The sequence below is a fragment of the Lissotriton helveticus genome, chromosome 11 (assembly GCF_964261635.1).
Source record: "Lissotriton helveticus chromosome 11, aLisHel1.1, whole genome shotgun sequence".
Classification (NCBI taxonomy): domain Eukaryota; kingdom Metazoa; phylum Chordata; class Amphibia; order Caudata; family Salamandridae; genus Lissotriton; species Lissotriton helveticus.
The window spans coordinates 270,416,198-270,704,555 of record NC_136072.1 but is presented as its reverse complement, the minus strand read 5'-3'; the positions used below and the strand labels follow the sequence as shown (position 1 = coordinate 270,704,555).

The following is a 288,358-nucleotide window of genomic DNA, read 5'->3' as shown; positions in this document are numbered from 1 at the left end:
ATGTTCTTAGAAAGAAAAACCCCGCAAGCGGGACTCACCCAGAGCGGGGGCCCACCCCAGGAACAAGGCCCCCACTCCACTGCCATCACAGCCAGGAACAGCAGGAGCAAATCCAACTAGGCACGACCCCCCGGCCAAGCTCGGGAAGACGAGCCCACAACCCGAAGGCAACATCTCGGGAACTCCAGCCCCAGCCGCAAAGGACCGGTAGGCACACGAAGTGCACAGCAGAACACCGGCTCCAAGAATGACTGACTCCCAGCAAGCCCGGCAGGCCAGGAGGCAGTCCAGGGAACCCCGTGCCCGCACAGCCAGGCAGCCGGGCGGGGGGAAGAGAGAAGCAACGCCACTCCAGCCCAGCAAGAGCAGCACCGGCACACCATCTAATCTGTCGACAGACAGAAAAAAAGAACAGGGGGCTGCTGGGTAAGTACTGCTTATGTACTCCTGGGGGGAGGGGCAGTATTAGTATCCCAGCATTCCTCTTGTTTTTTTCTGTCGGGAGATGATCATCTCCACTTGTAATTATGAAGGTGTCGAGGATGAAGGGACCTTGGGGTAATACTCACGAGTCTCACGAGTCTCTTGGGATTTCCACAAACGCCACGCTGCTTACACACAAGGCTCTCAAGGTGAAAACAGGAAGTCCAAAACGAGAGGAACCAGGTCAGGGGGCGTCAGAAAGTTGATGTAAGCAATGGCGCGGTAGGCAAGCATTTCCAGTATGAAACTTCATCTGTGTAGTGCTTTACTGTGCACATAGGTAAAATGTGTGCAGCACACTGCACATCGCGGTTGGCAGTAATATATGTATTGATACCCTCACTATAGTGGCAATATGAAATCTTTAATTTGATGATGTGGACAGTTCTGTTATCAGACTGGTGAAGGCCAGCTTGGGGAGGCTAGGTGGATGTTTAAGATCTGCCAAGGATAATGTAAAATGCGTACTGCTTCATGAAGCATTGAGGTTCAGATACATGACTTTTGCCTTACATTTCAAATATGTAACTCTGCACACTATGACCAAATTAATTTTTGGGTTACTCCTTACATAGGTACCCTAGGAGAGGGGGGAGACACCAGCCACCTGTGTACCGCCCATTTCCAGACCTACACCCTAGAAGAACGACACATCATCCCAAAGTTCCGTTTAAATAGGCACAAAATCATGGATCTATGCCATCAGTTAGAGCCTGACCCCTTACTTCACCTAAATAATCCAACAGCAACACCACCACTAGTGAAACTCATGTCAGGTTTCCATTTTGTGCCCACAGACTAATTTCAATTCACTATTGCTATTTCAGGTGGAATGTCACATTCGATATTCAGTCAGGCCCTCACAGTTGTGCTTACAGCAATCTTGAGACACGTAGGCAGCTACATCCAGTTCGATTTAACCACTGTGAAGGAGGATTGCTATGGATTTGGACACATCCCACATGAAATTGGATTTTTCAATGGCACCCATATTATCTTAGTAACACCACATGACAGGGACCAAGTCTACCAGAAAAGGAAGCACTACCGTTCTATCAACATGCAAGTTGTCTGCATCACAGATTTGTACATCTCAAAAGTCTGTGCCCAGTTCCCAGGATCTTACCATGATGCCTACGTACTGCGGAACATCACCATACCCCGACTGATGTCACAACTACTACCGGAGAGGACCTGGCTTCTAGGTACGTGTGATATATCCTAGCTTTGTGTGGGGAATGTTAGGTATTATTATCTGAAAGTATTTAGCAAAATGTTCTGTCTGCCTTCTATCTAGGAAACTCAGCTTATCCCAACCAGCCATGGTTGTTGGGACCGCTGAGGAATCCTATAATGCCTTGGGAAGTCCACTTCAATGAAGCCCATGGAAGAACACGGCAACCAGTGGAGCGGACCTTTGGGCTCCTGAAAGCCAGATTCAGATGTCTGGAACGAACTGGGGTGTTGTAAGGTCACCGTGGCCTGCTCCATACTCCACAACATTGTCCTCTGACTGAACAGTCCTTACATCGCAGAGGATGCAGGCCATGAAGACCCACCGGGTGGGGACCGTGGAATGCCAAATGAAGATGATAGTGGTGAAGAGGAAGGAACTGACGAGTCAGGATCTCATCATAACTACGTCTCCCAAATGTAAATATGGTGTGAGATGTGATGACTTTGACTAGTCTTGTACCTTTTGTGGTAATGTTGTGAGGAGGATGTTAATGCTACATACTAGGAATATAAGGCTCTGGAAAGATCTGAGGAAAGGTGCTGGCATTGTAAGTATAGCTTTGTTCAGCTGTAAATGTTGTTTTGGACTGTGTTATCTAGAAGTTGACAATGTGATGTGTGTCATGTGTATGCTTTCTTAGCCAATCACTCTGTGTGACATTAGCAGGTATATGATGCTTCCCAGATGTACAAAGTGTACATGGATTGGTCTTGGGAATCTGTGTCACAGAGTTCAAGTGTACAAAGCCAGTACCAAGACAGCTTGCACAGCGATAGGATGGAAGTTACCTGGCTTCCATTAGACTTGTTCCTTGTGGTGCTTTAGTCGCAATACGTGTGCCATCATGTGATCCAACACAATGTTGTGTTGTGCCCAAATCATGATACCCAGCCTTCACATGGGCTAATTCCATATTGTCTATGAACTGGATGTAAATGTTGCTGTGTCTCCTCATGTAGGGAAAAATGCTTGTAGCACATCACTGACATTTGTTTGTGACACTCCTCCAGGTGCAAGCCACACTGAATTGTTAAGACCCTGTGGTCAGAATCTGTTTTACTGACATGTATGCATGTTACTTTGATGTAGAATTTGTTTTGTGAGGTGGTCACAATGGCTCCAGCTGATGATGTAGACCAAGTTTGCTATTGCCTATTGTGTGGGCTATTGTCAGATGTATCCTCTACTTCCATGTTGTGAGAGTTTGCAAGTGATAATGTGATTACTTACCCGTATAACTGAAACATGTCTTATTTGCTATGTGTCTGACATCATGTCAGCCTATGATTTGAACTAAGGAAGAAAGATGTTGTAAGCCCAGACACTTATATGTGTGTGTTATTGTGACATGGTAGTTATCCTGATTTTTACATTTTTTACAAATAACATATCCATGCTTCCAGAAGTCCCTAATTTTGACATTGCAAAGTTCACATGGTAGTACATTCACAATGGTATATGTGCAAATTACAACAGGAGACAATGCTTTGAAGATATGTGTTTTTATTTGCGTGAACAAGGACAAGAAATCAATGTAAAATGTAAATAGTGACAACAAAAATGTGAACTATTCACTCATGGAGGAAACCACTGTAGTAGAGTCAATTTATTCTGGAGTACAAAATGCAACATACTCCTCCCATCAGATATGTAAAGTGGGTGAATATGTAGCACACAGAACGACATTAGGAGCAAGGTCTCTTACTGGCAGTGGTGGGTTTCTTGCCATCGTGAGCTCCTGTCTTTTTCTGTGGGCGGCTCCTTCTTCAGGCAGAGGGGGGATCTGGAGCTACTTACACAAGGGTGCTTGCAGGCATATCATCCTGTGTCAGGGCCTCCCTTCCTGTAGCTACGGCCGATGTTGATGGAGCGGATGTATTTGAGCCACAGGAAGGGGTAGATGCAGGGGGAAAAAACCTGCAGAGGGTGGTGTTTATTTCCCTCAGCAATCCAAATGGGAAGGTCATCTCGATGCTGACGCTGGCAACCTCAGTATGGAAGCCGGGCACTACAGTGTGGATGTCAGCAACCTCCTAGTATGTGTCCCACTGCAGCTCCTTCATTTCGCAGATTTAAGTCAAAAGCTGGCCTATCACTATTTGGGAATCCAGGTAGGCTCCCAGGACTTGGGTGATGGCAGCCTGGGTGTTTGTATTGTCAGCTGGCTTACTCAGGGAGCCCACATGTACCCTCCCAATAAGCCTGCCCCTGGCCCTGACCCCTTTGCACAGGGCCCTGCTTCCTCCATGACTAGGGTGGTGCTAGCTGAATCAGAAACCAAGACTGTGTTGCACAGGATGATAGACACTATGCTTGGGGCACAGGTGGAGTGGCAGTGGTTGCGGTGCTGTCGTAGCTGTTTGTGGTGGGAGATGTGGTTGATGCCACTGTTGGCATCTGCTGAGGCTTACCAGATGGGCCAGGACCGTCATCCATGTCCACCCCTTCAGGAGCGTTGTCATCACTGAGGGAGTCTTTTTGTGAAGGAGAGGAACTCTGTTGGATTTCTAACCGATGTTCTGGTGCAGTGGTGGATACACCTGTTGAGAAATGGAGAACATTGTTAATGGTGGAAGTGAGGTATCTACATCTGCGCTATGTGTATCAAGGTGAATGGGTATCTAGAATCACACATAATAGTTAGAGTTTAGTATTGTTGGCTGTTAGGTTGAAGTTGGTTACTAGACATTTGTAGACATTAAATCAAAGTATTAGATTTCATCAGCTCATTAGGTGTGAAGCTATGTGGCATTCTGGCTTTAGGAAAGACATCTCCAAAGCTCAGTCACCAACACAATGTTGTCATACCATGTGTTTTTGTCCATTTCAAGGCATAGTTGTGTCTAATTCAGACAAACACCCAGCGTGTTTGTAAATGTAGCATTGTTCGTCATGTGAGAAGTGCAGAGTCAACGGGTCACCTGGCAGTGCTAATGAGCTGACTTTCATTCATGGCTGACATATGTTAGGGGTACACCATTGTTATATTGTCACTCATGCCGGGAATAGTTTCAGTTGATGTGTCCAGGACACCATCAAGCAAAGTATGCATACGTATATCTGAGTGAGTGCAGTTTTGTCTGTGCATTACACTGTCAATAATGGGTAAATATCAGTTATAAAATGGGAGACTAGTGAGAAGGGGCAATAGGAGTGTAGCATCTTGGTAAGAGTTGGAGTGACAAGGCCTCATGGTAGTTGTAGTTACTTAAATCTCACTTTAGCAACACTTGAGTAATGGTAACCTGCATGAACAGTTGACATCAGTTGTAACATGGGAGACAAGTGAGAAGAGGCAAAAGCAGAATTGCATCTTGGTTAGAGTTGCAGTCACAGGACCTCTTAGTAGCAGTGGTGGCTTTTCAATGTCACTTTAGCAACACTTCAGTAATGGTAACCTGCATTAACAGTTAACATCAGTTGTAACATGGGAGACAAGTGATAAGGGGCAAAATCAGTGTTGCATCTTGATTAGAGTTGGAGTTACAAGGCCCCATGGTAGTTGTAGTCACTTAAATCTCAGTTTAGCAACACTTGGGTAATGGTAAATTGCATGAACAGTTAACATCAGTTGTAACATGGAAGACAAGTCATTAGGGTCAAAAGCAGTGTATCATCTTGGTTAGAGTTGGAGTGACAAGGCCTCATGCAGTCACTTCAATGTCACTTTGGCAACATTTGACAAACGATCAGTATACCATAGCTGTTGTCAACATGCATTTGAGGTGGACCATACATTTACATGTTTACACATAACATGGGTCCTGGATAGATATCTTAATGGAAATGCACCTACAGGCAGCATTGCAACATGTGGCATGTCATGGAGTTGGAAACAAGTGGAATTATACGCAATAATATACATTGTCACAGACAAACCACCATCTCAGATACTTTGAGTATTGCATGCTAGAAAAGTAGATAGAGGACAGAATACAGGACATTGGCATACTGAAGCAGTTATTGAAGTGTAACTTACAGAGTCCTCTCCCCCTCACTGTTCCTTACTATTCCATACTGCCTCTCAGTATGCAAGATAGTCAAGACCTTCTCCTTCCAGGGTAAGAGTTGTAATGGTGTGCTGGGGGGGCCACGGCCAGTCCCCTGAACGTCCAGGTAGTGGCTCTTGTACTTGGTACGGACTCTCGGTCTGAGGTCTTTTTACCTCTTCCTAATGTCTCCCTGTGTGTGCAGGGTGTTACCAACTGCATTCACTCTGTTGGCTAGCCTGTCCCACATTTCTAATTCCGCACTGAGAGGAGTATGCTAGACTTGGGACCCAAAAATGTATGGCTCTACTCTAATGATTTTATCCACAATGACTGTCAACTCTTGCTCAGTGAAGCTAGGTAGTGTTTGTAGGCAGGATGAAAAAAACTAAAATGTGAGTGAATATGTGAATGAAGAGCAAACAAGTGATAGAGGTAAAACGGTGCAAAAATAAATTCAGGTGATAGGAAATGCTAAATGTGAGGATGAAAAAAGGGGTGCCTTCTTTAAAAAGTGCAGTAAATGGCTGTCTTGTTGGGCTGCAGTTTGGAAGCAAAGGATGCTGGTCAGGGATGGGGTGTGTTTTATAATGTGTTTGCAGGCGTGTCCACTTGATAAAGCACATCGGATGTATATTTTTAAATCAATCGAATGTTCACAGTTTTGTTTTATTTTTTTGGTTTATACCGCAGCAGTCAACTGCTGCTGGGTGACCGCCGTTTGTTGAGCACCGCTGTGAGACCGTGAGTACGAATGTGTAGTCGTAATACGCCCAACAGGTGGACCACGGACCTGATGGCGTTGTACGCACCTATGACCGTTCAGACTGCCGTGGTACAACCGGGTAGATCACTATGGCCGTGGTCAGCGTTTCAGACAGCACAGCTCATGATACGGCGGGTAGTAGATCGCCGGCGCAGCAGCAGCATGAATGATGTGGACGCCGTTCTTGGGCGGTCAGACCTCCAAACTCATAGTAAGCCCCTTACTGCAGATGGTTCTGTGGAGACCTGGAAGTGCTAGGATACATAAATGCATTTTTCAAAATATCATATTGTACAAATATATGTACCAGTTATTAGTTTAGTATTTTGGCCCATAAATATCAAAGGCTTTTAACCATTATGAATCTATGGGGAAATGTGTTACTACATTAGAGCTTTTGACTATAAAAGAAAATAAACTTGTGGATGTTATATAAGATAGTGAAGCGTCTAGAATATTGCACCTAACCATTTAGCATTTTTTTAATTCACATATGTGGCATATTAAAACTACTACTCCAATAATTCAAGTTTTTGTTGGATATGATGTAAGAAGTGGATTGCATTATGGGCATAAATTAAACATTTGTACATACATTTTTAGCAAAGTGAAAAAGCATGACGATGTGTATTCTGAATTTAATATTATTTTCTTGCACCTCTTTTTTTAATTAAAAAAAACCCAGACGTTTACCCTTACCTTTTATGGTGGCTACTGAGGCTGAGATATCAATATTGCTAACACCACTTACTATCTCGGATTGTAAAGTGGTGGCAAGCATTTCCTTCAGTGGTGTTGAGGGAGCCTTTGTGCTGGCACCAGCCCCTGTGCCACTAGTCTCAACTCTTTGGGCAGCCCACCTTTTCTATGCTCTTAACCACAAATCGAATTACCTCTTTCAAATGTCTTTGGTGGTACGGTTGGTGACTCTTACCACATTTAAAAGGTTGTGAATTCTCCTTCAAATTAGTGGTTTTGTTGCTTCAGGAACATTTAAGGAGGATTCGCCTAAACCTATATCTTGTTCCACATTACACTCCTCTACCAAAGTTTATAACTCAGCATCAATGAATATGCACTTTCTCTTCCCGCTGCCATCCTCTGCAAAATTCTAAGCAGATTTTTTAATGAATTTTGATGTTGAATTAACAGTGATGACTCTGCCCCTCTCCCCACTTCTCCAACACTGCAGCTGGCTTATTTCCTGGTTTGATGATGTCATCAGTGACTGCATTTGCAACATTAACAAATTGCGACTTTTACCGTTGATTGCAATTCCACATTTTATAATTGGGAATTATAATAAATAATTATCACTTTAAATGAGATGTTAGTACATAAACATTAATAAATTGCATTTTACGAGTCATTATTTCTTGCAAATTAGATTTTGTTATTTCACCCTTTCATTTAATTAAGACCACAGTCCCTACTTGAATTCTGTAAACTAGAAAGATAGCTAATTCCATGAATATCCTGTTGTTCCTAAATATGGCAATGATTTGATCTTAACTCTAACTCCTTATTCATGATTATACAAATATTCATAAGTACAGTTTTCTCAATAATATAATTTAAGGTTACTTCTCTGTTATCCAACAGTCAATACTAAAATAAAATACACAACAGGCAATGGGATTCTGTGAAGGGAATCCTGTATTCAAGTAGTAAGATTCTGTCTGCAGTAACATTTTTACACAATTGCCTAGCATGGATTTGTGCGACAAAATGGAATGTATACCTAGCGCTCCTGGGGCTGTATTATATATTTTCATTGTTTGCGCCGGGTGCACCTATTCAAAGGTGCCTAATAGAAGTGTGGGAGGGGAGAATTGTGTCAAAGAATATGATCATAATGTCCGGTAATACTGAGGTCCAAAATGCATTCTCTGATATACATATTCATTTATTTGGAGCAGATCCAAAGAGCTTAAATCAAATAGAAAGAACAGTAGTCGACACGTGTTTCACCTGTGGGGCTAAACAGGCCAGAGGCTTATTCAAGGCCAAAGTCTTTTTAAAGCCATGTAACATGTAAGTAGTACTCCCGCAGTCACTGTGGTCCTTATGGAAAGAGCCCCAGGGCAACGCATTCATGTGAAAACACAGCGCGGCTCTGTGTTTTTACAGTGCAGGCGACACTGCCTGCACTTTTACAGGGGTGGTGTGACCATTACCGCTTTAGAATCTACGAGTACTGATCAATTAGAAATATGTATTTTTAGAATAGACGGTCTATCTCAGGTTACCTGGAGAGGAGCTTTAGTTATATAGACCTCCTGGCCCGAAAAATGACTTTACATACAAGCTGCTAGAGAGAATTGCTCCACATGTGTTAGCCACTGACCTTTTCCTCTTCATAGGAGACTTTAATTACCATGCAGAGATTCTAGCCAGATTGTTGTCTAAATATTAAGATATTCTGTATCTGATTCTGTAAGTGCATATACTCAATTACAGTAAATTGATACAATTGATTGTAAATTAATGTTGCAGTCATAATTTTTATAGAAGGTAATATATGTGCGTTCATCTTATCAAAAAAATCACGTAATTTCTGATGACAAAGGGGTAACAAAATAGAACACCCACCCACTGGCAAAATGATCACTCTTGTGTGGACCTTAGAGGGAAATGCACCGAAACCATTATGCTGGCAATACTCAGAATGTAACTGATGTGTACTGGGACCCCATTCAATACTAGTTTATTTAAGGTCAGCTAAGGCATGCCCCAAATTACCTTAAACTGTGGGAATGAATGAAAACAAAACGTTTTCTTGATGATTCCCATAAAAGACCAGTAAAATCACATGTGTATGAAATCTCACTAAACTTGAAGATAAATTAGAAGAAATCACTGCCTTAACAATCTTAGGAATCTTCTTCCTAATAATGCATTTGTAGGTATTCCATTTAATATAATTCCCTGAAGCGCCATAATCTACAAATCCTGTCTCTTTCCCGGCTTTCTAACAAAGTGATCTTCTTAGGAACTATCATATGGGCCACAGCTGAACATGTGGTATTCACAACCCAGGTATGAACCGACTTGACTTTTTCACTCAACAAGGTAATTATTTTCATTATTGAGGAATCAAGTTTTCGGGCAGCTGTTATCTATCAACAGCAGAGTTACTGCTGCCTGACTCTTAAAATCGTGGTTTAATTTTACAGTTTTCCACAAATATCCTTCCACTCCACAATAAGACAAACCGTTTGCATGACTTCTTTCTCTCTTTCCTCTAGGTATGTATAGAATTACACCCTCTTATACCTTCTAACTGCATTGGTTCAGAAATTGCTGTAATCCTAATCTCATCTACTTTATGTCAGACTAGTGAAAGCTTTTGACTTTTCTCAACACTATCATTTAAACTCACCACACATAGGGGAATGATTAACTAACTAATTATTAGGAGGATTAACTACATGTACCAAGAAATCTTTCTTGGCATTACTTTGAAAAAATAAAAATACCCTCTTAGTGTCTGGCCAACCAGTCGCACTACCAATCAATGAATGTGTTAATATAACTCAATACATCTTCACTTTGTTTCAAATGTTACAACTCACTAGTTAAAGAAAGAACGCTTGACTTACAATCAAACTACTTCTGCATATGTTCAGAAAGAACAGAAGAATTATAAAGCAAATTATAATTTCTCTTAATCAAGGAAATACTCCAACAGATCACATTTCCATAAAGGTATAACACAACGAAAGCAACCTTGGAGTGATCATTTTAAAAAGTCACAAGTTTGCATAAACAAATGTAACTGATAATAAATGTTTCTTTGGATCTCCGTAAAACCTCTCTGCTCATGCGAAAGGTGTAATTGGAGTGAGCACAGAACAAGGATGTGTGAAAAATGTATTATATCTCAAGGACGGTGGCCGTGCCCATGAACCTGATCTCTTATCCTCTGTAGACAAAAATGCCTGACTGTTATTTTAATTTTCTGTCTTCAACAAATGATACATCTTCTGTTTATTAGACAGTAACTATAAATGCAGTGACTTATTCTCTGACACAACTATGGTAATTTTTTATTGTAATTTAATTATGACCTCCAAGATCTGAGACCGAATAGGGTCCAGATCTATGGGATGGATGATAACGTGGCGTAGGCAATCTGTCATTATACACTACGATTGAAGATGTGAAGAGGACCAGTACATGGTCGACCAAGTCATGCAGGTGGAGGGCGGTGGTGATCAACCATGCCAAATGCAATGGATAGTGGGAGGAACCACCAGGCATTTACTGCATCCTCAAAGCTCTTGGACCTCGCAATGAGTTGGAAGCTCCATATAAAAATACCAATACAGTGAAATATAATTCTTATAGGAAAATGAATTTAAAAGGTTAAATAAAATGTATGGAGATCAAATGTATTTATTTTTACCTCCCAAAATGGCAAAGATTGGAGCTGCAATCAAGGAGCTAATATTATATTAAAGATTATATCACACAATTGCCTGAAGGACCACTGTGCTGGTTCACACAAAAAGAAAAGCAGGTGAGGATAAATGGAAGGAAATGTTGATAGTTCTCACCAAACCGTCTTTAAAATCTGACCAATGACTAGTGAGGCGTCTGGACTCATACACAAGAAAACACAGGAAAGGACTTGAGGCACCGTATGTCACACTCATCTTACTGGTGTGATGGAAAGGAGGTGAAGATGGAATCAATTGATCCGAACGAATGAGGTCTGAGGTATAAATATTAACCTCCGCTTTCAGTGGTGCTCCTAGTATGAGGCAACAAGCCTATAACAATCTTTGGTTAACATCAGTCAGTTGGGATTAGTGACACTAACCAATAATAAACCTCTTTCCTCGTGGTACCTGCTCACCTTTAATGACAGAGCTGGCGGGCTAAACACCTGTTCGTTCATTTACACTCAGGTGTAAACTGCAAATAAATGGGGAATAATGTGCACAGAAAAGGATAGCAGTGCAACAACTTTTAATTGTTCCTATAGCAGTTAATTCTGGAGGGTGCTGGTAGTTAAGGGATCCTGACCAACTTATAAACAAAGTAGAACCTCAGTTGCGTCCTTATCGCAGCTATTTGGCCGGACAACAAATGTGATCTATTCAGTCACCACAACTTTGATACACAACTTTTTGTAATTTCATTTATTAGTTAATCTTCCAATTAACCTTCAGGTATCAAATGGAAAATAATTCAATATTATATCCAAAGTGATTTATACTTATATTCGCATTAGTTATATCCGCAAGCCTGTAGCATTTCAGCCAAAGAGTCCAACTTCAGGGGCAAATCTAGATGAAAATGAGACAAAAACAATCATGTAAGCGCTCTGTCAGCCAATTTCACATATATATTTATCAAGAAACGTTTGTCCAAGAGTTAGAGGTCTCTCTGTTCCAATAATCATTAGCCTGTCGGTCCCACCTCTCCGTCCTGTATAGTTGCGCAACATTTTAAGAGCCAGTTTGCGTGTTATTTACCTTTACACAGGTTTGTCAGAAGTCAGTGTGAGGCCTGGTGCCTAAACCTAAGGTGGGGCCCCATGGATGCTTCTTCCTTTTGGGCTCCAGTTTGCAATTACTGAAACCGAATTTAATTAGTGTAAAGAGAAAACATGGTGTTTCATGCCATCTTGTGGTTTAGCCAATCAAGCTGAATAACTAATAAAGAAAAAAACTGGATTGTTTCAAATAAATATTTATAAATAAATGTTGCCGAAGAAGTGTAGAACCCTGGAAAGCACGGGTGTCGAGTATAATGCCTTTCTTCTCCCCCTTGTGACTGTCCTGCCATTATGCACTGTTTTGCATGTGCAGTTTACACCAGATGCAGGTACCTGAGAAATGTACTCTTATCTCCTAGGGTGCTAAAACGGATGCTTCCAAGTCTTATGCAAAACCAACAGTTGATGGAAAGAATGCAGAACAATGTCATACATTAACCCCAGTACAGAGATCTGGGCCTAAATCCATCGTTTTTTTTGCACTCCACACCACCCCAGTTCAGACATGGCCATATGCAAATCAGCCTTGACCCAAGTCTTAGGCATCATTATAATTCCAGTACAATTCTGGGTGATAATTCCACACTCTGTAAATACTGCGGAGTGCCAAATTTACCGGGTGCACTATTACTGCAATGTTCAGATTTTAGAGTTTTAAAAAGGAGATGTAACACAGAAACATCCTGGGGTCTATTTACAAAATTCACATGCAGTGCAAAGCCAAAAATGCTGTGTTACATAAGGAAAGAGAGCGTCATATCTACATAGATGCGGCACTCCCATACTATCTTACCGGCACACAATCAGGTTGCCAAACAACACGCACACACCTCTGCGCCTTAGTGCAAAGGTGTCTGCATGCATCTACTATAGGTTTGGTCTGAGAGGATACCCTTTGAGCACAAAATACTATAGTTACAGCAATTGTAAAAACATCTCTTACTTTGTATGAATGCTGCACAATGCAGCAAAATCGGAAAGAAAGGAGAAATAAAAGCATTTCTCCTAGATAGCGCCTATTTCAAAAGGGTGTTATTTTTTATGCAAAACCCTGTCTACTTTTTTTACGCGATAGGGTTTTACGTCAAAAACCATGGGGCATAGTTGCTTATATTTCATGCAATGCAGGGCAGCAACCTAGGTGACTGTGCTGCGTTGCGCGAAAGGGAGACAGCAGAAATGCTCCATATCTTCTAAGATAGGGTGCATTTCTTCTGTAGGGAAACAACCATTACAATGCAATCATTACAACGCACTACCTTTACAACACAGTCATCACAATGCAGCATCCTTTACATCGCATGCCATTACAACACAGCCATTACAACGCATGCCATTATAACTCATGCCACGCGTGCCATTACAACGCATTGTAAGGTAAGTAATGGGAAACAGTCATGTTTACCCCTACACTAGCCAACACTTACTCTACTTTTGCACTCACTGTAGTGGAAATAGTAATTGTTACCCCTACACTATCCAACACTTACCCTACTGTTGCACTCACTGAAGTGGGAATAGTAATTTTTACCCCTACACTATCCAATACTTACCCTACTGTTGCATTCACTGGAGAGGGATAAGTTTTACCCCTACACTATCCAATACTTCCCTACTGTTGCACTCACTGGAGTGGGAATAGTAATTTTTCTCCTACACTATCCAACACTTACACTCACTACTGTTGCCCTAAAAGTATAATGCGTTGTAATGGCATGCGTTGTAAAATCATGCGTTGTAATGGATGTTGCGTTGTAAAAACCGCATTGTAAAGGAATGCGTTGTAAAAGTTTGCGTTATAACGTGTCCTATTGCTTCTGTCTCCAAGCGCTGGTGCACTGTGTGTAGCTTAGCTCCAACACAGGCACCCTTGCACCATGGTGCAAGCATGTCTACATTACAGGCAGGATTGTTTTGGGGGATGAATGGAGATCTTCCGGCACAAAAACAGTCATTAGGGGCATATTGAACTCAGCATTCATAGAAAGAAGAAATAACAAGGAGAAATAAATATGTTTTTCTTCGTTATGCCTGCTTCAGGGAGGGGTAACTTTTTGACCCATTCCCAGGTTTACTAGCTTTAGTAAATCTAAGAATGCACCAACATCCATGGGCAGATCATTGGGAATGCCTATGCTCCACCCGTGCAATGTCTCCCCGGTGCAAGTAAGCAAGGCAGTGCTATGCGGTGTGTTGCATTACTTTGCATTTACTAAACCACACAGACTGACTTTAGTTGGCTTAGTGAATGTCAAAAGTGATTTTGTGTCAGGGCTGCTCCATAAAAGGGGTGCTGCCCCGACACAAAACCTTAGTAAATCTGCCATCACGGGTGGTTGCATGGTGACACACATGCACCACCCATGAAACGATCCCTTGAAGCTAAGTAACGCAAAGCGGCGCTAGGCTTCGCTTTTGTTTTTGCACTGGAAAGAAAATTGGAAGAAAAAGATGTTGTGGTGATTCGTGTCATTCTTGTGATGCAAACACGGTGCAAAATCTTAGTCTATATATCCCTGTGTGTCTGTCCATTCCCAAGCTTGCCGCACGATGTGGGCCAGTTTTTACCTTGCGGAAAATGTGCAAGGGAAAATACGTGTGTTGGTACTCGCTGTACGAATTATAAGGTTGTATGGCATTACAACGCGGGCTTTTACCCCGCGTGCCATTACAACACCGTTTTTACAACGCAAGTCGTTACAACGATTTGCGCTGTAAGCGCTGGATAGTGGAATATTTTAATTTTCTATTCCAACCCACGTTACAGTAGGGAAGGTGTTGGAATAGAAAATTAAACTATTCCCTATCCAACAGCGCCCTCCAGCGCAAGTCGTTGTAACGACTTGTGTTGTAAAAGCAGCGTTGTCATAAAAGCGCGGGGTAATGCCCGCGTTGTTATGGCTGTTTACCGAATTAGAATAGTGTTTCAGGCGCTCCATAATTGCGAATTGCATGACAAGAGGTTTGAGGGTCTTACTTTGCCTATTGAATGAATTTGTAACATTCATCTGCCTGCCTCAGCACGGAGTGTTTAACTCAAGGCTCAGAAGACAAAACCTTTAAAAATGTAACAGGCTTGCATCTTAGTTGCTTTCAGCGGATATTACAATTTGCGTACCTTGCGAGCTGGAACAATGTAACATATTATAATTTTAAACATCTGTATTCTTGTTGCTGAGCATTGTCAAAGGCTGAGCTGTGCTCCAAAGCCGACACAGAGAGCACAGGCAGCCAGCAAGATACATAATTGCCGGATTTAAATGAGGTAATGTGTTTGTACATTGCCTGGGGGCATCAGGTTAACCCTACCTAGTGAGCACAAACCAGAATACCAGGCCGCAACAAAGAAACATGCAACTTTACAAGTGACACCGCATCCTAAGGGCTGGTGGCTACATTTTCTTTTAAATTGTCGAAAAGTAGGATCAAAACATTAACACGAAAATAAGACGATGGGAATCTCACCGTTTCGGGTACTCAATGTAAACAAAGTGGTGCGAGAAAAACAGAAGCAGAGTACCAGAAAAGTTAGATATGTTATCCCTTACAAGGGAGGCAAAACTATAGTCACAAGTCGCAAAAATGCTAACATTTTTATTAGGAACCTTTATTAAGCCGTATGTGTGTCCTTTCAGTTACTATTACATTATTGAAATCATAAATTGGGTATAACTCCAGCGGTGTTTTCATTTGCCTGTATGTAATCTATAAAAGAGGCCCATGCATGAAATTACTTATGGTGCTTGTTATTTGTTCCCATACTCAGTATATTTCACATTATTGCCACCTAATGCTGATAGAGGAGTGATTGGTAAGTTGACCAGTAGGCTAATTTCACATGAAGGGTTGTCTGTGTGACTGAGACAGATGAGGGTTGGGTACAAGCCACGGTCCATGACCCTTAGCTAAGGTTTTAAGGTAGCAAACAAGATCCCTGGTGACAGTGTAGGGCAAATGGATCTACTTCCTTTGCAACTGTTAATGGATGCCACATAAGGCGTGCCTCCTAAATATCAAGTAGGAAATATCCAGGGCCCTTAATATAGTAGACAGAATGTCAGGGGACAAAATATTGAAAGTTAAGCCTGTATAGATTTTCTATACCCTTCACATATCTGAAATAGACCGGGTTCTCCGGTCGAAACGCGTCATGTCTGCTGATTTTGAAGTAAAGCACGTAATTTGAAAAGACTTGCTGTTTGGTGATTCGTTTCCTGGTCGCGCTTCTCTGAGGGAGGAGGAAAGGCGCAGTGGCATCAGGATTGTGCCTGTTTTATATATATATATATGAAAAAGAAGGAAAGAACTCTGGGTAGTTCTCAAGTTCAGGTGGAAAGCAGCTCCTGTTAGAGCACTCTCAACACCAGTGACACTCTAGATCTGCTCACCTCAAATGTCTGTTTTTCTATCAAAGTTTTTAAGCATAGGATTAGCACTGTGCTATCTATGCCGAGATAGAAAAGGACAAAGTCTTTTGCCATTTATACAGCAAAGTCTTTAAGCATAGGACTAGCACAGTGCTGTCCTTGCTGAGCTGTAAAGTGACAAAAGCCATTTATATCTCCAGGCACAGTATTAAAGCTTTGAATTGGGACACTGACGAAGCCTAAAAGGTGAAACGCGTTTGTCGAGGGGACAGGGGGGTCTGCCAAATAAACCATCCTGGTAAAAACGCTGACTTGGAGTGCCACCTTTCTTATACATCCGAACACTTTGGAAGTGTGTGGCAATATATATATATATATATATATATATATATATATATATACACATACATACATACTGGGAAAAATAAGGTGCTAAGATGTGGAGTTAGAAATATTATTTCTATGCTCAAGGGAGTAGCCAGAAAATTTAAATACCCCCCACTTCGAACCAAAGCTCTTATGGCACCAAGCAAGGGAAGCAAGTCATTGTGACCCTCCCCAGAGTTGTTCTCTTGTCTCTTCCACCCAAGCGTCTACCCGTTCATCCTTTCATCCTTCCATCCACCCGTGATTTGCACCTTTTCAACTTTACATTTTGTCATTCATTCATTCTTTCGTCTATCAGTCACTTTCACCATTCTGTCCATCCACATCCATATCCAAACCTATTCATAAAAGCAATCTATCTATTCACCCTTTCACTCTTCCATCCCTTTACTCATTCATCCATCTTTTCACTGCATCCATCCACCCTTTCACTTTATCCAGTCATCTCCCCTTTTCACTCAGCCGTCTATCCTTTGACTCATCCATCAACCCTTCCACAAACCCATCTACCCATTCATTCATTTACACATTCACTCATCCATCCACACTTTCACTCATCCGTCCATCCATTCACCCTCCCATTCACTCACTGATCCTTCCATCTATCAACTCGTTCACCCTTTTTTTCGTTCCATCCATCCACCCTTTCACGCGATCCATCCATCCTCCCTTTTACTTACCTATCCATCTTCTCTCTCATCACATCCACCCTTTCACTGATTCATCCATCCACCCTTTCATCCATCCATCCACCCTCCCTTTCACTCATCCATCCATCCATTCTTTCACTCGTCCATTCTTCTACCCATCTTCCCTTTCACTCACCTATTCATTCACCCTTTCACTTACACATCCATCCATTCTTTCACTCACAGCCATCCATCCTCCTTTTCTCATTAATTGTGAACTTTTATCGGCCAAGTTGAAGACAGAAGAGGCCCATGAAGAACTCCACCTCCACCACTGCGGTAGCAACGCACCTGAAACCATCCCTACATCCATCCACCCATCTTTTTATCTATCCACCCTCCATTTCACTCTTCTATTCACTCTTTCTCTCATCCATCTTTTCATCCATCTATCCTTTCACTCATTGATCCATTATTTTACTCATCCATCTTTACATCCATCCTTCTTTTCACTCACACTTCTTTCCCTCATTCATCCAACTACCCTTTCATGACATCCATCCATCCATAGGTTTATCCTCCTTTTCATTCCTCCATCTAATCTTTCCCTCCTCCATCCAGAAACCCTTTCATTCATCCATCCTTTCACTCATCTATCCTTACATTCGTCCTTTCACTCATTCATCAAACTATCTACACATCCATCCTTTCAATCAGCCATCCATCCACCTGTTCACTCACACATCCATCCGTCCTTTCACCTACTCATTTCCACATTAATTATATGCATTTATATGCTGAGTTGCCCATCAAAAACTCTAACCCCACTATAGCTGCTGACACTGAGGGTTACAATACAACTCCATCCTTCCTCTCACCCATCCATCCGTCTTGTAGTTCATCCATCCATCCTTTCATGCGGTCCACCCTTCCATACACTCATTCATCCTCCTGTTCCACTCATCCATCCACCTTTTCACTCAACCATCCATCCTTTCTCTCATCATCTGTCCACCCTTTTACTCACTCAGTCATTCAGCCCTCTTTTTATCCATCCACCCTTTCCGCATTCATCCATCCTTTCTTTCACACATCCATCCATTCTTTCATCCTTCTGTCCATCCATCCACCCTACCTTTCATATACCCTTTCTATTATTTCACTCATCCATGCTTGCATCCATCCTTTCACTCATTCATCCATCTCCCCATACATCAACCCTTTCACTCTCACACCCATACATCTATTAATTCACTCATTCACCCTACCACGGACATTCCCTTCCTATCACGTTGATTATGAGCCTGTATCTGCCAGTTGCAGACAGATGAGTCCCATCAAGTACTCTGCCCCTGCTGTAGCTGCTAAAGCGGGGGGTTCACAACACCCCTGTCTATGCTTCCCCTATATCCACTTACCTTGCACTATTTTGTCCATGATATTATGATACCAAAATATTCCTGTGCTTGCTTTTCCGGGGTGCAATTGAGGTCCAAAGTGTCCTCGTATCAGAGAAACAGTTGAATTTGTATTCATTTGCCATTCCCTGGACATAATTAAAACAACAACACATGTTGAGTCACTTGTAAGTTAAAGGTAGACATATTTAAAACAAAAAAAAGGGTTTCTCCAAACTCCTAATTACACCTAAACACAAACAGAAAGAATGAACTGAGAGGACATCCTGAGTACAGACCAGCTCTTAACAAGAGTATTTCATAAAAAAGGGAGGTGATGGGTCAATAGCGGCAATACTTGGTATTCAAGCATCGGCAATGATACTTTTTTTGTTCTTTATTTTTTCGAAGTTCACCACTACACAGGTGACACACAACACATAGCATTTGATGATGCCCTTTTTTGTCTTTTATACTGAGATGCAGTAATAAGGTATGTTATCAGTAGGTCACATATATGCAGTATAAACTAGTATCACCAGTGGCTTGAGAACTAATCAATACACCCACCTGAATTATGTGGCCCACTGTGCTCATGGGGAGAGCGTCAACGATTAGAGTCTGGGACACAGAAGCCATGGAGTCTGAGTCCCCATTGGTGCTCCCAAGTGCCTGATCATGTTTTCATTGTTCTGTCCATTGTTACCACTATGGTACAAAAGCAAAGGTCTTAAACTGCTACTAGAGATTATGTATAACTTTAACAGTAGATCATGACATTTATGAGAAATGTTACACACTTTTTCTCTGAAACATTCATTTATTCAGCAACTTCGCTGTGATTGGTGAGCATATTGGAATTATGACAAAGAGTCTATAAGAGAGAAATAAGGTGCCAGGAAGCGCAGGGTGATGGAAGAAAGAGGCATGAAGTGGAATCAAGACCAAGCAGCCTTGCTATGTGACAACCCCAGCATTTGGCAGTGCTGGAGGGGCACTTGGACCACTGTACAGTATGAATGAGTTCCTGTGTTCATGCACACAGGGCAAGTGCATGAAGAAAAGACAAATACCATGGAGGAAACAGAGATCAGCCTGGCTAGTCTGGTTTGCCTCCAAGAATACCACTAGGATATGCACCTACTCTACAACAGACATTCAGTCGTACTAATTGCAACCCAATAGCTAATGCAATTGATACCGCCAAACACAATCACCCTATTACCCTCTGTAGATATGCTCATGCAGGCCTGCCAAGAGTATTCCTGGTAGATGTCCATGGTGGGTAAGATTATGAATGTCCCTGCGAGCCCTGTGAGCCCGTGGAGTGATTCTTGGACGCCGTTTTCAAGTCCAGGCTGGAGCAGGAGGACTACAGTGCCCAGAAGTCCTAGTGCTGTACGAACGCGCTAAAAGAGGGACGCTGACCAGTGGTGCAGGGCGCGCGCTGGGATGCGCCCAGGCCAAGGGCGGGCAAGGCGGGGCCCGGCGGAGCCCGAGGGAGGCTGGGCTGAGCCCCCCTCTGAGATCTATGACTAAGGTATAGTGTGCCGTGTTTATTTGATACCATCACTACCAGCCCCACGTCATTGGTATTACTCTTTTGCACTATAGACAGTATAATGGTTCTCTATTAGGATGAGCAAGCAAGAGGAACAGAGTGCACAACTGGGCGGAAGCATTTTGGGGACAGTCGACGGGCGACCTCAGTTCTAGCACATGAGATTGAGAGGACGGTACGCCACGTATCACTGGAACCTTTTCTCCAAAAAAGATCCTCTCTGGGGAGGACGTCTTCTCACATCACCCTTGACCAACAGACAGGGTAACGGAAACAGAAACATTTACGGGAGCTATACCCCAGGAACCAGTATTGACTAGCACCACACGAATAGCATCCACAAGGGCTGCAGCTGAGAAAAAACTTTCGGGACCCATTCCTGATACTGCTGTAAAGAGAAAGAGGGGCGTGGCCCATAGAGACCAAAGCCATCGAAAGCCCCAAGATGAATCAAAAACGGGGGGGATGATGCAATATAACCAGTACAATGTGGCCCAAGTCGCACAGATACACTAAGCTCTACCCCATGCCGTTTGATGAATGAGGTTATGTGGCAGGGACTAGAAACTCTGGTTTCTACCATGCTTGATCCCATTTCATTATGACTAACCAGATTGAGGAGAAACTAACTGGCCTAGAATCCCAGGCTAAAAATAGCGTTTGTGCATTAGAGGCATTATTAGTAAAGACTGGATCAATGATTGGCCCAGAGCCCCAAATTCATCAGGAGATACGCAGAACAGATTCAACCACAATGCCCACAAAGACAACATCTGCTCCCCCGAATCTGGCATATCCCTTATGTAACAACTCTAATATTTGTGACGGCGCAACATCTAGTATTACAGTTGGCACTTCTAGTAAAACTGCCCATAGCCATCTAAGTCAATCCAGCTCCAATGACTTAAGTGAAGTGGGGGATAAAACAAAACGACAAATGAAAAATTCAAATACTGCACCTACAGGTCAAGATAGAATCCAGACAGGGTGGGACTGTCAAGGTGATTACCAGAGGGAAGCAAAATCAGTTTCTGGGCCACCGACGACTGTAACTCAGACTTTACATCTCCCCCCAGCGGCCGCTCCCCTGGTTCTGGTGCTGGGTAACATACCACCACTGCGGGAGGGACAGGCAGAATCGACAGCCCAATTAATGTCTAAGGCCCTGCACTGGATAACTCAAAACCTGAATGAGGTGGGGGGTATAGGCAGGAACCCATCAAGTCAAATGATCATGGCTAGAAGAGTACCTTGGGTAGGCCCTGCAAGGAAAGAAATGCGGAGAGACTGTGTGGTTCTAAATTTAAAAAATGAATTTGTTGTCAAATTCCTCCTAGAACATTTAGGTAATGGTTCTTTTAGAAGTTCACACATCACTGTATTTCCATTGGGATTTTCTACAGACCTCCTTACCCACTGACAATAGGGGGCTATCTACAGCACAGGGAGGGACAGATATGGGGGCCTTCATGGGGAAAGTCCAGGTTAACAGACCTGAGGCTTGAGAATAGATTTGCACCTTTCTCCGACCTTGAAGCCTGCAACTGACTACAGTCAGTGAAATCAAACTCTCAAGCGAACTGTGAAAGCCAGCCCATCTTGGCCCCTGTTATTGGTGAGAGCCCACAGTCACCTAAAATACATCAGGGGGCACAAAAAACATCCTTACAATAGCCTCATGGAATGTGGCTGGCATCGTTCCCGAACTGAGCGATAACAACTGGCTAAATGTTTCCACCAAAACAGATTGGAGTCAACGATCGATTATATAATTTTAACAATTCCCCTTAGTACAAGGGCCTCCAAGGTGGGAAACTCCTCTATTTTTAGTGACCATGCTATTCTATCCATAGAGCTGAAGGTATTTATATGGGACACACAAAACCACAAGCATGTTGAAACCCCAATTGTGGCAAGGAAAAATGGAGTTCAATTGAAATGGGCCCACACTGATAAAATTAAGTTGATCTCAGAAATTATACTAAATACACAAGACAAAATACTATTGTCTTTAGATCCAGAAGCCGAGGCAGGGGAAGTTGTGTTTGCTTTTTGTGACATTCTAGAAAAATTAAAATCGGCCCTCACACGAATAAAAGCGCCAAATAAAGCAAAAGGTAGGAGCTGGTATGATTTACCGTGCACAAAAGCGAGGAAGGCTCTGATGCAGGCTTTGAAAATTAGGTCCAGAATCCCAGAACAAATAAAAATATTGCAGGCCTCATACAAACTGGCACAGAAAAATAAAGAAAAAGTCATCAAGGAGGACTTATGGGTGGACCTTGACAAGGCAGCCAGTATGGGAAACAGCCATGATTTTGAAAGCTAGTAAATGCACCACATGTTAAAAACCCTAGCAACACACAATGGATCTGGTCCCAGCGTCCTATTTCAGAGAAATCAAAGGACTTCAGAGACAGCTCCTTTGAGATGGTAAACCCTGTTTAGCATTCTCAAAGTTAACTCTCAATTGGTATGACGGAGGAATAGGGTTGCCCAACCCAAAGAAATACTACTAGGTGTCCCAACTGGCGGCTATCAATCATGAGTGTATGGTCAACCAAATGATCCTGGATTTGCCATGGATAGGTGGCAGCTCCCTGGGGGAGAATACACCAGAGCGTTATATGCTGGGCCCCGCAGATTTCAGCTTACTGGACCCACGTCGCATGCCGTCCAGTTATGGCATGCAGTCAATAGACACCTGAAGTGGGAAGGCAAACTTACACTAGCCACACCACTCTGGAACTCGGAGAAATTAGGGAGCCTCTGGAAATCCAAAGGTTTTGACAAGTGGGACCTCATCAGGATCTCACGAATAAAAGACATCTTGGGGGAGGGAACTGTCCACGCATTCGATTCACTCAAGTTGCAGTACAGTTTGAATGATAGTGACTACTTCCGTTACCTTCAGGTTCGACATGTGCTGCGTCCCCAAATCCCCAGGGAAGCGGCACTTCCAGATGCCTCTCCCCTAGAAGACAGGGTGCTAGACGGACACCTTCCGGAGAAGACCATCTCACAGATATATAGGAAATTAATAAATAAAATGAGGATCCATTGCTTAATCTCAAAAGACACTGGAATGAAAACAGCCTAGAACTAGACGTCGAAGACTGGTAGGAGGCGGTTTCTTCCCCGCGAGTGGTGGCAATCTAGACAAGGCTGCAGCTAGTGCAGCTTAAAATACTACATAGGGCATATGTTACAGGTCCCCATCTAGTTCGAATGGATCACTGAAAGAATATCGACTACCACAATATCGAGTACCCAAAATATCGAGGTGAAAATATCTACTACAAAAATATCGAGTTTGTATGTACAAACAGGTAAGTACAAAAATATCGACTACAAAATATCGTTTACAAAAATATCGTTGTAAAAAATATCGACTTTACTAAAAACAATGTTTAATTACATTAATATAAAAAATTAATTACTAAAATATAATTAACAATACTTAAAATAACTTTTAATAATTAAATATTTAATGAAAGTAAAAAAAAAAATATATTTTTAATCATATTTCTTAAAACATATATATATAGTAACAACATTTAATTAAATAATAGGCAATATTGTATATGTACCCCAAAAACCCAAAACTGACCCTGAACCCTAAAAATACCCCTTTACCCAAAAACTAAAAACTGACCCTGAACCCTAAAAATACCCCTTTACCCAAAAACTGAAAACTGACCCTGAACCCTAAAAATACCCCTTTACCCAAAAACTAAAAACTGACCCTGAACCCTAAAAATACCCCTTTACCCAAAAACTAAAAACTGACCCTGAACCCTAAAAATACCCCTCATTTAACATAATTAGCAATTAATCAATTAAATAAAATTAATTACCAATTACATTTTAATTAATTAACAAACATTTTTTAATTAACAATTAATTAAATATTACTACCAATTATTAAATTAACATATTTAATTAATTATAATTAAATTACTTCCCACCCTATTCCCCTATAAACCCACAACCCGCTAGAGAAAATACATTATTTTAATTGACATAATTAGCAATTAATCAATTAAATAAAATTAATTACCAATTAAATTTTAAATAATTAACATATATTATGTAATTACCAATTAATTAATTATTACTACCAATTAATAAATTTACATATTTAATTAATTATAATTAAATTACTTCCCACCCTATTCCCCTATAAACCCACAACCCGCTAGAGAAAATAAATTATTTTAATTGACATAATTAGCAATTAATCAATTAAATAAAATTAATTACCAATTAAATTTTAAATAATTAACATATATTATTTAATTACCAATTAATTAATTATTACTACCAATTAATAAATTTACATATTTAATTAATTATAATTAAATTACTTCCCACCCTATTCCTCTATAAACCCACAACCCGCTACAGAATTAAATTACACAATAATTAAAAAAATAATTAATTAAAAAAAATAATAAAATAAATTGACACTTTTCACACATATTATAACATAAACACACTATAAATAATTAAATATTATTTAAAAAACTATATTTTTTACTATCTAGATTATATACTTGGATATTTTCACTGTCTATATTATTTACAGTCGATATTACTTCACTTACCTTAAAAACGATATTTTGGCTGTCGATATTCTGTCTAGTCGATATTTTCTCCAAACGATATTTAAAACTCGATATTCTGTCCAGACGATATTTTGGAGTCGATATTATGTCTGTGCACCAGTTCGAATGGGTCATGCACAGAGAGTGCAGAAGGGGATGTGGGGAACTGGGGACATTTATTCATATATTATGGTACTGCCAACACATACAATCATATTGGAGGGAGGTTCAGCGCACGCTGCGGGCGGTCCTAGGGATAGACGTGCAGCTAGAGGCTCATAGAACCAACTGACCTGAACACTTACACAATGCAATGGGCAACCTTAACATTCATGGTAGTGAAGCGTAACATCGCTCAACTGTGGGGGGCTAGCCAGTCGCCTCGGATAGGAAGGTGGATGGAGGATCTGGACTGGTGCATGTTCAGGGAGAAGTCAGTCTATATTGCCAGGGGATGCCCAGGGAAATGGAATAGGGTGTGGGAAGCTTGGAACCGTTACAGGAGGGAGATCTGTACCCCACCAGACCGTTCGATAGATGCGGATACGCTTGAGACCCCTTGATCTACCTAATACAATAACTGTGTATCATTTTGAATGTGTGTAAAATGTTATTGAGGAATGATGGTGACACCTGCTTGTAACCACTTGATGTGTTTTGGCCGAACTGTTTAATAAAAAGAAATATGAAGAAAAAAAACCCTAGCAACCCCACAACAGACACAAATGTTGATGAGGAGGCATGGGTTTCCCGTTTTGAGAAAATGTTTGCCCTAAATTCTCACACCCCAATCTCCTCCGTGCTTTCGGAGCAAAAGTGCCACGACCCTCTATCCTTCTCACTTATTGAAGTCAAAGCAGGGCTAGATTTATGCAGTATGGGAAAGGCCCCAGGTCCCAATTGATTTCTTTCAAGATAATCCAGATTTATGGGTACCGCTTTTAACGAACGTCCTGAATAGTATAGCTCTGGTAGGCCTCCCCCCTTTGTGATCAACGGGTGTCATTGTCCCAATCTATAAAAAAGGAGACAGGGCCAACCCAAAGAATTACAGACCGATGTCCCTGCTGGACACAACATCGATGCTCATGGGATGCCTCCTCCTCTCTAGGTTAGAGGGGTGGGCTAAGAATAAGAGCATCTTAATCCAGGCCCAATATGGATTCCAGCAGGGAAGGGGTACTGTGGATCAGTGCTTGAATTTAGAACTGACCAAAGAAAAATATACCAGAAGGAAGGACGAAAAGATTTACATGGCATTCATGGACCTGAGCGCTGCGTTCGACTGCGTGGTCCATGCTAAGCTATGGAATATAATGGAGACGATGGGGGTTGACCAAGCCATATTAAACTTCATTAGACAACTGTATCTACACGCTGCGGCATCAGTCCGCTATACTAAAAATGGAGACTGTACGTGCCTTTTTAAAATTGCCAGGGGAGTAAGGCAGGGCTGGGTCTTGCCCTATTTCTCTTCTCCATATATACAAATGGAGTCGAGAAAGCTCTTACAGTGGCCTCCTGGGATGTCCCTGTCTTTGACTCCCACCCGCTACCAATACTAGCTTACGGGGACTACGCGGTGTTAATTGCCAGAACAGGGCTTGGTTTACAACGTCTGATAATCGTGTATGTCTCTTTTATGGATTCATTACAATTGAAGGTAAATCAAACTAAGTCTTTTGTTTCCTCACTCCTGTATTCCCCTTCCTGTTTGCATTTGTTGCTACTTTCTTTAATATATTAATTCCTTCATCCTTTCCTTTCTTTTAAACAGCGCAGTACAAACACATTCTCTTTAGTTTGCAAAGCTGACTCAAGTCTTCAAATAACCTTTTCTAAAGCTGCATTTCAAGATATACACACATTCTCTAATTTGCATTCACTTTTAAGTTGTTGTCATACTAGCTTCCCATATGTTATGTTATATTGATTTGATTAGCGCACTAATGACTTGAGAGGGTGTCCAGGTGCATCGGCAGGTGCTTATGCGAAGGGCCAAGTCTTCAGCTTCTTGCAGACCTCACGAAGATAGGAGGTGGCACTGATGTGTTGAGGCTTGTGGGTGTGGGCGGGGCCAATAACAGAAGTGGGTGGAGCCACTGGAGGAAGTTGGCAGAGCCATGGAGAGTGGGTGTGGCATCCTAAAAAAATTAGAGAACCTGCACTTAATATTTTACAAATTAAGCACTGCTCTAAACAAAAGATCACCAACATGTTCTTACTGATGTCTGAATATAAGCGAAAGGAATACCATAGAGAGAAACATGCGGTCTGCATATACTGCTAAAATCCTCCATTAATAGAGGGCGGGTACTCTTATCTAGTGAATGTCACCAGGCCGCAACACAGATTTATATTATTGAGGTTCCGCACGAACATGATCCCTCTGATGTTAGGTTATCACCTTGAACTGCTTGTGGGTTGCAGAGTCGCTGGCTGGACGTGAGCGACCTCCCAGAGGGAATCTTGTTCCTGTTCCTGTCCTGAAACTCCTAAAAGGCTTTCCCGACCTCGCCGGACCCGCTTCGCGGGTCCCGCAGCGCCTTGAAATCTAAGGCTGCTGTCTCTGTGAGGAGCTATCAGCGGAGGCGCGGGCAGGCAGAAGAGCCGGCGGGGCTGCGAGCACAGGCAGGGACTCCAGTCTCCAGGAGCCCCTGCGCGCCCATTCCACACACCTGGGCTGCTCTCCCCACTGGCCACACCCCCCTGTCCACCGACAAATACTGATAATACAGATCAGAGCTCCCGCTGGGCGGGAGCGCGCGGGAGGGCGCCGGGAGAAGCCCGGGACAAGGGCGGGACCGTCTGTGGCCGTCCGGGGCCGAAGGAGGCCGGGCTGGGCCACATCCCTAACACTTTACTTGTACATCCCACTTCGTCCAAGGTGATGCCCTCGCCAGCACCATGTGAAACTCCATCAAGGGAGGGGGGCAGTAATACAGGGACGCTGGACAATTATTTTAAGTCTGCCAAAGGAGATGGGGCCAAAGAAAACTCCCTAGAGAGACGTAGGGCGGAGCGACGGCGTTCCATTGAATCCATGAAGAGTAGGTCCTTGACAGAAATCACCCCGTATCCTATCTCTCAGGAGGAAGGTATGCCCCCCAATAGCTTAAATCCCCCGCCCCTTGAGGATTTCCCCCTTTTACTCCGGGAAATTCCAAGCACCCCCGGTGTGGAGCCTACAAAGATTACAGATACAACTCCTCCCATGACAGGCACTACCCTAGTGAATTTGGTCACTCAAACTCCCGTTTTTAATATAAACAAGAAGAGTAAGCCAAAAGCAAGTGTTGTGGTAGAGTTGCATAGGCCTCCACCTAGCAAACGCTGTAGGAAGTCAACGGGGGGGAAGGGGAACACTAAACTTTCTCATTTAGATTTTGGGAAAAAACATACTAACGTATTCCAATTTGGGAAGGATAGTGAGACCGCGCCTACTGTTGTCCCCTCTAAGGTCCCAAGTCCTAACATAGCTAGTATTAATAGTGATCCAGTGGCCAACACATCCAATATAAATCCCCCGCCCATATCAATGGGGAGTATAGAATTCCTATTCCGTTCCCTTCTCCAGCCCATTAGCGATAGCCTGAAAAAAGTAGAGATTAGGCTCACTCTACTAGAGACATCTCTTACTACCTTGAACACCTTAGTTAGTAAGCAATCAAAAAATGTGGGATTTTATCCCCCTGTTGGAAACCCACCTAAACTAGGAGCCTCACAGGGTGCCAACAAACTCCCCCCTCCGAGCACATCTATTGCCCCCCCCTTGCAGCCACTAATGGCTATTTCAGTCGAGGCACCGCACAATATTCTAGCCAGTAGGCCCTCACAACCAACAGTCGCTGCCCCTCAAAGTTCCCAGATAGGGACTAATGATGGCCACCAAGAAGCTGGCAGCGCCCTTGCATCTTCCCCTGGTCGGCCAGTCCCAAGACCACGGAGACCAGACCTCCCGCCAGAAGCTAATAGTTTAACGGTGGTACTAGCAGGCGCCCCCCACCAAAGAACAGGAGAATATGAAGACTACCAATCCCTAAAAAAAAAGGTGATTAAATGGCTGAATTGGAACCGACCCCTACCATCACATTTTAACAATGAGATCATTATGGTTAGAAGGGTCCCTTGGCTAGGGAGGACCAGAAAAACAATAATTGGGGACTGTATTTTGGTAACTTTTAAAGATCCGGGCACTGTCTTACATATCTGTGAAGGTGTTAATCGTTCACTGGATTCTACCATTCAGACCCTTCCAGTATCCTTTTTCTTCCCTCCAATTTGCATGCACAATGCTCCATTGCACGATGAATGGACAAGGGTGGAACATAGGCGCAGACCCAAGGATTTTGCACAACGCCCTAATCCTCAATTGCCAGACACACCCTATTTCCACTTCAACCGTTTTAATTGCTTGAATAGCTTGGATGGGGTTGATTGACTCTCCGTATATAACCCAGTGCCCCGGGACAACGGCTCTTGCACATTCTCTGAGCCATTTACCCCGATAGTTGGACAAACTCCTAGACCATCAAGGGGCTCAGCGACTCCGGATAATGGCATCACAGGACTTTTTGATACAGCCGGCCATAATGTTGATATTGTATCTGGAATACTGAATGAGCCAGTGCTTGTGGTCAACGCCCCTTGTAGACTTCTTGAGCCACCTGCCCTTGCTGTTGGTAAAGTGTCAGAACTCTTGATTGATACGGTGTCTGAAACCATCCCCTTTAACCCTTCTGGCACTGCAACTAACACCCCCGAACACTTGAGGTTAATTTGCTGGAATGTTGCTGGACTGGCCAATAAATTGGGCGACCCGGACTGGGCAAATTACATCGAGACTGGAGACGTATGTATGTTCCAGGAAACCTGGGCCAGAGAGGATCACGGTCACCAAGGCTACATGTCATTTTTCATTCCAGCTAGGTGGGAAGGCAAAGGTCGTCCATCAGGGGGGCTTACGACCTGGGTTGCATCTCATTTGGGCTGTGTGGCATCACGGTTGTTGGCTAACTCTGAAGATATTCTTGTGGTTTCATTATCCTGGCCTAACCAAGCCAAACTTATTTTAATTAACATTTATTCTAGGCCAGTGGGAATAGCTAAGGAATCACCGACCATAGATGAACTCTCGAATTATATATCTGAACTACCGAGTGATTCATTCTATGTGGTAGAAGGGGATTTTAACTCCCACTTTGAGCCACTACCCGGTCTTCAGGAGGGGTTTTCATCGGAAGAAGAGGGCAGATGGGCAGTGCCTCCAGTGGAAGGTCCCCCCCCGAAGGCTTGGACCCCACTAGCACTACAAATCACAGCCCTTACCCTAAAGTTTGGAATCAGAGCATGCAACGGGCGATTGAAATCCGACATCCCCAGTAAAACCACCTATAATAGACTGGGAAGGGAGTCTCGCCTGGATTATGTCCTGGTCCAAATAGTGAAGTGGCCAATAGTTCAGGACTTTAGGGTGATGGAGAGGTCCGATAGTGACCACAATCCGCTTGAGCTTGATTTTATCCATCCTGGCCCACAAGCTCTCGGGATCAATGCAGAAGGGAACAAACCTCCTCTTCTCCTGGATAATAGCAGGAGAAGGATCAGGTGGGAGCACTTGGTTACAAGCAAGAACAAACTCCCCATGCTCTATGATGGGATAACTCCCATCTTGGAAACTGTGGGGAGTTTGGTTACCGAGGCAAACAACAAAGATTCCCAGGCCAAATTGTACAAGGCTCATGAGGACCTTATAAAAGCTGCGGCCCCCCATCTCTCCTGCAGTCCACGAAAGCCAAGAGAGGGGCGGCAAGGCAAACTATCATGGTATAACCTAGCATGTAGAAGGGCAAAAGCAGAACTCCTTAGACTAATTAAAGAGGGGCTAGGGGGGGATAGCTTAAAACTTAGTAGGCGAGCCTACAAGAAACTTGTTGCCCACGCTAAGGCCGAATGGGAGGAAAATCAGTGGGAAGAACTCACCAAGGCACTAGCGATTCAAAACCATCGTTTGTTTTGGAGGATAGTGAGCGGGGGGTCGGGGAACTTACAATCGGCACTAGAGCCCAACATTGCTCCAGAGGTGTGGCAGGCACACTTCCAGTCTTTATACAGCTCTGAGTCGGGAGAATCTCTTGCTGTAATTGAGGCGGGCTGGCCGGGCTACGAGGGAGAGCCAATAACGCTGGGTGAGGTCACTGCTGCCATTTCAGCTCTGGCTTCGGGAAAGGCGCCGGGACTGAATGGCTTACCAGGGGATATGTTTAAGCAAGAGCCCACTGTCTGGGCGCCCTACCTCACTGCCCTTTTCAATGGAGTCCTTGACGGTATGGAAATCCCTAGTACTTGGCTGGGGGCGGAGGTGGTCCCCATCTTTAAAAAGGGCTCGCCTCTGCTCCCAGCCAACTATAGACCCATCAGTTTAATAGACGTAGCGCAGAAGCTGTTTGGGAGGGTCTTGTTGAATCGGCTACAGGATTGGATGGAGGAGGTGGGTGCCCTTAGCCCCTATCAGGCGGGATTTAGGAGGGGGGTATCCACAGTGGACCAGGTTTTCAGATTGAACCTCATCTACTGGAGGGCAGCAAAATTCGAGGGCGGTAGTTTGTACACAATTTTTGTGGACTTACGGGCCGCCTTTGATTTGGTGCCTAGGGGGAAACTCTGGAGTGTCTTGGCAGAGATGGGCGTCCCCCCGGATATCCTATTAATCTTACAGAGGCTCCATCACAATAACTATGCCCGAGTGAGGTGTGGGCGTTCGGGGGAACTGACCGATAGATTCCCCGTTGGCCGGGGGGTAAGACAGGGTTGTGTGTTGGCACCGACCCTGTTTTGCCTCTTCGTCAACGGGGTAATCGCTCACCTAAATGCCACCGATTATACTGACGCCCCCAAATTGAATGGCAGCAGGGTGCCCGCAATTATGTTTGCGGACGACACCCTGCTGCTATCCAAAACCCCAATGGGGATACAGAGGATCCTTGATTCTTTTGTAGCCTTCTGCACCGACAGGGGGCTAGAAATTAATGCGACAAAAACCAAATTCATGGTTTTGAACCCGAGTCAAAAATTGCGGCTAAATCCGCAATTGGGAGCTGTACGACTTGAGAGAGTTTCCACCTTTGAATATCTTGGTGTGACTCTTAGCAAAACCATGTCTTGGGGATCCCATCAGACTAGGGCAAACCTCAAGCTTACACAAACAACTGGGGGTATCGCCCGGATGATGACTGGTTCATCATATCGTCCATTGGGGGCACTAATCCAGATATATAAGTCCCAGGCTAGGGGAGCGATCATGTATGGGCGGAATTGTGGGGTCATATCCCTTGCCGGAATCTGTCACTAACGGAAAATAAGTTCATAAGACGGATAGCCGCACTACCGCCCAGTACTCCGCTCCTCCCCTTGAGGCTTGATTTGGGCCTACGACCGCTAGCCGATGAAATAAGTTTTAGACCCTTAGCTTTCTGGCGTAGGCTGTGGAGCAGTAATGATCTTGCAGAATATAGGGCGGAATTGGTCGAATTACTGAACCACCCAAAAGCGCTTGACATCCCCTGGGTCAAAAACATCCAAGCCACTTGTATGGAACTAGGGCTCCCTGACTTATGGACAGATCCGGCGAATGCAGTATTAAACATCTCCAAAAGGTCCCTGGCCAACACATATCATGAACAAAAATTAGCTAGGGCCCGAGTAATACAGGCAGAAGGGTCCTTATCTTCTGTGTTTTTGCAAACCAAGGACCTATATAGGTTTGAGAAGGTATTGAATCCTATCTCCCCTGTATTTGCCAGGAAGCTGTTTCTCCAATGGAGATACGGCGCGCTGCCCTTTCGTTCTTTTACAAGTACTTGGGCTCCTTGCTCTACCACAAAGCAGTGTCCGGCCTGTGATGCCATGGAGGAAACCGACCTACATGTGGCTTTTTTCTGCCCAGCCTACAAGGCAGCTAGAAAATACTGGCTCCTCCCACTGATAAGGAATATGGGCTGTAGGGAAAATGCATCAATGTATAGGATTTTAAAATCTGATGTCTCTGGCCCAACTGTTTTTGCATTAACAAAATTTTTAATTAAGGTTTGGTAAACGCGCAACCGTATTTTAAAGATGTTGGGTCCTTCTTAAAATTTCAGATGTATAGTTTTTAAAGCATTCTTGTATATACATTCCAATGGTTTTATCCTTGTATGAATTGATTTATCTGTGATGTATATGTGTACTGTTCATCTTTTAAGGCCAAATGGCCGAAATAAAGATTGGAAATTGAATTGTTAGGTTATCCGGAAAAAATATATAACCACTCGGATTTAAGTGTGTGTCCATGTGATAATCTCTCACCACAAACCGAATTGCACCTAGTCCTATTTTGCAGGCTCTAGGAGAAAGAAAGGAATGACTACCTCAAACCAATTTTAAAGCAAGGGAATTTTAACCAGTGCCGGGTGGCACTATATTTTTTTTAATCATTATCTGATCCCCTGGTTGGCTATTTGGTAGCGACATTCTTATGGGCCTGTATGAGAAAGTGGAAGGGGGTGGCACTAAGACCAGTGAGCTTATAACACGATAATACAACTGTATAGTTTTAGTACATGAAACAATGTTATTGTATTAGGGTCTTTATTCTAGAATTAATGGTGAATTATTTGCTGTTTTTAGAAAAAATTAAGGATTATGTATTTATCCGTGTTTTTATGATCATTTTAACTTGATCGAATAAAGATTGAAATTAAATTGAATTGAATTGAATGTCAGGCAATGTTATAAACCACAGATGCAAAGGTAACAGGTGGCAAATTCCAAACTGTTCAATCTCTGAATTTTTTTTAAATTATTTTCATTGTTAGCTGTGGCAAAAAATTCAGGTTGAACACAATCACATTTTACTGTCAATGTACATTCCCATATCATCAATACAAACATGACATATCTAAAAAATGTTATCTCGTGTGGTTCCCCAGGCAGTCTCTCTAAGCATTTCCCGTCGCACTCCCTACTGCTCCCCCTCTAAACTGTCTCCATTGTGATCCGATGGTGGCTCACATATGTCTCCCCTGAACCTGTTCCACGCTCCCCATATCTTGCTCCATTTCTGGGGGCAGCCCCGATTGATAAATACTGTCCTTTCCGCCACCATGGCCATGTCCATGTCTTTGCACCATGCTGCCAATGACTGCACTTCCGACGCCCCCCATTTTTGCGCTATAATTTGCTTAGCCATCATTAGCCCCAATGTGGCCCACGTCTGTGCCTGATGAGTAAGGTCATTCGGTTCCCACACGTTTAGCAAGCACCTCCATGGCTCCGGAACCAACGATACCCCCTCAGTCTGCGATATCGTTCTCATTATTTTTTTCCAGTAATCAGCTATCTTGGGGTAATGCCATACTGTATGGTAGAAGGTCCCCTCCTCCCTGCAACCTCTAAGGCAATATGGATGCAGTGTTCTGCCCATTTTTCATAGAGTGTATCCAGTGTGGTAGGTGCGGTGCAAGATATTGAGCTGTACTAGCCTGAGTCGTGAGGGTATACCCACCTCCCTCGGCGAGGCCTGCGCCTCCTACCACTCTGTATCATCTAGGTCACCTACGTCATGGGTCCACTTATCCCTAAGAGGTGCTGTGGGATCCGGTAGATTATTAATTAATTTATGATAGGTGAATGACGTAGCTCGCTTTTGCATGTAGTCCGTTAGCAGCCTATCCTCCAAAGGGGAGGCCTCAGGTACCCTGTGGTATTGCCGCAAGCAGTGCGTGTTTAATCTGTGTATAGCGAAAAACTTCTTTCGGTGCAAGCTCCTAGTGTTGCTGGAGCTGCTCAAACGTGATCACATTCCCTTTGGCCCACATGTCACCTACCGTGGAGATGCCTATGGTATTCCATTGCTCAAAGCCCTTGCTGTTTCTAAGTCGCCCCAGCCGTTTAGTATCCCAGAGCGGAGTAAGAAGGGTAAAACCCCCTGCCAACCCAACTGTGTCTGCGCTGAATGCCATATTGTAACTGTGTGCTTTGTGGGCCCTATTAGCATCGAGATGTGTTTCTTATTATATAGTGCAGAGAGCATATTTCCTGGCCCCAGGAGGAACCTATCTGCCCTGTATACAGGGTCTGCCTGTGGAACATGTATCCACTGGTTAATGACCTTTAATTGCGCCACCCAATAGTACAACTGTATATTAGGGAGTGCTATCCCTCCATCGTACCATCCTCGGGTCAGCTTATTCTGTGCTATACCCGCCGACTTGTTGCCCCATAGCAGTGTGGACACCTGATCAGCAATATTCTTAAAGAATCCCAGAGGTGCGGGGAATGGCGTTTTCTCCAGTGCATATAGAAACCACGGCAGCGCCATCATTTTAAACAGTGCTGCTTTTCCCAACAATGTCAGTGGCAGCGATTTCCAGTGTGCAACATCTCTCTTCAGATGATCCAGTGGGGTGCCAGATTTCTAGAGAAGAAATCATCTGGGTTAGCTGTAACATGTATGCCTAAATGCTTAAACGAGTCGTTCACGATCTGAAGCGGGCATCCAGCAGGGAGTTGCGGTGGGGGGCCGTGTAATATATACATAATAGATTTGGACCAGTTGATGGTGTATCCCGATACCCTTCCAAAATTTTCACAGATATTAAGGAGAACCAATATTGTGCGTCTAGGGGTGGCCAAGTTCACTAATATATCATCCGCGTATAGGGAGATGCGGTCGTCCCACCCTTCTGTCCACTTGAGGCCCCTTATCATTGGCTCCCATCTGATCCATGCCCCCAATGGCTCCAGTGCCAGAGCAAAAAGCAGTGGCGACAGGGGACAACCCTGGCGTGTCCCCCTTGCAAGCGGGAAGTCATCAGAAATGTGTCCGTTGTCTGTAACGTGCGCCAGAGGTTTAGTGTACAAGAGGCGAACCCATGCACAAAACTTGAGGCCAAAGCCTAGATGGTGAAGCACTGCGTACAGGAAGGTCCACTCCACCATATCGAAAGCCATCCCCGCATCCAATGATAGCACGACAGCTGGCTCTTGTAGGTACGGAGCTCTAGCCATTACCCCATGTAGGCGCCTAAGATTCAGTGCAGTGTTTCTACCAGGCATAAATCCGGACTGATCCGGATGTATTAGATTCGTAAGATGTGGTGCTAGTCTAGTCGCCAATACTTCAGCCAGGATTTTAGCTTCCGCGTTTATCAACTATATCGGGCGGTATGAGGTACATTCTATAGTGGGTTTCCCTGGCTTAGGAATGGCCACTATAGTAGCTAATCGTTGGTCAATCGGCAATTCACCCTTCTCCAGGCTACCAGTGTACATGCGCAGTAGGTCTGGGGCAATAGTTCCTGCCGTTTTCTTGTACAGCTCAATAGGCATCCCATTCGGTCCTACCGCTTTGCCAGACTGTAATGACCGGATCGCGGTTTGCAGTTCTTCCACCGTGAGGTCCGCCTCTAACTCTAGGGCCTTCTCTGAGGTAAGCCTGGGCATTGCTATGTCTTTAATGGAGGCCAGTGCCTCCTCCATTGTCATTGTGGATGATGAGGTGTATAGTTTCTGGAAGTGTCGTGCTAGTGTTCGGACTATCATCCGTGGATCCGCCGTCATCTGCCCTTCCTCCGTTTGTATCTTTTCTATCCTCATGTTACCCCGCTACTTCTTATCTAGCCATGCCAGAAGCTTTCCGGCTTTGTCTCCTATTTCATATATTTTATATTTGATTGATAGCTTTATTTCGATATGCGTATATCATAAAAGCATTACACAATAATATAAAAACAACATATCGGAAACTCAAGACTGTACTTAATACATCAAATGTTAAAAACAGAATAAATAAGTTATTTTTTAAAAGAAGCATTAAATCGATAAGGACAGTCTTTTGAGACGTATCAACCAGGCCCATTTTAAAAATTTAGACACAGCACAAACAATGAGGGGGGCAGTATTGGTCAATAAAATGCGAAGAGCCACAGAATGTTGGCGGATACCCATCTCATTACAAAGCGGTTTGAGCCAAAAAGATCTTGGGCGTGCATAGTCTGGACAGTCAAGAAGAAAATGCGCCACTGTTTCGCAGCAATCAGAACAAAGGGCACAGAAGCGTGATACCTGCTTGCTCGAATTCCATCTGGAAAGGAGGTCGGCTAGGGGTAGAGTTCCTAGTCTGAACTTGATGTACAAAGCCCGGTCCATTGGAATGGAGATAATATCCAAGAAGGGTTCGAAGGCAGTAACATCTTTGATCCTCAAATATGCTGCGGTGGAGTTGCAGTGATGTTGATTACTCGTGAGTTTTGAGGACACCCAACCCCAATATATTTTTTTCAGGATCTCCTTTGGGGGTGCTGAATGAGTAAACCAGCAGGAGCCCAGACCTAGTTCCCCAAGCATGAGTTTAATGTCCCTGAGCCACTTGATCCTTTGCCAGCCAGCCGAATGCATTACCTCTGCCAGCCCGTCTGCATAGGATTTTAGTTCCGGGACCCTCCACAGTCGGGCCCACAATAGGAGGGGCCGGAGGCGGGCCAAGTCTTTAATTGGTTTACAGCCCGCATCCATAAGCATTGGGACAGTCGGGGTGCTCATCGGGACTGCCAGTAGATCTTTGATGAACTTGTTTTCAGCTTTAGAGAGGGACTCCATTCCGCCCAGACCCCATAACTCCGCTCCATAAAGTGATGCCGGTACCGCTTTGGCCTTGTATATATCGATGATTGGAGATACACAATGTTTCGATGAAGAGTTGTACTCCTTTAACAAGGCTCCCCCCACTCTTTTGTGAACCAATGTCATTTTGGTGGTATGGGGTACCCAACTCATGCTGTCACTCAGCCGAATTCCCAGGTAGTCGAATTCTGCAACTTTTTCTAGGGGAATAGAGTTCAGGATAGGAGGGCGGCCCAATTTTTTAGGAGGGTGCATTACTAGATATTTGGTTTTTTGTACATTTATAACAAGACCTCTCATTACACAGAAATCCTGAAACCGGTTCAGGAGTTTTTGGAGCCCCTGGGTAGTTTTTGAGATGAGAAGGGTGTCATCAGCAAACAACAAAGTTGGAATCTTAACGTTGCAGAGTGTAGGGGCGTCTGCTGGTTCTTCAAGCAAATAATCAACCACCCCGTTCACGTAAAGCGAGAAGAGGGTGGGTGCTAGGACGCAGCCCTGCCGAACTCCCCTCTCTACCTTGATCTTGTCAGTCTTCTCCCCATTCAAGCCCCACCTGACCTGAGCGTAGTTCGCTTTGTGCAATTTCATTAGGAGGTCCACTATGTATGGGGGCATCCCAAGGCCGTACAGCACCCTCCAGAGTTCCTCCCTGGGAACAAGGTCAAAGGCAGTCTTCAGGTCTATAAAGGCCAAATAAAAAATGCCTTTGCCCAGTACCACCACCTTCCAATACAGTAACAGGAGTCTAAAGACTTGTTCAATTGTTCCTGTGCCTGTACGGAACCCGGCCTGCATCTCGGATAATATGTGGTTTTCTTCTACCCAGGAGAGGATCCTTCCCAGAATTGCTTTTCCCGCCACCTTCTGGGTCGAGTCTATCAGGCTTATGGGCCTATAGTTTCCCGGTAGATCACGGTTTCCCTTTTTAAATATTGGGACTACCTCGGCCCCTTTCCAGGACTCTGGGACAGACCCTCCCTCCATGATGGCATTGAGGAGAGCGGAAATCAACACCCCCCAGTCACCTGGATGTGCACGAAGAAGATCCCCTGGTAGCCCATCCGGGCCTGCTGCTTTTAATGGAGTAAGGGTTTTAATTCATTCCGTAACTTCTTGGGCAGAAAAAAGGACCATATCTCTGTCCAAAGAATAGGGGGGGAGAGTAAATTGATCATTAAGAGGGCCTTCAATGGGACAGTAAAGACCCAGAAAATGATCAAACCATGTCTTATCTGTGATAGTGCGCGTCCTCAAGGTGTCATCAGGGCGCTTCCTATTACCCACCAAGTTCCAGAAACTTCTGGCATCTCTCCCTCGACTGGCCGTCAGGAGTTCCTGCCAGAAGTTATCTTCCCACTCCTTCTTAGCAACTCTTTGGCAAGATGAATATGACCTTCTAGCCTCCCTGATCCTTATTTGGGATTTTGATTTTACTGCGTCAATTAACAGAGTCTTCGCCTCTCTGCACGTACGATTAAACCAACCTTGTCTAGCCCTAGAAGCTGATCTCTTTCCATTAGTGCTACCTGGGACAATAAAAAGGTCACTGAGAGCCAATGTTAATTTGCAAAATTTTGCAGATACATCCCCCACCCCACTCCCCAGATGATCAAGATTGCCTACAGCTGCCGCTAAGATCTGCGATATAGAAAGTAGTTTCTCAGTTGAAAGTGACAGCTTGTCCCATTTTAGCAGACGACCACAATTCGAAACCACTGACATATCCGGGACTAAGGGGCACAGATTTTTTCTGGCTGAATCATCTAAACACCTATCGGACATGGTGAGTGAGAGAAGATTGTGATCACTTTCTACGGTGGATATGATAACCATATCCTTAACCATATTCCATAGGTGGATGTTAAGAAGAAAATAGTCTATTCTGGAGGAATGCGCGGGCCTATTATAATTATGAGCTCCCTTTTTATCCGAGTTAGTCCTACCATTGAGAGCCTTCAGGTCAAACTCAGATGTTATAAAGTTGACCTGGAGCACCACTTCCGACCATTTCTTAATTGGACTAAGCTCTAAAGCCGGTATACCCCACCTGTTGTCAACAACCTCATGATCCTCTAGAACTTCTGGTCCAAGGGGCTCAAAAGTGCAATTGAAGTCGCCTCCCACCAGGGTACAGTGCTTGTGTGGCGAGGATCGAAGCAAAGCTTCCAACCGTGCTATGACGGGGGATTCTCTGCCTCCCTTTATACCTCTGGCATAGATATTAAAAACATTTAGAATAACCTGGCCCTTATGATTTTTTAATGTGATGTTAAGAAGGTCGGGACATTGGGTATCGTGCTCGTCCACCCTACAATTGAGTGCGGCAGCTACCCATACGAGGAGGCCTCCCGAAGGACGGCCTCGACCGCCCTCAGTTTGTACAGCTGATATGTGGTGAGAGGAATATCCCGCCTTATGAGAAGGCTCCCTGCACCAGGTTTCCTGGAACAAACATATGGAGTAATCCTCCACCAGGGTGTTCCAATCGGGCAGGGTCAATTTCCTCTCTAGACCGGCCACATTCCAACTGAGAACCCTAAAATTTGGGTCCGTCACAGTCGGGATGCTTTCGGCCTCGATGGTATTCACCAGGTCTGTATCTCCCACCAGAGGACAGGCGTTCGTGAACTCACTTTGGATCGGCACTATCCCTAGTTCCCTTGTGCCACCTGATACCCTAAGCTCCCTTGGGGCGGGCAGTGAGTTGGTTTCTGCAAACGAATTTGCATTTCCGCAGTTAGGGCTACCTGTCGCACAGTTAGCAATTGGACTCCTGTTGTCTTCTTGGCAATCAAGGGATTGTCACCGTCCCCTCCCTAAACCATTCCACCCGCCCGAAGCAGGGATGGGCGGGATGGTAGTATATATAAGATTCTGTGAGGATGGGGCTGCTATCCCTGGCCACGGGCAATTTCCGGGGCCATTAGCCTCATCGATCAGGGAGGTTAAAACACTAGAGGGGCGTGGGTAGAAAAATGTTAGGTCGACAATGCCGATACCACCTTTGCCCGTGCACCAACCCTGTCTCGTTATCCATCCCACCACCCTTGGATCTTGAAAATTGACCACAATACAGTCCCCCCCCAGATTTTTAATGGTGGAGCCTATCCAATCTATTCGCCTCACTCCCAGTATGAGTCCATCAACTTCCCCAGGTAGGGGCCGATTCGCCCTTAACCAATGCATAGCTTTGTTTTTAAGCATTTGGAAGGTCTCTCTCTGTCCCGATGGAAGTGGTGGGACATTGATCAGGACCGCTACATAGGGGAAGGAGTCAGGAGTGAGGTTCATGGGGGGTTTCTTATATGGGGGCCTTTTCAAGGGTGGTAAGGACGGACTAAAGACAGAAGAGGCGGGGCGGGGTATCAATTTGTTCGTTGCTGGCTGGTTTCCTATTGCAGGGGCAGGTGATAAGGCGGCACCCTTCTTGGCGCCCTCCACTCCTCCTCCCACTGCAATACACAATGGATTGATACTAGGCGTCGACTGTTGCACAACAGGCTGGCCAGTTGATGCAGTGATATGGGTGTCTACGACAATCCCTAATGGTGCCGAGTTAAGCGGCTTCGGCGGTCTCTTTACCGCTCCATTGTTGGTTTTTACAGACAGGGGGGAGTGGGAATGTTCCCTCTGTCCCTTAACGTGTGGTGGGGCTTGAGCAGTAGTCTGGCAACTGCTGTTGCCATCCTGCCTTGAGTGACTTTTTATTAGTGCCTTGGTAGAATAGAAATTGTCCAGAGTAGCCTGCTAGAAGTGGTTTAGGCGGTCAGCAAGCTTAGTGATGCGTTCCTCTAGTGGAAGCAGTAGGGACCGTAATATCCGTTCCACTTCAGGAAGCAAGCTAGTCAACCACAGGTGTGTATCGACCGTTACCGTCCCTGTGTCTATAGAGGTGGGAGGACTGGGGTCTGTATTACCAGAAGGTGTAATTGCCCCCACTTGCTTAGAAACACCCCCTCGACTCTCTATAGCAGGGGTCTCCAACCTTTTCTGTAGTGAGAGCTAATTTTGCTCAAGGAAAGTCCTGCTGAGCTGCTAGCATATTTTATCACTGTCAAATGCTGATTATATGTATTCAAATTACACTATGATAACCCAAGCACAATTATCAGTAGTAACCACCCAAAAATTCCAGGTGAAGTTATCAGCAGAATGCCAGGAAAACGTTTATCAATATTAAATGCTTGTAATTAAGTAAAATTCAAACCATCACATGATGTGTGCCACAAAGGGTATTACCACAGCAGTAAGTCTCCCCATCTCAAATTGAATTATCATTCAGCTAACAATTTTAAATGTGTTTTAGAAATGCCATATTTTGTTGTCATCAGCATATTAATTTTTGAAAATACACATATTTTTCTATCAAAATCCATTTCCACTTTAAGCAATCAAATTCAATTTTCCAGAAGAAAAACCTTTTCTGAAAAAGCATAATTTTTTCCTTTAAAAATTAAATCAGTTTTCATCGTTAGAAAATACACAGTCCCTAAACATCAGCTTTTTGTTTTCATTGCGTACCGCCCTGTAAAAATGCCTCTCATGGACAAATTATGCTTCAAATACCCAAGTATTGGAATAATAGGCCATGCTTTCTCACCAAAACACTAAGAATGCCTCTGTTATGCCAATAATGCCCACCATTAAACCAGGGCTACCACTGTGCCACAGCTAGATGCCCAACATACATCAGTTATGGCCATTGTTATGGGAGAAGCGGTTGCCACTCTGTCAGGAATGGCTAAAAGCAGGACAGTCACGCTCTTAATATGTCAGTGATGGCAGCAAGTATGTAATTACTAGATTTGTATGCCCAAAATAGTCTGGGCAAAAATATTATAGCTATGGTAGAATTATATCATGAATGCGCACAATTGCGTCAAAGATAATACTCTTATGATGGAGACCAGCATACATATTTGGCACTCCTTGACGCTAGGAATAGCTTTAAGGAATCAACACTGTTTATTTGGGTAGGACACGATGTCACACACACAAGCAAAAATGAATGTGATGCTTTAATTTTCTCTGCTCTGGATGCATACTCTCTTCACCTCAGCTCTTTGGTTGATCATGCACCCAACTAACACATTTTCACTCTAGTACTTGCAGTTACACCCTTTGGTGGGTCAGCCCTGGTTACTGCTGCTACAATTCTTTGATGTCACACACATTGCGACTGATCGAGCAGGGCGGATAACATGGCCAATCTCCTTCTTAGGTAGATTTAAAGTGGATAAAGATGGTTCATATGGCAGACCCTTAGGCCAATGCTGCAGCTTCCACATGCTTCAACACCCTCAGCATACTCAGCAAGACCTTCAAATGGACCCACCCCCCGAATCCAGGAAGACTGTCACCCATGCACACATCACCAACAGGCTGGACTACGGGAACGCCCTCTATGCCGGAATTAACAAATCTCTACTCCATAAACTTCAGACTGTCCAGAAAGCCGCAGCCAGACTCCTCCTCAGCACCCCACTACAAGACCACATTACCCAGCATATACAAGCACTCCCCTGGCTCCCCGTCAAAATGAGTGATCTTCAAGCTGCTCACACACACCTATAAAGCCCTCCACAGAACCGGACCCCAATACCTCAATGAAAGAATCTCCTTCTACACCCCCAAAAGAAACCTCTGCTCCGCGGACCAAGCCTTGGCCGAAATCCACTGCATCCACAGAACCAGAACAGGAGGCATACCATTCTCCTACATCATGGCCAAGACCTGGAATGAACTCCCAGTCAGTATCAGATGAAGCCCCACACTGAAAGCATTCAGGAAGAGCCTCAAGACCTGGCTTTTCGAATCACCTGAGCTGCCTAAATCCCCCCCATACACTCCCCCAGCACTTTGAGACCCTCACAGGTGAGTAGTGCGCTCTGTAAATGCCTGATTGATTGATTGATAGGCCACCACAGTGTGTGTTTGAGTGTTATCAACAGGCCCTGCCATTTTCTGGCTGTCTGTAACTCTTAAGGGTATTGAAATGAGCAGTGCTGCCTTCTTTAATATACACAGAATATCTGAGATTGGCTTGGCTCTCAGAGGCTTCACCTCTGGGAGCTACTTTGAGGGTGCTGGTGAGCTACCAGTAGCTCCCGAGCTACTGGTTGGAGACCCCTGCTCTATAGTGTCTGCCTTGCTGGGATACATGCTTTTATTGACTTTCCTAAATTTGTGGGGTGGTTTAGGAGGAAGGTTTTTCCTAGATAAGCTATTGCTTTTCCTTTTGAGGCCCGATTTTGGTTTGGTCAGTGGAGCACACACCACAGGTAGGGGGGTTATCGTTTCAATAGGGCTTACACGGGGGAGGATCGAGTCACCCTCAACACCTTGAATGGCCCCATTCATACCTACATCATGACCCGAATTGCAAAAGTCAGGTAGTTGAAGTGAGGACAATGGGGTTACTAGGGCAGGAAAGATTTGACCAGGGCGCTTATCCCCCGAGTTCTTTAGCAGTTCAATTGATAGTCTGCGCTCTGCGCGCCTCTCAGCAAGCGATTGCTCCTTGTCAATTGGGTGGACGGGGCGATTAAAAAACTTATCCAAAGGACCTACAACAGATTGGCCGGCCTCGGCCGTTGGAGACCTTGAGACAGGTTTGTTGGAGAGGTCCGGCATTCTGAAGCGTTGGGAACCCCCTTGACTGCTAACTTGTAGATTGGTGCAAACGTCAGCGGAATGGCCCAGCCCGGCCTCCAGCGGCCCCGGACGGCCACAGACGGTCCCGCCCTTGTCCCGGGCTTCTCCCGGGCGCACACCCGCGCGCTCCCGCGCAGCGGAATCCTAGTGCAAAAATAAAGGAGGAGGAGGTGGGGCGGGGGGCGTGGCAGTCAGGGAGAGCGACCCAGGTGTTGTGGGTTGACCTCACGCAGGGGCTCCTGGAACTTAGAGTCCCTGCGGGTCCGCTCGCAGCCCTGTACTTGCCTGCCAAAGCCCAAAGTCCGGAGTCCAAGAACAGAGCCCCACTCTGTGTTCAAGACGCCTCTCTCCACACCGCGAAGCGGGACCCGCGGAGCGGGTCCGGCAAGGAGCTACGGCAGAAGAGAAACACCGCAGGTGCAGGGAACAGCCCACAGCAAGGTCCAGGCAAACAAGGTATCCCACGTAGATCAGGCGGGAAGCTGCTTTCAAATGCTAGGGCGGGGGGCGTGGCAGTCAGGAAGAGCGACCCAGGTGTTGTGGGTTGACCTCACGCAGGGGCTCCTGGAACTTAGAGTCCCTGCGGGTCCGCTCGCAGCCCTGTACTTGCCTGCCAAAGCCCAAAGTCCGGAGTCCAAGAACAGAGCCCCACTCTGTGTTCAAGACGCCTCTCTCCACACCGCGAAGCGGGACCCGCGGAGCGGGTCCGGCGAGGAGCTACGGCAGAAGAGAAACACCGCAGGTGCAGGGAACAGCCCACAGCAAGGTCCAGGCAAACAAGGTATCCCACGTAGATCAGGCGGGAAGCTGCTTTCAAATGCTAGGGCGGGGGCGTGGCAGTCAGGGAGAGCGACCCAGGTGTTGTGGGTTGACCTCACGCAGGGGCTCCTGGAACTTAGAGTCCCCGCGGGTCCGCTCGCAGCCCTGTACTTGCCTGCCAAAGCCCAAAGTCCGGAGTCCAAGAACAGAGCCCCACTCTGTGTTCAAGACGCCTCTCTCCACACCGCGAAGCGGGACCCGCGGAGCGGTTCCGGCGAGGAGCTACGGCAGAAGAGAAACACCGCAGGTGCAGGGAACAGCCCACAGCAAGGTCCAGGCAAACAAGGTATCCCACGTAGATCAGGCGGGATGCTGCTTTCAAATGCTAGGGCGGGGGGGCGTGGCAGTCAGGGAGAGCGACCCAGGTGTTGTGGGTTGACCTCACGCAGGGGCTCCTGGAACTTAGAGTCCCTGCGGGTCCGCTCGCAGCCCTGTACTTGCCTGCCAAAGCCCAAAGTCCGGAGTCCAAGAACAGAGCCCCACTCTGTGTTCAAGACGCCTCTCTCCACACCGCGAAGCGGGACCCGCGGAGCGGGTCCGGCGAGGAGCTACGGCAGAAGAGAAACACCGCAGGTGCAGGGAACAGCCCACAGCAAGGTCCAGGCAAACAAGGTATCCCTTATATATTTTATGTCTAGTGGCAGTGAGCCTTGACCTGGTTTCCTCTCTAAGATGTTCTCTATATTGTTGCTGCCTGATGTGTAGGGTCTGGGATGTAGCTGGTGTGGGGTCAGCCGAGTGATGCGTTTCAGCCTTATGCAAGTCTAATTCAAGGTCATGCAATTCTCTCTGTTTCTCCCGCTTGTGCCCTGCAATAGAGATTATGGCCTGCCCCCTGACTACGGCGTCATAAGCCTCCCATAGGATAGTCGGTGAGCTGACTGATGGAGCATTTTCGTCAAAGTAGTGTTTTGTCGCTTTAATGACCGCTTTCCTGACTTTTGGTACCTGCAAATAGCTGGGGTAGATACGATAGACCCGCTTACGAGTCTCGTGACGATATGAAAAAGTCAACAGTATGGGGGAGTGGTCCGAGGTGCCCTAGGATTTATTACTACATCTTCTACGCTCTTCAGACTATCCATTGAGGCCAAGAAATAGTCTATTCTAGATAATGACCGCTTTCCTGACTTTTGGTACCTGCAAATAGCTGGGGTAGATACGATAGACCCGCTTGCGAGTCTCGTGATAATATGAAAAAGTCAACAGTATCGGGGAGTGGTCCAAGGTGCCCCAAGGTTTTTTTACTACATCTTCTATGCTCTTCAGACTATTCATTGAGGCCAAGAAATAGTCTATTCTAGATAAACTGTTATGTACCCCTGAGTGGAAGGTATAGTGTTGTGCCGTGGGGTGGTGCTGTCTCCATACATCAGTAAGTCCGATTGCCTCCATAAAACTCTGCAGGCGAGACACACCAGATACTTGTGTCTTCACCGAGTATCTGTCCAAGGTGCCATCTATAGTTGCATTAAAGTCCCCCCTATCAGAAGTTCCCCCTACGGCAGATTAAGTAAAAACTTGCTGCGCTATTGCATGCAGGGCAGGAGGAATATATACTGACACCACATTGACCGATCTACCCTTTCATTGACCCATGAGGGCCGCAAATCGACCCTGATCATCCTTTTTCATTTTAGGTATTATGACTGGGGATTGTTTCTTCACCAGAATGCCAACACCTATGGAGCCGGAGGAGAACTCCGAGTGTACCACCATCTTATATCCCCACCGATCCATTGCCTTACATGCAGTGCCAGTGAGGTGCGTTTCTTACAGCAGGGCTAGCGTCGGGGCGCAGCGCTTCAGAATTTGCAGAACCAGGCCTCTCTTTATCTTGTCCCCCATTCCAAGTGAGCAGTGTCAGAGGGGTTACCTGAGTCCTGGGGTGCGACTCCGAACCGTGATCAGCTAGGTCTTGTGACGCCATGTCTTTGAAAGCACTGGGGAACGGGCACTAACTTATTTGTATACTGTGCACTCCGGTCAATATGTGGGAATGTTACAATCCTGAAACCGCCGATGTGAACTGAAACTAAGGATGTACAGAACCATGTAAAGTGACCCTTCCCCCAAACCTCCCCCTCCCTGCCTCCCTGCCCGACGGACTCATAACTGCCCGCCTCCCCAACTTAGCAGAGTGCTCAAACCCAGCCCCGAAAAAGTACTTGCGTGTAGGAGGTGAGAGGTCCAAGGAAGGTCATAGTCCTTCCCCACCCCCAAAGACTGCTTTCGTTTAGCGTTTAGTTCAAGTCCCATAGCGGGTTATTCCACGTGCGCTCCATCGCACTTCATTCAATCTCTGTGACCAATGTTCTCACTTAGCTTCACTCTTCAGCCTCACTCTGCTGAAGATGGTCTTCTCCCCCTTGCTGTCCACGGTCCCCAGGGTCGTCGGTCATCTCGTGTCGTCATTGATTCCCCTCCATTCGCTTGAGTCCTTCCACCTGACGCCATCCTTCGATCCAGTTGTGTGTCTCCTCCGGCGTGTCGAAGAACCATGTTTTCCCATCCGGAAACACTCTTAGCTTAGCCGGGAATAGCATCGAGTACGGCAGTTCCCTGGCTCTGAACACATTCTTGACCTCCATGAAGCTCCTGCGGCGTCTAGAGACCGCCACTGTATAGTTCGGAAAAAAGGACACTGTTGAGTTCTGGATTCGGAGCAGTGGAGCCACCCTAGTAGTTTGTAATATAGCGTCTCTGTCTCTGAAATTGAAGATGCGAGCCAGCATAGGTCTAGGAGGGGCCCCGGGTTTGGGCTTACCTCCTGGAACCCTCTGGGCTCTTTCGAATGAGTAAAAGGTTGATAGTCCCCTGGGTTGGAGCCTTGATTTTATGAGGCCCTCCACATATAGGTCCATTGCCGGGCTCCCTTCACTTTCGGGAATTCCCGTAATTCTGACATTGTTGCGGCGGGAGCGCCCTTCCAGGTCGTCCAGTTTTGCTGCCATTAATTTGTTCTCTGCCTCCAGCCGGCTCACTGTTTTTTGCAGGGCCATAGTGTCTTTCGCAAGAGTTTTTGTGACTTGCTCAACTTCCTTGACCCTGGCCGTCATTTTTTGAAAGTCTGCTCGCAGGAAGGAGAGATCCGCTGATATTGTTCCCACCGTTGATTGCACACTGCTAAGGGCAGTCATTATGTCCTCCAGAGTCACTTTCTGGGCACCTTCTTCCCCCGGGGTCCTGTCCGCCAGATCTTTCCGTTCAGGCAGCGGCGGGAATTCTTTCCATAGGCAAACTTGTCCACTTTGGACTGGGTGGCCGACGTTAGTGGGCCCCTGCCCCCATCTCCTCCCCCAACAACTGGTGCACGTCCCGGTACTGGCCGCCACCTGCCGCGAAAACACCTGCTCCGCGTGGCCTGTCGGTTTTCCCATTGTGCCTCTTGATAGTGGTGTACTGGTGCTGGAAGGTCAAGTGGGGGGGGCACACTCTATGCAGTTCCCCTGTATTACTCACTGCTCAGTCTCTTTTCTTTAGTAGCCAGTTGATCTACACCCGCGGCTCACCTGATAGTCTTGCGGTATGGCCACTGTTTACACAGAACTGGAGCTCACTGTGCCTCTGAATCGCTGCAGATTTCTCAAGTCTCCCATTGGTGGAGGGGAGGGTTGTACCCATCCCTCCGTCAGCGACTGCCGCTTTTCTGTGTCCCGCCTGCTGGCAGGCGATCTTACAATGGTGGGGGCCCTCCTTCCCTATTGCTGTCCAACTGCCGGGCCCTCTACTCAATTGAGGACCTGGCTTCACCTCTGTATGTAAGCCGCACCTCGCTCCCGTCCTCCGTAGGGCCTCTGAACTAATGCAGGGGGTCCTTACAGCGGCTTCACTTCTTCACAGGCTGTCCTTGTTCTGCCGCACGCACCTGTCTCGCCCGTGGCAAAGGATTTCTTCTTTTCCGACTGTCCTCGGCGCGCGTCCAGCCCGACTTCACTCCGGAGAGCGCTGATCTCAACCTGCCAGGGGAGGAGGGCCGGGGGAAGAGTAGGCAACGTTCGTCACTCCTGCGGGCTCAGGCCTGAGTAGCTTTCCCGGCGCCTCAGTTCTCCGGGCCCCTCACTGTCAGCTCCAGTGCGTCGTTTGCTGCGGTGTCTCCAACAGGCGCACCATCAAATTTACGTCCCGGCTGTAAGAAGGCCCGTAGGCCGCCGCATTCTTCGCTCCGTTTCAGTGCTTCCTGATATCGGATTTGGAGCAGAGTTGGTTCTTTGGGTGCCACTCGCTCTCAGGCGTCAGCGACAGTCTTTAGGGTATAATTTTGTGAAGGATTTTATGGCAGATTGGCACGGGAGTCTACCGAGTCCTCGGAGCTCTCCTAAGCAGCAGCCATCTTGCTCGGCTGCAAGCTACCCCCCCCAAAAATGTTCTCTTTTTTTAATAGTAAAAAAATCTCCAGACTTTATAGTGAATAAAATACTTGTCCCCAAAATCCTTATAATACTCCCTTCAACGCTTCCCCTTCCATGTCAACTCTAGTCTTTTGAGAACCTGCTGAAGCTTCTGTGTTCAATTTGCTCATATAAGAAAATGTATGTCATCATCATCATCAAAAACTTTATTTCGGCTGTCAAAGCCATAAAAGTACATATAACGCATACCATGATGGAAGTAGACACAAATATATTTTTTTATTGAGATTATCAATGTATAATATTCCGTAAAAGTGTGTGGTACATATACATTCTAGCAAAGAATAAAATTTTAAATTATCATTTAAAAATGATTAAAAATCAGTTATTCACATGCACAAAGAAAGGGGCCCTTCTCCTAGCTAACCACATAGCACCCAGAAATGTGACTACATACAGCACATGCATACAAAGGCCAGCAATCCGATCTAAGCATACGGAGAGCTGTGCTGTGGCTACTTCTGCCTAGTTCCTTACATAGGGGTGAGAGCCAGAAGGAGCGGACACAAGCATAGGCGGGACAAGCATAAAAAACATGGCTACAGTTTCCTTCAGATGATTCCATGTAACACAAGCCGGAGAATCAGATGGTGCCCCTTGATAAGTAAAAGCTTTAAGTGGTAAGGAGTCTGCTTGAAACTGGAAATATAATTGTCTAACTAGTGGTACAAGTGTATGCATCCCATCAATTGTACTTTAAAATGCTTTATTTGGCCTCATTATTTCATAAAAGGAGGATGAAGAGCCTCTCTGTCCTCTGGAAGAGTGTGTGCTTTCTTTCTTTGCTCAGTAGAATTACATGGCAGACACTGCTTAATGTGAGCCAGTGGTTGCATCTATGACTCACCAACACTCGTTTTTGGGGACAGGTGCTTATTTTTCCACCTCAAGCATAGATCCAGAGCAAAAGCGAGAAAAACACAAAAGGGTGAAGAAGGAGGGAGAGAAGATGGAAAACAGTGGCAAAGGGTGAAAGCAGGCATGGAAAAAGATCCAACAACAGTGAGATAAAGAGCAGGCAGCATGTAGTGACTGAACAAACAGGCATGTGGTAAAATGAGGTCTGACATCCTTCCTATTGGACATCCCCTGGGACTCAGGACTGATGGCTGTAAAAATGAAGTGCTCTATGCGGGTGTGTACACCCCCCCTCTGACGCACATTCCTCAGGGGCTCTCAATACACTATACTGAACAACAGCCGAGTGTGACCACATCACACTGGGCCAGTGCCAGAAGTGTCCAGTGTTTCCCGGTGCATCCTACTAGAAAGTTCAGGCTGAGCATATGAGCACTGCGCCCAGGTCGCCTGTAGACATAAATTAGAATACTGGAAGTGCCCAGTGTTAATGCTCGACAAGGAGACTCATTTTTCAGGGGCCAAGTGTCGGGCAAGCTCCCAGAGTGACTCAGGTTCCTGTCCCTTAGAAGACAAACATTATGGGCCAGATTCCAAAGGTTACTCCGTTGGTGAGGCAAGGTGTTATCCACATTTCCGAAATCCGCCAACTGCACTGGAGTGGATGCAATGTTGCACCAACAGGTGCACTATTTTTTTTAGAATAGAAAGCATTTATAAGGTGCGATAGAGACCCCTCACTCCACCCTGCACCCCTCATCCAAAGCCTCTCAGCGCTACAGACCACCATCGAGTGTTGAAAGTTGTGAAGCCCTGGTTCTCGAATGGAGGGGCCGGGTCGATCAGTTAGTGCAAATTGTCTTTTTTGCACCAGATTGCCTGTGCTGTTATTTTCGAACTCCTCGGTGATATACCGCCCTATATTGCATGCATTATAATGCAAGACAATTACATCGCCACAGTCCCCTACTTCACAAACTCAGTATAACAGATACATGTAATATTCCTGAGCAGACGATAGGTAAGCGTAATAATATTAAAAACACTAATACTAGTCTTGCCTCCGCAAGGTCCTGGAGGCGAAGTGATGGGCCAATATAACTGTAGGTCGGCATTATAGGCATTATTGGCATAGTGTCAAGCGACTATATCTGCACCCTGCAACATTCCCAGAACTCCGCTTTGCAGATGTCAAACTAGTGATTTGTACAAGAGTGCAGAAAGAGATGCGCACTAGGACCAGGCAAGCCTCCACAAAAAGCCCAACAAAAGACTGGATTCGCCGTGGCAGCACTGCACCTGTACGCCGGCCCTGATGTAAACAAGCCGGTTTGGTCCTCATGTTGCAGCTAAGCACAGCCGCGCTGCCTGCCGGCTCTTCCTTGCTTCTCTCCTCCGGCTTAGGACCCCGACCAATCGGCTGGGGGAGCATCCTCCCGAACCGGCATGCTTCGTGAGAGGTACCCGCCGCCGATCTCCACCCCGGACCTGCCACCCTCATGCTACCGCTGGCCGTGAGTTATAAGCAAGCAATTACTGCTGTTTAATACGCGGCGCCGTGTACTGCATGCGCGCCGCTTTCGTTGATCTATACATATTCAGCACTGTGCAGGCCATTCGACAGTGACCATGTAATACGGCGTGCAGCTGATAACAGCGAAGGGACATATTTATTCGCACGACTGCCAGGATGAACCTTCACCCGGCTCAGTGGAACGGATACGGGCTAAACGCAGGGGGCATTCACTGGCCACAATAAGCGGCAGGTGCGACATTCACATGCATACGCAGCGCTACGATTCCATACTGTTGGCAATACTGCGCTATGTAGGTCTCTCTTAACATAATATAGCTCAACAAACTAGAACAAAGTACAGGTTCCTGCATAACTTGCTCAAGGGTCAGATGTTTCTTAAGGTGATATTTTGGAGCGATTGGTTTGCAATTGCTTTCCGTGCCCGCCTGGCTCTATACCCCGGGTTATTACCGGATCCTGTTTGTATCCAGCTGCAGGCGGATTGTTACATGTTGCTGTTCTGTACCGGCGTGGGTGAATTGGACTGAGCCGGTTTTGGTAATTCAATGAGACATAGACGGTCTGTTTTATTTTGTGTCATATGATTAATAAGGATTCGCCGCGCTATCACATGAGGGCGCATGCCACCGCCGCCTCCTGCTCTGGAGGCAGGGACCGTGGTCTGTGCCAACCGGCGACCATGACCTTTACGCAGACAAGAAAGCCTCGATATCTGGATGTTTTGCGTCGTCAGGTTGCTCGGATAGTGGCTGGGCTTCGCGGAAGGAGGGACGCTTAACTTCACCCTGACGCGGGCGCGAGCGTGCCTGCTCCGTCGATGCCTCCCTCAAACCAGACCGAGCCGGTATGGGAATGAAAGGGCGCAGCTGTAAGGTGCCGCCGCGAGCTGTAAAAACACACACGGACACCGCACCGCACACGACTGGCGGCGACTCGTCGAGGTGTCTGTCCACAAAGGCAGTGGCATGACAACAGGATAAGCCCGGCTCGCCACGCGCCGGCGGCGTGCAGGTAAGCAGCAGCAGGAAGGCAGCGGGTCACCCCTGTCACCTCACGCCTCAGAGCGCGCGGGGAATACCTCAGGTGCGCGCCCCGGCCTGCAAGGGGAACGCCCCGGCGACGCCCCTTCAAGGGCCCCCACGCGCAGAAAGCATCCTGTCTGGGAAGGGGCTCGCGCGGAGTGCTGCGGCGCCGGGTAACTGCCGGTCATGCTTTGTGTCAGGCACGCGCCCTCCGTGCATCCCTCTTATGCACGCATGCCATCTGTGACGAGGGGACAGGCCCGAGATGTCACTCTTATTGTGTGATGTCACTCTTATTGTGTGATGTCACTCTTATTCCCTATGTATATAGCGATAAATATAATCACCAGTCTCTTCTTTGTGTGGCTTTACATTTTGTACATTTGCAATTTTTTTCTGTGTGTATCTTTTATGTAACACGTGTAATCCTAAATCCTTATGTTTTGCAACTGGTTCTTATGTAAAGCGCTCCGACACCTTCGGGTAAAGTTCGCGCTATATAAAATCGCATTAAATAAATAGCGTCTGTGCAGCGTTTTCTATCTGTGTCTAAGCGCACGCGGGCCTGAGCGCTCTGCTGGCTCGGGTCAACCCAATCCAGTCACGGTGTAAACAGGGCTGCGCGAGAATCCTCCTAAACCTTTCGAAATGTCACTGTTCTGGTCTGTCTGCCTCCCAGGGCTGTCGGATCATGGATGTCTTGCGTCTCAGGAACATGTTATGCAGGTCCCTGTCACGAAGAGGTATTCTCCTCTTGTACTTGAAAGTGAACTTTAGCTTTTCAAAAGCAATGCTCCACGTCTCAAGTTTACTGTATCTCCGGGCCAAAGACTTCCGGCGAATTCCAGGCGCTTGATGCACGAGAGGGCGTCCCCCTAGACCACTGATAATAAACAATAAATACGTTAAAAACTAGGGCAACAGAAAGTAACAAACATCAGCAAGCCATTGGATGATGGAAGACAAGTGGGTTAGTGTGTTTGTTTGTACTCTGTGTATGATACACGTTCTTCACGACCTTAATCTTTTTAGGCCAGTGTGGTGGTTTCTGTTTAAGGAGCATAGCTAGGCATCCTTTCCAAGAGAGGCGTGGGCTACATAATTAAGGCCGTGGATGAAAACATGCAAACTAAAATCCTAAATCCCACACAGCACAACCTGACTACTATTTGAATTCCTCTCTGTGCGTCATTGTATCCAGATTGGACTAGGGCAGAAAATAGGCCCAAGCACCTAAATAACAAGCATTTACAATGCAATGGTTTTGCCTTTGTTAAAGTTAGAGCTATTGACATTGCTCTTGACATTATTTTTATTTATGTTTTTTTTAACATAAATAAATGGCATTGTCATTTACAATGCCACTAGCTTTATCTCTCGCAAATGACACACACAAACACACACAGAGCCCCCCCACACACACCCACACAGAGCCCCCCACACACACAGCCACACAGAGCCCCCCCCACACACAGCCACACAAAGCTCCCCACACAGAGCCCTCCACACACCCACACAGAGCCTTCCACACACACCCACACAGCACAAGCAGGCAACAGGGGCACGAAAACGGAGGCACAAGCAGGCAATAGGGGCACACGGAGGCACAAGCAGGCAACAGGGTCACGAAAACATGCACAAGCAGGCAAAAGGGTCACAAGCAGGAATTGTAATTTAGACGGGGCTGAAGTGGAGAACGGTCAGTAGGGAAGTAGTGCGGCTGGTGCAGTGGTACCAGGCTGAAAGGTGAGAGGGGCTGTCTGCACCCCAGTTTGGACAGTTTCCACTACCTAACATCATCATCTTGGTTCACTGATGTTAAAAAACAGGAGCAGCCATGATTGGATGCAACGGTATGCGTAGAGCATCATACAAGTAACCCAAAAATATCTATAAAACTAGGCACTTTCAAATTCAACTCAATCCCCCCGATAAGACCAATACGACGTGACAGCTGCAATTGAATGGCTTCAGTTTTGAATAGTCCAAGGCAAATGATTACATTCAAACCTGCATGCGCTTGAGGTTTGTCCCTTTGAAGCTCACAAATGTGCATTTTTTATTAATTGCTGCCACAGTACCAGAACACAGCTATCAGATAGTAATTGGAGTTTAATCGTTCATTGATGCCATACCAATATCTTTAAATTCGATCAAAATGCATGTGGCTAGTTAAAGGTACGGTATTGACTGAAAGATCCCCCTAATTAACAGCTATATTTTTGTGGAAATTGATCTGTATAATGATTACTTTATTATCATACCAGCGCCTCAAATAGCCACGTATGCCGTCTTGATTTCTGCACTGAACGCAAGCAGTGTTTCTGGATGCTTTAAAACTTCCTCACTTGGACTAGTCAAATTACCTACATTTTTTCAAAAAGTCAAGCACCGCTTATTTCATGCTGATGCACATAAAAGATTTATGGTTAAGCATCTCGGTTTGAGTTTAGAGCGGTTGCATTGTATTTGCATAGTTTAAAGGAAGAAGTTAATTACAAAAACAGGCCGGTTTCCCTCCCATCTTTGAACGTTTCTAGAAGCAGGGCTTCTTGTTGACAAAGAATGATTACCACTTGCAAGCGGATTTGGTGTGAAGCAATGATATTGTTGATGAACTCCTGACAAGTCATTCCGACCTCGAACGGTTACCATCGGCAGTAACTTCAGGCAGCTCTTTGCAAACGGACACCTACCACTGGGTGCCTTTCCCACTACTGAAATTACCACTTACCATTTAGGTCTAGGTAACTGTGGGACCATCCAACCATCAAAATGAAAGCTTAAACTGAGAGTTCAACTTGACCGGGCTAGAAAACCATTAACTACAGGTCATGGAGTAGTGGTAAACACGGCAGCCCTAATACTATATGCACACTGGCACTGCCAATGATATTATGGAAGGGGGGGCGGCACAATTCAAGGGGTTATGGTAATAAAAAGATAAATGTACGACGTGCCTAACTTCATAAAATGTAACCCATACTTGTCCGGGAAAGGGGTTAATCGCATCGTGGCAGTTTAATATCCTAAAAAAATTAGTAAGGACCTAAAGGAGACCTGCTAATTTTCGAATAAAGCGTTTGGCTGAATAACCAGGTGAAATTTTCCTTATGATCTACAAACTTTATGGTTAAAATAAGTATCAATTATACGGGAAAAAATTGGTAATTCTACAGCCAGGTAATTGGCAAAAACCTATTGTGAAAATATCAAATAAGATGCAGTTGATCATCCAAAGCCGACATTTTTAAATGATAATAAACTGAGATGAACGCATTCCTGCATAATTTGACAGTAATCGTTTCAATTGAGGGGGTTGTGCAGGTTTCAATCATTCAGCTGGTTTCGGGAGTTTTAATTCAAGCCTGTCGTGCTTCCAGCAGCTTATTTAATCTACGGATAAATGTAGCCTTTGAAGGGCGTGCTTACCTTACATGTTGCTTTTTAAGAACTGAAGCCTAAAAACAATGGGGGGGAAAAGTGCAAGCTTGCAGTAGCTTTTTTTGTACAGTAGTATGAATGGTCAAAGAGGATTTCTTTTTACCTGTCTCAATTCGTTAATCATGGAAGGTGTCTCCAATAGCACTCGACAACTTCTACTAAATTATTCAACGAGATTACCAGAGTGGTAGTTTAATGACGGCACACCTGTGCACCGACTCATGGTGGATCGATACATTCCAACTAATTAAACCAAAAAAGAAAAAAGTTGCAATTAACACTTGAGCCGGTGCTAATGAGATGGAGTGGGGGAGAAAGCAGAGTGCTTTACCTTTAATAATCCATATGGAAAATACTCCCAGAAGAATCCCCTGCCCCTATGTGCACAACAGGATTCAAATGGCGTCCAACCTGACCTGTTACACGCTGCTTTTCAGGTACACCTGAAAAACCAGAGCTGCTGGAACCAAGAAAGAAAAAATTGTTATTAAACTGGCATTGACAGCCACATTCAGCTACATAATACACGCAAACAGTTAATAGGTCAAAAATCCAATTTGTTTTTATTTCTTTATTGTTAAAGAATCAGTCCTTAAAACATGAAAAATTAGTAAAGGCGTGTGCACATTTTATACAACATGGCAGATTGAGTAACCTTTAGTCATATCCGTTGTTTCTATTCCCTTTAATCGCCCTAGATAGCCAAAAGGGAAGGCAAACTAAGTGAGACACTGCGTCTAAACATTGCATTTTTCGAAAAGATTCATGCTTTGTGGGTGCTGAAAGCTACATAAGAGAACTTAACTTGTTTAAGAGTTTTATCGGATCCGGACTCTGAAGGCAACGAACACGTCATTGGTTTTAATTGTACTTTTTAGTAGCTAGCCTGGGATTCACCACTGTGCTTATCGGCAACCTTCTACTACGATGATGCAGTCAGTTCCCAACATTGCCTGATCACGTTAAGAGTCCTGCAAACGGCAAATGTTAAGTGAACATATTTCTCGAGAGCGATACCCAACCTTTCAGTGTCAATGGCGGAATTTGATGGAATCAGTACACGTGCCACAATACCCTCAAGGGCGGCCTCCCTGAACATGTCCATCACCATCAGTCACATGGGTCAAGGCGGGGGTGGAGAGGGGCTCTGTCAGCCCAGGGTATCAGCGACGAGTTCTAATGAGCCTTTGAGGCTCTTGAGAAGGATCCAGTCTGCAGTGCGGTCTCCATGTGTGTTCGCTGGTCCAAGGCAGAGGTCGGACGGTCCGTGCTCGGATTGTTGCCCCGGCCTACACTCAACGCCCTGGTGTACCAGTCACTTCCTTTCGAGCCAGGGCTGCACAAGATGGCGGCGGCGCCATCTTACAACACCGCCCACATCATGATCACCCGCCCTACCCCCCCGCCATTCACACGACTAACGGGACGGGCCGCAAAACCCCGGAGCCGCCAGTCACACCACCCCCGTACTCGCCCCATCCCTGTCACATTACCCCCATACCCACCGGGCTCACCATCCTCCGTTCCAACTCCACTCCCGGTCACACGACCCCGCACCCGACGCAATCCCCCGGAGCCTCCAGCCACACGACCCTCCCTACTGGCCCTACTTCGGAGCCTCTAGCCACACGACTCCGTACCCGCCCTACTCCGGAGCAGCCAGTCACGGCTTTCAGTACCCACACTACCCTCCGAACCCGCCAGTCACATCACTTGCCGTTCCAGCCCTACCCGTAGTCACAAGATTCTCCGTACCGCTAAATACCACGGAGCCGCCAGTCGTACGGCCCTCTGCCCCGCTTAATCACGGTTAAACGACCCACCATACCCGCGAGCCATACACGCCCGACACACAGCCTCCCGTAACCACCCTACCCCTGAGCCGTTAGTCACGCGACCCTCCACTACGTAACCGACAGTCACTCACATGAATTGATACGAGTAGACCATGGTCTTTACAGTTAAGAACCCAAGTGGAGCCGTCATCATTATATAAGATGGTAGTTAAGATAGCCCGGCACGCAAATAGCACGTTTAATACGGCCCGGTCGGGTCTTGTAGAGCGGATGGCCCCCCTGGTCTACAGGACCCACTCGGGGGGGAACCACCGACCTCAGGGCTATCCAGGGGGAGGGAAGGCCCAAGGACCCAGCGCCGCCTCAGTCACGCGGGCGGGGGCTTCGTTTGCAGCCTGCTGGACCCGACCGCTAAAGGATTCCAGCGGGAGGGGCTGGAGCGCTCTCGCAGCGCGGAGCTGCAGGCAGGCAGAGAGACACAGAGCGGTGCGAGTCAGCGGGAAGGGGCGGCTCGCACCGCGGGGGATATCAACAATACCTTAGGAACTTGCAGGCAGGCTGGCAACCCCAAAACCAAGGGGGGAAACAAACGTTGCGGGCCCCGAGCCCGATGATAGTCTCGGTGGCGGCTTTTCTCCGGGGACAGATGCGACACGGGGCAGGAGAGACGTAGAAGTGCCGGCAATGCCGGACCAGACACGGGGGCGTTCCCGGCGTCGCGTGACGTCGGCAAAAGCCAAAGAATGTCGGGAACGCCCCCGTGTCTGGTCCGGCATTGACGGACAGGCCCCTCGTCCAATGGCAAGGCTCCGTTTACGGAGCCAGCCAATCAAGGACGAGGGCCGAACAAAAGCCACACTACAGTTCTCAACAGGATTTCGCCTGCGCGGAAAAGCTGCGCAGAGCGCAGCTTCCGCTAGGCAAAACCTAAAAATGACCAATTTTTAGGGAATTAGAAAGGTAAACAAGCACTGTCAAAGCCAGTAGGCTTAGCCTAGGTGAGATCTATGGACTTTGGCAATGTTTATTTTTTGTATAATGTTGCACATTTTGCAATGTATGGCCTGTTACTGTATAGCATGGTATGTTATGGTTTGGGCTGTCATTCTATGCTATGGTATATGACCTCTTGTGTGTATGGTATGGTATGATCTGTCATTGTATGGTATGGTATGATATTTCAAGGTATGGTATGGCATGTAATTGTAGAGTAAGAGTTGTGTGATATGGCCTGTCATTGTAAAGTATGCTATGGTATGATATTGCCATTTTATAGTATGGCATGGTGTGTTGTGGTATCATTTAGCCTGTCATTGTATAGTATGGTATGGCTTCACATTATATTGTACTGTAAGGTATGGTGTAGTACGATATGGTGTGGCCTGTCATTGTAAGGTATGGTATGGTATGACCTGTCATTTTATAGTATGGTATGGTATGGTATGGTCTGTTGTTATATGGTATGGTTTCCCATTGTATAGTATGGTATGGGGTGGCCTGTCATTGTATGGCATGGCCTGTCATTGTATGGTATGATATGGTGTAGCCTGTCATTGTATGGTATGGTGTGTTCTGTTATTGTATAGTATGGTATGGCCTGTCATTGTATATAGTATGGTATGGGGTGGCCTGTCATTGTATATAGTATGGCACATCATTGTATAGTATGCCATGGTATTGTCAGGGCCACTGGAAATATGTTATGGTGTGGAGGTGGTGATTTTCTCATACTTACAGATTTGGCGCATAAGCCATCAACAGCATCATTTGCAGATTTTACCCCAAAACATTTTTTTCTAGCTCAAACAGTACAAAAGGTATTAAAAATTCAGCTACACATGTTGCTGTGAAGTGGAAGACCCATTGCAGAGCTGGACTGATCACCTTTCTCTTGCTTTTTGCTATATTTGGGTATTAAACTGATACTGATGAGGTGCAACCAATGCACAGACAGTGTTACCAAGTTTTAAAGTGATTAAATAATAAGGTAATACTATCACAAAGTGTGTTGCATTATGCTTCATAATTTACCTTTTCGTGCCTCATAATTTACTCACCCCTGGCCCATAATTTGGCCCTATCCTACAGCATAATTCCTGTGGCCCTGGGTATTGTATGGTATGGCCTATCATTGTATAGTATGGTATAGGCTGTCATTGTGGCTATGGTATGTCATACAGATGAACACATCTCCCACTTCCTTTAGTTAACCACTTTTGTTGCAATCTGCATTTTCCAGCCTGGTTTAGACATGGTAACTTGACCCCATTCTCCCTCCACCAGTGGCCGGCTGTCCATGCCTTTCTCATGGACAGTGGGCTGTGTCTCAATATTTGTTTATGGGACAACAAAGGTGACAAAACCAGAAGCTTTACTTAAAAGGGTGGAGTGTTGTGAACCGTGAAGAGGGAAGGCCTGCCCATTGACTCCCAGAAGGACACAAAACACATATCTGTCTGGACAAACATGAATGGAACCTAGAAATTCTGAGCATATGGCCACAAACAGGGCTTCCGAGCCAGTCATGACCTATCAGCCCGTAACACTTGCTACATAGTGGCTTGTAGTCTGATACGAGGGAAGACAAAACTAGGCATCCCAGAATGTAAGGTGCTGGTTGCTTATAAAGTCAGACTGACTGAATGAGAAGGGATGTGGCGATGAGAGCGACTTTGGAACTGTATTACTGCACAGCACATGAAGTAAGTTTGGGGTGATAACTGATTTTGTGTGTTCATTCAGTGACGCTAATTTTTCTGACCTCAGAAAGATTAAAGACTGAGTTGGGCCTTTAATTGACCAATGCAATTGGAGTGAATGACCACAGGTTTATCTAGTGAAACAATCATCCACAAAGCCAATGTGAACACAAAGGCATTGTGAAAGCGTTCTGAGCAGGAGCAGCCAGTCAAACCAATCCATTCATTAAAATTCACAGAAATAGGAGGGAGTGAATGTTTTTAAAAAAAAAATAATTTATAAAATGTTTTTATTAACAGCTTAGAAACCATTGACGGTCAACACAGTCGCACAGTATAGTTGTTTAAGCGCACCAGAAACAACACAGAGTTCACAGTTTACCATCCATATCAGAGCGAATACATCATATATGTCATATAAAACGTACACTTCTACCTCAATTGCTGTATGTAGGGGTTGAAGGGGCTCACAAATGTTGCCTCTATACTCGTTCCAGTTGGACCATACCGCCCCCATTTGACAGGGCACCCCGTGCCATGTAAACAGTTTTCTCTTGGAGCATGCACCAGTCCATGTCCTTTTTCCACCCGCTGATCTTCGGAGGCGTGACTGCCCCCCAAAGTCTTGCAATGTTGCGCTTTGCTACTGTTTGTCCAAGTGTAACCCATAATCTCCCCTTTGCTGGCAGGTCTGTTGGCTCCCATATATTCAATATGCATCTCTTAGCCTCCAGGCGTTGCTCCACCCCCCACACTTCTTGCATGCAGTTTATCACTCATCTCCAGTAATCCTGTAACACTGGGCATTCCCACACTATATGAAACAAGCATTTGCAATGCAGTAGGTCTCGCAGCATTCAAGTTTGAGTTATTGGCATTGTATATGACAATGTGTTGCATGAATTTTTTTACAAACTCTGTATTGGCTGGTGGTGTTTGTGCCCGGTGAAAGCGTGCACTGACGGATGGTGGTGTTTGTGCCCGGTGAAAGCGTGTACGAACAACTTATGGTGTCTGTGCCTGGTGAAAGTGTGCACTGACGGCTGGTGGTGTGTAACTGGTGAAAGGGTGCACTGGTCGCTGGTGGTGTTTGTGCCCGGTGAAAGCGTGCACTGACGGCTGGTGGTGTTTGTGCCCGGTGAAAGCTTGCACTGATGATTTATGGTGTCTGTGCCTGTTGAAAGTGTGTACTGACGGCCGGTGGTGTGTATGCCTGATGAAAGCGTGTACTGATGGCTAGTGGTGTGTGTGTGCCTGTTGAAAGTGTGCACTGATGGCTGGTGGTGTGTGTGCATGGTGGAAAAGCGTGCACTGACATGTTTAAAAGTAAAGTGCGCCATACTACGATTGCTACAATAGTTAATTGTGGATGTGTTAACAATTGATGCGTGCACTGATGGCTGGTGGTGTGTGTGTGCCTGTAGAAAATGTGCACTGATGGCTGGTGGTGTGTGTGCCTGGTGGAAGTGTGCACTGCCAGCTGGTGGCGTGTGTGCCTGGCGGAAGCGTGTACTGACGACTGGTGGTGTGTGCGTGTGGTGGAAGCGTGCATTGATCGCTGGTGGTGTTTAAATAGCAACATACTTGGGTCCAGCATAAAGAGCACTCTTTTTAAACAGGAATTAAGAGTGAGACAGCACACAATGATCCAATGGTAATTACTAGTTGAAGGCAAATCGCATATAGAACATTAGGAACACTGCAATTGTTTACATTGATTCAGACGGTCCTTGCTGCATTCAGGACATTATCAAAAATCAGTCTGTTTCGTGAGAAGTAATACCTTACATCCTAAACAGCTGTTTTAACAGAATGTTGCCGACTTTAAAAAGAGAGATGCCTAAAACGTTGGCAGGGAGGCAGCATCCTGAATTTAGGCCGTATGAATGTCACTTCATTGTTTAACTGAAAGAAAAAAGCTCAACTATAATAAACTCCTAGCCAACGCTGCAACACCATTCTGCCAGCTAAGCAAGCTGAGTAAGAAGGGATGCGCGGACTTTACCCGAAGGTGTCAGAGCGCTTCACAATAGGAACAGAACTGATACATGAGAACATTACAAGTGAGCAAATTACAAAAGCAAACGTTACATTACATGAGGCAAAAGTGACAATCATGAGCCAACAAAATACAAGAGGTAGCAAACGGTGCAATACAGGAGGAAAGAGTGACAAGTGTGCAGGTTACAAAAGCGTCAATAAATGGAGGACACTCAAACACAAAAACAAACATTACGTAGGCAATGGTGGCACTTGAGCAAGAATTGAAAGCAAACAAAATGTAAGAGGTAGCAAACGGTGTGATACAAGAGAAAAGTGACGTGTGCATGTTATAAACGAGTGCCAAACATAGGTAGAAGGATAATACTGCAATAAATGGCAGACTCTTACACCACAAGAACACACTGGGAAGGCACCTCCATAGTCATGGAAAGAAGAACTTTCTATAATGGAAGGGGTCTTCCTTCAGGTAAAAGAGAGGGCGTGAATTAAGTTTTGAAGTGTCTTTGAAGGAGGAGAACTTTGAGGTCAGTTTTGAAGGCTGCCTCTCTCACTCACTCTCATACTCTCTCACACTCTCTCTCTCATATCGCGGCAGCAGCAAGCACTTGATTGTAAGGGCCAAAGAAAGTAAAGTAGTTTAAAAAGTCCACCGCACCATTCATGTAAGTGCATGAGGTGGCATCAAATTTACAGGTCCCTCTCGCGGCCTGCATGACTCCGGGGGTACGCGCGCGGTGGGGGGGGGTAGGAGGTCGGGGGTAATGAAATAAATACAGTAATAAAAACATATAAACTAAACTTACGGGATGAGGCACCTCCTCTGCCGGCAGCTGATCCTGCGTCATAACATCACGCCTCGCTCAATCAATCAATCAATTATGCCATTTGTATAGCGCACTACTCACCCGGGAGGGTCTCAAGGCGCTTGGGGGGAGGGGTATGCTACTGCTCGAACAGCCAGGTCTTGAGTTGTTTCCTGAAGGCGAGATGGTCCTGGGTCAGCCGAAGGTGGATGGGGAGGGTGTTCCAAGTCTTGGCAGCCAGGTAAGAGAAGGATCTTCCTCCGGCGGTGGCTCTTCGGATGCGTGGTACGGCTGCGAGGGCGAGGCTGGTGGACCGTAGCTGGCGGGTGGGCGTGTAGAAGGTCAGGCGGTCGTTGAGGTACTTGGGGCCCAGGTCGTGGAGAGATTTGTGTGCGTGGGTGAGGAGCCGGAACGTGATCCTCTTGTCGACGGGGAGCCAGTGCAGGTTCCTCAGGTGGCTGGAGATGTGGCTGCGTCGGGGGACATCCAGGATGAGTCGGGCAGACGCGTTCTGGATGCGCTGGAGTCTTTTCTGTAGCTTGGCTGTGGTTCCGGCGTAGAGGGCGTTTCCGTAGTCCAGTCGGCTGGTGACGAGTGCCTGGGTGACAGTCTTCCTGCTCTCGGTCGGGATCCAGCGGAAGATCTTGCAAAGCATACGCAGGGTGTTGAAGCACGATGAGGAGACGGCGTTGACTTGTCTGGTCATCGAGAGGGAGGGGTCCAGGATGAAGCCCAGGTTGCGTGCGTGGTCGGTTGGCTTGGGTGCGGTGCCCAGGGCTGTGGGCCACCAGGAGTCGTCCCAGGCGGAGGGCGAAGATCCCAGGATGAAGACTTCCGTCTTGTCCGAGTTCAGTTTCAGGCGGCTGTCCTTCATCCACTCGGCGACGTCTTTCTTCCCTTCGTGTAGGCAGGTTCTGGCGGTGTCGGGGTCTCTGGTGAGGGAGAGGATCAGCTGGGTGTCGTCGGCGTAAGAGATGATGTTGAGGTTGTGCTGGCGTGCGATGTCTGTGAGAGGTTTCATGTAGATGTTGAAGAGGGTGGGGCTGAGTGAAGATCCTTGCGGGACGCCGCAGATGACTTCGGTGGCCTCGGAGCGAAACGGGGGGAGGCGGACTCTTTGTGTTCTTCCGGCGAGGAACGAGATGATCCACTCCAGTGCCTTCTCTTGGATACCGATGTTGCTGAGGCGCTGGACTAGGGTGCGGTGGCAGACCGTGTCGAACGCAGCGGAGAGGTCCAGGAGGATGAGGGCCACTATTTCCCCCTTGTCGAGCAGGGTCCGGATGTCGTCGGTGGCTGCGATGAGGGCGGTCTCGGTGCTGTGGTTGGCTCTGAAGCCGGACTGCGAGGGGTCGAGGGATCCGTTCGTCTCGAGGAAGGCGGTCAGCTGTCTGTTGACGATCTTCTCGATGACTTTAGCAGGAAAAGGGAGGAGCGAGATGGGGCGGAAGTATTTGAGATCAGTGGGGTCCGCTGTAGGTTTCTTCAGGAGGGCGCTGATCTCGGCGTGCTTCCAGCTCTCCGGGAAGGTGGCGGTGTTGAAGGAGGCGTTGATGATGTTCCGGAGTTGGGGTGCGATGGTGGAGTCGTCCTTGTTGAAGACGTGGTGTGGGCAGGGGTCGGTCGGTGATCCGGAGTGGATGGTGTTCATCGTGCGGGCTGTGTCTTCGGTGGTCACCGTGGTCCAGGTGCGAAGGGTGGCGGTGGGGGGCGTTGGTTCGACGGTTGGGTGCGTGGGTGGGGCGCCGAAGCTGTTGTGGATGTCGGCGATCTTGCGGTGGAAGAACGAGGCGAGGGAGTCGCAGAGGTCTTGTGACGGAGTGATGTCGTTGGTGCCGGTGCTGGGGTTGGAGAACTCCTTGACGATAGTGAAGAGCTCTTTGCTGTCGTGGGCGTTGTTGTCCAGTTGTTCCTTCAGGGATTTCTTCTTGGTGGTGCGGATGAGCTGGTGGTGCTTGCGGGTAGCGTGTTTGAGGGCGGTCATTTTGTCGGTGGTCCGGTCGAGGAGCCAGGCTTTCTCGAGGGTGCGGCAGGTCTTCTTGGAGTCCTTGAGGTCGTCGGTGAACCAGGATGCCTTCTTGCTTCTGGGTCTGCTGGGAGGGTTCTTTAGTGGCACGAGGTCGTCGGCGCAGGCGGTCAGCCACTGTGTGAAGTTGCGGGCTGCTTCGTTGGGGTCCGTTGTGTTGGCGGGTGGTCTCTGGCTGAGGGAGGTGGTGAGCTGGTCTGCGGTGATCTTGCTCCAATTCCTGTGAGGTACCTGTTGCGGGTGGTGGTGGGTCGTGGATCTTTTGAAGCTGAAGTGGACGCAGCTGTGGTCGGTCCAGTGGAGTCCGGTGGCGTGGCTGAAGGTGATGTACTTGCTGGAAGAGAAGACGGGATCAAGTGTGTGGCCGGCGTAGTGGGTGGGGGTGTTGACCAGTTGCTTGAGTCCGAGGTTAGCGAGGTTTTCCAGCAGGGCGGTGGTGTTGCGGTCCTTGTTGTTCTCCAGGTGGAAGTTGAGGTCCCCAAGGAGGATGTAGTCGATGGAGGGGAGGGCGTGCGGACTGATGAAGTCTGTGATGTCTTCGCTGAATTGTGTGCGTGGTCCCGGGGGTCTGTAGACGAGGGTGCCTCTGAGGGTCGTCTTAGGGTCGGTGTGAATCTGGAAGTGGAGATGTTTGGCTGCGGCGAAGGAGTCGTTGGCGTCGGTCGTGATGCGGATGGTGTTCCTGTGGACGATGGCGATGCCACCTCCGGTCTGGTTGATGCGGTCCTTCCTGATGATCTTGTACCCGTCCGGGATGGCGATGGCGATGTCGGGTGCAGAGGAGGCGTTCATCCAGGTTTCCGTGAGGAAGGCGACGTCCGGTGATGTAGCGTCGAGGAGGTTCCAGAGTTCCACGGCGTGTCTGTGGACGGAGCGGGTGTTGATCAGGATGCACTTGAGGTGGTTGCTGCTGGTGTTTGTCTTGGCGGGTGCGGGGCAGGTTCGGAGGCAGGTGAACTTGCAGGTGCAGCAGGTGAAGGGTCCGTGGGTGCGTCTCGGGGTGGCTCGGCAGCAGGCGTGGGTCCGGCCGGCATTGAGAGTGGCGGCGTCGTAGGTCAGTCGGGTCGTCTTGCCTCGGCGGGGAGGGCCAGGGGTCCTGGCGCTGGGCGCGGGCCAGGCGCGGACGGGCGCAGACGGGCTTACCTTTGGCGCACCTTCGGCGCTCTGGGGGCATCATAAGTAAGGAGCCGGGAGGGAGGAGCAGCTGGGTGGCGGGAGCAGGGCGGCAAATGGAATCACAGGGGGGCGGGGCCGCAGGGAGGCAGCGGCGGGAAATTCCAAGAAGCAGCGGGCAGCGGGAAATTCCCAGGAGCAGCGGGAAATTCCCAGGAGCAGCGGGCAGCGAGCGAAGGAATCTGCAGGCAGGAGGCGGCAAAGGCAGGCAGGAGCGGCAGCAGTGAGTGGGGCGACCAAGCCCTGTGGAGGGCTGAGCGGTCACTGAGCTCAGCCCCCCTCTCTGCCTGATATCCCATCTGCTGGGGCCCCTCAGCGATGCTCTCCTTTCTCCCTTCCTTCCGGCGCCAGACCACTCACCCCAGCCGGGCCCGGTCGGATTCGAGTGATTAGTTTGGCAGTACCAGCCTCGCACCCGCAAATAAACGCTGGCGTCGTTCTCCACAATGCACCGGTGTCCTCTGATTATGATGACCACCGCCACCACTTTGCCCCGAAAACCTCATATCTGCCAGCACAGAGATGCCACTCACTCACCACACCACTGCCACGTGCCCCGTACGCCTGTCTCGCCTGGTTGTACTTGGGTGTGAGTTGGGGAGGAGCCCTTCTGGGGTGTGGGGTGCAGCCTTCCTGCCACCGGCGCGCGCCTGAGACAGTCTGAGCAGGAGGGTTGATGTTCAAGGGCAGGGGCCGCCAGAGACTGCCCGGATTAAGCAGGGACGGCCTGGGTGCAGGGTGCGGCCTGTGCATAAGGATTGCCTCGGTACATGGGGCAGCCTGTGTGCAAAGCACGAATTGCGAACACTCTCTGCACACGGGCAGCCGGTGCCTAAAACAGCATGGGCATTTATTGCATCATTTATGTATATGTATATAGCGCTATCACTGCGTGGGGCACCGAAGCGCTAGCCTACATAGGCAGCATGCTATGCCATGTAGGGTGTGGCGAGATGGGTGCTGTTCTTGGTTTCGCACCCATCTTACATGGTGTACATGGCGTGGCCTGCCTACAAGCAGGGGCGCCCTTTGCTATGCAGCAGGGACCGCTTGTGTTCATAGGTCGGTCCGTGTTCGCGGGGCAGCCCGTGTCCAGCGGACAATCTATGCACAGCTGACCTCGTATGCAAATGAGGTATGCTGCCGAGGGCGGCCGCCCTGTGCGCGCGCGACAGTCTCTGCAAGAGGGAAACAACCTCTTTTCAAGTGGTACACTGTGTACAAGGGTCAGTCTGCGTCCCTTGGCCAGTCAGTCTCCAAGGGACAGCCTACGCGGAAGGGGCAGACACGCAGTCCGTTTTCATGGGCAGGTCGTGCTCAAGAGACAGCCTACGCACAAGAGGATACCACTGCGATCCCAAACTGAATCCCATTGTCCAACCCTGCCCGTTCCGCACCCACTGGTGTTTGGGAAGACCCCCTACTGGTCGGTCTCCCCCCCTCCCCCAGGTAACCCAATGTTAGTGAGATGCACTCTACCGAGTAACCAAGAGACAGCCGTCGGCACCAAGATACTGAGAACATTAACAAGACGTGCGCAAAAACGAAACTTGCTGTGGGGCGGGACTTCCGTCTTTGGAAGCCCGCGCCCACGGAGTGCCTGGACAGAAAAACAGTGCTGGTGACTCGGGGCTCCTATGCCCGAGGGAGAGCCCCGCGGAGGCTGCAGAGTCCGGCGATGCGGTGAGTGGGGTTAGTGGGGGGGCGTCTCTGTATGTGTGTGTGGGCGGGGGCGGGGGGATTGTCTGTGTGTGTGCGCTCGTGTGTGTGTGGGCGGGGGCGGGGGCGCCGGCGGGGCGGGGGCTGGGGTGGTGTGGTGTGTGTGTGTGTGTGTGTGTGTGTGTGTGTATGTGTGCACTCGTGTGTGTGTCTCTGTGTGCGTGCGTGATCCATGGTGACTGAAGAGCCTGCCGGAATCTGAGCGCGCGACCTGATCCGATTCCGGCAGGCTGCGTGCGTGCGCGTGCTAGTCTGTTGTCCCAAACCTCGTTAGTCCTTGAAAGCAAAACTGACTACAATAGGACTCCACTGCGACAAACGCTTTCGCGATTGCGTCGCAGTGCGAGCCCTAAAAAGGATCCAACTATTCCACACCCCCTCCTACAAAGACCCTCCTCGCTCCTTCCCATCAACTTCAACCTCGTGCAGAATATATATACCCGGTGGAGTATTTTGAGCTGGATGAGCCTTAGCCTGGACGATATAGCCACCTCCTTTGGGGAGGCAAGCGCACTCCTCCACTCCTCCTCATCAATCTCTAACCCGTCCGCCTCCCACTTTCCTTTGAGGGCCAAAAGGGAGTGAATGTTTTTGATGAGATCAGGCTCACCCTTTTAATAGTGGTTAACATTTTTTTAAAGTTACGATTGACATGTGCAATTTTTCGTTCACACTGCCTCTGTAAAATGATTTGTCTGCAAACACAGAAAAGATGACACAACATGCCAGATGCTCGGAAAGGCTTGCGAAGCTGAGATAGAGTCAATTTATTAGGCATGTTCCAGCTTCTAATAGCAAATCAAATAGTTGAATTGCAGAGTTACTTAAAACCATTGCAATGCATGCAGAAGATAAAAGCATTTGTAAAATATTAATTCCCAATAATAAAATGTCATCATAATTAAAATATAAACAGTTCTGTTGTTTACAAGTTTAGAAAGATTCAAATTTGAACATGTGAGAGCAACCATATCTGTTGTCAAATGCTGTGATTGTTACCCCCCCTGAGAAAAATTAATAATCCAAAGTCTCCATTGCCTCAAAAAGCTTTAGTGGCAGTCTGGCATTTTTGCCCTGGCTGCGTCAAGAAATCTGACTAGTCTGGAGTTCAATTGTGGTGAAGCTGGGTCGAAGCAAGCCAAAACTGCTTCCCTCCTTGTCCGAATTCTCCTTTGATTGAAGGGAATTTTTAGCAGTTGCCACCTTTCTTGAAGCATCTCGATGCACAAACAAATGGTATGGATGATGCCACCCTGGCCGTTTTTGCACAAACTGCATACAGTGAAAGTCTGCACCCTTTTCCATGGTGGAAGATGCTGCATGCATGGTATCACTCAGAGTTGTAGCTTTAAGAATGTTAGTTTCTGTGCTTTTGGATAGCTCAGGTTAAAGGATTGTTGTAGGGCTTGAATCTTGTAAGAGTTCAACGTCATCCAGGCATGCGCTCTGGCTTAGAAAACCGCTTCGTCCTCCACCAGTAACTGTTTCTTCAGCGACTTCCAGACTAATTTCTTCAGAGTTGAATGACGACACTGTGTATTCCATAAGGGCAATAGGCCTGTGTTTGCCAGTGCCTCCTGAAGATATAATCTTGCGGGCTAATTCTCCCTCTGTTGGATATCTTGCCACAGAAGGTAGTTTAGTGAGTTAGGGGTCGATATTCTGATTTTATTCCAACAATTGATGTATGCTCCGTATCTGGCCCAAGTTTGCTTTAGCAAACCAAACTCCAGTCTAAGTTGCGCCGGGGATGTATAGTTCGGGAGGCTGAACATCATTCTGTATGCTTTTACAAGTGTTTTATCCAAAAGAATGGGATCTCTCCCTCGCAGAGCTTTGCTACCATAGGTAATTGAAGGTAGAGTTTTAGCACGTGCTACCATTAAAAGAGGGCTCAGCATAGGGCCCGGTAGTTTTGCTGATAAACTTTTCATGGTTAAGGCAAGGGTCATCCCTTTCCTTTTGATCTCTTCTTGTTGGTGGGTAAATGATCCTTCTTCATCTAAGTAAACCCCCAGATACTTATAAGTCTCCGCTGGTTCAATATGTGTGCCGCCCAGGTGCCATAGTTACGTTTTCTGTTGATTGTCCTGGTTTTATTTAAGTTTATTGACAGGCTGTTTTCTTCTGCGTAGAACTGCAGACCGTTCAGAAGATGTTGCAAACCAACTACCGTATGGCTAAGCAGGACTACGGTGTACGCGTATAGTAAGTTGAACACAGTGGTACCCCCCAGTCTCGGCTCGTGGGAGTTGCAGGTGTTTAGTGTTTGCTGTAAGTCTGCCATGAATAGGTTAAATAGAATAGGGGCCACCACGCAGCCCTGTTTAAGCCCTTTCGTTGTTTCTAATTTTCTTGCTAGATGAGAGCCTGATCCTGGTTTCACCTGTACCCAGGTATCGGTGTGTAAGAGCTTTAACATTGATAAAAGGGTGTTTGGGATGCCCCATTTGGCTAGCTTATTCCACAGTTTAGACTTCTCCACATTGTCAAATGCGGCGCTAAAGTCGATAAAACAGACATGCAGCAGTGTTTTCTTCAGTTTTGTTGTATCCATTATCAACGAAATTGCCAAGATGTTGGATCTCATGCCAGAGTTTTTTCAGAAGCCTGTCTGATTTAGCGGGATTATTTCATTGTTCTCTGCCCAAGTTGTTAGTTTGTCTAGCAGTGTTCCTGCAAAATATTTGGCGTTATTATCGATCAGTGCTACTAACCGATAATTGACTGGCAAGGCCTTGCTGCCACTTTTGTGGATCGGGATAATTGTTGAACCTTTCCAGGAATCAAGGATGGTGCCCAGTCGTCTTACTTCCAGGAATAGTGGATGGAGTATTTTTGCCCATTCTTCCTGGCTTTGTTTAAACACGGCAGGCGGGATTCCATTCGAGCCCGGCGCTCCTTCCTTTCGTCCCTTCCTATTCTGTTTTGTGATTGTTAGATGCTCAGTGCTGATTGGCCTTTCCTCCTGATGGTGGATTAAAACAGGAGATTTGGATGTATCATTTGCCATTGGTCGGGTAACGGCGGAGCAGTCAGGGGAAATACTATTGACTCTTATCCCTTATTCCGGTGTTAATATATGGGCTGTCCGAGTCAGGTCTATTTTGCTTTGGTTTTGGCAGACTATTGCTTGGACTGTTAAAGTGGGAATTTAAGTAGCTTACCCAAGTTTCCTCCAAAATGTGGGAGGTAAGGCCTCCGTGATGTGGGTGGATAATTGTATTTACTGATTTCCAGAAGCAATCGCTGGCGTTATGCTTTATATTATGCAGAAGTTTTGCAGAGAGGTCGTGTTTGTAGTTATTATTAATGGTCCATTTCAGCTTCTTTAGTTGAGTTATTTGGTGCCGCAGGGAAGTAAGGAGCAATGTGTTCCCAGGATCATGACACAGAGATCTTATGTAGCCATTTATCATTCTCTTAAGGGCTTTTATTTGTTCTCTTTGAGCCTTGGATCTCTTTTTCTCCTGTGCAGGCTCCAAAAAACTCCTAATTTTTATGTCAGTGGCCTTTATGTTGGTGAGGTTAGTGGTGAAGCATTCCCAGGTTCGCATCAAGTCTTTTTCAAGCAGCTGTGCGAAAAAAAGGTTGAATGATGTGTCTGTTAAAGAGACTATGCTTTCTGCCGTATACTTAATCCTCTTATAATTTATTGTGTAGCTTGAGCCTAAATGTGGAGTAGGATGAATGCTGGGCGGAGTGGATGCCGCTAAGATAGTCTCTTGTGGACGATGGTCGCTGTCCGCCCATTCTAAAGCCTTCTAATATCAGTAAGGTAGCTCAGCAGGTTAATGCAATTCATAAGTGTATATTTGCATATGGTAAATGTCACATTATCCCATCCTATTGATTGAGGCTGTGTGTTCTCTAAACTTAATATATGATGATCCACCTTCTTAGATTTTTTTTGCATCAAATCTGTCTTAATAAGATGTGTGGCTATTTGGCTGCAGAACTGTAAAGTGTGCCAGGGAGAAAGGGCTTGCACACCTCTATGTGATAGGATACAGGACTGTGTGTAAAGTTTGTACAGGATTTGGTGTTTGTAGGCATGTAAAAAAGCTTGAGTGAAGGGAGAGGTGGAGCACAGCAGCCAGAGTGGCTGACTCGAGAGTATGGGGTTGACGGTTAGATCGCCGGCAGCAGCTCAGCTCAGCACCATGTGACTCTGGGCAATAGCTTACTTAATCTCCCTGATGGCTCCCAGCGCCTTGAAACCTTAATGGGTGATATGCTTGCTCTTTACAAATAGGAATTATTATTATTGTGAGGGACTGTGTGTTGTGAGTTCAGATGTGTGCTGAACACTTGGATTGCAGTTTTTCAAATGGCGTACACGGTTTGGGTTGCACTTATGAAGTTTTACAAGAGAGCCTTTCCCCTGCCTCTGGCACTGCTCACTCCAGTAGAGGAGGTGGTTGAAGTCTCCCTCACGTTCTTGTCACTTACATGAAAAACAAAGAGGGCTTGATCACTGAGGAAGAAGAAACGAGAAAAACAAGAATGACAAGAAACATGAGGAATGGAGGAAAGGGCGAGCAACAGGGGAGGGAAGGAGCAAGTAACACCCTGTAATGGTGGAAGAGGTACGGAACAAGCAGCCACAGGGCACAGGAGGGAGCAAGCAACAGTGTAAGGAGAGTAATTGGGGGTGGGATAAGCAAGAATGCGGCACGGGGAGAACATGCAGATACAAAATGAAAAAAACAAATGTTGCACAAAACATGACGATCCGAACCCCCGCAAAAAACAATATAGTCCAAATATATTTTTTCTGAAGCACAGCGTCAGAACGGGAATGGGTGGGGGGGTAGAAGAAATTGTCCCTGCTTCACAGTGTACGGGTACTAATCAAGAGGAATTAATCTGTGCTTGCTCTGTGCTCCTCAGATAGGAACAGAAGTGACGTATTGGCTGTGCTACCCAATTAGGAGGCAGCAAAGAAGAACAGCACTGGAGTCAACCTGTGGTAAGCAGCAGGCTGGATCAAAGTCCTTTAAGTAAATCCAACAAGAAAGCTTAGGCAACGGGCTTGTAGAAAAGCACCTCACGACTGTGCTGCAGTCCTATTAAAGTAATGGTTTGTGCACACTTCTTGGCAACCGTTGCCTTTCAGTGCCACTGGCCACAGATTCAGAAACTATATTGCATAACGAGCAGTGCGTTTGAACAAAAATCTTTTCAGTCTCTTTATATTTTCTTTCAATCCTTTATTTTCAAATCCAAATGAAATTTCACGAAAAGACAGCCAACGTGTTTTGTTCAATTCGGCAACACGCTAAGTGAACTTCTTCAGGGCTCTTTAGATCAAACAAAAAGACTCAGTAGTCATTAACATTGATCAGTTCACAAGCTGGAAGAATATGTAACCTTTCGGCGAAAGTCTACCTCTTACTCAGCATCGGGTCAGCTCAATGTACCAGTAATCGTATAGATGAACAAAGGGATAAATTCCCTCAATCAATATTCATAGTCCCCAGTGGCATAAAATCCGCCTTAATAAGCGGTCGCCTACGCCTCCCAAACAAACACCATCAGAAGGCTGAGACTCAGCCCTGAATATTGATTGAGGGACTTGTTTAACCTATGTGGCAACCAGGGGTTTGTGGTTTTGGTGGGGTTCAGCATGCTGTTTAATGATTTTCATGATTACCCTCTTCTGCAGACAGCAGAGGGATTTCCCATTTTTATTTTGCCTCGGAAGGTGGGGAAGAGCTCCTCCAACCTCCTGAGTGCTTGTGTGGCTAGTTCAGCCCCCGAGCACTGAAACACATAGGAGCGGTATTGTTGGAAAGGGGAGAATCTCCCCTTTTCCATGGTACCCTGCCCTTGTGGATCCCTGCTTCGGGATCACTTCAGGAGAGTGATCCCCAAGGAGGGATCCACCCACTAGCACCAGGGAGGGGGAGTGGTGTGGATCCACAAAATTCCACCCACCGCGCATTCCCCAAAGTCTTCTGATAAAAATGGTACCTCCCTTGTGTGTGTAGGCCTAGTGCCCACAACAGGAAACGTACCAAATTGCCACGTGGACATGGAGCGCTGACAGACTAGAACTGGATGACGAGGACTGGCAATCTGCTTTGTCCTCGCCTAAGGAAGTTGCTATTCCTGCTCGCCTGAGGTTCGTCCAGCTTAAGATACTTCATTGAGTGTATGTTACCGGGCCATGTCTGGTTCGAATGGGCTATTCCTTGGATGGGTTGTGTAAGCGTGGCTGTGGAATGTCGGGCACCTTCCTCCACATATTGTGGGAATGCCCAAAGGTGGTTGAGTTTTGGTCCCGAATACATGTTGTGATGAAGAATGTTACAGGTGTGTCGTTGCTGCCCGAGGCCAGGCGTTGTCTGCTGAATGTTTGGGAGCCCAATGACTACAGCTCTGCACAGATTGTCTGGGCGACCCTTGGAAATATGGTCTCAAAAAGAGACATTGCTCAGCTTTGGGGTTCTCACAGACCGCCCACCATATCCAGGTGGAAGGAGAACATGGACTGGTGCATGTTCCGGGAGAAGACTGTATACCTTTCCCGGGGCCGGCCCAAGAAATGGGGTAGGATCTGGTCCCAATGGAATGCTTATCGTGGTAATATATGTACTCCCCCACAGGAGGTGAACCCTGATGTTTCTACGTTCCCCTAATTGGCATCCAGTTTTCATTTATTGCCAATGTTTTTGTTTGTTTCCTTGTCCACCCCTACTGCCCCACGCTAACTGATTGCAATTCGTTTATCTAAATCTGGAGCTCTGCCCGCATTGACTCATGATTATGTAACATTGTACTTTTGCCTTGTAAGTTTTGTTTTATTTTTTTGTATGTTTGTTTGTTTTAATAAAATTTAAAAATATAATTAAAAAAAAAAATGCCACGTGGATACCACATTTTCAAGGTGAATACAGGCCCTTTTTTTGAAAAGTGCCTAGCTGTAGATTTTGTACCCTAGCTCTGCCGGTACCAAGGAAAACGTAGCAAACATATACATTTTTCAAAACTAGACACACAGGGCAATCCAGGATGTGGTGAGTTGTCTGGTTCTCACCAGGTTCTGTTACCCAGAATCCCTTGCAAGCCTCAACTTTGTAAAAAAAAAACTATTTTCCTTATGTTTCTGTGGTGGAAAGTTCTGGAATCTGCGTGGATCCACAAAATTCCACCCACCCCACACTCCCCAAAGTCTTTCAAGAAAAATGGGACCTTACTTGTGTGGGTAGGCCTTGTGCCTGTCACAAGAAATGGCCCAAAATGCAACGTGGATACACCACATTTTCACAGTGAAAACTGACTCGTTTTTGCAAAGTGCCTAGCTGTAGACTTTAAACCCTATCTCTGCCAGCACCTCGCAAAACCCAGCAAAGCTATACATTTCTGAAAACTAGACTCCCAGGGGTATACAGGATGGGGTGACTTGTCTGCCTCTCACTGGGTTCTGCTACCCAGAATCCCTTGTAAACCTTAATCTTTGTAAAAAAAACAAATACACACATTTCCCACACATTTCTGTGATGGAAAGTTCTGGAATCTGTGTTGATTCACAAATTTCCTACCACCCAGCGTTCCCTCAGGTCTCCCGATTAAAATGGTACCTCACTCGTGTGGGTGAGCCAAGTACCTGTTGTGGGGGCTTATAAATGAAGCCAGTAGTAGATAGTTATAATTACGTATTTATTAGGAATAAAGGCCCACGGGGAGCCAGAGGAAAAACAAACAGCATATACAAATGACAGCTGTCAGATGATCGTGTGACAGTGGTGACGTCACTTATATAGCCCGAAGGGCATTGGCTGAATACAGTGACGTACTAGCATGGAAATAAACAAAACACGTTATATGCGCAAGATTAATGTTCAACAGTACCCTTGACAGGGAAGGGCCCCAAACGTATTAACGAGATATCAAAATTACCTATCACAAAACAACCTGGTTTTGCAAGGGGGTCACTGGGGTTTTTGGCCCCGTGCTTAACGTCCATCTTGGAAAACCTACCAAACCCACACTAATGTTCAACATCTCCCTTTTTCCCCCAGAACAACAGCTGGAAATAACACAAATTATTCCATAACAAAGTCATCAAAATGTTTAGGCATCTTAACAATTCTTCCGCTCTTGGACTGCACACCAGAGGTACTTGGGTATGCAATGTCAGTTCCTGGTTCCACAGGGGATACAACTCTGTCAATGATCCTAACAGATGTAGATATATCATTGTCTATGGCCTCGCTATCAGTGTCAATTATATCATTCCTTAGTCTCTCCCCTCTTTCCAAAAGAATTTTAGGGCTAACAATAAGGTTGGAGTCGTTCTGGTTTTCAGACACATTTTCCCATTCCAAAACACTATCATCTAAACCACACTCCTCGCTTTCCTTGCTGCCCATTATTATTTTCTCCTGTCCTTTCTTTAAAATTATCACATCGTCTTTGCTCCGCCATCCACCTCCTTCAACAAGGACGGCACTCTTAGATGTCTCACAAACTTTAACAGGTTTACTATATTTTGTTTCACCCTTGGATACCAAACCTGGTTTTCTCAATAACACCCACTCACCAGGTTGTACATCTTTAGCTTTTACTCTGTTAACAATGTCTGAGTACTTCTTTGCTTTTAATTGTTTCTCTACTATTTTTTCCTTTACCAAAAGATGTCTGTCATCAATTTCTTCTAAGATTACATTCTTATTCTTCCAGTCACTGAATTTTGGTGTAATTTGATTGTTACATTTCCTCCCTCTCATTAGAAAGAAAGACGTATGTTTCGTAGTTTCATTGGGTGTATTGTTATATGCATTGATCTTTACCCTTATAAATTCTTTCACGTCCATATTGGAAGCCACAGCCAGTTGAATACCTTCCTTTATGTACTTGTTTACCCTCTCTACCTGGCCGTTACTTTTAGGGCTGTACAAAGGTGTTTTAACTTGTTAAATACCAGCTCTTTCAAGAAACTCAGTCATTTGTTTAGAAATCAACTGCGAGCCGTTGTCAGAAACTAACACTTTAGGCAGGCCTTCTTTCTCAAAAACTTTCTTCAAAAATCTAATTGCTATTTCAGTAGTCACTATTTTTACGAATTTGAAATATACCCATTTTGAGTAATAATCAGTGAGAAAAATCAGATTTCTACAGTCAGTTGGCAAAATTTGGAAAGGACCAGCGAAATCAATAGCAATCTTGGCCCAGGGTCCGCTAGGGATTTCCACCAATTGCAGTTCATTCTTTTCCATACGCCAATGTTTATCTGATTTCAAACACTGCTCACATTTGTCGATGAACTCTTTTATTTCCTTATCTACCCCGGGCCACCAGTAGCTCATCTTGAGGATATTTCTAGTGGCTGTACTTCCTGGGTGACCTTTATGAGCAAGTGAAATTATTTTCTTTCTCAATCCATTTGGTGGCACAAAAAGTTCTCCTCTTCTTAATAAACCATTCTCTAATGACAATTCATCACTCACTTGCTGGTAACTCTTTAGTTCATTCTGTAAATTTCTGATATGAGGCCACTTGGTTTTTACCAATTCCATAACTTTTTTAATAGTAGCATCATTCTCCATGTTCTCTTTCCATTCCTCCTCAGTGATAGAACCTTCACTCATAACTGTAGCGTCAATCAATGCCGCCACACATTCAATGTCATCAAGTGCCTCTTCTCCTTTCATGTTAACTGGTAAGCGGGATAAACAATCTGCTCTGTAGTTCTTGCCTCCCTTAATATGTTGTATCTCAAAATTGAACACTTGGAGCTTGGATAACAACCTTATTAGTCTTGAGCTTGCCTTGACGTTGCCACGGCCCTCACCATTCATCATGTATATCAATGGTTTATGGTCCGTGACGATGGTGAACCTTTTTCCCCATAAGTAATCTTTTAGTTTATGTACAGCCCATACACTGGCCAATGCCTCCCTTTCAATAGTACTATAATGTACTTCAGACTCGTTCAACTTCCTAGAAATAAAAGCGATGGTATTTTCTTTTTTTCCATCTAACTGACAGAATACAGCACCTATTCCTTCAGCACTGGCATCAACTGTTACAACATTATCAAGTTCTGGATCATAGGGTTTAAGAGCAGGAGCTCTCACTATTTCCTCCTTCACTATTTTGAAAGCTTGCACTTGCTCATCCAACCAATTGAAAGATAAATTTTTTCTTAATAGCTTCTTGAGTGGTTCAACTTTTCCAGCATACCCTTGTATGAATTTTGCGTAATACTCGCTTAAGCCCAAAAAAGATTTTAGTTTTTCTTTGTTTTCAGGTTCTGGTGCCTCTCTTATTGCCTGTACAAGATCATCTTTAGGAGTGATTCCCTCCGAGGTCAGTACATGACCTAAATATTCCACTTTTTCGGTCATGAACTTGCATTTTTCCTTAGATACTGTCATTCCTCTCTTTTCCAGTATGCTCAATACTTTTCTTATCAAGTTTAAATGCTCTTTTTCAGTTTTGGAATGCACCAAGATGTCGTCCTGGAACGCCTCTACCCCATTCAAACCATTAAACAAAACATCCATTAACTTCTGAAATACTCCAGATGAAGAGGCTAATCCAAACGGTAGGCGAACATACCTGTACGCCCCAAATGGTGTAATAAAAGTTGTTAATCTTTTAGACTCATCAGTTAGACATACCTGGTGATATGCTGCTTTTAGATCAATAAGACTGAAAAATTTCGATCCTGATACAGATTGTAAAATTTCTTGGATTTTGGGAAGAGGGTGACAGTTAACAACAATGTTCTTGTTCAGGCACCTTAGATCCACACACAGCCTAAGGTCACCGGTCTTTTTCTTCTTGGACACCACAATAGCTGAAACCCATTCTGATTTGTCAGCCTCCTCAATGACACCCTCACTAGATAATTTATCCAAAACATTTTTCAACTCTTTCTTTATTGACAGTGGTATGGTCCTTACCTTATGTTTACTGGGAGTGGCTCCACTTTTCAATTTTATGTCATGAATAAAACCCTTTACACAACCTATCTCATTTTTAAACACCATTTTATACTCATCCAATGTACTTTTAAGATCATTCTCGTTATCATCTAAACTAACACTATTCACCCAATCTTCTCTTAAAATTATAGGATCTTTGGCACCTGGTATTAAAATTACACCTAACTTAGCTAAATCTTTCCATCCAATTAAAATTCTCCCTTTTTCAGCAACATACACTTTGGTTTCGATTTTCCTACCTCTAAAAGTGACAATATCATGGAAGTATCCTAACATGTTTATGTCCTTTTCGCCAAATGCTTTAGGGTTAACATCAGAATCAATTAACTCTACATTCGACCATTTTTCTTCAAACATCTTATCAGAAATGGTGGTTATTGGTGACCCAGAATCCGCAGTAAACTGTAACTCTATATCACCAATTTTTCCCTCACCAATAGGCCCTTTTATCTTACCATCTTCCATATCAACATATAAGATAATGTTTGCACACATTTCTTCATCAAAGTCTCCAACAGTATTGACAGTCACATCACTTAAAACTCTTTTAGTTTTACACAAAGTTGTTAAGTGTCCATATTTTCTGCATTTGGTACATTTCTTATTAATTGCTGGACATGTTCTGTTACCCGCTAGATGTTCTTTTGACCCACACCTGAAACAGCTTAATTGCTTACCTCCAGTTTTTCTCTCACCCCAACTTTTCTCACCTTTCACACTGTCCCCTTTCTTTTTTTCCTGCAGGTAGAACACATTTGTATTACCACTAGCATTGGATAAAACTTTAGTAGATACTAAAGACCTTTCTATTCCTCTAGTTATATCAATAACTTCTTGCAAAGTTGGTTTTTTACATGCCAGTAGTCTTTCCTGTACCTTTTTAGAATAACAATAAAAAACAATCTGGTCTCTAATATAAATGTCAGTCATGTCCTCAAATTCGCATTCCATAGCTAAGATCCTTAAACATGCAATATACTCATCGATGGTTTCACCTTCCTGTTGTTTCCTCAAAGCAAATTTATGCCTACCAACCATGACATTGTTTTCCTCATCAAATTGTTTCTCTAGCCTTTTAATTGCTTCTTCATACTCATTTAGTGGAATAAATGTGCCAGGTGGATTTTCATACTCTGGCAGGCTATCGAATACATCCTGACCAGCTTTCCCTAGCAATCCAAATAATAAAGACAATTTCCTCTCCGCATCATAGGCTTTGCCATCAATGGATATTATGTAGTTCTCAAACGCTCTTATCCATTTCTTCCACCTCATAGTTGGCTTCCCTGGATCATCAAGAAAACGTGGTGGTGCACATATATTGTTGCTTTCAGCCATATCTCTGTGCTTACTTTGTAGATTTATTTCAACACACAAGTTTTATTCATATACTGACTCACGATGTATGTTGTTGACAGTCTTATATTTATCAACACTTTTATTTATTTTTTCTTTTGTTATTTATATCCTCACACTAGTAGCTTGTAAATTCAATGTTTTTGATTTATTAGCAAAAATATGTTCACCGCCTCTTTAATCACACTTTGTTCCTCGATGTCAATATATTTAATAGTCGATACAAAAGCACCGGTAATTGGCCGAGATTTTTTTTTTTCAAAATGGCCGCTCGGATGTCACATGTTATGACGTTTGACCATCTTATCCAATCATGTTAGGCTCTCAGCTGCTTCTCCCAGAATGCCTCACGCGACAATTCTGAGAGGATTTCCTCACACGCCGGCACTTCCCTCAGCGACTAACAAAATTCAAAGTAGAGGCGGCTTCAAATTGAGTAAAGTTTCCTCAATACGATCAACTTGAACAATAATGAAATATTAATGAAGATGAATAGTCTCTTCTCACATCAGCGCTAATATGCACAGTCAGGGCGCAATAAATTGAAATTGCACGCGTACATCATAAAATAGCGCGCGGTCTCAGGAATCTCCTCAAATTTTTACTTGCTGCGCAACCTTTATTTAAACAGGTTTTCCACCGTCTGCGCGCATTAAGTAGAAGTAGTACGCTTATGCCGTAGGCTGGAGGGAAAATGCAGGATCTCCTTCAGATTCAACTTGCAGCGCCGCTTTCAACAAATAGGTTATCCGCCTTTACTTTATAAAGCGCACTTACTTCATTACTATATTTTATCTCAATGATTCTTCCTCAACTGCATATATCGATAGGTCCGCCACCTTTCTTAATTCAAAGTTGCGGTCGATATGCATGTACTGCTTCACCCGCAGACCTTTAAGCATCCCGTCCTCGTCGCCAATTGTTGTGGGGGCTTATAAATGAAGCCAGTAGTAGATAGTTATAATTACGTATTTATTAGGAATAAAGGCCCACGGGGAGCCAGAGGAAAAACAAACAGCATATACAAATGACAGCTGTCAGATGATCGTGTGACAGTGGTGACGTCACTTATATAGCCCGAAGGGCATTGGCTGAATACAGTGACGTACTAGCATGGAAATAAACAAAACACGTTATATGCGCAAGATTAATGTTCAACAGTACCCTAGACAGGGAAGGGCCCCAAACGTATTAACGAGATATCAAAATTACCTATCACAAAACAACCTGGTTTTGCAAGGGGGTCACTGGGGTTTTTGGCCCCGTGCTTAACGTCCATCTTGGAAAGCCTACCAAACCCACACATTTCTGAAAACTAGATCATTGGTCAGTTCACAAGCTGGAAGAATATGTAACCGTTCGGCGAAAGTCTACCTCTTACTCAGCATCGGGTCAGCTCAATGTACCAGTAATCGTATAGATGAACAAAGGGATAAATTCCCTCAATCAATATTCATAATCCCCAGTGGCATAAAATCCGCCTTATCAAGCGGTCGCCTACGCCTCTCAAACAAACACCATCAGAAGGCTGAGACTCAGCCCTGAATATTGATTGAGGGACTTGTTTAACCTATGTGGCAACCAGGGGTTTGTGGTTTTGGTGGGGTTCAGCATGCTGTTTAATGATTTTCATGATTACCCTCTTCTGCAGACAGCAGAGGGATTTCCCATTTTTATTTTGCCTCGGAAGGTGGGGAAGAGCTCCTCCAACCTCCTGAGTGCTTGTGTGGCTAGTTCAGCCCCCGAGCACTGAAACACATAGGAGCGGTATTGTTGGAAAGGGGAGAATCTCCCCTTTTCCATGGTACCCTGCCCTTGTGGATCCCTGCTTCGGGATCACTTCAGGAGAGTGATCCCCAAGGAGGGATCCACCCACTAGCACCAGGGAGGGGGAGTGGTGTGGATCCACAAAATTCCACCCACTGCGCATTCCCCAAAGTCTTCTGATAAAAATGGTACCTCCCTTGTGTGTGTAGGCCTAGTGCCCACAACAGGAAACGTACCAAAATGCCACGTGGATACCACATTTTCAAGGTGAATACAGGCCCTTTTTTTGAAAAGTACCTAGCTGTAGAGTTTGTACCCTAGCTCTGCCGGTACCAAGGAAAACGTAGCAAACATATACATTTTTCAAAACTAGACACACAGGGCAATCCAGGATGTGGTGACTTGTCTGGTTCTCACCAGGTTCTGTTACCCAGAATCCCTTGCAAGCCTCAACTTAAAAAAAAAAAATTTTTCCTTACATTTCTGTGGTGGAAAGTTCTGGAATCTGCATGGATCCACAAAAGTCCACCCACCCCACACTCCCCAAAGTCTTTCAAGAAAAATGGGACCTTACTTGTGTGGGTAGGCCTAGTGCCTGTGACAAGAAATGGCCCAAAATGCAACGTGGATACACCACATTTTCACGGTGAAAACTGACTCGTTTTTGCAAAGTGCCTAGCTGTAGATTTTAAACCCTATCTCTGCCAGCACCTCGCAAAACCCAGCAAACCTATACATTTCTGAAAACTAGACTCCCAGGGGTATGCAGGATGGGGTGACTTGTCTGCCTCTCACTGGGTACTGCTACCCAGAATCCCTTGCAAACCTTAATCTTTGTAAAAAAAATACATACATTTTCCACACATTTCTGTGATGGAAAGTTCTGGAATCTGCGTTGATTCACAAATTTCCTACCACCCAGCGTTCCCTCAGGTCTCCCGATTAAAATGGTACCTCACTCACGTGGGTGAGCCAAGTATCCTTGACAGGGAAGGGCCCAAACGTATTGAGGAGATATCAAAATTACCTATCACAAAACAACCTGGTTTTGCAAGGGGGTCACTGGGGTGTTTGGCCCCGGGCTTAACGTCCATCTTGGAAAACCTACCAAACCCACGCATTTCTGAAAACTAGACACCCCGTGAAATCCATGAGGTATGGCATGCGTGGGCTCCCCAAAGTTTTCCTGCCCAGAATCCCCTGCAAACCTCAAATGTAGCTGAAAAAATTCAAATTTTTCTCAAACTTCTGTGTGGCGTAGTTCAGGAATCTGCATGGATCCATATAGTTCCTGCAACCCAGAGTTCCCCCAGGCGTCCCTATAAAAATGGTACCTCACTCGCGGGGTGTGTCAAGTACCAGCAGCAGGCAAGGGTCCAAACTGTATTGAGGAGACATCAAAATTGCCTATCACAAAACAACCTGGTTTTGCAAGGGGGGTCACCTGGATTTTTGGCCCGGGGCTCGGCTGCCATTTTGAGAAACCTATAAAGCCCACACATTTCTGAAAATTAGACACCTGGAGGAGTCCAGGGAGATAAGACTTGCTTGGATCCCCCAACATTTTCCTACCCAGAATCCCCTGCAAACCTCAAATTGAGCCGGAAAAATCATATTTTTCTTAAATTTCTGTGTGGGAGAGTTCAGGAATCTGCATTGATCCACAAATTTCCTACCACCCAGCGTTCCCTCAGGTCTCCCGATAAAAATGGTACCTCACTCGCGGAGGTGGGTTAAGTACCCTCGACAGGCAAGGGCCCAAGGGCTTGGCTGCCATTTTGGGAAACCTATAAAGCCCACACATTTCTGAAAATTAGACACCTGGAGGAGTCCAGTGAGGTATGACTTACGTGGATCCCCCAATGTTTTCCCACCCAGAATCCCCTGCAAACCTCAAATTTAGCTGAAAAAAACACATTTCTCACATGTTTTTGTGTGGAATAACCGTGCCGGCACAAATGTCCTACCCCACAGCATTTCCCTTAGTCTCCTGAGTAAAATGATACCTCACTTGTGTGGGCGTCCAATGCAGAATATGCTAAAATCGTGTTTTTAAAAAAATGTAGCGCTTAGAATTCTCAGTGCTACACGCTTAATCCCTATGTTTTTGGCTCTTCCCAGTCCCTCGCCTGACCCACACATATGAGGTATCGTTTTACTTGGGAGACTGAGGGGAGTGCTGTGGGGTAGGACATTTGTGCTGGCACAGTGATTCCATACATAAATATGTGGAAAATGTATTTTTTCAGCTAAATTAGAGGTTTGCAGGGGATTCTGGGTGGGAAAACGTTGGGGATCCACACAATCCATACCTCACTGGACTCCCCCGGGTGTCTCATTTTCAGAAATGTGTGGGTTTAGTAGTTTCCCAAGATGGCTGCCGAGCCCGGGGCCAAAAACCCAGGTACCCCCCCCTTGCAAAACCAAGTAGTTTTGTGATAGATATATTTGTTGTCCCCTCAATAAGTTTTGGGCCCTTGCCTGTCGCGGGTACTTGATCCACCCAAGTGAGTGAGGTACCATTTTTATCGGGAGACCTGGGGGAGTGCTAGGTGGTAGGAAATTCGTGGATCCATGCAGATTTCAGAACTGTCCCACACAGAAATTTGAGAAAAATTAGATATTTTCAGCCATATTGGAGGTTTGCAGGGGATTCTGGGTAGGAAAATGTTGAGGGGTCCATGCAAGCCATACGTCACTGGACTCCTCCGGGTGCCAAGTTTGCAGAAATGTATGGGTTTGATAGGTTTTCCAAGATGGCCACTGAGCCCCGAGCCAAAAGCCCATGTGACCCACAAAAGCCACACCTCCCTGGACCTCCCTGGTTCTCTAGTTTTCAGAAATTAGTTGGTTTGATAGGTATCCCTGGATGGCCTCCAAGCCCGGGACCAAAAACTCATGTGACTCCCCTTACAAAATCACATTGTTTTGTGATAGGTCATTTTGATGTCTCCACAGTACGTTTTGGGCCCTTGCCTGTCACAGGTACGTGACCCACCCATAATAGTGAGGTACCATTTTTATCGGGAGACCTGGGGGAACTCTGGGTGGTAGAACATTTGTGTCAGCACGGTGATCCTACACAGAAATTTGAGAACAATTACATTTTTTGCAGGGGATTATGGGTAAGGAAACGTTGGTGGGATCCACGCAAGCCATACCTCCCTGGACTCCTCCGGATCTCTAGTTTTCAGAAATATGTGAATATGACAGGTTTCTCTAGATGGCTGCCACTAATGTCCTTTGGGGAATGCAGGGTGGGTGGAATTTTGTGGATCCACACAGATTCCAAAACATTCCACCACAGAAACGTGAGCAAACTGTGTTTTTTGTTTTACAAAGTTTGAGGTTTGCAAGAGATTCTGGGTAACAGAACCTGGTGAAAGCCAGACAGGTCACCCCATCCTGGATTCCCCTGGGTGTCTAGTTTTAAAAAATGTATAGGTTTGCTAGCTTTCCTTATGTGTCGGCAGCGCTGGGGTTCAAAATCTACAGCTAGGCACTTTGCAAAAAAATAGGGTTAGTTTTCACTGTGAAGATGTGTTGTGTCCACGTTCCGTTTTGGGCTGTTTCCTGATGCGGGCACTAGGCCTACCCTCACAAGTGAGGTACCATTTTTATCAGAAGACTTTGGGAAATGCTGGATGGGTGGAAATGTGTGGATCCACGCAGATTCCAGAACTTTCCATTACAGAAATGTGAGAAAAATGTGTTTGTTTTTTTACCAACTTTGAGGTTTGAAAGGCATTCTGGGTAACAGAACCGGGTGAGAGCCAGACAAGTTACCCCATCCTGGTTTCCCCTGGGTATCTAGTTTTCAAAAATGTATAGGTTTGCTAGGTTTCCCTAGGTGCCGGCAGAGCTAGGGTTCAAAATCTACAGCTAGGCACTCTGCAAAAAAAGGGTCCGTTTTCACTGTGAAAATGTGGTGTGTCCACGTTGCGTTTTTGGCCATTTCCTATCGTAGCCACTAGGCCTACCCACACAAGTGGGGTACCATTTTTCTTGGACGACTATGAGTAATGTGGGGTGGATGTAATTTTGTGGATCCACGCAGATTCCAGAACTTTCCACCACAGAAATGTGAGGAAAATGTGTTTTTTTTACCAAGTTTGAGGTTTGCAAGGAATTCTGGGTAACAAAACCTGGTGAGAGTCAGACAAGTCACCCCATCCTGTATTCCCCTGGGTGTCTAGTTTTAAAAAATGTATAGGTTTTCTAGGTTTCCCTAGGTTCCGGCAAATCTAGGGATCAAAATCTACAGCTAGGCACTTTGCAAAAAAAGGGTCTGTTTTCACTGTAAAAATGTGGTGTCCACGTTGCGTTTTGGGCCGTTTCCTGCTGCGGGCAGTAGGCCTACCCACACTAGTTTTAAAAAATGTATAGGTTTGCTAGGTTTCCCCAGGTGCCGGCAGACTTAGGGTTCAAAATCTACAGCTAGGCATTCTGCAAAAAAAGGGTCAGTTTTCACTGCGAAAATGTGGTATGTCCACGTTGTGTTTTTGGCCATTTCCTATTGTAACCACTAGGCCTATCCACACAAGTGGGGTATCATTTTTCTCAGAAGACTTTGGGAAATGCTGGGTCAGTGGAAATTCGTGGATCCACGCAGATTCCAGAACTTTCCATCACAGAAATGTGAGGTAAATGTGGGGTTTCTTTTTACAAACTTTAAGGTTTGCAAGGGATTCTGGGTAACAGAAGCTGGTGAGAGCCAGACACGTGACCCCATCCTGGTTTTCCCTGGGTGTCTACCTTTAAAAAATGTATAGGTTTGCTAGGTTTCCATAGGTGCCGGCCAGTGCTTAATTTGTAAAATATTAAGTGCAGGTGCTCTAATTTTTTTAGGATGCCACACCCACTCTCCATGGCTTTGCCCACTTCCTCCAGTGGCTCCACCCATTTCCGTTATCGACTCCGCCCACACCCACAAGCCTCAACACATCAGTGCCACCTCCTATCTCCTTGAGGTCTGCAAGAAGCTGAAGACTTGGCTCTTCGCATAAGCACCTAGGGGTCCTCACACCTGTTAATGCACCTTGACACCCTCTCAAGTCATTAGTGTAGACAAAGCTGCGGCCACCTGTGTTCTCTACTTCAGTCACAGTGACTGCAACGTAAGCCCCCCACAGCGTGGGATGTCCGGCCGAGCTGCAGGTGCGAGCTGTACATTCTCAGTGCTGGGGAAGTGCTGGGGAAGCCCCTCGGAGCACCGACCACCATTATTGCTGTAGCCGGTGCCACCCCAACAGGCAGTAAGCACAAGACTTGACCTCTGCTTCTTATGCGCTGTAGACTGGTAGGCAGCAGGATGTGAAGTCACATCCATCCCGCCCGAGCGGCGCCGCAATAACACACAACCTGACTGGGGCAGGCCCGCCTGGGTGTCAATAGTAGCTATTGGATACATGGGTAACCTTGACGGCCCTGTGTACCATCATCAGAGTGGATTGTGTGTTACTAGGAGCCATTCTTATAGGTTGAAGGTAGCCCATACCATAGAGTGCAACGCTGTGGCCCCACTGTCTATCCTGACCGAGATCTCCTTGCCCAGCAGTCACACTTCATTTCCGGGTTCATCGCATTTGTTTTTGTTTTTTTTATTATTTTATTTTGCAAGTTTCAGAGAGGTAACAAACATTGCCCCAGAAATATGCATCAAAACCCCCCTCCCACCCCTCAAGGCGCGAATGCATCCACTTAACTTTCTTCCGTTATCCCACTACATGACAGGAAGTACACAGCCATTTAGCCAACAACCCAGAAAGTAGGGCAGGCGGCAGATATATCTCACAGTACAGCAAATACAGTAGATGCAGCAAGTAAGAGTCAGAAGCAGCACTATCCCCCACAGCGTCCCAAAGTGAGGTCCGAGGAGCATGAAGCGGCCCAGGGCCAGCACCCAGAGCACTTGTCAGGTTCAGCCCTCCTGCAGCTCAACAGTCGCAGCACCATCCCTTTCGCGCGCCAGATACTTTTGGTAGAGTCCCCAATAGTTCTTGGGCCTGCTCTTGGGGGGGATAAGTTCGCAGTAGTTTTTAGACTGCGTACAGCAAAATACCACCTCACGTGCCCATCGCGCAGGGGTCGGGGCAGGACCTCTCATCCAGCAGCATGCTACTACCTTACGCGCTATTAGCAGTCCCATGCCCACCAGCCTATGCACGGACACCGGCAGCTGCTTAGTGTATCCCAACAAGGCCATCGCTGGATCCGGAGCAATGTCAGATTCTACCGCTGCGCTGATTTCCACAAAGATCTTATTCCAGAAATCCCACACACCAGGGCACTGCCAAGCGAGGTGTAGGAACCCCGCGTCAGGGGCGTGGCATTTATCACAGTCCGCTGTGGCCCTCAGGCCGTATCTGGAAAGTCTATCAGGTGTGTAATATATTCTATTTATAAATTTCAATGAAAGCGTCTTTGTGGCAGTGCAACAGTATTTCCACATATCATCATCCAGTACTATTTTCAAATCTGACTGCCATGCCAGTCGTGATTTAGTGTATGTGTTTTCTCTATGTGTTTGCGAAAGCGAGTACAAGTGAGAGAGCAGTTTCTGGGGAGAGGGGGCCTTAAGTACGTACATGAGCTTGTGCACCTCAGGAGGCTCAGTCATGTCTCCTCCCAGAAGCTCAGAGAGCGCATGTCGGACTCTATAGAACTGATATCTCAGCAGTGGGGTCGGGGGGTCTAATTCAGCAATCACCTGTTCCCAGGTCCTGACCGTTCCCTCAGCAAACAGATCCCCTGCTACCTTGACGTTAAGGGTCAACATAGCAGCTACCACCCCCTTCTCTCGAAGAGGAGGCAACCATCGCACCCAGTCACTAGGCATAATAGGGGAGTACAGTAATGCACCACCTTGGATGTGTAAAAGCCTGGCCCACGCATGATTCGTAGAGGTCACGGAATCGAGGATGCCGGTCCTACAATCCGTAGGTTCAAAGATTGTGTGAGGGAGTGTGAGGGGCCTAGCGAATAAGGTCTCCAATGTGACGTTTGGTATATCCCTATTACCATGAACCCAGGTGTGGAGATGTGCGGCTTGTGCCACCCTGTAGTACACTTCGAGGTCAGGGGCGCCGAGGCCCCCCATGGAGTAGGGCAAAGTGAGAAGCGACCATTTGGCCCGGGGTTGGCCCCCCACCCAGGCGAGCTTCGTCAGCAATTGTTGAAGTCTCTGGAAAAACACCGGGCCGCGGACATAAAGCAGTGTGTCGTCCGCATACATAGACACCACTATCCGAAAAGTGGGGAAGCTTACGCCCCTAGCACCATGACACTCCCGCAGGGCGCCGGCCAATGGTTCGGCCACAAGGGCATATAACAAGGGCGAAAGTGGGCACCCCTGCCTAGTGCCCCTCGTGATCGGAAACGAGTCTGTGACTAAATCATTCAATCGAAGCCTGGCTCGAGGCCGGAAATACAGTGCCCCTATCATTTGGATGAAAGGTTGTCCCAGGCCCATCTTCGTTAAGACCTTGCCCATTAATGACCATTCTACGGAGTCAAAGGCCTTCTCCATGTCTAGGAAGACCGCCAACGCTTTCCTATCCTGTCGGACATGCTGTATCACGCCCAGGACAGTCCGTATATTGTACGTCAGGTTCCTGCACGGGATGAAGCCTGCTTGCTCCGGGGCAACCAGGGCAGGCGCCAAAAGGGCTAATCGAGTAGCCAAGACCTTGGCAAAAAGTTTTGTGTCAACGTTCAACAAGGAGAGGGGTCTGTATGAGCCACAGTCCTCCCTGGGCTTGCCCGGCTTCAGTATGGTTATCAGAAGTACCTCCCTCATGGAGTCTGGCATACTACCCTCCACACAGATGTCGTCGAAAAGGGCCGACAAGTGCGGGATGAGCTGGTCTTTGAAGGCTTTATAAAAGGCAGCCGTAAGGCCGTCTGCCCCAGGGGCGCTACCTGACCTCATTGCAGCCAGAGCATCCGATATTTCATCCTTCTCTATCAGCTGCATAAGGAATTCCCTATCAGAGTTCGAGACAATGGGGATGTCTATATGGCCGAGGTAGTCCTCGATGTCATCATCCAGGTTTCCACCCCGTGATGTGTACAGCTCCGAATAGTAATCCTTAAAAGCGCCAGCCATCACCGTCTCGTTTGCTTGTTCTCTTTGTCTCCTCTCCAACTCCCCCAGCTGTTTCTCAAGCTCTATCAACCTCTTTCTGATAGATTTAAGTATACCGGAGTGTTTTGACATAGCCACACCGCGTATATACACTTTAAAAGCCTCCCAGACTGTCTGAAAGCTCTCGACCGAGCCCAGGTTGGCCTCAAAGAAGGTGTCAATAGCTCCGCCAATTCCCCTCTGAACACCGGATCAAGTAGCGAGTATGGCGGGAATCGCCAGGTAAAAGGGGGGATGGATCTGTCAGGCGTCAACAGCTCAAGGAGTACAGGGGAGTGATCCGATAACATCCTAGGTAGCACCCTACAATCACCAACTGTGCCCATTCTACAGGAGGGAACCAGCAGGTAGTCTATTCTGGTGTGTATGTCGTGGTAAGCAGAGTAGTGTGTGTAGCCTCCCTGTTGTGGGTAGCGCGACCGCCATACATCCTCAAGGCCCAGGCAGGTCATAGCTCTCTGTAACTCTATAGCTGCCGCTGATGGTCTACGGTGTGGGCCCGATGATCTATCCAGGGCAGGGTCAAGGGTGAGGTTCATATCCCCCCCCCCATAGAAGGAGATTCGGGTCATGTTGGCGTGCCTTGGCCTCCACTGCCCGATAATACTCCGGGGAGTCAAAGTTTGGGCCATAAGTGTTGATAACTACCAGGGTCAGTCCAGGGCCAGCGCACCTGGAAACGACATATCTGCCCTCAGGGTCTGCCTCTAGCGTGTGCTGCGTTAGTGTGGATTTTGGATTTACCCAAGTCATCACTCCTCTGGCGTGAGTTGTGAAGCCCGCAGTAGCTGTGTTCCCCTCCAGGCCCCTACATTTAAGCATCCCACTGTTGTTTGGGAGGTGAGTCTCCTGAAGGAGCGCAATATCAACATGTTGTCGCTGTAGGTAGCTAAGGACCTTCCTAACCTTCCTATGGTCGTTGAGACCTCTCACATTCCACGTGAGTATCTTAAGTCTGGGCGGGGCAGTGTGGGCCTCGCTATCCGCCATCATCGCCATGAGTGCAGATCATGTGATCCGCCAGAATTGATGTTGCCGGCATGCGCCATGCATGTCCTGTGTCAGTGGAAGACATATGCATTTTACCTTGAGCGACTGAACAAACCCATCCCTGAACCCTACCACCCCCCTCCCACAGCAGACCAACCCCAACTTGGCCTAACATGTCAACTCCCCTCCCTAGAAGAACTACCCCGATAATACCAAAGAGCTCCCAAGGGAGCAAAAAAGTGCACACAGCGCTGGGGCCGAGATTGTCAGAGGAAAAGTCAGCAACTCAGAAAAGTCACGACTTGAGGACCGCCCCTAACACCATCGCCCCATGTTACAATCTGAACGGACAATAGCACTGCAACATCATACCAAACACCTCAAAGATAAGGCCCTCTAACGTACGGGACCCAGTATTTGTATATATGGACTCGTCTCAATCTTGGAGCATGTTGCTAGTACACATAGTCAATATAGTGATAAGTTAGTATAGCAGTCACATACAGTTCGGAATGATCTCACCCATAACCTAGGTAGGTCGTATCCATGCGTGTGTCCAGGCGACCCATAGACTGCCCCCGGTCTGGAGCAGAAACTGCAGTCCCAGCAAGGTCGAGAAGTATATTGGAGTAGCAAAGTTATGCCATAGAATAAGTCTAGTCTCGGGTCTAGCGCAGCATACCAGCCCGCTCTCTCAATCCTGTTCATCCAGTTGGCTGCCATTGCTCCCGTTTTCAGCTTGGGTGCAGAGGTCTCTCCGATGCTCCTTGGTCCACGCTTTAAGGGTCTTTTGGAGGTCTTTTGGGTCCGTGAAAAAATGGGAATGTCCCTGCCGGTTAATTCTCAACTTAGCTGGGTACAGCATGGCATAGTCCAGCCCCAGGTCTCTCAGCTGTTTTTTATATGGGGAAAAACGCTTACGCTCATCCTGCACCTTTGCCGTGAAGTCTGGATATATGGAAATCGCTGAGCCCTCGTATTGCAGGGCCCCTTTCTCTCGAGCAATCCGCAGAGCCGTGTCACGTCCCTATAATTTAAAAGTTTCGCGATGATAGGCCTTGGGGGAGCCCCCGACGAGGCTGAGGGCCCAGCGTGCGGTGCGCTCTCTCCACTTTAAACATTGGTGAGAAGACGTCGTTCCCAAGTAACTTGAGAAGAAGTTTTTCAACGAATAGCTCCATTTTGCCGGTTTGCGTCGTCTCCGCAATTCCAGTGATCCGTATGTTGGATCGACGCGAACGGGCCTCCAGGTCCTCCGATTTGTCTTGTATCACCTGAAGAAGCTTTCCAATCTGCTTACGATCCTTGTCCAATTCCGTTTGGGCCTCCTCCACTTCCGTCAAGCGCCTCTCGGACATGTCCAGGCGTTCCGCGTGTTTGTCAACGTGCTCCGCCATGCGATCCATCCGGTATGTGAGCGCATCAATCTTGGTGCCAATGGATGCCATACTGTCCTGGAGGCCCTTCTCCATGGTGATCAGCAATTCTTTAATGTCCGAGTAGATCGTACTGTCGGTGCCTTTGAACATGGGTGCACCATCTGCGTCTGGCGCATCAGAGGGTTTGGTGCGGCGGCTCTCAAAGGGGAGCTTACTTTGTGATTTATCGCCTTTGCCCATCTTGCTGCGTAGGGCCGACCCGATGGAGGGATAAGCCACCACCACCCCCAGCAGGAATCGCCAGGCAACAAGTAGCCATAACGGCAATGTCTGAGTCGATTCACTCCAGCAATGGTCCACTGTGAACACGAGTCGCGATGTCGCCACAAGCCTACCCGATGTAGCAGCTGAGGAAGGCCACCCTTCGCCGTCCAGCGATCGCCTGGCGTCGCGCCGCGACTCCTGAATAATGGCGTCGCTATTCTCCCATAGGTTGGTCAGGGATAGAGCAGCCGCAACTGAGCTATACCATTCAGTGAGAGCGCTTCCAATCGGTCCATGGCCTACACCTTATATCTCTCGAGGTCAGCTCCCAGGGCCCTCAAAGCCCCCCGGGGCAACCAAGGCCGCAGCACAGGGGACAAAGTCCAGGTAGTAGATGGCTACTTTTTGCCACCCAGGGAGGAGGGGGGGGAGGCCAGCAAAGAAGAGAGCTCCACGCGGGAACAGGCCAGGAGCCCCCACTCACCACCGAGACGAATGTTGTCCCTTGATCACGTAGTGCCCCAGAAGGGTGTCCGCAACAAGGACAAGCCGCCGCTCCACTCCGCCGTTTCCGCCGCCGTCCTCAGGGCAGTAACTCCGGGCAAAGAAGGCCGCCGGACCCAGGCCCCACCTCGGCACCACACGTCAGGCGACGCAAGGCGGCGTCCGCTCACACGAGGGCCGCGGCTTCAGGGCCTAGCAGCCACGGCAGATCTCCGCCTCTCACTGGCGACTCAGGAGCGGAGCAGGGAGGATTCCGCCTGCACAGGATACCGGAGGTGTCCGGCTAGATGGGAGGCACGATTTCCGGCCCCTGGGGTCCGTTTAGACAGGATAGCTGCAGGATATAGTGGGCGATGGCGCGGAGCTCTAAAGTCAAGCGTCCACCATCGACGCTAGCAAGCTCCGCCCCCCGGGTTCATCGCATTTGTACTTGTAGATTCTCGTAGGCTGTTTTAGTCCTTTCTTGTTTACTAAGGCTGTGGATTCGACCAGGTTGCGCAATTTTTTTTTTAGAACGGGCCCTTTCCCCCTCATTGAGCTGCAGAGTTACTAAGCGCGTAATACAGGCCCCTTTTAACCCTTTTTCCGTGCATCCCATTATCTCTCCTAGCAGTCGGCCATGACTCTCCTAAAAAAAAATGCTTCGGGAAGGGGCCTGGTTGTTAGGCAGCGGGCGTGCGTGGCTCAGGAGGCCCAGCTTCAGCACACAGAGCTGCGTTTTCACTAACTGTAGTGCCGTGTAATGCTTAGCGCATCCGCAAAGTTCGCACATGTAGTGTGTGTATTAATATACTACCGTCAGGTGGGCCGTGACCTCAGGCTATGTGGTGACTCAGCGGCGCTGCGGAAATTAAATACAAAAGAATGCATTATACTACTCTGAGCCCGCAGCTGCAGCCCCGGAGCGCTCCAAGCCTCAGCCACGCAGGTCACACGGAATCAGTTTCAGCGACAGGCTTGTGTTTTGATAGGTAGAACAATGCATTAATATGCGTATAGCACCACACTGAAAATGCGTTAGAGTAGCAAAACATGCTTTCTTCACTGATTAGGATAATTTTTTAACAATTACTGGGCCCACTGCTGGGGGAAGAAAAATGTAATAGATCCGGCCCGAGAAATAAGTGCCGGTGCTAAGCACCGGCACAAATTAAGCACTGGTGCCGGCAGAGCTGGGGTTCAAAATCTACAGCTAGGCACCTTGAAAAAAAAGGGTTCAGTTCTCACTGTAAAAATGCAATGTGTCCACGTTGCGTTTTGAGCTGTTTCCTGTCGCGGACACTAGGCCTACCCACACAAGTGAGGTACAATTTTTATCGGGCGACTTAGCGTAACACAGAATTGTAGAGCAACTGTTATTACCTATTGACGTTTGATACAATTTTGGAAATTTGCAAATTGCTACTGTTTTTAAACTCTATATTTTGTTCCAATTTCAGAAATACATAGGTGTCTTTCATCCCGATTTTTCAGTATATATATTTTCCCAAATTAATTGCTATATACCCGGTACACAATAAAAAAAACATTGCAAGACGTGCTCCGTTATTGGCTCTGGGTTCGTCAGGTTCTTGGTGACCCTACAAGTCCTATGTAGCCCCACAACCAGAAAGGTCCAGCGGATGTAACGGTAAATTGCTTTCAAACATCTGTCATAATTAGAAGACGTTACAGATGAAAATGTTGCCACAAATGGCTGTCTTTTTCTACTCATTTTCAATTTTTCCACTTTTCAACTGTTAGTTTATATAAAGAAACCTTGAAGGATCTACACAAATGAACCCTTGCTGAATTCACAATTGGGTCTACTTTTCTACAATGTATAGCTTTCCAGGATCCATTGTTGCTTTCATACCCATTTCTAATATTACCCGAAAGAAGGTTCAAAGCACAAAAAAAATGCAAAAAAAGGCACTGTCCCAATAAAATGCCAGAACAGTGTAAAAAATGTTGGTTTTCTGACAAAAGTCTGTCAGTCCCTGAAAGCTGCTGGGAAAATTGGGATTTCAGCCCCACAAACCCTTTGTTGATACCAGATGCAGGGAAAAAACAGGCGCTTTCATTTGGAGCACTTTTTTCCCATTTTTAAAAAACAAAACAAAATGTAGCTATATTTTGGGTAATTTCTTGTTCTCCTCCAGGAGAATCCACAAACTCTGGGTACCTTTAGAATCCTCATGATGTTGGAAGAAAAGGAAGCAAATTTGACGTGGATACCTTATGTGGTCAAAATGTTACAGGGGCCTAAGCGCAAACTACCCCAAATAGCCAAAAAAAGGCTTAGCATGGGTGGGAGGCCTTGGACCGAAGGGGGTAATAGTAAAATTATATTTGCTTGTGTGCAATAAACACTGGTGCTACATGTAACTCCTGCCGCTGATGGGTGCTGCTTGGAGTTAAATCCTCTTATGTTAGGACAGTAATCATGAAGATAGCCTATCGGGTAATGCTTTGGAGTGTATGACATTACAACGTGGTCTTTACACCATGTTATGTTTACAAAGCAGTCATTACAACGCAAGTTGTTACAACGACTTGCGCTAGAGGCGCTGGACTTAGGAATAGTATGATTTACTATTCCAACTCTGGCCTACGTAACAGTAGGGAAGGTGTTGGAATAGTAAATCATACTATTCCTTAGTGTATAGCGCCATCCAGCGCAAGTCGTAATGACTTGCGTTGCAACGGCCACGTTGTAATCATATCAAGGTGTAAAGACCGTGTTGTAATGGATGTCTCCCAATGCTTTGCCTACATACTCCATTTCCTAACACTAGATATTCTCTTATGCATCACTATACCTAAGTCCCTCCCTCCTGACCTTTGACATTAGGCAGAACAGAACAGTAGTGTAGAGGCTTTGACATACTGGACAGTAAGTGCCCTGGCAGGGCCTTCAATTTAAAAGTCCAGGAAAGGAAAGGGATGTAAATGTTAAGTGGCAGGTAGACGTTTAAAATCCTGATGTATTATTCTGCGAGAGACAAAATGTGTATCTCTCAGTCTGGCAGGTTAGGGTACTGTAACAAGTGTGGTAGGAGGGGCTGGATTATCAAAACCGAATTTCACTACAAAATGCCCTGTGTGTCATTTGCCCTGCAGGAAGCAATGTTTCATGTCCCCATAGCAGTATCACTGAGACATAGGTTGCCAGAATCTCTGGGGCTTTGCCTTTGTGGGGACACAGAAAGCTCCATTGCATGTCTCTGGAAAGCATGCCCCCTGCCTTGAAATCTTCAAAGCAAGCTGTAATGTTTTGACCCCCCTACTCAGCACACACACCAATCATGTGGGGACGATGATACCTTTCCATGATGTGGAATAGGGCATCAAGTCAGGCTCTCTGGTCACAAGGGCATAACAGGTGAATCTCCCAATCCTAGGAGACCCGCTGCCATTATCGCCCTGGGCTGTAGAATACTGATAGCGGTGACATCAAAATGATTGTAGTGCAGGGCAGTCCTTTTTCACTGTTACCTGCTTTGGAAGAGCAGCGTACCGACCACTCCAGCACTGGAAATTGTTCTGCCAGTCTCCTCTAATCAGGTCCTTCATCTATCAATAAGAGGATTGATGGTGCATGTGAGCGTACTACAGATGTGTAGATTTTCTATATGTACACATCTATGTGCGAGGAATGCATGTGGAGAGTGAAACCTGCATGTGGCACAGTCACAGTGGATTCCATTTTGTGTCAGACATACTCTTTATGGTACTGAATATGGAGGTTTGGAGGGTGAGCCCTGACAGGAAATGTATATTGCAGGGAGTCTCCCAGATCATACCAGGGATCCGTTCCAGTAATTTGGAAAGTGGAGTTTTGCTGACATTAACAAAGGAGACAGTGGGTCGCTTTGAAGTTACGAAGTTCCCTCTGCCTCTTCCTGCCCCATTGTTTTCTGGGAGAGGCTGCCACGAGAAGACAACAGATGTTGCAGTGGGGCAGCCTCTCTTGCCTTTGTGCTCCAGGGAGGAGAATACCAGTTCCTCCCTGGCTCCCTCTTCACAAAAACCATGGCTGAACCAGTATGTGTAGAATTCACAAAAGTGCAAGAGTGTTAAGAACCGCTCACAGATCTGACTGGTGGAGTACAAAAGGATTGTCTGCAACTTGAGTATAAAGAACATCACAGACATTCAGACATTGCACTAATATTTCCTAATCACAATCCTGGTCAGTGGCGGAGCTGGGGGTGAGGGGCAAAGGGGGCCATGGCGGGGAGGGCAGGAATAGGGAGAGGGGGGGTCATTAATAAACGACGCGGCGTGTTTAATATTCAAGCTTCCCAGAAGAACTCATGCCTCCCCCTTACTGCTCAAGCTTCACTGGCTCCCCGTGAAACAGAGGGTGGAGTTCAAGAGCTTGTGTATAGCACATAAAGCAATATATGGACAAGCACCTGTCTATATAAAGGATCGTTTGATGCCTTATAACCCTAAACGATCGCTCAGATCTTCTGATGCTCAGTTGTTGGCCTGCCCTCGTTTTAAAATGACAACAAAGGGCGGAAGATCCTTTTCCATACAGATTCCACAGTTGTGGAACAAGTTGCCAGACCTTCTCCGTAAAGAGGCCAATCTTCTACGCTTCAGAAAGCAGCTGAAAACATTTTTGTTTAGGGAAGCCCTTGGCCCCATTTAATTACATGTTATCTTATCCCCCTTCTGGTTGGTAGAATTGTTGTGTTTTCCTTGGTCTAAAGCGTCTTGAGACCTGTAGGTGAGTTGGCGCTATACAAACTAAAGTAACATAACATAACATAAATGAAAATATAATAATAACTTATCTTCACACCGCTGCCCATCCACATGCACTCTTCCTTCTTCTGGGCACAGGCTCCCAGACTGCACTGCGGCCAATCATGACGCTGCATGAAAACAGTGCCAGGACTGGCCTGAGCGCTGTCAACTTGCACTCCCAGGCAGACTGGGAGCCTGTGCCTGCTCTCTCCAGTCCCAGCTGCTTCAGTGTGCATGACAGTTTGGCCCGCCTAAGACTGTAACAGTGCCCACGACTCCCCCACCAGCAGTGTCATTCCCCTGGACCCGCCCCCAAAAGTCGTCAGAGTACTGGGGGCAGGTCCAAGAGGATTATACTAAAACCATAATAAAATGAATTTAAAACCAGTTTTATTATTGTTTTATTTGAGGGTGGTGGCAAAGGGGGTCCTCCGGAACTGGGATTGGAGATATGGTGGGAACCACGCACCTTTGGCTACCTAGGAGTCCAAATTTACCACTCTGAAACTCAACTGATCAAGGGTAACATATTACCTACCTAAGACACTCTATCACCTCTAGGCACACACCACGGGAAACAACCTTAACAACACGGTCATTACATTGCGTTATCTTTACAACGCAGTTGTTACAACGACGGCTTTGTTACATTGCATTACCATTACAATGCCAGCCGTTACAATGACTTGCTCCAGATGGTGCTCTAAACTAAGGAATAGTATAATTTACTATTCCAACACCTTCCCTACTGTTGCACACACTGGAGTTGGAATAGTAAATTATACTATTCCTAAGTCCAGCGCGCCATCTAGAGCAAGTCTTTGTAACGATTTGCGGTGTAATGGTACTGCGATGTAACAGCGCAGTCGTTGTAATGACCACATTGCATTCATATGCGTTGTAAACGCATGTGATGTAATTTTATATATTCCATACCACCTATCATTGGCCTTGCTACCCTCGTGAAAATGGTGATTCTTCCACGATTGTTATAGTTTTCGCTACCCTTTCTGATCAAATTCCCAGGGCTGTTTTTCGGGAACTTGATGGGCTATTATTGACCCTGCTGTGGAGCAGTGTGAGGCATAGGGTTTCTTAGTCCAAGCTCTGACTCCCGGCTGCTGTGGGTGGGCTGGCATTCCCTGACAATGATCTTTAATACCTGCCTGCATAGTTAGTCTGGGCAGCACAATGGCGGAAATCTTCAGGGGGCATCCCAGGAGCCAAATTTGGTGAGACCCCTGGCTGGGATGCCCACTCCAGCTACTTCGCTCCTCAGGGAGACGACAGGGCAGAATGGGAGCTTTGATGATTCGCACGCTTAACCACATCTGGGTCCAAGCACTCCAGTGGACCCACTGCAAACTCCCTTACACTCGCAAATTACCTCTGTCTGCTTTATCAGTGCTCAACGTCCTGGGTGACTGGGGCGGGTTACGGGAGTGGATGGTTTTAGGAAAACTCATTCTGGGGGATCTCTACAACAATGACAGGCTCAGATACACCACACCCTTGTAGATGCGTTTGGATTTTGACCTCATCACTTCCTACTCTATGGCTCAGTTCGGGCCACGATTAGGGCTCACAGGAGGCTCAGCACCATTGAATCCCTGGTACACGCCACCCTACAGATAGAGCACATGACTTTGGGTAAAGTCAAGGCGATAACGCTGCTCTAAAACGCATTAGTAGGACAGGTTATGATAAACCTACAGACCTGTGGACCCACTGGACAGAGTTTGTTACTGTCCCTGTAATGGACAAGGATGGGGATAACATCCTTGAGGCCACAGCCCATGTCTCCAGAAATGACAGGTTCAAACGTATCCAATATTACTTCCTCCATTGAGAAAAACATTATCCTGAAGAGGATAAATGCAATGTTCACTGAAGTACATGCAACGTGCCTCAGATGCGTTGCCTTGGGGCGGACATCTTTCCTATCGTGTGGGATTGCCTGGCCCTTCACACTTACTGGTACACTGTAACACACTACATTACTACGACTACCAGGCAGCACATCTTAAATACCCTGACCTACCGCTAATTAGTACTATTTCCTCGACCTCTGGGAAAACTCCATACATCCAGGTTTATTGAAGTTCAGCTGACGATGGCCTGGAAATCTCCCTGTGGACCAAACCTCATGCAGTGGCGTGTAGAGGTCATTAAATGGGCAGAATGTGGGGGTGCACATTTACACAGATAGGCGAGGCATGGGCTCCAGTCACCAGAACATGCACATGCATGGGACATAATACTGAGGGACTGCCCTCACATAGAAGGCTTAGGCAATTTACTGTTAGCCCTGATAGTGAAGAACGTGGCTCGAACGTATTGTTTGTCCTTCCCCCAATCACGCACATCCTACATCACTATGCTATCCGCAAGCACCACACTGGGAGCTCCCCTCCCCAGACAGTTACCCTGAGGGTCGTAAAGTGAATTATACCACTCCCGATCTTCAGATTACTTCCTCCTCTACCATCCGTCGACCCCAGCAGGTTGATACGTTTGTTTAGTTTTTTGTTTTGTCTTATTGTTCTCATGTGTTGGCTTCCCTACTTTATGGGGCAGTATCCCGCCTGTTGAACCAAATTTGTATTGCATGTACACTGTAATTTTCCACTCTCCATTGGGATTTTGCCTGTTTCAAGCCCCTCTCACCTCTTACAACGAGGCATTTGCATAGTTAATATGTCATTTTTAGGGTTGAGAAGCGGCATTATAGGCTATTGTCATTATTTTGTACTTATTGGTCTGGATTTCATTTAGAATCCCGAATATGAGTCATTGATCATTGAGATATAAAAAAAAGCCCCTTATGTATTTCAATGTTGGACATCGTATGAGGTGTAATGATACAACAAACAGCTAATAGCTTGAGCTAAAAGTGAAATAGGCCTCTGGGTGGTCCAGAAGCCCACTCTGTATATTTTAAAGAACTGGCATTAAAGCCTTACCTAAGAAAGCAATATTAATGGCCTATAGCACTATGGAAAACAGTGTTTACAACGCTTTCATTGCATCGCCGTACCATTACAACACTGTCATTACAACAACCGCAATGTTAGTACGTGATGCATTTACATCGCAAGTCATTACAACGTATTGCACTAGGGGGACTGGGGTATTGGAAATGAATTCCAACACCTTCCCTACTGTTGCGCAAACTGGAGTAGGAATAGTAATTAAATACTATTCCTAAGTTTAGCGCGGCCCCTTGTGCAAGTCGTTGTAATGACTTGCGATGTAAATGCATCGCGTACTAAAAACGCAGTCGTTTGTAAAAGCACACGTTGTAAAACATCGCGTTGCAATGTACCATATTCAGGACTACAGACAGCAAATGTGACTCCATTCTCAGGTGAGGGCAAAGGACAAATGTTACTTCTCCTATGATAGCAAAATCCTTGGGCCGTCCATCCTTGGGTGGGTGACCAAATAAACTGTTATCCTTCGGGATGGTGCATTTTATGGTGGAACCTGGTTCTGCGCCTCCCAATGTTCTGTTATTAAACCATTCTTTCTTGGTCTCAGATACGAGAGAGGCAAATCCCCAAAAGAATCTTTTAGCCCATGGCAGACAATAGTCTTTGTTCTTGTTTCTTGATCTGCCACTCCATTTAAGCTTCCGTGCTGTCACAAAACAATAAGCACATAACTGTAGTCACTTGACAGGCTATTTATTGTGTCATTGAGGCAATGTTAAGTGGACCAAAGAAGACACAAGTGCCGTGAACAGTAGCCACTTGTATTCTGGTCACTCACGTTGTTCCCATGTTACAGTTACGCCACGTGGCATAGTGGCGTAATTTCTGACGTTTCCTGTAACAGGCATAATTCGGAATGCTAAAAAATTACGCGAAATGCCCATGGCGTAACAGAGACTTTCGCCCAGGCTTTGTTGCCTGAAGCTTGAATTGGGGAGTTCCTGGGGGGCTCACAGTCGCTCTGTTTGAAATTAGACCGCAGTGCTAAATTGTCACAGCAGCAACCTGACACATCAGCAGTGACATGTCGAAAACGTCAATCAAAAAAGTGAGCGTTATGTTCGTCTACATTTTGGTCTTATACTAATTTTCTAAGGCGATATACAGATGTTCATAATATAACTTAAGAACATAGCACGCGTAATATAAGCATGCGTCCTTCTGAGTACACCGTCGCTGCAGATTTTATACTATATGTAATTTGTGAACTCGCAATTGTTGGGTCAGAGAAAACGTTTTGATTTCTCTCTAGAATCAGGATGTATCATGTTCTGTTTCTTCTGTCTTTTGTTTCCCTTGCCCTTACCATTACTCCTTTCCTACCTCGCGCGTGTTTTTCATATTCAGAAAATGTTTAAAAAGATAACAGGAAAGATTACAATGTTTTACTTAATCGCACTGCCAAAAAAATCAGGGCTCTGCAAGAACATGCTTTAAAAACAAAAGAACATCACATCAAATTAACACCATTTGGAAGGTAATTTTTCTTTCTGGCGGTTACATATAGTTCATCTCAGCCTTGGCGTTCTTGCCTCGTGAGTATCTTGCAACATATCTGTCCTTCTTTTTAATTTGTGCCTCGCTGTGCAAGCAAATCACAGGCTCGACGCTGATGACCCTGGCGACATAATACGTATGAGTCATGGAAGGGACACGGCTAGCTAGCATCATCAGGGCCCATTTCAACACTATTTGATGATATTGAATTCACACCAGGATTGCTGCCGCTTGACCCAATTAAGGCCCCCTTACAATCAGAGGAAAGTGGAAAAAGACAGCGAGTTGCCAAAGGACATTGAAACAGATGGTGTCTTGGTTAAAAAGTTTTGTCGCTAGAAGTGCATTTTAATATATAAAAATGTTAAGCAAACGCAGTCTTCTAACGAAGTGTGATTGTGGATACATACAAATAATAAAAAAATATATATATACACACACACTCACACTTACAAACACCCACACATTTACACATGCCTAAATATTTAAATATGACTTTGTACTGTGTGTACTATCTCTTTCTCTCTCTATATATATGTATAAATATATATATATATATATATATATATTCACTGAAAAAACCATAGGTTATAGACCATATATAGTTAGGAATTAGCATTTACAAAACCTTGAAAATTCACTGAAAAAACCATAGGTTATACACCATATATAGTTAGGAATTAGCATTTAAAAAACCTTATTTTACTCACACAAAACCATTGAAATTCCATATATAGTTAGTTGCACTAACTATATATCGCGCACCCGCAATCCACTGCTGATCATGTCACATATTACATCATTCATGACATGGTCAGTGACATCACTGATGACATCACTGATGACATCTCAAATGACATCACTGATGAGATCACTGATGACATCTCATTTGACATCAATGACCACATCACTGATGATATCATTCATGTGACAATACAATGCATCTCCTCACGTTTTAATATAACCTCTGTTTCACCCAGTGTTAAATACAGAGTATAATTTTTGAAACCATTGACACACCAATACTAGTTACTACATACGTACTCACTGATTCCTACGTCTACACACACATTCACTCATTCACCCATACAATCATTCATACATACAATCACTCATCTTTACAACACTATCATATGCACTCATACACCTATACAGACACTTACACTCTGCCACTCATCCATGGAGTTACTCACACACCTAGTCAGTCCTGTAAAGAATCAATCACACTTCCATTTTCTTGTCTATACAGTTAAACATAGAGCACCTTACATTTTCAAACATATACTAACACATACTTACTTTCTTATACAATCATTGATACAAGTACACATTGATCTGCACAGAGTCACACACCTCCCAGCCAGCCACACACACACTCAGTCTCCTATACAAATACTTGGACAATCAATCAATAACCCATATAGTTAATCATATAGCTACTGATCAACACATGCAGCAGTTTACAGAACAACAGACATAATGATGCACAAATTAAGACAGTTTAGTCACTAACCCATGCACTCAGTGAGACACATTTAATCACTCACTCATACATTCAGTCATGCACCTACTAAATCCTTCGTCCAGACACTTATACATCTACTCATTCTTCAATATGTAAAACATATTTAAACTTTACAGAAACACACAGTCACTGGATGATGTCATCAGTGATCTCATCAGTGATGTCATTTGAGATGTCATCAGTGATGTCATCAGTGATGTCACTGACCATGTCATGAATGATGTAATATGTGACATGATCAGCAGTGGATTGCGGGTGCGCGATATATAGTTAGTGCAACTAACTATATATGGAATTTCAATGGTTTTGTGTGAGTAAAATAAGGTTTTTTAAATGCTAATTCCTAACTATATATGGTGTATAACCTATGGTTTTTTCAGTGAATTTTCAAGGTTTTGTAAATGCTAATTCCTAACTATATATGGTCTATAACCTATGGTTTTTTCAGTGAATTTCAATGGTTTTTTAATAGCAAATATCATAAGCTGTCGAATGTCAAGTACGTGGTAAGTAAAAACATTTTCGTGTTTATGCACACTGATCTGCTTTGAATGCTGCCCCCCACCCCTCATTTCTATTAGGAGTACTCTCTCTTTGCAGATAGTGAAGGGTAGTTAACGCAGCCCTTTGCCCCCTTTGTAATCCGTCGTGCCTGCTTCTCTCTCCATTTGATTGATTGTTCTCTTTGGTTCATTCTCTATTTACAAACAAGCACAGAGTCGCAATACTCTGTTTAGTCTTTGCAGATAGCGAAAAATCGTGTAAAAAAACAAAAGGAATCGAGCAAAATCAGTAGGCCACTAATGGGATCTCTTTTTGACCTCGCTAAAATAGAAACATTAGGAACAACCTGTTGAAAATAGCAATGCGTATGTACATAAGCGGCGTTCATTTGTGTTCACAGTACCCCTTGTTGATTGTTTCAATCGAGCATTGAATTGTTCGAAGTTAATTCTCTTAAGGATCTTCTCTACCTGCAAACGAGGAAGAATAGGAATATTCTCTCTCCCTTTGCAGATAGTGAAGGGTAGGTAACGCAAGCCTTTAACACGTCGTACCTATTTCATTCCTCATTGATTGATTGATTGTCCGAACATTGACTGTTTGGGAATTAGTTCTTTTTGGAGGTATTCCCTGTTTGCAAATAAACGTAGGAAAATCTTTGCAAGTAGTGAAAGGGTACGTAATGCGGACCTTTCTCCCCCGTTGTAATCTGTCATGCCTATCTACTCCCCACTGATTGATGCACCTTTTTCACCCGGACCATTTACTAGAGATACGTCATCTGGCCCGACCAGAGAGCACCCCTAGTGAAAAGGACATATGCAATAATAACGAAGTGATCACTGTATCCTGTTAACAGAAACTTTACCATGAAACAACCTGGAAAGAAAAAAATAGGAAAACGAAAATCAGTAGGCCACTGATGAACATGAACTTTTATTAAACAACGAACAAAGAAACGATAACATAACGTAATGATAAAACCTATTAATGTCCTAGAAACAAGAAAACGTTAAAATATGCCAGTGGTGAGAGACCAGAAAAACAGTAAGAGAAACCAAATCACCCCTCGCTGTCCCACCGCCTGCCACGCCAAAAAAATCGATAGACTAGGGAAAATGCAAGTCAGTAGAACATCCGCCCCCACTCTGGAAACTTCCAAGGTGGGGCAGGGTTCCGGCTACGCCCAGCCGGGAGCAGCCCATATAAGGCAGGTCCTGCTGCCACGCCTCGGCCAGGAGATCCTAACGTAGGGTGTAGCCGGAGGAGAGGCCGAGGCCAGCGGGACCCGGCCAGGGGATTGCCTTTACAACGCTGAACAGTTCCAGGGGGGGGGAATGTCTCCTCGACCCTCCCCTCTCTCTCCCAGTCCGGCCGCGGTGGCCCTTGAGAGTTGCAGGTAGTCCCGCCACATGCTCTTCCGGTCCGGCCACCAACGGTCGGGGGGTCGAGGCCGACGGGATCCGGCTGCAGCCGATAAACCAAGAAACCCGTTCATGGGGCCAGAGCCAGGGGCGTCCGGCCGACATCCACCGGAAGCCCGGCCCGAAGACGGACGGGACACTTCTTTCTTTTATAATGGCTGCGACAACACTGGGGGGGGATGTCTTGCACATGCCTCCGACCCCCCCCCCTCGTCCTCATCGCCTGGTCCGGCCATAACAAATCTCAAGCGAGACGCCGTGGGGTGCACTGGGAGGGAGAGACGGTGCGAACAGGCCTCTCCCGCCTCCCCAGGTGGAGGCTTCCCAGCTGCACCCTCAGCGCTCCAGGCGCCCGGAAAAGGGTTCTTCCACTGTGGCCATGCTGCAACGTCTCGCCCGGCAGGGTGGAGCCCGTCCGCTCATGTGACCCCGCGATCGCCGGTAGCTGCCGAACTCTCAAAATGGCGGTCGACCTGGCAAGAGCGGGCCCAGCATAAAGAAATGGCCCGGTCACTGGTTGACTCCACCACCGTAGTCCTCCACGACCTTGAAGATTCTAGAGGAGCCGCGGGAGTCTCCGACCCCCGATGGGGAATGACTGCCATGATCGCCCGTGGAGTGACGAAACTGTATCCGCGGGACGTCGGCGCTCCCATGCTTGCGCCAGCCTCACTTTGAATTACTAGAATCCTGCAGACCTCACTTCCGGTGAAAGCACAGTGTGACCCGGTAGGAAAAATTATTGCACCCCCTCCCCTTTTTGACTGATAGTTCAAACCACCGATCCTTTCCTTTGCCCTTTTAACGGAACTTTGGACTGCCTCCCCCTCTTTTACATTTTCTAGAGAAAACAAAACATTAACCACTACATTAGCATAGCAGTTGACACCAGAACTGTTTTCAAATTGAAAACCAACAACATCTTCAACAGAATCCTTTTTGTTTCTGCTGTGACCCTGCTACAGCACAGGCATTGTCCCCAGCAGTAATTCTGCAATGCCGGTAAGAATAGCTGTGGTGCCTACTGGACTCACTCACCCCCGCGGCGCCCCACGCCGTTTTTTGCTGGGCGGCAACTTACTAGACATCACTTTCGTGCCATCTAGATTTCAGCGCGTTCTGCTGCCTTGGAACTATTCGCACAACAGACCGCTACTGACAAGAATATTTCATTATTGGTGCTGTCAATTTCAATAAATCTATTGGATAATTCAAAAGAAATTGCCACGGTCTCTTCGTTGTTTAAATGTTTTTACTGTTTTTGTTTTCTTGTATATATTTATATGTTATTAAAGTTTTATATTCCTACTACTTTGTTGGAGTGCTATATATTTTTAATGTGACACATAATTGTAAAAACTTTGATGTACAAAGAGTCATTCCTGGAATCTTCCGCTTCAGGCTCGGTCCCCTCCCCAATCACAATACAGGATGGTTTTCAGATAGTAGGAACACGTGTGGTGTGACGGATCTCATCGGGTGTGGGCCTTGATCTACTATAACTCCTTTGAAGAGGGGTGATTCTTTACAGCTGGGGCCATAAACTACATCTGCAGGGCTAGCTGATAGCCTGGACAATCGGACACAGAGAAAGAGGAGTGTCAGAGGGTGCGGTAGTGAATAGGGCGAAAGGGAGGTGTCGGGCGGGCACAGAGTGTGATTCTCAGGGAAGAGCAGCGCAGATGGGGGGAGGTTTATTGCCCATGCATAAGACAGAGAGCGGTGGTGACCAGTGCCTAGGGAAGATGCTTGCGTGGGTGAGGAGCCATGCTACGAATCGACAGCGTGCAGAGAGTGGGTCTGGTCAAGACATCTAAAATGGCTGCCGTGCACGACAAAAGTGTGGCATTTCAAAAAAGGCAAGATGGCGCAGACAATGTTTTTCAACACTTCCTCATTTCCTTCGAATCGAACGTTAACAGACGTTGGGGCATATTACCAAAGTTAAGCGATATTTATCGCTAACGATGCTTACCAACCAATTTTTTACCACTAAGCATCGTCAGAAATTATCGAAGATAAACCTTGCTATTATCAAGGTTTATCGCAAATGCGATAATAAACGGCCGCAATGCATGAATATCGCTAAAAACTCAGCGATATTCATGCATTACCGAGCTAATGCTCTTAGCCATGTTATCCACCTCCCATTGGATAACATGGCTAAGAACTGCTCAGGGCAGGTGTTACTTTTTGGAGATATTCGCGCTTAGCGCGAATATCTCCAAATGTTGGTAATAGGAGATAGATATCTTGCATGTTGTAATGCAAGTTATTGTGGTATATGGAACTCATACCATAATCTCTCAGGAAAGCAGAAACTAATCCTTTTGGGACCGCCTAAAAAGGCCTAGGGGGTGAGGAGTACTCTACTTTGCCCCCTTTTCACGTTCCGAACTATTTTATTTTACTCTCTTCTGTAATTACACAAAATAGCAGCGATAAGATGCATCGGAGACACACAGTGAGAGAAAGGAGGCCGGAGATGAAGAAGAGATGTCAAATACACATTGGAGATAATATAGTGGCAGAAGGGAAGTAAATATGAGTAAACTTACCATGTAACATAAAAATGTTGCACTCTATACTATAAGTCTCATTTTATACTACAATCACTTCGCTACAACCTCATAAATTAAAAATAAAAATGAATAATGTCTCAAACAATTTTTGATTTCTAAATATAAATTTATTCTTCAGAATTTTCTAAATTTGAAAGAACTAGTAACATGTCCTCATCAGCAATGTCCTCATTAAAAGTCTCCAATGATGATTCTTGTAACTCTATGGTCTCCAAACACTCGATAAATTCGCCATCAAGAGATTGATCAAAAAAATCATTCAAGTCATCTCCTCCTTGTGACAATATTTCATTATTGGTGCTGTCAATTTCAATCAATGTAGTGGAATCATTCAAGTCATCTCCTCGTGACAATATTTCATTATTGGTGCTCTCAATTTCAATCAATGTAGTGGAATCATTCAAGTCATCTCCTCCTTGTGACAATATTTCATTATTGGTGCTGTCCATTTCAATCAATCTAATGGAATCATACAAGTCATCTCCTCCTTGTGACAATATTTCATTATTGGTGCTCTCAATTTCAATCAATGTAGTGGAATCATTCAAGTCATCTCCTTGTGACAATATTTCATTCTTGGTGCTGTCCATTTCAATCAATCTAATGGAATCATACAAGTCATGTCCTCCTTGTGACAATATTTCATTATTGGTGCTCTCAATTTCAATCAATGTAGTGGACAATTCAAAAGAAATTGCCACGGTCTCTTCATTGTAAGCCATTTTATTTTGAAATTGAATTGCTTGCTGTAAATTGCAGAAAAAAATAATCACTTTCATTTATCGTTTTTAGTAATACATAATATAAAACTAACTTTATCAAGTATTTAGTATAACAGAAGGACTGCAAATAAATAACAGAAAACATTTTTCAAATTATCTTCAAGTGTACAACATAGTTCCCCTTACAAATTAACAACTCACCTTTTTAAAAGTAGCAGAAGTGTTAGTACTGTGTAAATCAAACACCAGAAATTCACCACCAAAAATTCCTCACAAATGTACCTCAGACAGTAGTATCACAAAATGGCTGTGGTTTCCTCTCATTTGACATATATACATAACCAATTAACTTTCATCACACACAAATACAAAACCAAAGTAACATTTTAATTGGTTCTAAATTTCAACACTTTCAAATGTGTTTTCCCCATGCAATTTTCCATAGGACATTTACATACGTCTACAGCCTGAATGGCTGAACGGAATTACACCAAACTTGACAAAATGGTACATCAAACCTAAGAGGTCAGGAAGGATCTACTATGCCCCCTTATGGTCATTTCCCCCTTCGCTTTGGCCTCCTCTTGTCTCTCAATCCTACCGAGAGACAAGATGGCGGCCGCTACGGACTGTTTGGAATGTTGACAGACGCCGGAGAACCAATCAGCTTCGCAAAGCTCCGTAACGCGAAAAGTACGCGAAGCGGAGCGCTGTTACAGATATATATCTTTTGTTGAACGTTAATTTCTCAAAATCCACTGGAGCACATATATTGAGACCTAGCAAAGGCACATCGGGCTACCAGTCCCTAATATTTTGCCAAGTTTCGTGCAAATCCATTCAGCCGTTCGATTATTATTATTTTTTTTTTTTTTTGCCCCGCGGAGCCCTTTTAAAACCTCCACATCAAACGTAGGGGGTCAGCGAGGATCTACTATTCCCCCTTATGGTCATTTGCCCCTTCGCTTTGGCCTCCTCTTGTCTCTCGATCCTACCGAGAGACAAGATGGCGGCCGCTACGGACTGTTTGGAATGTTGACAGACGCCGGAGAACCAATCAGCTTCGCTTCACAAAGCTCCGTTGCGCGAAAAGTACGCGTCCTGGAGCGCTGCCCGGTCCGCTGTTACAGATATATATCTTTTTTTAAACGTTAATTTCTCAAAATCCACTGTAGCACATATATTGAGACCTACAAAAGGCACATCGGGCTACCAGTCCCTACAATTTTGCCAAGTTTCGTGCAAATCCATTCACCCGTTCGGGCTAAAAGTGAGGCCAACCGCCCTATGGAAAACTCAATGTTAAAAACACGTTTTGTGACCCCCCTTTTTTCTCAGCCCCCCCTTGACGAACCCCCCCCAAATTTTCAAGGGCTGCTCAGAAACAAAATGTTCCATTTTCCTGAAAATTTCAGCCAATTCAGTCCACAAACGCCAAAGTTATTAGACATAGAATTTTCAAAAAACCAATAGAGAAAAAATCCTAACTATATATACCTACTGGCGACCGCCAGTAGGTAATATATATATATATATATATATATATATATATATATACATATATATATATATATATATATATAGTTATATATAGATAAAAACAAAGACAGACAAACATTTTAAGCAAACAACATAGTTTTCCAACGAAATTTAGCTTTGGATAAATTAATTTGACTGGTAAATCTCAATGTCTGTTTTGTCTGTGTTGCCTCCCGGTATATTCGGCAGCTGTGGTGGTTAACGTCTTTTTCGGAAACCTATAATTTTCATAAAACAAATTCAATAAAACATATCAAACACATAAATATGCATAAAAAGCTATATTTCAACAGAGCAGGCAAAAAGTTCTGTTACATTTAATAAATCAGTATTTAGCAATGTACTAATCAGTCAACAAATTGATGAAGCAGGCACATTTAATCCTAACGTGATACATCTTGGGTGAGGCCAATCCGCCTCTTTGCATAAGACCATGGTCTGAAAAGAAAGTTAGCGGTCCCAAACTAGGCATCTAATAGATCTTTCTTCGGTTGTAAATCACAGTACCAACTAAACAAAATGTATCGATCTTCACAAAGCTTGTCTCCTCAATAGTGACTACCACTATGTCATTGAGGTAAAAATTTACAAGGAAGTTTAGATTTACTACTTATATCTACTTACCTGAACAATATGTTCAAGTCGACATTGTGGAGGCAATGTTGTTGCAAGTTAGTATCAAAGAATTAATACTGGGACCACCACTATCTTCTTACAATAGCTACCTTCAAAATTCAGACATTACATGACTTCAAGAATTGCAGCAATCTTTTTTTCCTCAAGCTGACCTTGTTTTCTGTGCAAAGGCTAGAAAATGCTGCCACGGAACCCACAGCATTCATCTTGGCAGGGCTACTTTAGGCAATTAAGTACTTCAATGTACATTTACTATAACATCGCACAGCGCACCCCGGCAATGAACGTTGTTGCTTTGTCTTAGAGGGAGAGAGCAGGACAGCACCATATTAAAACAAGCATTGACATAGCCAATAGGTCTCGCCTTTGGGACCTTATAAGTGTTTAGCCATAACTATTGGCACATGTGGAGGATGGTTGCACTTGAGGCAAAGGCACACGTAGAGCATCAGGCACGGGAAGGTGGGTACTTCTAGAGCAGTGTTACAAGTAAGCTCACGTAAGACAAGCTTTATAGATCTCATTGACAGACAATCCTGTGCAGACAGAAAGGGTGTTATGCAGCTGCAGCAAGGAATGCCAGAACCAGTGTGTTTTCATAAGATAATTGTAGGACAGGAAAGAGGCATGTTCCTGAAGAGTTTCCCGAGAAAGGTCTGTGCAAGGTGCACTTTTTGAAAACTGGAGTGCAGTGATTTTTTTCTTTTTTTTTAGAAGTACGTGTTTTGGGAACTTTCAGTCATGGATCACTACTGAGGACAGTAACTGGGAGTGTCGACATGTATCCAAATTTCTCCTTAAACCACAATGTAAATTTGTGGTTACGTCAAGGCGCTGGGTTGAAAAGGGGTGGCGCTGTATAAAACGTATACATAACACGTTAGCCCTTTGCATTGAATTAGCATATTAGCGCACATTGTTATTAATCAGTTGTGCCAGCACTGTGAATTCGCATATAGGGCGGCTATGTAGTGCTACCCATTCTCATGGAAATATACACTGTTAGGATCTTCAACATGCCCATTCAGTTGCCCAAATTTGGGTCTCGAGATGAAGGCCAAGTGAGGCTAAAAAACATCAAAGCGCTTCTACTCTGTGAACATGTCTGCACAGAGACTCTGAACCGATCCTGGGGGGAGGCCAGTTAGAAACACCGATGACGACAAATTGCGGGCATCAAAGGCCAAAGGGTGGTTAAAAGTAGTGACGGGGGAGGGAGTGATTTGTGGGCGGTGCAGGCATAGGCAGGAGGGAGGAGGTGGGTTAGCACACAAACTATCTTGCCCTTTTCCGACATAAGTATGTATTTAAATATAAAGGAGAAGCACAATGTCTTTGAGCAGCCAAAAAAGCATGAGGGGAAACATGCTGCTGTTCAAATGCAACATAAGCACAAGTGCTAAAGTGTAAAAATTACAAAATAATGAAGCAATACTATAACAAAATGTGCTGCTTTGCTACACAAATATGCTTATGTATGTCTAACAAAAATGTATTGCAGGTGTTGCATAATTAGCCATATAAAGCATATATGTCATCCACTGAAAATCAAAGCAAGGTAATGCACCGTGGAATACAGGGATCATGGACTTTGGAATAAACTGACAGAAGCAATTACTGAAAAAAGCCACTTCAAGTTCAAGAAACGTTTGAAAGCTGAAATCTTCCAACATTCTTTGAAGAGGCACATGCCACATCATAGCCAATGAAGAAACGCCAATGTCACAACATATCTCCAGCACACACATGTTCCCATGGGTAAGGGCCCAAGCCCTCAAGCGGTGAGGATGACAGTGATGTGTATCACGATTACTTCTTGACATAAAATAACATATAACATAGCATAACATGATAACATTGAAGGTTCAATTGCGAATCTGGAAAGGAAACTCAGCATTTAAATGAAACAATATGGGATGGTTTCAACCAGCAAGGCCCTGATCTAAACCGTATAGTGAAGGTGAGCGTGCACTGACACACAAACAAAGCAGCAGGCCAGGGAGAAGAGGGCTGGGTCTAGACGGCTGCAGAAGCTCTAATCGAAGACCTCAGATTGGAGCACCTTTCATGACCACACCCGGCTAGGACTGTTGTCATCATTTCAGCAGACATGCTGAGGGATTCACCTAAACTATGCACAAACACCACATCCGCAGCATAATTCTACACCTTCCTCACACATGCAGGCTGAAACACGAGCTCCCCGGGGGCGCTGGCAGAGACAGCACCTATATTTCTACAGAGAATGTGATGTCTTCAATCTCGAGACGGCTTGGTTTCTCCTTCCAGCTCCCTTTTGGTGTCAGACGTCCCTTCAATTGCGCAGCTATTGAGAGTACAAGTGGGCCGCACAAAGCAACTCCCGTCAGCGAAAGAAAGAAAAGGGCCCATGGCCGTCTCCTTACCTTGAACTGGCAGTCGCACGTGACGCAGTCTCCAATCCTTAAACACTCCCCATCAAATTTACAAGTATTGGTGTCACAAAGAAAAAGATTGTTTTCTCTGTCGTTGTAACCTCGAATGCAAGCGAAAGATACAGTTTCAGCTTTGAGACCAACTCGGTGATTCAATCTCATTTTTAAACACAGATTTCGCTGGTACAATTATCACAAAAACAAAGACAAGCATCCGACACATGCCCTCCTCTGTCACCACCTCCTCTATTATTTTTGCAGTTTTATACAGCGCAAGCTGGACCCGGAGGCATTGGAGCACTTTACATGAGCACTAGGTACAAAGCACATTTTTGGCAGGCAAGGGGGATTAAGTGATTTGCCCACAATCACAGGATGTTGAACTGAAGCCCAGACTCGAACCTGGTACCCCAGTTCTCTAGTTCCCCCTCTCTCCCCTATAATGTAAACACTGTTCATTTGCCTTTAGCGAATGCTGCTAGAGCTCAGACGATGCTCTCAGTTGTGGTTTAGTGCCTGCTGCCTCCTGTTTCTCTTTTACATGCGTATGTTCAGCGTTTGTTATTTCCTCTCTTGCTAAGTGTTGCCGCAAACATTGGAGCGCACGCGAGGCTCCGACGTCATGTGCCTTCTTATAAAGACACCCTGTGGCTACAACAAAGGGTGCCGCTAGGATATAAATCATACCACCATTCTGTATCCTAGCCTTGCAACCCTATTTAACATTACACCACAGGCTTTCGTTGACAGGCAGGCTTGTTTTTGATCTCAACCCCGCCTGTCACTTGGTTTTTTCAATCTCTAGGACTGGTTCCCGTTTGTTCGCTTATGGATTAATCTCTGCACTGTATATAATTGCAATTTATTTGAATTATTATACATTTGTGATTGTCTTTTGGTGTGTCTAACCAATCTTTTGTTTGATTCTTTGTTGTAAATTTGTAAATGTGTGCATGTGTGCATTTGTAGATACTGTATATATGAACCTTTTGAATTGACAGTGGTTTTGTTTGTGCTTGTGTTTCAAAAAATTGCTGATAAATGTAAAAAAGAAAAATAAACTTGTTTGGAAAATTAAATCCAGTGGTCACACGGTACAGATTGACTGTGTGTCTGGGGAATTGTTTCACGAATAATCCTGTCCAGCCACCCTGTTCTGTTTTTCCTATTGTTGAGATCCGGGTTGGTCAGATGTAGGATCCAATACCTTTACTGTTTCACAGTTCTTATAAAGACAAACAGGCAGTGGGCCTAGCTCGATGAAGATTGATCACCGCTAAGTTCCACTTGCAGGAGGAGTGCAAGGTCACCCGCAAGCAGCTGAGCCAGTCTCATTGCCAGATCTCTCATCCTCAATTTGCGCAGACATGCTAACAGATGTGGCCGAACCAGCAGCTTCTAAGTGACAGCAGGAATTTCAGATTTTAGCTGCTTCCCTCGCTCGCCGCCCACCCCCGGCCCATTATGCTGCACAGACCCGTTACATTAGACGTCAAACCCATTAGGATTTGTCCTATCCACTTTTTGGCATCTCACATGTGCAAGTGAATCCCTTACTCGCTGCAAGAAGAAAAACAAGGCTTATCAATTAAACAAACACCCTTCCCTGTTAGAGCTCGCGCTGCAACGTGTTACCGTGCCATCAGGACTGCAACAAGCCTCCTCTGTTGAGCATGTGATGTGCCCACGCTACCTCATTGAAATCCCATTCCGACTCTTGCCCTTGTTAACCTGCTGCCAAAGGCGTCTGTGGAACTTGGCACCATTCAGATGTATCAGGATGCAGAGATGGCGTCTTGTATTTCGCTCTCGGCACGCAACAGATTGCACCAAATGTTGCATATTTTTTTCAAATACTTTTCAGGGGGAGGATAACCCCTGGCGTCATATGCTGCTCGTTTCCCGGCTGTCTCTAGGGTTGGACAGTCCCTGAGGGCTCTCCGAGGTGCGACGCCTTGGGCTCCTCGCTCGTCTAGTCGTACCTCCACCTCGAGGTCTTTTTGATAAACAGGGGAGAGGCTTCTACGAGGGACCCACACAAAACAGGGGTGATTCTGAAAGGGACATATTCCGATTAAGCTATCAGTCTAGCAGAACAATTTCAAAACATTATAGAACTTCTCAAACAACGTACGACATTGATAATGAGGAAGGAGGCTTAGGTAAACAAGTGCGTGCTCCTCGCGCCGCAGCAGGGGGAGGCGGGTGCGCCTTGCACTGCAGCAGGGGGGAGGAGTGGGGCTGCGCGATTCCCTTGTGGGAGCAATAATTGCTACCATATGGCAGAGCTCGCTCCCGCAAGGGAATAGCCACACATGCACGCGTTGCCATTGAAGGCAATGGAACGCGTGCACGCTTGTAGCCTGAAAAAGGCATCTGATGGCTACAGGTCTCTTTCCTATGCAGCGCATGCACGCTGGATAGGCGAGACCTAAAAAAGATATGACACTGCTGCTCTAGCTCTTCCCAAGTACTGGTGCACAATGAGGCTCACTTGCGCCATGCACACACATTTGCACAATGGTGCAAAGGTGTGGGCGTGATGTCTATCTTAGAATTTGTACGGGGAAAAACAGAATGCTGAGGCATACTTTTAAATTTTTCCTAGTGTGTATGCTGTATAGTGAAGCATACACACAAAGTTTGAAAAGTTTGTAGAAAAAAAAACTTTTGTCGTACTTTGTGCCAGCCTCAAGGATGAAATTTCTTTTAGTGCTAAGTCCTGTCTCCCATTGTTTGCCGAAAGGATTTGCGTATAAAAACAATGGGTGGGAGTGTGAGAACGCCCATGTTCCATCCATGGGACTCCTCTATGAAGTGCTTCTTTTCTTAGGTTTAGGCAACTTTCCAGCGCAAATAAAGTTATGCACTGCAAAGTAAATAAACCTACACTTAGTGCCAGTTTAAGTCACTTTTAATGACATTGTACTGATGCAGAGTGTTGCTAAATCTTGTCATTGGTACATAGAAAATAAGAAACGGCACGAGGCCAACTAGATATAGGTATAGTAAATCATGTCAGGAGGATGCCTCCAGATGGCTGGGATGAAAAGTATGCAATTAGTGTTATATGAGACAGGTGACCCTTACAAGCCTCTGGGCTTTAATCAATCCTAATGAGTCCTCCTAGAGACACAGGTATCATGGGTTACTGTACATAGAAAATGCCAATGTTTCTACAAATAAACTTTGACCATTCAATGGATCGGCGCAAAATGCAGCACATGCTTTGTGAATTTAAGTATGTCTGTGTTCCAAATATTGTGAAGATTGGTCAATGGATTTAAATATTATTCTGGAACACATTCTTGGGTGTGCAATGCATGCAGAATCGGCTTGTTAATTTTTGTTCTTTGATTGAGCCCACACTACTGTACACATTGACCAAAACATGGCATGAAGATTAAAAAATTCCAATAATGGCAAACCCGGGATGGCGTAGCAGTGGCGGTGCGCACCGGCGGTCTGACAGCCATATTATGAGAAAGGCAGTCAGACTGCCATTGAGCCACTGCAACTGCTCGGGATCCGTGCGAAGGCATGGTGGTGTGAGGCCCATAATATGCTGGCGGTGCCGCCGTGGCACCGCCAAGCATATTACGAGTTTCCTCACTGTCACAGTTTTCATGGTGGTTAGCCTGCCATGAAAAGTGTGGCGGTGAGGAAACTAAGGGAGCCCTACAGGGCCACCTTTTGTCTCGGTGCCATGGGGATGCATGCACCCCCAGTTCATGCACAGCATGCCGTGCAGGAACTTGCTTTGGTGTTACCATTGCTGTGCCTTTCCAAGGCTCACCGCCTTGGATCTTTAAAGCACCGCCTGCCAGACCATGAGGAAACTCGTAATCTGGCAGGCGAGCGGCGGTCGACTTTGGCAGTGTGGGAGTGGGGCACTGGTGTGGCAGCCTGCTCCCACATTGCCAAAGTCGTAATCAGGCCCTTGTCTTCTAGAGTGCTTATCTTGCCCCTGGAAAGTGTACCATTTTGCTGACTTGACACATTTCATCTGCAGAATGCCACACCCCATGTGGACACTGCTTCAAAAATGGGCTGCTATCTTGTCCTTAGAGTATCATTGTTTTAAAATTGCAAGATATCCGCCATGTTTGGAAGCAACATATTGGCCTTCCTCATTCGGTATGAAAATGATATGCCCTGCACAACACCATTCCATGATGGCCTCCCAGTGCGATTTTTACTAGATGGGGATCTTAGAATGCTATTGTTCATAGTGTACTTTTGTTGTACAATAACAAGATGGTTTACAAATTACTTCAGGATGCGACAACCATATTTGAACTTTAAAACAGTGATAAACTGCACACAATACCGTTCTAAGATGACTGCCCATTGTGATGTTTGATATTTTACCTATTTTCTTATTTGCACGTATTTACCTGCCACATTTAAGAGACCATATTTTTCTTTTTCTCTTATTTTATTATTTTCATTAATCTTGCATATGTTTGATGGTCTTTTTGTGTGTTTTTTGTGAGGGTGAATGCAAGAAGAAGCCAATGGGTGGATGAATGGATTCATGAGTATAAGTGATGAGTGGACGTTTTATCAGTTAGGTAGTACCTAAATTCCTCAATGACTAAAGAGGTACTTTCATTTATAAGCCAGCCCAATCGCATTGCAATTCTTGAAATGGTGTACATCTGTTCAGTAATCTGAGAAATATTAGTGGTTTCAAGAGCAACAGGTCTTGTTCGGAAACGTCAGTGTTATGTATAGCTTTATTGTTGAGATTCACCAAAGAGGCCTTGTTAGAAATGGGGGTCTCTAGTTGGCAATGGTTTATACCTTAGTCCAAGTAGGGCCTCTTCCTTCTAGTCAGGATAAGGGGGATATGCTCCTGAAATAACCCCTGCTTAGCCCTTTGGTAGCTTGGCACGAGCAGTCAGACTTATCTCAGAGGCAGTGTGTACAGCATGTGCACATAACCAACGGTAATGCAGTGAAAACACTACAAAAGGACCCCACACCAGTTTTAGAAACAAGGCCAAAACGATAAAAGACCAACATACAGTGATCAAAAATAGGTACTTTGCAAGTATGACTTAAAAATGTAGTTCCTTGAAGTCAGTAGCTCTGTCCAGTGCTACTGCGATGTTCCCTTGCACCTGAATAGGCCATGTTTCCCTTGCACAATGCTGTCTCCACCTCCTGCCGGGAAGCTGGGCCAGAGAGGACAGCACTGGTTTGGACTGGGCTGCGAGAATTTTGCCACAAGAGAACAAAGAAAAATGTGGTATACATATTGGGTCCCAGAACCCATAACTTTAGATTACTGCTGAACTAAGGAACCTGCCAAGAAGAAGAGTTGGAAAAGCTGTCAGGAGGAACTGCCTCTTTCTGCGTGCTCTGCTGTGTTGGCCTGCTTATTTCTGCTTCTGTCTTGGGCAGGGAAAGGACTGGATTGTATTTTCATCCTCCTGCTGTTAGAGTTATCTCCAAGGGCTTGAAGTAGAGCTTGGCTCCTGCTGGAAGTCCAGAGAGATAAAAGACTTCAGAGAACTTGCTTGGATCAAGGAACCTGCCAAGAAAAAGAGAATGTGATCATAGATTCCAATCTCTCACGCCAACCTCAGGCCAGCCTAGTGACCAAAAGTGCCTCTCACCCCGTGAGAATCCTACCCTGGATTTTCCCTCATGTGAGACTATCTCATTGGGGCCAGGCCTTAAGAGATCTTTTTTAAGTTAAGTTAATAGAACTTTATTCGATCTAGTTGAAAGACATAGATCATAAAAGTATACAAATTTAAAAGAAACAATTTAAATATCCTTTTATAAAATTGATACAAAGTAATGATAAAAGGAGAACTTCATCACTCTGCCAAAATGAGCTCCAAGGGGTTCTAGGTACATTATTAGCTAGCCTTCTTCCAATTAACTGGTAAAAACGCGAAAAGACAATTAAAGAAAATAATCTATTTCAAATTGTACAATTAAAATGTAGCAATCATTTTCTCTATATTGTTAAAATGTCCTATCTAAGAAACATGATTAACTTTCCTATTAGTTGTGAGTGCTCTAGGGAAGCGATAATTTTGTGTGTCTGACACATTTCTCCTTTATAAATGGCATCTTGTGCGTAGGCAGGCCCACGGAAAAGATGCTACACAAAAACAGACATAGTGATCACAGAGGTTCTTCATTAAAAAAAGAGCAATTCGACATTGGGTAAAATTATACCACCTTAGGAGAGGTAGGATATATCTGAATCTCTGGTCCCTGTAATATTTACAGAAAAAAAGAGACGAAGATCAGATTGAACTGACAAATTATCACAGGGAGATTGATCCAGATTGCTATAAGAATACTTTTTTGCTAGGAAGCCCAACATCAAGGAAATCAAGTTGGTGCGAAATCTTAAAAGAATAAACCTATACTGTGGGCTATTTACATACTCCAGATAAGCGAATTCCCCTTCATTTATGGAAGGATCTGGTGGTAAGATTTTGCTACTGTTTTTGCTTGATGTCTCTCCTCCCTTTCATAATCAGACATGGCCAAACATGGGAATTATGTTTCCTTTTGGGGGATTTGGAGCAGGAACCTGGGTTTATATACAATTCTAAGACACCTAGGGAGTATAACGTGGTCTTGACATACTCTAGCCAAGCAATTTTATGTTCATTGTCTTATGACAAACAGTTTAGCAAAATAGCTTGGTTGACATCCACAGTGTTTCTTCTCCAAATTGAATGCCAGAACATAATCGGTGCAAGTATTATTATGTGTGTTATGTAGGGCAAACCCAGTTCTAAATGGCAGACATAATTAGAGAACAAGGTGGGAAGAGAGTCAAACCTTTTTTTAAAAAAAAACATCCTTTATCTTTTGAATGGGGTGTATTGGAACCATTCCCCATAGCCCAGCCCCGTATGTTGCTACCGAAATTGTTTTTGCATTGTAGATCTTCTTTATCGTTTCTATAGGTTTAGATCCCAGTTTTTTTACAAAAGCTGATGATTACAACCAGAGTTATCTCCATTGTTATAGCCCTACACTTTACCATGTGGGCCCAGGATTGTTTGTTGTCAAATGTTACCCCAAATATGAAACAGTCTCCACTATATCAAATTTTCTTGTCCCTATATGAAAAGATCGTTACCTATTCGCAGGTAAGGCACCTGACACCATAACAAAAGATTTGGAATCATTAACCTTTAAGTCCAATGAAGACATGTACCCCACATAGGCATTTATTAGGCGTTGGAGCGCAACTCCCGTCCTGGCAATTAGGATTGCGTCATCCGCATAAGCCAGGATCGGTAGTGAGGCTGGGGGGAAAATTGGGATGTCTGCCGTAGATCCTTTTATTGCGGTTTCCACCTCGTTTGTACATAGCGAGAACAGGAATGGGGCAAGTACACAGCCTTGTCTGACTCTTCTCATAATCTAGAAAGATCTCGTACATTCTCCCTTCCTACCATACCGAACGCTTGCAGTCACCTGTGAGTACATTTCCCGTATTATGTTGATCAGTTGGGGGTCAATGTCCATCTCCAACATTATATGCCAGAGTTTCACATGGCTTACGCAGTCAAAGGCTGCTGATAAGTCTATAAAAGCCATGTAAGTACAACCTCCCTCGCCTTCGGTGTACTTTGCAATGGTCATAGTAAGATTTAGGCACTGATCGATTGTACCTTGTCTTTTCTGAAAACCATACTGAGTTGGCATCAAAATGGCTTCTTCCCTCGCCCACGCTTCCAGCCTGTTCAATAGGACACGGCCTAACAGTTTTCCAGTACAGTCCAGAAGGGAGATCGGGCGATAATTCTGGGGGTTGGCTTTATCACCTTTCTTATGTTTTGGAACTATGGTGCTTGTTTTCCACGAAGGAGGTGGCCCCTTTTTGGAAATTTCATTGAATATGATGTTTAATAAAGGGGCCCACAGCTCTTGTATTCCAGAAAAAAGTCAATAGGGACCCCATCTCAGCCGGGCGCTTTCACTCGGTTACACTTAAGCAGAGCTGTTCTCACCTCCTCTAAACTAAATATCAGAGGCTCACTTGGGAATACCATAGGGTCAAAGGGAACATCACTCAACATATTACTACTTCCGAAAATACCTTGAAAATGCAGCACCCAAGCATCTTCATCTACATGGTTATCCACTTTTTTATCTGAGCTATTTTTAAAATAAGGAGCGTTCACAACATTCCAAAAGTCCCTACAAATGTTAGAGGAGGCTGCTTTGACTAGATTTTCCCATTCCTTATATTTCATCTCCATTTCCCTGTTCTTCCTTGATTTCTTATATTTCAAACGTAAATCCTTAATCAGGGGCTGGTCTCTGGGAGATGCCTTAAGGGCCTTATGAAGATCTTGTAGGGCCTGGGAGCAAGCCTCGTCAAACCAACCAAGTTCCAGACTTTTCTTATTTACGTTAGGCGTGGTTAGGGATCATTTAACTTGCTTAAGTAGATCTAAGAAATTAGAAATCAAGGTGACGGGTTCTACATTAGGATGTAAACACTTCATAATCATGTCTAATTTGTTAGTTACAACCTGCTGTATGATTTGTTTCTTGTCTACTCTATCCCATTTTAACTGGAACCAATTTTGCCTAGCTAGGATTGGTTTACCGACCTTTTCTGACTGCCTTGGGAAAACATCTAAACCAGTGACCTCAAACAGCAGTAAAGCATGGTCACTAAAGTTAGAAAATTGTGTAGTGGTTTCAATCCAAAACCATGAGGCTCATTTTTGGGCTCCCAAGAGACCTGAACAGGAAACTAAGCTGAATCCAAGATGGTGTACCCAGAAAAAGTGCTGAACCTGAGCAGATGCAACATCTTTGCCCCTGTCTTCATGATCCTCTCACTGGCTCCCTGTTGCTAAAGGAACTGATAGCATTAATAATCCTGGCAGCCCATTCTAACTGATGGAGAGCAGGTTACCTTACAATAGTGAAAAACGACTATGGCTGTAATTCACTATTAGGACATGCCAACCTTGTCAGGCTTGTCCTACCTTATGCTTACAATGCACCCTGCCCGTGGGCCTACCATAGGGGTGACTAACATGAAGTTAAGGGAAGGTTTAGGGGCTGGCAAGTAGGTGTACTTGCGCAGTCCTCGTGACAGTCAGACTGCACGTGGTCTGGCAATGGCAGACCTTCAGACATACTTTTACTAGGCCGCTCTTGTGGGTGGCACAACATGTGCTGCAGGCCCACTAGCAGCATTTGTATTTACAAGCCCTGGCACTCCTGGTGCACTCTACTAGGGACTGACAGTAAACCAAATAAGCCAAACATGGAAGTCAATCAATACAGCAATTTCACATAGGGAGCACTTGCACTGTGGCACTGATCAGCAGTGGCACAGTGCCCAAAGCATATACCAGCAAAAACATCGTAAACAGAGGAGGCAAACAGAAAAAATGGAGGAGAGACTCATGCCAATGATGCCAGGTCTAACACCTCTTCATTGCCTATCAGTTGGTAAATGTGACTTTATCTTTCTACAATCCAAACTCAGGCTCCACTGTCGAAGCAGGAGACTCAGATCTGAGATGGCTTTGCTTTGCTGGAGACCCAAGTTTTCACATTTAAAAAAATACAACTTAGTAGGACATCATGCTCTGTAGAGACATATAAGCTCTGGAATGCATTTCTGAATGAAATTTGAAAATTTGCTTCACAGAGAATTTAGAAGGGGTGTAGAAAACAAGCGGTTTCACAGAATGTAGTTTGAACTGGGCACAATTTAAAGAAACTACTGATCTGTGAACACAAACTGTGAACCTCACTCTCGCACTCCTTTCCGCCACACCTCATGCATTATTGTATTGCGACATACCTGAGGTAACATGATAGAAGCACACTTCTAAACCCCGTGCTTGACACTAACGCATGCCTACCATAGCTACACTTCAACCAATGTTCGTTCAGGCACACATAGGAAATGAAGCGGACACTTACTAGTCCACCTAAGAAGTGTTTTGTTCCTGGTAAAGGGTAGGAAAGTACTTTATAAATGGCAATGAAATACCTTCTGCACTTTATAAGACCACCCACCATGGTGCCCTTTAAAAGGTGTTGTGTCCTGTAGTGTCTAGTTTCAGTAGATTTAGCAGAGGAACTTTTAGGTTCGTATCTTCAGAGCCAGAATGGGTGGCCGCTCATTCCGCTATCTGGCAGCCACCTACTTGAATAAACTCCCCCTGAATCTGCGGATGGAGCCATCCGAAAGTCGCTTTAGACTTAAACTCAAAACTCACCTCTTCCCCAGTCCCTAGTAGAGGGCAGGGTGTGGCTGTATTGTGTTTTGCTGTTTTTATCTGGGCGTTCTCTATGGAACTCATCCACAGCGTGGGGACACACTATTTTAAGTGTAACCATGCGCTATACAAATGATTTTATTATTATTATTATTATTATCAGGAATATGGGGTGCAAACAAGCATATTATAGCTTTCACCGACGCCTATGTATGCCACTGAACACACATACCTGATACATAACATGGTAATAAAGCTTTATGGATCATGTACATAAATGCTTCTCCTACATAAATATTGATCGCTTGCATAATTGAATATTAAGAAATTGTAAACATTTTGTTTTAAATATTGGCTGTTTTTCTACGGAGCTGTCACATTACTCTGTCAGTATTTGCAAACCTGTAGCCAATACATAAATTCTTGATTTTGAAGAGATGATTCTTTTTTAGGGGCTACACACAATGTCATCCCTGCAGTAGTGCATTTGATGATGTGTGCCATGTCCTTAGCCTCGCGGCTTTACTTTTTCTTAAATGCTTTAACTATTGAAAACTTCACTGGAAAAGAGACAAAATGACATATACTCTCCCGTTGAGCCTGGGATGAAATGTGGTGAGCTGTTTGCAGTCAGTAAATAACCCTGTTACTGCTTTGCTAAGACATTAACCATTAAAAAGAAGTCTCGTTTAGTGTAGAAAATAACTCACACATTCCTTTTACCTGTGGAGAAAAGAAACACACTTACTCAAAAAATGAAGCAACAATTTAAACGTGTGTGTACTATGCTAGTTATCTTAACACGTTTTTTTAAAAATTCTTTCCTCTTTTGTAAAACTCATTTGAATATGTACTATGCATAGTTGTAGGCAGTGATCATTTGTTAAACTTTGACCCTATGTATAGTGTTCATAGTTACGTAAAATCACTCGAGACAGTTTAATCTTACACTGGTAATGCTGCGTGGAGTTCACTGAACTCTGGTAAAATGTTCTTTCTATGGTAATTCGGTAAGTTATTAACAGTATATTCAGAACGTATGGTACACTGTGTCAATCTTCATCTCAACTTTCTTTCCATCAAAGAGTATAACAGAAGACTTTATGGAGAGCCACGACTAGATTGACAGTAACTGATTGCCTGCCAACTTATGGTAAAAAGGTCTTTGGCATGAAATTGATGTGATGCTGGTCATTAGGAAATGTCCATATTTTAGAATTTCCAGTTTTCTTTTCTTTTTTGTATTCAGTGTATACTTGAGGAGATGTTGTAAACCAGGTATACTTGTGAAAGGTTGTCGGTTCACCCGTTAGCCTCAAAGGCATGGAAAAAATGGGTGGAACTGATGTCAGCACTCCGACCAGGTCTTCTTGTGGCTCCGATAATGTCACGCGGAGTCGCTTGCGGAGCCTTTCCATAGTGACGTCCTCGTCTAGGTGGGAGAGCTATGAGGGAGGTTTCTGTGGAGTGCTGCACATGGAGTGGTTCAGGTGGTGAGGAATCTACAGGCAGATACTGTATCAAACAGAAAAAGCTTTACCAAATGTAAGTAACTTGTTCATCCTAACGAAACCTCCTTACTGCCTTTAATCGGGGAAATAGGGGTAGTTCATTGTGGTAAGGTACAGACTAAGTGGTCCGGCAAAAGACTGAATGAAAGCAGGAGAGCAATAACTTCTCCAGTGTTAGAATATTACTTTGGGCCTGATTAATAAAGTGTTTCTCTGTGTGCAGTTGTGACTAATACTTGAAGTAAATAACACCCATATAAAGGAGTAAGACACATCCACCTCGCAGCAGAGGCATGTAAAGGGTAGCAGATGTCATATAGCCACAGGAACATTAACATGGGATAGCATGGCATAATAGAGAATAGAGTAGAGAAGTTGAATTTTTGGCAATTTATCCATTTTTGGTTCATTCTTTGTATCGGGCTACAAGCATTCAAGAGAGAACCCCTCTAGCTGAGAATCTGGCCCTTTGCGAGCGCTATTTTTGCATTTGGGACTCATCATCCCAAATGCAAAAATCGCTATACTAGAAATCGCTATATTTCAAAGAATCGCATTTAAGGAATCTCAATTAGAGATTCTTTAAATGCTATTCATAAACCTTTTTAAAATTGCGAATTCGCAATATGGGGCCGCTATTTACCGCGAAGTGTAACTTCTTGGTAAATAGCGAAAACTTAGAAAAATGCACTTTAGTGCATTTTTCTAAGTTGTATGTTACACACACACATGTCCTTTGTACATGTGTGTGCGCAACACCAGTGTACATTTTCATTTCAGGGGTGCTACAGGGTGTCCAAAGGACACCCTGGCACCCTTGAAATCGCTTCCTTATTTGCGATTCGCTAATTAGCGAATCGCAAATAAGGAAGCAGTAGAAATCGCAAAATAAATTGCGATTTCTACATGCATCCCGTTTTGCTAGTCTTTAATAGCGATTCCTTAATAATCGCTATTAAGGACTCGCAAAAGAGGACAATGATGAATCTGGGGGTAACTTACTACAAAATCCTAAACTTACTACCATTTTGGTATTCACAGAATGTACTTACTCATTTTGGTATTTACAGAAGGCACTTACTCATTGATGAGTAAGTGCCTTCTGGGAATACCAAAATGAGTAACTTGGGAGGGTATGCCCAGACGTGGGTCCCTTGCTCACTTTGCCACTGGATTCAAGCTAGCCTGGCTGATGACGGCTGATTAGCCAGAAACCGGTCCCAGGATGCTTGTTTCCGATCCAGGGAAGACATGGCTTGGCAGTTCGGACTGGACTGTTCCCATGAGGCACAGGGTCAGACTGATTTGCATATGGCCATGTCTGAACTGGGGTGGCGGAGTGAGCTCAAGAATGATGATGGATTAATCCCAGATCAGTTGACTGGGGGTGAGTGCTTGCAATGATCAACACTCGGTCCATCATCCCCTTGGGTTTTGCTTTGTTCGCCCTAAGTTGGCGGGGTATGCCCAGATGTAGGTCCTTTGCTCACTTTGCCACTGGATTCAAGCTAGCCTAGCTGATGACGGCTGATTAGCCAGAAACCAGTCCCAGGATGCTTGTTTCCGGTCCAGGGAAGACATGGCTTGGCAGTTTGGGCTGGACTGTTCCCATGAGGCACAGGGTCAGACTGATTTGCATATGGCCATGTCTGAACTGGGGTGGCAAAGTGAGCTAAAGAATGATGAAGGATTAAACCCAGGTCAGTTGACTGGGGGTAAGTGCTTGCAATGATCAACACTCTGTCCATCATACCCTTTGGTTTTGCATAGATGGAGATGACCCACTGGGGAGTCCATATGTCAGATCTTAAGGCATTCTTAGAAAGGCAGCAGTAGAGACTTTGTTTGGCCATAGTCAACCAAAAAGCAGATACAATAGTCCCAAGCCTTGCTCACTATGGCCATAGACTTCAAGCAGAACATTAGGATCCTATGATCGTATGTGTTGAAAACAAAGGAGAGGTTTGATAAAAGCAGTGGGGATCAATCCATACCTGCAAGTCATTCAGCATGGCAATTAGCGATTCAGTTCCTTTACCTAATTGGAAACGCACCACCAACTTGGCCTAATTTTCTAATTTTTGAATGGAATTGTATAACAGAATGACTGCTCTTTAAACTAGAAATATCACAGCAAAAATAATATTGCAATGTGAGGACGAAATCTCCTGGCTTCGTGAGGTTCATAATCTTTTCAACAAGTGGACGAACTTTCTCCTTACATTATTTCAGAATTAAAGCATTATCCATTGCACAGAGCTGGTTTTTCAAAGGTACAAGTGCTTCGGTTAACCAAAGACATGTCATGATCATAACAAGTTGTCAAACTCTTATGATACTGAGTGAAACTGAGTAATTAGAGCATCACAATCTTCAATGAAGAAGATGAGACAGATGTAGTAACAGCATCACTCAAAGCCAAGGCGGAGGAAACACATCTTTTAGTTTCTGAACATTTGAGAAAACATAAGGAGACAGGTTCTCTCACAGTTTTAGAGAGTTTACAAGAGTTGACATAAGGTCTGTAGAAGATTGTAGATCCCTTAGAACTGATAATATGTTTTTGAAGCATTTTGAGCTTGAGGTGTCCTAAAGGTGTAATATCCTTTTTAGAATCATTCAGCTGCAGGGACCCTATTTCTATGTTCTTTAGGATCTCCATGGTTTAGAAATGATCGACTAGAGATGGCTAGTGTTCAAAACAGCTTTGACCTTGTATTTAGTGCTCTGTTCAGGAGCACAGCTGGAACAGAAAGTGCATTGGACCTGGGGCCTTGAGGTGGGAATGAGTTAACTGCACCTGCTGGTACAGACCTCGGGGCGCAGCTCATGGGGGTACAGCAGGTGCTGAGTCATGAGCACTCACAACCTTGAGCTGCCGGAGCAGGACAGGTTCTGACCACATTGGACCATTGAGATCCTCATATGCAGCAACAAAAGTCTCTAGGACAGGTTCTGGCTAGTAGACAGGGTGCGGGAGAGCACCCTCAGGGGCATTATAGAGTTAACCACATCTTGGCAAGACTTTACGGCTCATTAGGCAGGCTCGCACACACTGACCAGATAAGTGATGGGTGTGCAGCAGTGTTCATACTCAAGCGCAGAGCATACCATCCACCCCTGGCAGACAGGAAAGTGTTTTATGTAAATAGTTAAGATATAGGAGGCTGGTAATTGGGCACTGCTGATGGGCTTTGTGCTGAGACCCAGCTGTGGGGATCGTGGGAGGTTAAGCAGTTTGTTGTGACCGGTGCTGAAGGGGGGTCTGCTAAAGTTAACAGGACATGATTTAGCAGTTCCTTTGGCCATCAAAGTGTATTTTGCATGACACTGGCCTCCCAGGTTTCAAGCAGCCCACAGTAGTGTTACGGCTGTGGCCAGGGGTATAGGTGGGGAGGGTCAAGTGAAAACAGAAATGGGTTCATCTGAACTACTATATTCACGCCCTTAATGTTGCAAAGAAAAATATTTTTAGGTCGAGCCTGGGCAGCGCATTCTGTGCCCTGCGAGGCCGCCTGCTGTATTGAGGTAGGGACTTGAAGCTCTGTCCACCTTCCGCCCACAATTTGCATTGGCTTGTGTCATTGTCCACTGCAAACTGTGGCTGTTCATTGGTCAAAAGGCTTAGTAGTCCCTCCTTAGTACCACCTTGTCTCATTTTGTAACCTCTCATTGCGACAGCTCCTGTTATGTGAGTTGTTGCTTGGTAGGCTTTAATTACAGCCTCCGAGCACTATTTTCTCAAATAGCGTTTTCCTGCCTGCTGTTGCAGGCAGGACACACACTCTCCTAACACTTTAAAAAAAATATTTATAGCACGCATTTGCAAGGCAATAAGTCTCACATTCGCGAGAGTTTAAGCTATTGGCTTTGTAAATGGCAATGCCTTTTATTGACCTGTTTTAAAAACAACACATAAATAACAGGCATTGTCATTTACAATGGCAATAGGTCAAACTCTCCTAAATCCGAGGCCTATGGCATTGCAAATGCTTGTTTCAAAAAGTAGTAGAGGTCAGCAAAGCAGTCCTTGTTCCATTTGACTTTTTGACTTCATGTTGTATGGTGTATTTACAATGCTGCTTCCTAGGTGCATTTTATTTTCCCAGACCTGTTACAGTAATTTATTTGTGCATGCAGCTTATGAATCTTGTACAGTGGCATCATGCAAGCTGAGTTGCCTCCAAGTGTTAGGGTGAGTTCAGGGCGTGGATAGGGTTTATGATGGGGCAAGCTCCCAAATTTCATCTGAAAGCAGTGTGAATTTCTCCTAGTGCCTCACACTGGGCCCTAAGGGTGTTCAGAATACATGTTCATACAGTCTTTGGCTTCTCTGTAGAGCACAGAGTGGATGTCTAATTTGTGCCATTTGGAACAAAGGAGACATATAGCTGTGGAGATATTGAGAGTGAAGTATTAGAGGTGGGATGGTCAACAGATTAACAGGGTGGTCCGAGGGAAGGGTCTGTGTATGAGCCTGTGTATGAGCCAAGTCCCAATAATGTGTGGTGTGTAAATTATGCAACAAACATCATGCAAAAATATAATATGATCTCTACAAAATTCCAAAAAGCATTTATCTTTAACATACGGAAGCGTTTCACTTTAGTACATCCGAATATTTCTTGGCATTAAAAAGCATTTAATCAAATTGAGATTTTTTAAATATGAATATGCCTCCTGCCATGACAACAATGGCACTAGTGAACTAAGAGGTACGTCAGTTGTCATGTGAACCCTACATATGGCCTATATTCTTATTATAACCGGAAAAACAATATAGTTACGTATATTAAATCAAACACAAGATAGGTTTTGTACAGCACACACCCACAGCTTACATATACCAACATGCTCTCTTTTGCAATAATAAAGTAAAAAAGAGATACATAAATTAAGCATTTGTTTAATATCACACACTCTGGTCAAACACGGAAGTTAAGATTTATCCCAGGTTTTTTGTTTTCACATTCTGCAATTGTGACAATAGATAGGTATCTTGGGGCAGATTTATGAGGCCCTTGCGCCACGTTTACGCCGCTGTTGCGTCACGCAAGGTGGCGTAAACGTGGCGCATCCCTAAGAACGATTTACAACGTGACGCATCTAGGCAGATGCGTCACGTTTTAAACCCCTGCGCCGCTTGTGGGCGTTCCGGCACAGGGTGGGCGTTCCGGGGCAGGTGCGCCACGCAAAAGTGGCTGAGTGAAATCTATAAGATTTCACTCAGTCACTTTCAGGCCAATGCTGCGTCAAAATCCTGCGCCTGCTTGAAGCAGGCGTAGGTCTTGATGCAGCATTGTTAAGATGGGGCACCCCCGAGCCTTGCTGGAGCTGCGTCGCGCTTGCGACGCAACTCCAGCAATGCGCCACCTTTACGGCACAGATGCGTCACGCATCTGTGCCGTTTTTTCCCCATGGTGCGCCGCATTATAAATGCGGCGCACCATGGGTGGCGGAGCTGTGGCGCACTGTGGCGCACATTAACTGGCGCATCCCTGGGGATGCGCCAGTTAACATAAATCTGCCCCCTTGTTCTTTCTCCTACTTTACATCATGTTAATGTTTGTCTTCAATTTTTGGCACATGAGCTGAGTGTGTGGGTGGCAGGTAGAAGCCACATGAAAGCTCAGCTTGTTTTGGTCTTCATGTCCAAGAGGATCTTAAGGTGAGCCAGAGTCAGGCATCTGGCTCAAACCTGCACTGGCTCACCCACCTCTACAAAGTGTTGACAGTGCCAAAGGAAAAGAAAATACTTTGTGATGGAGAGAGTGAAAGACTGATCCTCTGAGGGGACGGAGGAAATGCATAATGGGAGAGAGCATGTCCTGTAATGGCATGCCTTGCTTGACGCTCTGGAGGAACCAATGGTCCGTAGAGATGGACAGCTATTGATATAAGTGAAATTGCACACTCCCTCCTACAGGCCAGAAGTGTTCCATCGAGAGCAATCTAAAGGGGTTCTGCGATTCTGGAGAGGAAGAAGACTGTTGATGCTGTCCTTTGGAACTGCCATGTCCTCTGTATTGTGGAAATAATTGGTTGGACTGCTCCTGCACAGGTTGCGAGGACTGGCACAGCCAAAAGTGTATACCTTGGGAGTAACTCCTGAATGTACAGTATAGTCTGTGGAACCGAAGAGCAGGGAAAGTCAAGGCAAATAAGTGGGCAATAGAACAAACCTATTTAAAATGTTCCAAAGGTAAATCAGCCTTCTTGCCCAAAAATATAAGCATAATTAAATCGAATGTTCATAAGAATTAACTGGACATCACTAAACAGCCAGTTGAGTGCTCCCAGGCATAGTGGTTCATGGCGCTAAAGAAGCCCATTAACCTCATTATCCTTTCCACGTATGTAGGCCGAAGCAGAAGAGGTTTGGTTGTCTTTAGCTGTGGCCTGACCATCATTCAACACTTCTGCAAAAGGGTCCAAAATGTGATCTGGGAGGTTGAGGAAAAACATTTCAGCAATTTCCTAAAGATTATGAACGTAACAGGCCAGAAGGCAAGTCGTATTCCTGGAGCAAAAGGGCAAGGCTTCCAGAAAAGAACACTTCCTTCCCCTTTGCCTCAAACCTCTTACATTCCTTCTCAGGGAGTAGAGAGAAAAGAGGCAGGATTCTGTCAGGAATAAGTGGTAGCTTATACCACAAGACTCTCCGGGAGTGTGCCAGGTAAGGTTGAGGAGAAGGATTATGATGCTGGGTGACTTGATGATTCACTATCTGAGCAGAAACGTTTTTACTCCATGTGACAAAATGAGATCTATGAAGGCCTTGTTGAAAGGGAGCAAGGGATTCACAGCAGAGGTGGCCAGCTGCAGAATCTCTGTGTGGTTGGCATTTTTTCATCTACAGGCAAAGGCATTCCATAATACTAACAATCTTGTGTAGCACAGCCATAAAGGAGGCAACCTTGATGAACTCTCCAGATCCACCTCAGGGAAAGAGCCTAGTCCACTTGCTTTCTGCAGAGCCAAACTGTCCCCACCATCTGTGCAAGTAAGGGGGAAAAGATTACCTGTTTCATTGCAATCATCGTGGTTGATGATATTGGCCATCTGACTGTGGTCTGAGTAAGAACCAAAACTCCCTTCAAACCTGCTAAAGTACTTATCACAAGGTAAAGCCCTGCAAGGAATCTTTCTCCATCAACTATTGGGCATGGGACTGGGATCATATCAAAATGGTCTTCACCTTTCAGAAATTTGCCACATTTTGTAACCGAACAGTGATGGTTGATACCCTGGCAGCGGAGCAACTGCCACGTCAGGAAGAGGCTGAGCAGGGTTGAACCGGGCCAGAGTTGAAGTCTCTGGTAGAAACCTAGTCCTAGTAACTCCGTATCACTCATAAATCTGCTCTGTAAGGCCTGTCCGACCTTGGCCTATTGTACCACCCGTATTATCGAATTACGTAATTGTATACGCTCACTCTTTGTATTTTGTTATAATGCTCGTTGCACCTGGTTGATTATGTATATTGTTATAGTGTTGACGCACCTGGTTGACTTTGCACACTTTACCCTCTCCACCTCAACGATTTTTACATCCCTTCTACTGTCGCACCTGTGGGACTATACATCCTGCACACACCCACCTCAACTTGGCCCACCTTTAAACTCTAAATACTCTAAACACGCTTAAGCAAGTATATGCTCCTTGGTATCGCACTTTATGCTATTGACGCAATTGTTTGTCTACTCTCAGTGTACCTACACTACCACACCTGTAACCTACCTCATGTCCTTTGACCTACCTATGTAACTAGCACCTTGTACCTAACTACCTCATATATTACTTTGTATATACGCTTTATTACTTTGTATTTCTACTTTGTATTTTTACTTGTAAAGCGCTCTGATATCTGCAAAGATCTTGTTCGCGCTGTATAAAACTCTAAAAAATAAAAAATAAATAAAAATAGTCAGAGGCCCCAGTGGCTCTTGGGGCTTTCAAGTGCACCAGAGAAAGCTGAAGGATAGAAGAACCAGGATAGCCTGGGTGAAGACAACAAACTGTGCAGTGTCAGCCCCAGCAGATGGAAATTCTAGGTAGACAGCAGGAGGCTCTGGGCCCAGAACCAGTTGCATCTCTATGAAATCAGATACCTGGGTGAGACTGATGACCGGTAATCAGACAGTGACCTGCAGCAGTGACGCACCCAATGGTTATCCTAAGCTTGTGCCATGAGGAGCTCCATTTTCAACTCCTTCATGGCCTTGGTGTGCATGAAGTTGCATTTGTCACAGAACCCCGTGTTATGTTTGGGCTCCAGGCACCAGAGGTATATATCAGTTGCTGTCCAGTGTCAGGGCATGGCTAGCTCCTCTCCTGTTGTCCAATGACAGGCATAGCTAGCTCATCCAATCCTTTTTTCAATTTTCATTCTACTGCTTATAGTGTTGTTGTTATGATGTGGTGAAAAAAATACATGTTATGTAATGGCAAGAAATAAACATGACTGGACCAGCTAATCATGACTGACAGGGGAAAACTTGAGAGCTCTGTTGAATCCTTTTGCACACTATTCAAATTAAATTTACTCAATGGCACAAACATTTGAGTTCTGTCTTTTCTGTACCTGTTTATGCTGTTGGAGTAAATGTCATGGGGTACTGTTATGATCAAGACAGTCTATAATACATCTGACGTAAATATGATTATTACATGCAACTAAGAGTGAGTCAAAATAAACTTTTTACATTTAATTGGAAGTAGTAGAACCAATTGGCTGTGCTAGCTCACGCACTGCAATTGCCAGCATTGTGAGATTTTTCATGCCTTAGTTGCCATACACAGATATAATAAATTAGATGGAACATTGGTTATGATCTGGTGGGCCGATTTTTACTGACAATTTCCCTGATATTAAAACAAACGTTGCTTCCAGCAATCTGAAATCCATGCAGCCTTCCATACCTTGCATCACACCTTTACCATGTGTCTTTCACTATTGGGGGACACTTGTATTTTGGTGCCCCGGCCTATCTTCTGTCCCAGTCCGACCCCGGATAATCACTTGTCACTGTGAAGTAGAATATGTTGGCATTGCCAATAATATGTTAGTTGATAGTCTAATGATTTCTAACATGAGCATTCTCATTTAAACACACAGTTGTCTCTATAAATCATCAAAAGCATTAACATAATCTCGCCCTTCTCCCATGCACGCTGAATGGGCAGGGCCAGCTCTTGAGTTTTGCAGCCGTAGGAGAATTGACCCAACTGCTCCATCACGCTCGTGCCAGCAAGTTATTTATGTAACACATATGTTGCACCATCATCTAGGGCCGTAGCGATAGTACACTGTGTAATACACACAGACTTGATATCTCTCGAAAGTAAAAATATTTCTGCGGCTGCCCTTTGGACCGTAATTATGCCAGTCAGGCAATGATAGCACGTTAATTAATGAATTAAGGGATTGCTTTACACGTAGCACTCTTTATGTTACTAATATTTATATATTTATACAAAATTAAATATATTATTTATATATATTTACATATTATATACGTTATTTATTATTTAATACAGTTTCTACTCATCAACTTTGATGTCAAGGAGACGGACACATAAAAAGCATGTGCTACGTGGTTTGATATACGATATTTGTAATCGTGTATTTATTTATCAGTATCAATATTAGCCCATATATATGTGCAGAAAGAACATTTAAATGTATGTTTTCACTTCTTTTTTTGTTTGTTTTTAATGTATATATTCTCACATGTACCTCTTTAACAGGAGTACAGGACCATAGACTCAAAGTGAATGCATTTTGAAACAAATAGGCACGTTTAAAACCTCTTCTTCCCCCCCCCCCCCTTCTAGGTAAATAGGATGTGCTCCTTGCGTGTGTTTTTAATTAAATAGTAAATGTTTGTTAGGAGTGGGGTTCGGAAACAGATCACGCCCATGCGTGCGTCTCAGTACCAGTCTTCAGCTGTGATAATCACATTTACATGCTCTTTTGCCCGTGGCAGTGGAGCGCTGAAGCTGTGGTGAAATGGTTGGAAAGGTCAGGTTGTATGGTCAGCTCTGTGAATATGCTTCCTGTTTCCCACCCTTTGTACTCGACATATTAACCCTTTTTGTGGTGCTTCGAATAGCTGTACTGCTTTTATAACACATTTTCACTGTGTTTATGAGATGGGGCAATCTGTATGGAGTTAATAATGCTTTATGTGTATTAACCTGGGCATGGTAAATACACTTTGGAAGATAATTGTTGTCAGGGCAGAAGTCATGGTAAGCATCTATGGGGGCAGACTGCTCATTGGAATTACTAGGGTAATGCTCTGTTTTTGGGAAACTTGTTGACTTAAATAAAGGTTCTTCATTGAAGGTGGACACATGATTAACGTTAAATATATTAGTAGAGCTGTGTTGTGGGCCAGATTTACTAAGGGCTTGTGTTGCTCCTGAGTCATGTAAGGCAACGCAAGCATGTAATTGGAATTCTCTAAGCCATGCAAAGCCACCTTGTGTGGCTCTGAATGAGTTGGTAAATGCACAGTAATGCTAAGCAGCGCATGTCACTGTCTTGTTTTACCTTGCGGCAGAGAGGCGTTCCATGGGTGGTGTTTCCATCCATCCACCCATGGATTTTAGCTCATTCCTAAATTTACAAAGTGTTGTAAACCTTGAAATGCCTTAAAATGGTACGCTTCCCAGACCCAGGCAGAGTGAGGAGAAATTTCTTTATTTTAAATCACACAGTGAAAAGGGAAAATGCGTTTAAGGATTTTTTTTTGCACAGGCAGGTGTCATATACCATTTTGAGTTGTTGTAGTTGATTATGCTACAAAGACTATGGCCCTACTTACGAGTGGGCCCGTAAATTTCGACCCGTGCATAAACTCCTGTTTATGCACGGGTCAGTATTACAAGTTTGGCTGTATTTAACGCAGCCGATAATTATCGGATGCATTAAAGCTCCGCTGTTAAACTTTGGCAGATTAAACCTGCTAAAATATAGCAGGGAAAATTGCACAGTATTTACCGTACTATGTGGATTTTGCTGAGTTAAACGCCCAAATCTGAATGTTATTCCCCACAAACTTGTGATAGGTGTTATTTATCACACACAATAAACGCCATGTCCAATAGTATCGTTATTTATCATATGCTATAAATAATGCCTCAACTCAGAGCTTCTGTATGTTCAAGAGTTTGGGTTAGATTTGCTGAGGTTAGGTCATCTCCCATGTCTTATTGTCATATTACTAGTTATTTGTCCAGATCCCTTATTTGCCATACACAAATTTGATACTATTCTGCCAAATTCGTCAACTATTGGTTTGGTTTGTGATTATCTCTCCATTTTGTAATCATTGTGAAGGATACATGAAAATGAATTTTTTGGTTATTATAAACTGAGCAGTGAATGAAAGGATGGAATCTACGTTCTCTTGATAAATTGCCCACTCATCCTTAGGCCTTTTTTTCTAACTACCTGTTTTTTTTGTTGGTTTTTTTGTCCTCATTTAACCACAATATGCTCTAAATTCAAGAAGGGGGTAATCTGAGCATCTCAAGTATCCAAAGGAAGTTTTTACAGGCCTGGTCACTCCACAAGGGAGAGAAAGATACCACTTATCTCCAGAACCGCATCTTCGGTTTCTTATGTGTCATCCAACCCACTAATCTTGCTTCGTCTGTTAGACCATCATAATCCTTTTTCCAAGGATAGTAACGGTCTCTTTAAGGGGTTCTATCCAGAGCATATTCTTAATCATTGGACCAAGAAATTATAAAAGTGTTGAAAAGTGGAAAAACAATAGAAATACCATAAACCAACAAAAGATAGAGACGAAAAACCTATCAAGCCCATAACTAAACTTTATATGTTAAGGGAAGCCTGTCTCCACCCACTTATCCCATATTTCCCAGTATTTTGTTTTTTTATTATGTTTACCAGATTGATCCAAAACAGATACCCTCTGAATGGAATGAATCCATTCTTCTTCCGTGGGGAAGCAGGGTAAGATCCATGTAATACAGAGCTCCCTGCAAACTAACAATATCAGAGTGAAGAAGAGAGCCTTATGTCTTTTTGTTTGAAGACAGCCATCTAACTCCCTTGGTAATACCCCAAAAATTATAGACAAAGTTGTTAAATTTATTTCCAGCCCCATAATATCTGAGATGGTCTTACCCACTTTCTTCCAGAAAGAGTGTATTACCGGGCAACTCCAGAACATATGGACCTTGTTTGCCCTAGCTTCTCCGCATTTAGGGCCCTTCTTAATCTCCTGGTTCCCCATTTTCGATATTTTCCGAGGTGTCCAGTAAGCTTTGTGTACTGTAAAAAGGTGGTTCTTCTTTAAAGGTGTAGCATTTACATATGACCATAAAGAAGACATAGATACTTGCCCTACTTGGTCCTTCTTCCATATCTCAGTATCAGCATCTCTTCTCCGTTCTGGACAAGTAGCCAATACCACTCTGCCACTTCTTTTGTTTTTGTTTGACGGGAGCATATCTTTAATGCCAAATTCAAGTTCCCTTTTAGCTCTTTACCTATAGATTTTGTCCAGCTTAGCAATTGATAATATTTGAACTTCGAGACCGTATACCCACATAACGCTAAAAGGTGAGGCCAGGAGATAAGTTCTGTGTCGAAAAGCAGTTGCCCCATGTGGTGACACCACAGCTTCGAAGAGGAACCGCAAGGGCATCTTCCAAACACAGCGGCGTGCCTGTGGAATCCCAAACTGGGGCCGTGTCATTATAGTACGGGATTTTTAGAAGACGTCTCACCTGAGACCAGAGCTTTATAGCTGATGACAAAATCTTCAATTTTACCTTTTTAAACAATTTTGGGTGGCCAAATTTTTAAAAGGAAGCACCCTCCTTGTTCAGTAAAGTCGATTGTAAGAGCTTCATAGAGTGGTGAAAAAGTTGAACTCTCCATCATAAGTTGCCGAAAGTGAAAGGCAAAAAAATACAGATATAATTCAGGGGTTGCTATGCCTCCATATTCCTTTTTCTTACTGAGTTTCTTTAAAACTATTCTTGGGTTTTAATCTCCCCACATGAAGCTTGAAAAGAGCCCCTGCACCTTATTAAACCACATTTGTGGGAAATTAAAGGGGATGGTATTAAACAAAAACGTGTACTTTGGCAGGATTGACATTTTTAATAAATTAGATTTACCCAGAAAGGAAAGTGAAAGTGCCCCCCATTATTGTAATTGTAAGCTAACTTTCTTTGTTGCTTTTTCAAGGTTAACTTGGGCTATTTTGTCAATATTTTGGACTATCTGGATTCCAAGATATCTAATTTACTTTTATGTGTAGATACTCCTGAAATTAGTGTTCCATTTCATGAGTTCTGCTTTTTTGTTGATTAAGAAGGTATCCAGACACTTTTCCAAAGCTCTCTATCTCTGACCATATCACTGGGTACGATCTTTCCAAATTACCAGTGTAAATTATAAGGTCATCCGCATACAGACCAATTTTTTTTCCCACCCATTACCTCTGAAGGAGATAATATTCTGGCAGGCTTTTAATTTACATTCAAGGGGTTCAATGTAAATATTAAAAAGTAACGGGGAAAGGGGGCAGCCTTGTCTAGTTCCTCTTCCAATTTGTATTGAACGTGTTAGTTTCCCGTTAATGATAATTTTTGCTGAAGGATTTTTGTATATGCCTTTAATTGCTGTCAGACACGTTTCACCTAAATTAAACCGCTGGATTACTTTGAACAGGAATGCCCAATTGACCCGATCGAAAGCTTTGGCAGCATCGAATGTCATTACTGCCAAAGGGATCCTATAAATCTGAGCCATATCTATTGCCCCAATTAGATTGTGTGTCAACTCACTAAGCTGCCTCCCTTTCATGAACCCTTTTTCGTCTGGATGTATTAGCGGGCCTATTACTTTATCTAATCATTTAGTGATAATCTGGGTGTATATTTTATGATCGCAGATCAAGAGAGAGATAGGCCTATATGACTCACAGAGTCTTGGATTTTTGTTTGGTTTTAACAGAATTGTTATGGTTGCCTATTCCCATGAGACGGGCGGACTATGACCTTTTATAAAAGATTAATTAAACAATTGAAGAAGAATAGGTGCCAGTTCATCTTTTAATATAATATATATCTCATTAGGGATGGAGTCAGGAACAGCAGCTTTTCTCTTTTTAAAGAACTAATAGTTTGAGTAATTTCTTCCGTAGATATGGGGCGATATAATTGCTCTTTTTCGTTTTGTTGAAGCGAAGGTAGAGCTAGCTCTGATAGAAATTCCTGCGTGTGGTTTTCATCGAATGTCTTCTCCTCCTCCTCGATCTCAGTGTTGTCCGTTATTATATTACTGGTATCTGAACACCGGAGGTCCTTTATCCAATTTCTTGTTTGATCAACTTTTGTTTTCCACGCGAGGAGCTTGCTACACCCCTCCCCGTATTCATGGTGGGCTAACTTGCTAGCATTCCACTTTTTTTATTATTGATTTCTAAGAAATCGGCAAGCTTATGTTTTGCAGTTGTTAGACCTCTTAAAATATTTGGGTTCCCCTGCTCTTTCTCTAGGCTTTCTTGGAGACTATATATCTCAGCCTCTAACTTTTTGGTCTCCTCTTGCACTTTCTTAGACTAAAAAATGGATATAGCTGTTAGAGAGCCTCTCAAAAAAGCCTTGTATGTGTCCCAAACACTTTGAGATGGAGCTGAATTAAGATTAACATAAAGAAACTCTTTAGTTTCCACTTTTAACTTTTCAATTATTATGTTTTCTAATAATAATGCTCGATTGATGGTCCATCTCCGGGAGGGAAGGACTACATTCATGTCTATTTCTAGGATGACTGCCGAGTGATCTGACAAATGCTCCGGGACATGGCTAACTAAAATAGTGTTTCTACTTGCCACTGCATCCACTAAAAAGAAATCAATTATTGAACGGTGTCTGCACTTTTTATTATGAAACCTAAATTTCCCGCCATTTGTTTTAGACTTATTGGCCAGCTCTCTCCATATATCTACTAGCCCAATGTCCGACATTAATTGCCTTAGAGCCACTCTCATCTTTTGTGTATTTAGTGCAACTCTGCGTGAGGTAGAATCTTGATTCAGGTCACAGACCAGATTAAAATCATCCCCTAGTATTATGTGGTCATTGACTTTAGTTAGTTGAAGAAGTAGAGTATATAGAGTGGCTGGATCATCTAAATTCAGCCCATAGTTACTTACAAGAGTCAACCAAGCCCGTTAATGTTTACCCTAGCAATTGCCCACCTTCCCAAAGGGTCAACCATACATTCACCTAACATCGCTAAGGCTACTTTTTTGATTAAAATGGCTACTCCTTTCACTGTGCAAGATTGAGTTGTACAGATACAGTGCTCAATCCATTTCTGATCTTTTAAAATCATTGCCCATTCCTCTCTAAGTAGATGTGATTCTTGAACAAGGAAGATATTACAGGCTGATAATCTTAAATACTCTAGTATCCTCTTTCTTCTAGAAGGGACCCTCAATCTGTTAACATTCCAAGAGATAATTCTCATGCCTTTTGCTCTTTCATTCTTAGCCATTGAATACTAGGAGTTTTTACCAACATTACTGACATTTAAAAAAGAAGGCCAAAGATCCCTTTGATTAGAGTTTTAAATGAAAACATTTGTTTTGCTTTTCACCCATTTGCTCCCCCACTCAGTGTGTAAATGAAAATTTAACTTGTTTTGCATTTTAAGTGAAATCCAACTCCCCTCACCTGGGGAACCCTCCCTTACTACTATTAGAGGTAAAATTCCTCTGATTTTCGGGATCTGTCTCTAACCCTGCTTTGTTCCAACAGATCTCATTTGGATGTACTCTTTTTCTGGTTTATCAGGGCATTAGCTTCTTCTGGATCTTTAAATTTAAACATTTTGTTGTTCCACATTATTTTAAGCGAGGCGGGGAAACATAGGTTTGCCGTAGCACCCAAATTTCTTAGTTCTTGCATTGATTTCCCCAGCTCCCATTGCTTGTCTTGAGTGATGTGGGAATTATCAGATCTAACACGAAATGTCCATCCAGCTTTTTTATACATCCACGCTTTTAATCCTCCTGCCAGGATTTTTTCTTTAAGCACATATGATTTAAAATTAACTAAGATCCTCCTTGGATTTTTCTTCCCAGGTTTTTTAGTGAAAGGATCCCGATGTACTCTTTGTATATCGTCCTCAAGAGTCTTTTTATCAATATCAGGGTGAAGTTCTATAAGGAGGTTGATTATAAAGGATCTTATGTCTCCTCCCTCCACATCTTCAGGTATATTCAGGAGCCTAATGTTGTTCCTACTTGCGGCATTTTCTATCCTTTCCAGTTTCTCCTTCAGAATCTTGTCCCCGCCTTTTATTGTCTGTATATCTTGTGTGTTTTTATCTACTTGCTTTGTGAGATCTTCAAAGGCTAACTCCATTGCCCCAACTCTTTCCGAAATAGCGTTAATTTTTGGTTTCAAGTGTCTCACAAACTGTTTGTTTTTTCAGTTGATTATTTTCGGAGATTGCAAATGTATCTCTTATTTCTATAAGAAGGGTAGTTAGTAGCCCTTCCATGGGAGAAGTAGCCCCTGAATTGCACGCTGAATTTAGTGGTCCTAATGAGCCTAACTCTTCAATTGCGCTACCGTTTATTGGGGGGGGGGTGACTCTTTCCTTATTGGCCAGGGAAGAAAAAGATAAGGAGCTATTATGGTTCAGCCCTGGCCTCAAAGCCAAGAAACTGGAGTTACGGCAGGCTGAACGAGCCTGGAGAAGAGCGTATTGCCCAACCCGGAAACAATACTACACTACTACTCTTAGCGAATACAAACAAGCCATCTTAGCAGCTAAAACAGAATATTTCTTGGAGCGTATTCTAGCCGCAGAGAGCCAGCCGCGTGAGATCTTTGCCACCGTCCACAAGCTGGCATCTTCGGACAGAACTCTGCCCAAGATCCCCACCTCTCAGGCCCTATGCGACTCGCTTAACAAATTTTTCATTGACAAAATAGCTTGTATTAAAGCCAACATTCCCCACCCTTCGCCCAGTTTTTCCCACCCCCTTCCTCCTGGTAATAATTTGTCCCTTACCTCTATCCCCCCACTTACTAGAAGATCCCTGCCTCCTTTACTTAGTCGTGTCAAGTCGGGCTCTCCAGCTGATATCTGCCCGGCACGTATTCTCCGTCAGATCTTTGCCGAATGCCCATCCCCTGTCCTTACCCTCCTTAATGATTGCCTCATGCATGGCGTCGTCCCTGCCTCTTTTAAGACTGCAATAATACTCCCCATACTAAAAAAACCGGGGGCAGATCCTTCCTCCCCGGCAAACTACCGTCCAATATCCCTTCTCCCCTACCTGGGTAAGGTAGCTGAGTCCCATGTCACCCAGGCACTCAGCGCCTTCATAGAGGACAGTGACTACCTTGCACCCTGCCAGACGGGCTTTCGCCCCCGCCACTCCACTGAGAAGGTGGTTATTTCGGTCATGGACCAACTTAGGGAGGGGCTCGATACCAACACCCCTCAGGCCCTGGTCCTCCTGGATTTGTCCACCGCTTTTGACACGGTGGACCACTCCATTCTCTTGTCCCGTGTCGAGGCGGCGGGCATAGGAGGACAAGTACTGGCCTGGATTGGCTCCTTCCTGGCTGACCGCACCCAGGCCGTCCACTTGGCCGAATTCTCCGCCCCGCCCCGCAGGGTGCAATGCGGCGTCCCTCAGGGCTCCTCTCTCTCCCCCCTCTTATTTAACCTTTACATTTTCCCTCTTATTTTTTGCATTGCAACAAATGGAGGTCACAGTTTACAACTACGCTGATGACCTCAAACTTATTTTTAATTTCTCCTCTCCCTCATCAGGTGTCACTGCCTTCCAGTCCGTCATGCTGTTTATCCGGGGTTGGATGAATGCGAACCATCTCAAACTCAACCTGGATAAAACAGAGCTGATTCTGATGGGTGGCAGTGGCAACCCTTGGTCTCCTTCATTTTGGCCCCCCTCTCTTGGCCCACCCCCCACTCCCTCTCACTCAGTTAAGACCCTCGGTATCACACTTAATCATCATTTGACACTTCACTCCCACATTAGTTCTGTTGTTTCTTCCTGCTTCTTTACCCTCCGTATCATTAGGAAAGTATCCCGGTTTTTCTCTCCCTCCGCACTCAAACTGATCGTAATGGCCATGGTTTTATCTAAGATCGATTATGGGAACATCATCTATAATGGTGCTCCCGCCTATGCACTTCAACGCCTTCAGCTGGTGCAGAACCAGGCAGCCGCCTGGTACATGGCCTATCTAAATTTCATCACTCGTCACCCCTCCTCATTGCTCTTCATTGGCTTCCCATCAAGCAACGGGCCCTGTTCAAACTTGGCTGCCTTACTTTTTAAGCCCGGACGGGCACGGCTCCTGCCTTTATCAACTCCGCCATTACCAACTACTGCCCTCCTAGAGATCTTCGCCTATCCACCAAATCCCTGCTAGTTATTCCCCGCTTCAAGAAACAAAGAGCAGGTGGCCAGAAATTCGCGGTCCTTGCGCCCACCTTCTGGAACACCCTCCCACCCCATATCAGACTTTCCTCCTCCTACATGGAGTTCCGCAAGGCCCTTAAGACTCTTTTGTTCCAGCAGGCTTTCAGTCTATAGCCCTCTGTATTCTCTCTTCCCCAGGAATCCCTCTAGCGCCATGAAACTGCATTGTGAACGTGCGCTTTATAAATTTTTAAAAATTCAAATTCAAATTATCAGTCTCATTGATCTCTTGCGAGAGTGGTTCATATCTATTTTCCAGGCATATTGGATCTATTTCTTTTCCTGTTGCCTTCTCATTTATATTCAGGGATTGTTGTAATTTTGAAGCTCTATCGTTACTCACTATTGAACCAGAGTTTAATTCAGGCAGTTGATTTGGCTCTTTCAAGGAAGATTGTATAGCCTGAACCTTGAAGTAGAATCTTAAGGAGGGAGTGATGGGTATATTCCCTGATATATTTTTAGACAATTTTTTCAGGTCCTTTCGAGTAGGGGTCTTGCCTAGGGAGGTCTTTAAATTCGAGGCGATATTAGTAGTTCTTACTTCTTTTTGGGGCTTAATTTATACCGCAGTTCTTATTAACTACTTCGGGGGGGATTGATTTTGGCCCCAAATGTCCCTACTCCTAAGGGTGTATCTATTAAATCTATTCGCCCCTGTAAATAGACCCCCGTCCTGCCTCTCTTCACATAGAGCTCCACGCTCTAAGTTCAGCTTAGGCCCCCAATCTCGCCCCCTTCTCCTTACCGGGGTCATTGGAGGACCCCATATACCGGGGCCAGCCTCCTCCAAACTCTCCAGGTCACACTCTCCGTTTTTTGCAGTTTGAGCCTTTGTTTCACCGTTCTGGAGGCTCTCAGGGGTTAATCCGGTCTGCCGAGTCTGCAGACATGGAAACGTGAAGGCAGGCGCCGGACTTCTTCAAAAGCCTACTCTCGCAGCGATGCCTCTTCCCTGTGCAATCCGCACTGCAGTCTCCGCCCAACGGCCTCTCCGAGGCGCTGCCTCCCTTTTGACCGCCACCTCCGCCCGTAAAACGCCGAACGCTGAGCCCTGCAAACACTACGATGTCGAGCTCCGAAACCACCACGACCAGGAAAGCCAAGAAGGAACAAACGCAGAGGTTAGTTCCCTACGTGTATCTTGCCCTGCATTGTTTCATCCAGGTAACAGAATTTTCAGTGTATGCCGGGGAAGAGCGAGAGCCCGCAACCGCTGCTAACTAACGGCCGCCATTTTCCCCCCATCACAGAACCCTTTAACTACCTGTTTCTTAAGAAATCTAGGAATAATGGGGCATATTATCAAGGGGGTTTATCTCCGCTTTTTTGGCTTTAAAAGCCAAGAAAGCGGAGATAAAATTATCTCCCTATTACCTAGCTGTCGCTAGCACCAGTTAGCGACAGCTAGTAGGAGATAGCGACCATCTTGGGCCCCACTTTGCATGTCAGTGATATTTATCACTAATGACATGCAAAGTGGGCGTGCCAAGATGTTAGCGACTGGAAACAGTCGCTAACATCGCTATCTCCTATTACCAACTTTTGGAGATATTCGCGCTAAGCGCGAATATCTCCAAAAACTAACACCTGCCCTGAGCAGTTCTTAGCCATGTTATCCAATGGGAGGTGGATAACATGGCTAAGAGCATTAGCTCCGTAATGCATGAATATCGCTGACTTTTCAGCGATATTCATGCATTGCGGCCGTTTTTTATCGCATTTGCGATAAACCTTGATAATAGCAAGGTTTATCTGCAATAATTTCTGACGATGCTTAGCGTTAAAAAATTAGTTGCTAAGCATCGTTAGAGATAAATATCGCTTACCGTTGGTAATATGCCCCAATGACTTATGATCTGTTGGTAAATAGCCATTACCAATGCTGTTTTTAAATAATTTCATATATTATGTCAAATGTGAACCTGATTTTTAAATTGTCTTAATTCTAATTTGCTAAAATAATTTAGATTGAGAGGACTTTATTATCTCTTATGATCGATTTTATGTGTAATTAATATATCTATCTACCGCTCTTTCAGGGTGCTCTTAGATAAAAGGTAAAGCAATCTATTGACCAAAGTGCACGAGTATTGTAGCTGGAAATCTGTCAGTGTGAACCTTCCTATCTTCTTTGGAAGGTTTAGAAACCTTATTGTTCGGCCAGGTTGTCTGTGTGCCCTGATAAATCTGTTGATTACTCCTTGATTTCTCAAAAGAACTGGTGAGGAGCATAAATCATTAATGCACAGGGCTGATAAAGAAAATGAAATGTTGATGTATTATTATTTTACTCAGATTGCAATCGCCAATAACGGACACAGGTAAATTACCCACTTTTTAAAGGACATTTTTAGTCATTCATTAGTAAGAGTTGGAATTATGGTTAAACAGAGTAGTGTTGTTAGAAAGAATTTAACACCCACCCAGCTAGACTGCTATCTTGCTATAAAGCGGTGATACATGGTCACAGTGGTTACATTTCATGAGTCATGTTTTAGATAAATTCAGCTTTATCTGAATGCATTTGTTAGCTCTTGTACAGCAGGGATAGCCTTGTCCAGGTCACCTTTAAATATTGCAGTATCATTGGCATACGCTAACATCCATAGACACAATATAAAATGTTGTAATTGTGCAGGGTTTCAGTAACAGAAAAAGAACGAAATTCATATGTGTGTCCGTAGTAACATCATCTTGCTACCATTGATAGGTACATTACGCAAAAACCTATGGAACATCTGCCAAAAAGCACAAAGGGTGAAAAAAAAACATTCAACATGTGGTTGAACATTTGAGTAGGTCTTATAAACCTGGGGAGTTTGAAATTCCAATATGCCTTTGTAGATTTCTATAACTCTTGTAACTCTTCCTAACTTCAGTATTCTTTTAGTATTTTGGATCAGAATGAAGGACCATTACTCTCCTGCTCTAGGGCGGGGACTCTCAATCTTTGCATATTGATCTCTCATTGGGCTTACAACCTGCTCAAATGGCGGTAACCTTTGTTCTGTAAACCCCTTCTTAATTCCTGATTGTGAGAAGTTGGCCTGGTATATGCTGTCCACTAATTAAAGTGGGCACCTTGCACCAGTCCAAACGACCCTTATTGATGATTAGGTTAAAGACAACCTTTATTGAAAGCTATCCTAGTGGTAGCTATGGAGAGCAGCCTTCAGGCTAAGTCTCGAAGGAATTTAAAGCAGCTTGTTTTACCAGATCATAACCTCCTGAATGACCAAATGAAAGGAGAACCACACAAGTGTTTTTATAAAAATATGTATTTATTACTAAACACTCTCTACTAATCTCTAGAACCACAGTAAATAGCACAATACACAGTGGGCTCCAGGGGGAGACCAAACCATATACTAAGAAAGTGGTATAACAACCACGACTTAACTAGACACAGTGCCTAGAGCACGTAGAATCGCTGGGACCCCAAGGAACCACCCAAAGTAGTGACACCGGGGACCCACGGAGGACGTGTGCAGTGTGAGAACACAGGCGTGAGCTCTGTACAACTCTAGGGGAAAGTCGCAGTTGGAATTTTAAAGATTAAGGACACTTAGGAGAGGACTTCAAGCAAACCCTTTGGAACATAGAGGGTTCTAAGGCCAGCACCCTTGAGAGTACCGAGATACCCGTGTTACCTTACCCAGGAAAGCCGGGTGCAAAGGTGTCAAGTGGTGTCAGGAATCTTCGTCTGTTTCAATGGCGTGATGCTGGAAAGTGCTGCTGCCGTAAAGATAAAAAGTGTACAGTGTGATATAAGCCTGGATCGGAGCTGAGAATAACCTGAAAGCAGAGGGGACAGAGTCTGGGTCACTTAAGGGTGACCAGGGGCTCGGTAGACGAATGCCCACCGATGTTGGGTGCTTCAGGTGAGAAGAGGTGAAGCTTGATTCTGCAGCCACAGGGACCAGGAGATTTTGAGGATGACCAAAGTCCGGAGGTGAGCTGTCCCACAAAGGATGTCAAGTGCTGGGGGGTCAGTGTCCAGATTGAACACCAACAAGCCTTGGCAATTGCAACCCACGCAGTCAGAGGAAAGATGCTTCGGTGAGGACCAGCAAGGTCCTGGGGACTCTCCATGCAATAGAGAGTCAGGGCCCATCTAGAGAAACCAGGAAAGCCCATGGAAAGTCAAAGCTACCTTCACAGGGAACCACGGGTCAACGGACCAGGGATCGCAAAGGGACTTCGAGAGAATCACAAAATACCAGCCCACGGAACACTCGTGGAGTGTAGGCTGGTAATCTTCAGTGGAAACGCTGCTCGGGGTCAGGACTATACGTAGCCCAAAGCACAGCCTCAGGGATCACCAAAAAGCATATGCTGCTGCAAATAGACACGGTGTCCAGGGGTACGGGTTGCACAGTCCCCACGAGGGCTGCAGGTCTCAGGTTTGCTGAGACCACTAGATGACCTCAGGGACACTTGGAAACCCACCTCCTGTGTTGCAGAAATCTTCAGAGTCGGCAGGAGCTCGGAAGATGCAAACCGGTCAGATGTGTTTAAGGTGCCTGCTTAGCAGGGGAGTAACTCCTTTACTCCAAGGGAGATTCTTCAGTCATCCAGCGTAGTGTAGATAGTCGAAGGTACTTGGTTTCTGTAGCAGAATTTCGTCCAGGTAAATCTAAAGTCCTGTAGTCAGGGGTTCCCACTTTATACCCAAGGAAGGGGTGGGACAAACTCTGGGGGCCCACCTATGGGAGGGACAGGACAGAGGGGTGGCTACACCCATGTCCTGTGTCCAGTTTTGCACCAGAGCTGGAACACATGGCTCCTGCAAGCCTGTCTGGGAGGTGGTTACACCTCCCTGTGACAGGCAGCCTGTTGTCATGCCTTCCCCTGCTCAAGCTTGGCTCAGCAGCTGGAGGGCAGACGTGTGTCTGTGGCTGGCAGCATCCATCTTGTGAGGCCGGGGTCGAGAAAGCTGGTACCGGGTGTACTAGTGTTGTCATATTTCCGCCCTCTAGGAGGGTGGAATCATACCTCCCACACCAGTTACTGACTGGTGTGGAGGTATGATTCCAAGGTGTTTGACACCAAACACAACATGTTTCCATGCAGCCGTTTTAAAGTTTGCATTTACCGCGAGGTTATAATTCACTTAAGAGTATATCGTTTGGCTGCATCACTAACAACCCCGGAGGTTAGATTTCGAAGGCTGCAGAGGGGCTCTGCTCATGCATGGGCACCCTCTGACACAAAACCCAGCACCCTGCCTTCAGGGTTGATAAGGCCTGCCATAGGGGTGACTGGTAGGTTTATATGTATAGTGATATAAGGTAGATGTAGTGAACCTATATCTAAGTAAGGGGTGCATGCACCACCTTACATAGGTTGCAGTAGCAGACCTGTGGTGTCAGTTTGAGTGGTCTCTCAGGGGTGGCATAATACATGCTGCAGCCCCTGGGAGGCCTCTGGGGTACCTATGCCCTAGGTACATAGTATACCACAGCCTCGGCCGGTAGTGGGAGTACCGGCCGGGCGGTGACGTGGGAAGGGGGAGGGGCAGGGTGGGGGGTAGTAATGTATGGATTACGGACTTTAAAAGGTAAGTAAACATAAAAATAAATAAAACTAATTTCGTTGCATACACTGCATCACCAAATGCGATGCAGTGTGTGCAACGAAATTCGTTTTATTTATATTTATGTTTACTTACCTTTTAAAGTCCGTAATCCATACATTACTACCCCCCACCCTGCCCCTCCCCCTCCCCACGTCACCGCCCGGCCGGTACTCCCACTACCGGCCGCGGCTGGTATACCATATACTAGGGACTTATAAGGGTACCCCAGAATCCAATCTGGAGTGTACCTAAGGTACATGCAATCAATTTAGGGAGAAAGCACATAGACTGGGGTCCTGAATAGCAGGATCCCAGTCAGACTAAGTCGAAAACCAGCAAAACACCAGGAAAAAAGTGGGGGTAACCATGCAGTCAGATTTCACCTTCCTACACTGATCTCTGACTGCAGCCAGTTTCATTGTACCTAAATCCAGAAATTACAAATTATTGCTGCTGAAAATTGGTATAACACGAAGGCCCAGGAATGTTGGTACAATTCTGTATGATTTTCACAAATCAGGCCCAAAGTTCCAAACATTTACCACCTACTTGAAGTAGGAGGTATGGGGTGCAGGGCTGCTTTCAGGCTCATGGTGTTGGTGGGGGGAGGTGGCGGGGTCAGGGAGAGGTAAAGTCAGGTGAGAGCATAGCAACTACTGCTCACCTCATGCGGCATTTAGAGCAGTGGTGAGGATGGGCTCAGTAGCTGCCTTTAGCACTCAGCACTCTACACAGAGGTCCTAGTTTGGTGCATCTGCATCTGCAAATATTGGGTCTGGAGTTTGCTGCCCTACTTATTCCAGGCATTGCGACACCATGAAAGATATAATGGCCCTGAGCTGTATCTTCTCCTGGGATACCATTCTGGACCACTCGTAATGAGGGCCTTGGTCTCCAGCGTCAATGAGTTTCTTTGCAATTAACTAGGTTGCATACAAGAAGAATTAACAGGGCGTGTCACGGGCTACATTGGAATAGCTTCAGTCTTCCTCATGGTGTTTCACTAAACGTTTAACAACAACATTTGAAGAGCCCTCTAGCTCTTATCAGCCATTTTAAATCAGCAGGTAAAACAACTGTTTGGGCCAAGCTGACCCTAGGCCTTATTTCCAATCACCTTTTTACGATCAGATCAGAACAAGCTTTATTCGATTATTTTGATAAAATCATAAAAGCATACACTTAAGAACATTTCAATAACAGATAAGTTAAAAAGTGGCATACTGTTAACATTTACGATGATTACACCTTTTTATATGTTTTGGAATATTGGTAGAACTAAGACACATTTTAGCATTTTTTAATCACGTCTGTTTCCCGTCCCAGATGAATACAAGGCTATTTAGGTGCTTGCTAGTCCAGGTAAAAATAGGATTTCTTTCTAACGAGCTAGCTTAATACATTTGTCGTTTATCAGTGTGAACAGCAAATTCTTCACTGTTTGAATTGTGCGATTTACTTTTGTCTTCCAGTTTCTTTTTTAAAAGAAGCCTGTTACCAAAATCGAATTGTAATATGCCTTTGTTCTCCCTTTGTGTTCCCTAGCCACTTCTGCTTTGTATGGGCACTCTAGATTGGCACCCACCTAATCCCTTATACCTTCTACTGCTGACTGGGGGTACAGAAAAATCATCACCATGTTTAGTTGTAACTTTCAGACCGTTCTCATTATTAATAAAGAAGTATCTGAAGTGCACTAATGTCACGTGAGTCCCCCAAAGCGACATCTACATACACGTACATGTACCCCGAGTATCAACAGATTGACCACAGCACTACTTGGACTGGACCTTCTAGCCGTGGTTCTTTTTATATTTTTTGTTTTTGCAGTTCAATTTACAATCGAAATCAGTTTACTCGTGTGTGATTTGTTTATGCTAATCTATCTGTTTGCTTGCACACTGTTTTAAATCTAATTTATGCTACACTGACATGGAAGTTGTTCAAATACGTTATACCAATGTATCTACCCTTCCATCACTTTATTATCTGAGATTTCTGAATGTTTGCCATTAGAAATATGCATCATACTATCAGGAAAAATATCACAAGTGACGCAATGCAGGGAAAAAAATTTGGGAGATTGAGAGGTCAGCTCTCTGCATGCAGTCTGCAAAGGAAACTCGTATGGCTGTGGGTTCCGGAATCAAATAAAATATGTGTTTGCCCAAGAGGTTATCCTGGGGCTGTTGGCAAGAGATACATATTATTGCAGCAATCCCAATTGCAGCCCAGCAGAAGCTTAGGTTGATATGATAGGCTGGGTGGTTTTCATTTATTTGCAATCCCTTGGGTGGGTGGGAGTGAGGGACTGAGGGGTTTGGCAGACATTCCTCTGGAGATTGGGGAACCTTTCAGCTTATTTTTCTTAGCACTTTCTTTTTGGCAGGCATTCCTCTAGGTATTGGGAAATCTTTCACTTTACTTTTGTTGGCACTTTCATCGGTACAGTCAGGTTCATGATGGTATGATGAAATGCGCTGTAAACCTTTTCAAGGCCTCAGTGTGCTCCCTTATCGTGAAATTATTTTAACCTATGTCAGGAAAGTTTCTCCAGCAGATTTTACTTATCTTTTTGAGGGGGTTGTCGCACAACACAGAGAGCCAGCTTTTAACAATAAAACAACTACAAGATTCCAGTTTTCGCCTAGGTTTCCATAATGGTGTCCAAAAGCTAAGGTTGCTTCTGGTTATTCCCAGTTACAGCTGATTTAGGAAAGACTGTGCTAGACACTATTTTATCCAAGGTGAGGCAAATGAATAGCGGAGGTACAAATGATAGAAGTAGAATTTAGTCTATATGAGAGAAATACTTCCTCCAAATGCCTGCATTTATTTCAGTCTGAAGAAAAGGTAGCGTTTTGCCCGGCCAGATGCTGGGTAGCAGGGTATCAAGGAGAGAGTATCGTGGGGCAAAATATTGAAAGGTAAGTGCATATAGGGAAGTATAGATTTACTAGTCATGACTCCACATCCATGTACCTTGAGCTTATTTGTACCGTGTAGGTACAAATTTATGTGGATTTAGGTATAGAAAATCTAGACTTAGTCACCTACTGATATTTCATTTATGATATTCTGCCCCCGGTATTGTGTCCCATCAATAAATAAATAAATAAATCCAGGATTTGTTAAGCGCAAACAAATCACCCCCAAGGGTCTCAAGGCTCTGGGGGCCGTCGGGGAGATTAGCCCCCAGATTCATCAAAGTCCTCTTTTGCGAGTCCTTAATAGCGATTATTAAGGAATCGCTATTAAAGACTCGCAAAATGGGATGCATGTAGAAATCACAATTTATTTTGCGATTTCTACTGCTTCCTTATTTGCGATTCGCTAATTGCGAATCGCAAATAAGGAATGGCTTTCCCATTCATTCCTATGGGCCTCAAGGCCCACAGGGCCGGCCCTAGGCATGTGCAAAGTGTGCACCTGCACAGGGCCGCCAAACCCCAGGGGCCGCCACGAGGCCCAGGACTGCCAAGTATCACGCATCTTAATTTCGTCCCTCTGCTGTGCCAGTCTCCCTAATTTCCTGACAATTGACAGCTCCTGGACCCCAGGAGCTGCTGCCGATCTGCGGAAGTTTGATTGACCTCCCAGTGACCTCGACTCTTAAGGGCAGCCACGGCAGCAGGATGGTGTAGCACAGAGTTGTGACACTCTCAGCTTTGCTTTCCTCGAAGTGCAGGGGCCTCCTTTTCCGAAAGTTTTAAGCTGGTTGGAGTTCTAAGGTAGGAAACATGTTTTCTTTAATAATAGAGTATTGCTTGTTGAAGCTGTTGTCTTGAAGTTGTGGTGCAGGGTCCCCTAAGTGTTAAGTTAGTTTTGTTTCACTTTTATTTCTTGCAGTCAGTGCAGAGGCTCGTTCTTTCTTTCTATTTGTAAGTGGTTGCAGCCATTGCTGGAACCGATTACTTTAGTTTTACAGGTGATGTGTTTTCACAAATAATAAAAAACACCTTCTGCTGAATCCCCGTCAGCTGTTATTAATTTTATCCCTGCGTAGTACTGAATGCAGCCTATTCGAAGAAGTGACCCGGGAATTTCAGGGCCATGGGGCCGCCAGGAGAGTATCACTTATTTATTTATTTATTTATTTATTTATGCATTTTTATATAGCGCGGACTTTACCCGAAGGCGTCAGAGCGCTTCACATTAGGAACAGAGATGAAACATAATGAGAAACATTACAGAAGAACAGATTGCAAAAACATACGTTACTTACATAAGGTAATAGTGACAATTGTGAGCAAACAAAATACATGAGGTAGTAAAAACTGGGAAATACATGAGGTAGTAAAGGTAATAGTGACAATCGTGAGCAAACAAAATACTTGAGTAAAAATTGTGAGCAACCAAAAATACATGAGGTAGTCAAAAGTGCACAAGAGGAAAGTGACAAGTGTGCAGTTATAAGAGAAAACAGAGTATAATTTGAGGTATAGTACTGCAATAAGTGCTAGACACTCAGGCACAAGAACAAGCGTTACGTGGGCAAGGTGGCACTTGTGCAAGTATCAAAGGTAAAAACATGTGAGAGGTAGCAACCGTGTGTTACAAGGGCAGAGTGGTGTGTGCATGTTACAAAAGGGTTACAAAAGATCACTGGGCGGCCCCTCACTGAACTTCAGGACAGCGGCAGCCCAATCACTGTGTGGGGGCCATGGGCCGGGCGGCAATTAGTCCTGGAATCACAGCCTCACCTGAGCTCAGCCTGCCGCAGCCTGCAGTGCTGCAGCCAGCCCTAGCAGGCCGGAGTGGGGTGCTGCCTAGACGTGCCACCTATCTGCAGCCTCCGAACACACAAATCTTAGGACTCATTTGCGACCAGGCAGTGGCCCAAGTATGTATCATGTCGATATTTCTGGTCCAGGTGCTCCATTTCCCTTATGCTCAATTATTGCCCACTATGATGCCCATTAACTGTTTATTGCCCTCGCTGGTGTTGCCATATTATTGTCATGTCTGGTTACCCTCACAGACGCCTTGCCATTGTTCTCTTTTAGGCCTTATTAGCCCCTGGGATGACATTATAGCCCCTCTGATTCGCTCCTCTGCCCTCTCGATGCGCTATTACTACCCAATCTAAAGTAAACCTCTTTTATTCTTCGGGCGCCCGTTATTGTTTTATGTAGTTGGCTGTTATTCCTGCCACTGATGCTCTGTTATTGACACCTGAGGCCCTATCATTGTCTTTGCTGATGCCATGTTACGCCCCCTGATGCCCTCTTAACGCCCCCTCTGAGGCAGTATTATTGCCCTGTTCGAAGTAGTATGATTTCCTTATGTATTGCCCTGTTATTTACCCTTTCCATGGTCTATTATTGTCCAGCCATCCAGAGATGACCTCTGTCTGCCTTCTACTCTCGGCACAGCACTTCAAAGAAAAGAAGACGCCTTGCCTTCTACTGCCTGCATAGAGTCCCCCCCTCAGAGATGACCCCTTGCCATCAACGCCTTGCATGGCATGGTGTGCCCAATGGGGGTGATGCTCTGAAGACTATCAGATTTTGTGCACTTGATCCTCTTCAGATTAATGCAGTGGGTGTGTGTGGACAAATCTACCTGGCTGGGTGGGAATATAATGATGCTCTCCAGTTGACAAAAAGGGCACCTTGGCAGATCTTTCGAGTGAGTGTTGCCGGGGACTGCGTGGTAATGGCATTTTGTTTGCTTTGATACTTGCACAAGTGCCACCATTGCCTTTGCCTACGAACGTAACGTTTGTTCTTGTGCTCAAGTGTCTACCATATATTGCTGTATTATACCTCCTCTAATTATACTTTGTTTTCTCTCGAGCAGGCTTCACTTTAAAATAGTTTATTGCAGGGGATTAGACTGTAGACACCTAGATCTTTGTTTACCCAACAAATTCCAAACCATTGTAGCTGTAAGATAACTTTGATGGTGAATACACTTGCTGGCGACTGGCGAGATCTGTGTGCAGATTAGTTACAGGCCGGCCTCAGTCACTCATACAAAGTATAAAGAGACAGAGTTAAATGTGATGTCCCAGCTGCAAAGTGAAGCATGCACCATGCAGGTCACAGATGCGCCCAGTCCCTCATGTCGTGTGTCACAATGCCCTCCTCCTCCTAAATTGTATCGTTCTGAGACGAATTCGGAAGGGTAGGAGCAGCCGCAGGTACTGGTCAATCATCTAACGACTTTTCTGGAAGTATTATTAAAACACCTTCCTGAGCTCCGCCCCGTCCGGACCCCCTCTTCCGGGGCCCCCACCTACGCTCCCTGCACAGGGCCACCATGAGCCTAGAGCCGGCCCTGAGGCCCATAGGAATGAATGGGGAGTCACTCCTTATTTGCGATTAGCAATTAGCGAATCGCAAATAAGGAAGCGATTTCAAGGGTGCCAGGGAGTCCGAAGGACACCCTGTAGCACCCCTGAAATGCAAATGTACACTGGTGTTGCACACACACATGTCCAAAAGACATGTGTGTGTGTAACATACAACTTAGAAAAATGCCCTAAAGGGCATTTTTCTAAGTTTTCGCTATTTACCACGAAGTTACACTTCGCGGTAAATAGCGGCCCCATATTGCGAATTCGCAATTTTAAAAAGGTTCATGAATAGCATTTAAGGAATCTCTAATTGAGATTCCTTAAATGTGATTCTTCGCAATTTAGCGATTTCTATAATTGCAATTTTTGCATTTGGGATGATGAATCCCAAATGCAAAAATAGCGCTCGCAAAAGGCCAGATTCTCAGAATCTGGCCCTTTGCGAGCCGATTTTGGCTTCATGAATCTACCTGTAAGTGAGCTATTGCTCAGTATCACATGGTGCTAAGCTGAGCTGCCCTGGCGCTGGGGCTCAAACCACTGCATCACACCTCTCTGTCGATATTCTAATGTCTGTATTCAGGGTGTACACCAGTAGCAGTTCAGATAACCCAGCAGACTAATCCATCCCTTGTAGAAATCTCTGTATGATCTCAAAGTCACAGGTTCGAAACCCAGCAGGTCCATGCCACCTTTCATCTTCTGATGTCGACAAAAGGAAATGAGTGAGTGAGGAAACAATAAATGCATTTAATTCAGTGCAAAGATACCCAGCGGAGTAAACGTGCGCTTTAGAAAAATGCATTATATTATTGTTGAGGTCAGCAATTGTTGTTTGTGTCACATTCGCGACACTTATGTGGATTCCCCATTCTGATTTTAAAACTCTTGTCCGTAATCAACCTACATCTTTGATTAGAACGATCTGTGGTATTCAGTGTAAAATTTAGCCAATGATTTAGTTAGATACAGGTTAAGTGAATACCATCCCTGCTTTGTAAACGTCATTGGCTACCTGGCACTATCTGTTCTTTTTTGAGGGGTTAATGCCACCTGGGTACTGTCCACTTCTTTGCAGCATTGCATATATCGTTTTAAATGATTCTGCTTTTAAAGGGAAGGCAGAAATCTTTTTCCTCCCGAATCTTATGTTCCTGCGGTAAGGGAGGTTAAACTCATTTTGGGGTCCATTGCACTTCTCTGGTAACACCTAGGTACCCCATGTGCTATGCTAGAACCCTTTTGAGCACATTGGATCACTGAGGTCCTCATACCCATCAACAAATGTCTCTAGTATTAAAATGCACGAGTGTGTGATGCCAGCTGTCGTCAACTCTCCTCTCGCTGTCGTGGGCCCCATACCTTCACCTCAGAGGGGGACCCCATGGGCAGGCCCGCTGCAAACAAATACAACACTCAGAAGCAGCAAGGCAGTGAGGGAATGGGTAATGGGGCCCGCCTCACCTTACCTTGCAGGGGGGCCCCATGAGTTTATTTTACGCCAATTACACCATGCTCTTTCCTGCCTTGCTTGCATACTCTTTTGACTGTTCTCAAGGCAGAGGCTTAGCCTTCATAGTGACTCTTATTTTGCTCAAGCAAGAGCATGATTTATGTTGATTTTGTTTGTAGAGCGCACACCATGTAACTTAATTACTTCTATAAGTGTGTTGTCACCAGAGGCAAAGGTCAAGAGACGCTAACCCCTTTAGACTACAGGTTGTGGAGTCACAAATGGAAGCGTGCAGAAGGAATCTCTGGGACAAAAAGAAAGATTGCAGTAATGAAACACCTTCTTTAGCTAATAGAATTCTACAGAATATTGAAACTTTCCACAATAAAAAGTTGCAACTCACCAAAAATACCCAACAATAGTAATATTATTGCTTGAATTACCTAAAAGGAAGAGTCCCTCAATCACCCCAATACTTGAGGGGTTTGTGGTGGGAAACGATGTAGTGTACGGACTAGTCGTTCCGCATTGCGTGATGACGCAATGCGGCGGCGGCCATCTTTGGCGGCAGTGCGCATGCGCGCACTGTGTGGCGCGAAAGCCGAGCGAGCGGTCACGGGCTCGGCGCTCTCCGGAGCGAGATACAAGAATAAATACCCCTTGAGCCCCAATTAGAGTCAGCGTCATCATTGGGGGCAAAAAGGGTATCATTACAATGGCGACGGAGGCTGGGATCATGGCAAAATAACCAGCAATTCGGAAAGAAAGGAAAGACACCACTGTGCCCCGGATACAAGTGGAGCAAAGCACTACCACAGAAGACGAATCAACAACCACAGTGGTGGTGAGTAGGAACAAGCCCCGGAGAGCGGGGCAGAGCCCCCCAACACACCATTGAGGACCAACTTGAGCACAGCAAAGACCAGGGAGCGCGTGTAGAGGGTCACGGGACCTCACAGCCCCCACTATCACCACACGGCCTAGGAGACAGAGCGCTGGCGACGTCAGGGAAAAGCGAAGGGGTAGAGACAGAGAGCCCCCAGCTTTGCCACAAAGAGCAGAAGGAAGAAGGAGCGCCAGGGAGCCCCAGGGGGCAAAGTGAAACCGCGCCAACAGTCAAGCGCAAAACCATGTGTGCACAGGCATCTTCAGCGACGGCGCCAGTCCCGTTCCTGCCCAAGCCAGGAGAACCCCTGATGAGATTGGAGGACTGGAGGGACTACATAGACAACTTCATAGAGGTGTTAGAAGATGAAAATGAGGAACAATTCACAAGTAAGAGGAAGAGGAGAATACTGCTCCACAGCTTGGGCCCGGAGGGGCTCAGAGTTTTCAAAAACCTGGTTCCCAAGCAAAGAGCGACCACAGACAATGACGTGTACGCCCACGCGATCGAGGAATTGAATGAACACTACCCGCCAGCGGTATGTGTCTCAATTGATCGATACAATTTTCAACAAAGAAAGCAAGAAGTGGGGGAGTCGGTCGAAGAGTATGTGGCGGCGTTAAGAAAACTGGCGTCCACGTGCAAGTACCACACGTTCCAAGACGAGTTTATCAAGGATCAGATTGTGATGCACACCACGAGCAAGGCTATACAAGAGAAATGATGGTCAAGAGGAGATGTCACACTCAAAGAGGTCATGGCCACAGTAAAAAAAGCTGAGCTGGCACGACGATGTGCAGAGGCGGCGAAGAAAGAAACCGCAGCCAGGCCCATGGTGAACAGGATAGAAGAGGACGTCTCCCAGAGAGATAACAGGCCTAAAGGTACCCCGCAGAAAGGACCACAAAGGGGGCAAGGAAATCCTGGCCCGCCTAACCGACAGACGGGAGGTGGAAAGAGAAGCTGTTACCGCTGTGGGAGCTTGACGCACGAGGCACATGACAGGAAGTGCCCAGCATTTCGCGCCAAATGTTTGTTCTGCGGAATCGTAGGGCATTACGAGAAGGTATGCCGCAAGAAGTCAGGCAAGAGCATGGTACGGTACGTGGATCAAGGGCAAGAAGACTCTGAGGACAATGTCCATGAGGAGGAAGACACGGTGCTTTGCATCTACGACCAGATATAATGTGTGGACACCAACAGGACAAGTAAGCCGGTGTTGGACATGACAATTGGAGGAGTGCCAATAAGCATCGTAGCAGACACAGGCTCACCATACACGATAGTCCAGAGGGCGGTGTGGAACGAGACCTTCAAGCCTCACGTGGGCCCAGGACTAGAGAAATTGGACATAAGGCCCGTCACGTACAATGGAGACCGCATACCCATGGTGGGATTCAGGCCGTTGAAATTCTAATTCAGAGGGCGGAGCGCCATCTGCAAACTGTATGTCTCAGAAAAAGGACCATCGGTGTTGGGATGGCTGGACCAGGGCGACCTGGGAATAAAACTGGACCCGGGAGGAAAAGTCCAAATTCTCCTTACCGAACCGGATGGATGGCCCGACATAGACAGGTGGAAGAAGGAATACCCGAAGGTGTTTGGAGGCAAGGTGGGGAAGCTCGAAAAATTCGCACACAAGATCATACTCAAGGCGGGAGCAGTGCCAGTGTCCCACAAAGTGAGAAATGTACCATTGGCGGTGAGAGAGGCAGTACAAGTGGAACTGCAAGAGCTGGAAAAGAAGGGCATCATAGAGCCGATCACGTGCGCGGAATGGTTGGCACCACTGGTGATGGTAATGAAACCCAGCGGGAAGGTCAGGCTATGTGTAGACCTGCGAGAGTTGAACAAAAACATTGTAGTGGAGAAGTTCCCCCTACCAAGGATCGAAGAGATGCTAGCCAAGACAAGGGGAATAAAGTGGTACTCTACCATCGATTTAACTTCAGCATACCACAAAATAGCACTGCATCAGGAGAGTAGGAGGTTAACGTCCTTCATCACCCCCTTTGGCAGCTACCAATTTTGCCGCATGCCATTCGGGCTGGCATCAGCAGCAGCGGTGTTTCAAAAATTGATGCATCAGTTATTCAAGGACATGGATGGCATCCAGTACTTTCAGGATGATATCTTGATAATGGGGCGAGACAGGTTAGACCATGATGCTAAACTCACCAAAGTACTGGAAGTCTTGGAGACAATAGGCCTGACCGCAGAATGGGACAAATGCCGCCTAGGGATGGAGTCAGTGACGTACCTGGGGCATGAAATTGGAGTGCAAGGGATCACACCAAAAGCTGAAAATGTGAAGGCCATCTGCAATGCGCCACCCCCCACCAGCAAGGAGGAAGTCAGGTCCTCTTTGGGCATGGCAGAATATTAGAGTAAATTTGTTCAGCATTTTGCAACGAAAACCCACCACATGAGACAACTAACAAGGGAGAAAACAACGTTCAGCTGGTCCGCAGAAGCCCAGAAGGAATTTGAGAGTGTCAAGATGGATATCGTGGGTGCGGTGCCACTACAAGGCTATGACCCCCAAGGCAGAACGGTGCTCACCACGGATGCCAGCGACAAGGGCTCGGGTGCTGTCTTAATGCAAGACAGAGGACAAGGAGTGGTAGAGACATTGAGCTTCGCATCTCGCACACTGAGCAGCACTGAAATGAAGTTCAGTGTCATAGAAAAGGAGATGCTGGCGGTGGTGTGGGCGATGACAAGATTTTGGCAATTCCTGTGGGGAACTCGGTTCCAACTAAAGACGGACCACAAACCACTTGTGAAGGTGCTCACCTCCAGCGGGCATGCCAGCGCCATGCCCAGAATCTCTAAGATGACTCTAAAACTATTGGAATTCAGATATGATGTAGAGTATATTCTGGGTAGCCGCAACAAAGTGGCGAACTACTTGAGTAGAGCGGCGGCCATGGAAACAGAAGAAGAGGACAGAGATGAGGGAGAAGAGATCTTAGCCCTGTTGGATGACCAGGAAAGAGTCATTAGCAGACAAGAATGGGAAACAACCTGTAAGGAGGATCAAGTGGCTCAGAAAGTGAAGGAGTACATTGTGAAGGGCTGGCCAGAGAAAAGGCACCACGATGAGGAATTTCGGAGGTACTATGAAGTCAGGGAGGAGCTCTCAGTAGATGACGAAGGAGTGTTCGTGTACAGAGGAGACAAGGTCATCCCTCCCTCAGGAATAATTCCCAGGTTGTTGGCGATACTCCACGAAGGACACCTAGGCATTGGCAAGACAAAATTAAGGACTAAACAGGGATACTGGTGGCCAGGAATGGACATACAAGTCGAGCGTCACATCAGAGAGTGCACTCAGTGCCAAGGGGGGGATAAGACACTCAAACCCTTGAGACCGGCGCTAGGACAATTTGAATCCCCGAGAAATCCATGGGAGGAGTTGTCCATTGACATTTTGGGTCCGATCCTGGACAATCAAGGGACGCCGAAGTATGTATGTGTCCTCATAGATAGGTACTCCAAGTGGCCAGAAGCGAAGGTAGGAGAGATGATGGGCACGGAGACAATTCTAAAGTTCTTAGATGACACCAATAATAAGGGGTAACAGTTATACTGGAGCGCACTGCGTGTATAAGTAAATGTATATACAAATTCAAGTCCAATTGGTGCTCTAAGTGGAAAGAGTAGGTTACCACTACTCAAATTCAAGTCAACAAGTGACTTAACATAAACAATTATCCACCAAGCACTCGTCTTTCAATTAAAGTCAATAAGATCCAGTGTTCATGCGTTTTTATTCCATCTTATCGTCATTTGATTTCTTCACCCAATGCGTTACACAATAACAGCCAACACGTGTTTCGTCTAGTCAGTCTATGACATGCAGACTTCTTCAGGGCTGCAGTAATACAATAACCAATAATACATATCACAATCATGTACTTAATACTAATACACAACTCAAATGCACCGAACAGTGTATTTAGAAAAGAGTAAACAAGGAAGTACCAATCACCAGGAGAAAAGCCAGAAGTATCCAAATCGTGAAACAAGTGTGCTTATTATCCAAGTAAGAGTACCAAACACTCAAAAGAGACAGTTATAGCTTAAATGATGTACCACGCTTCAAATCAATGTTGCAAAATAATGGCAAGTAACCTAAAATACCAAATGAGACCCAGTCATAAACTATACCATACAGACATAGTCATCATGAAAAGTACAACTAAAACCAAATTAGCTCACCAATAATGTAAATAATAGATCATGTAGCACTTGAATTTCAAATTCAAGTCAATTTCCTCAATCCAAAACGAACGAAAATCTAATCTGTGAACAAAACTTATATCACTTTACATTGTCAGATTACTTATACTAAAATTAACACTCGCTAAGCACCTTAATCATACATCAAAATCTTAACTACATAAGGCACATATTACTCTCATTATTATACAATTCATTCGAGCCAACACATATCGTTTTAAAGTACAAGTGTGTCCGTGGATATATTCATTTACTTAAACTCAAGGTATATTACTTGTTAATGAAATTATAGTCTGTAAATATAGTTGAATAAATATGAGTAGTCCATTTATTAATACTCAAAGTAACACTCGCTATACGGTTCACAGCAAAATCTCTCAACAAAATATCCAACTCACTTAGTACCTGAGAATGTTAAGTAATTCAAAATCCAATTTATCCCTTCTCGGCGTCTTCAAATCAAAACCCGCATATCAGCGTAATGAAGGTCCCAAACCCTCATAGAATCAATTATAAGTTCTAGCTATCCTCGTGTCAGCAAGCTGCAAATAAATTAAAACTCGCATCAGTATTTACCTAGTAATCAAACCAAATCACATATCGCAACCACATACATCATAGCGCAACTCACCGCATCTCTGCCTTGTCAATATCCGAAATGGTCGCGTACTACGCAAGCGCCATCTTGGAGTGGCAATATATAGGGGAAAACAGCGGGCGCCATCTTAGAGTGGTGAATCTGCCCATTCATACTAAAACCTACCGCTATCTTCGCTCAATAGTACCATTTGCTAACTGATATCTAAACAGAATTACTTATATTCATTAGACCCGCATTGTCCAAGTCCAGTAAATTAAATAATTTGCGCGTCCCGCCGCACTTATTATAAAATTATAATAGTATCATAAATCAACCAAATTATAATTGCACCTTGCCATATTATATTCAAAACTACTTTCGAGTGATGGCTCAAAACCACACTATAATATCTAAACAGTGATTACTATGTGTGCCATTTTACCACATATCTGTAAATATGCAAAATTAACAGACCCACGTCTGACGTTATATGTGAATGAAAGGGTCCAAGTGGATAGTCATGTCTCATGTAAAATTTAACTGCCAAACAGTCAGATCCACACAACCAGGAACAGGAAGGATAGGCAAAAGGGGAAACAAGGTGAACAGTACAATCTACAAACAGTAAGATAACCTTATAAACATGGATACTGGTGGCCAGGAATGGACATACAAGTCGAGCGTCACATCAGAGAGTGCACTCAGTGCCAAGGGGGGGATAAGACACTCAAACCCTTGAGACCGGCGCTAGGACAATTTGAATCCCCGAGAAATCCATGGGAGGAGTTGTCCATTGACATTTTGGGTCCGATCCTGGACAATCAAGGGACGCCGAAGTATGTATGTGTCCTCATAGATAGGTACTCCAAGTGGCCAGAAGCGAAGGTAGGAGAGATGATGGGCACAGAGACAATTCTAAAGTTCTTAGATGACACGTTTGTAAGAGAGGGCATCCCCAAGTCCATATTGAGTGACAACGGCCCTCAATTTACCTCAGAAAGATGGACTAAGTTCATGGAGAGGAATGGCATCCTCTCCAAGCACACGGCCATATATCACCCGGCAGGCAACGGACTGGTGGAACGTTTTAACCGGGTGGTGATGGGGTCAGTGCAAGCAGCGATAACGTGTGGAAAAGAGTGGGAAAAGGAGATAAACCAAATGATATGGGCGTACAGAATCATCCCCACCGGCACAGGGTACAGCCCGTTCCAAATCCTGAGAGGCCGAGACCCTTTCACGAGAGACAACAGAATGTGGAAGGAGAAAACGGTGACCAGCAAATGGTCCCCAGCAGTGGTGCAGGCGAACTTGCAAAAGGCACAAGCGATATATACCAAACACTACAATGCCCGAAGGAACGTGAAGGAGACGGGGCTGCAAGAAGGCGAATGGGTCCGAGTCAAGCTGGCGGTGATGCAGAGAAAGGGGACCAGCAAGTACAGCAAACCACTCCAGGTCAAGGAGGTGTACGAGCGCGCGGCCTTGTTGAGTGATGACAATGTGTGGTCCCAAGACCGCATGGCAAGGTGCAACAAAGTGCTGCGGTGGAGTCATGAGGAACAGGAGCAGGGATCTGCGACAGAGCCCAACAGTGGAGCGGAACTTATCGACTGGGATATGGACCAGGGAAATGAAGAATTGAGTGAGACACTGGATAACAGAACCACCCCGGAGGTGGACGCGGAGGAGGAAGTAAGGAAGTCGGGAAGGAGCCCAGAAGAGCCCAACAGCGGGGAGGGCAGCGAGGAGACATTGGGAAGGGATGCTCCTGCCGCCCCGGCGAGGTATACCAGCAGAGGAAGAGCTGTGGTGAGACCTTCCCGATTCCGAGACTTTGAGATGGGTGAAGGACTGTAAGTTTGGAACTTGTTTCTGTTGTATAAAAGGGGGAGATATGTAGTGTACGGACTAGTCGTTCCGCATTGCGTGATGACGCAATGCGGCGGCGGCCATCTTTGGCGGCAGTGCGCATGCGCGCACTGTGTGGCGCGAAAGCCGAGCGAGCGGTCACCTGCTCGGCGCTCTCCGGAGCGAGATACAAGAATAAATACCCCTTGAGCCCCAATTAGAGTCAGCGTCATCATTGGGGGCAAAAAGGGTATCATTACAAACGATACCTTAATGTTTTTGAGTACATTTTGGATGTAATAACTCCTCTTTGTGAGAAACATTCAGTCTTATAAGGCAGTAGTAACTTGTGGTTATTATGTTCCATGACGGATTTGTAAAGCTTTATGAGCAAAAGGCCTCAAAACATTATAAAATGGTCTGTTTCAACTAGCTTTCGGGAACTGAGCAGTGTTCCTATGTCAAACAAGAATTGTACTCAGCTGTTGTTTTCTTACATTAATGCTGAAAACATCATGCTTATATTTTCAAATACACTCATATGCAATCACCAGTCCAGTTATCACTCCCTCAAGCCCAGGGGAACATGCCTCTCTCACCTATGTGATTGCTCATCTTGATGTGTGAGGTACCACAAGGTTACTCGTCTCTGATATAGGAGGTTATTGTTCTCTGTTCTATGAGGGGACTCCTCACTGACATAATAAGTGGCTCCTCTTTGATGTATGATGCCACTCGTCCCTGGCTTTTGGGAGTACAGCTACCTGAATTACTAGGAGGCTCCTCGTGATATTTGAAATTATTGCTTCCTGACATACAAGCCCGGATGGAATTTAAAACAGCTCTTGTAAAAATTATACATTTAGCCACCATGTGCTGACGTGCTAATGCACGCAAGAGCCAGAGCAACTCTTTCAAGGTGCTGCCGGGATCGTGTAACGTGCACCACCACCCCTGGAGGCCAAAACGTTACAGCCTTCCAGCCTCCTGGAACTCCAGCCTCCCGGGGTAACTTCCTGCTTACCCGATAGCCAGTCCGGCCATGCTGATATATTTAGTTACTCCTTCTTGATGTATGAGGCCCCTCCTCACCTCAATGGATTACATGCTCAGAGGTCAGTCCTAGGAGACTATGAGAATATGCAACCCTTGCGTAATCAAGAGAGAGAGGTAGGACCAGAAAGCTAGTCCTTGTCCCCGGGTAATATGTGGGTTAATCAAAAAGAGACTAGCTCATATTTACTTTAAGTTATAAAAACAAAATGGAGAAGACTCTGGTATGTTTCGTCACGGAGTGGGAACACCTGGCAGGTGTGTTCATAAAGCCCTCACCCACCAACCTAGTTGGTGGCATGCTTCATCATCGGGCCCACCCAGTAGCACCTAGCGTGCCCCGGGTGTGCTTCAACGCCTGACTACAGCGGAGCTGGTATATTGCTGAGTGTGCAGTGAAGATAGTAATGAAGGTGATATTAAAACGGCCGAACGGCGGTCCCAGTACCCGAAGGTAAAATTAGACTTTAATACCTGGGCCTCCGTCAGCGGTTAAAAATAAGGCAGTGGGATGTAAGAGGCGAGTTACGACCTCTCACATCCAATGGGTCAACATGTTTCAGCCAGTGCCTTATGACTAAGCTGGCTTTCGTCAGGACCTAAATAAAAAGGGTGAGTGTAAGTAACTAGTGGGAGTGTGTTTTAGACTATGTGTCTACACGCCCTAAAGTGTATCTATGTGTGAGAGGGGGATTCCCTTCTCAAGACCACCTGTACACGTAACATTTAAGACAAAAGACAAAACATACAAGGGAAAAATAGAGTCATATGGATGTGCAGAAATGCGTACATCTGATTGCCGTCACTATAGCGGGTTCAAGTGGGCTATAGGCGACTAGGGTGTGATGGTATTGGTGGTACCAACACTGTGAGAATCGCACTTGTAACTCGAGGGTGAGGTGATTAAGAGACGGAGAAAAACATTGTGCTTAAGTGTAGAGCGGCGCAAGATTGCACTCTTACGCTAGTTTTTGCTCAGTCTGACCTCAAGGTTGGGAGGTGGCAAGGGCTTGACCCTAGGGGGACAAACATTTGTCATACTGATTAGGGAGACCTGTATGGGAGAAAAAGAGCGCTTACCAGGAGTCGTGGTGGTTGTTTTCTCATACTCACAGCTTTTCTGGGCAGAGCCTGCTTTGGACCTGTAGTGCCTCCTTCGCATACCGGTGAGGAATGGTCGTTTCCCCAGGGTTTAAGTAGTCCGGTTAATTGGATAACTCAATGCACCTGTAGGTTTAGGAGGCAATGGAAAAGAGACTCGGATGTCCGAGTCATGGTGCCTGGCGAGAGCTTGGGCGCATTAGGAGTGCGTGCGCATGAGTATAGAGTCGCGCTAGAGAGGCTGCATTGTTGTGGGCGTTTCCCGGGCCGGGAGCCGCCTAGGGAGCTAGCGCGCAGTGCTCGCGCATGCGTGTGGAGACCGGGAGCGGTCTGCGCATGTGCGGGGGAGTAGTGTCTACGACCGCGCATGTGCGGTACGCCGTTTTGTGGGCACATAGGATTAATCATGCCGAAAACCAGGCTGGGGGCATATTTGGAATACAAATAATGCTTAGGGGCTGAAAATAATTTAGAGTATGGGACAATCTATGTGATTATAAAGAACCAACGGCAGTGTGTGGTCCTGATCTTGACACAGGGAGGCAGAGGACAGTTATATCATTTGGGGCATCGGGAACAATTATTGATGGGTCAATGAATTCCAAGGGATGGCATCGTTCAATCCCTGGGTGGCTGTGGAAAGGCGGTAGATCCACCGTTGTTCTGCGTACAGCAGTTTTTTATCATTGTCCACATTACCTTCAGGGACCTGTTCTATGACTGTCCAAGTTAGGTCATTGGGTGTGTGACCTTCAGTGATGAAGTGGTTGGTCATTTTGCTTATGTTCTTTTTACATCTTACGGTGCTTCGGTGTTCAGTTATTCGTGTCTTTATTTTCCGTGTGGTCATTCCAATGTACCGGAGCCCACATCTGCACGTAATCAGGTAAATCAGGTTGCGTGAGTTGCAATTAGTGTGGCTGCGTTGGATCCACACCTTGTTCGGTTCCAGGTCCAGAGTTTTGGTATGGGTGGTGAGGTGACACACACTGCAGTCATTGCAAGGGTAATGTCCGCTGACCTTGGGAAGGCCCCATATATTTAGAAGGGTGTTGGTGGCAGGTTGCGGTGGTGGTCTGGGGCGGGTACTGACCAGACGGTCCTTGAGATTGCTGCTTCGCTTGTATGCGAATCTGGGGGTGTCCCATTTCCTCTGTCCTGAATTGATTATTCTCCAATGCTTTTTTATGATTCTTGACACTTCGTTTGATGCTGTGTTATAGGTCGTAACGCAGGTGATGGGTTGAGTGTCTTGGTCCTTGGTAAAAGTCTCAAGGAGAGCTTCACGATTCTGGTTTCGCGCCCTCTTCTGAGTTTTGTTGACGATGGACTTGGGGTAACCACGTTGTTCCAATTTGGTGGCCAATTCGGCGGACTGTTTTTTGTAGTCCGAGATGTTGGTGCAGTTTCTGCGTATGCGCAGGAACTGTCCGTAGGGCAAGTTCTCTCTGAGTGGGCGGGGGTGGAAGCTGGTGAAGTCAAGTAGTGAATTCCTCGCAGTTGGTTTATAGTAAGTTGTCGTGATGAAGGTGCCATCCTTGGCTGTAATGTCTAAGTCTAGAAAAGGGAGATGGCTGTTACTGGCCGTGCTGGTGAAACTGAGGTATGGGTCCCTATCGTTTAGCCAGATCATGAATGCGTCCAGGTCAGTTTGGGAACCCTGCCAGATCATCAGAATGTCATCTATGTACCTGCGCCAACTCAGGATATGGTTGATGTAGGGGTTGGTGTCTGTCGCAATGTGGCACTCTTCAAAATGGTGGACGTATAGCCCCGCCACGCTGGGAGCGAAGACACTGCCCATAGACGTCCCATTAGTTTGAAGGTAGATGGTGCCATCATACTCAAAGTAGTTTTCTTTGAGTGCCAGGGTTGCGCATGCCAGTATGAATGCCCTGGGGGTGTGGTAATCCCAGTTTGTTGCCATCAAGATGTCGTGTAGTACTTTGAGAGTGGCATCTTGTGGGAGGCTGGTGTACAGACTCTCCACGTCCAAGCCTACCAAAAGTTGTGTGGCTGGGTTGAATTCTTTGTTATTTAGGACCTGCAGGAGGTGCTTGGTGTCCTTGATATATGCTGGTGTCGACTGTACCAAGGGATTCAAGAAGAAGTCACAGTAACGTGACAGTGGTTCCAGTAGGGAATTGATGCCTGACACAATGGGTCTTCCAGGAGGGGGGCTGACCCCCTTGTGTATTTTTGGAACAGTGTAAAAATACGGAATTCTGGTGTTTTGGGGGCAGAGGTAATCTGCTTCCTGTTTGGAAATGTGTTCAGCATCCGCTGCCCTTTTGACTAAAGTGTGAATTGTGGTCCGTAATTCATTAGTAGGGTCTTGTTCCAGTCGTCGATAATTCCTGTTATCGCTTAGTAGTCTGCGACACTCCGTGTCGTAATCTTGTTTGTCTTGAAGGACAATGCCTCCTCCTTTGTCTGCCGGTTTGATAATGATCAAGGGATTGTCTTGCAGACGCTGTAGGATCTTTCTATCTTCCCACGATAGGTTGTTGAAGTGATTACTAGGAGTTAATCTCTCCACATCGGTATACACAGCCTGTTCGAATGTTCTGATTTCGGGGGGAACGGCAGATGGTGGTGGTACAAACGTGGATTTTGGTCGGAGTCCAGTGACATTGGGGTTGTCATGGGCTGGTTCTATTTCGGGAATTGGTTTTTCAAAAAATGACTTCAGTTTTAGTTTTCTGAAGAATTGTGCCAGTTCCACATGTAATTTGAATTTATCAAGTCTCGTTGTTGGGACAAACGATAAACCCTTTTCAAGTACTAATTGTTCTTTGGCGGTCAGGGGTGTGCTGGACAGGTTGAAGACCAATGAGGGTTGGTCTTTTGGTCTCATTGTTTGCTGGTTCCCAGGGTTCCCTCTTTCGTCTTCTGGCGTGTGTTCGCGCTGACCGGGTTCTCCTCTCCACCCCAGTGTACTTGTGGTTGTTGTGGGTTTGTTCTTCTTCTGCCCCGTGCTCTTCTGCCCTGTCCTAAAAAAGGAATGTGTGGTCCCTGGTGGCCTGCAAATAGCGGCATAGGCCCTGGAGGGTACATGGGCGGGAAGCCAAAATAGGGATTTTGCATGGGGCCGAAATTTGGTGGGAAGCCGTGGAATTGTCCCGGTTGTCCTCCTTGCCAATTGTTCTGCCAGCGTTGTCCACGTCTACCGCGTCCTCCCCGTTTCGTTGAGCCAGTGATGGAGTCACTGGAGATAGAGCTGTCATCCCCTGAGGTGTTGGACATGCTGGTGTTCTTGTTTGGAGGGGTATAATCTTCCTCCGAATATGGATAGACTTTGGCGTAACTGAATTTTTTCAAATCTTTATCGAATTTCTTTATTTTGGCCTGGGTCAGGTATTCTTTATATTCGTTTATATCCTTCTAGTAACTAATGCACCCAGGATCTTCCTCGATGACCCCACTTTCAGGAAGGACTGGGCCCAGATCGCCTGGCACTGCACCAGGGACTGGATGATCCTTATTATAAAAACAGCAAAACGCCTCTCAGAAGCCTTCCTAATAGAAATTCAAGCCACAGAAAGCCATTTCAAAGCTACCATAACCGCTTATAAAAAGAAATTGGACGATCAAAATAAGGATATAAACGAATATAAAGAATACCTGACCCAGGCCAAAATAAAGAAATTCGATAAAGATTTGAAAAAATTCAGTTACGTCCAAGTAGGCTTGGACGTGGAGAGTCTGTACACCAGCCTCCCACAAGATGCCACTCTCAAAGTACTACACGACATCTTGATGGCAACAAACTGGGATTACCACACCCCCAGGGCATTCATACTGGCATGCGACACCCTGGCACTCAAAGAAAACTACTTTGAGTATGATGGCACCATCTACCTTCAAACTAATGGGACGTCTATGGGCAGTGTCTTCGCTCCCAGCGTGGCGGGGCTATACGTCCACCATTTTGAAGAGTGCCACATTGCGACAGACACCAACCCCTACATCAACCATATCCTGAGTTGGCGCAGGTACATAGATGACATTCTGATGATCTGGCAGGGTTCCCAAACTGACCTGGACGCATTCATGATCTGGCTAAACGAAAGGGACCCATACCTCAGGTTCACCAGCACGGCCAGTAACAGCCATCTCCCTTTTCTAGACTTAGACATTACAGCCAAGGATGGCACCTTGATCACGACAACTTACTATAAACCAACTGCGAGGAATTCACTACTTGACTTCACCAGCTTCCACCCCCGCCCACTCAGAGAGAACTTGCCCTACGGACAGTTCCTGCGCATACGCAGAAACTGCACCAACATCTCGGACTACAAAAAACAGTCCGTCGAATTGGCCACCAAATTGGAACAACGTGGTTACCCCAAGTCCATCGTCAACAAAACTCAGAAGAGGGCGCGAAACCAGAATCGTGAAGCTCTCCTTGAGACTTTTACCAAGACACTCAACCCATCACCTGCGTTACGACCTATAACACAGCATCAAACGAAGTGTCAAGAATCATAAAAAAGCATTGGAGAATAATCAATTCAGGACAGAGGAAATGGGACACCCCCAGATTCGCATACAAGCGAAGCAGCAATCTCAAGGACCGTCTGGTCAGTACCCGCCCCAGACCACCACCGCAACCTGACACCAACACCCTTCTAAATATATGGGGCCTTCCCAAGGTCAGCGGACATTACCCTTGCAATGACTGCAGTGTGTGTCACCTCACCACCCATACCAAAACTCTGGACCTGGAACCGAACAAGGTGTGGATCCAACGCAGCCACACTAATTGCAACTCACGCAACCTGATTTACCTGATTACGTGCAGATGTGGGCTCCGGTACATTGGAATGACCACACGGAAAATAAAGACACGAATAACTGAACACCAAAGCACCGTAAGATGTAAAAAGAACATAAGCAAAATGACCAACCACTTCATCACTGAAGGTCACACACCCAATGACCTAACTTGGACAGTCATAGAACAGATCCCTGAAGGTAATGTGGACAATGATAAAAAACTGCTGTACGCAGAACAACGGTGGATCTACCGCCTTTCCACAGCCACCCAGGGATTGAACGATGCCATCCCTTGGAATTCATTGACCCATCAATAATTGTTCCCGATGCCCCAAATGATATAACTGTCCTCTGCCTCCCTGTGTCAAGATCAGGACCACACACTGCCGTTTGGTTCTTTATAATCACATAGATTGTCCCATACTCTAAATTATTTTCAGCCCCTAAGCATTATTTGTATTCCAAATATGCCCCCAGCCTGGTTTTCGGCATGATTAATCCTATGTGCCCACAAAACGGCGTACCGCACATGCGCGGTCGTAGACACTACTCCCCCGCACATGCGCAGACCGCTCCCGGTCTCCACACGCATGCGCGAGCACTGCGCGCTAGCTCCCTAGGCGGCTCCCGGCCCGGGAAACGCCCACAACAATGCAGCCTCTCTAGCGCGACTCTATACTCATGCGCTCGCACTCCCAATGCGCCCAAGCTCTCGCCAGGCACCATGACTCGGACATCCGAGTCTCTTTTCCATTGCCTCCTAAACCTACAGGTGCATTGAGTTATCCAATTAACCGGACTACTTAAACCCTGGGGAAACGACCATTCCTCACCGGTATGCGAAGGAGGCACTACAGGTCCAAAGCAGGCTCTGCCCAGAAAAGCTGTGAGTATGAGAAAACAACCACCACGACTCCTGGTAAGCGCTCTTTTTCTCCCATACAGGTCTCCCTAATCAGTATGACAAATGTTTGTCCCCCTAGGGTCAAGCCCTTGCCACCTCCCAACCTTGAGGTCAGACTGAGCAAAAACTAGCGTAAGAGTGCAATCTTGCGCCGCTCTACACTTAAGCACAATGTTTTTCTCCGTCTCTTAATCACCTCACCCTCGAGTTACAAGTGCGATTCTCACAGTGTTGGTACCACCAATACCATCACACCCTAGTCGCCTATAGCCCACTTGAACCCGCTATAGTGACGGCAATCAGATGTACGCATCTCTGCACATCCATATGACTCTATTTTTCCCTTGTATGTTTTGTCTTTTGTCTTAAATGTTACGTGTACAGTTGGTCTTGAGAAGGGAATCCCCCTCTCACACATAGATACACTTTAGGGCGTGTAGACACATAGTCTAAAACACACTCCCACTAGTTACTTACACTCACCCTTTTTATTTAGGTCCTGACGAAAGCCAGCTTAGTCATAAGGCACTGGCTGAAACATGTTGACCCATTGGATGTGAGAGGTCGTAACTCGCCTCTTACATCCCACTGCCTTATTTTTAACCGCTGACGGAGGCCCAGGTATTAAAGTCTAATTTTACCTTCGGGTACTGGGACCGCCGTTCGGCCGTTTTAATATCACCTTCATTACTATCTTCACTGCACACTCAGCAATATACCAGCTCCGCTGTAGTCAGGCGTTGAAGCACACCCGGGGCACGCTAGGTGCTACTGGGTGGGCCCGATGATGAAGCATGCCACCAACTAGGTTGGTGGGTGAGGGCTTTATGAACACACCTGCCAGGTGTTCCCACTCCGTGACGAAACATACCAGAGTCTTCTCCATTTTGTTTTTATAACTTAAAGTAAATAGGAGCTAGTCTCTTTTTGATTAACCCAAATATGCAACCCTTATCAGTCGCGGACGGCATGACTCACCGGTGGGGGGCAGTGGTCGCGCGGGACGGGGTGTCAAGGGGGGAGGTTTAATTTAAAATTAAAATACAGGAAAAACTGTAACTTACCTTCTGCGGCCCGGTCCCGCGTTCATGTCTGCTCCTCTCCTGGAAGCAGAAAGCAGGAAGCCTCCCTCCCCTAAGCCAATCCCAACACTGCAATGGCAGCGTTGTGATTGGTTGGGATGCCTACATGGAAGAGCCGCCCCTGGTATGTAGTGATCTTTGTCCTTTATGTCTTGAGAGGGGAATTACTCCTGCCATCAGCAGGAGTAAATCTCTGACCATTGCCAGAGTCAAAAGGAGTCATATAGGAGCCTGATATTACCTACAAATGTTCGCGTTTCTGGATGTTTCCTAACTTCTGAGGGAAACCATGCCTTGAAAAGTCCACTTCCAGCCCCTTGAGTGAGGTTTACAGATTTCTGCGCACATGTGGCAAAGAAACGTACTCTTGTGAATCGATTTGCTTTCACCCAAAATACTTTTGTGAATTTCTGACAGGCGTACTAAGTAGTCAAAACATATGTTTACTTCTGAATCTACTGGTACAAAAGGGGGTGGTGATGGACGGAGCATCTGAACCAATCAAACACTCACACCCAGTCAAAAGATCTGGGTTTAATCCATCGCCGTTCTTTAGCCCACTCTGCCACCCCAGTTCAGACATGGCCATATGCAAATCAGTCTGACCCTGTGCCTCATGGGAACAGTCCAGCCCGAACTGCCAAGCCATGCCTTCCCTGGACCAGAAACAAGCTTCCTAGGACCGGTTTCTGGCATTTCAGCCGTCTTTAGCCAGGCTTGCTTGAAATCAGTGGCAAAGTGAGCAAGGGACCCACGTCTGAGCATACCCTGCCAACTTATGGTGAACAAAGCGGTACAAAAGGGGGTGGTGATGGATGGAGCATCTGAACCAATCAAACACTCACACCCAGTCCAAAGACCTGGGTTTAATCCATCACCGTTCTTTAGCCCACTCTGCCACTACAGTTCAGACATGGCCATATGCAAATCAGTCTGACCCTGTGCCTCATGGGAACAGTCCAGCCCGAACTGCCAAGCCATGCCTTCCCTGGACCGGAAACAAGCTTCCTAGGACCGGTTTCTGGCATTTCAGCCGTCTTCAGCCAAGCTTGCTTGAATCCAGTGGCAAAGTGAGCAAGGGACTCACGTCTGAGCATACCCTGCCAACTTATGGCGAACAAAGCGGTACAAAAGGGGGTGGTGATGGACGGAGCATCTGAACCAATCAAACACCTTTGTGATAGGGTACCCACCTCAGCCACTACTCCCGGTCCTGGACTTTTGTGAAATAGACTAATGCATTCTGGGCATGGTAGTCTTGTGTTGCTTTCATTAACAACAACTACCATCAGGTAGAAAAAGAAACAGAAAAGGTACTTACATGTCATTTAATTGTGCAGAACTTGGATTTTACCACGTGAATGATAAACAGAATCCGGACCTGGCGGACTTATGCTAAAGCAATTATCACTTACCCATTCAGAAAATTCAGTCTACGTGACTAACCTTTCTTTTAAGTACCTCTGTGCCAAGGGAGGGAAATGTAGGAAAAGGGTGTTTCATAGGGAGTGTCTAGGCAAATTCCAATGAAACCCTACAGAATTCCAGTCATAGATATTTACAATTGGTTTCCTTTTTATTTTCCAACCGGGAAGCATATAGAAAATTACATTCGCAAAAGGTTTAGTAAGTGTCTCTCTATTGTGGAAAAAAGGGATGTGACATTTCATATTTAGTTGTGGTGTAGCAGAAGTGAATTCTCTATAGTGGAAATAATGAAACAAAAGAAAATACAACTACATGTACAGATGGACATGTGTGTTACAATTATGAAGTTGGAAAGCTGCTTGACAGACCACTTGGGCATATGTCATACAAATGAAGCAGATTCTTCCATGGGATGTTTGTGACTCCATAAGGCTTGGAAACCTGTTTCCAGTATAGGGCCTCATTCTGAGTGCTCTGGCAACATGATGTATATTAATACCACACTGGAAATTGGGGGTTCTGCAGGTCGATACAGAGAATTGTCATGCATCCTAGTAGTGCATGACAACCCTGACTAGGCTTCAAGGAGCCTTTTTGAGTCAGTAGCATTCTACTCAATGGGAGTGCTTCGGATGGAAGAGAGATGAAGAGTGTGAGCGCGTGTTTGTGTGTGTGTGCGCATGCATGCATACGAGCATGCTGCATGTTTGTGTGACCTCTATGGGTAGTGTTGCCATGTCTTGCATGAGGGCCAAAGTTGTGCTTCAATCGAGTTTTGCAGCTGCTCCTGGGTGGCTACCGAAGTGATAGATCACAAACATTAAGGGGCCGATTAGGATGGAGGATTTTCCGCCTCCTCCGGGCCGGCGGAAGCCACCTCCGGCCCGGAGGAGGCGGAAAATCCTCTGCGGAGTCACCAAAGACTCACCGCTGCTTTACGATGGCTGGTGGGTCTTGGTTTCTGTCCGCTGCTTTTCCGCCGCGGTCGGATTACAACTGCGGCGGAAAAGCTCTCATTTGGCTGGCAGTGTCTATCAGACACCGCCAGCCAAATTAGGAAACATTTGTAAACATGCTTTTCCGCGGCGGTTTTTCCGCCGTGGAAAAGCATGTGTACTTTTGATTTTGGGGGCCCGGTGTAGGCGGGTGGGGGGTGCACATGGGGGGTACCTATGGTACCCCCCAGCATTTACATGCACAAAGCGGCAGGCACCGCGCGGTGCCTGCCGCTTTGTGCATGTAAATGTTAAACATGCACTTTTTAACATTGCGGCGGGTGCTGCTTGAAGCAGCACCTGCCGCAATGTTAAATATCCAGGATGTGACCGCCAGGGTGGCGGTCACATCCTAATTTGCACGGAGGGACCGCCGCAGCCCATGCGGACGGTCCCTCCACCTCTGGGATGGCGGACGGACGCAAGTCCGTCCGCCATCCTAATCGGCCCCTAAATGTTAGTGTATAGATGGATATAAGCATGTGAGTACAGTGTGGCCAATTTGCAAAGTATTTTGCAATCCACTCTGTATGGCAGAGACCCCTCAAATCGCCCTGCTGTTGCATTTAATGGTACAAATGCGCTTTATCAAGTGTTGAAATTGTGAAAATGAACATTGTAGCACATTCGGATAGCAAGCATCTCTGGAATGGTTTACATCTTAGTTTAAACTACATTGACCTCGCAACGTAGGAAATTACACAGAAGGGAAGGTTGTTAACCCTTGAAAGTTTTAGTCTGACAATTATGTTCTGTACTACGAATACCATCTAGACGTGGCGGTTGAACAGCCGTTGCGATGGACATTATGCCACAAGCCATGTTATGTGTTCTGATGAGCCAACCCTGAAGAGACAAGGGAGCTACCTACAGAAATGGGTGTTTTTCAACTTGACACAGTAAATTAACTGAGGTGTCGAGTATGGATTAGAACAGGTGCAGCCATTATGGAGCCTGCATTAGTATATGCTGTGGAGTCCACCCAAGAAGGTCAGGGATTAGCCAAGAAGAATTAGGAACTTTGCCACAAGTCACTACATATATTCTGACAAGTTCACACCAAAGGAAAAAAAAGGGCCAACCCATGGGACTATGTAAATGTAAAAAGAAGTATCCTACATGGTTTGCCCTGTTCTAGACTGTAAAACTTGGTCCAATAACACCTGGTGACAATTGCGTTTGGAAAACTGATGAGTCTGTACAATAATTGATCCAATATTTTCATTTGCAATTCAGACACAAATTTCGAAAGCCCCTAGTAATAAACCCAGGGTAAACGTGGAGGAGATTTACTATTACCAGAGAGGTTTGAATGAATCTCCACTTAGAAATGGCTCCAGAAGACATTTTTGACAAGATTTAAGTCCAGCTCAGCTTATTACATCATCTTCTATCTAGCTTCATGTGGTCTTAAACCTTAAAACTTTGATTGTCTTCCATGCAGTTGCTAAATCAAATTGAGCTGTAGATCTGAATATCTCACACCGGTCATCTCTGTGCTGTGGTCAAGCTTGAAAGTAAAATGAAGATACAAAATTGGCTCATACTTCAAGTTAATAAAAGTGTGTTTTTCACAATGAAGTATGAACAAAAAAAGATGTATTCATTAGCAAAGGTGTTTTTAGGCAGTTCCTTTTGAATTGGGAATTTCATTTTTGAAAACAAAGGTATTTTCTTCTATCCTACACTTTAAAAAAAACCTCATGTTTTGCCCTGTGGATGGCATTGAATCACTAAACCCAAGTTTTGAAGCAAGGTGTTCTCTTTCATCAGAACAGTACGGCATTAAGAGGCTGTTGCATTAAATGCTTTTGGCAGCACCTGGCAACCATAAGCACAAACATGGGTATTCTGTTGTGTCAGCATCATGCATCATTGTCACCCATGTTTGCACTCACTCAGACGCAGATTCAATTAGTCACACTACTGAACACATGTTTTGCACCTAACGGAAAACACTTCATAATTAGCCATGCCCAAATTTAGCCTCCATGTACATTTTACAACCAAATTCACCAAAACATGTTTTTTCATTGTTATTTTCTGACCACCGTCGCATTTTAGTTTAGATTCTCTTGACACATTATTCTTGTTCTGTTTCCAAATCATACTATATAGTACCCCTTCCATGAAGCAGAACCACACACTTTTGCGATTTTGTGCTTCATTTATACCTTTTTCATTTTTAGATTTGACGTGGAGTGGCTCTCGCACCATTCATGGCGAACCCATAGTATTCTATAGATATTTCAAGGAATGGGTTCAGCCTTTTTCAGCCATTGGCTTCGTTGACTCATGAACCTTCAGTATAGGCTTGACACATTGTCAATAACATCTTGGATCAGCCCAAAGGAGTATTACAGTCTTACCTTCTTTTTGTTGGTTTAGATGTATCTTTCTGCCTCCATTGAAATGTATGAGGAACCATTTTACATATGAAAAATACACTCTGTCATCACACATCTAAATCTTTATTTCATGTTATATGAAATATTTATAAAGAGCAATGTTTACCCGAAGGTATCTTGGCGCTGCTTCCGCATTAAAGAAAGATGGTTAGTTATTGAAATTGAAGAAACTAGTTATTGAAAAAGCAAGTTTTTAAAGCTGCCCTGAAAGGCCAGTGTTCAGGAATAGATTTGATTTGAATTTGAAAGGGAGTTCCAAAGTTTTGCGGCATTACGTACAAAGCCTCACCCTCCCCAGGAGGCAAGTCTGTAGCTAGGGATTATTACATTTTTTCACGTTCCTAGAGCGCAATTGTCTGTAAGGGCAGTGCCATTTGGAGCTTTGTTGAAGGTATTCAGGGCCTCTCCTTTATAGACCTTTACAGGTGATGCAATGGGCCTTAAAGGAAAGTCTTTGGAGAATCTGGAATCAGTGGACCTTGTCTGGTGGAATGGTCGAGTGATATTTGGGAAGACCTAAAAGCATGTGAACCGCAGTATTCTGCACGACTTGAAGTTTGTTCAGAAGGTGTTTTTTGAGTATTCAGGTAGAGACCGTTGCATTATTCAACGACAGGATAAGATAAGTGATAACTACTTTCTGTTACTCCTCTGGAAGATAAGGTAAAGCTTTCTTCACCACTTACTTACTTGGTTGCCGCAAACAAGTTTATTATCAACCTGGGTTCCTAGATTTTTGGCTTTATCAACTGGAACTGGAAGAGTGCCCATTTCCTGTGGCCACTAGCTAGGAGACCAAAAAGAGGTGTCTTTACCAAAAAGGACCACCTCGGTTTTTCAAGAGGTTAGTTTAAGGCAGTTTAAGTTCATCCAGTCTTTAATTGCAATCATATGATTTTTTTATCTAATGTTGGTGTTATCATTGCTATTTGTCAGAGAAACAACTATTTAGGTGTCATCCGCATATGACGTGAGGGAAAACCCAAAATATTTGACCAGAGTGGCCAGTGACCTGACATAAATGTTGAATAATATTGGGCTAAGTGAAGAGCCCTGTAGGACTCTTCAAGGCAGAGAAAAAGGGTTTGATGTAAAAAGGTTACAGTTTGTTCTCTATCCCTAAGGAAGGAGCTAAGTAAGATCAAGGCTTTCCCTTTAAAACCAATTTCTGCTAGACGGCCCACCACCAAGTTGTGGTTGACTGTTTCTAAAGTCGCTGAGAGATCGAGCAGAATCAAGGCTGCTTTCCCTCCAATGTCTAGTGTGGCTCTTATTTGTTCTGTAGCTGTAATCAGAGCTGTCTCAGTGCTATGTTCACTTCTGAACCCCTATTGTGTGGAATCTAAGATTTTATTAGCTTGGAAGTATGTTGAGTATTGAAGGTGTATTGCTTTTTGGACAATTTTGGCTGAGAGTGGAATACTTGAAATAGTACGGAACTTATTGGGATCTTCATGGTTCAGATTTGGATTTGTCAGCATTGGTAGGATGGAAACCTTTTCCCATTGTTTAGGAAAAATTCCAGTAGTGAACCTGGTGTTGAAAATGATGGTAAGGTATTCAGCAATTATGTCTGTGGCCAATTTTATTGTCGGAGGGGGGCATCGGTCCAGTGGGGAGCCAGATTTTACGCAGTTAATAAATTGTGCCGTTTGCTCCTTATTAAAGAGGGAGAAGTGTGTTAGGCATTTATAAAAAGCTGAAGAAGGGTCAGTGTGTTTTTCTATAATTGTCCTGGCATGAGCAGTAAACATGCCAAAGATTTTTTCTACTTTATTGAGAAAGGCTTTAGGCAGTGCATTACAGAATGTCTATGTTGATTCAATAGTTCTAGTGTTAGAAGGAGTGGCCAAATTGGTCACGGTTGGAACAACTCTTTTATTGAATTTTTAGCCAATTAGATTTTATGTGAGAAATACTGTGTTTTTTCTTCTTCTATAGCTTGTTTATATTCTAAGTGGTATTTCTTGTTTTTATCTTTTTCCAGATTGCTGTAGTTGCCTCTCCATTGGCGTTCTTGCCTTCTACATTTTAATTTTAGTGATTTCCGTTTGTTCGTAAACCAGGGTGCGGACAGATTCCCCTTGTTTTTGCTGTTTTATTGTGGCAAAAGAGGATATGGTAGTGGTGAGCCAAGAAGAGTAGTTTAAGGGACAATTCATCAGGATCACCGATGGTAGGTGGATGGGAACCTTTTAGTCATAAATGGAATTGCTCAGCCTAAATCTGGTGCTAAGCTCTATTGTATTTTGGATTGTTTAAAGGCCTGATATTTGGTTATTTTTCCGAGATTTTTCTCTCAAATAGAACGGGTGGTGGTGGGGAATCTGTTAGTCGTAAAAGGAAATGCTCAGCCTGAATCTGGTGCTAAGCTCTATTGTAATTTTGATTGTGTAACGGTCTGATATTTGGTGAAATTTCCGAGATTTTTCTCTCAAATAGAATGGCACAGTGATGAGACCATAGTAAAGAGGGTGAGAGTTCCATACCATCAAGGCAGGGTTGTTTGAAAAACTGCCATCAAGGGTATGGCCTGCTAAATGGGTGGGGTAGTCTACCTTTTGATTAAGGCCAAAATTAGGGCTGCTGAATCTTCATTGTTATATGTCATATAAATTCATGTCACCTGATAAAGTTAACTCTGGGTGCTGGAGGCAAAGTTCGAGAATTCATTCAATGTATACACATATCACATTTATTGTTGTGCACTGCAGTAGCAATTTTTCAGCGATCAAGCGCTGTTATGTTCCATATAGGTACCCTGATATAGGCCCAGGTAACTTAATAACCCTTCACCTATATTCTTCCCTACATTACACTTATACCGGTTTACAGGGACTGACCTTTTACCTAGATATGACACTGCATTCAGAACGCTGGTTTTGCTAAGTTTGATATCTGATACATTATGCATGAGGATTCTTGGAAGCTCAGCAGGACTACCATCTCCTGAATAATATCTATGTATAAAGTTCATGCCCGACATCATCCTCAGTCCAACACAGTAATACAGCGAGGAAGGACCTCTGGGGAGACATATGGGTATATCTACATCACATCTTGCTAAGATAGACAGAGGAGACCAGGATTTACCAGCCAACACACTGACCAGAGGCGCTGAGGTTCCTGCATGCAGACACTCCAGCTCACAGTGGTCTAAACACATCCCTCGTGGGGTGTACAACTCGAGACCAGGACGGGTCCCACAGTCTCTCACTTCAGGTAATGGGGTCGACTTTATCCTAGAGGGGTTCTTGGCTTAACACCAACACACATGCTAGGTACACTTAGGTACATCTAGTTAGGGCAGCATTGTAGGAGTACGCATCTTTTTATTATCATGTATTTTATATACTTGTATGTATTCATGATTACTGCAAGATGGTAGAGCTCTACCATCCATTTACTTTCATAGTACTTCTAATCCTATATATGTGCTACTGTCTAATGGTTGTTGCAGCTCATGTATTCTACACCATAATAACAACTGTTCAATAAACACTTATTGAAAACGCACAATCTGTTATTCTGTGTATCCCTCTAAGACAGACTAAGTAAGCACGAGTGACTGAGCGAAAAGTAGTATGTTGTTTCCACGGTCCTGAGGGATCAGGGTTGTCCTGTTCGATGGTTGCCAAGAACTATTCTCTATCTGGTAAGATTCTAGTGGCGCTGTGAGCTAGCTGGTACAAAAGGCCAACACACCCGGTGGGAGAGTTCAGAATCAGTCTGACACCAATCCTACAGTGTATGATGTCCGAACGCGCAGATTCTGTATAGGTTTTATAGTAACTACACGACAGCGCAAGGGCCAGACTTACTGGTTTTGGAAAAACTTTTTTATTTATTTCATTTAGTACAGACTCAGCATCAAAGAGCAACCAATCTCTCTGCAAAGGCAATTTTTATTGCAGCAGGTGCATCTAGATCATGAGCAGTTTTATATGTGTAGTGTTCAGTTAACTTTTGATTACCAAAATCACTATATGATCGGGAGAATCATATTATTTGAAAGTAACTAGATGTACGGTTGTTGTTTTTCCACATACATAAATTACAAATATTTGCAAATTTTTACATTAAACTACAAATTTTCTCAAATCAAGGCACAAGAAGATAAAGTGATTTTCCCTGATCGACACAATAGTTTTTGGTGTACTACCAAATCCACGATAAGAACCGAGGTGCTTGCATACTAAGTTTAGCAACTTTGCTACAAATTGGAAGATACTCACTAAATCTTCACACCAAGAAGAGTGTTTATCTTTACATATTAACCAGCTGCCTCCTGCCCTATTCCACACCAAAAATGTTGGTCTTACTTAAACTCCCCAAGAACATCTGCCTGCATGAAGGCAGAAATAAATAGGGCCAAGATGCTGGTTACGTAGTCAAAGAAGAAGTCATTGTTTCTCTACCTTCATTCAGAAGAAGTGTAAAAGGGCAAAGCACTAAGGCTGTTTTTTCCTTTAATAAACATTGATTAAACAGACTTAGACCATTTTGTGAATTCATTTGGTCTAAAGTAATTTATTTACTTCTGTTTTCATATTTTTTAGCATATTCAAACATTATTGATAAATGTCCTTCAAAAAGACAGACTACCTGCTACATTTAACATGTATACACTGAGTTACTCAATGAATTAGACCGAATATATATTACAAAACATACATTACATACAAAATTGCAACATAAAACAATGAGAATTCCCACTACAAGCAGTCAAAAATGTACAACAACAGCCATATATATGGTTATTTCCACACCATTAGTAATTGAAACCTGTGGAGGCTGTTGTCCACTCGGTACATATATTTAAAGATCTAACAGGGCAAACGAAATTATTCAACCAAATGCTCCAGATAGACAAGTATTAATCATTAGGGTGTTATCCCAGGGAAAGTAAACGCCGACGCGTTTCGAGCCCCTCAATAACTCTCGGGGTTCTCTTCAGGGCTTGTGACTGGATGAGATCTGGAAAAAAGTGCAGAAACATTTTAATGTAATTTAGTGCTCTCTATCGGTTATTTATTGGATACTAGAATTCCAGAGTTTGATCAATGCAGTCACAAAAGAGGGCTTCGAACAAGGAATCCTAGGGAAGAAAGAATTTGAATATCTATCCAAAAAGAATCCCAGAATCCCGGTAATCTATTTTTTACCAAAAATCCACAAAGATCCTAAAGAGCCACTGGGGAGAATGATTGTTTCCGGTTGTGATTCTTTAATGCAACCAATATCCAAATACAGGGACACTTTCCTGAAACCTTTCTTACAAGAAGTAGCCTTGTAACTAAGAGACACCATGGATTTTATAAACAAAACAGAAGGTATACACTTTATGTTGCATTTTTGTATTTAATGTATGTTTTGTAATATATGTTCGGTCCAATTCATTGATGAACTCAGTGTATACATGTTAAATGTTGCATGTAGTCTTTCTTTTTGAAGGACATGTTTTAATAATGTTTGAATATGCAAATACATATGAAAACAGAAGTAAATTAATTACTTTAGACCAAATGAATTCACAAAATGGTTTAAGTCTGTTTAATCAATAAACAGCATTATTAGGTTAGTGGTCATGAACTTCTTTGTATAAAAAATTTGTATAGGCCCGTCCTGACCTCCAGTAGGGCCAAACCCCTTATTCTCATGGCCTAAAGTGGCGCTCCCCCAATCCTCAAGCCTCGGTTCTAGCTGGTGAGCTTTTGTCTCAATGTCAGTAGTACTGGGGCAAACAAGACCAGAGTTCATCAGGTGCAATTGTCAAGTGGCTGCATCAATCAGAGGTTAATTGGTTACCTCAGTCAACGTTGCTGGAACTCTCCTCTGGGATAGGAGTCCCGAGGGGTAACACAGACAGCCTTTGAGTTTTTGATGAGTTCCTGCTCAAAAGGGGCAGTGCTTTGAGGAGTCAGGTAAAGATAGGGCCTGTTGCGATGAATGATCTTAAGTTGCCCAGGGTGCAGCATTGCATATTGTATTCCAGCTTGGCAAAGATTTCACTTGATGTCAAATACTCATGCCCGGCCTCTTGGACTGTTAGCGTGAAATTCAGAAAGATGGAGAAATTGGAGTCCTCGTGAGTCAGAATGTCAGTGTCTGCTTTTCTCAGGCCAGGCGCCGGGCTGCATTCTGGTCACTAAAGTTGACCTTCTAGAGCAAATTGGACCCAAGGTGAGAGTCTAGGGCCCAGGGATCAGTGAGCCCTTTCTACAACGAACACCACAAAAAGCTGTCAGCTTCAAAGAGGGTTTCGAAACGCCATATTGCCTTTGTTTGTTGTCTCAGGCTTACCTTAAGATCCATAAGTTGTTGCACAATGATCTTCCTCCAAGTGCTTGTTCCTCACTTTTCTGACATTTCACACTTTACTGATGTAAACCTGCTCTTTCAATATAGGAAGCTGTGTTGTACTCAAGAGTGGAAATTTGAGTTTTAGCTGTAGTAATCTGTTTTCATGGTTGCTGAGAGCAGTGATTAGCTTGTCCACTCTGGAGATAAACATTTCAATCGTGTTACCTATAAAAGTCAGGCTTTACTGGATATACACTAGATGCGACTTCATGTCATCATCGCCCATTTTTGCGGTGGCTGAGATAATAGAGCTTGTTGTGATGAGTGAGCTATGCCTGTCTTCTTGGCTTTAAAGTGCAATTTAGCTTACATAGTGTCTCTCTTCCCCATCATGTATACAAGGGTGTAGGCAGTTGGGCCCTGCCTAGAGCCCCCCGTTCTCAGCATGGTGAGGATGTATGATCATTGGGGGATGCTGTGGCTGCTGGGGAAGCTCTGCTATGAGTAGAGGCTTAACGCCCTACAGTATATATGCTGCAGATCTCACCGTTCGCAATGCGGTCCACTCCTCTGCAGCTCCCTCCCACGTTGCTAGGGCAAGGGACTGGACACCTGGAAGAATGTTACACAATTAATACATTGGAGTCCACATCCACTTTTACTCCTGACACTGGCGGTCCAGCAGGCTCCCCCGTAGGTTAGTTCCAGTAGCGTGGCACATCAGCCAATCAATTTGCTGTATAGTGTCCCTACATAGCACAGGGTTAACTCACACTTCCTGACCCAAGACACCCGGGAGCCCCACAAGATCATGTCACCAGTGGTCGGTACATTCAAGGGGATCCTCACCCTCTTTGCATATCCCCCATTACACGGAAGCTTGAGCAGGCTCCTCTCCATCCCCTTAGGGCACTCACCTGTCTCCATGGACCTGTTTGTATATCCTCCTCAATGCCTCCTGTCCATATTGCTACCTGCCGTCACCACAGAGGGGAAAAAGTGGGACCTCCCAGCCTTTTCACGTGGAATCCCATCCATAAAGCCAGGCCAAGGTAGGCCCCACCAATTGAAACAGCAGTCGCCGCACCACCATTACCAGAAGTTATCACCCAGGTCAGAGCGCCAAATTCAGAGAGTGGCAGACTCCGCCATCTTGGACCTAGCCAGGTTTACTCGCATATTCTGCAACTCCTATTTATTATTCCTTACCCTTCAATCTAATTCCCTCATTCATCAGCTTTTACTCCTTATCCTTTACTCCTCATTTCCAATCTCTCACTCCTCAAACTTCCTCTCTTATTCCTTCTGCGTTACTAACCAATCCTCGTCCCTCACTCGTCATTCCTTACATGTCATCCATTACCCCATATCACTTATTCATCCTCCCTCACTCCTGTCAGATCCCTCATTTTGAATCTCTCTCTTCTTAGTCCGCACTCCACAGCACCCACTCCTCATTTTTAATTTCTTGCTACTCATCCATTACTTCTCATATTACTCCTTATCCTTCTTACCTCATTCCTTATACCTCACTCATCAGTCCTCAGATCTCACTCCTGATTACCCAGCTCTCATTTCTCAGCCTTCCCCCTGGTTCATTCTTTTGATGGTTAACGCATGTCTCACCTTAATTCTTAGAAAGAAAAGGGTTGCACCAACACGGGATGTGTGAGTGTCTCCTGGGGCACAGAAGGGTGCTATAATACTGCAGAAAAGTTCTTCCTAATAAAGTGTGGAACACTATAATGTGTATCTTCAAAGTATTTTATTCATACTTCATGAATACGCCTTGTATTGCTTTTCATTCCATATATAGACTTCTGTTCTTATAGTCAAAACAACTTTCTTATAAATCATTCCATAATTTCATCATTCCAATGCATTTCGGCATAAGTGCCTTCATCAGGGAAATCTGCAAAAAGAAAATAACATTTCCCAATATTCTACCTCTTGTTTAAATTATACGCAAAAACACCTAAATACGATAACAAAAGTTAATGCAATCTATGTATAACATCTGTTCAAATAACTGTTCAGCAGTCGTATGTTCTAGTGTGCTCTAAGCTCCATAAATTAATTAACCTGTCTCCAATGAATACTAAAATGCAAGATTGTTTAACCATTTTACACACAACAGTGAGTTATGCCGCTTCGTGTCCCCTTCAAGTATACTGAACCCATCTAAAAAGGTCTCCCATTATCGGCTTTTAAGTCGGGTGCAAGCGAGTGTATACAAGTAGTTAGTCTATACGAGCTATCAGACTATATCAAAACGTCCTACATTCCTTCGATCCTTACAGAATAACAATTCAAGGAATTACGCTACGTGCTTAAATCATGTTTTAATCTGCTACATCTTACGCTTACCACTTAAGAATGTTGTATCCTTTAAAGCCTGGATCCACTAAAATCTTGAATCCGGACAGTGAGACCGGGTAACCGCCAAGAGTACCTCGCCGGGGTTAGTCGGCGTGTGACGTAGAGCAGGAGGTGGGGTTTAATGTATAGGCTTACGCGCTTCGTTATAATTAAAGGGATAGTGTAGCTACACAGGCTGGGTGTTCCCCGTTTGTGGACAATAAAGCTTTAAACAACTATGGTAAAATATAACTTGCATTCGAAGTTAATAGTATGATATGACTGGAGATAGGCATACGCGCTGCAATTATTACCTGGGGCGGTAAAACTACACTTAACCAGAAGATTCCTCAAGTTGAACAATAAAGATGTAAACCACAGTTAAACACGAACATGCAATATAATTACTGTCAATAGAGTGACTCACATAAGATAAATCAAAACAATGAAAGACATGCTAAAACAAATGATCAAACGTCTGCACACCGCATCAATAGTTCAGAAATGTAGATATTCAACTTCTGTATTAACATACTAAATGGATATATAATGTTTATAGGTAGCAGTTAAATTCTGTCCTTTCATTCATCCCGTTGGGCTTCAAAGTCTGTAAGTTATATATCCAATAGTTCTCCCGCTTTAACAGAGTCTTTTTATTGTCTCTATCTGTACGTTTCTCCACTTTTTCCAAAACACAAGTTTTGATCTGACTAATCTGGTGGTTAGCTTCAATGAAATGAATTGCCACGACTGATTTTAAAGCCCTTGTTCTAATATTGCTTTTATGTTCATTTAGTCGTACTTTCAACTTACGTTCAGTCTGACCTATATAGGCCTTGCCACACGGACATTTAACCATATAAATGATGTTAGTCGTATCGCATGTAGCATTCACTTTCAAACTGATTTTATTGCCCCTCATGGGATGGGTGATGGTGTTGCCTTGTAAAATGTTATTACAATTTCCGCAATTTCTACAAGGGATAGTTCCTTTAAATTTCTGTACGTGAGTTAAACTTGGAGGTTGTTTGATTATTTCACCCAGATTTCTTCCTCTGTGGAAAGTGAAAATAGGTATTTCACTAAAGATCTCCTTAAAGTCTGATTCTGTTTGTAAAGGCGGCCAATGTTTTTTAATGATGTTTTTGTATTGTGGAGTAACAGTAGAAAATGTACTTACACATGTTATTTTTGGATCCTTAGCTATTTTGGATGCTAACAGTAGACTCTCTCTGTCTCGACTGTTGACTCGCTTAATGGCTTGTTTCAATATCTCATCCGGGTATCCCCTCTGTTTAAAACGCTGAACCATTTTTTCTGATTCTTTGTTGAATTCCTCAGGGTCCGAAACGATCCTTTTGACTCGCAACAGTTGCGAGTATGGTAAATGATGTCTGAGTGCTTGCGGGTGGAAGCTCTGATATGCCAGAAGGTTATTACGGTCAGTTTTTTTAGAGAATAGAGTGGTTTCAAATTTATTACCGTTTTTCATTACAGTAACATCCAGCTAGTTAATGGTTTTTTCATGCATCTCAAAGGTGAATTGTATTCTTGGATCGATTTTATTTAATTCCATTATATTTTCAACCAACTCCTCTTTTGGACCCTTCCACAAAATGAATATATCGTCGATATATCTTAAATATAAACGTAACTGATTTTGCCATTTGATATTTTGTAGAATGTGGTCATTTTCATATTGGTGCATAAAGATATTGGCGTACGCCGGCGCCGCCGAATTGCCCATGGATGTACCACTCTTTTGGAGATACCAATGGTTTTCCCAGGTGAAATAACTGTGCATCAAGGTAAAATTCAACAGTTCCAATATGAATATTTTCATGGGTTCCTCATAGTTCATAGTTAGCAAAGCCTTCTCCACTGCCTCGATCCCCGCAAGGTGGGGTATGGAGGTGTACAATGCCTAAACGTCAATGCTGCACAAGATGATTTCTTCCTCTTCTGTCAGTACAATTGTAGCTAGTTGATTCAAAAAATCTGTGGTATCTTTCACATATGAACCTATCGTGATCACAAACGGCTGCAAATATTTATCAATAAGTTTCCCTACTGGTTCGTGTATGCTGCCACACGTGGAAACAATCGGCCGACAAGGAGGTTTCTTTGGGTCTTTATGGATCTTCGGTGTCATGTAAAACCTTGGTGGTTTATGGTATTCGGTGGTGAGAAATGTTTTCATCTTTTCATCAACTATACCTTTATCCGTGGCGTTTAGGATGATTTTCTGTAAGGTCATTTGGATTTCCATTGTTGGATTAAATTCTAGGTCCATATATGTATTTTCGTCTTGCAAATGTGTCCGTATCTGGGTTTGGTAGTATTCCATGTTTAAGATAACAAGAGCTCCTTAATTCTTATCCATCAGCCCTTATCCTTCCACATCCTTTACTCTTCATGTATCCCCTCTCACTCCTTAACACTCACTCATCATTCCAGATCTATTACTCATCCTACCTCTCTCTTGACTCCTCATTCCTCAGCCCTTCCCTTCTTCTTCACGCTTCATTCTTTACTTCTCTTCTGTCATGCTTAAGGTCTGACTTACATGTTGGTAGAGAGGGAACAGTGGTACCTGTCAATGCTTGAAATGTCCATCAGTAGACATTTTAGAATTTGGCAGTAAGAATCTGTGTCAGGGCGACAGTGTAATTTACTCTATCGCCCTGGTGGATTGTGGGCTGACCGAAGACCCGGGTGTCTTGGGTCAGGACGTGGCTGCCCTCTTCAAGGCCTGTTGCTGATGCTCACCACTGAGGCCCATACATCTTGGTGAAGTCTGAGTTAACCCTGTGCTATGTAGAGACACTATACAGCAAATTGATTGGCTGCTGTGCCACGCTACTGGAACTAACCTAGGGGGGAGCCTGCTGGACCTCCAGTGTCAGGAGTAAAAGTGGATGTGGACCCCAATGTATTAATTGTGTAACATTCTTCCAGGTGTCCAGTCCCTTGCCCTAGCAACGTGGGAGTGAGCTGCAGAGGAGTGGACCGCATTGAGAACTGTGAGATCTGCGGCATATATACTGTAGGGCACTAAGCCTCTACTCATAGCTGAGCTCCCCAGCAGCCACAGCATCCCCCAATGATCATACATCCTCACCATGCTGAGAACGGGGGGCTCTAGGCAGGGCCCAACTGCCTACACCCTTGTATACATGATGGGGAAGAGAGACACTAAATTGCACTTTAAAGCCAAGAAGACAGGCATAGCTCACTCATCACAACAAGCTCTATTATCTCAGCCACCGCAAAAATGGGCGATGATGACATGAAGTCGCATCTAGTGCATATCCAGTAAAGCCTGACTTTTATAGGTAACACGATTGAAATGTTTACCTCCAGTGTGGACAAGCTAATCACTGCTCTCAGCAACCATGAAAACAGATTACTACAGCTAAAACTCGAATTTCCACTCTTGAGTACAACACAGCTGCCTATAATGAAAGAGCAGGTTTACATCAGTAAAGTGTGAAATGTCAGAAAAGTGAGGAACAAGCACTTGGAGGAAGATCATTGTGCAACAACTTGTGGATCTTAAGGTAAGCCTGAGACAACAAACAAAGGCAATTAGGCGTCTCAAAACCCTCTTTGAAGCTGACAGCTTTTTGTGCTGTTCGTTGTAGAAAGGGCTCACTGATCCCTGGGCCCTAGACTCTCACCTTGGGCCCAATTTTCTCTAGAAGGTCAACTTTAGTGATCAGAATGCAGCCCTGTGCCTGGCCTGAGAAAAGCAGACACTGACATTCTGACTCACGAGGACTCCAATTTCTCCATCTTTCTGAATTTCACGCTAACAGTCCAAGAGGCCTGGCATGAGTATTTGACATCAAGTGAAATCTTTGCCAAGCTGGAATACAATACGCAATGCTGCACCCATGGCACCTTAAGATCATTCATCGCAACAGGCCCTATCTTTACCTGACTCCTCATAGCACTGCCCCTTTTGAGCAGGAACTCATCAAAAACTCAAAGGCTGTCTGTGTCACCCCTTGGGACTCCTATCCCAGAGGAGAGTTCCAGCAACGTTGACTGAGGTAACCAATTAACCTCTGATTGATGCAGCCACTTGACAATTGCACCATATGGACTCTGGTCTTGTTTGCCCCAGTACTACTGACATTGAGAAAAGAAGCTCACCAGCTAGAACCGAGGCTTGAGGATTGGGGGAGCGCCACTTTAGGCCATGCGAACAAGAGGTTTGGCCCTACTAGAGGTCAGGACGGGCCTATACAAATTCTTTTATACAAAGAAGTTCATGACCACTAACCTAATAAGGCTGTTTATTGATTAAACAGACTTAAACCATTTTGTGAATTCATTTGGTCTAAAGTAATTAATTTACTTCTGTTTTCATATGTATTTGCATATTCAAACATTATTGAAACATGCCCTTCAAAAAGAAAGACTACATGCAACATTTAACATGTATACACTGAGTTACTCAATGAATTGGACCGGGCAGACCACAAAAATATAAATGAGGTCCTCAATGCCCTTCTTCTGGTTCTCACTTTTTTCCTCACCCCTCCGTCCTCTACCCTCACTCCTCATCCCTCACTATCATTCAGTCATCCTTTATTCTCCATACATAGGTCATCTCTCACCTCTAAACCCTTCACATCCCTCACTCTGCAACACTCAACCCATGTTTTAATGATTTATCCCTCACCCCTCATCCCGCATTTGACTTACCACATCCCCTCATCGTTTATTCCATCTCTTTATATCCCACTCTTCAACTCACTCTTCATCACTGATTTGTCACACTTTATTCCTCACCTCTCGTATTTTTCTTTCCTCATCCCTCAACGCTCATACCTCCCCCTCTGAGAAATGAGTGAAATGGACAAATGGTGATAACTTAAAATGTTGAACAGAAAAAAACAGGGTTTCAAGTGTGAGGCACTGTGAGGGCGCACTGCTTAGATGGCGCACAATTGGTTATATGTAGGCAAAAAGGTGCATGCAGAGGAGAGGAAAAGCCCTGTAACCCCTCACGATGTGTTATTGAGACACACCAAGTACAAGACAAACAAATTCTGCAGCACACTTATACGGAAAGTAAAGTTCAGGCGATGTCTCAATGGACATAAGGTGCAAAGTTCAAAGGCGAAGAAGTTGTCCACCAAATTAAAGAGTCTTCTTTTATTATTCGCACATGTGCCAGCCGACACGTGTTTCGTCGCAAGAAACCACACTGTTTCTGCGACTCATCAGGGCTGTAGGGGAGAGGTGTGAGAACAGCAGGTCGCGGTGCCGGTGATAATTCCGACCCGGCTCCGCTCGAGACCGGGTGATGCTGAAAACACGGGTTGCGTAAAGTGGACGATGTTTCTCGTGCAGTGCTGTGATGGCCCTTGGTAGGAAGACCTGGTTTCTCGAATTAGACGTAATATGGCCGAACAGGACCTCCGTGTCTTCGGAGTGTTAAGGCAAGGGGCCTTATAGGACAGTTAATCCCCGTAGTGCGGGGATGCTTCTGGCGTGACTTCTCCAAGTCTGTGTTTCTGTTCCGGGTGCGGTGGAACAGAAACACAGACTTGGAGAAGTCACGCCAGAAGCATCCCCGCACTACGGGGATTAACTGTCCTATAAGGCCCCTTGCCTTAACACTCCGAAGACACGGAGGTCCTGTTCGGCCATATTACGTCTAATTCGAGAAACCAGGTCTTCCTACCAAGGGCCATCACAGCACTGCACGAGAAACATCGTCCACTTTACGCAACCCGTGTTTTCAGCATCACCCGGTCTCGAGCGGAGCCGGGTCGGAATTATCACCGGCACCGCGACCTGCTGTTCTCACACCTCTCCCCTACAGCCCTGATGAGTCGCAGAAACAGTGTGGTTTCTTGCGACGAAACACGTGTCGGCTGGCACATGTGCGAATAATAAAAGAAGACTCTTTAATTTGGTGGACAACTTCTTCGCCTTTGAACTTTGCACCTTATGTCCATTGAGACATCGCCTGAACTTTACTTTCCGTATAAGTGTGCTGCAGAATTTGTTTGTCTATAACTTAAAATGTTAACCACACTGTCTGTTTAAGGACATGCTGATCATTTACATCTTATTACTCAGTTTTCTTTCCTATTTCTGTACCCTCTTGCCCGCATTCCTCTTTCTTTGTTTTTCATACTTTTTTTAATCCACCATCATTTCTTAATGTCATCTATCACTCTTCAGTGCTTAGCCCTGATGTCTGACTCCTCATCCTTCATTTCTCAGTTGTTAACTCGGGAAACAGCCATTACAACGAAACTTTTACAACGAAGTGCTATTACAACGCAACTTTTACAACGCAAACTATTACAACGCATTGCTGTAGGGGGCGCTCTAGGATAGGGAATAGGTTAATTTACTATCCAATAACCTTCCCTAGTGTCCACGGGGACTGGAGTTGGAATAGTAAATTAAACTATTCACTATCCAGCACCCAAAAGCATTATGCGTTGTAATGGCATGCGATGTAAAACCTGCGTTGTAACAGCATGCGTTGTAAAAGCATGCGTTGTAGTGTCATACATCCGTTAACTCTCATCCCTCACTTTTAACTACTCCTACCTGTAGTCTCCCTCCACAACTCTCACTTCTCATCTTGTATCTCATCCCTCATTCACGTTCTCCTTCTCCATCAGTTCTCATCCGCAAGACTCAAGACTCGTCCCTTATTCCTCTATGCTACTTCCTCACTAAATCACCCACTTCCCTCACTCTTCATCCCTCTTTCCACACTCTTGCCCCTGATTTCTTACTCTACAGCCATCCATTACTGCTCATCCTCTCTTCAACAGTAACACAGAAACTGGACAAATTATGTTTTACTAAAATGTCCATCACCCTGACCATTTAGGATATCCTTATCCCCCCTACTCATGACACAGTTCTCAATATTCACCCCATATTTCTCACTCATCATGCCTCACTGTTCCCTCATTCTACAGCTGTCACTGAAAGCTCATCAATCAACCTTCGGTCCTCACACTTTATCTCTCATTCTTTACTTCTAATCTCTCAATCCTCATCCTCCATTACTCATTTGCCATCCTTCAAATGTGCAGTACCTAATCCCTTTTAAGACCTCTCATTGCTCCCTCCTCATTCCTCAGTCATCAACCATCATACTTCAGCCCTCATCCCTTAAACCTTATCTGGCATACATCACTCCGCACATGCCTTATCTGCCACTCCCATTCCTCATAACCCATCTTCCATGTCTCACCTCATTCATTCCTCAGTAGTCACTCCTTATCTCCTGCAGCTCATTACCATGGAAGTAATTTGGATGTAGTGAGGGGGTCGCAACTGTGACCTCTGGCTTGCTCCCTGCTACTCCTGCCACTTTCTTTGAGACCCCTGGCTGCAAAGGAGGCAAATAAAGTTCTTGCTCAACACTCATTCTTCTTCCCTCACACTCCCTTTTTTCTTCCTCAACTGTTACCCCTAATCCCTGATTCTATATCTCTTGTTGTTTACCTATTCTTTTCGCTTTGTGTAATGAGTGAAATTAACAAAAGATGATGCCCTAAAATGTTCATCACCATGTCTATTTTAGGACAATCTAATCCCTCACGCCTCATGCCTCTGTTCTTATTCCTCATTCCTAATCACTCATCCCTAGCTCCAATTTCCATTATCCCCATGACTTACTTATCACCCCTCATTCATCGTACCTGCTCCTTAACCCTCAACCCACCTCCCTTAAAAAATTGGAAAAAATACTGTAAAACACTATACCTCAATAAATAATTTAGTACGGTGTATTTACAATTTTTAACATATTTAATTCTTTAAAATGTCTACCCAGTACTGCAGTAATACCCTAGAAATTACTGTGCTACTTAATTTTTTTTTAAAATAACAAACATTTAAAGAAACCATACTTGCTAGGTACTAGCATGGAGCTTCATAAACTTGCTTTAAAAATCTGTGAAAAAAACTGCAAAATCTGTGAAACATTTTAAAAAATGTTCCTCTCCTATTACACCTTTAATAAAGTGATAATAGGTAGCGAACAAGACTACAATCTGCTGGTTACCTATATCTAGGGCCTTTACCTAGAACACAGCCAAAATGTATTCAAAATAATATGGCGGCCTTATCATTTTGTAAAGACAGCCATTAGCCAATCATATACTGCCTTATCTCTGTCATGTACCACGCTATACAGTGAAGTTACAGTGATGTACTAGTATTGCATTATCCTTGTGTAACGCATGGGCAACACACTACTTAAGTCAGATGTACAAAGTAATGCAAGGCCACCATGTGTGGACCTGCATTGCTTGGTAAATTCGTAAATTCATTGTTTTTCATCTAAATTCCAGCTGTTTCAACTACATCCATAATCCACTTCACTCTATTCCACTGTATGCCACTCCACTATACATCACTCCACTTTACGGTATTCCACTGTGCGCCATTCCAGTGTTCACTATTCCACCCTATGCCACTCCACTGCATGGCACTACACGCCACGCTGTTCAACTGTACTCCACTCCAATTTACGCTATTCCACTGTACACTACTCCACTCTATGCCACTTCTCTGTACACCGCTAACTCTACGCCCCTCCACTCTGCACTAACTCACTGTACGCAACTCCAGTCTATGCCACTACACTGTGTAGTATTCCACTCTACCCCACTCCACTGTACGATACTCCATTATATGCTGTTCCGCTCTATGCAAATCCACTGTGATTCTTGACACCTCCCTTGCCTTTGACAGGCAGGCCAAGAGGATTATGTGGTCATGTTTCTACATCATTAAAAGTTAAAAAAAGGTATTTGCTTGTATTCCTGTTGAGCTCAGAGTTGCCCTAGGCACTGCACTCATTACAGCATGCCTTGACAGCTGATCCTCTTCCTCACCTACGACCCCGCCACCGCCAGAGCCAACCTCCATGAAGGAATGAAAGACGTCGCGGAATGGATGACGCTCAGCCGTCTGAAACTGAACTCAGACAAGACGGAAGTCCTCATCCTCGGACCATCACCCTCTGCCTGGGATGACTCCTGGTGGCCCCCCGCACTGAGCACCGCCCCCAAGCCCACGGACCACGCTCGCAACCTGGGCTTCATCCTGGACTCCTCCCTCATGATGACCAAGCAAGTCAACGCCGTCTCGGCATCCTGTTTCAACACCCTGCACATGCTCCGAAAGATCTTCCGGTGGATACCCACCGAAACCAGAAAGACGGTCACCCAGGCCCTCGTCACCACCCGACTGGACTACGGGAACGCCCTCTACGCTGGAACCACAGCCAAACTACAGAAAATATTGCAGCGCATACAGAACGCCTCTGCACGACTCATCCTGGACATCCCCCGTCACAGCCACATCTCTGCCCACCTGAGAGACCTGCACTGGCTCCCCGTCAGCAAGAGGATCACATTCCGGCTCCTCACCCACGCACACAAGGCTCTCCACGACATGGGCCCCAAATACCTCAACAACCGCCTCACGTTCTACACACCCACCCGCCAGCTCCGATCCGCCAGCCTCGCCCTAGCCACCGTCCCTCGGATTCACAGAACCACCACGGAGGAAGATCCTTCTCCTACCTGGCGGCCAAGACATGGAACTCCCTCCCCTCCCACCTGCGGCTGAACCAGGTCCATCTCTCCTTCAGTAGGCAACTCAAGACCTGGCTCTTCGAGCAGTAGCAGCACCCCCCCCCCCCCTCAGCGCCTTGAGACCCTAGCGGGTGAGTAGCGCGCTTCATAAATGCGATGATTGATTGATAGATTGATTGATTGATGGTAATGCTCTGTTCATAACCATTAATATTTCCACCCTTAATGTACTTCAGACTATTCAGAATGAGGCTACCCAGCTAGTCCTGGATCTTCCTAAACAACAGTTGATCAGAGAGGGCATTTGCTTCCTTCACTGCTGCTGGTCAGAAAGTGTGTGACCTTTAAAGCTCTCTGTCTCATTCATACTGCCCTCCACTGCCAGGGGTTGTTGCATTTGAAAACAGTCTTTCACTGGCATATCCCAAATAGACTGCTGAGGTCTGCCTCTCTTAGGAAGGTGAAAGAAAATTATTAGATTTCATAAAGCCACGGGGAGGGTGTGCTCTTAGTGTTGCCGCTGCTAAGCTGTGGAATACACCAACTATACACATTGCAAGCCTCTCCTCCCATTCTTCCTTTCATAAGCAATTGAAAATGTGACTTTTCTCTCTGCCGTAAGTTATGGGGCTGGTCCTCTCTATTGTAGTTGCTCGCCTTTGCTAGTGCTTTGACACTTTCGGGTACAATGGGTTCTATACATCTTTAAATACAAATACTGTATGCCGCTCTATTCTATGATATTCCACTGTATACCACACCACGGTACGACTCTCCACTCCATGCTATTCCACTATATGCCACTCCACTGTATGCTACTCTACTCTACACCACTTTACTCAATGGTATTCCACCCTATGCGACCTCAATCTGCGCCACTCCACTGTATGGTATTCCACTCTACGCCACTCCACCGTAAATCTGTGCCGTACTCTAAATCCTAAATTACCCTTATCTTCCTTTACTCAGCCTTAAACCTTGAAATCATCCTTTCCTCCCTTTACCTCTACATGCACCTAAAACATTGTTAATTGAAAAAATAATTACCTCTGTAGCAGTGTACTCGTGGTTAAGGTAGAAATACTAACCTGTGTGGTAAACTTATGTGTTGTAATGGATACCTGATAAAGGATGTTTCTTTCTTTTATTTTCAGTTAAATATTTATTAAATTCATTTTAATTCATTATTTTAGCCCATATCATATACTTTCATAATATGATATTAATTTCAATTTCTAACCTTTATTTTAAAGCAAATAAACATTACTTCAAAGCATGGCATTTTCATTTAAACATGAGTCGTATTAATTAAACATGGCTAGTATTCATTTAAATATGTGCTTTATTTATTACAATAGATGCCACATTTATCTCACATAGTTTTATATTCATTTCAAAAAGTGTCATATTCATTTTATTCAATCTCATATTAATTTTGATTTAGGGCATATTAATTTCAGAAGGTTGCATACTTGTTTAAAAGTGGTTAATATTCATTTTAGCATATGTCTATTCCGTTCAATGATTGTTATATTTGTTTCAATGTATATCACCTTCACATTAATACTTGACATGTTAATTTTAACGTGGGCCATATAAATTTCATTGTATGTTATAATTATTTCAAAATATGTTATATTCACTTTTATTTGTAGCATATTCATTTCGGAGCATGCCATATTAATTTTAACGAGCTACATTATAATTTTAGTATTGTCACATCCATTTTAATGCTTGTTGAATTAATTTCAATGGGGCTCATAATCATTTCAACGCATTTCATATTCATTTTAGCCTGTGGCATATCCATTTCAATGGGTGTTGCATTCATAATAACACTTGTTATATTCTTTTTAACAAACGTTGCATCTATTTTACCATATATAATATTCATGCCAATGTGTATCATACAACTTTCAATGCACTGCCTATTCATTTTCATAAATATCATTTTCATTTCAAAGTTACACATATTCATTTTAGATTCAAATCAAATTCATTTGAATGAAGCTCATATTCATATTAGAACATGTCATATTCATTTTAACATGTGTCATATTCCTCTCAATCAATGATATATTTATTTCAGAAGATGTCATAATCATATTATCACTCTGAATATTAATTTTGCCATGTGTCATATCTATTTTAACTTATTTAATATCCATTTCAATATGCATCATATTAATTTCAATGCATGCCATATTCATTTTGACGAATGCCGTGAGAATTTCAGTGTTGGTCATATTCATTTTAAGTCATGTCAAATTCATTTTAATGGAGCTTACAATTAATTTCAAAACAAGTTAAATTAATTTTAAATTATCTCCTATTCATTTCTGTATATCTAATATTCATTACAACCTCGATAATGTTAATTTCAACTGAATTCATAGCCATTGCAACACATGTAATGTTCATTTTAAGGTATGTGATATTATGTTCACCGTACAATATACTCTTTTCAGAATATAAAATATTCACTGCTGTAGCTGATATTTATTTCAGCATGTGTCATATTCCTCTAGGCATTTGTCAGTCATTTCAAGAAATGTTCCATTCTTTTTTGATGCATATTGTAGTTATTTAATTGCTTGATATATTGTTTACAGTGAGGATCATATTTATTTCAGTATGTGCTATTCATATTAATCGCTAAGTAGCATATTCACTCCACCATACTTCTTATTTGTTCTTGTAAAAGTCAGATTCATTCTCCCATGTATCATAATTATTTTGACGCATATGACATTCATTCATATATGTATCATATTCATTGTGCAGCACGCAATGCATTTCAGGAGGTGTCCTATATGGGGATCTGTAATTTTATGTGAACGGCTTCCCATAGGAACATTACTTTACTGCCTAGCCTTAGTGGTCGAGGCACAGCACTGGAGAAATGAGAAGAGAACAAAGAGGCCGATTAGGATGGAGGACGGATTGCCCCCGCCGGGCTGGTGGTAGCCACCGCCGGCCCGGCGGGGGCAATCCGCCCGCCATCCTCAGTGAAATGACCCCCCGCCACATTAGGATGGCTGGGGTGTCCGCGGCGGACGGGGAAGACCGTCTGCCACTTTTCCGCCGGTCGCCTTTGCGACCGGTGGAAAAAGTGCATACATATGGCGGCGGTGTCTGCGAGACACTGCCAACCATATTACGATGCCTGCGGTCCTATGCCTTTGCACGGCGGCATTGCCGCCGTGGAAAGGCATACGGTCTTTGCTTTGGGGGCCCGTTGCGGGCCCCCAGGGTGAAGGGGGGGGTTGGGGGGTGCACATGGGGGGTACCTATGGTACCCCCTTGCGTTTCAAAGTACAACATGGCAGGCACCGCGCAGTGCCTGTCATGTTGTGCTTTGAAACGCACAACATGCATTTTTAGCATTGCGGCAGACGGTGCTTTCAGCACCGCCCGCCGCAATGTTAAAAATGAGGGATGCACCCACCACTGTGGCGGGTGCATCCTAATTCGACGCACGGGACACCCGCCCTTATGGCGGACGGTCCCTTCCCAAGACAGGATGGCAGACGGACAAAGTCTGTCCGCCATCCTAATCGGCCCCAAAGTTTGTTTGTTTGAGTTGGCCATACACCCACCCGTGTTTGCAAACATAGAGTTGGTTTTGGAAAAGCAAAATGCATGAAAACATCAATTACATTTTGTAGTCTATGTTAAATGTAATCATCTACTATTTTTGTTTCAGAATACTGTAAGAAAAAATGGGCGCCAACGGTGAAGGTATTGATGGTGATTCTGAAGATGACTTAAAACTTAATTTGAAAAGAGGAAGGCTGAATCCTAGCATAGACCGAGGATGGGCCTGGATGATTGTCCTCTCCTCCTTCCTTATTCATATATTTGTGATGGGCTCACAGATGGCATTAGGAATATTAAACATGGAGTGGCTTGAGGAGTTCAATCAAAGTCGAGGTTTGACAGCATGGGTTAGCTCCCTTAGCATGGGCATCACGCTGATTGTTGGTGAGTACACCCTTATTTTGTATTTTTGCACAAATGCTTCAATTGTTAGTTCTTCTCTAGTGAATGCATTGAATACAGGGTGCCAACAGACCCTAATTATTTCTGACTATATTACTACCTAACGTTTTCTTCTAGTAATTCCTGCTATGAGAGGGCAGAAGATAACCAGGTTTTTTAAGAAAAATAATATTATTATTAAGGCATCTTATCACGTTTAAAAGGACATTACTATGTAAATGTTTTTTTGCAGATACAAGTCCAAAAATTGCAAAGGAACTGTAGTTTACGTCCCTTCGTTACCTCCCATTTCTAGATACCATTATACATTGCTCTTTCTATGCGAGTTCAAGAGAGACAAAGATCACCCTACTCACAGGGAACCAGGGTATAAGTTATATTTAAAAAAACAATGGTACCTGTGGAAGCAAGAAGACAGTAGCAATAATACTTATAATTATAATATTTGTTGAGCACAATGGCAATCGATAGGGAAAAAGATGCACAAACTCATAAGAACACTCATAGAGCCCAACGAGTAAATTACTCTCTTCTTTATAAATTCATGTAAAAGAAGGTGTAAGGTGTACCAATTGAAATTAGAACCTATATATACAAGTGACAAATTGTGCCATGCTTTAAGGTTTCCAAAATACAGAAATGACCATTTAGACAGTATAAAATAATAATTTACAGCCTTCCGTGACAATGATGAAGGCTGAGTATATTGGTTCATTTTACAAGCGTGTTGATGGCTTTTCGACCTCTCATATGGTAGTAGGTCCCATCAGGACCTTACAATGAGGGACACCTAAAATCAGATAATGTAGGAAAAAGGGATCAGTGGTCTAGGTGGAGTGGGAATGACAATGGTTGAGAAATGGCAGAAGGAGGGGCATACTCCATTACCTGGGTTTGGAATGGTACTCTATCAGATAACTAAGGTGCACACCCATGAAAAAGTGACTCAATTTCAATTTCAAAAATGAGTTATAGGGAGTGACATTACTTGTATGGGGCCAGGCCGGGCGCTATTTGAGAAGAGACACAAATGGCACCTAGGGTGCTAGCTGCGATGGGTAAAGCCAATCTGAGAAACTGTCATATGTAATATGGTTAAATAAACTCACCCCTGTAAGTGGGAGGTGATCTGATAGTTTTTAGGTTTCGCCTGGCGTTCACTGCGCAAGCAGTGTCGCGCAGGCGAAATTTTATGTTTTGCAGTAAGGGGCTTTCACCCACCTCTCTCTTCCATTGGCTAGCTCCATAAATGGAGGCTAGCCATTGGAAGAGAGATCTGTCAGTAATGATCGGAGCAGATTCGTGGGCGTTCTGGTGTTTTTTTCTCGGTCCGCCCCTTTGCGAACGTCATGCAGCGGTGGGTGTTGGCTTTTTTTTTTTCCCCCAGGATGTTTGCGGCCGCCATTTGTTTCTAGGAGCTGGGGCGGGTGGGTGGGTTCACGTATTGGCTTGTTTCTTTTACTTTGAAACAAGCTCGTTTCAGTTTTGGCCGAGGCAATTTCTCCCCATCCCTTCCACCCCCCTCCCAGTCCGATGCCTTCTCGCTCGTCCGCTGCCCCCCCAGCCCCCTCCTGTCTTCAAATGATCCTTTCTTCAACAAACTCATCAGGAACCTCCTGCAGCCTCTCCCTGCCCTGCCGAGAGGCGAGGACACACAGCCGCTGCCCTCCAGCGCCACCCCGACTGCTCAAAATGTGTGCCTGAAGTAGCGGTGAGCAGACATTAGGTGCAATGTAGTTTGTGCCTGGCTTGAAAGTTCCGCGTTTAAAGATCCCGTTTAACTCTGTTACGGACCTGTGATGCCGTCTCACTGTACACCGTGGAAAGGTCCAGCCAGCCACAGCATTTACGGCATGCTACATTCTAACTTCATGTGATTCTGGGCAAATCACTTAATCTACGTGCTAAAATAAAATATGAATGAATTTGGCATTGCATAATGTAACTAGCTGGTGCTCGTGTTAAAATTTATGGAAAACTTACAAAATAAGTAATCAAATCACGCACTTGTCGCTAGGTACTTTGTGTTGTTAGGATGTTAAGCTCGCACGACTATGTAACGTCGCTTTTCTATAAAGTTTTTAATTCTCTCATTTAAACCTCACAAGCCTTTACCAATTTTCTTTCCTATTTCGTGCAACGTGAGTGCAGTTAAAAGCCCCCTCGGTGATCCCTTGAGCTCGGTTAATGCCATATGATCATATTTATGGAAAAGCTTTGAAGCGTGCTTTTCACTAGGCCTCTCCGGTTGCAACGTCACCCACATTCATTCAGTCAGCCGCGCATTGACATGCGTGAAGCGCCTGGCTTACAGAACACAAAGCGTGGTTTGTACGGGAGAACGCCCGGTATGTGGCTCGGGCCGCCCCTGCTTGTTGTCATGCGTGTGCGTTGTTTACCAGTCCTGCTCGAGCGAAGGCCCGGGACGCGCGTGAGCTGCGAGCACACCACGTTCAAGGCACAACAGCTGGCTTGTACTTTACTTTCCCCGCCGGCCGGGGAACACAATCTCTCTAACGTTATTGGTCATATGAGCCGCACCGTGCATGTGCTCGCAGCTGAAAGGAACGCGCAAACAACCGCAGAACATTTACACTGAGTCACCCTATATCAGTTTACAAATGGCTGTTTATCTCTCACCTCCGAATAACTCATTTATCAGGCATGGTATTACGTGCCCTAGCGCAAATCAGCGTGAGAAAACTTGTTGCTCGTTAAGACTTCAGAGACGGCAATCTAGCTCAGGAGCTGCATGCAGGCTTTCTGCTGTGCACGGTACCTCTGCACGCACATTCAGTCATTCACGTGTACTGAGGGCCCCCACGGAGTTAATGAGCGCCCGCTGTCTAACCGAATGCACTGGTATGAGTTTTTGTCCATCTTAGGGATAATGACTGTGAAGACTCGGAATTACTAGGTCCTTTTCTGCACGTTTATTTCAGGGCCTTTTTCTGCTCCTGCTTACCACTGGCTGGTACCTGGTAAATAGGAGAGGGGGGCTGTAGGTGGTCAGAGCTGGGGCAGGATGTGAGCACAAATGGGAGGGACATTTGATGCTTTCCCTCTTGTGGTGTTGTTGGGAGTCAAGTGGGAGATGAGCTGTGCTCATATCAACAGCCCAGGTGTGGAAAATGCATGTCATTTTACCAGGTGGGTTTCTGTACCTGGCAAATTTTGACCCAGTGTTCCTGCACCCGGTACTCTAGAATCTGAAAACACCAGCCACCCATTGCCACAATCCCTTTGGCTCCTTACCACCCTCCCACCTGAGAATAATACTCCGCCCAACATGCAATCAGACCTGGACTAGTAAAAACATCACCTTAATATGATAGGTCTTTGTTTATACTATCATATGCCAGATGGTATCACCTACAGACTAATATGAAACCCAATCAATACGTATATTGTCATAATACTCCACCCCTCCCCTAACATCCCATCCACCTGTGCCTATCAGCTTCCACCAGTGGCTATCTGCTTCCACCCCTGTTGCTCCTTGCAGTCTTCCTACTTAAATGACCTGCCTGCCAGCCAGTCCTCAGACATCTGTCTGCCCAGGATCTACCATTACTCCTATGGCTCCTAATTTCACATTTTCCTCCAAAACTTTCATATCTGCTAGTGCATTTGAACATATCAGCTCCACTTCCTCCCACCTCCTAGATACCCCAAGTCGGTCTGTCCATCCGGAAGTATTGCCACCATTCTGAAACAACTTAACCTTAGATTAATAATGAACCTCCTAATTTCTGCCTCAGCAATGCCCCTCTCTTGCAGCTGTGTCGCACCTAGAGTTACATTATTTGTAACTAAATCCCACTTACACTAACCCATCACATCAAAAATGGCCGAAAAATACACCCCACTTAAAAAAACATTAAGAAAAATGACTATACCAGTCTACCAGTTTTTTTGAAAGTGTGGATGGGAATACAGCTATAAAGCAGTACGAGGCTGGAAAAATGAAGCATTCCCATGCTACCAGTTGTCAGAAATTACCCATGTACAGTATCATGGGTCTGAGCAAATTCCATGTTATATAGTATTGGACAGTGCAACACTCTCAAATTGCCCAAAGAAGATCAGAACTCCCCCGCTCCTCCAGGCATAGGTATCATTAGGTGGGACACCACAATTATGACAACTTAACTAGGGGGGAAGTATGTTTTAAAGGGATAGGCCAGCATTTACAATGTCATTATCAATTAGATGGCATTTACTCATCAGATTTATACAACAAGGATGTATGACATTACAACGCATGCTTTTACATCGCATGCCTTTACAATGCTGTTTTTACAACGCATGCCTTTACAACGCATAGTGCTTTTGGGTGCTGGATAGTGAATAGTTTAATTTACTATTCCAACTTCAGTCCCCGTGGATAGTAGGGAAGGTGTTGGATAGTAAATTAAACCTATTCCCTATCCTAGAGCGCCCCCCAGCGCAATGCGTTGTAATGGTTTGCGTTGTAAAAATTGCGTCGTAAAGGCACTGCGTGGTAAAAGTTGCGTTGTAAAGGATGTATACCATTGTAAATGCTTGTTTCAGCGTGTATTCATTTACACGTCAAATGTATAAAAGGATAACCCAAATATGTATAGTTATTCTGGGAAATCAAACGAGAGGTAAAATGAAACAAATTGACCGGTCTATGGACCACTCCACTCTTATAGAGAACTCTGACCGCAAGTGAAGATGGTATATTAGATAGAAATCCTCAAGGACATTGGGACATTTAATGTCCTATCAGCAGTTGCCAAATAAATTTACCACTGTGAGGAGGACTGCTACAGTCTGCCTCCGCAGGGATACTGACTTGATTGCAGTGCGCGGCATGTTTAAGGTAGCCGATTCACCAGACCAAGCGTGCAATCCAGAGTACCGATTCTCTAGGCCATGCTATGATCAGGATTGCCGATCTAGCATTCCATTGTGCTCGGTGAGTCGGGAGTTTTTTGTAATAAAGTTGCCTTGAAAAGGTAAACGAAGTTCAGTGAGTAGTTCCTTTGCTTCTGTGTTTAATGATATTAATAAAAATTAATTATACAAGTTTTTGTGTCATGCATATCGTATCCAGGTGTGCACACAGTAGAATAAGTGCTTGGAGGTTCAAATTTGGTTGACTATAAAGTGTTCTTATATACTTGTTATTGAGCATAAGTTCTACAACTACAAATATTAGTTTGTGGAGTAAAGAACGGAAATGTAGTCCGTACTGATGGTGGATAGAAAGTAAGGAAGGAACGAAAAGATTAGTTAGTATGCTTTTAAATGTTTAATAAAAATACATGGCCATCTGCGCATTTAGCAGACCAGGGAATTTTCTTTGTAGGGATATACAATTTGCATATTATGAGAAAGCGGATAGTAAAGAAGGAACAAAAGGAACACTTACAGGGGTGAGTTTATTTATCCATATTAAACTGACGGTGTCTCAGATTGACTGTATCCTTCTCAGTTAAACACCTCATGTGCCATTTTTTGTCTCCTCTCAAAAAGCGCCCGGTTAATTTCTCTCCCTACAACTCATTTTTTATATTTTCATGGGTGTGCACCTCACTTTTCTGATAGAGTACCGTTCCAAACCCAGGTAATGGAGTATGCCCCTCCTTCTGCCACTTCCCAACCATTGTCGTTCCTACTCTACATAGACCACCCTTTTTCCTACATTATCTGATTCCAGGTGTCCCTCACTGTAAGGTCCTGATGAGACCTCCTACCCTACGAGAGGTCAAAATGCCGTCAACAAGGTTATAAAATGCACCAATAAACTCAGCCTTCATCATTGTCACGGAAGGCTGTAAATGATTATTGTATACTGTCTAAATGGTCGTTTTTGTATTTTGGAAACCTTAAAGTATGTCACAATTTGTCAATTGTATATATAGGTTCTAATTTCACTTGGTACACCTTACACCTTCTTTTACATGAATTTATAAAGACGAAAGTAATTTACTCGTTGGACTTTATAAGTCTTCTTCTGAATTTGTGCATCTTTTTCCCTATAGTTTGCCATTGTGCTCAACAAATATTATCATTATAAGTAATATTGTTAATGTCTTATTCTTTCTATGCGAGAGCATCGATATCACAATCTACCCATATAATGTTTGATTTAATTAGTAGGAGACACCGTTTAAATTAATGTATACAGTACTATATATTAGGTTCACTCCTCTTTCTTATGTAATTATGTATGCTTTTTGTGATACAGTGTGGTATGTTTTGTTAGAATTTAGCCTTGTACTTAACTCCCTAAATAATAAATAATGGATTACGCTGCTCGTTGGGCCCTTTCCCACCCGGGATATCCTTACCCGGTCCCCTTAGATATAATTTTTACCTTTATAGGACTGGGAGCTGAGTCCCGAGTCCTAAGATGGCAGCCACCACATCCTTGTTGATGCGCTGACAGTGAATCAGATGTCCAAATGAGATCTGACGACTCTGCAGAGCTCCCACAGCATATGTACAAAGGTTTTGAGCATAAATTGCTCAAAAAAGCTGAATGGATTTACACCACATTACAAAAGTACGCTTTCTGGATCAAGATTTAGCTTTCTGCCCAATTTGGTGTAAATTTTTTCAGGCGTTTGGGCTGTAACTATGTATAAGGGTTCCTATGGAAAAATGAATAGGGAAAACATTTTTTTGGGACCCTCCCTTTTTCCCAGCCTCTGTTTGAGGATCACTCCGAAACTTTCCATGCACCAACAAGGCAAAAAACAGCACTTCTTTGCCTAGCTTGTGCTCACTGCGTCACTGCACCCAAGCTGTACCTGGCTGATGAACTCAAATTAGTTGCTTGTATTCCGGTTCAGGGATGACCTGGCCTGGCAGTTCAGGCTGGACTGTTCTCATGAGGAGCAGGGTCAAGACTGATTTGCATATGGCTGGGTCCAAACTGAGGTTTTTTTGGTGGGCAGAAAATGATGGATTGGGATGCGGCCCAAGCGATTTCCAGTGGCTGAGATTAATTCTAGCATTCCATCCATCACCATGTTATTTTTGCATTTGCCACCCTAAATGCACCGGGTATGCCCAGACTTGAGTCCCGGGCTCACTGTGCCACTGGAACCAAGTCATACCTGTGAGAAGTATATAACACAAATTGCCCGAACCACAAAATCTCCACAAGCTTATTAAGAGGGAAGAGATGAATTTATTGTGATCACCCTCGACATCCTACTTAGTGTCAATGTTTCTTATCTTTTACAAGTTATGACAAGCTATATGACAGAAAACAACAATACATTAAATATTTACACACCTATATTTACTTTGTACATACATGAAAAACAAATTCTTTACACAGTACAAAAGGAAAATTTCTTGCATCAAACATTACAAAAAACTAAGAATACATCACAAACAACATTAGAAGAAACATTACAATCAAAAAATGGGATAAATAGGAAAAACCAATCCTAGGGGGAATTATAAGCAAATGAATGGCTCTTAAACTAATCAATACTTGACCAGCCGGTCCTAGTATCGTCGAGATTACATTTTATTCCACCCTATGAAAGTGCCGACGCGTTTCGAGATCAGGCACTATGTCGCTGATCTCTCATCAGGTCTGTTTTATTCATCACTCCCAAAACCAAACTTCTTTTACGGCAATGGGCTGAGAAGGAAAAATGCTACATACCAAACTTGGTTGAAAGTAGAGCAGGGCATTGGGGCGTAAAGGATTTCAAACCAAGGGGTGCTGAGGGTCTCAAGGTAAGACCTTCAAATGGATCCCCCCTCGAACACCGAAAGACAGTCACTCACGCCCTGGTCACCAGCAGACTCGACTACGGCAACGCACTCTACGCCAGAATAAACAAAAACCTCATCCGCAAGCTACAGAACATCCAGAACGCCGCCGCAAGACTGGTCCTCAACCTGCCAAAACACTGCCACATCTCCCAGCACCTGCGCACACTCCACTGGCTCCCCGTCGAGGCGAGAATCACCTTTAAGATGCTCACCCACGCACACAAGGCCCTCCACGGCACCGGACCAGCATACCTGAACAGTCGACTCAAATTCCACGCACCCCAAAGGACCCTACGATCAGCCCAGCTTTCCTACGCTGTGGTCCCCCGCACCAGAAAGACCAGATCGGGAGGCCGCTCCTTCTCCTTCCTCGCGGCCAAAGCATGGAACGCCCTTTCGCTCCACCTCAGACAGACAACATCGCTCCCCATCTTCGCAAGAAACCTCAAAACCTGGCTCTTCGACAGACCCCCTCCTTGATGGAATGGAACCTGCACCCCCCCCCAACACCCCCCCCCCCACCCCTAGCGCCTTGAGACCCTTACGGGTGAGTAGTCGCGCTTTAACAAACTCCTGAAGGTGCTGAGAGGGGGGGGGGTCTGCAGATCTGTTTAGCCGAAGAGCCAGGTCTTGAGAGTCTTCGTGAAGGTGTTCAGGGAGGGGGTGTGTCTGATGTCTGCTGGAAGCTCGTACCAGGTCTTGGCTGCAATGTGAGAGAAGGATCTTTCGCCTGCTCTGGCTCTGTAGATGCGCTGGGTTTCAGCCAGTGCAAGATTGGAAGATCAGAGGTTTCTTTTGGGTACATGGAAGTTGATTCTGTCGTTGAGGTATTTGGGTCCGATGTTGTGTAGGCATTTGTAGGCGTGAGTGAGGATTTTGAAAGTGACCCTTTTCTCCACGGGGAGCCAGTGAAGACTTCGTAGGTGTTGGCTGATGTGTTCATATTGGGGGATGCTGAGGACATCACCCAAAAATAATTAACAGGGAGTCGTTGACAACAGGACCTTTTGGCTATACACTGATTCCAGCAGTGAGGAACGCTAAAACAGTCTACTGGGGGAAAGGAAGAAACTTTGTATACAGAGTCCCCCTGCCTTAGTAACTTCAGCCCGGCCACATATTGGGACATAAAGAGAGCCCCTGACTCCCACAGTGCAGGACGCTAATTCAATCTGTTGGGGGGAGAGGAAGAATTTTGTTGCACCAGGAAACTATGTTTCTCGGAATCCTGTGTCCTCTGTAACTCCAGCCTATATTAGGACAGAAAAAAGCCCCTGAATCCCAGAACGCTGGACGCAAATTCAATCTGCTGGAGAAAATGGTTACTTCGTTGGGCTGAGAAGACAACATTTCCCAAAGTCTCCCACATTAACATCTCTAGCCTGCCTACATGCTTGGACACAAAAAGAGCCCATGACACCGGCAGCATGGGACGAGCCTGGGTGAAGACCAGGCCAGTGGCAGGCTCATTAACACCATCCAATCTAGGCAAAGGAAGGGCAGGCCACCCTTTTGGCTTTATTCCTCAGCCACTAAGGTATTGTTGTACTTATACTTTTTTTCTTGCAGCATGGCATATTTTACACCAATATCATTTAATGTGAATTTGCCGTCTGACGAAGTCTTTACTGTGCCATGTCACAGGATTATTTTTCTCAGGGAATTCCCACAGAAGTATGTGCTAGGAGTGCCCTCATTTTGTCTCACAACCTACATTTACAATTCTGAAAGTATTTCTGTCATGTTTGTTCGGGGTTATGAAATTATTGCCATAGATATTAAATATCATCAAATAATTACCAACTAGGAATATCATCTCTTAATCAAAATATACAGATATCACTTTCAAAATAATAATGGCCAAATCTCATTTAGTCGCTGAATCCCCTTGCTTGGCTTGGTTTTGAAAACAGCAGATTCAATTTCATAGATTTGAGATATCAATATCCACCACTCATTATTAGATGGTGGTCATCTTCTGATCCATTGTCGTACAACACATAATAGAGCAGTGATGATAGCAACAGTGACAATCGGGCCAAATATTTAGGAACCGATAGTTGAATACCCAACATGACATTAACAATAGATAGCTCAATATCAGTGTGAAGATGCTGTATTAAGAAGCCCTCATAATGAATGCCTCAGTATTTTTCATTGTAACTTTCTGGTGGAAGAAAAGTATGACGTTTCTGAAGGAAACATCCAGGCTATGAGATACCATTTTGCCTGGATAATGCTTGTTTTTGCTATGGAGTAAGCAATGGAGAAGCATGTATTGGCTCGCTTTGCAAGAGCTCTGGATTTGTGTTGCCATTGACTTTGCTAATGCGAGATGATTTTGTAGTGTGCCCGCATTGGCAAAGCTAAAAGCGGCAACCAGCCATCTTGGAATTATAGAAAAGAATGTTTGCATACTTTCAAGATGACCACTGTTAAAATATGATAAACACTGTTTGTTTGATAAGTCCAGCTTAATTCCTTTAACACCACCAACTTGATGCTGCCAGTCTCTCCAGTCCTCAGCCTCCTAACTGCCAACATACAGTCATTGCCATGGAGACAGGGACTAGAAGAGCAGAACATTAACATGAAAACATTCTATGTTACAACTGAATGAATACAACAACCACCTCTTTGCGTGACTCAACATCAACATCTTGAAGGTATAGAAAATAATGTTTTCATACTTTCAAGAGAGCCGCTACGCTGCAAGACACAATGTGACAACTCAACACAGCAGACTTTTTGAAAGTGTCGAAAAAAATATTTTCATACTTTTAAGGTGTCTGGTCCCCACTATTGACTTTGATAAGGCTGCCACCTTTTGAAGACATCCGACATTGGCAAAGCCAATAGCGGTAGGCAGTTTGGAGCATGACAGGACATCAGTGAAGGGAGATAAGGAAGTAGCAAGAGCTGCAGGGAATTGCAGCAAGACAACATTAAGGCTATGTCCAAGCCTGCCAACAGAACTCTGGCGTGCTGCAAAGGAGCCATGCATCTCCAGCCTGTACGAGCAGAGAAAAGGAGTGTATAGTTTGAGTAGTGAGGGAAAGACCTCAAGTGAGCTCTGAGGGTACACAACGCCAAAAAGAAGCAGTGTAGCAGGTTAGCGGTCCTGCTATCCTGTGCCGCCAAAAGTGTAGTCCACGGCATCCTCTGGCCAGGCGTGACCAGAGGAGAGTTGATGAATGGGCGCAGACTGCACTTGGTCCGGCAGCTGAACTAAGACGTGTTTGTGTGTGTCACGTCAACCGGGCTGCAACATAGGCCTCACTGAGTATGTCACCCAGTGGCCTAATGCCCCAGCACATTGGGGACAAGTGCGGGATGCATGCTCATGCACCCCGGGAGATACCATAAATGGCAACAAAAAGATAGAGGGATTTTGAAGAAACACATATACAAAATACTGTGAACCCATGTAGTAAAAAATGCCTGTCCAACTTCATGGAGGAATCAAACTGCCTCGAACCACATCAGGCGGGATTTCGCCCTGCCCACTCAACGGAGGCTGTGGTCGCTTCAGTAATGGACACTCTCCGGGATTGTGCTGACAAACGCCTTCCTCAGGCCTTAGTGCTCCTGGACCTGTCGGCCGCCTTTGCCACGGTCGATCACACCATCTTCATCGACCGTGTCACCCAGGCCGGCATCCGAGGCACGGCAGCCTGTTGGCTGAAGTGCTTCCTAGAGGACCGATCTCAGGCAGTTCGTCTGGTTGACTTAGTTGGCACCAAACAGGTCATCATGTGGGCGTACCCCAGGGCTCCTCCCTGTCACCCCACCTGTTTAATATTTATATCTTTCCCCTAATCCAGACTCTTAGAGATAAACAGGTGGTGGTGCTCAATTATGCGGACGACCTGAAGCTACTCTTTACAATTGACAACTCGGAAGTATCCATTTCCATCTTTCAGTCAACAATGAGGTTCATCCAAGCTTGGATGGACCAAAATCATTTGAAGCTGAACCCAGGAAAAACCGAGTTGGTTCTCACAGGTGACAGTGTCAAACACTGGGGTTCACATTACTGGCCGACGGACATGGGTCAGGCACCAATCCCTTCCTCTTCGGCAAAGACACTTGGTGTCACCTTGAACAGCGACCTATCACTCAAAACACAAGTGGGTCAGGTGGTCTCCAAGTGTCTTTTCCAACTTAGGAAAATACGGAAGGTCCGTCGCCTTCTGACCCTGGAAGCTTTGACACAGGTGGTGATCGCCACCGTGATCTCTCACCTAGATTACGCAAACTCGATCTATCTGGGCCTCCCTCAGTACCTTCTGAAACGTCTTCAGATGGTGCAAAACCACGCAGCCAGGCTGATTTTGAGTCAGCCCAGGTGGCAATCAGCCACCCCCCTTTTGAAGAAACTTCATTGGTTCCCTGTGGCTCAGCGTTGCACCTTCAAAGTTGGCTGCATGATTTTTAAAGCGCTTCATTGTAAAAGTCCTAAATTTATTACGAAACTTATTATGAAGCATGACCCGTCCCAAAATCTGCGCTCGGCTCACCAAGTCCTTCTACAGATACCATCTTTTAATCGCAAACGCTCGGGCGGTTGCAGATTCAGCACATTGGCCCCTCGGTTGTGGAATGCCTTCCCCCTGAGATCGGGCTATGTCCGGACCTCATGTCATTTAGGAAAACCTTAAAGACCTGGCTCTACCAACAAGCATTTCATTAACTCTGCAGGCTTACAACTCTGACCTCGTCCTTTGTCTTCAATAGCGCCAGGAAACCAATCGGTGCCAGTGCGCTTAATAAATCATTATTAACATAACATAACATAACCCTCACCAACAGAAGATCCTGTCTGGGAGCGCTATATAGATGACATCATCTTAATCTGGGAAGGTAACAGGGAGAGTTTGGGAGAATTCCACAGCTGGATGAACACCAGAGATGAGTGGCTCAAATTCACCTATACAGCCGACAATAAAAGTCTAGATTTTTTAGACATTAACATCTTTGCAGAAAATGGAACTCTACAAACCAAAACCTATTTCAAGCTGACAGCAGAGAACAGCCTTCTCTCGTACAAGAGTTTTCATCCCCGCCCTCTGAGGGAAAATCTCCCCTATAGTCAATGTTTACGCTTGCGACGCAAATGTAGCAAAACCAGAGATTATAAGATGCAAGCTGAAGATCTGTGCACCAAGCTGAGACTTTGAGAATACCTGGAGAAGACCATCAAAAAATGCAAAAATAAGAGCCATAAACCAACCCAGAGAGAGCTTGCTGGACACCACCCCCAGAATAAAGGTAAAGGACTTGACTACCTGTGTGACGACTTATAATGGGGCTTCAAACAAAATAAAGAAAATCGTTCATAAGAACTGGAAAATCATTACATCAGGAGCATTAACCTGACCGAAATCAAGATTTGCAATTAAGAGGACTAGAAACCTTAGAGACATCTTGGTACATATCCGACCAACACCACAAAAACGTGGTGACCAAAGACCACAACTATGGGATAATACCCCGGTGGTCGGTCATTATCCCTGTGGCTCATGCTCTGTATGCAATTTAACCACTATATAAAAACTGTACAACTCCTACCAGAACTCAAGTGGACAATCAGGTACCATACGAACTGTAATACCACTCATGTCATCTACATGATCACCTGCCCATGTAGTTTAGACTATATCGGGATGACCTGTCGTAAGGTCAAACAACGGATAGGTGAACACAGGAGCAATGTGAAATGCCAGAGAATGACAACAAAAATGAGCAGTCATTTTATAGAGGCAAAACATACGATAAATGCCCTGAAATGGATAGTTCTAGAAACCCTAGCCACGAAAACACACAATGCAGAAAGAGTACTATTCGAAAAAGAACAAAGATGGGTGCATCGCTTACGAACCAATGAATGTGGACTCAACAACAACATACCCTGGTTAAGCCTCAACCACTAAAGAGTCCGTACATGACATAAATTCAACAAACACTGCCTGTTTGAAAAACTAAAAAAATCTGACAAAACAATTTCATATTGACTTTCAAGCATAGTCCCTCGAAAGTACTTTTATTTCAATACCAAGTCATTTGATGAAATGAATTCATATTGATTTTCAGGTACAAACCCAAGCAAGTCCTCTTATTTCAAACCACATGTTTGCAAAATCTAAAACACAATCCATCAGGAGACTCCTGTGTTTGCACTACTTCTGCGTACAGTGTTCATAAACTAGACCACAACATGACCCTACTAAATGTGATGATCAGGACCGGATTCAATTGCATTATTCCTCTAAAAACCTTCCTCAATAAGATACCATAACCCCTTGGCAGAGCCAGCACAAACAATGTACACAATTCCTTTCAAGGGATGCCATTTCAGAGATTCCAGAAACAATGTAATCAATATCCTTTTTCCTTTTTTATTTTTTATTATTTGTTTAATATTTTTTCAAATCAACGCTGGACTCATTTTTAAGGAACTTAAAATCCCAAACTGGGTACTCTACACCGATGAATAACATCACTGTTAATAGAGCGCTTAGTCTTTCGTCTATTTTTATCCTTTGTCCCACACACATTAAAAGTACAGGAAATGAATCCCCCTCCACATCCGGGGATCGAGAGGGAGAGACAGCACAAGTCGTGCGCACCCTGCACACGAGGTAGACGCGACGTTTGAATGGAGTCTTCACATCAGAACCGTAATGTATCAAGCGAATGCCGAATGTGACTTAGAAATATATACATGTCATTTTTTCCAGCAGGCATACCCCTCTGGGACCACCCGACGAAGTCGGAAATTACTGACCAAGAGGTACGCTTTAGATGGACAGCTAGGGGGTACCTTCACATAACTGTGGATCGCCCGTTGAAAGTCATTCATCCATATTAACCCTTTGTCACTGTCCACACTAAAACATATTGATACCGCGGAGTTGTACGTTTCTAAATAGCCCCGACACGAGTATCTCCCATAAACCACTATGTTTGACAACCTATTGGTATAGACAAAGGAGTTAAGCGGCAAACATTATACTTCAAGCAAAAACACTTGGGTTTGTAAACTGATTAACGTTGAATCTAGAACACAGCTTTAGATGAGCATTTTGACATATCTAATTAACCAAAAACACTGATACCACTGTTATGCACTATAGAATCTACGAAGCTATGTCGGAGGTTCCCCGCAACTTCCATTTGCCCCGATAATAGAACCCTCAAATGCCGCATACAAAACAGAATATTTAGTAAGTTAAAAACTATTGCGCTACGTCAACACAGTGCTTCACGCATTTAATGAATGACATTTTTTTCACAATAGAACGAACGATTGAAGGGACTTCATTAGGGATCACCTCGAAAATAGACCTCACGGGCATATGATGACCACATCATACCATAAGATCTTAAGTACATAGTGCTCTGAACACATACAATTGAGAATTAATAACTGAACAATGAGAGATTATTTGCCATTAGGAATGAGCGTAATTATGTTATGTTAAGTATGTAGAGAATTGCCATTTTTTAGTTTCTTTCTTTATACAGAACCTGCTACAAATTGATACAAGTGCAGCACTCTGCTAAATGTACAGCATTCTGACACAACCTGTATATGTTTGTACGTCTTGACTTCCTCCTTTTTTGCAGGTACTTTCAGACCTCACCAAAGTCAGGTTAATATACCTAGACTAACAGACACCCTAATATAAAGGTCATTATCACATTTCTCACTAGTTTTAGGTCCTGATGAAAGCCTATCTGACCCCTCCTGGGCAACCAAAGGCTGAAACATGTCGACCTTTTTTATGGACTAAGATCAGTGGGGAAGACCCCTAACTCCCCTTCCAGTGCACGCCTAAGATTTTAAAACAGCCTGAACCCAGACCCAATAAATTTTCTATTTTATCTGGCCACTCATGCTTTTTAACATTTTTCACTCACTTGTAATTCACCGTTATTGATCACTGATCACTACTGGTTTATCTCCGGGTGGCGGAAGCACAAGCACTAACCCAATAATGATGCTGCCACGTACCTATAAAGGCGGAGAACCAAGATATACCGCCATCCGAACTTTGGCACGTGATTGAGGGTTTTTTATCGGTACCGTGAAACGAAAGAACTAGAAACCCTGGTGACCCAGGACAAGTGATCCGTTCCCCCTCTGATTTTTTTAACAAAAACATAGCAACAGCATCCCATAAGATGCTGCCATTACGCGTGTATAGCCACGACAACAGACCAGCTGCAGCCGAACTTCGTCCCAAAGTGGTTGCATGCTGCATCAATGCAGACAATCCCCCTGCAACGAGAGAGAAGCTGCAACACCACACGGCCAGTGAGCAGCAGGAGAGAGAGTAAAAAAAAGCAGGAAGTGCCCGATCGAAACCATCATTGTGAGTACCTGCCTATGCCGCATAGCATACACCCCCTGCTGCCACAGCTCCAGAGATATAAAAAGGGGATCTGATAAGACAAAAGAGAAGAAAGCATATAACAAGGAAAATATAACATTAAAGTCAGGGGCACACAAGACCACCTCACTGTCCCCACCAACTGTTGGCCTAAGCTAAAGTAGGAAAAAAAGAAAAACAGTACTAAGAGGTGAGATCAACAACTTCAAGAGCTAAATAAAACACAGTGCTGCCCATCATGGCCGATGAAGCAAATCCTGCTCAGGCCCAGCGAGAGAAATGAAACAGCGTTGACGGCCACAGCCTACATGCGTCATCCACATTGCGGGCTCTGCAATCAAAGCCCTCATTTACCCCGGACATCAGTCAACGTAATGGGTGTCCATCAATACAATCGACTCCAACCAAAACCGTTGTTAAGTCCTTCAAATACCAAGATCTTCGTATATGGGAGTCTGATACCTCGACCTCTCCAAGGGTGCATGATCATGCCAGTGCAGTCCAACGATCGCAAAATCACTGCTACGTTCCACATCATCGACAAAGAAGCCGACACCTAAGTGGGAAGCCACTCCTCAGAAGACCTGGGGCTTGTGTCATTTGCCCGAAACCCCCCTGGTTAGGGTGGCTCAAGTCCACAATTGTCAAACTGCACATTGGCCCCACATTCACACCAGTGGCACATTGTCATCGCCGTGTCCCATTCCATCTGTGACCTCTGGTGGAACAAGCCTTGAAAAACAATGCATGATTGAGAAGGTATTGGGGCCTACACCATGGGTCTCCCCGATGGTAATAGCAGTGAAACTGAAGCAGCCTGGAAAAATACATCTGTGCATTGACATGAGGTTCCCAAACTGGGCCAACACACAAGAATGCTACATCACGCCTACGATGGATAATATTGTAGACTTCAGTGGCTTCAGGTGGTTTACAAAACTAGACCTAAAAGGAGGATACCACCAGCTACCTCCAGCTGAAGAAAGGCGATACATTACAATGTTCAGCACTGATACTAGAGACTTAACTTTGCCATATTGTCAGCCACTGAAGTCTTCCCGAACACCATACGAGAGATACTGTCTGGGCTGCCCTCATGAACGTCAGTGATGAAATTTTCATTTATTCGCGAAGGCGTCAGAACACAACCATCATCTCCGGGCGACATTGAAGCACCTGTGGGAGCACTGGGTCACTTTACACTGAGAGAAGTGCTCATTCTTTCAACCATCCATTGAATTCTTCGAGTCCATGTTTAATCAAGAGGGAGTATGTGCTTGTGTGGACCCGACTAGTTTCCCCATAAGCCCTTTTCCACGCATATACAGGGAGGCGAGGATAGCCTGTTTAAGTGATTTTATTAGTATTTAGATTCAAATAGGTTAGAAGCTTGTTGCACAACGGATGTCTAGCTGCCTCCTCTGAGTCTTCCTAAACGTTGTCCTCCTCCTCTGTCACACCGATGCAGATCTCAGGTGGAGAGACAGCATATCAAGGGAAGAAATAAAGGAAAAAAACAATCCTCAGGCTATTGCTCTTTCTTGGAGCTTAGAAGGGGTTGGCTTTGTGCACACCTCCACCAATACCTTACTAGTGTAGAGCCTAAGTGAGGGGTTGATGGTTTATTTCGGTGCACCTCACAATCCTGCCCACCAGCCCTTTAGTGTAAATAAATGTGTGCTAGGCACTTGCCTGTATCCACGACCCTCCTGGGCCGTGGTGAGGGAAGAACCAGCCTCTTTCCTTCCCTCGGAAGTACCTGTCTCGGGTGCAGTGCTGGGCAAGCGTCAGTCGTCAACTTGGTTGTCCCCTGACTCCTCTGTGACCTCCTCTATAGCCTCTGTTTTCTCTCCTCCATGTCTCCAGTCTCCTCACTCCTTGTGGTCATCACTCCTCCTCTTCCTTGAGCTCCAAACGCCAAACTCCAGTGCCTTCCTCTGTTGGTCTTTTTCTATCCTCCTCGCTACAGACGATCTCTCCGCAGCGTATCTCCGGCACTAGAACGCCCCCCACTTCCGGTTTGGCATAGTGCGGCTGCCATGTTGGAAGACCCACATTTGAGTCGGGACTCACCATAGAGTGCAAGTGGACCCCTGAAAATCACAGACTATCAAACAAGCACAGATGGTGACCTCTGTCTCTGAAGTACTCAGCTTTCTCAGCATGGCTACTTATTGCAGCAGATTCATTCCAGGACCTGCCCCTCAGACGGACGTTCGGTGGGTGTGGGCTTCCATGGAAGAGGACTCGATCCAGAAGGTCAAGGACGCACTTCTCGACAACAATACTATGGCGTACTTCAATATAGCCAAACCCACAAAATTACTAGTAGACACTAGCCCCATCAGGCTCGGGGCCAGCCTAACCCAGGAACACAAGGCAGGCCGATGAGCAATGCTTGCCTTTGCCAGTAATGCCCTGACAAAGACTGAGGCACGTTATGCCCAGATCAAAAGGGATACAAAAGGGGGATGATGGACGGAGCGTTTGAGCAAATCAAACAATCACCCCCAGTCAACTGATCTGGGTTTAATCCATCACCATTCTTTAGCTCACTCAGCCACCCCAGTTCAGACATGGCCATATGCAAATCAGTCTGACCCTCTGCCTCATGGGAACAGTCCAGCCCGAACTGTCAAGCCATGTCTTCTGTGGACCGGAAACACTGGTTCAAGCAAGCCGGGCTGAAGACGGCTGGAATGCCAGAAACCGGTCCTCTGAAGCTTGTTTCCGGTCCAGGGAAGGCATGGCTTGGCAGTTCGGGCTGGACTGTTCCCATGAAGCACAGGGTCAGACTGATTTGCATATAGCCATGTCTGAACTGGGGTGGCAGAGTGGGCTAAAGAACGGTGATGGATCAAACCCAGATCTTTTGACTGGGTGTGAGTGTTTGATTGGTTCAGATGCTCCGTCCATCACCACCCCCTTTTGTACCGCTTTGGCCGCCATAAGTGTGGCAGGGTATGCTCAGACGTGAGTCCCTTGCTCACTTTGCCACTGGATTCAAGCAAGCCGGGCTGAAGACGGCTGGAATGCCAGAAACCGGTCCTCGGAAGCTTGTTTCCGGTCCATGGAAGGCATGGCTTGGCAGTTCGGGCTGGACTGTTCCCATGAGGCACAGGGTCAGACTGATTTGCATATAGCCATGTCTGAACTGGGGTGGCAGAGTGGGCTAAAGAACGGTGATGGATCAAACCCAGATCTTTTGACTGGGTGTGAGTGTTTGATTGGTCCAGATGCTCCGTCCATCACCACCCCCTTTTGTACCAGATCAAAAGGGAGGCATTGTCAATTAAGTGGGCATGTGGACACTTTCATCTGTATGTGAGTGGTCAACCCTTCACAGTTATCACAGACCATCATCCCCTCGTTCCCCTTTTTCGTGGGATGACTTCTCATCTTCCACCGAGGATCAAAACATAGGCTATCCAGCTACAGCAGTACCAGATGGAAGTAGAGAACCCAGCAAACTTCCTCTCACGTCACTCGGTGCCACTGGAGGAAACAAGCCTTGACACCCAGGATGCTGTCAAGGAATACCTCAACATGGTGTCACAGGCCGCTTGCCCCAAAGCTCTAAGTCTGAGTGACATCCAACAAAGCAGCACAGTCTGCCCCAGTTCTACAACAGGTGACTGCAGTTCACAGAGGAACATGGCAGAACTTTCTAATCAATGCCAATGACTGGTCCAGTCTGGACAGAGAGAGATTAATAAAGATGTGGAGAGTTCAGGATGAATTCAGCACCACTCAAGGCGGAACACTCCTGCAGGGATCCCGTATTGTAATCCTTATCGCCAGCGGCGGCCAGCACAGGTAACCGCGGGGGCGGGGTGGGAGTGGGGAGAATTTGACAGAGAACAGAATAGGTTTAATTAAATAAATAAATAATACCTATTCTGTCATCTGTCTGCTTCCCCGCCTGCTGCGCCCCACCCCATTGCGCTTCCTTGTGCCGGCCGCCGCTGCCGATCACCCTTCAGCGTAACATGACACTATTAGCGCATGTGGGACACCATGGCACCATGAAAATCAAGGCTCATATACGGGAGAAGGTAGGGTTTCCGAAACTGAAAGACCTCGAAGAGGAAATCGTCTGACAATGCCTGGCATGTCGATTGACAAGTCCTTCAGTAATGTCAGTGCCCATAATCACAGAGAGTCCAAGTACTATCCCATGGTCCCAGCTGAGTCTTGATTTCGGAAGCTTCCCAGATGGGAAGACCACAGTGGTCCTAATTGACAGTTTCTCCCACTACTACATTGTAGAAGTGATTGAATCAACAGCATTTGTACATGTGGCCCCTGTCCGGAACAAAGTGTTTGCCACCTTTTGTCTGCCCACCGAAATCAAGACTGACAAGGGACTGCCTTTCCATGCTGCTGTGTTCAAAGACTTTCCCATGCAACTAGGGATACACCACCGGCACATCAACCCCCCCCCCCCAATGGCCTCAAGCAGTGGCGAAGCTGAGAGGTTCATGTGCACACTGAACAAGGCAATTTGAGCTGAACTAACTGATCCGGTGCGCCATCTCTAGTGGTTCCTCCCAGAATACATATGCCCCACTGCACGACACAGTAAACCCTGTACACTCTGATGTTCAATGGACCTCGCCGGGATACTATCACTACCTACCCTGGATGGGTCCCAGTGCCTCATATCAATCAAGATATGCAGGCTTGGCGATCACTTCGCAATGCTCATGCAAGCCAAAGAAGGGGGGTCGCCTCACGGTCTCTCTCCCATGGAGACTGTATGGTCATTAGAGATCGCAAGCCCGGATGGGAATTCAGGACACCATATGAACCCGGAATCTGGATAGTTTCAAAGGTCAATGGGACCATGGTGACTACAGACAAGGGGCGAGAAATGGTTGCTAGAAACATCTCGTGGTTCAAGAGAGTTGAAGTTACTCAAATGAACCAAGCAGTGAAAACCAGAGGGTCAAACGGCAGGAGGCAGTGCAGGAAGCTGAGATTCCGACCAGCCCCAGGGATCAAACCCAAAGAGCTGAAAGTCCTGCACCACCTGCAGACGTAGGGGGACCGCGGTCGAGGTAGACCCACCCAGCCGTTCTCAACAACACTGATACAACCTCCTGCCAAATCCCCCACCAAGTCAGAAGCTCAGAGACTTTGTGTGTCACCTTGTCTGAACTGTATTCTTTAGAACCAAGTTGGGGAGGATTGTAGCAGGTTAGTGTTCCTGCTATCCAGTGCAGCCAGAAGTGTGGTGCCCGACATCCTCTGGCCAGGCGTGGCCGGAAGGAAGTTCATAAATGGGCGCGGACTTCACATTGTTTGGCAGCCGAACTAAGACACCGTGTGTGTATGTTCACGTCTTGTCGCGCCAACCGTGCTAGGACATAGGCCTCCCTGAGTCCATCACACAGTGGACTCAGGTCCCGTCACAAGCCAGACATGCACTCCAATGGAGTGGTAAAGAAAAACTGAAACATAAAAAAGAGAAGTAGTTCCATGTCGACAGCTTCCATCGAGACTGACTTACATGCTTCTCTAAGGGGAGACTGTGCACAGGACACCTACTCCTTTGCAAACCTGTCCTAAAGTGGATTTATTTTAAGCAGCATCTGTTCTTTTAAAGGACATGGGCTGCTTTAAAAGAATGTTTTCGGTTTGTAAAAACAAATGCAGGGATCTTTGTATGCTCTCCCTTGCAGACTACCATCCTCTTCGCAACTGTTCACTGAGGGCGTGGCAAATAACAATCTGCATATTCAATATTTATTAGACACACTGTTTTTCACCTTTCTTCGAATCAACATTTTGTAATATGATTTATTTGTACATAGGGTCGTATCACAAATGACAGGCAGGTCGCAAGAAGATGGTGCTCAATTTTCCCCCTCAGTTTTGCAATCTGCCTGTCAGTACATACATCATCCACATTTTTGCTACCCCCAATAAACTTAACATCAAATGCTCATTCCAACCATCCCTGCCTTCACACCATTATGACTGCACAACCACCAGTATACAGCCGCTCACCCTCTACCAGATAATCAAACAGCCACATTCACACACCCACGCCCACTTCACCAATTTCTGTCCATACATCCACAAGCAAATTCCCAGATAGCCATCATTATACACCTTTACAAACACTGTCGAATACCAGCACACCTACCATCTTACATCAAAACATAGTTACACCCACCATTATGTGCCAGCACACCGATCATCATGCATTTGCACAGCAACCATTTACCAATGCTTTACGGTGCCATTCAAAGAACCAAGGACCAGATTTTGAGTTTGGCAGTGAATGCAAACGAGTACCCTCTCCACCAAACCCTAGGTCTGCCCGCCTCATTTATAGACTGGTGGATGTAAGTATTCAGTCGACAGAGGCCCATCATTGAAATATTTCCTCTCACGGCCCTATAGAGTAGGGACAGTTGGAGGAAGGGCATTACATCATCTGCCCTATTTAGGCTTGATATTGTAATGTTTTCCCCTGTCCAGCCCAGTCATGCAAACCTGACAGTGAGGGACAGTTAAAAACCAAGGGCCTCATTTATGAGGCTGTGCGTCACTTTGACGCCGCTGGTGCGTCACTTTTTGTGACGCACCAGTGGCGTAAAAAATGTGCCTTGTTGCGCCATATTTACAAAGTGACGCATCTAGGTAAATGCGTCACTTTGTAAACCCCTGCGCCACATTATACCTGCGCCAGGTATAATGTATGCAAGGGGGGCGTTTTGACGCAAGAAAGGGTCGTAGAAGTGGCGCAGTGAAATCTATGAGATTTCACTGCGCCACTTCTAGGACACAAATGTGTCAATTTCTTACGCCTGCCTCACAGCAGGCGTAAGACTGACGCAGGCCCTTTCACATGGGGCTTGCCCCATGTGAAAGGATACATTGCTGGAGTTGCGTCACTTTTGTGACACACTCCAGCAATGCGCCACTTTTGCGCCATACAGATACGTCAGAAATACTGACGTATCTGTAACTCCTTGCGCAATGAAGCATCATACTGTAAATATGACGCATCATTGGTGTCGCAAGGAGGGCGCAGTAAAAAGTGACGCATCGCTGTTTTCACGCAGCGATGCGTCACTTTTCAGAAATGAGGCCCCAAGAATGACCCCCACACCCTGGGAGAAAACTCCCAGGGTGTGGGTGACATTAGTTATTTGTTTTTTAAAATCAAAGTCCCACTTAGGGAGCTTGTTTTGAAAAACAAAATTTTTTTTAATTGTTTGATGTACTGCCATCAAGACTAATTGCGGACATACACTGAACATTGAAAGGGGCCGCCATGACAACGGTTCCTTTAAATGTATAGAGATGGCTGCGTTGTCATCTCTAAATTTTGCATTTGGAATGTGTAACAATTTCCAAGATCCCTTTCAGTTCAGGTTCCGTTTTCAACTTTGTTTCGGTTCTTTAAACCATAGAAGCATATGACAACATTATGGACAAACAAATAATAACTTTATCAAAAATATTTTAGTTTGATAAAATGCTTAAGATAATAAAACAATTTTTACAAGTAGAAAAATCAGTTAAAACAAGTAAAAGCAATATGTCCCTAGACACAGTCCATCTCTGCTTTGAGCAGGTAGGTGACCAAAAGGGCTTTATCTAAAAAAATACATGCAGCAGCTTACACATTTCCATTGAAAATACGGTGTTGCATCTATCAACACACGTGGACCCTGTGGCCGTCGTGGGACACAAGTAAAATAACTGCACTCTAGTAAAAGCAGGTATGGAGTTAAAGCAACAAACCCTGCTGTCTTCTATATACCCACACTGTGTAGAAGTATCGACTAACACCAAATGCCACTGTCTGGCTAGTGTCCATTCTCAAAATACAGTAAACCATCCGGTATGCCCTCACACCCCAGAGAGTGCACAGCAGATTGATTAATCTCTGCCCTGGTCTGACATATGCAGGACAAAAGAAGAGAACATGTTTAACATCCTCAATTGTGTGTTTACAAATATCGCAGTTTGGGGAACTAGTTTGGCAACACTTCCATCTATGTGTAAAATTATTTACATGAAGTGTCCCCAGTCTGAACTTAATGTACAATGTGCGCCCCATTAGTGTTTGAATCTGTTCCATGTAACCTTTCTTGGCTGGGAGGACTTTACAGGCCAAAAAAGTAGCTACCAGCCCTGCAGAGCTCGCTTTTTGGCATTGATTGCTTATTCTCTCATCCCGGAAGGCAGCTTTAGCTCTGCTCTTTGTGTCCGCCCCCATTGATTATGGGTTACTCCAAAAATCTCTTAAGCCCAAGTCAAATAGATGCAATTTGACAAGTTTTAGCCAGGGGATGAGGGCAGCATTTCTATGGCGCATGATGTCCTCCAACGCTAACCTATAATGGAAAAGCTCAGGAATCGACCACAGCCTCACTCAATGGAGAAGCGGTTTTAACACTGCTTGGTCAGCCATCATTTTTAGTCTAGTGTTGTAGAAACGTGGAAGGGAGGATGTGCTCTTCGGCAGACTAAATAGGGATCTCCAAAAAATGTTTTACTTATTGATGAGGCCTTTAATATCGGAAGAACCCCAGGCGTTAGCACCATATAGAGCAGTAGCCTGAGCGGAATCCCGCCTGGGAAGGTGTCAGGATGTGTGCCTCGTCCATCCAGACCTGTAATCTGGCCAGGATCTGACAGCAGAAGATCTAATGCAAATTACCTAAAATAATAATGGACCGGTAGTTGTTTTGGAAACCTCTGTCTCCCTTTTTGAAGTATATAGTTTGATAGTTCATTAATGTAAAAGCTCCACACCTGGGGTTCAGAACGAAACAGGTCCCCGGATTGCTATCAGGGCCCAGAGCCTTCCCAGGGGGCATAACCGCAGTTGCTCTGATGGTTTCCTTGAGATAAAATTGCAGCAGGAGGGTCTTGATTTCAGTTTCCTGTTCCCGGGCTCAGGCTCTGTGATCAGGGGTATCCAAGCCTACGTTTGGAAGAGCATAGATGTTTGAAAAATGATCAACCCATTGGTGGGGTTGAATTGATCATTCCAATGGGCTAACAGGACAGGGGCATTCATGTGGAAAGATATGCCAGAACTTCTGGGAATCATTTTTCCTGGATGCCTCAACTAGGGCTTGCCAATTTGCATCCACCCAGTTCTATTAAGTGCTGATGGTCAGTTGCTTGTAATGTGTTCGGGCAACCCAGGTTCCCTCATGATCTCCTCTTTTGATGGCCTCAATTAGTGTGCACTTAGCCTGACGGCACTCTTTATTGAACCATGACGGGGGATGCCCGGGTGAATGTTTGCCCTCACAGGCCTTAGTACAGTGGGGCTTTAGGGCACTAACAGAATGAGATGGTAATTAATAACTAACCTTCCCTTGGATGATCAATGAGTGGTTTAAGGATCTCATTAAATACATTATGGATTTCAGCTAGGGTGTTTGTGTTAAGGGATAATTCAGACCATTTTACTGACTTCTATTGTCTATTGTGGGATTCCCACAGACTGAAAACTGTAAACTACGCGGACGACACCCAGCTCATCCTCTCATGGGAGGGGGAAGATTCAATCCCCATGGAATCATTCCATGACTGCTTAAGAGACACAGCCGGCTGGCTGCACTTGAATTCCCTGCAATTCAATTCCTCCAAGACCGAGGTCCTGTTCTGTCCTGGGAGCCGGATTCCTCGCCTATTTCCTGCGGAATTCTGGCCCCCGGAAATCCCAGAAAAACCACAGCCGGTTACCAGTGTCCGCAATCTGGGTGTTATGCTAAACAACAACCTCAGCATGGAAACGCAGGTAACCAAAACAGTTTCCACCTGCTCGGCCCTTCTGCGTTCGTTACGCAAAATCATGCCACTACTCCCCGCCCAGGCCCGAGCACTGATAGTCAGGTGCACTATCCTTAGTCGCCTTGACTATTGTAATGCTCTTCTGCTCGAGTCCCCAGCTGTTCTACTGGACAGACTCCAAAGAGTCCAGTCGGCTGCAGCCAAACTGGCCCTTGGTTGGACTAGGAGATCCTCGGCCACAGCAGCCTTAGCCGAGCTACACTGGCTCCCTTTGAAGCAACGAATAGCTTTTAAAACACTCTGCCTGGTCTTTAAGGCACTACACGGAACGGGCCCCAGATCTTTACAAAAAATGTTTTCCTGGTATACCCCCACCAGAGCTCTACGATCCACCACAGCCTGCCTTGTGACGGTACCCAGATTTAACAAGGTAAGGACCGGGGGAAGATCCTTCAGAGTGGCCGCCGCCAAGCTTTGGAACAGTTTGCCGGTCGACATTCGCCAAATTCCACAGCTCCTGCCATTCAGGAAGCGAATCAAAACTTGGCTCTTCCCTAATCATGTCACGTCCAACCCCTAAACAGCCTTCCATCTCTTCCACTTCAGGAGTAAGCTCTCAGCGTCAGGATACCTGCCAGGTGACAGTTGCGCTCTACAAGTGTTTTAAATAAATAAATAAATAAATAACTTCCTATTGCTATTCAGACTAACCTTAGTATCGGACTTCTGACCCAGAAGACTGAGATTCCATGGATAGGAAACTCCCAACTCAAGCCGCAGGACACTGTGATCACTATCCGTTCGAGGGAATATTTAAAAATCAACTACTACATGCCATAGCTCTAAATCCCAGAAGATATAATCAATTCTGCTGTGACTGGAACCCCATGAAAATGTGGGAGCACATTTTAGGTCTGACGGAAACCTCCTGTTGCATGCACAAATATCTTGGTTCAATGTTAGAGTGAAGAGTTGCATTGCTGCCTTTGAACAAGAGGAAATGGGTTCAATCTCAAGAGGGTGAATACCTCTAGCCTCGTTTTCCAAACTACAGATGGATGATAAGCCATCCAATGGCATAAATGTGACATTGAAGTGAACTGCGATAACCAACGGACATTGAACATCGCTCGAGGTCAAAAGGCATGCTGATTGTTGTAACGTGGGAGATTCCTTAATGCTCGAAGAAGAACAATTATAGGCGTTGTATAAGTCAACCTGGTTCCTTTGTGCCTTCTCAACGAGAGACCCTGAATGTCATAACTATGGGTTGCTAACGTTTTGACAGTTAGGTCTATAGAATTCTTAACTTGTACAATGAGGCCACCAAAAGGGCTTTAGAGGGGATGACTTCTATGCTATAGATAAAATACACTGATCTAAAGCATTTTTTCAGTGCCCATGTTTCCTGCATGATAACTATATTATGGATATCAATGAAAGACCCCCACTCAGGATCCATAGTTTTCCCCTTGAGGCCTGCGATATTCCAGGACAACAATGGTGTTGTGGGTTCCTCGACTAGTGGTACTTCGATGGGCTTGTTGGGAGTTCCCAATGATGACTGGCCTGCTGTGGGGTAATCACAAATAAGTGAAAAATCCCTTTCATTACTTTATCACGTCATCAATAGTTGATCTCTTCAGTTTACCAAAAATCATAAGACTGATGAAATGATCAATTAGGACACAATATGTATTTCTTGCTATTAAGTCATTATTTGTGTGGTAAAAACTGTGCATTCATTCACAAGGGCCAACTTTCAAACTTAAAACTGCAGCTCATTGTTTCATTTGAAATTCAAAGTTTCTTTAAATTTTATTATAGTCATAGTCAATGTTAAGCGAAAATGTAGCTTCTGAGTTGGCTGCTTACTAACATTAACATTATGAAACTTTGCCACTCTTAAAACAGAAACTTAATGTGACATTTAAAAGATAAGGTCATTCAGTTAGTGGTGTTACTCCTCAAAGAATAAGGTATAAAAGAGGGCATTAAAGTAAGATATTTAAAAAAACATTTTCTCCAAATAATAATCTAGGTACAGACCTATTTGCTTACATTATTAAGAAATGAAGGCTTTAGGTTCAATCTTTATTGCATTGAGGCTCAGCACTTGCTGTTGGTGCTCTAGCAAGCAGTTTAAAATGTGTACATTAACCACAAAGTATCTTGTAAAACAGGTTAGTACAGGATCAAAATACCTGTGGAAGAGATCAATGAGGCATAAATAATTGTAGTGACATTACTCATAGGGTGGGTTATAGTGCTAAGAAAGGGATTATGCTTTCGAAGAAAGGACTAAGTGCTCGTAGGCCGGGAGGGGTTCGAGTTTCGATGGATTGCGTCAATGTGTCATTTAAAGATGGAAGTTAAGCAGAGAATACCATTGTAATGGAACGGTGATATATGTTAGATGCCTGTGGGTGCTAATATGTGACAGCTGAATGGAATCCTAATGCAGAGAGAGCTATAAAGTGTGTTACTAGCAAGTTGTTTAGTCATAAACCGGAAGTACCTTTAGGTGTGTTTTCAAAGCTCTGTGAAATTAAGAATATCAACAACGATCCTCAGATTTAATATCACCTTCAAGTGCAATTTGATTTTTTCTTCTTATGTTCTTTTCTGAAAAACAATGTGCTTTGCTATGTTGTTATGTTATTTAGATTTGTTGAGCGCACTAATCGCCTGTGAGGGTATGCATACCCTTGAGCAGGTGTGCGGGCGTGTGGTCCCCGCAGAATTATTCTTTTATTATATTTCTATTATTATAGAGTCAGGTCTTCAGCCTCTGAAGTGAGGAGGAGGCCCTGATGTGCTGAGGGAGGACTTTCTGTGTTTTGTGGGCGTGATGTAGAAGAACGAGCGACCTCCTGCTCTAGGTTGGTGAATCCAGGGATGTGTGCAAGAGAGATTGAGGCAGAGCACTGGTATCTGGCAGGCTGGTGAAAGTGTATGCAGCTGCTCAGGTATTCTTGTTCAATGTTTGGTAAGGTTTTGTATGTGTGCGTGAGGAGTTTTAATTGGCTGAGTTTGTGAATGGGGGCCAGTGGAGCTCCTTGAGATACGGTGTGATGTGGGTGCGGCGCAGGAGGTCACGTAGGAGTCCTGTGACCGTGTTCTGGATGGTTTGAAGTCTTTGTATGAAGTGCTAGGAGATTCCGGCGTAGAGTGCATTGCCAAAGTCGAGCCTGCATGTGATGAGTGCTTGCGTGAGGGTCCAACTGCTGTTCTACGGCAGCCACTTGAAGGTTTTTCTTAGCATGCGTAAGATGTGGAGGCAGGAGGTACTCACTACATTGAATTGTACCATCATAGTGAGCTTGTTGTCTTAAAGTCCTCTACTAAAATCACTTCTGGACCTAGTTTCCCACTTAGCCTAGGTAATAATTGTTCCTCAAGTTTGAGCGGGATTTTCCTGCTGCCACCACTTGTATCTTTATTTTTGATGATGAAATTCCCGTGTTCAATGACTTCAGGTACCAATGCTTTGGATTTCATTATCTTTCCTTCTACCATTTCTAGTTTACTTCTGTTGTTTTAACGTTACCCCATGCTACATTTTTTAATTGTATGGTTGATCTCATCTCCAGTTATGCCCCCTGGTTGGTGTAAAATGTGGTTGCACGAGTTTTTTTTGTCACTAACAACTTTTATCTGATGTTTTGATGTATGGAATGTAAACAACTTTTTCGGCATTGTTCACAAAGCACTTTCAAGTCTTCATTTTTCCATATGTTGCTTCCTTTTCTTTTTATTGGACTTACATGTGCCGCTTTTGTGAACTCCAGGACAAAAAGCCTGCTTCAACTTCACTCTCCTAGGGCAGTGACAATGTTTCATAATTCTGTAAGGGCATCTTATCCTGCATCCCCCATTTTAGATAATTTCCAACTGGGCATATGAAAGAATTGTTGGTTCATTGGTAAGCTAAGGTGAAAGAGATGTCTCCCCACAAATAACTTTCGTGTTTCAGAACTCTATACCCGTGCACAACTTGAAGCAACAACTGTGGTATTGCATAACAGCGCCATTGATATTGACTAGGCTGAGTTACATTGATTGGCCGTGACTGGTGGTTGCTTAATTACACTTTGCGCTATTGATATCCTTTTCTTGTGAATTGGCATGATATTTGCAGAAGTGGCTCCTCCGCTAAGGCGGAGAAGCGTCGCCCCCACCTGCTGCAGCGCAGCAGGTAAACACAGAATTATAAAATGGTCATTACCGTTTTAATATTTCGTGTGCCATCAGCCGGGCTAGCGTAAGCATGATGTTGAGGGGACTTCGGCATATTGCAGGATGACTGTTTCAAGTGCTCAGTGCGCATGACAGATTGGCTGCCTACAGCCGTTCAATCTGTTGTACACATTTCTGAGCCTGCAATCCCATTGCTGTAAAACAGCCGAGAGATTGCAGGCACAGGCCCCCTGTATCGAAATGAGCACTCAGTTAGTCTGCTCCAACTAATCCTGGAGCTGGTAACAGCATGAGAGCAGCTCCAGGGTTGGTTAGATTTGCATACAGAAAGTAAACCACTTTCCTTTCCTGCTCATTGCTTCCGGGAGAGGAGAAAGGCAACATATCAATGTGTTTTACGGTACAACTCGCCCTACCACTTTTTTTAAGTTGCTAGTCGCCCCTGGACACTTGCTAACAGCTGTTCATCCCATTGGACTCCCATCTTAGCTCTTCTTAACTACCTGCGCAAGTGGATGGTAAATAAGAAAAATAAATCACTGGAGTGGGAGACAAATAGCGGCTTTTTAACCTCTGGGTGCATTCAGAAACAACTGTGTCTCAGAGCTTTGTCATCCTCTTGTCTACCCATGACAGTCCTGGTGTTACAGTGTTTAGGTGTGTTTGTCTGTGCCGTTGGGGGATGGAGGCCATGTGTTGAGCACATGGGAGAGGTGTGTAGAATAGTATTGCAATTTCTCACAATTTCAACTTATTTAGCTGACCTAGATTGCCTTGAGGAGTGCATCACCTACACACCATCAATTCATTACAGTTATGCTGAACAATAGGTGTACTATGCACATACATGCATTCTTTATATGTTGTGTAACCTTACAGCTTCTTATACCAAATGATACTAATTTGAACTAGGCTGATAGATCACCAGAGTAACTGAGAGTAGATTTCCTTGAAGGTACTGAACTCATTTCATGGCAATGAAGGGCAGTGATCTGTGTTGATTCTGAGCGGTAGGTCAGTTATTGGTTCTGGGACACCTGGCATAGACTTCTGCTTCCACTTGCAGGGTATAATACCCTGTACCTTCATCAGATATTCCAGACCCTGAATACCATACTCAGCAATGGCTGGTAAGCCTTTTGTTCTGGCCGTGGAGTAAGTCCCCACCTAACCTATGTGCCTCCAACTAACCAGGCCTTCTTGATTTAGGCCCATCACGTGGATATAGCTACTAGAAATGTGGGCCGCCCAATCAGTATGTCATTTCCAGTCTCGGTTAAAAGCAGATGTGTTTGAAAGGTTCAAGGTATGCATGCAGAATGTTGTGGAATTGTTGAGGTGCAGGAAACTGAGCAGACTGGAACAACATCCATTGCAGCAGGGAATCTCTGCTGCCCAGGCAGAATTTCAACTTTTAGTGCCTGGAACATGAAGAAAAGACCAGCTGTCTCCCGGTTAAGGGACACAATTCACAACCACATCATAAGTGGAGCTGAAAACAGAGAGGAGAGGGCATTTGTAGTATCTCTCACAAATATGCAGCAGTCACTTGTGTTAATCTCTTTAGGAAAACATTTAGTATTTTTAACCTAAAGACAACTGACGGCTGGCTGGCCATGGTGTGTCCTAAATAATAGCTCGAAGTACTAGAAATATACTCACAGTACATGGGTAAATAAATCACATTGTCTTGGTAAACACAAGGAAGCCTGTAGAAGGAACTAGGGGCAACTCTTGGAGTAGGTGCTCCAGGAGCTAAATAACGGATGATGTTAGTCACTATTTGGAGGCATTTTTTATACTGGAGTTTGTGAAGGCCTACCCCTTTATTACAGATGGAAGTGGGTTCATCATCAGGAATGTGCTCAGTAACGAAAGTGCAGTTCAAAGCCAAGAATAGAGGTGGGGGGCAGGCTGACGCTGGCTACCCCACTATTTGACTCGGAACGTCTGGGTAAGCTTTGGAATACGAGAGGATTTGATAGGTGGGATCTGATAGGGATCTCAACCATTAAAGATGTCTGGGGCAAGGGGAAGATTAAAACATTCGAAGAAATGCAGGTCGAATTACAGGTCGAGTACTTTCGCTATGCGCAAATCCGACACGCATTACAGGCGGCCCTGCCTGAGAATGCGGACCTGCCTGAGGCCTCACCTCTCGAGGATAGGATTTTACTATCTACTCCCTGATCTATAAGAAATTAATTAATCATAGGGCGGATTTGCTCAGGGAGTTGAGGTATAAATGGACGCGAGATGGCATAGAATTGGATGATGAGGACTGGCAATCGGCTGTGTCCTCTCCAAAGGTGGTCGCGGTCCCAGCGCGGTTGCGGCTTGTTCAGTTAAAAATATTGCACAGGGTTTATGTCACAGGCCCCCATCTTGTCCGGATGGGGTTATTGGAAGTTGGATTGTGTAGACGGAAGTGTGGTCTTGTGGGTACATTCCTCCATATCCTTTGGGAGTGTCGATATATTGTCGAGTACTGGGGTAAGATTCACAACACTATACAGGAGGTTTTGGGGATTGCCATGTTGCCGGAGGCAAGGAGATGTCTCCTTAACATATGGGAACCGACTGATCTTAATTTGGCACAAACAAAATGGACCACACTAGGTTTTATGATAGCAAAAAGGAATATTGCTCGGCAGTGGGGATCCGAGCGGCCTCCTACCCTTGAGAGTTGGAAAACGGACCTGGATTGGTGTATGTTTCAGGAGAAGACTGTTTACCTAGCGAGAGGTTGGCCTCGAAAATGGGCATCAGTTTGGGGACTTCGGAACAAATATAGGGGAGAGATCTGTGTGCCACCTAGAGATTCTGTGTTTGATGTGCCCCATCCCCGTAAGTTCTCGGACATGTATATACTTTGATCCCTTGTTCCTCCCCCCCTTGAGATGTTATGTGGTATTCTGATGTGATTCTTCTGTACCGTGCTTTTATTTATTTATTTATTTTCGATGCCTTGTTTTAATAAAAAGAATAATCAAAAAAAAAAGAATGAAGGTGGAAGAAAAACTACCAGGTGTGGAGGCCGTCTTGTTATGCTCCCTACCTGGTTCTCCATGATACGTTTTTTGTTTCGCAGAGGGTGTGAGGCCATAATTATCCTGCAAGGTCTTTCTGCCCCTAACTATCTGATTATTCCTCCTGCTGTCCTGTTAGCCTCCTGAAGGAATGTCCAGATTCTCCCTTATCACCAGTCCTCCTGCATACTGGCTGTGATTTCTGGAAAATGGGTAGGGTACCACTTTACACACATCACCTTTCCTTGTGCTTCCTGATTTAATGGCAGCTCCATGACTGAACCTCACCTCCCAAGTTTGAGACCCACTCTGAGATACCATTTGAGAGATGTCCCCTAGGGCAGGCGAAGTGGCATCGGATGTTGTATGCAGAGTGTGTGGAGCCTCAGAGGCATCAATTCCAGGTATTAATGATCACACCTGATAATGGCCAAATAATGTTTATAGTCACTCAGTTGCAGTTTGCTATTTCCTATGAAGGGTTGTCGGACTTAGGAGGTATCCACATATTTCATATATTCATGGGTGCAATACATTGTAAAGAAGAGAAGAACAACTCAAATTCCAAATTGGCTCAATTTGCAAATTTCGACATCTAGCAATGAACCGTGACTATTTAGCTGTAATAACACAAAATGTTCTCAATTAACTCAATCGCTCTAACTATTCTATGTACGAATGTGCACATTCTTATTTGTTCCGCTGACTAGAAGAAGGATTTGGAGTCTTTAGATTTGGGGCACCTGAATACAGGTATCCTCACAAAATAGAAGGGATTCCTCCTACTCCCCCCCTGGCTTTACACCGAATACCCTGCCTTGTGCACGCCCACATCCCCTTTAAGCTCTATAGCTAGAGGATGTCTGCACTCATACATTGATAGTTTTTCCAGTGGTCCTCATCAATCAATCAATCAATAAAAAGTTTATTCGGTTACATATAAATAACCATAAAAGCACACAATAAAAACATATTAAAAATATACAGGGCAGATATCAATATTTACACCAATTAAGACCATTCTTAATACACAGCAAAAATGTCATTGTCATAATTGTCACTTCACAATCGATTTCCTATATCTAAAAACATAGGAAAACACTAAAGCTGGGCGACACAACCTCATACCAATTGTTTTTAAGACTGGAACAATCCACCTTTTCCTCTGTACAGAGTAGAATTTACAGAAAAATAAAACATGTATGGTGGACTGATCAGAAATATCGTCACACGGGCATTGACATAGCTGATTTGACCAGTCATTAATAGTTGGGAAACTTAAGGATCTGTACAGAGTCCCAATGCGGAAACGCATCAATAAATATTTATCATAATCATTAGTTACAAGGCATAAGTATGGCTGGATTTTAAAAGTTGTTAATGTAAGGTTGTGTGCTTGTACGGTAACCTTACTCAATTCAGCATTCATTCTTTGTTCACTAAGATAGCGCAAACAATCGTTCTTAAGATCTTTCCTGGAGTGCCTTGCCATGGTGGGCGGATCATCATAAAATTCTTGATGGCCTATATTATATAAAAACATTTTAACATAGGACAGCCATCTAATGTTTGCCACTCCATCTAGGCCCATACAGTCTAATAAGATCCCACGATTAAACTGTGTTTCCTCTGTTGTCCATATCCTATGCCACAACAGAACCGGCTGAGTCTTTAAAATATCTTCCAAATATGGCAAAACTAGCTCTGTATGGCATATAAAGGAGGAGGTGCCATTAGGGACCATTAATGAAAATCTCAAAAACTTGTTTTCAGCTACCTGAAGGGAGCTTACATTCGCGTGTCCCCAAACTCCCGCTCCATATGAAGCTACGGTAACACTTTTCTATATACATAAAAACGAAAGTATGTCTGTCTGTCTGTTTGTCCTTTATGCATTACTACACCATTCATCCGATCGACATGAAACTTTGGGAAGTTGTTGAGTATACTCCCGCGAAGGTTTCTGGCATAATTTTTTTTAAAATATCGGCCCCCCAGGGCCCTCATAATCTTTCGAATACTGATGTACGCACCAGACGGAAAAACAACAAATCGTGTATCCACAAGCACTCGAATAAATAAATAGAATTAAAACACCATTCATCTGATCGCCAGGAAACTTTGGGAAGTTGTTGAGTACACTCCTGTGAAGGTTTCTGGCATAACAGTTTTTTAAATATCGGCCCCCCATGGCCCTCGTAATCTTTGGAATACTGATGTACGCACCGGACGGAAAAACAAAAAATCGTGTATCCACAAGCACTCGAATAAATAAATAGAATTCAAACAGAATTCATCCGATCGCCAGGAATCTTTGGGAAGTTGTTGAGTACACTCCCGCGAAGGTTTCTGGCATAAAATGTTTTAAAATATCGGCCCCCCCAGGGCCCTCATAATCTTTCGAATACTGATGTATGCACCAGACGGAAAAACTAAAAATTGTGTATCCACAAGCACTCAAATAAATAAATAGAATTAAAACGACTCTTTAAAATGTTTTCCATATTAAAATGAATAAGTTTCAATAAAAATGACACAATGTAAATTGAATGTTATCATAACGAGTTTCCTTGAATTTCCTTTCTTCGGAGATCGCAGCAACGCACGAAGGTTAAGCTAGTTGCCTTATGAACATTCAATTGCTCCACCGTGGGACGTCTACCTAATTTCCTACTTAAGTTTACAAGTGCAGATAGAGTTTTAATGTACAGTAGTCTCCTAGTTTTTACAGCCTGCACCCATGACCCCGTACGGTCAAATAAAATCCCTAAATAGGAAAATATCTTAGTGTTTTCGATCCGTTTCCCCTCGATAAAAATTGATCTGGTCTTAATACATCCAGCTCCGCAATTCATAATAAATGTTTTATTTGAATTAATAGTAAGTCCCCGTTCTGTCATAAAATTCGTAAAGCTGGATACAACTCTTTGGAGTCCTAGTGGTGTGCGAGCCATTAGGACCGCATCGTCAGCATATAACAATGCGGGAAAAGGACGTTTACCAGCCACAGAGAGGTCCTTACATTCCTTAACTAAAATCCTTTCAAGGTCGTTTATATATAAGGTGAAGAGGAACGGGAAGAGGACTCAGCCTTGCCGCATACCACGTCTAACATTAAGATGACCCGTGCATTCCCCACCCACCCCAAATCGGACACTAGCATTTGCCCCTAAATATAACTCTCTTAGAAAGGAAATTAAAACTGCTTCAACACCCTGCTCCTCTAAAATCAACCATAGTTAATTGTGCCTCACACAGTCAAATGCCGATGATAGATCGACAAATACCAAATGTAGGGCTCCCCTTTTTGCTTTAACCGTGGTCCTCATGGTTAGGGCAACCTAAAGTAGGAGAGCCTCTCAAATCAGCTGTGCTCTTCCTTTTCTCCTATTAACTCTCCACCCATATTCCCTGTCATCTGCCCACCCATATCACCTTCAAAGCTATATCCCCTGCCATGCAAAGCACACCACCAACAGGTCTGCAGAGTACTCATTAGATTTAGACATTTTGTGGACAAGTAAGCAGTGCACTCTTTGCTTAGTGAGTTTGGATTTGAAATATACTAGTTGATTTTGTAAATTGTGAGTTATAAAGGATTCATTTTTAATGTTAAACATCTTGTACTAGACCAAAAGTTCTCAACCTTTTGATTTATATGGAGACCCTTCAGGAAGATGGGGACCCTGTCCTATGAAATTTCTACATTTTGAACCTCAAAACACAAAAATAGGGAAACAATATTCATCAAATAAATACACAAATCATGAAATATTTTATTTACAGTACAAAGAATAAATATACAAAAAACATAATTTCTATTCTAATGTGAAGTTTAGAGCTTTTCAGAATTTAAAAATCCCTGCACTCCAAATATTTTAGTGTGTTTCACACTATGAACTTTCTCTTGCCCTTGAGAGGATACATCTCAGGCTTTACTGAGTGTGTAAACATTCCTGTATTTTCAAAGATTTGCAACAATTGCCTACACATTTCAAGGTCTTTGTGTGCTCATATGTTCTTGCAGGAGTTCATGCCCAGGAATGCACACAACCATTCCTCTGAACAGATTTATTTCCAAGAAAGAACTTGAATTTAGTTGAAGGGAATGTTGGATTCAAAGATGTGTCCACCTTCCATTTTGAGGGGGGTGGGTTCTACTGCTGCTTTCTCAAGACACTTATGTGGGAGTCTGAATTTATGCAAACCTGGGCCTGTGGAGTTGGTGGACCCTAATTGGTGACTTTTCAGACCCAGCATCCTACAAGGAGCTAGCACATACACTGAGATCTGTGTGCCTTTTTGTGCTTCTGTGTTTACTAAGATGGCAGTGGCTTCCTTTGTTAGAATGGGAAAGTCCACACTATGGTCTCCTGGGTGGCAGTGACACTGATTTCCTGTGGAGGAGGTGTATATGGAGCAACATTTGGAGACCCTCCACTGGAACTTGGATCACAGGGGAGTTGTTTGTCCTGGACATGGCTGTGGCACAGAGCAGAGAAAGGATTAGAAGCTCTGAGGACTGGAGTGTTACAGTATAGCCTGCAGAGGATAGGATTGGTTACAGGCTGCAGCATTAAGCTGGTCCAGGGGTTGGAAGTGACAATGCTGGGGAGTTTTTTTTATCACCTACTAAGTTGGAGCTGGCATGCTCCCCTCTCCATATATACAAGAATGCCACCTAAAGAGCACACGCTTTGGCTCAATAAAAAGGATTCTAATTATTTCAACCTTAGGACCAAGACTTTAAAGAGTCCTAACATGGGGGCCTGGAGGCAGTAGGGGGAGAAGGGATGGCCCAGTCCCAGGAAGAACGCTCATTATGTCCATGCTGGGAAATCTGCTAATTGCCAAGCTGAGGATTGAGCTTCAAATGACTACAGTCATTGAATCATTAGAGGAAAGCAAGGGAATGGAAAATGCAATGCATAACTACAAGGAGAAGGCCCAAAATGTGTAGGGGTTTGAACAAAGTGTACGTGCCACCCATCTGGAATCCAAGGTAGAATACCTGGAAATTGGGTTAAATCTAAAAAAAACTCTGCATTTTGGGAGTGTAACATTTTGATAATACTGAGTTGTTAGAAAGTCCTAGAGGTGGCAGGAAATGTTCTGATGCAAATTTTGGGTATCAGTAAACAAAAGGCCTCTATTAAAGGCTTGCTGGAATGGTACTGTGATTGTCGAAGTGAGTAACCCTGAACAATAAGAAGTAATCCTCTTAGCTACAGCTAAGAAGAGGAATCTGCGCTTTAAGGCCATCAACATCTTCTCTTACTCAAGCCATAAGACTCTGCTGCGAACACAGGAAGTATAGGTCTGTAAGAACCAGCCCACCAACTACAAACCTCCCTTTTGTTTCCAGTCAGGTTATCAGCGTGCTCGGGGGGAATACGTTTTTGTTTGTTAACCCTACTGTCAACCAAGAACATCTGCCTTCAAGGAAGGACAGTATATTACCTAAATTAGGAGACGGGTTGACTTAAAATGGTCTTCCTAGCCAGTTACTGTGTTATGACTCATTTTCAGGTTGGCCCATCTTGTGGCTGGATGGTCTGAGACAGTCAGAGCTTTTATCCAGAGAACTTTTCATAGTTACTAATTTTCAGATTGTATTATTGGTACTTTGTCTCTCTCTACTCTCCTTCCCCCTAGTTTACACCTGAGACACCATATCAGGCAGAAGAACTTCTGAAGATATTATTAACCCAATTGGTTAAGACCTATTATTATTTTGAGACAGATGAGTAGATTATTGCTATTTCCTTCCTATTCTTTTGTGAGTTCTGTGATATAATGCAGATGATGTTGCTTTACTGAATTATAAAATGTAAACTAAAAAAAGTACCTTCAGGGTAACTGGAAACAGCAACAGTAACCTGGAGGTGGAGATTTTCTATGTGAGGTAAGGTAGGAAAAGTAGATAACACCGATACAGGGAGGGCCACTGTGGTCTACTCCACGTTCCTACTTTGAGCACATCCCACTGCCACAATTAACATCTATTTAACTGGATTTGTTACAGGTATGGTGGAACAGAAGGAAGTTTTACTAGATTAATGTGTTTTCTGATTTAAAAAGTTGAGGGCGTGGTCATGCTTACAAAAATACATTAATGAACATAAAAATCTACTTGCACCTAAGGATATGACAAGAGGTGAGGTTCTGAAAATAGATGTACTAGCGGTCACATTTATCACAAATGCACATATATGCTGATGCCATGCATTGTCACATTGGTTAAAGAACTATAAAACTGGATATTGTGGAACAATCATTGGGAATCGTGAATAAAGTCCTACCAAAACCTGGGAAAACCCTTCTCTTATCACTACTTAACTGTGATTAAAAAATACTCATCAATGGCATTCCCAACCAGTTGGAGTTTCTGGTCTCCAGTCTGTGTTTTTTTGTTCAAAAAGGGCATGTGCTGGGAGCAGGTATTACAAAGGCATTGAGGAAGGTTCACCTGATCAAGACGGTGGGCCTCCCTAACAAAGGGGATAAAGCCCTGCTAACACTGCATACTTAAAGCATTCATCACTCTTGGCCAGAAGAGTTTATGAAAGGCCACTAAGAGAGTATGATTATTTCCTAGCTTGATTCCTTTGATAAAAGTTTTGAATATAGCCTTATAACCCACTATAGCTGGTTGTACCGGCCATTAAAGGCATGCTCCAGCATTATAGGCCCGAGGTGAAGGTGAGGGCCTTTAACAATGGAGCGGGACTTTAATGCTGGTATAGTCCAGCTACAGTGGGCTATAAGGCCATTAGAACATTCCACCACTAGAGGGCAGAATGTTCTAACAAATAAAACAGAGGCCTCATTGAGCCATATGTGAATGAAATCCCCTTGGGCTCTGTGAGTCCTTTGTTCAGAGCAACAGCTGTCAACAAACATTGGAATGTTGGAGCTCCGTGTTTCTACCGGCCATTGGAAGCCTGGAGCACTCCATTATTTTTAATGGAGCTCCTAACATTCCCATGTTCTAATATTTAATTAGCCGATATGATAACAATAGATAACACCACTGCAAGCGTTCATTTCTATGGAAACACTAGACAAGGGTGGCTGCTGCCCCAGGTGCCTTTACACTGAGCTGTTAGCTATGATTAAAGAAAGAGACATAATTTATACCATATCAGTAAGTTCACAGAATAGTCTTATAGTACTATGTGCATACAAAGGCCCAAATTTGCTAAGGCTTTGCAGTGGTGCAAAGTGATCGGAAAGCAACACATGGTACTTACTATGAAGTTGCCCCTTCCTCAGATCAAAATCTGCTTAGCATTGCTTTGAGTTTGTCTGACATTACTGGGGCAGATCAGAGCAAAATCTCAAAGAATTTGAAGCAAATCTAAAACTACTAAGATAGTTGAACCAGCCATTGGGTAAACCATAAAGCTTACTTGAAGCAGGAATAAACACGGGGAAATACATTCATTTGAAAAAAGCTATACATTGCTTGTGTGCTGAAATGCATAACACACATCCAGTGCTACCGAAACCTTCTCAGATTGTCTAGGTATAGGAAGGGTATGCTTCCAATACAAATTGTAAGCTAGACAATGCACACTTGTCACTGAACCATGGGCCCGGACATAGCAGGCACCGGGCAATCCCCCGGTGCGCCGCACAGGTGGGGGCCGGTTTTGGGGCCCTGGGGGCCGATTTTGGTACAATGCCGATTTAGCTGCAAAATCGGCACTGTACCAAAATCGGCTGAAAACCAGCCCCTGCAAAGAGCTCGGCGGCACCCCCAACCCCTCAAAGTGGGGAGGGGGGCCGGACGAGCACTTTGCCAGGGCCGGTTGTGGTTCCCAGTCCGGCCCTGGTTCGAGACTATGCATTGCTCAAGGCAGCTTTGTTGGAGTACCAGCACAGGGATGACATTCAGCCCTTCATTCTGAGTAGATATGGCACTGGATTGTTTTTTCCCACTTAAATAACACAGATTTGGATGCTGCTCTGCTTCGCATGAAAAATGGATAAACCTGGGTAAATTTTGGCATATCAAGAAAATCACTGTGTTACTAGCCTAGTGGCCCATGTACACTCTAGTGCTGGAAACAGTGGAGGAGTGCCGTCTAGCTGATGCTTTAAAATCATTTGGAACAAACGTGAAGTGTACTCCTTGATAGGAAACTTTATAGAGATAACTGACATTGGGTGGTGTTCAATATTTTGATTTTGATCTAAAGCAAATGCGAAATCATTTCATTTAAACAAAGTGAGGATGGTCATATTTGAGAGACCAGAGACCTCTAAGTCCTATGTCACAATGTTTAAAGTACTAGCAATCCTTATATAGTAATACATAATTTCCAATGTACCACAACATTTGAATTAGATGGTTTGTGAGGGCTGAAAGTCACCCAGATCAAGCAGATGGTTAGAAAACATAAATTGAGCTTCGGGAGAATGCAGCTGGTCAATTTCAGTTACTTCACCACACACATGCATGGCCAGGCTATGCATGGCTACCAGAAGGGAGTCTTAATTTCAAGATGGCGTATTTTGAGAACTTTGAACTTTGTAGAGCATACAGGCCTTGCTATGAAATATACACATATATACGTTCAACTGTGCCAGCCATGCACTGTGCTCTCTATCTTTCATTCCCTGAAATATGCATAGATGGTAAGTTATGGGATAGGTAGGGTGAAGCAGCAGAATTCAGTGGCAATGTGTTAATATTATGCAAAGTCTTGTATGAAGCAGTCTTGACTCTTGACCTAGACAGCAGAAGAAAAATGCCCCTTGATGGACAGGAAATTGTTCTTGTGCCACTCACGTACCAAAAAGGTCTAAAAAATCTCTAAACTTACGTTCGTACACTTTCAGATTTCGCCCTACCTGTAAATTAACATATGAAACAAAGTTTTTCATTACAGAAAACAGAGATTTCCCTAATGCCAAGGAATTCTGGGTACTACCCTTCAACTAGGCTGCTCCTGCTCTGCCATCTAAACGCTTTGGGGGAGGTGTACGAGTGTGTGGTGGGGTTCACCAGGCTACTTACTAAGACTTGTGTACAGGGCCTTATATTCCAGCTGTGGGTGCAAAAAGCCCTGGTTCTCACAAATGACACAAAGAAGGTACTCTACAAGAATTAATTTGTTGACTGGGCAGTATTCTAAAAAGATACTTACATATGTGGCAATTAATGGGAAAAAGTAGAACCAAGTGGTAGGCGACTAGAAAAGAGAAATCCCTAACTATGTGTGACTAGAAGCATTTATAATCTTAAATGTGATATTTCGTAATGTTGAAATGCATAAAGATTTGTTAGTTTTTTCCCAAAATAAATATTGCATAATTATGTGATTTTGAGAAAACACTTTTTCCTTATGTTTCACGACAGGACCTTTTATTGGTTTGCTTATTAACACATGTGGATGTCGTATGACAACGATCTTTGGAGGAATACTAAGTGCCCTTGGTTGGATCCTGAGCGCCTACGCCACAAATGTGCTTTACCTCTTTATCACATTTGGGGTCTTAGCTGGTGAGTCTCAATGCTTACACCTGATTTTATATTTATTACAACTGTCTAGATGTAAGTCTCAATTTAGTGCTACACAAACATTGATTGAAACTGAAGGTTTTTGTCAGTTGAGCATCTCCGTTCGGTCATCCACTAATGGACAATCGGCCACATGCATCAATGTTGCCGTTTGCGATTTCTTAATTGCGAAAATTAAGGAATCGTAATTAAGAAATCGCAAACGGCTATGCATTAAAAATTCGCAAATTTGTTTTCGATTCCTTATTTTTCCTTAATTGCGATTCACAATTTGCGAATCGCAATTAAGGAATCCCTCCCCATTGATTCCTATGGGCTTAGAGGCCCATAGGAATGAATGGGAAGCCATTCTCATTTTGCGATTCGCAATTAAGGAATCGCAAAATGAGAATGCAATTTCAAGGGTGCGGGGGGGTGCCAAAGACCCCCCCCTGCACCCCTGAAATTAAACTTTAAGTACATTTTTCACACACACATGCCCCAAGGGCATGTGTGTGTGTAAAATGAAACTTTCAAAAATGCACTTTTGTGCTTTTTTGAAAATTTTCGCAAATTACCATGAAGGTTAACTTCATGGTAGTTTACCACTTCCTATTTGCGTTTTCGCAATTTAAAAAAAATCATGCATTGCATTTAAGAAATCGCAAAATTGTGATTTCTTAAATGCAATCTTAATTTAAGAAATCACAAATAAATTGCGATTTCTTAAATTGCGAAAAAAGCAAAAAGCTTCATGCATCCCAAAAAAGGGATTTGCATTCGCAAACGGCTGAATTTTGCGATTCGCACCGTTTGCGAACGCAAAAACCCTTGATGCATGTGGGCAAATATTCCTACTTTCAGTGCTTATTACATGGGCTCTCATTGGCGCCTATCAGATAGAACAAATGAATCATTGAAGATACATGATAGTACAAACTCAGTATGGGCCAGATTTATCAAGTGATTGCATTACAAATGCGTCCTGCAGGGTGTCACAAGGGCAACAAAATCCATAAATCATATTTACCAAGAAACACAAGGCAACCTTGTGTGGCACTGGATTACTTGGTAAATCGAGAATAATGCAAGGCAGTGCAAGTCGCTGACTTGCTTTAATCTGCCCTGGGAAGGCATTCCATGTGTGGAGTGTGTGTGTTCCAATGCATCAGCCCATGAAATTGGGTGCATTCCCAAATTTACCTTGAGTGACAGACCTGGGAATGCATCAAATGCTATGTCTTTCCAGGAGAGGCGTAACACAGAGAAATATCTTTATCTTTCTTCGTTGTTTCCTCTTTCTACATCTGCTGCATTCTGTAGCACACTTCGAAAGAGGAAAAAGCCTTAAAGGAATGTTTTTGTGCAGGAAGGTGTTCCTTACTGCACAAAACAATCCTGCCTTCAATGCAGGCATCCTTGCACTATGGCACTAAAGGCCCCTGGTCCCGATCGCATTCCTGGTGACCTACACAATCAGAACCTGGGCAATGGGCTAGTTATGTGAACATCCTCTCTAATGCAATAGCAAGGGGTGAGGAAAATTCAGATACCTGGAGGGGTGCTTTAATAATACCAAATTTTAGAAAAGGAGATGCCAATTGTCCATGAAATTATAGGCCTATTAGCTTAGTAGATAACCTTAAAAAAAGATTCCCCAAGCAGATTTTAAATAGATTACAAGAGTGGATTGAAGATCGAAGGATTTTAACTCCCTTTCAGGCAGGATTTCATGCTAAAGTTAGCACTTTAGATCAGGTTTTTAAATTTGCCTTTCTTTATTTGACATATGTCCCGCTGGGTAACTAGAAGCTCTAGGTGGCATTTGTTGACCTGCATGCTGCATTAAATTTCATACCCCGGGAGAGTCTCTGGAGAGTACTAGCACACATGGGAGTTCCAGTTGGGTTAATTACATTACTAGCTAAATTACATGAAAAAACTATGCACAGGCCAGGTGGGGTGATAGAGTTGAGTTGACAAAGCGCATCCCAGTCGCAAGAGGTGTTCGGCAGGTGTACACCCTGGCCCCCACCTTGTTCCCCTTATATATAAAGGATGTGGTTGAGGCACTGACAAAGAGTGTTAATGATTCTCCCACTCTCAATGGGGCTAAAAGACCTATAATCCTGTTTGCAGATGATTCATTATTAATCTCCAAGTCCCCTATGGGGTTACAAAATTGGCTAAATATATTTATGAACTTTGGAATTGATGCCACAAAAATCAAATGTATTGGCCTTGGTAACAGCGCTAATAAGAGTTCAGTAATTTCTGGGAAGGACACTTTGGAAAGGGTCTTTCATTTTCATTATTTGGGGGTGACCCTGTCGGACAAATTTAGGTGGATTCACCAAGTAAATAAAGGAGCCCTTATGATATCACATAGATCTAATGCCATTTTACATTTTCAGAAGATTACATACTCGCTATACGACGAGGCTCCCAGTAATGGAGAACACATTTGCTAGATCATTGCTCTCGGTCCCCCTAAGTACCCCCTTGATCCCACTTTATTTTGACACGGGGAAGAAAAGGGTATCTGATCTGGTGCCTATTAAAGCTACTACTTCTCTGGATCCGTGTCTGGACTACTCCTGAATTAGCTGAATATAGAGATTCCTTGAGTGATGTAATGATTATGGACTGTGCCTTAGAGAAACCCTGGTTAAGGTTTGTTCTAAAAAAAAAATAGCCTTATCCGAGGGCCGAGGTAGGTATCTCCTCGACCATCTGGTAATATAATATTGGATTCCCAACGGCCGTGCCCTAGATGATTTATATATTTTACCTACAAGATGGTTTCGTCACTAGTCACTGCAAAGGTTCCTTTCTTTTTATTATTATTTCTCATTTTTCTTGTTCATAGTTCCGATGAGTATGGTTGCACAAATTAATCCTGTGTGGGAAAGATTTTTAGACAGATAGATAGCCATATTATGCCCAGAAATGAAACTACTGAGTGGGACATTTGGACATGCTAACAGATTGCCAAGATATAACATGTTAACAATAGCCTTCCAATGATACACTGTACCATATATAAAGCGAACATGTAATGTGACCTCTGTGCAATGTTGCAATAAAAACAAGTAAAAAAAAAAAGGTTTGTTCATGACTGGTGTAAAAAGTTGGGTTTCAACAGTGTGGGACTCATCTGAAGGCAGAACAGCAGGCCTTAAAATCAACCTTCTGGTTACTAGTGTGGCAGGAAATAACAACCAGGGGCACTTTGGGCCATCTTACCGAGCAGTTCTTGGCATTTAAACCTACTTCTGTTTTGTAAAATTACATGGACAATATAACACCACCATTGGCCAAGACCTTGTTTATTAGATTTAGAACAGGCAGTTTGCCCTTTTGATGGTTCCGCAAAAACTGGAATGAAAATCTCTAGTCTGATTCATGTCCAGCTGTCTGGCATGAATTCTGAGACTCTTGACCATATTATGTTTGTCTGTCCTAAATATGGTGGTGTGTGCAGAAAATGGCTACGCCTGATCTGCTTCTCCTTGGATGTATCACATTGTATCACATTGTAGATAGGAGAAACGAATATTGATGACTGACCCATTTGGCCGAGTTGTTTTTTCTGTGAGCCAGTATCAGCACTCTGTAATTTTCACAGCCAGCTGTTTGAGAAAGAAGTCATACTGGTGGGTGGGTTAATACTGTAATAAGGCTTGCTATGAATCTAGCGATGAATCTCCTGCGTAAATTACGACCCGCTATGATCCAATCAAAATGCCACATTCCAGTAGTATACTGCTGTCTGATTTACAATTCATGTTTTTTTTTTTTTTTTTTTTTTTAGCTAACCTGGTCTCCTTTTATGTTTTTTACATCACATTAATGTGTCATTTAGATAATGGTAATTTATGAAAATATGTAAAACTATGAATATATAGCACTTAATATGTGGCTATTTTTTGCACAAAGACATCTTTGTTGGTTTCTATGATGTGGTTATAGTAATGACTTTAAATAATAATACAGATCAATAACCTGAACCTGGCGAGCTATTAACATGGCGGTTAACAGGCATTCGCTTTTCTGGTTAAAAGTATGAGAGAATCATAATGTTTATATCTGGTCCCAAGGTGAGTCACATCTAAGATGAAACGTAGGTCCTCGGCTAACAGAGGGTGTTAAATTAGTTTGTTTGGAGCTAGATTTTTGTGGTTGCTCGTTTTAGCTCATCTTTGTTACTGTATTTTTATTCAAAAATGTCTCCAAACATCACAGTGTCCAACATAATGGTCACCTTTTGGAGCATCTGGAAAAGGACCTCCAATGTAAAAATGATTTTTTAATTTGATAATCACCTCTAATGGCTTCCATCTTGCATCCCAACAGGTATTGGCAGTGGAATGGCGTACCTGCCTGCTGTGGTCATGGTGGGGCAGTATTTTCAGAAGCGGAGGGCTCTTGCCCAGGGCCTTAGCACAACTGGGACAGGGTTCGGGACATTTCTGATGACTATTCTCCTGAAGCACCTCTGCAGTGAGTATGGATGGCGGAATGCAATGCTTATCCAGGGAGCCGTCTCTCTTAATCTGTGCGTCTGCGGGGCCTTAATGAGGCCCCTAACTACAGCGGAGGTGGCGAGCGAAAAGGATATTGAATCCAGGAGACCCGCGGATCCTCCGGAAATGATGACAACACTTCAACCGGAGGCTGTGAAACCCAATGGCATTTTATGCGACCAGAAAGACGGAGACCTCACAAATAGAGACGTAGTTGACAAATTACCAACAATACAAAGTAACAGTAAAGGTGGAGGAGAAAATGAAAAGACTTTGAGGACCGTGTGTAAGCTCCGCCTTCTGAAGGAAATTAGCCGCATGAACACAGCCATCAAAAAGGGCTTTTGGGCATGGCACTCGAGTTACTTTGGAGCCGCATCACTGTTTACCAATAAAGTATTTGTGGGCTTCGTCCTTTGGGCTCTCTTAGCCTACTGTAGTTTTGTTATACCTTTTATCCATCTCCCAGAAATAGTACAGATGTATGGACTTTCAGAGCAAAACGATATTTTTCCATTGACGTCCATTATAGCAATAGCCCATATTTTTGGAAAGATAATTCTTGGCATCATCGGGGACTTACCTTGTGTCAGTGCATGGAATGTCTTTATTCTGGCGAATTTGACCTTTGGTATCTGTATTATCATTTTGCCGCTCTGCCACATGTATGCTGGTCTGGCCGTTATTTGTGCCTTGCTTGGATTCTCTAGTGGTTATTTTTCTTTGATGCCTGTCGTGACAGAAGATTTGGTCGGGATTCAATATCTGGCCAATGCATTTGGGATCATCATTTGTGCAAATGGAATATCTGCTCTGTTGGGACCACCTTTTGCAGGTAAGGGACTGCTTTGAAGAGCAATCCTGTAAGTTGTTTCACGCCTTTCCATTTTTGTTTACTCCAGGATTATAAATGTTTTTACTATCAGAACCTATTTAAAATTGGATTCGAACATCCCACTAACAAAAGTTGCATGAACTGCTCTTCTTTTAGTGTTTTGTAAAAATACATGCAAATGTATGGGATTCTTGATGTTTTATAGCATACTCCAGGTTGTATTATGTATAAATGTGCTCATCAGCTTGTAGAATATTTAATACATCCTTCTCTCCACTCATGTACTCACAGGCCCAAATTTACTTTGATTTTGCATTGGGGTTGTGGCACTTTTGTGGCACGACCATACCGCAAAATAATTTTTCCCATTTTCTAACCTATGCAAAGCCTCTTTGTCTTGCTTTAATTTGCACTGGGTAGCGTTACTTCGGTGGGGCGGGAGCGTTCCCATGGATCCACCCATGTATTTTGCTGCAAACACAGATTTACAAAGACTTGTAAACTTTGGTTTGCTCCAAAACAGTGTGCCTACTTGGCAGAGGCGTAGCTAGGAGAAATATATTTTTCCTCCTTTTTAGGTCTCGGCCTGACGTAAGCAGCGCATGCGCTGCTCTCGTCATACGATGCATCTTGGAATCGATACGATTCCATAAGCCATGTCCCAACTCCGCCTTCAGTTTTAATTTGTGCGCTTCATTTGGCGTCACAAATTATGCCAAAGGCAGTAAAATGATTGCACCGAAGGCATGTCAATCGCATCTTGTTGCCACCCTGTCTCCTTTTAGCCAAGCCCAGCGGGATTGGATCTCTTACCCACGGCGTGACACAGTAGGTTTATTATTAGCTTGCAGCACTTTTTTTTGTATGCTTGTTTTTACAGCGTGCGCAAGTTTGTACTTGTTTAAAAGAATAGCCAGCGCTTGCGCCTAAGGGTAAACACTCAAGTGGAGGAGCTGCATGTGGGCGCGATATACTTATAAGATTTCATTTAACTACTTTCGGGGTTAAATGCTTGTTTTTACAGCGAGCGCGAGTTTGTACTTGTTTAAAAGAATGGCCAGCGCGTGCGCCTAAGGGTAAACGCACTCAAGTGGAAGAGCTGCATGTGAGCGCCGTATACTTCTAAGATTTCATTTCACTACTTTTGGGGTTAAATCTTGGATTTTGATGATGCAATTTCAATGCGTATTTGACAGGATTGAAAGTCTGTCCTATGAAAATTAGTCATTCGCAGAAAACTGAGACGATAATAACTCCTCTTTTCCGCTCAGATGCTAATGCGTCACAATAAAAAGCCCAGCATGTGTAACTTTATTTGCATTCAATGAACAGTATAATAAAAACTATTTTCAAATAAACCACTACATAAGAACGTGATCCGCCTGATCCAAAAATATTCCTTCATGAAGAAAAGTCGGTGACACCAAGAAATCCCGGCGACCTCATTCATGTACAAATCGGTGATTTTTTACTCTAATAAGTGCTGAAACCTTTGCATGGTTCGAACTCTTCCTCTCTGTGAAAAAGAAATCCTGCCCTGCAAGCTCTTTCCTAATCTGCAGGGCTGGGAAGGTCAGAGGGAGAGAGAGAGGCGGAAGTGAATGGCATATGTGCTTGTGAGGGAGGGGGGATACAGAAAGCGCGTGCATGCAGAGAGGCGCAACCAAACTCCCTTTGCGGCTTCTCCCTGTCACAGCTCATCCACGAGCCGGCCTGCTGTGCCCTCTCGTCTGAGTTTAGGTGAGTGAGTTGTGGGTGTGGATGTCGTACACAAATCACCAGCAACAGGTTGCAACACAAGCGCTGTGGAAGGAGGGGAGACTCTCAGCCTGGCACAGCTCAGTGACGAGGCTTACTTTAGCTAAGGACTGGGCTGGTGACTGCAAGCATAAAGCGGGGAGACTAGACTGGTGGTCACGGAGAAGCACTATGTTTTATTTCTTCCTGTGTGCTGGTGAGCTGTTTACCTTTAACACCATATAAATTGCAGTCGCTTCTAGTAATGATACTATTAATGTGCACAGCCTTTGAACTTCCTGCAACCCTATTTTATCAGAGTACCTAAATTAGGTAATTGCATTGTTCCATGTCTGCTACATTTTTACTTCCTGTATAGAGCTGCAGATATCTGGACGTATAAATCGCACGTTTAGACCGAGGACAGCTGTGTAAAAACAAGCATTTATTAACTTAAAGTCATTTGCTTTGCTATACAATGCCATTAGCAAAGCAAATGCTTTAACTTAATCAAAGGCGAGACCTATTGCATTTTCAATGCTTGTTATTTCCCCTTTCTGAAGCAGACATACAAAGAGAAGTATGCCTCTAAAGATTGTTTTTGTGCAAGAATGTATTCCTTAATGCACAAAAACAATCCTGCCCGTAGCACAGACAGACTTGCTCTACGGTGCAAGGGGGCTTGCTTCGGTGTTAGGCACCACACACTGCGCCAGCACAAGGAGAGAGCAGAAATGTGCTATATCTTTGTAAATAGGGAACATTTCTGCTCTCTGTGCTGCAAGTTCCCTTGTTCTGCTGCTGTGTGTGAATTAATAGTAAATGTGCCCCACAATCTGCATAATTAAAGTATGTCTCCAATTCCAATATACCTCACTAACCCCTCCCATATAGGTCAAAATAAAACAGCACCTGTTTCAACCGGGCATTTCAAAAGGGCACCCAGGGTTATGATCGCCATATAAATCCTGCAATACAGTACAACATACTCTGTGATTTTCCTCATTCTGCTTCCTTTCCCAGCGTTAATGTGTGTATCCATGTTTTGATAAAATAGTGTCTTCTTTACCATGTTCAGGATTACTTGTTGTTCAGCTCCTCATAAATAAAACAACCAATACATGTTATTTACCATTTATAGCTGTGAAATAGTCAGATGCTGCTAGTAATATCTGCTCTGTTTCTTCCCTTCTTAAGGAAATACATAGTCAGGTTCTTCGGTGTTCCATAATACACGTAAAAAGAAATACTAAGCACCATCAAATATGAATAATTACTGGTGCAGAGTCGCTGTACCCAGGGATCAACGCCCCCCTATATTCCCCTTAACCTTCCTTTATCTCAAAGTAAAGTATGTTTGGAATGTTTCAGGCTTAGATGCACTGCTACCCCTCTCATGCACAGTTTGTGCTATCAGTTCTGCAGTCTTAGTCCAACTGTTAACCTTCTCACCAATGCAAGTGTTCCTTGCCAGTCATGGTCAGAAGCACAGCATTGTGTCAATTCCTGCTTCCCTCCTACAGGAAGAAGATGCGCCAACTGCATGTGCATGAACACTCCGGTCTCTGGCCCACGGGCAGCACATGTGGGGAAGCTACTCAGAAGCTGACTCGTGGCAGCACGTAGTGTTGCTGGCAGTCTCCTTTGCTTGGTAGGCCCTCTTCCAGGCACATGGAGAGTTGGAGGGCCAGAGATCATGCGGCCACCATAGGCTCTTCCCAGGTGCCAGCAGGGGAGTTCTGATGCCACACACAATGTTGGGCCAATGACTTGGAACATACAAGTCTGGTCAAGCGATGCAGTCTGCTTCTGTCACACTTCTGATTCGCCAAGGCTTGGTCCACTTCGAGGCATGACAATTCAGCTCACGGATATGCAGTCCACTGAGGAACTCTTCAGGTAATTGCTACAGGCTAGACACATTCAAGGTCACAGTTGCACAGTCCACTAGGGCACGCTTCAGGAGCGTGCCACAGGTTAGCTGTTTCAACAAGAGAGACAATACTCTGGTGCAAGAGCATGGCAGTTGCTCTCTCAGATGCTCAGTGTTGGTGTCTGCTTCTTCTGTTCAACCTGGTAAATCAGCTACTACTGAAATGTTGGCTCACTCCCTTGCACTTCTTCTAAGGCTGGTCAGCTTCTAGGCACTTCAGAACAGGAAGACTGCTTTACCTTCCAAGTCAAACCCTGAGTGATGTCCCCTCACTTCTGGGAAGCCCTCTAAGTGATGTTCCCCACTACTAGGAATCTGGCTGTCAGCAGACACCAACTTTAGTTGGATAGCAGTTCTGTGGATACTTTGCGGTGCACCTCATTCCTTGGTCAAAAAGAACTTGCTGCTGGAACAACAAGTGGTTCAGCAGCTCCCACATTTACAGAAGAAGGGGATGTGTCTTCCCTGCCTGCTGTATCAGCATTGTCTTGGGTCAGTTCTTCTTCCATGTGTCTTTTCCAGTCAATTTTCCACAGCCAGCCTTTGTGTTGACCAATGCTCCTCAAAGCAGGGTTGTCTCCAGATTGAAACACCCACAACAGAGGCATACAAAAGTTGAGCATTCTGCCCCTGGCTATCAACAGCGTCATTTGATACTCAGGAATAAAGCCAAAAGACTGGTCTTACCTAAAAAACTCTTCACAATCTGAACAATAGAGACTGCAGTTGGGGCCGTGGCTTGGACGGCAATGGGAAGAGTTGCCAAAGTCCAGAGCTCCGTTACACCACGGGACACAGCCAAGAAAAACGGCGTGATATCATGGGCCAGACTAAGAACCAATTGGCGCAGATTCGATCGGAACCCGACCAGCTCTGAATGCGATGACCAGAGCAGAAATTGGACCAGCCAAAAGTAAAAAAATAAAGAAAGATAGAATCTTCGTAACTGAAAAGACCCGAGCCAACAAGATGGCGGCGGCGAGATGAGACCCCCGAACTACAACACCCTAAGAAAACGAAGGATCGAGGACTTGGCATGAACCGAGTACAAGAATGTCAGTGCCTGTGCTCCCCCGATGCATCAGACCCCCCCCAAGCGACGACAGATCACCTGCTAGAAACGATCGACACCCTCCGGGTCTCTTCCGCTGCACTGGGGCTAACGAAAGCGAAACCGCCCAATATGGAGGCAGCCATCTAAGCAGTCTAATGGGGGCGGCGGACAAGGAAAACAGAGAGAAAGATCGAAACTCTGAGGCGCGAGACCAAGAAGGGAAAAGCAACAGTACAACCCCGTACCCTCCGAACCTGAACCAGCAATTAGGAACGCGGCAAGGAGATAGCTGAGATCCCTGCTACCGCTGCAGAGCGAAAGCGAAACCGCCGACTCATTACCAAGGGAGCAGCCATCTTTCTTTCCAACGCAGAGGAAGCGCGGAGGCAAAGGGGGAGGAGGAACAATACCAAGGAGACAGCCATCTTTCTTTCTAACGCAGGGGAAGTGAGGAGGCAAAGGGGGAGAAACAGAACTGAAAGCCACCCGACCGGGGCTAAGAAGAGACACGAAGCTAACATGTAATAGCTAATAAATCCGGACAACCAACGAATTACTGAGGGAAAACTCCGAGATCCCCACAATCAACACGGGGAACAGAGAAGTCGCCAAAACAGCTGCTGGTGCCTCAGAGCAAGCGTTCACCACCAGGACAACAGCCATTCTAACAGAGAAAAGAAGAAGCCACGCAGAGTAGCGGAGTGCAACGAGCAACCAATTAACACCTTAAATCTGGCTGATTCAATACTAGCACGGAGAAAGGGAAAACTAATAACCCGGCAGGAGAGGGGTTAGGACAAACACACGAAGGCAGAAAGCGAAAAAGAGCAAACGAGAAAGCACAGACAAGATTAACAAGCAAAATCAAACTGCCCACTAAAACTAAACAAATGACAACACAGCAAAGAACTTAGAGAGTGCAAAAAGAGAGAGAAAAACATCAAAGCTCATCACGCACAGCACACAAGCAAGACAAACGGCAAGGCAACGGAGGACAAGAGCAGAAAGGAGTGAATGACCAACAGTAGATTGGAAAACAGAAAAAACAAAGAAGAGTGACAATGAACAAACTACACCACCAACACCAGAAGTGATAAACAAAATCACTTCGGCGAAAAGGTATACGAAAAACATTGTGCACAAAATACCAAACAGAACATCAGAAACAATAAGCAGCAAAAAGAAAAGCCTAAGCGCGAGAGCTGATCAAAGCGCAAACGAAGAGAGCGAAACCAGCCAAAAAGAGAAAGCAACTTTACTAACACCGATGGGCAACAACAAGAGATTCGAGCTCATACAAGTGAAAAGAGGACTAGGAAAAATGACAGGGAGTGAGGGAAAGCCGACACAACAACCAAAGTAAACCAAACCGGAAGGTATCCCAGATTCCCCCTTCAAACAAAAATCGGACATTAGCAGCACGCTAGACAGCATACTCAAAAAACTTGCCGAAGTCCACGACTTGGCCAAATCAACGAAAAAACTACTGACGCCATACAACTCAAGCGAGCAGCAGTCAGAGCAGACATCCACATGGCAAACAATAGAATATCAACAGTAGAGCAAAGAGTCAGTGACATAGAAGATAGATCACAGCTCACTGGGAAAGCAATTGGTAACATTGCGAAAGCAACAACAGACCTACGCAAGCAGGCAGCAGAATTTGAAGATCGACAAAGAAAGCGGAACATAAGAATTCTGGGTATACCAGAAGGAGAAGAGGACAAAGCTGGCTCATGCGTAGCAATGTTGCAAAACCTCATACCCAAACTAACGAATCTCAAATTCGAAAATCCCTTCGAGCTAGACAAGGCCTACAGAGTACCGGCCTTCAAACAAACCAACAGATCAGGACCAAGACCAATAATATGCAAACCACTGTGCTCGCACCAAACAGAGGCCATCTTCGGAGTAGTGAGAAAGAACCCGAACCTGCAATGGATTGGCAACAAGATCATCCTCACACAGGACTACTCAAAAACAACAGAAGACATCAGGAAGGGATTCCTGGCACAAAGAGATAAGCTAAGGAAAGAAAACATCAACTACTCCTTCACCGGCCCAACAAGATTCAGGGTAAACAACAAAGGAACCATTATAAACTTCGAAGACCCAGCTGAACTATCACGATACCTAGCGGTGCCCGCATCACAAGAAATGGAAAGGACAGCCATGTCAAGTAAAAGAAGAGCATCACTGGACCTCCACAATGGAAGGGAATAGACTAGAACCAGACTAGAATACCCGACTGTCGCCAAAAAAAAGGAAAAACTTCCAGCAGACTACCGCAAGGCTACACCTCGCGGAAGAGACAATGTAATGGAACACAAAGCAATAAGAGCATAAGCGCTCGACCACAACCTGCAACGTATCCTACCTCATAGATGGAATACACAAACTAACTCAACCCGAAGAAAAACAAAGAAAACCTACAACGAGAACTCGCAAGCAGAACTACCGCCTACAACAGCTCCTACCTCACGGAAAGATAAGAAGAAGCTTAAGAACAATACCTAGAGGGAGAGCCTGCTCACACCAACCAAGAACTAAATATATCCTTTAAAAATCTATGCTATAGAACTGATATGATCGGGGGGCTACCCTTCAAAAACTTTGCACTAAATAACTAAGTCTAATCAGAGTATTAACCGGAGAGAGGCCTTATGTATGCCCACCTATCTAATGTAATAAGAGAAATATAACCAGACTAAACTAAAGCATTAAGCTGTCCCAGGAGGTGGTGGGGCGGGAGGGACCTTGCTGTTGCACGCCCACAGTACGACACACCAGCAAGGGGGGGGGGGAGGGGCAGGAAGGAGGAGGGGGCAAAATGTCTTGTCCTGTTCGTCATATTCGTCCTGTTTGTCAAGTTTTTCCAGTAAGTCAAGTCCAGGTCCCTATCATACCCTTAGACAGAAAACACAGATCAATATGCAGACTATCATCAACTCAAACAGATAGATCACACGCACTCAATGATCTCTGTAATTATAAGCTGGTAAGTGTCAGGGACTGTCCGGGACTATGTGGGGAACACAGTCAGGGACTTGGACAAGGACTGGGAACTGGGTAGAAGACGTACACAGAAAGGAGGAGTACAGTGCTGCCCAGGATCATACAGGGAGTCAGAGGAGAAAAAGGGATCCAAATGGGAAGCCTGTACAAGTGAACAAGATGGGTAAGACTCAGAAAGGAAGGGAACTCACAAGATAAGTTAGCTTTCAAACTAACTACACCCAGGACGAACGTGCAAGACTATATATAATACAACAATAATAATAAAGGGGGGTGTGGGGTAAAGCACTCAGGAGCTCCACACGGGAAGACTGAAGCTCAGTAAGTTTCTTACCCACAATTGCTGTTACAGATACTGACTGCAAATACCCACATGTAGGATATGGATACAAAGGCAGGGTCTGTGGAGCTTATACCTATGGTGATGTTATACCTGTAACTCAAAGACAAAACTCACAGTGAACAAGAAACACCACCTAGGTAGTCAGCTAAGCCCACGGATCCTGGCGATCAAACAGGAACGCGCAAGGCAGTAACAGCACAGGGGTAGAACTAAACACAAGCACAATAGACAAGGAGCTAGCAAGGAGGAGGGCTTAACAGGAAAGGAAGGAAATGACAGGGCACACTTGGCAGAAAGCAGGTAACAAACATACAAGGTAACAGAAGTAAGACAGCAGAATAGAAAGGCAGCACACTAGAACTGGAACCAAGGAAATGGGAAGCAAGGCAGGGACTGGAAACGGATATACAGAAGGGGAGGCTACAAGGGTATACTAGAATAGTGCAGGTTAAGGAATCAAGAAAACAAAGAAGCATAGAAGGCAGTATTGGGGCAGGAACAAGAAGTGAGGTAAGGCTCAGGAGTCAAGGTAGCACTGCAGGCAGTGCTAGTTCAGGAACAGGGAAATTACTAGAGCTCAGGAGTCAAGGTAGCACTGCAGGCAGTACTGGTTCAAGGAAACAGGACATAGCTACAGCTCAGGAAACAAGGAGTCAAGAGAGCACTGCAAGCAGTGCAAATCAGGAACAAGAAAAAGCTACGCCCAGGAACAAAGAATAACTATAGCTCAGGAACTCAGGAAACAAGGTAGCACTGCAGGCAGTGCTAATTCAGATACAGGGAATAGCTATAGCTCAGGCACTCAGGAAACAAGGTAGCACTGCAAGCAGTGCTAATTCAAGAGAAGGGAAACTGCTGCAGTTCAGGAACAAGGAATACTAAGGCTATGGGGTCAGGGTAGCACTACAGGCAGTGCTAATTCAGGAACAGGGAAAACAGCAGCAGGGGTCAGGAACAAGGCATAATTAAAGCTCAGGAAACACTGGAAACAAGAATAGCAAAAGCTCTGGGAACTCTGGAAACAAGGATTGGTCTCACCGGTAAACAGCTACAATGACCAACCTTTGCCTGAAAGGAGCTGGGGCTTAAAAGAGCTCACAGTAATCACATGCAGCTGGTGTGAGCAGGCTAGCAGCAGCCAGCCACAGGTGAGCTGAATTCCTCCACCCATCCTTGGCCTGCAGGGGTGGAGACAAAGCAGTGAGCAGGGAATTCTGGGTAATGGAGTATCAGGCATGAGTAGGCTGGCTTCAAGTATAAGCAGGCTGGCTTTCACAAAACCCGGCATGGATTGGGAAGGGATGTCAATTCCTAAATGATGTCCAAATGCCTGGAAGTCAGGATATGCATACAGGGGAGTGTCTGGGGGCATATTAGAACACTGGAAAGCCCCACAATTCAGCCCCCTGGTGGTGGGCATGAGAGCACAGGGAGCGAATCGTGACAGTAAGACCGCGACATGAACACTGTCACAATGAGTAATACAAACACACTGCTGACTGACCTAAAGGTTCTCTCTCTTAATGTCAAGGGCCTAAACCACCCAATCAAAAGGAAAAAAATATTAGATTACCTAGCAAAGATTAAGGGCGATATTATCCTTATGCAAGAAACAAAACTCTCTATGGAAGACACGAATAAGCTTAAAGTGAGATGGATAGGCCAGCTAGCCTGCTCACCAGCTGTAGGCAAAAAAAGAGGAGTAATCACCATAGTTAACTCCAAGTCCAAGATAACCACTGAGAGCGCTGAGCAAGATGACGAAGGCAGGCTTCTGTGCACCCAACTCAAAAGGGGAGATGAAACAATATTTGTAACTAACATATATGCACCAAACACAGATGACACAACCTACTGGGAGGGGGTGACAAGGAAACTGGAGGCAAACCAGACGCATGACATGAGCATTGTAGCCAGGGATTTCAACCTAGTCCTAGACCACACCCTTGACAGACAATCAGGCTCCCAAACAAGACCTCTAGCCTCCTACAATGTCCTGAAAAACATATGTAACAGGTTTGACCTTCAAGACCCATGGCGCCTTCAACACCCAGACACTAGGGACTACACTTTCTACTCCAATCCACACAACTCATACAGCAGAATTGACTACAACCTCATCTCAGGATCACACACACACCTGATAGAGCATACAGATATTGCAGCAAGAACGATCTCAGACCACTCTTGTATCAGCCTACACCTAGCAGGCCGGCATAACGACCACACCCCCCGCAGATGGCGGTTCAACAACATAACGATTGCAAAACAAGAAGACAAAAACAAGATTGAAAAAGCAATCAAGGACTACATAAAAGAAAACGACACACCAGACATTGATCCTAAATGCCTATGTGACGCCCTCAAAGCGACCATCAGAGGGACTCTAATAGAAAGCAAAGCCAGAAGAGACAAGGAAGCAAGAGGGCAGCTAGACAAATTAGAAACAGACATTAAATAACTGGAAACCAAACATACAGGTGACACCTAAAACTCAGAGATCCTAATAGAACTTACCGGAAAGAAATACAAATTTAACAGGATCCTTAGCAAAAGGGCAGGTCTGTGGATAAGGAAATACAAACAAATCAACTTCTATAAAGCTAACAAGGCAGGAAAAATACTAGCGTCATACCTCAAATGCAAACAAAGACAACACTGCATCTCCACAATCACAGATCCGAACAACAAGACACACACCCGGCACAAAGAAATCCTACACACGTTCATGGAAGTCTACAAAGACAACTTCACAAGAGATGACAGCATTGACCTGGTGGGCAGCTCAGCCTACCTAGGCAGACTAAACCTACCCAACTTAACGGAAGAGGAAGCCAAAACACTAGGCCAAGATATAAAAGTGACTGAGATCGCCTTAGCTGTAAAATCACTAAAAGACAACAAAGCTCCAGGCCCAGATGGATACACAGCACCCTTCTACAAAAAGTTCCAAGAACATCTCCTCCCAGCTCTAACCAAAACCTTCAACCATTGCGCCAAGGAAGGGATAGTAACAGAAACCATGTCACAAGCCAACATAATTGTCATACCCAAAGAAGGGAAAGACCCACAATGGCCCAAAAACTACTGCCCTATATCACTAATAAACCTAGGTTGCAAGTTATATGCCACAAGACTAAACAAACTACTTCCTCAACTGATTGGAAACACACAAGTAGGCTACATAAAAACACGTCCCACGACCAAACAAGACTCCAATGCCAAGTCATAGAACATTCTTCAAATTCGCTCGACCCTGCTGTAGCAATCACGCTAGACGCAGAAAAAGCGTTCAACAGAGTATCCTGGCACTTCCTTGAGAAGTGCATGCAGGCATATAACGTAGGAGACGATTACACGAAGAAAGTCATGGCACTGTACAAAAACCCCAAAGCACAGATAGCCATTAATGAAGGCTCTTCGACCCAATTCAGCCTTGAGAGAGGGACAAGACAAGGCTGCCCATTATCCCCGCTACTGTTCCTACTAGCACTCGAACCCCTGATTAGAGACACTCTGGCTAACAGTGACATAACAGGTGTAACAATCAACAATACCACAGCCTAACTTGCTGCCTACGCAGATGATCTACTCATAATAACGGACAACCCAGACCAATCCATACCGGCACTCATGCAAACAATTGAAACATACGCCAGCCACTCAGGCTACAAACTCAATAGAGACAAATCAGAATGCATCCCCCTCAACATACACACAACTAGAGAAGTAAGGGGGTCCTCGGGCCTGGCATGGCAACCCGAGGCAGTCAAATACCTGGGCATCCAATTTAGAAGAAGCCTAAGAAGTACCCTAGAACTGAATGAGAAAACATCACTGAGAAAGATAAAAGAGCTACTAGACACCTGGTCACCCAAGTTCATCACATGGTGGGGCAGAATAGACACTGTAAAAATGATGGTAACTCCTATAGTTAACTATCTGGCAGATATGCTACCCCTGGCTCTTACAGAAGACTTCCACAGGAGGATAGACCAAATGCTTAACAAATTTATATGGAGAGAAAGAAAAGCCAGAATAGGTCTCCAAAAACGGAGACTAGGGAAGAAAATGGGCGGGCTCAACGTTGCGGATCTGAAAAGATTTCAACTAGCCTTCATAGCCAGACAGGGGATGCACTGGTTGCTCCCGAAACAGCAATACACGTTGACATGGCTCTCCATAGAGAAAGCCATTCTGAACAACACAGACCCACTGACACTGCTCACATCCAACAAACAAGCACTCAATAACAACCCGATCCTTAGGATCACAAGATGCGTGCTGCTCAAGGTAGATCAGAAACTAGAAGTCAGCATCAAGATTTCGCAATGGGAAACACTCTGGTCAAACCCCAAGATTAAATACAGAGGAAAACCACTCGGCATAGAGTCATGGAGGAAGCTAGGAATCCTGTAACCAGCTCATCTGGAAGCAAAAGGGAATCCACACACTTTTAACAGTTTGAAAACAAGACATGACCTCCCCGACATAGAACTATACAACTTCCTGGCAATCAAAACAGCCTTAACAAAGTCAAAACTACACAAACAGAAACCATCAATCTTTCAGTTTATGGAAATCATAAATAAGACAGGTCACCAAGTCTCGCTCCTATCCAAACTTCTCCAACCTGTCTCTACCAAACTTAATGCTAATAGCACCGACTACTGGGAAACCTAAATAGGATCCAAACTCACAGAACAAGAACTACAAACCCTCTGGGCATCCCCATCGAAAAATATGATATCCCCAGTGCTGGCACAGACTAAATTCTGGATACTCCACCAAGCACACTGGACACCAGCCCGCCTCTCTTCGACAGGCCTAAGGGATAACGATACCTGCTGGAACTGTGGCACAGAAAGGGGGGACCTAGAGCACCTCATCTATCGCTGCAATAAGGTGAAAAACTTCTGGAAGAATGTGTTTGACTTCACAAACAGAACTTTAGGTTGCAATTTAAAACAAACATTTGCCACAACTGTCACAGCACACATTACATCAGACATCATCACTCAAGAGGAAAGATACCTCCTTGACTCCCTCCTCACATTAGCAGTCAAACCAGTACTAACCAAATGGAAGGACACCTCCAAAGCCACATTCAAGTGGTGGCTGAACTGGGTGACCTTCCTTAGAGGAGCGGATAACACCGCACCCAGACACACACCCTGGAGGCACCCCAATAGAGGGATGTGGTCAAAACTAGACAAATTCCTAAACACCTACAAACCCCCATAGCCAACGACCAATCCAGCTCAACTCAACCTCAAAGATTGATCCAGGGATCTGTCACAAAAACAACCGCCACTCACATTTATGTTCTATGTACTAACCAAGCATGCGCCAATCGCAACAGACTATGTGTTATATGTTATACGTGGGCCAGTCTATCTGGGCCGAACAAAGAAAGACCGATAAATGAACCACTGCTGCCCTACATGACCATCTATGATATGTTATTCGTATGTTTTTTATTGTATGTAACTTGTAAATACCAATAAAAACATTTTTTTTAAAAAGAGACTGCAGTTCCACCTTTCACCCTACCAGCTACCAAATGGCAGTGCATAGCACTTTTCACCCTAAGTGGTTTGGGTATGCCCAGGCGTGGGTCCCTTGCTCACTGTGCCACTAGATTCAAGCTAGCCTGACTGATGAAGGGTAATACCCAGAAACCGGTCCCAGGATGCTTGTTTCCGGTCCAGGGAGGACTTGGCTTGGCAGTTCGGTCTGGACTGTTCCCATGAGGCACAGGGTCAAGCTGATTTGCATATGCCTGGGTCTAAACTGGGGTGACATGGTGAGCAAAAGAACAATGGATTTAACCCAGAGCTCTTGACTGGGGGTGAATGTATGATTTATTCAGCATTCCGTCCATCATTTGTTTGCGTAGCACAAAAGGCTATTAGCCAGCTCTTTGCCGCAAAAAGACCTAATAAAATTTCAAAAGGGAGCTCTGTCTCCTCCTTCCCCACTGTAGTTTCTAGGTTCCCTCCTGCAGCTTCAGGAATGTCAGCCATACACTTCCACTGTCTGGGAAAACAACCTCACCCCCATCTTGTGCACATGAGAAAGTCGGAGGCTTCCCAACTCAAAGGTTTCCATTACCGTAGTTCATTCATACATGCTGTATGTGCACCTCACACGCCACATATATGTACACAAATGTACACTTTGATGTTAGCTCTAGGTCCTGGTTTGGTAAATAGCAATAGAACTTTACATAAGTGAGCCAGAAGCCTACACTCTTGTGAGACAGATAAAAAGGTCTGGTCACAACTATGGGTTCACAAAACATAAATTCACAGACAAACTGTCACCACTGCTGTACATGCTAATCTCTGGTCAAGTCATAAAAGAAACTGAAAATGATAAAATTAACTCTATGATAAGCATTTATGAGGAATCATCTTGCCCATAACCACTAAAGAGACTAAATAGCAACGAGGCTGCTTCTGAATTCAATAATGATAGAAAATCCTCGTCCTGGGAAAGTGAAAACTCTGGAAGAGACTATACTTGGGGCATGTCCTCCATCATAAAATGTTAGCGATTCTCCCAGGAATTTGATGGTTTTCCATGACTACCACTCTGAAAAGGAGACACGGTGTCTTAATCTGTTGAGGGTGGGTCTCATAAGAGTACTTTTTTCCCATTTGTGATCAAGTAGAAGGCACAAATATCTCCCAACACTGGGATAAAAACAGAAAGAGAGTCAAGGACTGCCAGAATACAGGGCCACAAGATGGCAGTACCTGAGTGAGGCTCTTATTGGCAAACTATTATTCTGACAAGCATCCAACAGTTAGATAGCCGATCAGCACACAACAGCAGAGGGAACCTAAATCTGATTTCCCTGGTGCTCGGATGTGATGATTACTCAACAGTTTGGTGCAGGGGTAATAAGGATTTGCAGCTGAACAGGCCTGGCCACATACAAACCTTCTGTCAGGAAAATGGTGGTGTGGGGAAAATGGTGGCATTGGCAGCACTCGCCCTCCTCCTGCAGTTGTGAGGGAATAACTGGAACATTAGCGGGTCTTGAGAACACAAGGATGCATCAGAACTCCTTAGACCTGAAGAAAGGAAGTTCCTTGGGGCCTACCAAGAAACACAGTCTTGGTCCAGGCAGTGAAAGTGAGCTGCTGCAAGGTTGCAGAGATGGGCTGTAAAGGAGGCAGAAAAGTGAGACAGAACGAGCCCGCTTCACTTCCTGCCCGGACACCACAAGGGGCCCTTGCGTAGGTGAGGTGTAGGAATCGGTGTACTATTTCTTGTAAACGCACGGGGCCCCTGAAAATTTTATAAACCCTATCAGGGAAAACAGCTCATGAGAAAAATGTATGCACCAGGCTCAGTGCTAATATATTGGTGATAGATTCATAAATATCTAGATATAGTATAGTATCACACAAATTGAAAAACATTTTAGAAAAATATTTTTGATTTCATTAATCTTTTTGTTCATTTTTTAATCTTGATGTCAGGTAGATGTATTAAGCTTCTTCGCTTTTTTATCTGGCTAGCCCTTCCCACTTAGGGTGACAAATGCGAAAGAAACAATTGATGGACGCAATGCTGAACGATGCAAACACTCACCCCCCAGTCACAAGGTTCTAGGTTTAATCCATCATTCTTTTGCTCACCATGCCACCTCAGTTTGAACCCAGCCATATGCAAATCAGTCTTGACCCTGTTCCTTATGGGAACAGTCAAGCCCGAACTGCCAAGCCAGGTCCTCCCTGGACCGGAAACAAGCATCCTGGGACTGGTTTCGGGACCCGAAAACCGCATTCGACACTTCATGCTTCTTGGCACTATTTTTCATTCAGACTTTAAAAATTCATATAGTTGGTTCAGGGTACTGGATTTTTGGCGTTTTGGTGTCATTGTTTTTAATAAAAATATTCTCTATACTTCTAAATTGTTTTGGGATATTTATTGTGTTGTCTTTTCACTTTATTACTGTTTGAGTAGTGCATAAATACTTTACACATTGCCTTTAATTTAAGCCCGACTACTTTGTGCCAAGCCACCAGAGAGTTAAGTGATGGTTTATTTAGTGACTGTTGTGATTCACATTAAACATTAGTTCTCACCCCCCTTCCCTTAATACTCCAATTTCTTACAGTGAGGCTGCATAGGAAGTAAAACAGCCCAGACTAAAATGGGAGACCCAAACCCTGTTGTTTGAACAAGAGGAATTCACATTCCCAGACCTACCTTTCTGCACATGCCCAATTCACCTATCATTGTTATCTCTCCCCTCCTTGTCAACCTCCCATTGCCATTGAATATACCATAATGTGCTCTACTCCCATAAATACTGCTGTTTGCCTGAATCCGACCCTCCAGTGGCGGCTTCTCTGCTTAGGCGGAGGAGTGTCGCCCACTGCTTTTTGCAGTGTAAAAAAAGAAAAAAGAAAATGATAAAATTTCTCGGGTCGCCGAAAACAGTCATGCACACAAACCATGTTCTCCATGCAGGTTGCATTACAGCCTGCATGGAGAACATGCCTACCCCTCCAGCCCCTGGCTGAGCGTCGTGCTACAGGGCGCTTGGGAGCCCTGGTTCTTCCTGTCTCCCCAAGAAGCCAGGAAGAGGACGTACGAGAGGCAGCGGCCGGCCGGCGAGGAGGTAAGTGATTCTTTTAAACTATTTCCCCCCAGCGCCCCTTCCCCCCACCCCGGCCCACTGCTGCTAACAGGTAGCAGCCACAGCTGCAACCCTTCCATCTATTGAGGAAGGCACTGTAAAATAGACTATCTGAACATGGAACAAACTCTGTATTAGAGCCAAGTTTGATAATATATATGCTCCGGCCATCTGCTAACACACAACCTACTCTTAGACCTGACATGCAAAGTAATGGTGTGCGTACAACTAGCAGTGATTAAACTCTCCCAAATCGTTGGCATTTTCACTGAGGACAGATTCCTCCCTATTGAATATGTTCGAAACAGGCCACAGTCTACCCCAGTAGACTTTCTCCTATATCCCCACAGGTAGCATGACAATTGTATTTAGCACATTTCCCCATGCTCTGCGAACCTTTAAAACTTTAGCGATTGCCCAGAAGCTCCCCTTACTCAAACAACTGGCCTTTCAAATCAATATCATGGTCTAAAAGGAGCACCGATCTGTATCCCTTGAGCCAGATGGTCATGGGCTATGGAATTACAAGTGCAATTAAAAAATGACGGGTGGGAATTTTGCTGCACCTAATTGTGGACATAGACATATTCTTCTTAAATTCGTACATAGAATATATCAATCTCTAGATAGGTTACATAGACGTGGGTTGAGAGGAGATTCCAAGTCTGACAGATGTGTGGTCTCAGGAGTGGGATTTCCTCATCTGATGTGAGAATGGTGGACATCTGGTTCAATCTCTCGCTACTTTATCCTCTATCACAGGGCAACTCACCCCATGACACTATTCACCTTGCTGGGATATGTTAAAGACATACCAATGGCCTTCAGAAGTCTCATTGCAACAGCGCTGCTACCAGCAACAAGGAGGGTCACCATACTCTTTGGAGGTTCCCTCACCCAAATCTAATGAGTAGCTGAAAAACATGATTTATTGCAATGAACAATGTGTAGCCTCTAAGGGAGTTGCTGTCGTTGTTCTGTGATGCAGATGATGTCATTACGAGTGTGTGTGGGTGTCTGTGTATGTGTGTGTGGTGTGTGTGTGTGTGACGTGTGTATGTGCGTGTCAGCCTTTCTTGTCACTTTACTTATATTTTGGGTAATAAACTTTTGAAGTATATACTAACAGGTGAGTTCACTAAGTCTCAATTCGGAGAGGATAGCACATCGACCTGCCTCATGAATGTTAATGAGGTAGGTTGCAAGATGCAACTCAATCCGATTAGTGGCCATCACAGGGATGTTGGCCAGCTAGGACCAGCAGACCGCCATGTTTGTGATTGCCTTTACATAAAGTAAACTTTTTGATGTAATCTGTTTTCCCTGAAGGAAATGGTACTGCATATAAAAAAAAGTTTTGTTTTTGTGAAAAGTTTGTTTTAGAGCAGGTAGTACCCCCGAAATAACTGCCTTCTCCCAGCAGTTTTTTTTACATTAACAAAAGAAAAAGGGGTTCCAAAGAGACCCTTTCTGTTTGCTGATTCTTTGCCACCCCAAATCGAGAGCCCTTAATTTTTAACCATTGATATATCTCATACTGAATCGATATTTGGAATGGTCGCCTAAAACATGCACCTTAAAAACAGCTATTTAAAAACAGCTATTCAGTATGGCGTCGCAAGCCCATTTTAGGAGAAAATTTTACCAATGCCTAAAATGGCTTTGGTACATAGCAAAACATGTTTACAGTAGAAAACTGTGATTCTGAATGTTTGCGACTATAAAAACGTTTACTATATCTGGCCGTCATTTTTAAACCTTTTAAAATGTAATGGCTTTAATTAATTGTCAGTAATACTCTAAAAGTGGTAGTAATCATGTATTTAATAAAACTTGAAGGTAAACCCCCAAAGGAAAGTGAGTGTGTGTTTTCTTTTATGTCATCGACTTGCCACCTCACAGCTGCTTGAAAGTGTTGTCTGTGTGACCGACAATGTTCAACGGCTGTATGAACTGTATGATTTTAGACTCCATCCTGTGTAATTTTATCCCCAAGTCCCTTGAGGGAGGTCACTCAAGTGAACATTTAGCACTCCATTTAGAGGGGTGGCTGAGCACTGGGCGAGAAGCGTGAAAGTCCATAAAACAGGTTAAGGCCACTGATCTCTTATACTGTATGGATCTGTTCAAAGGAGGAGTGCTCTGTGTGACACAGTGTAGGGTGTTGTATCAAGAAACACACAAAAGGTGATGGGAGGAATGCTTGTCTAACCACTGGCAATTTCTCGGTGGCATCCCAACCCATCGTTCTTTTGCTCCCCATGCCACCTTCGTTTGGATTCAGCCACATGCAAATCAGCCTTGACCCTGCACTCATGGGAACAGTCCAGCCCGAACTGCCAGGCCAGGTCCTAACCGAACCGAAACACAAGCAACCTAGGACCGGTGGTGTCAAGGACACTTCAAATGGTCACATTTCGCTCAGAGGAACATAAAATCTGGACTGGACAGAGATTGTTCAAAATACTTCCCATCCAGACAATCAGGGCACACTGATCATGCTTGGGATACAATATGTAGCTAATCAGTCTTTTCTGCATCATCACCCCAGATTTTCACCTCTTCTCTTGACCCTATTTTTGCTACACTTAAAGCTCTGTGCACTCTACCCCAGCTAAACAGGAGTAAAGTGCCCATGCTTCCCTTTTAAAAACGCGATTCTCCCTGACTGACATATTAAAGTTGGCTATAAGTTCCTAGTGTATGGTGCAAAAAATGTACCCAGGGTCTGGAAGTTAATAGCCACCTGTGGACTGCCATACCTATTGTGCTATCCACAGGGATTTTGAACTTTTCTTTTGAATGATATGGACTATGGTCAGGGCAGAAGTGTCAGTTAAATAAGTTCACGTATGGCATATTTGAAAGTACACAGGTCGATAATTTGTTGTTTTAGTGTAACTACAGTGGGTACAGCCAGGGGCAAAGTTTGGTCAGTAACATTGAGGGGATGTGATCTTCAGCTTTCTAACAATTACACTGAATCAAATCCATTAACAGAAGCAGGGCAGGAGGGACCCTTAAGGAGCAGTAGGAAGGGAGAGGAGTGTGGATCATGAGGGGTACTTATAACTCAATCTTTAGTAAAGTAAACACTTTTAGAACTTTAAAACAGAGACAAGGGTGTGTGTGTTTGTCTGCATGTGTATATAAAAATCCCAAGTGAAATATGACAAACACCTTACCATAGCAGACTTAAAGCAACTGTACACCATCTATTTACTACAGAATAAATTTATTAGGGGGGTGTCACACCCCAAACACCCCCACTGATGCTAGGCCCCTGGCAACAGCTGCAACACGATATCAAAGTGTTGAGACTCTAAAAACCTATTTTGCTAAAAGGCACAGGCTCAGTTACTCCACACACGCCACCACGTATACGAATTCGGTGACAATGCGGGGAAGATGCTTGCGTGGCTGGAACGGCGTGAACAGGGGACTAGATGGGTATCATCCATAGTAAGACCGGATGGGTCCTCAACCGCAGATCCACAGGAAATAGCGGAGGCTTTTGCCGACCATCTGGAGCTAATCTATACTGCTGGAGCGCATTACACCTTGGAGGAGTCCAGACAACTCCTAGAGGAGATGCGCCTACCAACCCTCTCCGAGACTGAAAAAGAGACTCTGGACGCCGACATTACGGCGGACGAGCTAACTACGGCACTTTTTGCCGTTAACTCTGACAAGGCTATGGGTCCTAATGGAGTTCCCATTGAATTTCTGAAAGGTGTGGCTCCCGGAATTGTCCCTCATCTGAAAAACATGTTTGTAGACAGCCCGGATAGTTGTACCCTGCCGCTCGATTAAAGATTGGCCTCCATAGCTGTCATCCTCAAGCCGAAGAAACCACCCACTGATTGCGGTTCTTACAGACCGATCTCTCTGATTAGTGCGGAGGCCAAGATCCTGGCTAAGCTTCTGGCTAATCGCCTCCTCGTCGTGCTTCCCTCCCTCATCCATGATGACCAATCGGGTTTCCTTCCGGGACGCAACACAGCCCTGAACCTACGAAGGATCAACAATGTTTTGAGTCGGCAACCTACTATACAACAAGATGCCGCCATTTTGTCCCTTGACGCCACGATGGTGTTCGATTCGATCGAGTGGTCCTACCTCTTTGAGGTCCTGCGCAGATTTGGCTTCGGACCCAAATTTATCCAATGGGTACGACTCCTGTACACAGACTTATTGGGCCAAGTGCGGGTCAACAACCACACGTCTCGACGGTTTAGACTCCATAGGGGAACCCGACAGGGCTGCCCCTTGTCACCGCTACTGTTTGCCCTCACCTTGGAACCCCTGGCCCATTGGGTCCGCAGGGACGTTTCCATTAGAGGCCTCCAATGGACCGATGAGATCACAGACAACATTTCCCTCTATGCCGATGACATCCTGGTATATGTAGCTTCCCCCCGGTCCTCTATTAATAGTCTATTCCATGTCCTCACTAATTTCGGGAAATATTCGGGCCATTCGATCAATTGGTCTAAATCGACACTATACATGCTACACGGCCCCCCGCCCATGCTGCCCCGAGGGTTTTCCATCACGGTGGCCTCAGATGGATTTAAATATCTAGGTATCTTTGTTACACCAGATCCGGTAGTGTTCCACGATCGGAACCTATTGGGTCCCCTACGCAGGCTACACAGTGACGTAGCCCACTGGCGATCTCTCCCACTCTCCCTCCCTGGCAGGGCGGCATTATTTAAAATGTTGGCGCTCCCGCGTTTCTTGTACGCCCTGCGAAACTGTCCCTTTTCGGTCCCTGACTCCTATTTCAGCGCTGTGGAGAGTGACATGCGTCTTCTGTTGTGGGACGGTGGGGCAGCCCGTATCTCCCTCCATAAACTCACCCAAAGTTGGTATATCGGAGGCATCGCCTTGCCTAATCTGCGCCTTTACTATTGGTCGTCGCAATTAGTGGCCATCAATCACTGGATACATGGCTCGCCCATGAATCCGGCCTTCCTCCTTGACAGATGTCAGACCGGGCGGGAAGGTTACTTGGGGGCCCTTTATAGCAAACCGGTCAGGAAAAGATATGTTGGACCCATGGCACACACGGTCGCACTATGGCATAGAGCCAACAAGTGTATGGGATGGTCGGACAAACTTACCGAAGAGACACCAGTATGGTCGTCGCAACGACTAGGCTCCCTTTGCTTCCTTCAGGAGTTCGATAAATGGGACACAATAGGGATTTCGACAGTGGGTGACTTAGTACACAGGGGTAAGCTACTGACATTTGCGGACCTACAGACCAAACACTCCCTTGCACTGACAGAATCTTTCCGCTATCTCCAAATCAAGCATGCCATCCTCACCACCATCCCTGACCTCACCTCCATACCTGAGATTACCCCCTGGAGGATAGACTGCTATCCGAACCTCTCCCTGCAAAGGCCATATCCTACACTTACCGTAAGCTTTGTAACAATCTCCCTGACACCTTTCAGCCACTACGGGACAAATGGGAGGAAGACCTGGTTCTCTTAGAAGATGAGGAATGGCGGGCGGCCCTAATGTCCCCTAGAGAAACAGCGATTAACCACCGGTTCTGACTAATCCAACTGAAGGTTTTACATAGAGCCTACATGTCCGCTCCCATACTGGCCAAAATTGGAAGGCGCCCTGACGCGTTGTGTCTAAGGGGTTGCGGCTTACCTGATACCTTCTATCACATCCTATGGGACTGCCCGGTAATACACCAATTCTGGGGGGGAACAGTTCGTAAAATGAGAAACTCCCTGGGTAAGCCAGTCCCACTGTCGCCAAAAGAAAGTGTCCTTAATATATGGGGGGCCACGGACCTGAACGAACTGGAACTACAGTGGGCGGCATTGGGTTTCCTGCTTGCTAAGCGTTCCATTGCTATGAAGTGGGGCTCTCCCGAGGGGCCGCTGGTGGTGGGCTGGATGGCTGAGATGGACCGCTGCATGCTTGCCGAAAAAACAGTGTACAAAACTAAAGATTGCCCCAGGAAGTGGGATAAGAAATGGGGACATTGGAATAAATACCGTGGTGAACTCTGTGACTCTCCGACAGCTGAATTAGCCATGACTCGGGCTGGACCCTTATGTCGAAATGTACGCTGATTTATCATCCTGATTACTGTGTAATTTGATTCAAATGTGTCGTTTACATGTGACTGATTTATTGACTCTGCTTTTTTCTTACCAATAAAATCTTATGTTAAAAACCTATTTTGCAAACCCTGCAAAGTCCAGCAAGATTTGCATTTATATTACAATAATAGTGAAAAATAGATTATCATTTACAATTGGCATAGTAAAATAGCTGAAAACACAGAGGGCAGAGCCCAGCTGCCACTCTTGACGAGTAGTAGTATATCTATACTACTAGTTGCCAATTTCCTTTATCATAAATCAGCAAATCTGTGTACCAATAATTGTTGCTGTGAAAGACTTCCTTAACTAATTCACATTAACACTTACATTTGCGGGGATAATATTGTATTGATATATTGCATTGTAATATTTATCCTTAACCTGTGTTTTCAGCTTGAAAAAAATCTGTTTAAATAATGAGTGTTTTTTTCTTCTTGGTTTTCCAGGTTGGATCTATGATATCACACAAAAATATGATGTTTCCTTCTACATATGTGGATTCTTGTACATGATTGGAATCATGTTTCTGGTTCTTAAACCCTGTCTCAAACCCAAGAAGAAACTTGGCAAAGAAACCTCAGAAATGGCTCCATTGTAAAAAAAAAATGGACAACAGCAGCATCAATGTGCAGACAATTTTTAATCTCATTGTCAAAACCAAAGTTCAGAAGACTCGAAGCAGTGTCGCAAGTGCAGCAGCGAATCAGAATTAGTTTTATGCATCGATTTGGCCTAGGGCAATGGAAAGGGATTCTCAAACTTTGACTGGCCAGGAACTCCTATTCACAAGGGCATTAACTTGGTTGGAAAGACTATTAACCAAGCAACCAAGTGTTAAACTGTTCAACAGTAAAAAAACAAATGGTATTTTTGTTATGTTAATAGAATTGCATTTTTAAGGTGACTAGTATATAATAGTAATCATTTCTCCCATTGGGTTCAGTATAGCCCAATACTGGCCGGTAGGGCATTAAGGACCTCATCTTTGCTGGGATGACTGAACTTTCCTTACCAGTCTTTATTGGACAATACATTCCTAAAATACTTTGAAGCTGTTGGTTGATTAAGTAGTCACAGGTTAATGGAAATAAACAATCCCAGCAATAAAAACATACATTGGTCAATAAAGCAATAAGGCCTCCACATCACACATTTTAGTTCCATGTCCCACACCCTTATTGGGCTTGGGACACACATTTACCCACAATGGCGGTCAGTGTGAGAATGCAGTCAAAAGATGATACTGTTTACAAACTTTGGAATGAGACTCCTAAGCTGTCATTGGCTCTATTTTTAGCAATGACACTAGTATTACAACCAAAATGTTATAGCTACATATTGGAAGGTCTGCCAATAAATTATACTGTTATTGGAAGTGTGGATTTCATATCATGGATATATACATGATGTGCAATCAACTAATTGCTAGTTTACATATATCATAGGATGTTACCAATCCTGAAAATGACCACATTAAATAGACAAACAGGCTAGAATTCCACTTGTAAGCAAAAACACTAAGGAGCTCAATTGAAGATGACACAAATCTGCAGTGCTGAATTGCTCTGGCTTTTGTGATTATTGCACACTGCGCAGCTTATTATCAGAATGACTCAAAACACTAGATCGCACAATAAGCATCAGTCCTTTTTCCATAGGTTTTCAATGGTGCCACAGTGTTGTCAATGTCTTAAGCCAATTTTTTGTCATATCTGCTTCTTACTGCAATTCTCAAGATTTGCAAAAAAATGGCAAAGATCAGGTCCCTCTAAGGTGGACATACGGTGGAAGGAGCTCCAGCAGGCTAAAAAAGTGGCGCAAAACTGACTTCTTTTGGGGTCTTGTATTTTTTTAGATAATTAAGAGCCTTTCATTTTGTAGATCATGGAAGAATAATAGCCCTTTTCCTGTGTGGTTTCCAACATATAACACAAACGAATATAGAGATCATATTAAAAAGTGAATAATGTTCTGTGAACATGTATATGAAAAGATGGTGCTGGTGGAATGTTTAACGAAATGTCCCTCTTTTAGGCACAGAACACAGCACATGTAAGGTTTTTGAAGGTGGGATCCATTCTGATGAGTAGGTCACCAATCGAGAACACTCGAGGCCTTTGTGTATGCAGATCTGTGATGATATGTATTTGTATTTGTATTAAATAGTTTTACTGTCGAGGAATCACAGACATCAAAGGCACAATTGCTACAACTGCAAAAATTCATGCTTTGGCCTCCAAAGCTGAACACATGGAGGCGTTCAACCCATGGTCTTTCTTTCCTCTGTCTCAGATAACCAATAATAGGCCGCCATTTTTCAACTGATACAGTTATAGATGTGCCAATCAATCAACTTCATGTGAATTATTTTGAAGGTCACCTGCTAAAATGCAACTTGCCACATGATATATTAAATGTTATCCATAAATTGTGCAGGTCAGCGCAGGTCTGTGCTACATTTGAATCCTTAATATGTTTCTCCACAAAGATGTTGTGGAAATCAAAGGGTATATTTACAATGTTGGAGCATGTTTTTACTCCAAAATTGGTAACTCCGCACTCCGACATTTTTTAAACGGAGGGATGCACCGGATTTACAAAGATGCGGTGTACCCCTGCATTTCCCTTGGCGTTGGCACTAAAAAAGCAGCCTCGAGCCAGAGCAGACACCATTATGCCATGTTGCAAGGGTGTCTGCGCTGCAGGGGCGATTATGTACAGGAAGGGACACCTTCTTGCACATAAAAAATCTTTAAAGGCGATTTACTGTTTCTATGTGTGCTGCATAATGCAGCACACATAGAAAGAGCAAAATACGAGGAGAAATTATCGAGGAGAAATTAATAATTTCTCCTCGTATCCTCAGTCTAAGACCTGGTATTCCCTGGGCTTAGTTTTTGGAGCAGCCCCATCCTTGTAAATACGGGGCAGTGCCAAAAAGCAATGGGTGTTGCAGTGGAATGCCCACTACAACATCCATTGCACGCCCCTTTCAGTTAAGTGAAGCGTGAAAAGGAGCCTTTTTTACAAGGCGGCATTACGCCACGTTCAGTGGCGTAACACCGCCTTGTAAATGAGGAGAAGAGGATATCGCCACCAGAAAGTCACTAAAAGTGATGTGCTGATGGCGAGATCCCCTTGTACATATTCCCCAAAGTGTTTGGCATGTTAGCTTTCTGCACATGCTACCATCTTTTCATTTATGTAAGGCTTTCAGGCCAAATGGGAAATATTTGCATTCTTGGAAGTGGACGTACTGGTTGTTACCCTAAAACGCATCACCCATTCAAGCAATAAGGTATCTGTTGCTAGATGTTACAGCTGGAGTAATTTCGTTTTTACTTCATCTCTCTCTCAAAACCTAAGGTAAAGTAGGAATATTATAACACCAGCGAAATATCATGTCAGAAACACAATTTACAGGTTTGAACATTCCTACAGAGTTGATGTTATATGTTAAACTGTGTCTGTATGTCCATAATGCACGGTGGAATATGTGCAACTGGAACTTGATGAAGAAATTTGACTCTAAGGCGATATCATTGTCGGCCTGTGGCTAAGCCGTTGCAAAACCTAGCCATTCTTCTTAATTCTGGGACCAACTCCACATGATGGCTTTCTACTTCAGCTTGCAGTTTTTATCTGGGGACAGGTGGAACACTAGATGATGTTGAGAGTGCGACAGCTTTTCTGGCAATGCTCAAAATTAATGCAGTATTTTCAGTAAGGACCTCGGTTCTGCTTGTAGGAGTCTGTACATTGTAGATATTTTGGACTGTGAAATAGCAGGATAAACAATGTGGGTGCACACCTGCATGTGTGTTTGAAGGATAAATACACATGCAGTTTGATTATTGTGTATATACACAAAGAAAGAAACTTTGGGGCATATTATCAAGGGGGTTTATCTCCGCTTTTTTGGCTTTAAAAGCCAAGAAAGCGGAGATAAAATGATCTCCCTATTACCTAGCTGTCGCTAACACCAGTTAGCGACAGCTAGTAGGAGATAGCGACCATCTTGGGCCCCACTTTGCATGTCAGTGATATTTATCACTAATGACATGTAAAGTGGGCGTGCCAAGATGTTAGCGACTGGAAACTGTCGCTAACATCGCTATCTCCTATTACCAACTAATGGAGATATTCGCGCTAAGCACGAATATCTCCAAAAGCTAACACCTGCCCTGAGCAGTTCTTAGCCATGTTATCCAATGGGAGGTGGATAACATGGCTAAGAGCATTAGCTCGGTAATGCATGAATATCGCTGACTTTTCAGCAATATTCATGCATTGCGGCCGATTTTTATCGCATTTGCGATAAACCTTGGTAATACCAAGGTTTATTTGCGATAAAAATCGCTGCAGGTCAGCGGTAAATTTTTGTCTTTAACCAAGCAATAGCGATAATTATCGCTATTGCTTGGTAATATGCCCCTTTGTGTGGGGTTGTTGCTAAAAGACAAAGGGGCACAGTTATCACATTTTCACACAGAGCTACACAGAAAGCCACCTTGCTGCGTTGCATGAAAGGACAGCAAAGTGCAGTATTTAACATCATACAGCATATTCCTGGCCTTTCCATGTGTTGGCACACTCTTGGCTGCCTGGGGCCAACAAAGGTTGCCTGCATTGCAAGCAGAATTATTTTTGTGCACAAAGGGACACCTTCCTGCACAAGAACAATAATTTGAGGCATTTTGCTCTTTCTCTGTGTGCTCCAGAATACAGCACACATAGATAAAAAAAACACAAGGAGAAATAATGATATTTCTCCTCATTATGCTTCACCTAGGAAGGTGTAGCATTTTGATGCATTCCCAAGTCTACCATTAATGGTACATCTAAGAATGCACCATGTGTGGTTGCGTGGGAACACCCACATTCCACCCATGGAGCACCCGCTGGGGCAGAGTAACATGATGCAGCGATTTATCAAGCCATTCAGGGCCATGCAAGGTGGTCTTGAGTGGCTTGATAAATCTGAGTTTGTTGTTGTGTCGCCCTTGTGCCCCTTTGTGTGGCACACGAGTGATGCAACAACAATGATAGATATGCCCAAGTGTACATCACAAGTAGTGTAAATTGTCATGGCCACTTAACGTTTTTTGGGGTAAAGATATCAATCCATGCTGCAGGAATGAAATGCACTTTTTTCACACTTTAAAAAAATTTATATTCAAGCAAATAAGAAATTCATCTTAGCACGCTGATTTTCTACACCTGCCTGACACTCCTTAATGGACACTTTTATCTCCATTCCTCTTATCCAGTATGTCACTGCCTGATGCACAAGGCACAGAGAAGGTCGGTGCCAAACATGTCACCAGGTTATTCCATCAATATTAACTTGGCAGACATCCTGTAAGTCTTCCCAAAATTGCCCATACTATGAGCACAGGTGTTTCAGTAGAAGATCCCCTTTACTTTTAAATCTCACAAATTTAGAACTCTTTGCTCCAGAATGTGCTTCATGAAGCTGACTTCTGGAAATTGTAAAAATGGCTGCAGGCATAGCCTTTCTGATACGTATTCTTATTTTTTTTGTTCAGAGCACATATGCCATAAAGTCATGGCGCGAAATAACAAGTACAAGTACGCATAGATGGACATAGGCAAATAAAAAGATGATAAACTGCTGAACAAACAGCCAAACCGTAAGAGATGTCCTAAATCTCAAGAGAAATGGTTCAGCACAAATAGACTCTGGCAAGGATTTCCAGCACTTGTATGCTGTGAGGGGCAAGGTACTGTCACCAGATCTTACTGTCATAGACGTAGCAATGCATTACGGTGCCCGCTACCTCAACCAGGATCATACCACTTTTTTTTCAGTTTAACATAGAGTGAACCCTACCCAAAGATATGGTGGCGCTTTACATGAGCACCAGTTACATTACACAAGGACACATTCATTTATGGGGTTTTTTAGGCATGAGGAAATTAAGGGGCATATTAGCAAGAACCTCGTTAAAATTATTGCAGTTTTAGCGGCAGGAAACTGCCGCTAAAACGGCGATAATGGGCTTGCTAATATGCGTTATAGAATTCCAATTGAAGCCCAGGTTAGATGTCCTGCACATCTAACCTAGGCTTCTATTGGAATTCTATAACGCATATTAGCAAGCCCATTATAGACGTTTTAGCAGCAGTTCTTGCCGCTAAAATGGCGATAATTTTAACGAGGTTCTTCCTAATATGCCCCTAAGTGATTTGCAATAAACCGCAGAATGTTGAGCCAACACAGAGACTCGAATCTGGTTCCCCAGATCTAAAGTCCGCAGCTCTGACCGTTACCCCACTTCCACTTAAATCAAGCAGCTAAAAAATATGGAAGGTTCTGGTATATGGGCCTTGGAATGATGGACTATAGTGCGAGCAGATTCCATATCTTTGAAAAAGCCGCGAGGCAGGCTGAATTTCCATAGTTAAATGGGGACTCAACTAGGGATTAACTGTTGGCACATGAAGGTGAAGATCAATTAAATGTAGGGTTATTTTGACGGGCTGTAACTGCTAGTCACATACACTGGCCACTTTTGGCATTTGGGCCTCAAGGAATTATTTCCTGTTGATATAGATGCCCAGATTGCAATATGAATTAGCTGGGGTTGGCCCTTAACCAGAAGAAAAAGACTAGAAGTACAATTGGAATCAAGGGGCGTTAGAAGAACCTTGGTGGAATTAAGGATTTAAAAATGGATTGCTATCCACAAGTGGATTTAGGAGAGGAAAACGGTTAGGGAGGAACGTTGTTGAATTCCAAGCACAATCCTGATTTTTGTGAGAGCCCAAAGATCAGCTTTGTCTCTTCTGCATACATGTAAAAGCATCCCCATGCAAAATGGAGTGATTTGTGCAGGGGTTCAAACAAATCAATTCATTTGTAAATGTTAAATAAAAACAGACATAAGATAGATTCTTTTGGATCTTCACATCTGATTTATTTGGGCTCATAGCAAGAAGGTGGGAGGGTAACAGTTTATTTTCTATCCTGTAATATGACTTCAGACAGTCCAGTGCCAAAACAGAGTAGTCTACTGTGCTTTGGCCAGCCTAGTAGCCAGAATGGCCGGTATGTACGTGCTTCACCACCACCACAATCCACCAGCCAACTCCGGCCATCAAGTACTAACAGAACCATTAGCGCACTGCTTCTGCCTGGCAAAAGCCCACCTGAAAAGAATCAAGCAAGTTTGTCCATACATTCTTAGATATGCATAGACAGGAATTTCACAACCTAGTTGATCTGTAAAGAACTAGCTGTCCAATGCCCTACAGCACTGGTTAGCTTATAGTTAGATATACAGAGTACCAGCTCCAAGTAGCCATCAGCCAAGAAATTGCCATAAAATATATATATTAAAAAAGCAAAAAAATAAGTGGCTCTGCAAGGAACTCACGAAAGATTTAGGCCTCACCATCGAAGTGGCAGCAACCGTGCAGAGTGGAGAACATCCATTAATAGGATTACTAGAATGCTTTGACTCAGCACAACATTATAAAACACCTCCAATTTTGCCAGGAGTACTAGTTGTAATACAGAGAGATAACTCAGCAATTCTGGTATTTCTCAGTCATTGACACTGATGTCTCCAGAAGCCTTTTGCTGCCAGAAAAAGCATGTAGATTTACCAGAAGAAACAATGGGGCATATTATCAAGACAGGCGATAAAATTATCGCCGTTTTAGCGGCAGAAAACTGCAGCTAATACGGTGATAATAGGCTTGATAATATGCTCTATGGAATTCCAATTGAAGCCCATGTTAAATGTGAAGGACATCTAACATGGGCTTCAATAGGAAGTCCATAAAGCATATTATCAAGCCCATTATCGCCGTTCTAAAACGGCGATAATTGTATCGCCTGTCTTGATAATATGCCCCATTTTTCTACCGGTTACTTACGAAATTGAAAGGCCGGGAACTAAATACAGTGTCAATTTCTGCCATTAATGATTTTACTGGCGGACGTCTATTACTTTAGTTAGTGGTCGAGTTCACGACTGGGGCTTAACCGAGGCTTTTGGATGCCTTGTTTCACACATTGGCAAATGTTCTAATATTTTATTCCCCTGGCTTTAATATTCGGGCCTTCTCGCATGATGGTGTGTATTTTTTATTTTATTGACCTTGTGCAAGTCACCTGACTGCTTTCTTCAGGGCAGGGTTACAGGCCTAATGATTTAAGATGGATCGCTCTATTGTTACAACAAGAACCTAAAGTGAGATACTGTAACTCGTCAACATTAGAGGTGAAACTCCCAGACAGAGCTGACTGTTGAGAAGGAAAGAAGGCGACACATGGGCGGAGGACCAGGAGAGAGGGTGGATAGAGCGGTCCTAAGATATGTAACCGGACAAACATTTCTGAAGGAAAAACACAATTTTCTTCTACACACGTATACAATTTTCCCACAAACCCTTCTTGAATCAGGGTTATTTTTAGGTCCCAGTCCCCCACGCGAGGACACTCCTTCACGTGATGCTTTAGCGAACATTATATATATATTACATATATATTATATTATAATGATTGCACAGAAGCAATTATCAATGGTGCAGACAGGGCCATTGCATTGGGGCTGGTGGGGAGAGGCCAGTTTTCCCACCGGTCAAGCTACTTCTCATCTACAGTATTGTTCGGGCTGCTGCTTGATATGAATATTTTTTTTCATGGCAGAAAAGGCAAGCGGCACACTTTTAAAGGTTCCTGCAGTAGGTTAGCATGTTATGCAAAGCAGGCAAGCAGAAGACACGACTAGCTGCCTGTTGCATGGTGGAGTGCCTGCGAATGACCCACATGCAGCAGGATGCCAGAACAAATCAGGCAGGGTAACCCTCTCCGTAGGAGAGCACAGCTATACGCCTAGGACAGTAGGACACACATGAGGACAGAAGTCTACAGGAAATATGGAGCAGAAGTAGAACAATCAGCTTGAGTTTACAGTACTTTGGCAAGGAATGTTCGACTAGTAACACTAGACAATATTTACAATGTTGTAGCTGTTTAATGAAAAGTGTGTTTGGGATGCTTTGAGACATTCCTACCTACTACAACTGAACTGTCGCTGTATCATGAAAGAACAAGATGGCGGAAAGACAGCAGTCTGGGGGATTGGTGGTCAGGCAGGTTGGCAGGTGGAGATCGCCGAAGGATAAAGGAAGTAAGGAAGTAAGGTGAGATTAGGGCCGGCTTTAGGGCAGAGCGAAGGCTTTAGGGCAGAGCGAATGGTGTGGCCGCACTGGGCGCTGACCTGTGAGGACACTGTGCATAAAAATAACTTATGATTGGAGAGAGGATGGGCACTTTTGCCCAGTGGTAGTGAGAGAATTCGAGTGGCGGTCATGGGGTGTGGGGCCTCCAAAATGATAGTCACACCGGGCGCAACCAGCGCAAGAGCCGGCCCTAGGTGAGATCAAAGAAAGAGCTGGAAACAAAGCAGGGCCTTTTGTGTATCACCAGGCAGACTATATAGACCAGTGGTCCTTATTTCCCATCAACCTCTGTGCCTGTATTTATCGATAAGAGTTAGGACGTTATTTATTTATTTTTTTATTTTGGTGGCAATTATGCAAGAAAGATCCAGACAGTCAGTTAACTTTATTGAACTAGATGTTTCTCTAAGAGTCAAAAGGCAGAAATTGAGCAGAGTGTCATGCAGATTGTTCCCTTGAAGGCAGTCGCACTTGGTTAAGTAGATACCACCTGAGGGTTTTCTTAGCAACTTAAAGTCCATCAATTTCGTTGTTTGATTGCACGTTGCTCTTGTATTTCAAGTAGTCGATGGCAGCAGATATCAAAGAAAAGTATTCAGATGGGGAGCATGGGGCCCAGAAGGTCTAATGGGCTAAGAGTGTTGCATGATGGGAGCGTGCACTGTTGATGCCCAAGTGCTCACCATTCTGTGTGTCTGACAAAAGCCTAAGAAAACATTTTTAATACAAAAATGCCAAATAAATGGATCTGTTGGTGGTTGTTAATGGTTTTCTGTAAATGTATTTGCCTTGGTGCCACACCTGTGATTGCTGACTGAAACAAGAAAATGGTTTCAGTAGTAGTAGAAAACATCCAGGGGAACATTTACTAATCTTTACGCAAGCAGGGCAACAAGCAAATATGCTCCATATTTACAAAGATATGGAGCATTTCTGCTCTCTCCTTGCACTGGTGGACTCTGTGCAGCCTAGCTCCAATGCAGGTACCCTTGTACCTTAGTGCAAGGATGCCTGCATTATGGGTGGGATTTTTTTGTGCAGTAAGGGATACCTTCATGCAAAAAAACTATCCTTAGACACATGTTTCTCTATGTGTGCTGCAGCACACATGGAAAGAGGAAATAATGAAGAGAAATAAAGATATTTCTACTCGTTATGTCTCACCTTGGCAGCATAGCATCTAAAGCATTGCTAGGTTTGCAAGTCTTTGTAAAATTAGGAATGCACCAAAATCCATGGGTGGATAAAGGGGAACACCCATGCTCCACCCATGGAACACCTCCTAAGTTGAAATGTACATGACTCAATGCAAGCAGCTGACTTTCGTTACATTTGTTTACAAAGCCACTCAAGGTGACGCAAATCATGCCATGAATGACTTTGTAAATATTACTCAAGCCTTTGGGTTGTCCTCATTCTGGTTTGCATGACACACGGACAATGCAAAGGCTTCCCAAATATGGGCCCAAGTGTGATGATGTGGGAGTTGATGTTCTGCAAACAATAGTATGACAGGAGTTGTAAGTTAGATTATCAGAAACACCCATATCGTTTGACATATGTATTGTGATTTAAATAATGCTTACAAAAATATCACCCATTTGGGATTTGTCTAATATTAACCCAATACTGGTTGATATTTTAATCATACAGTATTTTTGTTACAATATTCCAGTATCATACCTATGGTAGGACGATATTTTGTCACTCGACATTGTGACATTTATCTACCTCTAGGTGTTTCCACAGCAACCCTTTCTGTAGGTCCTGTCTCCGGGGTCTGTCTTTGGCAGCGTTCCTTGCAGTACATGTGTCAGTTAGCTCCGTCAGTGGCTGTGTTCCCCCGGTGTTGTACATATCCGCAGGTGTGGTTTGTGGTACCCCTCCTGGTTAGGTATAGCAACACCTTCACCTGTAAATTTGCCCATCGATCCTATCTTTTGGTCCTCATTCAGCATTGTCAAATTATCCCCGAACTGAGTCTGATGAACCAGAAGAGATAGGCTCAATCTCTGAAGAAGGTTCATAAGAGCAGAGGCCGACTCAAAAGAAGGCCACGTGTCAGAGCAGTCACTGTCAGTACTTCTGATAACAGGGCCTTCTGAGACTATGCCATCAGAATTCTAAAGCTCTTTTATTTGTCTCAAAGCGACTTAACATAGTCACTCTCCAGAAATTTCCCAAACTAGAGCAAGAGGCTTGTCAGATGTTTGAGATCATAATTAAAATATGGCATATGTCGTAGGAACTTTCAATGATTTAGCCCCAGATCCAGTAAATGCTGTCTTTGAAATTGGAAAAAGTGTCCTCGATTATCATTGTAATATACTTTTGAATATACTGTGAATCCTGTAGGATTTCTTGAATAGATTTTATTTTTGCAAACATTCCGAACAGTCCTATCAAATTCATCAGTCAACCTCACAAGCAAATACGTTTCACTCCACGGAGGTAGGAGTGCCATGTGCAAAGCAGAGCTTTAAAACCGAAACCCTGCTCCTAGCCAATTTAGGGTAGGTTGACTCTCTTCTGCGCCTCATAAAAATAGTCATGACCATCCAAATCTAGACTCAGCAAAGTCTTCAAGTGACCTTAACTGGTAACCCTGCATAAATTGCATTATTAGAACATTGGAATGTTGAGCACTACATTGAAGACAGTGGAGTGCTCCGGCCTTGTAATGGCTGGTAGAAGCTTGGAGCATAAACATTCCAATGTTTGTTAACAGCAACAGCTGTTAACAAAGGCCTCTCGGAGACCTAGGGAATTTCAACACCCTTGGGCTCCATGAGGCATCTGTTTTACAAATTGGAACACTCTGCACTCTAGGGGCGGAATGTTCTAATAGCCTAACAGCCCTCCATAGCAGACTCTACCGGCCATTAAAAGCCCGCTCTCTTTATAAAGGTCCTCACCTTTGGCTCAGTCCTTTAACGCTGGAGCTGGCCTTTAATGGCCGGTAGAACATGCCACGGCGGGCTGTAAGGCTACATTAGAACACTGAGTTGAGGGGAGCTCCATTGAAGACTAGAGAATGGCTCAGGGCGAATTATGACTGATATAATATGTGTCCAACATTCCATTGTTTGTCGTTCTGTTACTCTCTAATTTAGAGCACTCTACCTTCAGTAGGTGTAATGTTTTACCATGATATCCCTTCTGCCTTCAACTATACTGGGCATCAAAAGATCTTTCCTTTGTTATAGGTCCTCTCCTGTGGTATATTATGCTATATTATATTATGCTATAAAATAGCATTTGACAATATTCCTGCTCTCATTGCCGTTTTTCAGTGGAAAAATGTATATAATGTGCTTGTTATTTTTTAACTTCACCTGGATGTTCAAGCTTTGTGGACCTTGTCAACTTGTTTATTTATGAATACATCACTATAAAGGTAAACATCCAGGCACATAACTGCGTTGGCCATAAGCGGTGCCTTGCCTATGATTCCTTACTAGTCAAAATGTGTTAGGGAGCTATTAATACTGTCTGAATTGTAGCCACTAAGGACAAATGTACTTGCTCCCAACCTCTCAGAAATGTCCTTCAGACATAGCTGAACAGACTTATATTGCATATCATATTCTGATTCTTTTCGTCCTTTATGAATAATGAGTGGAGTACATACAAGAGCACTATGATATAATATCCTGATTACTGCAAAACAGTTCCCCAGCAGAGATTCTATCACTATACGACATCACCACCTAAAACCACAATGCCAGAGAATCTAATTGCACAGGCTTAATATGTCATAGTATGAAGCGTCAAATTAATCTTCTGTGTAGACACTTTATCTTGGTTATAAGGTAGTATTTTCATATTGTTGTCAATTTATTGGACACATGATTTTAGTCTCTTGATTCATTCAAAGGAATATCTGTGCTTAATTTGCAAAAGAATAAATTCAGGGTCCCAAAGTTTTGCTCAGAAGCTTATGGTCGGCACTATCATAGATCGGGGTGCTGCATACAAGGCTTGATTGTACCTGATGCCTCTTCAATTTACTACTAGACAGTCCCTAGCTTTTTATCTTAGTCTTCAGATTATTTTTCCCTGCTTTTTCTCTTTTCACTGTTTTTGTGTCTTCTCTTTCCCATTTTGTGTTTTTCTCTATCCTGCTCTGGTTCAAAGTCTGTGGAAGAAAAAAAAGTGTTGGTACCCCAAGATAAGTGCTGGAGGGTCCCACCTGCATCCACCGGCTCAAATTAGGACATGAGGATTATAAAATGCTCTAGTTAAACCTGGGGACTCCATCATCTGATCTATGTTGAGTTTTCAGGATAGCCACATGAGATTTATTTGCAGATAATTAATCTAAATGGGAATAATTTACATAGGCATTAGTTATCTGGTATGGTTCAGATCCCTGGTTGACTAACATTGAATACCCCGGAACCTTCTCAAAGAAACTTCTCCACTGCACTGCACAGAGAGATCACTGAGTCAGTGTTTAACAACAGTCAGAGACACACATTCTACAGATTCCAAGATGCTCATGAAAGTGGACTGTTAAATTAAGAGGAGTGAGCTAGGTTATCTGAGAAACAAACTAAGAACTGTCAAAGCCAATAAGGTTAACTCTTGCACAAGCAAATACAATTAAAAAATTCCTGCTGCATAGCTAAAATAAAATACAATTGCATTGTGTGTACAATGCATGCACGAGATAAACAAATTAAATGTGAGATGACAGTGTACTTTGTAGATGTAAAATGGTTCCTTATGCATTAAATAGAGGTAGATGAATGCACCCAAACAGCCTATAGAAAGAAGGTGCGACTAAAATATACCCATGGGCTGATCCAGATGTGACTAACAAAATATCAGACAAATACCTGAAGGTTCCTGAGCCAATAAACCAATCTTTAGAACCTAGGTTAAAGTTTTAAAATTAAGAAGTGAGTAAAACTACATTTCGGAAATAACAGTGAGAACCCAAAATGTAATATTCAAATCCAGTCTCAGTGCTTAGCAATTAATTTGAAAATCAAAAGTTGGAAATGTTGTCACTATTTCTCATAAATAATTTTTTAATAAGATGTAATACCACTCTGAATCTTTGTCGCACCTTTAACTATAAGACTAACGTCAACACTCACCCTAACTGGTATGCATACTAACACCAACTCACAACCCCTATACAGAACATTGACCTCATCATTTACCCATTCCTTTTTCCTAATCGTAAAACTAGGCCTAAGCCCACACCAATCTGTTACCTTGCCCCTAATTATAACAGTATTCATTTTCATAATCCTGTCTCTTACCCTTACACGTATTTCACCTCTAACTTTAATCTAAACACTAATCCTATCCTCACTGTTTTCTATTTCTAACCATAAAGGTATAAATAGGAATAACCCCACATTTACCCTTAACTTTACCCTTTCTCTACTGTACTCAACACCTTCACCAGCTGTAATGCATACACTAACACTTACCCTTACTCTAAAGCTAACTTTACGCATTTTAAATGTTTTTTACATGTTCATTTTTTCTGCCCGATTTATTATTATTTTTTCTAGCATTTATTTGTGATGTTTTGGTTTGCTCACTTTTTATTTTATAATTCAGGCCTACTACCGGCTTTAATCAGCAAAACCAAGGGCTCTTAAATTATGTATAGAATACAATGTGTATTGTGTGACTAGTGCAAGCACTTTTATGTGTAAAAGCTAAAAGGATAATGTAAAATATTATTTTTGTACGAGTATTTTCCTGTACATCTCTCACAAAAGTATTTATAGCATCAATTTCTAAGCTCTTGTAGATTCAATTACTTTTTCTGAAGACACACACCAATTGCCGTTGGAACTCCAGGGCAGTATTTTTTTTTTTTTTACTTTGGATGAGATACCACTATCTCTAATGTAAGTGTATTTATATAAAACCCTATGTAGCCTAATAATCACACTTACTGATCTATTCACTTTATTGCCTTTTCTTTCAAGCATAGGTAAAAAATATCACTTATCTTGCACAATGATAATTCAATATATACATGCTATGCACAGTTACCAATAATAAAAGGTGTTCAGTGAACTCCATCACTTTAAAACGTTTGTTTGCTTCAGTACTACTTGCATTAACACCTGCATTTATGAGAATAACAGAGATCGCGACCATGGATAAGATCTCTTGGTTGACCTAAAAGAGGGTAGCTCTTGTCAAGCATTTTGCCACATCCAAGAGTACAGTATCCTTTTTTATAAGAGCGCATGAGCTTACGTTCATCAGTGTGTTATAATGGTTAAGTTAATAACTGTTTGTCACTCTGCTATAAATCTAGGGAACATGCTTTTAAACGCATATCAGTAAAGCTGTCAACTTTTCCACCTTTTCAAATATTTTTGTACACGCATCTATTGAATAAAAGTTTTTTCTCCTAAATAGTTGGCCCAATTTGTTTCTTGTGCATATTCAAGATATTGTATTAGTAGATACTACAAGAAAAAAGATAGATGTGAATGTATCTATTCATTTTAGAAATACGTATTTAGGCCAGGGAGCGCACATGATCACCAAGGAGTT

General features: G+C 44.5%; 1 protein-coding gene across 2 annotated transcripts; it reads left to right on the top strand.

Moving 5' to 3' along the window:
• The first annotated feature begins 51,650 nt into the window (after positions 1 to 51,650).
• Positions 51,651 to 276,337, top strand: SLC16A14 (solute carrier family 16 member 14). 2 transcript variants are annotated; one of them, XM_078668162.1, is made up of 5 exons: positions 51,651 to 51,852; positions 201,394 to 201,671; positions 244,223 to 244,366; positions 248,720 to 249,724; positions 273,052 to 275,385. In XM_078668162.1, the coding sequence occupies exons 2-5, from the start codon at positions 201,410 to 201,412 to the stop codon at positions 273,201 to 273,203; spliced, it is 1,563 nt and encodes a 520-aa protein (XP_078524288.1). In that variant the 5' UTR covers positions 51,651 to 51,852; positions 201,394 to 201,409; the 3' UTR covers positions 273,204 to 275,385. The 2 variants fall into 2 exon arrangements, with proteins under 2 accessions (XP_078524288.1, XP_078524287.1); XM_078668161.1 differs by lacking the exon at positions 51,651 to 51,852 and adding an exon at positions 52,696 to 52,886 and having other exon boundaries at positions 273,052 to 276,337.
• Positions 276,338 to 288,358: the final 12,021 nt, after the last annotated feature.

What these genes read in the sequence shown, in the direction of transcription:
- SLC16A14 (XM_078668161.1), top strand. Translation starts at nt 201,410, where the DNA reads ATGGGCGCCAACGGTGAAGGTATTGATGGTGATTCTGAAGATGACTTA. An exon ending in GGGCATCACGCTGATTGTTG is followed by an intron (nt 201,672 to 244,222) that starts GTGAGTACACCC and finishes GTTTCACGACAG; the next exon opens with GACCTTTTATTGGTTTGCTT. An exon ending in GTTGGGACCACCTTTTGCAG is followed by an intron (nt 249,725 to 273,051) that starts GTAAGGGACTGC and finishes TTGGTTTTCCAG; the next exon opens with GTTGGATCTATGATATCACA.